Below are 267,325 nucleotides of genomic sequence, written 5' to 3'. Positions count from 1 at the left end.
GGTCAGGCCTGGTGGGTCCTTGAGTTGTCTCTACATAAAATGCTAAATTAGCTCTCTGGGCCAAAGTCCCTGTCTCCCCTCCCGGCACAGTGTGCGACAATCTGTTAGAGGATGTGTGACTCCGTGGCAGGATTTTAGCGCGTGTGTGTGCGCCTGCTTGTGTTTGTGTGACTGTAACAGTGCATGTGGGGTCGCTGGGGGTTTGTGTGTCAGTGCGTTTGTATCCCTCGAAGCCAGCTGTCAGCACCCACCTTATTTAGGAGGAGTGGAGGAGCTCAGAGGATGAACGGGAGGGTGGTAGAAATGGGTCACTGTGTGACTTGCGTGTGTGTCAGCGTGGGTAGCTGTGCTGTGGTGTGAGTCTGTGTGGTGACAAGTGTGCCACAGTGTGTTCTGGACCTTGGCCTTTGGGTCAGAGACACAACTGGCCTGTGTTAAGAGTCCTTGGGTGAATAGCGGTGTTTATGGACCACGGCGTTCATGTTTGTGCGTTGTTCTTGGTGTCACTCTGTGTGTGTATGTGTGCATGTAGTTCCCCGTGTTCCTCTTTGTGTGTGTCATTAATTGTGGGTGTGCGTGCAGTTCGTTGTGTCTCTCTGTGTGTAATTAATTATGTCCGTGTTTATAATTTGTTGTGTTCCTGTGTGTAGTTAGTTGTGTTCCCAAGTGTGTAGTTCACTGCATTCCTGTATGCAAAGTTCATTGTGTCCCTGTGCCTATGTGCGCGATGCACTGTGTGTGTGTAATTCATTGTATCTATGAGTGTGTGTGTAGTTCATTGTGTTCCTGTGTATGTGTAGTTCATTTTGCCCCAGGGTGAGTACTGTAGTACATTGTGTTCCTTGGCGTGTGAATAGTTCATTCTGTCCTTGTGCATATATAGTTGTGTCCCCATGTGCATGTAACTCATGTCGCTCTGTGTGTATGCAGTGTTCATTGTGTTGTGTGTGTGCACGTGTAAATCATTGTGCCCCCATGCACGTAGTTCGTTATGTCCCCGTGTGCGTGTGTAGTTCGTTATGTCCCCGTGTGCGTGTGTAGTTCGTTATGTTCCCGTGTGTGTGCGTTTCATTAATTTGTCTCTCTGTGCACAGCTCACTGTGTTCCCATGTGTCTCTGCAGCAGGTGTCGGTATTTCACACTCAATCTGTCTCCATTCTCCCTTTGTGTTTCAGCCTCCATCTCTCTCCTCTTCCCCCTCTGGCTGCCCTGTACCTGATTCCCTTTGGGTCCCACGGCCGGCCGGCCGAAGGCAGCATGGGCAGCCACCCCGTCACCCTCCTCTGATGGCTTCTCACCTTCCCTGCCCTGCCATGACCCTGCGCCTTCCACAGGTGATGCCCGGGCAACCATATGCCCCCACCACAGGCGGGTCCTAGCCCAGCTGTGGCCCTCACGGGCTGGGGAGACCTGGGCAATTCAGCTATCCCACAATGCACAGCCATCCCCTGGCCACGTCCCCATAGCCCTCTGCCCCCTGCAAGGCTGCCATGGGATCCTGCCTCCCACAGTGTCCCTGCGCTGGCCAATCAGCCGCAAGCCCTTGCTACTCAACGCCACTGCGGGACCCTTGCTCCCACAATGCACGTGGACTGTCCCGAGCTTTCATAGGACCATTAAGCAAGCAGCAATCCCAGAATGCCCTCTGATTGGCCAATTGCCCACAATCCCCTGCTCCTGGCGGTGTGGCTATGGGGCAGGCATTTCCAGAATTCCCTGGGAAAGGCAATTACCCACAATTCCCTGCTCCTGGCTCTGGGGCAAGCATTCCCACAATTTCCTGGGAAAGGCAATTCCCCACATTCCCCTGCTCCTGGGGGTGTCGCTATGGGGCAGGCATTTCCCAGAATTCCCCTGGGAACGGCAATTACCCACAATCCCCTGCTCCTGGGGGTGTCGCTATGGGGCAGGCATTTCCCAGAATTCCCCTGGGAACAGCAATTACCCACAATCCCCTGCTCCTGGGGGTGTCACTATGGGGCAGGCATTTCCCAGAATTCCCCTGGGAACGGCAATTACCCACAATCCCCTGCTCCTGGGGGTGTCGCTATGGGGCAGGCATTTCCCAGAATTCCCCTGGGAATGGCAAGTACCCACAATCCCCTGCTCCTGGGGGTGTCGCTATGGGGCAGGCATTTCCCAGAATTCCCCTGGGAAAGGCAATTACCCACAATCCCCTGCTCCTGGGGTGTCGCTATGGGGCAGGCATTTCCCAGAATTCCCCTGGGAAAGGCAATTACCCACAATCCGCTGCTCCTAACTGGTAAAGGAGGGGGGCCGGGTGTGGGGTGTCCCCTGGCCCAGCTACTACGAGCGCCCCCAGGCTAACCAAGTGCAGGGAGCCCAGCCCAGAGGCATCGGGCTGCTGGACCCAAACACTGGGCAGCGTCTGGGGCTCACCGAGCCAGCTGGCTGAGCACGGGCACAGGGTTGTTCCTATAGGTATGCGACAAGTCTGGCCCCATGGCAGGTTCTATCATTTTTGCTGGTGCTCAGAGGGGGTCCAAGTCCTTTCCCACCTGCCCTATAAGGGTGCCCTGGGGTGGGGCTGGGGATGAGGGGGTGAGCTGTGGGAGTGGCTCAGGGCTGGGGCAGAGGGTTGGGGTGCAGATGGGGAAGGTGTGTGTGTGGGGGGGCTCAGAGCTGGGCAGAGGCTCATGGTGCCGGCTCTAGGATGTGGATGAGGGGTGTGTGGGGAGAGGCTCAGGGCTGGGCAGAGGGTTGGGGTGCAGATGGGGGGCTCGAGGCTGGGCAGAGGCTTGGGGTGCAGATGGGGGCTCGGGGCTGGGCAGAGGCTCGGGGTGCAGATGGGGGCTCGGGGCTGGGCAGAGGCTCGGGGTGCAGATGGGGGCTCGGGGCTGGGCAGAGGCTCGGGGTGCAGATGGGGGCTCGGGGCTGGGCAGAGGCTTGGGGTGCAGATGGGGGGCTCGGGGCTGGGCAGAGGCTCGGGGTGCAGATGGGGGGGCTCGGGGCTGGGCAGAGGCTCGGGGTGCCGGCTCTAGGGTGCGGATGAAGGGGAGCTGTCTACCAGCCAACAGCCATGTCCAGGGGAGCGCCCCAGCCCCGACACTAGTGGTGCCCAGGCACCATGGCCCATGCAACTGGCCCCTGTGCCCAGAGCTCCCCATGTGTTCGCCGCGCCCCGGCCGGTTCCCCCGAGTGGCCCCCTCGGGAAAGAGGCAGGTGGCAGCTGTCAGAGCAGGGGAGGGAACCCAGGAGTCCTGGCTCCAGCCCCTCCCGCACCCCTAGACCCTCCAGCCCCCTTAGAGCTGGGAAGGGGGCCCCTAGGCCTGGCTGCTTGCACCCTGCCGGCTGGAGCTGATCCCTGAGACCTGGGCCCTGCCACAAACCCCCCACAACTGCTCCTCATTCATCCGGCCGCTTCCCCAAGGATCCAGGCAGCCTGTGCTGTTTCCATGGCAACAGCTCCATGGAAACGGCAGCCCATCCCTCACCTCCTCTATTCCCCCCCACATCCTCCTTCCCCTTCAGGGGATGGGGGGCAGACCCCAGCACTGCCAACGCCCCACTGGAGCGCACGGCCGGTCATAGGGCCCGGGGGGCAGCGGGCCCACGGCAAGGTTGGAGCCTGCCCCTGAGCACCCCACATGTCTGTCTGTCTGTCCTCCGTGCTCACACTCCTCTCTGTCTGTCCTCTGTCCCTACTCATCTGTCTGTCTGTCCCCACGTGTCTGTCTGTCCATCTTCCATGCCCACACTCCTGTCTGTCTGTCCCCACGCGTTTTCTGTCTATCCTCCATCCCCATCCATCTATCTGTCCATCCTCTATCGCCACATGTCTGTCTGTCCATCCTCTGTCCCCAGATACGTCTGTCTGTCCCCACACATCTGTCTACCCATTCTGTCCACATATGTCTGTCTATCCTCCATCCCCACACATCTGGCTCTTCATCCTCCATCCCCACATGTCTGTCTGTCTATCCATACTCCATCTGCACACGTCTGTCAGTCTGTCCAGCCCCACACAGCTGTCTATCCTTCCTGTGTCCCCACATGTCACTCTGTCGGTCCATGCCCATCCGTGTCTGTCTGCCCATCCATCCATCGTCCAGCTAGCCTATAGTTGGCACCCAGCAGGTGCACTGTCCCCGGCCCATCGCTGCGGGTAACGAGCCAGCAGCTGGAAGGGCGGGCAGGGGGCAAACCCCAATTGGTAGCAAGGGCAAGACTGGGCCCTGGAAGAAGAATTTAAAAAAGCTGCCAACTTCAATGCCCGAGATGTACGTACACCCCCCCCCCCTGCCCAGTGCTCCCATGCCCCATCTCGCACACGCACGTACAACCATTCATGGACACTCACACCCACGCTCCTTCACGCCCCCTCACTCAGACCACCAACCACACACACGCACACACAGCCATGCACGCGCATGCACAATCGTTCGCACACATACACACCGAGGCCCAGCTCTGACCAACCACTGACACATGAATACAGCCCCCCAGCCATGCACAATCATTCACACACGCACAGACACTTCTCCCTGGACAATCGGCCGCTGACACGCGCACACGGATACGCAGCCACACACGGTCACCGACACACAGCCGCTCCACCACGCACGATCCCTGGTACAGGCACATGGCCAGGCAGCCTAGTACACCTGCCCTGATCTCTGCAAAGACCTGTGCAATCGACAGCAAGGTGCTCACAGGGGAAGCAAGACAAGTGTGCCCCTCCCTCGGACACACCTGAATTCTCAGCCTAAAGTTGTGAGGGGCTTGGAAAGTCGCCCAAGCCCCATGTTGGCAGTGGCATGAGAAAGGCTAACAATTCCCTAACCCAGCCATTCCACACTGGCGCCAGAGGCAGTCTTTCTTTGCACATCCTCGGACAAAGATCCTGCATCCATCTTTGCTTGTGTGAGACGCTACGGTACCGATTCCATGGTGAAGCCACAAGCGAGCCTACCTGCATGCCTGGCATGCTAGTCCCTCCATGGCGCAACAGCCGGGTTGCTACAAGCAAAAAGAACTTGTGTGTGTGTGTGTGTGTGTGTGTGTGTGGCGAGTAACTCACCCTATCCCAGCAGGGCAGCTGTCACCACCTACAACAGGCCAAAGAAAGCAGGAGCGAGCCAGCATCCCAGGATCCTTTGCAGTTAAGCTAACTTTAAGGAGTGGCATTTTCCTGAGCCTTGTGCAGATTTTTCACTATGGCTACCACCGGCATTATAATGCTTTCCCCCTCAGAGTGTGTGCAAGAGGCTAGCGGGACGGAGGACCCCCCTCAAAAAAGGGGAAATAAACATTGAGGGGTGGAGGGACAGCCGCTAGTGAATGGGCCACGTCGAAATCTGCTGAAGAGCTGGATGCAGCAAAGAAACAAAATCGATCAGGGAGCTGGAACGGTACCAAAGACAGAGGAAGGAAGATACAGTCGCCCTAAGCTGGGACGCAGGCTGGCACAGAGTGACCATCGCCCAGGACTGTCAGTGCACGTATCTGTGCTAACGGGCAATCAATAAATACAATCCAAGCAGCTTTATCCAACTAATTCCACCCCGGAGCACCCTGGGCCGGAACCTCTCAGCCCGGTGAAAAGCCTGGGTATCAATGAATTGCTTATTGGTTATCGGCAAATGACCGATCGTCGATGTGTTGCTCTTAACGGTTGTTGGCACACACCACACGTGCCCGGGTGCACCCGCAGCCACCGGCGCATGATTTTTGGGAACGTACACTTAGCACCTGTTCAAAGAGGAATAAACATGTCAAAAGCCCAGAAGATGCGGCAAGGAGGGTTGTTTTTTTTTTTTTAATGGCTCATCAGCTTTGTAGGCTCCAGCCAGGAAAATACCAAAGAAGTCATCTTGCATCAGTTTGACTCAGGATATGTCTGCGCGACAGCGAGTGCATTACATGGAGTGTGTGTGTGTGTGTGTATGCGTGTGGTATCAAATGCCACTAGATCCTGCATGATGTATTTGCGAGAGGACTTAAGCTGAGAATTATAAAGAGAAAAGCTGGGTACGGCCGATGCTTTGCCTTTGTATGAAAATAACCACAACACCCTCCCCCCTCTCCCCACTGCACACAAATTGTCTCACACTCATACACAAAGCGGAAGCCGTACACAAAATGCAACACCCACGCAAAACACAGACACTAGGAGCCTCACACTCACATGTTGACACAAACCAGCATGCATACATTGACACCGGCCATGACACACACACCCCAATAATCATCACAATCGCATCACACACATGCACAGCAAGTTGTGCTCACAGAATCTGGCAGCAGCACACACGCCATCCCAAACCTTGGCACTCAACCAACACAAACCTTCCCGTGTACACAAAAAGCAGTATCCCCCCCACATACAGAGTTAACACAAACCTTGACATACCCCCAACTCACACACACAACCAATAGCAGCACAAAGACTGACTCACAACCAAACCCTCACTCACACTCAGCACACACCTTGACACACTGCTCTCTCACACACAATTAACACATCCCTTGACACAACCCCAATTCACACACACAACCAGCACAAACCTTCATGCCCACACAATCAGCACAAAGACCAACATATATCAGAACTTTCTCACACACACATTCAGCACAACCTCTGACACACCACAGCTCACACACATACACATTCAGCAAAAAACCTTGACACACACCCAAACTTTGACACACCCAAACAGTCTCTCTCTCTCTCTCTCTCACACACACACACACACACACACAGACTCAGCCCCTCCTCCAACTCATACACACACGCAGCACAAACCGTGGCACACACACACGAAATCACTGCAACCCTTGACATACACTGACACACATGCACACACACACACATACACACACACACACACACAACACAACCCTCCACAGCCACCCACCAATTCTCTCACACACCATCGGCACAATCCTTGACATACACATGTGCGCAACCACTGACACACAACCCAACTCTTCCATACACACGCAGCACAACCCTACACACACACACACACACACACACACACACACACACAGTGACAGCCACCATCAGAGCATAATTTGTAAGGAAAAAGGTGCTGTACTGGGGCTGAAAGAATTTTTTTTACAGACACAGCAAGCAGAGGTGCAGGGCTAGAAACGGCTCTATCCCTTCCCCACAGCATCACCTCCCCCCCACGAGGCACTCGGCCACAGCGCATTCCCCCCCAAAATGCCCACCCATGCCCGGCTTCCCTTGACGAAAGTGCCCATGTTAGGGCCACCCTGTAACAGGTGCAGGTGGCAAATGGGAGGGGGGGGGGAGATGGGGGGCTTGGCAGGGGGTCTCGCTCTTACCTCGATCTGCCGGTAGAAAAAAGCTCCCGTTTACAAAACCCCAAACGCCTTTACTTCAGCTTGAAAAAAATCGCAGCTGCTGATGCAAAAAAAAGGATTATTTAAAAATGGGGGGGAGGGATGAAAGAGGTGCCCCCTTTTCATGCCCCAGCTTGGAAAGAGGCCAGGACCCCTTCCCTCCCGCCCCACTTTTTTCCTACAAAAATATTTCAGCACTTTCTATTAAACCCCCCCCCCCAAATAATTCTTTGCTGGGGAGGGGAAGCCAGCGGGTGAATTAGACATTCTGCTGGGGCCGGGCCATTGGCTGGCCAGCCTTGGGTTGGGGAGGGGGAGAGAGGATTTCCATTGGTGGAGGCTGCCCAATGGAGGGATAATTACAGCCCCCCTCCCAGCTCTTTTCTCCCAACCCCTGGAAATCCCCCCCTCCAAGCTGCCTTCCACTCCCCCCACCCCGGGAGGGGAGGGAAAAGGTTTCATTAACAAAAAGAGTGAACTCCCAGCTTCTGATTGGCTGAGGAGTGGGATGCAGGAACGCCTGATTGGCTAGGGCAAGCTGTCCATCTCCCATCTTTCTTGCAGCTGTTAGATTGGGAAAGGGAGGGAGGGGCTGGTGGAGCGTGTGGCTGGTTTAACCTAAAAGGGAGGGGGAGGAGATCTGGGGAGAAGTGGGGCAGCACGAGGGAAACTATGTAGGAGGAGTCAGACAGAAAAGAAAAAGGAAAAGACCCTGAAACTTTTTGGACCTCTTGCTACTTCTCCTCCCATTGCTCCTATGGGACCCCTCACCCGCAGAGTGGCCCCCTCCTCCCAAATGAACCGTGGCTCTTTGATGAATGAGGAAGCCACTTTGCGGTGTTTGGAGAAGGGGCCAGACCTCCCTGAGCAGGCTGGAACTTGGAAGAGGGTGTCAAACTCACTCAGCTATTCTGAGATGCCCCATTGGGCCAGTGGCCGTGTGAGTGTTGCTGTAGTCGCCGGAGGCTGCCATGCGGCGTTCGATCCGGTGCCACACGTCCTTTTGATGGGGGGGAAAAAAAACCCAAGACCTATAGAGACCATGTGGTCCCATGATGCTCCAAGGATTAAAAACTGGCTCACTGATCAATCTCAGAACACAGCTGTGAATGGGGACTCCTCGTAGAGCGGGTGGGATTCCAGGGGGTCCCCCTCAGCTCAGGCTTGGGCTCCCCACTATTCAGCATTTTAAATCAAGGAGCTAGGCGAAAGCACACTGCTGAGTTCTGCACAACAGTTGGAGGGAAATATCGAACGTGGAGGACGGTTCAGGGACTCGGGGCAACTGGAATTGTTTGGCACAGTGGGGACAAGCAAACAGCAAGTGTTTTAAAATCACTAAAGGCTAACGGGTCTACCTAGGAGCAAAGGACACTAGCCAGGTTAACAGACCGGGGGACAGTATGAGAAAGATTTGGGCACTGGGGTGGCCAATCAGCTGCCCATGAGCTCCCCACGCACGACCGATGTTCCCTGTAAGCTGTGTTCTCGGGTGGCCACCCAGGAGAGATTCAAATGCCGCCCGGCTGGTTAGCAGAGCACCCACCATGCCCAGAGTCAGCAGCTTGTGTTCTACTGGTGGTGCACATCTGCACATGCCTCAGTGCACCGAACAAAATCTATTCCGCATGTGAGTGGAAACAATTAGAGGGAACATTGAACACAACCCTGGGCTGTGCAAACGGGAACCTCAAGTCAGCATAGAGAGGCTATTGGGCCACTGGATTTGGCCCAGGTGAGCCCAGTTCTGGTGCCAATGGTTCAAGAAAGAAATCAGAGAGGGTTCCGAGAAGAGTCACACAACTGATCCATTGGAGAAAGTTTGAGCAGCACCTGGTGTGAAAAGGCCCCGATCTTGGTGACTCTGTGTCTGGGCAGTACCTGATGGGCCAGGGCCAAGTTAGAACCTCTAACAAAAACACACAACAGGGAAAGGGGAAACTGAGGCATAGAGAAAAGCCGCCGGTTATCTGAGCTCACTCCAAGGAAAGGTGGGAATAAAAGCCAACGTCCAAAGTGCCTGCGGCCCAACAACCGGACTTTGTAGGTGGCCCCACAGGTGGGTGCATTTGCCGCACAATTTTGATAAGAGAACTTGAAAGAGAATCCCTTTTAGGCTGCCATGTCCCCCAAGAGAGCGTCCTCCTCCAAGGATAACAACCAACTATCGCTACCTGCTCATGGAGTCGCTCCTTCCCCTCCAGGGAGCGAGTCGGCTGGGTGCATTATTGGAAGTCCTGGGTTCAAATCCCCCAGGATTCCACGGGCTGAGGATAGGAAGGGATCAGAGGGCAAACACAATTGGGAGGGGGGCTAGTTCAGGAAAAGGGAGGACTCTGCATCTCTACTGCAGCCAGCCCCTCGCAACTCCAGCCAGCCCCCTTACCTGCCCCATTGCATCCCACATCCCAAGCTGAGGCCTGAACCAGATTATACAGCATCTTCCCCCCACCCATTACTCCCCCATTGTCCTCTCCCTGCCTGGCCCCAGCGCCCCTGGGTTTGCTCCTGCTCCCAGCTGTACCAGGGTGCCGGAAACATGACATGGTCCCGGCTCATTGGGGGAGGATGGCATGGAGAGGGTGCTTGCTAGCACCAGGCAGGGGAGATGTGGGGGGAGCATGCAGCACCCCCTAGAGCCAGGCTGGGCAGAAGAGGTGCTGGGGAGGGGGGGAGTAAAATCCTAGCACAAGAACAGCAGCTGTTCCCAGCAACGCAGGTTGGGTGCGGTGCTGGGGTGGGGGTAGGGGGTAGGAGAGGATCAGAGTCGGGATTCTCCTGATCTAGTAGGCCCTCGATGCCGCCACTGACCCAGGCTTCCCTCCACGCAGCTCAGCAAGCCACGGTGCCCGCAAGGCCTGGATAACCTTTACAGCCCGGCCTGCACTGCCCACATCCGCTCCGGGCCACATTGGCATAAGCAGGCCAGTGGCCGCACTTACCAGCATGGCGTTAACTCTCTGCGTGATCGGCCCCCCAGGGGAGCAGAGCTGCCTTTGCCTTCGACGCTCCTGCCGGAGGCGGGCGAGCCCAGTTTTGGTTCCAGGCGTGTCTACACACAGGAACGTTCATCCAGATCAACTCCACATTCAACCTGGCTGTGCTGACCCTTCTTTAAACTCCGACCCATTCCGAATGTAAGGGCCCCGGTTTCGCAGCACAGCCGAGCTCAGCCTGTCTACACCGGGATAAAATGGGGTTTCGCTCCGGCACTTGCAAAATTAATTCGGATTCACTGTCCTGAGGGATCCCCTTAAACGACCAAGGCGGATCCTCTGATTCTTTCACGGCTTAACTAAGCCATTTTAAATCCAGGGGTGGAGGCTTATTCAGAATTAAAATGCCCTGAATTTGATTTGAGTTTCAAAGTGGAGTGAGAGAAGCAGCGGGAAGGTGGTGCCAGCAAGGGGTCCTTCTCTAACCACCCCCGCAGCCCACCCCGTCCCAGTGTGGGTCAGGGGTCCCCTGCACACCCAGCCCCCGCATCCCACCCCAGAGGGGCCCCATCCCGGTGCTGGGGGAAGGGGCCCTCGCATTACTCTCTTGGGATCCCTGGGGGGAGGGGGGCGTTTGTTGCTGGAATCAGCAAAATGTGGCAATTTGCTCAATTAACCGATGTTCCCGGCGTGGAACATAATCCCGTTGCCATGGCGATGGCAGCACCACGGTAACCGCCTGGGTCTTTGTTCCAGCCCTGCCCCTGTTGGAGGCTGGTGCTAAGAGCAATATGGGGCGGGGGGTGTCTAGGGAGCTGTGCATGGCTCCTGAGGAGAGGAGCATGGCGGGGGTCAGAGGGGTGGGAACTAGGGGTGGAGTGAGAGGCATGGGGGGATGGGAGTGATGGGAGGCTAGCTGGGCGTGTTGAGGGGGAGGGACATGGAATGGGAGTACACATGGACTGGGGGGGGGGCTGCAGCCTGTTCGGGGGGGCACAAAGATTCAAGGGCCGATCAACAGCCCAGAGACAGACAGGTAAACACACACTCCACTAGGGGGCAGCTGTGTGCACAAACATGCACACACACCTGTAAGCCACCAGGGAGCAGCACCATGCACAAACACAGGTGCACCACCAGGGGGCAGCACCACACAGATACACAGGTACACCATCAGGGGGCTATATGGCGCACAGATACATGAGTGCACCACCAGAGGGCAGCACCACACCCAGACACACAGATGCACCACCAGGGGGCTGTACAGCGCACAGACACATGGATGCGCCACCAGAGGGCAGCACCACACCCAGACACACAGATGCACCACCAGGGGGCTGTACGGCGCACAGACACACGGATGCGCCACCAGAGGGCAGCACCACACCCTATCCAGTAATTCTTCGTTCAACACTATAGATGCGTTTCTGAAAACGTTTGCGCTAAGCGAAAACGTGCTTGAGGGTCAATTTTCCCATTAAAAATAATGGAACAGGTGGGGGTTGTGTTTCAGGTGGTGGTGGCAAAGTCAATGTTTTGTTGGTGCTGGGTCGTCAACGTCAACATTAGATCTCTAACACCACAAGTCCCCACGGTTTGTTAAAACAAAAATAAACACGTGAGTGAGCGGAGGAGCGCTGTGACCACGTGTATTCATCCGCTCATGCATATTACCACTGTTTTCACCAACGTATACCGCTGCACAAAGTAGTCCGCCACTTGATTATTTTTGTGTTATTTCGGGGACGGTCGTATTATTCGGAAAACATTCCCTTAAAAAAAAAAAACCCAACAACTCGTGCTATGGCAAAAACATGTTAAGATGGCACGTGTTAAACGAGTCATTTCTGTATATCTACTATCTAAATGAGAAAGTTTGTCTGTCTGTGTGTTTCTCCATGCAAGAACGCCTCCTAAACGGTAGGAGATAGGACCAAATTCGGCAGGCAGCTTCCTCTTATCACGAGAAGCAAGGTTGGTTGCGCCAGGACAACAGGGACTTGGCTGCGCCGGGACAATGGGATGAGCCCAGAATGGGACTGCGTCTCAGAGATCCATACAAAAAAGAGAAAATCACCAGGCAGATGAAAGGGGGATCACTGGGGGCACCCCATCCCTGAGCCTCCCTTTAGGGTGCCCATTAGGGAAGGTGGGGGACTGAAGCTCTCCCGATTCGTAAGGCTGTTTCTCTTCCTCAGTGAGCCAGGGGGAAGTACCCAGTTTGCTGCATTCCTCACTCTGGCGGGGCAGCACAGGGGGCAGATGAACCTGGACCTGCCCCAGCTGGGGGACATGCACCCCTCCCCCAGCTGTGCCCGCTGGAGCTGCAGCGGCCACGGAGAGGCGCTTCTCCCCTGGCCCCAAGCTGCTGCGGTGAGGGAGGACCGGGGTTGTCCTCGCCCCCTGGGGCAAGCTGCAGCTCTCGGCCCCAGCCCCACCATTTTAAGTGAAGGAACCGAGCGACGCCAGGCAGGTCTAGTGCACAACACACACGGGAGCACTGCGCATGGCGCACACAGAGCTGATCACGGTACTGACGGGTTTATTCCTGCCCGGCCCCCACGTGCTGAAGGGAGGCAGGCCACGGGGCCACGGGGCCGCAGGGTTAGCTGAACCCAGGGCTCTGTCCCAGGAACAGGGGGAGGAGGCCGCTGTCCGGGGCCGGCTCCTTAATGAGCTTCTGGATCTGGAAGGACAGAGCAGAGTATGAGATGCCAGGCAGATGGACGGTCCCCACGTCCTGACCCCGGGGCCGCTGCTTCTGAACCAGCCCCAGGCAGGCACTGGCTGGCTCCACGGGGCAAGGGGGATTTCTCCTCCCGAGGGCACCAGCCACTGGAGGTCAGCTGGTGGGGGGAGGTACCCATTAAGTGGAGAGTCAGCAGGGGGAGGGGATGTGCCTGTCAGAGCCAGGGGAGGGGAGGTGCCTGTCGGAGGCGGGGGTCAGCGGGGGAGGGGAGGTACCTGTCGGAAGCGGGGGTCGGCGGGGGAGGGGAGGTACCTGTCGGAAGTGGGGGTCGGCGGGGGAGGGGAGGTACCTGTCGGAAGCGGGGGTCGGCGGCGTCTCTGATCAGCTGCAGGATCAGCCCCTCGCTGGTGGTGATGAAGGCCCCGCTCTGTCGGAGGCGGGACAAGGCCGCCAGCCGGTCCACTTGGCTGGGGGGAAAGACGTAAGGGCGGGCGTGGGGGGGGCGCCTGGGATTCCCCCTCAATCTAGGGCCCTGCCGCCCCCCTCCCCTACCTCCCGGGTCAGCTCCCCGCACCCCTCTTCCGGGAACCCCGCCCTGCTCAGGCCACAACCCCCCTCCAGCCTCCCCCCAGCCTGACCTTCGAGAGGAGCAGGCGTCGGCCACCACATGCACGTCCAGGCCACGCTCCAGGGCGTCCAGTGCTGTGCTCTGGGGAGAGGGAGAAGGTCTCAGCTCTGGCCCAGCCAGCCCCCAGCCCCGAACCCTTCGCAGCCCTAACCAGGCCAGCCCGCCCCCCTACCCCCATCACAGCCCTACTCCAGCTGCCTGGACCCCCTCCTCCCACCCAGCACTGACCCGGCCTCCTGGGTCCCCTCCAAGCCCCGCCCCGGGTACCATGATGCAGGCCTGGGTCTCGATGCCGCACAGGAGCACTGAGCGCAGGTGGGGCAGCGCCCCCAGCTCCCGCTCCACCTCCGGGACCAGCATGCTAAAGCAGGTCTTGGAGAACTTCTTCAGCCCCTCGGCCCCCAGCTCTGGCACCGTGGGGCCCAGCCCCTGGGGGTACTGCTCCGTCACCACCACCGGGATCTCCAGCAGCCGCGCTGCCTGGGGTGTGAGGGTAGAGGTTAGGGCTGGGCGCCAGGGCTCCTGGGCTCTCTCCCCAGCTCTGAAGGGAAGTGGTACCTAGCAGTTAGTGATGTACTCTCCAGAGCGGATGGGTGAACCCTCAGTGTTACCATGAGAGCCCGGTGACTTTTGGAAACCAACACAAAATGAAAAACTCCCCTCACGTGGGCAGGTCCCGACACCCTCCCCCCAGCAGCCGCCCGTACTCCTTCGGCCTGATCCGCCCCAATGCCACCTAGCCCCGCCCACAGGAGCAGGATAAACTCAAACCACAGGGAATTCCCACCCACCATCCCCAAACTATGATACAGAACAGCGAGTATTTCCTGGGGCGCAAATTATCAACCCTTCTCCAGGGTTAGGCCGACATCCAGTGGCCAGCACCTGCAACTGCACATACCAAATGGTCCTGGCCCTTTCTGTCCTGTTTTTATCACCACCCTGCCCAAGCATCACCCCACCCTGCCCTGAACAACTGGGACATCAGCAGCCTCCCTAGGCCTCCAGGACACCACATTTCCAGGGACGGCTTTAACAGGGACTCCTGGCTCAGCAGTGGGATACGGCCCCTCTGGGGTGGAAAGGAGGGGCTGGTTATCTGGGGACCCCTTGCCTGCTGTGGAGATGCAGCCTCTCTGGGGTGGGATGTGGCAACTTTTTGACTGCTGCATAAAACACTGGGACAATGGGGCAGCCTCCCTAAGATGTGCACTGGGCCAGTCCTGACTGCTAGGCCACAGCACCCCCCCCCCCCCCCCCAACACCAGTGAATTCCCCCCACGCCCCCTAGCGCCCCCTGGGGCACATCACCTGCAACATGCGCGCCGCCACCGCCACGATCTGGGGGAAGTGGGCGATGTTGGGCCGGAACTTCTCCTGCATGTCGCACAGGAAGAGGATGCTGGTTTTGGGAAACACCTTCCCCAGCTGGGCCAGCGACATCTCTGCCGCTGCAGGGCAGAAGACGAGGAAAGGATGGGGCTGGGTGGGAGCCAGCGCCCCCTGGAGGGGGAGAAGCCCCAAACCCTGCCCCCCTGAGCCAGCCAGTCCTTGCTGTGGGGCTGGGGAAGCTGACACCCCCTAGAGGGGACAGGCCCCACTTCCTGCCCCCCAAGCGAGCCACTCTGCTCTCTCTGGGTGCAGCCCCCCCTCTGTGTTTCCAGGGGGCAGGCAGGTCAGTGATAGAAGCAGAACTGCTTGTGCCCCAGCTGCCCCAGCACGAGGCGTATGGGGCAGGGTGCAATGGGGAGGGATTGGTGTGGGTAGGGCAGCCCCAGCCCCAGCCAGGAGTCCCTTGGGGCAGGCTACCTGTGCCCATGTTTATATAGGGTCGCCTGTCCAGCCCATGCACCAGTGCTCAGCTTTGACACCCCCCCCCCCCTTTCCAGGTACCAGCAACTCCCGCTCCCACCCCCTGGCTGGAGCTGCCCTGCCCCCCAGCCCGAGCCCCCTTTATCCCCTGCACACTCTACCCCACTCACCTTGCGCTTCTCCTGCACCCTCCACTCCCTCCCAGCCAATCAGCAGCTGCAGCCTAGGGCACCTAATTACCTAAACCCGCCCTCGACCAATCAAATGTCGCTCAGGCTGCGCTGGCCAATCCCGTGCCGCCTTCCCCCTCCCGGCTGCCAGCCAATGGGAGCGCGCTGAGAGCTTTCCCACTTGGCCTAACGGAACGTCTGAAAGACCGCACCCCCCTTCCACCCAATCAGGGAAGGGAAGGGCATGACGTCAAAAGAAGCCTGGACTCGCCGAGGGTTCCAAAGGCCACACCCCTTCTGGCTCCCACACAATCAGAGAAGGGAGAGAGGATGACGTAAAAAGAGGCGGGCTGACACGCGGCAAAGACAACGCCGCACCCAATCAGGAAGGGGAGTGATGACGTAGGCGGCTGCCTCTAAAGTTCGGGGGTCCATATAACACGTGGGGCTGGGAGGGGTAGAGGCTGCCCCATGGGGTTCAACCCACGCTCAATCCCCCAAGGGACTCCCCGCCAGCGGCCGGGGGGGGGGCTGCCCCCGCTCCCAGCTCTTTGCGCCTCTTGATTTTTGGGGGCCCCCTCCAAAGTCGAGGTCCTGGGCCGCTTCCCCTTGTGCCCCTGCCACTGAGACCCCCACGGGGCTGCGGCACCAGGACCCTTGTTCCTGAGCCTTCCCCTCCACCCACTGCCACTAAACCCTGCTGGCCCATGTGCGGCTGGGGAAACTGAGGCACAGTGCAGGGACTCAGGCGAGGGCCCCCAGCAGTCTTGGGTCCCTGTCCCTATGCATCCAACACATGGGCTGAACCAGGTTCGAGAACTACAGAGGGATTGGGGGGGGGGGGAGAAGAGACACTCAAATTTAGCAGCCTGGAAGCACAAGAGCTAGACGGAATGAGCCAGGATTTGGGGGGTAGTTTTGCGGGGGGAGGGGAATAGGAAGGCAGGCTAGATCACCAGCCCTGCTGACAGACCCCCTCCTTGCAGCTCAGAATCCCCACCTTTGAATGAGCAGAGGTGGGGGGCAGCAGCTTTTGGACCTTTCTGGTAGAAACCCCCAGGGGGCCAAGGAGCTGTTTCTTGGGGTCCCCCCATTCAGGCCTGAAAAGGGGGGTACAAAGTGACGATGCCAGACCAGCTCCAGGCAAGGCAAGTGTCAGAACACACGCACCCCCGTCCCATGGCCCTTTTGCACTGGGAAAAGTGCTTTGTTGAAAACGTCCCCCTCCCCCATGGTTCAGTACCCAGGGACCCCCTTGTGGGGGGCTGAGGAAGAGCCAGGGCTCACCTTTGCAGATGACATTTTAGTCCAGAAAAATAAAGTTTTATTAGAAACTGGCCCTAGAAAAAGATTCCCAGCCGTGGCAGGGGCAATGCGGCTCAAATAGACCCCAACCCTGAGCTTCTAGCAGCAAGGGGGAGTCACCTGCTTGTGCTCCACATGGGGCAGAGAAGCCCTCAGGGATCGGTGGCTGGCATAACCCCACTGAGGACTGTGTTGGGGGAAATCAGTGCAGGGAGGAGGCCGCTACAGCCGGCCCCCCTTGTGTCCCCGGTGGGGGGCTAGAGAAACCCCCTCAGCCCGATGACAAAGGTCAGAATGAACCAGTGGGCGCTTTCAGAGCCAGGCTCCAATTCCTAAAGCCTCAAGCCAAAAGGTCTGGAGATCCAGGCACCCACTGTGCAAAAGGGAAACTGAGTCACACAGTGGAGGGGGGGGCTCGAGCAGAGCAGGGTTAGGGCCCAGGGACTCCCCCCTCCCTCCTTGATTTGCCTGTAAAAGGTCAAAAGAGAGAGGGGTTCTGAGATATGGGCGGAGCCCGCCAGAGGGACAGAGTCAGTATAGCAGGAGGGACGTAAATGAGGTGACGGGGGAGGAGCCTGTCAAAGAGGGCGGAGCTTGTAAACAATATTCCTGAGGGCAGCTGCCGTCTATACTCCTGAGTGTGACAGTGGCCCCGCCCCCATTTAAGGGCACAGAAGCAATACAGTATCCAGGCTCGGCAGTGAGGTCGCCTTGCTCTGGAGACAGGCAAAGAAGGGGGCTAGAGGTGTGATTGGGGGGGGATACAGGAGGAGAGGTTTGCTGAGGGAGGTCTGGTCAGATGGGGAGAGCATGTGGAGGGGCACTGTGGGGGACAAGTCGAGCCAGGGTTGATCTGGGGGTAGGCAAAGTGGGAAGGGAAGGGGGAAGGCGAGGTGGGGAGGGGAGCTTGGGGGGACAGGTCAGGAAGTTGGGGGGTCTGATGTAGGAGAGGGGGCTCAGGCTGGCAATGAACTGGGGGGGGAACAGCTGCACTGGGGTATGGGGGGGATCCAGTAGACGCTGCAGTATAGGGGGTGGTCAGGGCAGGCTAGGGCACATTTCCCCAAGGGGGCTTTTAGGCAAATTCTGCTCCCCCCTCCCCGCAGCCAATGAGACTGGCAGGAACTCGGGTCTTAGCCTGGCCAGCAGGGGGTTCACTCAACCCGTCTCGCTCCCTGGGGGATCAGGAGCTGGAGGGATACACCAGAACTGGTATCTGGGTGTGATGGGGAGGACGTGGCGGCTCCCTGAGGCCAGGCCAGGTCCTGTATCGGGGCCCATCACCCTGGACTCAGGTCTGGACCTGCCACACAATGAGGTGGCTACGCTCTGAGCGGCGCAGACGGGGGTTGGGCACCAAGAGGTCCCCAAATCGATCATCTGTGTCATCCCCTGCGAAGAGAAAGAGAGAAGCACAGAGTCAGAGCAGCCCCAGAGCCCCCACACGAACCCCCAGTGTGGCCACCTCTGGGGTGGGGCGTGGGGGCTCATACAGGGACCCCTCACCAGGCTCCTTCCTCGGTGGGGCTAAACACAGGGCTGGTTATACGGGAACCCCCTCCCCCAGTGCTGGGATGCAGCATCCCAGGGCTAATTATCCATTCATGTGCAGAATAAATTTTCTGCGCACCAAGGCACGTGCAGATGTGCACCACCAAATGAAACACATACTTCTGGCTGTGGGCGTTCTGCTAATCCGCTGGCAGCACCTGAATCTCTCCTGGGTGGCCGCCCAAGTGCTCAGCTTACAGGGAACACTGCTGAGGTCCCCCCCACCGTAGAAGCACCGTCTCCCACCCCCCATGGGACACATACCGATCCTGAGGTTGATGTACCCCTCTCCTCCACTCAGCACCAAGAGCAAGGGCTGCTTCTGCCCAGCACCCTCCTCACCGCGCTCTCTGCTCCCAGCCAGTGGGGTGTTCACAGAGCCTGGGGCAGAGGTAGGTTGTTATCCGGTTACCCACCTACAGCGAGCACTCCCGCACTCCACTGGGATCCACCGTTCGCCCCGTCTGCATGCGAGTCCTGAATCCCCTAACGTCTAACCCACTCCCCCCGCACTCCAGAGCTGGGGAGCGAACCTAGGAATCCTGGCTCCCAGCTCTAACCACTAGACCCCACGCCCCTCCACCCAGGCATCCTGGCTCCCAGCCCAGCTGGTACCTGGGACGCAGACGAAGAACCGGACGGCGTCGCGGTGGCCGTGGTAGGAAACCTGGGCGCTCTCCATCGCACAGTAGGGGGTGCGGGCGGGCGAGGGGCCAGGCTGGGACCCCACAGCTGGGGGAACGTCTGAGCAGCCCGAGAACTCTGAAGAGGGCAGGAGAGACGGGGAGGATCAGAGCTTGGGGACCCTCTTCCCCTCCCCCCCCCCAAGTGGGCAAGATGCTGCCTACCCCCAGAGAAACACGCCCCCCGCCCCACACCAGCAGGACCGGGCCGGCGGTGGCCCTCTCGGCTCCCAGCACCCCAACTCACCTGGAGCAAAGGGCACAGTCAAGATGGTGCCACTGGCCGTGCCGATCCAGAGCCGGTGGGAGAAGCAGCCCAGGGCTGAGACGTGCACGGAGAAACCCAGAGAGTTTGGGCCTAGAGAGAGATGGGGGGTAAGACCCCTGGAGCCAGCCAGCCCCCCTCCTGGAGCCAGAGGGCAGAGCTCCTGCCCCCCAAGCCAGTCTGTCGCCAGCTCACCGAACATGCTGCGGACGAAGGGCGTCAGGTCTATCTCCTGCAGAGGCTGGCCGGTGATTGCGTGGAAAAGACGCAGGGTGGGGTCCAGCCGCACCGAGACCCAGACTCCGTCACCTGCGGACGCCATGTGCCGCACCTGGCTCTCGGGGTGCTCGGTCACCTCGAAGTACCGCTGGGGGAGGAGGGGGAGCAGAGCAAAGGGCTGGCAGCAACGCTCCCTCTAATTTTCCCCATCCGTGTGCAGAATAAATTTTGTTCTGTGCACCAAGGCATGTGCATATGTGCACCACCCGTGCTATGGATTCTGCAGGGGCTCTGCTAAGCGCCTGGGCGGCATTTGAATCTCTCTTGGGTGGCCGCCCAAGTGCTCAGCTTAGAGGGAACACTGGCTGGTAGATCCCTCGCTCCCCTGAATCCAATCGATCCCAATGGATCCCCTGGGAACCTCCGTTCCACAAGCAGATCCCAGGAGAGCCACGTGCACCACTGGTGCTGATTCCCCCACAGACCCACAACACAATTTGAATGGAGCCCAGGAGATCTTCCCCAAGTCAAACCCAGAACGGGTCCCATTAAAATCCCTACAGAGATCTGACCCCACACAATCCTGCCGGGGTGTCCTGGCCCCATCTGAGTAGATCCCATGAGGTCCCCTGGATCTTCCCCTGCTGTCAGTCCCATGAAATCCCCCCACGCTCCCCCCGCCCCCCTCCATCTCCCTTGCCTCACCTGGATCCTAGCACCACGCGGTTCCACCATGTAAACCCGGTTGCGGTAGCCAACCCAGGCCTGGCCCCCCACAGCCAGGGCGCAGCGGATGGACTGGTGGGGGCGCCCCAGGTCCAGCAAGCGGGGGTGCTCCAGGTCCCAGCGGCCAGCTGCCGAGGGAAGGGGGAAGAGTGAGCGGGGCTGGGGGCTGCGGAGAGCGGCCGGGCGGGGTCCTGGCACTTACTGGCATCCCGGTGGAAGACAGCCACGGTCCCGTTCCCCAGCGCGGCCACCGCACGGCCCTGGACGTGGCTACGAGAGACAGCGCCAATCAGAGCGGGGCGACGTCCTGCACACCAGCATGCTCTGGGGTGCCCAAGGCCCTCACACAGTCTGGCTCCCCGCAGAGCTACGTGGGCACTCCAGGCCCGACAGGAACCCGGGCAGCACAGAGACCCAGTGTCAGATATCTCCCAATGCCCACCGGGCCATGGCAGAGTCGCCCAAGGGAGCCCTGCCCTGGGCACCAATTGACCCTGGGACTGGTTCTGCGGGCACAGAGACAAACCCGGCTGGAGGGCAAGCGGGCGACCGCAGCCGCCCCCGGCTCTTAAGCCGAGCCCGTCTCAAACGGCCGGGAAAGTTCCCAGGCTCGTTTGAGGCCCGATGTCGACAATTCCGGTCCCCACTGGAAATTTCTCAGCCGTGGCGGCCGGAAATAACCAGCCGCTCGCTGAGACGGGACGGAGGGTGAGGGGCTCTGGAGGCCCAACCCAACTTGGAACGGCTCCGGCGCGCCTCTCTCCCCCAACGGGAGCCGGCCCACACCAGGAGCTCGTGCGCCCGGCCCCTCTCTCGCCTCGCCGGGAACCGAGGCAGCAATTATCGGCCAACCCCCCCCGCCCTGTGCCCAGCCCTACACTCACACCACACTGTGCACGGCGTCCTGCAGCTGCACCGTGCGCAGGCACCGCCGCCAGCCCCCGCAGGCCGAGTAGATGGAAATGCTGGGGAGAGAGCAGCACAGTGTGGGACAGCCCGGCGATGTGGGGTCTCTGGGGACCCCTCGCCCAGCGCTGGGACATGGCCCCTCTGAGCGGGAGCGAGGGGTAGTGATACAGGGGTGTCTCGGCACCTGCCCTCCTGCGTGCCCAGCCAGACCGTGGCCGTGGTGCCAACGCCGTTACTGTCTGCGTCGGGAGTCCCCGGCTCCTCCTCTGGCTCTGGCGGGGTGGGGGCCAGGGGGTCCTCCAGGGTCTTGGGTTCCAGCTCCGTGCTCTCAGCACTGCGTGGTCGGTAACCTGGCAGGGAGGGGGAGATGGAGGCGATGGCTGTACACAGCTGGGTCGGCCCACACGCCTCTGGGACGCGACGTAGCGTTCTTCTGCAAGGCCATCCGTCCCGGTCCATACAGCTCCACCCCCTCCATCCATCCTGGTCCATACAGCTCCACCCCCTCCATCCATCCCGGTCCATACAGCTCCACCCCCTCCATCCATCCCGGTCCATACAGCTCCACCCCCTCCATCCGTCCCGGTCCATACAGCCCTCCCTGGCTCCATTTCCCCCGGTCCATACAGCTCCACCCCCTCCATCCGTCCCGGTCCATACAGCTCCACCCCCTCCATCCGTCCCGGTCCATACAGCCCTCCCTGGCTCCATTTCCCCCGGTCCATACAGCTCCACCCCCTCCATCCATCCCGGTCCATACAGCTCCACCCCCTCCATCCGTCCCGGTCCATACAGCTCCACCCCCTCCATCCATCCCGGTCCATACAGCGTCACCCCCTCCATCCATCCCGGTCCATACAGCTCCACCCCCTCCATCCGTCCCGGTCCATACAGCCCTCCCTGGCTCCATTTCCCCCGGTCCATACAGCTCCACCCCCTCCATCCATCCCGGTCCATACAGCTCCACCCCCTCCATCCGTCCCGGTCCATACAGCTCCACCCCCTCCATCCATCCCGGTCCATACAGCCCTCCCTGGCTCCATTTCCCCCGGTCCATACAGCTCCACCCCCTCCATCCATCCCGGTCCATACAGCTCCACCCCCTCCATCCATCCCGGTCCATACAGCTCCACCCCTTCCATCCATCCCGGTCCATACAGCCCTCCCTGGCTCCATTTCCCCCGGTCCATACAGCTCCACCCCCTCCATCCATCCCCGTCCATACAGCCCTCCCTGGCTCCATTTCCCCCTGTCATTACAGCTCCATCCCCTCCATTTCCCCTGGTCCATACAGCCCTCCCTCACTCCATTTCCCCTGGTCCATACAGCCCTCCCTCACTCCATTTCCCCTGGTCCATACAGCCCTCCCTCACTCCATTTCCCCTGGTCCATACAGCCCTCCCTCACTCCATTTCCCCTGGTCCATACAGCCCTCCCTCACTCCATTTCCCCTGGTCCATACAGCCCTCCCTCACTCCATTTCCCCTGGTCCATACAGCCCTCCCTCACTCCATTTCCCCCTGTCATTACAGCTCCATCCCCTCCATCTGTCCTGGTCCATACAGCCCTCCCTCACTCCATTTCCCCTGGTCCATACAGCCCTCCCTCACTCCATTTCCCCCGGTCCATACAGCCCTCCCTCACTCCATTTCCCCCGGTCCATACAGCCCTCCCTTGCTCCATTTCCCATGGTCCATGCAGCTCTAACCTCCTCCATCTGCCCCGAGCCATACAGCCCCTAACTCAGTCCATATAACTCCCTCCAACCACCCCAGTCCATAAACTGCTCCATACAGTCCCCCCTGGGTCCATACAGCTCCATCTAGCCCTTCCAACCACCCCGGTCCATAAATCTCCTGCATCCATCCTGGTCCATTCAGCTCCACCTCGGTTCATACAGCCCCTACTGAGTCCATATAGCCCCCTCCAACCATCCTGGTCCACACAGCGCCCTCCATCTGCCCTGCTCTGTACAGCCCTTGTCCTGGTCCATAAAGTCCCAGCTCCCTCCACCCACTGCAGTCCACACAGCTGCCCCCCCCCACCCCACCCCCATGCCCTGCACTCACCGGGCAGCCAGGCAGCACACAGCACATGGGTGTGGGGCAGCACAAACTGGGCCAGGACAAGGTTGGCCCGGGTGGCGTCCATCACCATGACCTCGCTGGCCGAGTGCGTCCCAGAGCAAACCCACACCAGGCTGGGCGGGGCAGGATTGGGCGCCTCCTGGGAGCGACACAGACACTCATGCGCCGCAAGCCTGGCTGAGGGACCCCAGAACTGGGCACCTGTTGTGGGGTGGGGGGGACAAGCCCTACTCACACTGTTCCCCCTCCCCCCCCAGGACTTAGCACTGATTGACAGGGGCTCCCAAAAGCCAGATCAACCCCACCAAGCATTAGCTCGAGGGGCGAGGTCTCCCCAAAAGTTTGGGGGTGCTGGGTGGTGGCTGCCCAGACTGGGGAGAACAGGGGAGGGGCAGCTCCAAAAATGGGCCCCTCTGGTCCCTGCCCCACCCTCAGAGAATGGTGGGGATGAAGGGGGTCTCCTCTACTTTTTTGGGGGGGCTGTCCCAAAGTGGGGGGCAGGGAGAGGCCCCCCCAAATGGGTTGCTATGGAGGGGGCAAGCCTCACACACCACCCACTGGGGAGGCAGTGAAGGGCCCAGTGCAGGGATGGGGGGGATCGCGCCCCCACAACTCACCGAGTTGCTGCCATTTGTCCAGGACACGCCCATCCCAACAGCACACCACAGCTGGGAAGAATGGAGAGGGGGGGGGTGAGACGTCAGGGCCCAGCGCCAGCCCCTCAGACGCTGAGATGCAGCCACCTCTGGGGTGGGGCAGGATGGCTGGTTACTCTGCTGTTTCAGTTCCTGTAGAATGTGCCCTGGTGCTGCCCTGAGGCAAAGGGACCAGCTCCCTGACCACAAGAGGAGAGCACCCCTGCGGGGCCCCCGTCCGGCTCCCTGCAGCCCAGCGCCCCCTGCTGGACCCCCACTTGGATCCCTGCAGCCCAGCGCCCTCTGTCAGACCCCCACCTGGGTCCCTGCAGCCCAGTGCCCCCTGCCGGGGTCCTTGCAGCCCAGCGCCCCCTGCTGGACCCCCACCTGAGTCCCTGCAGCCCAGCACTCCCTGCCAGACCCCCACCTGAGTCCCTGCAGCCCAGCGCCCCCTGCTGGACCCCCACTTGGATCCCTGCAGCCCAGCACCCCCTGCTGGGCCCCCGCCTGGGTCCCTGCAGCCCAGCACCCCCTGCTGGGCCCCCACTTGGATCCCTGCAGCCCAGCACCCCCTGCTGGACCCCCACTTGGATCCCTGCAGCCCAGCGCCCCCTGCTGGACCCCCACTTGGATCCCTGCAGCCCAGCACCCCCTGCTGGACCCCCACTTGGATCCCTGCAGCCCAGCGCCCCCTGCTGGACCCCCACTTGGATCCCTGCAGCCCAGCACCCCCTGCTGAACCCCCACTTGGATCCCTGCAGCCCAGCGCCCCCTGCTGGACCCCCACTTGGATCCCTGCAGCCCAGCACCCCCTGCTGGACCCCCACTTGGATCCCTGCAGCCCAGCGCCCCCTGCTGGACCCCCACTTGGATCCCTGCAGCCCAGCACCCCCTGCTGGACCCCCACTTGGATCCCTGCAGCCCAGCATCCCCTGCTGAACCCCCACTTGGATCCCTGCAGCCCAGCGCCCCCTGCTGGACCCCCATTTGGATCCCTGCAGCCCAGCACCCTCTGTCAGACCCCCACCTGGGTCCCTGCAGCCCAGCGCCCCCTGCAGGGCCCTTGCCCAGCTCCCTGCAGCCCAGCGCCCTCACCCCTCCCCTCACCTTGGTGCTGGGATCTTTCTGATCCAGCAATCGCAGCTGCGCCAGCATGGGCAGGTTCAGTTCCCCAGATGGCTCTGCCTGGCCCTGCAACGAGTGAAGCTAGGGGTTGGACAGGAGGGCAGACGGGACATACCCTGTCCCCCCCCCCCCCCCCAGGGTTGCATGGGACAGTGCAGCCCAATCACTGCCCCGCCCCTCCCCGCCCCATGTCCCGGCGCCCTGGGGCAGGTACCTGGGGGATGGCCGGGTGGCTCCAGCCGTGAACCGGGGCTCGGCTGTGCTGCTTCCAGATGTGGGAGCGGATCTGGCGGTACAGGTCCTGCTTCTGCTGCTGGGGAGAGAGGCTGGGGGACTCCCCCGTGCTGGGGACAGAGACAGACATTGGGGGCACCGCCCTCCACCCCCTCCGGCCCTGCCCTGCCCTGTCCCCCAGACTGGTGCTAGGGGGTGACTAACTCCATGCCCCCACCCCCTCATGCCAGGTAGGGGGCGATCACCTTTGCCCCCTCCCCCTCATCTCTGCCCCTTCCCCCCGCCTGCCACTGGGGCTCCCCATCCATACTCACTCAGAGGGGGAAGCGGGGCAGGGCAGGTACCTCACGGTGGGGGGCATTCTGCCCCCATTGGCCCGCTGCTCAGCAGAGCACCTGGTGGCCCCAGGATATGGGTATGAGGCTGGGACCCGCTCAGGTGAGTCACCGGAGCTGAAGAGCCGGCCAAAGCTACGCGGAGAAAGAAGCGGCTCAGAGACACCACGAACGAAGGCGACCCTGGCCCAGCCTCTCCCAGCAGGGGGCGCCGAGAGGAGGGGACCCCAGGTACCCCAACCCCACCTCAACTAGCAAGGGGGGGGGCTGCCGGCTGGGGTGGGGGGAGGGGGGAGACATGGACGTACAATTTCCAGAGGGACGATTTCTTCATCTGAGCCGCCTGGACTTCCCGAGACGCTCTGAGGGGAGGAACGAAATCACCGTGTGAGGGTCCCCAGAGACCCAGCCCCGCGCCCCGCCCCAGCATAGGGCCCACCCAACACCGGCGCTCACCGGAGCAGCTCCGTGCGCCTCACGGCCTCCTGCAGCTCCATCAGCCGCTCCTTGTAGAGGTTGCGCTCGGTCAGCACCCGCGCCATCTCCGCCCGTGTGAACCGCTTCCGCTGCGAGGCCGGGACCTCCGCCTGCCGCAGGACGAGTCGCTTAGAAATCCCAACTCCCCCCCCTGCTCTAACCACTAGACCCGTCTCCTCCCAGAACCACAGAGAGAACCCAGGAGTCCTGACTCTCAGTCCCTCCATTTCCCACTCTAACCACTAGACCCCACTCCCCTCCCAAAACCGGGGAGAGAACCCAGGAGTCCTGGCTCCCAGCCCCCACCCCACCCGTCCGAACTCTAACCACTAGCCCTCACTCCTGTCTGGTACCTCAGCATCTTCACTAGTTTGCTTCTTGATTTCCTCCAGCTCCTGCCGAATCCTGAAATGAGGGACACGTACAGGAGGTGAGCGGGGGCGCTGGGGCTGCGGGGTGGAAGCCAGGGCAGGGGGAGCTCAGGGCAGATAACCTGATATCCTGGGTTTAGAACCAATGGGCTAAGATTGTTTTAGGGTCGCGTCGAACCGGCTCTGACCAATAGGAGCATCCCTGATCTCGCCCCAAGCCATACCTGCACCCATCGCCCCCTCTGCCATGCTGGGTCAGAGCGCAGGGTGTGCCCCTCTCAGCTGGGCATTGGGGGCTCAGAGAGGGGGCCCCAATCCGGGTCAGGTGGGGACCTGATGCCTGCAGGCTCTGGGGCACACGGAGAAAGGTGGCATTCCTGGGGGGCCCGTGGCTCTGGACCCCGAAACAACACCCTGCACCCACATATTCTGCCGTTGGTGGAAAGTGTCTCTAAAATCCGTCGGGAGATGCCCAGAGCTGGTGGATTTACACCGGCACAAGCCGGCCATGGGTCGACAGCCCCCCCCCCCCCCGATTCACGCTCCTGGGGGGCCCCTCCCGTCGCACATCTCAGCAGGGCCCCTTGAACCCACGACCCCCGGCTCAGGGCAGGGGCAGTGGAGAGGCTGTGGGCCAAATCTTTTTGCTTTTCATAATGACTTGGGGTGGCGGGTCACATGGGCCAGAGCTGGCTCCGCCTCCCCACCCCAGGCTGTGGCCCCGCCCACGTTCCACCACAAGGCTCCGCCCTCGCTCTCCCTCTCCCCCAAACCCAGCAAGGGTTCAGCTCAGGGCAGTGGTCGGGAGCTTGGGGCTTGGTTGGTCAGTGGCCCGGGGTGAGCTGGCTGGTACCAGCAGTTCAGCCAGGGCTCCTCCAACCCCAGCAGAGGGAGCGGTGGGCAGCTTGAGATTCCAGGGGGCGGGGCCTCAAGCAGAAGAGGGCGGGGCCTCAAGCAGAAGGGGGTGGGGCCTCAAGCAGAAGGGGGTGGGGCCTGTCTTAGCATCCTCCAAGTGGGGCTGTGTTCCACATGCGCTCCATGATAACAATAATTATTCTTGCTTTATTGTTTTCCTGGAGTCTGGAGCCTTGGCAAAAGTCTCACCTACTCAGCTCCTGCTCCGTCTCACGCAGACGCCCCTGGCAGCGGCTCAGGGCCTGGGCGGCCCCGTCCCGCTCTCCCCGCAGCGACTCCCGCTCGCCCGCCAGCTCCTCCACCCGGGCAATGAGGTGTCGGCGCGCAGCATCCAGCGCCATCCTGCAGGGGGCGACGGTGAGCCATGCCCTGGCCAGGGCCTCGCTCCCATTCCCCTCTAGGGGGGGCCGGTTCCCACCCAGCCCCAGGGCAGGGACCAGCTGGCTCGGGGAATGGGGCTGGGGTCTCTCCCCCGCTGCTGTGAATCGCGTTTGCTGGGGGTCTGCCCAGATCCCCAGGACCTGGGCTTCCCTCTGGCTCCCAGCCCAGCGGGAGGGGGCCCTTTCGTGGGACGGGGCGTGGTGGCTCGGGGGGACCTGACCGCACGGACAGGGCGCCGTGGGGCACCCCGCCAGTGGGGGCGGGAACGTGGCAGCTCCTCTCACCTGGTATCCTGCAACTGGGCGTTCTCCATCACCAGGGCCTGCACTGCATCACCTGTGGACAGAGCCGTCAACGTGGGGGGGGGGGGGCTTGATCCCTCCCCCCAACCCCCAGGGCCCACCCCTTCCCTTTGGCCTGCCACAAGGGGCCCCAGGGCCAGACCCTGCCGGCGAAGCCCATGGCTTGAGGTTCGGCGTCTCAGCCTGGAGGAGATGGGGGGGCAAGGCCTGAGAGAGGTGGGGGGGGGGGGAACAAGCTCAGGGCGACCCGCCGGGGAGTCCAAGGCGGGGGGGGGGGGATGTGTGACCGTACCCTGCAGATCGGCCCCCTCGTCCATGTCCCCCAGCAGCTCGGGGCTCAGGCCCGACACCTCGGCGAAGAGCGACTCCGTGTTGCGCTGCAGGGCCGGGGGGCTGCAGGGCAGAGACAGCCCCTGTCAGAGCCGGGACCCCCCCCCCCAGAGTGTGGGGGCACAGATCAGAACCGAAGCATGGCAAGGGGAGACGCGGGAGACCCAGCGATGAAGAGGGGATATTTCCACTAGCCCGTGCCTCAGTTTACCTGCTAGGGAGGGGGGGATATCTGTGCTGGGGGGCGGTCCCTGGGCTGTGGACCCCCTGTATTGTACTTAGCCCCCCAGCTCCCTCAGGCTGGATCTTCTCCCCCTTCATCCGGGACGGCACCAGCCCCACAAGCCCAATTCAGCCGCCTCCCACGCTGTACGGTGCCTGTCTGCAGGAGGGGGGGCGGAGGGGGGGGGCAAGCACCGGACCCAAGCCACAAGGCAGCCACTGGCACTGGAAAGGGGTCGTGCCCAGGATGGGGGGCAATGCTGGGGGGGCCTCCGAGGGCACAGCAGCCAACAGACCTGGCTGGCAGAACGGGGGTGGTGTCCAGCTCTGGGGTGGAGCTCAAGATCTCGGCCAACTCCCGGCTCCTCGGCGGGGAGCCTAGAAACAGACATGAGTCGAAACCGCTGCCCCCCGCCCAGGCTGTAGGGTACCCCGCCCCTCAAGATAGTCCCACGGCCTGAGGCCCGGTGGGGGCTGATGCCCCATTCCCTGCCCTTCCTCCCCACCCCAGCCAGCCAGCCCCTGCCCAGGGGCCGGGTGGAGCTGGCCCCCCCCGAGCGGTGGTTTTCAAACTTTTTTGTTGACAACCCAAATGAAGAAAGTAATGGTGTCCTGCAGCCCCACGGAGCTGGGGCAGAGGAGTTGGGGGGGGGGGGGCAGTGCAGAGGTGAGGACTGGAGGGTGGGGCTGGGAATGAGGGGGTTCTGGGATGGAGCAGGGGTTGGGGGTGCAGGAGGGGACCCCGGGTTGGGGGGAGCGGAGCTTAACTCTGGTGGCTCCCACCCGTGGGAACCGGCCAATGGGAGTGCAGAGCCCTGTGCCCCACCCACCCCGAAATGGGACCAGCCCTGGGGTTTTCTAAGCACCCCAGAGGGGAATTCCCCTCCCAGCCAGCCAGGCCCTGCCCTGGGACGGGGTGGGAGCTGGCGCCCCTAGAGGGGCAGGCCCCGAGCCCCCCATACACACACGCTGTACCGTCTCTGATGGGCAGGGGGATCTCCCGAGCCAGCAGATGGCTGTTCTTGGCAGGGCCCCCCCAATCGTGCTGGAGTTCAGGGGTCCCCTCTGGCGGGGCTGGGCCCAGAGCCTCCACAGAGCCCTGCATCCCCCAAAACAGCCAGAGAGAGGGGTGAGGGGCGGGGCAAGTCAGGGAGAAGGGCCCCCCCGGGATATGGGGGTGCCCCCTTCCCCTCAAAGCTATCCCAAACCGACAGCCCCCTCAGACAAGGGAGCCCCTCTCCCCATTGTCCCCCAGATTATCCTCTGCCAATCTACCCCCCAGGGAACCGCCCAGGCCAACCCAACCCCCCAAAGCGCCCCCCCAGCTCCCTTCTCTGAACTCTTCCCAGCTCCCCCTTGACCCACAGACCCAGGGACAAAGGGCTCCGCCCAGCAGCCCCCCCTTCAGCAAACTTGCGACACAAATGGAGGGACCCACCTTGGGGGGCGCGGGGCAGCCGGGGTCAGAGGTGCTGTGGAGAAACAGGGGAGGCTGCGGGGGGGCTGGTGCCGCGCTGGCGGGGAGAAGTCAAAGGTCAGACGTTCGCCACAGGGACCCCCGCTCGCCTCCCGAATCCCCCCCACGGAGCCACATCCCACTCCCTGCCCCCCCACCTCCCCTACACTCCCTCCTGCTCCCTGTCAACCCCCCACTAACTCCTCCCAGCACCCCCGGACCACCCAGGCCCCCCCCTCGGCACAGCACCCCCCTGCCCAGGCTCCCACCTGCCAGACTGGGGGGCCGGGGCCAGCGTGGTCTGGGCTTTCAGCTCCTTGTAGCTCTGAACCATCTGCCAATGATAAAGGGGTGGGGGGGCTAGTGCCCCTCATGGACAACACCCCCCCCCCCCCCCCGAGACCCTAACGTGATCTCTGGAGTGACGCCAACCAAGAGGGGCAGGGAAGGGAGCGGCTGGGGGGAGGCAGGGCCAACTAGGGACCCTGGGGGGGGGAACCCAGGTGCCAGGAGGTGAAGGCAGGGTGGGGGGGAGGGGGAGGAGCCATGAGGGGGCGGGGCCAAGAGGTATCGGGGCCAGGTGTGGAGACCGTGGGGCTGAGGCCAGCCCAGGGTTGCCATGGGAACAGGGGAGGGGGTGGGGCCAGCGGGGAGGGGGCGGAGCCAGCGGGGAGGTTCGGGGAGGGTCTCACCTTGCTGTGGGTCTGGGCCAGGGCTGACAGCTCCTTGAGCAAGGCTGTTTTCTGCTCCTCCATGCTGGCCACTGCCAAGGGCGTGGGGGGAGAGAGGTGAGTAACCCCCCCTCACCTGACAGCCAGACCCTGTCACTGCCCCCCATGCTGCCACCAATGCTGGGGGGCTGTGTCTAGACTGGCCAGTTTTTCCGGAAAATCAGCTGCTTTTCCGGAATAACTTGCCAGGTGTCTACACTGGCCGCTCGAATTTCCGCAAAAGCCCTGACGATCGCATGTGTAGACAGCTGCCAAGTTTTTCCGGAAAAGCGGCTGATTTTCTGGAAAAACTGGCCAGTCTAGACAAAGCCCTCCCATTCAAGCAAAAGTCCCTTTTGCGCAAAGCTTTTGCACAAGAGGGCCAGTGTAGACAGCTCAGATTTGTTTTCCGCAAAAAAGCCCCGATGGCGAAAATGGCGATTGGGGCTTTTTTGTGGAAAAGCGCGTCTAGATTTGCACGGACGCTTTTCCGCAAAAAGTGTTTTTGTGGAAAAGCGTCCGTGCCAATCTAGACGCTCTGTTCCCAAAATGCTTTTAACGGAAAACTTTTCCGTTAAAAGCATTTCCGGAAAATCATGCCAGTCTAGATGCAGCCCTCGAGTAAAGGGGTGGGGCCTCATACCAGGGGCGGGGCCACTGAGGAGGTGGGGCCCCCTGGGCTTTGCAGCTTACCCCCACAGCCCAGTCCAGGGGACCTGGAAAAACCCGTTGGGGAGACACCAGGGCTGGGAATAGGCCAGGCCAAGCGAGGGCCGGAGGGGTGAGGGGGCGGGCTGCTGCTGTTTCGTTTCATTTGGTCTCAGTTACTCAGCCTGCTTTGTTATTGTAGGGTCTCCAAGGCTCCCTGCTTCGTTATTGTAGGGTCTCCAGCTCTGTGCTGAGACGCCAAGAAATGGGGGAAGCAACGTTTCTTCCTCCCGCCAAACTACCCCCACTCCTGACCTCACAGCCCCCCGTATGAGCCCCCACCCCACCCCTAGCACTGCTCCAGGGCTGTGCCCCCCTCTGTTCCTTCCCTGGTCCCAGCCCCTCTGCAACTTCTCCAGCCCCCTCACCCCCCTGCACCCACACTGGTCTGCGGAGCTCCTGGCCTTCTCCTCCAGGCGCCGGCTCTGCCCGTCCAGCCGGCTCAGCGCCGCCCTGTGCCCCTTGCGCTCCTGCTCCACCACGTCCTCCAGCTCCATGTAGCGCTGCAGGGAACAGGCCAGTGGTAGTGAACTCAGGAGTCCGGGCGCCAGGCCCCATCCCAGGCACAGAGGGTCATGGGTCAGGATTGGGGGCATCACATGGGGGAGAGGACAGGGGGCTGTGGGTGGAGATCAGGGGACATCGCATGGGGGAGAGGACAGGGGGCTGTGGGTGGAGATCAGGGGACATCACATGGGGGAGAGGACAGGGGGATGTGGGTGGAGATCAGGGGACATCGCATGGGGGAGAGGACAGGGGGCTGTGGGTGGAGATCAGGGGACATCGCATGGGGGAGAGGACAGGGGGCTGTGGGTGGAGATCAGGGGACATCGCATAGGGGAGAGGACAGGGGGCTGTGGGTGGAGATCAGGGGACATCGCATGGGGGAGAGGACGGGGGGCTGTGGGTGGAGATCAGGGGACATCGCATGGGGGACAGGGCGGGGGGCTGTGGGTGGAGATCAGGGGACATCGCATGGGGGAGAGGACGGGGGGCTGTGGGTGGAGATCAGGGGACATCGCATGGGGGAGAGGACGGGGGGCTGTGGGTGGAGATCAGGGGACATCGCATGGGGGAGAGGACGGGGGGCTGTGGGTGGAGATCAGGGGACATCACATGGGGGAGAGGACGGGGGGCTGTGGGTGGAGATCAGGGGACATCGCATGGGGGACAGGGCGGGGGGCTGTGGGTGGAGATCAGGGGACATCACATGGGGGACAGGATGGGGGGGCTGTGGGTGAGGATCGGGGACAATGCATGGGGGACAGTCACATGGGGGACAGGGCGGAAGGCTGTGGGTGAGGATTGGGGGACAAGGCATGGGGGACAGGATGGGGGGCTGTGGGTGAGGATCGGGGACAATGCATGGGGGACAGTCACATGGGGGACAGGGCGGAAGGCTGTGGGTGAGGATTGGGGGACATCGCATGGGAGACAGGATGGGGGGCTGCAGGTGAGGATCGGGGGGCACCTCACCTCCTCAGCTCTCTTGCGCCCGTCCCGCTCCCGTTCATACTGGCCCAGCAGCCGGAGCCGGTCATCCCGCAGCAGCTCCAGCTCCTGGTCCCGCTCCCGGACCTGCCCTCCAGCCTGCTCCAGAGCCTCCAGTACAGAGACCAGCTGGGGCAGTAACCCGGATACTGCTCCTGGCCCATGGGCCCCCACTAGCTGCTCCAGCTCCCCATAGAGCCCCGCAGCCAGCCCCGAAACCAGCTCCTCACAGAGCCCCGGGGAGCCCGACTCCCCCTCGCCCCCAAAGATTTCCTCCAGCCCCTCCATGCCCTGCCCCCGTCTCCCAAAGGCAGCCTGCCGTCCTTGCGCCCCAATCAGGGGACCCAGGCAGCTTTCCTCTCGCTCTCACCCAGGAGGGACCCTCTGTTTCCAAGTTCTCAAACACCCCCAGAAAAGGGCAGAATGAGCGATGGAGGGGGGGCGTTGACGGTGTGGGGGGAGGGGTGGGGTGATATCAAGAGTATGGGGGGGGGGGGGGGGGGGGGGGGGGGAATATGTTTAAAAGTTTTTCAAAAGTTTTTCACCCCCCCAAAACGGGTTATGGGGAAAGAGTTTCACAATGAACCAGGGATTTAAAAAAATGGGAAGCAGCGGTTGGGGGGGGGGGGGTCAGTTAATTCGAGGGAGGTCATGAGAGTTAAAGTCACCCACCAGACAGACCTGTTTGAGGGGACTCAACTGGGGACCCCAGTTCCTCTGACTTCCAGGTGCTGGGCGAGGGAGGGGGTCCCCACATGGATGTCTGAGTGGGAGAGCAAGGAGGGGCATAGCCCCTCCCCCTCCGCGCTTCCCCTTTCGATTCCCAATGGGGGCAGGGATTACAGTCCCCCCCCCCCACCGGCCAGACGGGGGGGGCGAGCCGCGCCTCACTTTACACACTCAGGGACCCCTCCACGTGGCGAGCTGCACCCCCAACACGGAAGTGTCCACCTCGGGGATCAGAATCAGATTTTCCTCTCCCCCCTCCCCCCACCGGAAAACGGGGGTACATCTAAGGGGGGCAGATCCCGGTGGGAGGGGGTAGATCTTGGAGACAGACCCCCCCCACCCTCTACCCCTCCCAGGAACCCCTCGCCCGGCCCCCCCAACCCTCGGTGGCTACAGAGATGGGGGGTCTCACCCCAATCTAGGGAGAGCTTTAGGGTCAGGGGTTCCCGGCACCGGGCTCTGTCTGTCGCTCTGACCCACGTGGGGGGAAGGGAGGCGCTGCCAGCTGCCCGCTGCCCGGCTCCAGCTGATCTCAGTATTCCAAGCCCGCCCCCGCCGACCCTGGGGGAGAGAGAGAGGGCGGGGCCCAGAGGGCAACGGGCGTTCGGATTGTCCAATGGGGATTGTAGGACGAGCTCCGAGCGGCCAATGGGGAGGGACCAGCGCATAGCCTCGGGGGGAGGGGGAGGAAATTAACTTTCGATCAGATGATCTGGGGATCACATGACATCGGGACTGGGTGGTTGGGGCGGGGGAAATGGGGAAGTGGGGAGAGCTCAGGGGGCTGGGAGCACGTATGGGGGGGATGGGCTGGGGGAGCTAGGAGCAGGGGGCAAGGTGAGGGAGGGGTGGAGGGTGGGCTGGGGGAGCTAGAGGCAGGGGGCAGGTGAGGGAGGGTTGGGGGGATGGGCTGTGGGAGCTAGGAGCAGGGGGAAGGTGAGGGAGGGGTGGGGGGGTGGGCTGGGGGAGCTAGGAGCAGGGGGCAGGTGAGGGAGGGGTGGGGGGTGGGCTGGGGGAGCTAGGAGCAGGGGGAAGGTGAGGGAGGGGTGGGGGGATGGGCTGGGGGAGCTAGAGGCAGGGGCAGGTGAAGGATGGATGGGGGATGAGCTGGGGGAGCTAGGAGCAGGGGGCAGGTGAGGGATGGATGGGAGATGGGCTGGGGGAGCTAGGAACAGGGGGCAGGTGAAGGATGGATGGGGGATGAGCTGGGGGAGCTAGGAACAGGGGGCAGGTGAAGGATGGATGGGGGATGAGCTGGGGGAGCTAGGAACAGGGGGCAGGTGAAGGATGGATGGGGGATGAGCTGGGGGAGCTAGGAACAGGGGGCAGGTGAAGGATGGATGGGGGATGAGCTGGGGGAGCTAGGAACAGGGGGCAGGTGAAGGATGGATGGGGGATGAGCTGGGGGAGCTAGGAACAGGGGGCAGGTGGAGGGGGGATGAGCTGGGGGAGCTAGGGGGGCAGGTGAGGGAGGGATGGGGGATGAGCTGGGGGAGCTAGGAGCAGGGGGCAGGTGAAGGATGGATGGGGGATGAGCTGGGGGAGCTAGGAACAGGGGGCAGGTGAAGGATGGATGGGGGATGAGCTGGGGGAGCAGAGGGGGGAAGGTGAGGGAGGGGTGGGGGGATGGGCTGGGGGAGCTAGGAGCAGGGGGCAGGTGAGGGGGGGTGGGGGGATGGGCTGGGGGAGCTAGAGGCAGGGGCAGGTGAAGGATGGATGGGGGATGAGCTGGGGGAGCTAGAGGCAGGGGCAGGTGAGGGAGGGAGGGATGGGGGGATGGGCAAGGGGCAGATGAGGGCGGCTGGGGGATGGGGAAGGGGAGCTGGGGCCAGGTGGCCAGATGAGCAGGGGGAGTGATGAACTCAGGTGGGCTGGGGACAGGTGGGGGCATTGAGGTTCCCCCCCTGGCTCCCTATGAACCCCAGTGGATTCCCCCCAGAGCCAGACCACATCCTTCCTGTTGCAGGTCTGCAGGTTTCCCATCTGGGTCAGAACTCGGGCTGTAACAGTGTAGTCTACTAACCCCCGATGAGCAAAAGCGTGTAGGTGAATGCGCTAGGCTCCCTGTATTCCCCCCACCCCTATTCCTTTGCCAGGACGTGTTTTAGCAGGCCAGCCAGCAGCCCGGCTCAACCCTGGCTCGCACCAGGTTCCGGGACCTACCCTGCTGCAGCTCTGCCTGTAAAGTGTGTTGGGAGCCAGGCAGCCCGGCTCAGTTCCAGCTCATGCCGGGTCCAAGGTTTTTAAACCAACTCCCCTTGTGGACTAGCTCCCGCCTGGCATCCTGCACTGCTGCCTCTGATGGAGACTCAGCAGCGCGGTGCGGCAGGGGGCTCCCTGGGAGTGTGGCCAAAGCCTGCCCGCCCCAACCAATAAGAATTCCTGAGCTTAATCGACTATTCAATTAACTGATATTGAACATCTCCAGTCAGAACCAGGCTCAGCCCCCTCCCCATGCAGATCCCTGGCTCTATTCTGGGCCAGAACTTCCCTGTCTGAAGACCGTGAACCTTGATCCCTCCCTGCATGCCAGGCTGGAACCAGAACTCCCAGGTCCAAAGACCCATTAGCCCAGCCCTAAACCTAGCTGGGGTGGAGGGGGAGGACATGGTGATGTCAGCCTGGATCCCTCGGGAGTGGGAGTCTTGAGTGTGGGGCTGCTTCCCCCTTTCCATCAGACCCCCAATAATGCCCTCTCTTTTTCCAACCATGTGCAGAATACATTTTGTCAGGTGCACCAAGGTATGTGTGAATGTGCACCACCAGTAGAAACACAGGCTGCCGGCTATCGGGGCTCTCCTAATCAGCTGGGCAGCATTGGAACACTGCCCCACACCTCTGAAGATCCAAACGCCTCCTCCCAATCAAGACACCGACATTCCTTTTCCATCCGGTTAGGTTTTTATTTCTGAACATTAGTGTTTTTCCATGTCTTTTCTTTTCGAGGCCTTTTCTAAAAAAAAGGTGTAAATCACTGGCTCAATAAATAATCAGAACGTGACCCCAAGAATAATAATAATAATAATTAATAATATTAATATTAGCAAAACAGCCTGATCTCAGACTAGATAATAAATTAAATAATTTAAAACAGCCTTGTCCAATGGTGTAATAAAAACTGTAAAGCAGGGGGAGGATCCAAAGCGGGGGCATAAATACAGACACGAGGGGGCAGTTCTACCAAAATGCAGCCCAGCTGGGATCTGGGATGGTAGGGGGGGTAAAAAAAACCCTTGTGGGTAATGGCCGGGGCCAGGGCCAGATCTCCGTCAGCACATACATCTTCTCAGAGATCCTGGGACCAGCTGTAACAACGAGGTGGAAATCTCTCCTTGAAAAGAAAATTGTTCCCGGGGCTTTCACCACGTGCCCCGCTCGGCTGGTGCCCCTACGCGGGGCTTAATCTGTGCGCCTGGCGCCTCTGGGCTCGCCACCGCCATGCGAAAGAGGAAGAACAGCTATAGCCCCAGCCCCGCTCTCATTACAGTCTGAGCAATGGAACTCAGGCCAAACAAGACACGTGCTGGTCCCCTGCTCTGACCACTGGACCCCACTCCCCTCCCAGTGCCAGGCAGAGAACCCTGAAGTCCTGAGTCCCTTCAGGGCCGGCACCTGTGAGTGTGGGGAGCTTCCAGAGCACAGTGCCACGGGCTTTACAGGGTTGGTAAAGCATGAGAATGGCCTCACCCTGGACAGCAATAAATTCCCCTCTCCCCAGCTGGAGCAAACCCACGGGGGCGGGGGGGGGGGGGGGGGGGCGCAGTTCAGCAGAGTGGCCAGTGGGTGTCACTGTTGCCATAGGAGGAAAGGAACTGGGAGGCCTAAGAAAGAAAGAATCTTACAAGGAAAGACATTTAAAGAAGTAAAATTAAAAAGGAAAGGAAGGAAGAAGAGGGGTGGATGGGGATGGAAGGGAGGAAGGAAGAAGGGGATGGATGGGGATGGAAGGGAGGAAGAAGAGGGGTGGATGGGGATGGAAGGGAGGAAGGAGAGGGGTGGATGGGGATGGAAGGGAGGAAGGAGAGGGGTGGATGGGGATGGAAGGAAGGAAGGAGAGGGGTGGATGGGGATGGAAGGAAGGAAGAAGAGGGGTGGATGGGGATGGAAGGGAGGAAGGAGAGGGGTGGATGGGGATGGGAAGGAAGGAAGAAGAGGGGTGGATGGGGATGGAAGGGAGGAAGGAGAGGGGTGGATGGGGATGGAAGGGAGGAAGAAGAGGGGTGGATGGGGATGGAAGGAAGGAAGAAGAGGGGTGGATAGGGATGGAAGGGAGGAAGAAGAGGAGTAGGTGGAGATAGAAGGAAGGAAGGAGAGGGGTGGATGGGGATGGAAGGGAGGAAGGAGAGGGGTGGATGGGGATGGAAGGGAGGAAGGAGAGGGGTGGATGGGGATGGAAGGGAGGAAGGTGAGGGGTGGATGGGGATGGAAGGGAGGAAGAAGAGGGGTGGATGGGGATGGAAGGGAGGAAGGAGGAGAGGGGTGGATGGGGATGGAAGGGAGAAAGGAGAGGGGTGGATGGGGATGGAAGGGAGGAGAGGGGTGGATGGGGATGGAAGGGAGGAAGGTGAGGGGTGGATGGGGATGGAAGGGAGGAAGGGGTGAGGGGTGGATGGGGATGGAAGGGAGGAGAGGGGTGGATGGGGATGGAAGGGAGGAAGGAGGGGTGGATGGGGATGGAAGGGAGGAAGGGAGGAGAGGAGGGGGATGGGGATGGAAGGGAGGAAGGAGGGGGGTGGGGAGAAGGGGGGGAGGGGGGGTGGGGATGGAAGGGAGGAAGGAAGGAGGGGGGGGGAGGGGGGGTGGGGATGGAAGGGAGGAAGGAGGGGTGGATGGGGATGGAAGGGAGGAAGGAGGGGGGGTGGGGATGGAAGGGAGGAAGGAGAGGGGGGGAAGGGGGAAGGGGGGGGGTAGGGGGAAGGGAGGGGAGGGGGGGTGGGGATGGAAGGGAGGAAGGAGAGGGGGGGGGGATGGGGATGGAGAGGGGGGGGGAGGAAGGGGGAAGGGAGAGGGGGGTGGGGATGGAAGGGAGGAAGGTGAGGGGTGGATGGGGATGGAAGGGAGGAAGGGAGGAGAGGGGGGGTGGGGATGGAAGGGAGGAAGGAGGGGGGGTGGGGATGGAAGGGAGGAAGGAGAGGGGGGGATGGGGATGGAAGGGAGGATGGAGAGGGGGGATGGGGATGGAAGGGAGGAGGCGGCCGCATGATGAAAGGGGGTGAAAGCGAGCAGAGGAGCCCCCCCGAGGAGAGGAGGCGGAAGGGTGACGGCCGGGGCACAGGCAGAGGGGAAATGGGTCAGACTGTTCCCCTTGAGCCCCGCGTATCCCGTCCCTCGCTCCGAGGCCTTCGGACCCTCTCCCCACTTGAGGGAATGAATTAATTAAACCAGGAACAGGCTAACGAGCCCCCTCCCCCAATCTCCTACCGATAACAAAATAAATAAATAAATAAGCGTGTTGCATAAATAAACGTTTGCTACATCGGTGGGGGGGAGCCACCAAGCACCCCCTATGGGCGGCGGGCAGGTCCTGGCGGTGCCATAGCTGGGAAGCAGGGTCCCTGCACCCTCGGCGGGGGGGGGGGGGAGTCTGCAGGTGCCATGGCTGGGGGCTGGGTCCCCCATTCCTGGAATGCTGGGTGGGGGACCCAGCGCGTCCTTTGGCCCGGGCCCCTGGGCCCCGCCCCTCACAGCTTGTTGCGGAACAGAACCAGGGCGCGGGCGGCCCAGTCCAGGTAGAGGTGGAGGCTGTGGAAGATGGCGTGGCCGGCCTGCACCACCATCCAGTGGGTGCCATGGGAGGGCAGCGAGGGCAGTGGGTCGCTGGGCCGCGTCAGGTTTAGCTTGGCCATCTGGGGGAGGGGAGAGAGGGGAGTGAGACTGGCGCTGCCCCCTGCTGGTGTCTCTCTCACAGCAGGTGTGTGAGTCCCTCCTGCCCCCCCCCAACACCCCCCACCCTCAGCCCCACCCTTCAGCCAAAGAGCCCTTAGTCCCCGCCCCTTGCCCTAGGCTCCACCCTCCTCCATGAGGCGTATGCCTCAGGCTAAATGTCCATCCCCAAGCCCCGCCCCCCAGGCCAGGTGTGGCTCCTGCAGGCTCCGCCCCTTACCCTAGGCTCCACCCTCCTCTGTGAGGTGTATGCCTCAGCCTAAATGTCCATCCCCCAAGCCCCGCCCCCCAGGCCAGGTGTGGCTCCTGCAGGCTCCGCCCCTTACCCTAGGCTCCACCCTCCTCCGTGAGGTGTATGCCTCAGGCTAAATGTCCATCCCCCAAGCCCCGCCCCCCAGGCCAGGTGTGGCTCCTGCAGGCTCCGCCCCTTACCCTAGGCTCCACCCTCCTCCGTGAGGTGTATGCCTCAGGCTAAATGTCCATCCCCAAGCCCCGCCCCCCAGGCCAGATGTGGCTCCTGCAGGCTCCACCCCTTGCCCTAGGCTCCACCCTCCTCCATGAGGTGTATGCCTCAGGCTAAATGTCCATCCCCCAAGCCCTGCCCCCCAGGCCAGGTGTGGCTCCCACAGGCTCCGCCCCTTGCCCTAGGCCCCACCCTCCTCCGTGAGGTGTATGCCTCAGGCTAAATGTCCATCCCCAAGCCCCGCCCCCCAGGCCAGGTGTGGCTCCTGCAGGCTCCGCCCCTTACCCTAGGCTCCACCCTCCTCCGTGAGGTGTATGCCTCAGGCTAAATGTCCATCCCCCAAGCCCCGCCCCCCAGGCCAGGTGTGGCTCCCGCAGGCTCCGCCCCTTACCCTAGGCTCCACCCTCCTCCGTGAGGTGTATGCCTCAGCCTAAATGTCCATCCCCCAAGCCCCGCCCCCCAGGCCAGGTGTGGCTCCTGCAGGCTCTGCCCCTTACCCTAGGCTCCACCCTCCTCCGTGAGGTGTATGCCTCAGCCTAAATGTCCATCCCCCAAGCCCCGCCCCCCAGGCCAGGTGTGGCTCCCGCAGGCTCCACCCCTTACCCTAGGCTCCACCCTCCTCCGTGAGGTGTATGCCTCAGCCTAAATGTCTATCCCCCAAGCCCCGCCCCCCAAGCCAGGTGTGGCTCCCCCAGGCTCTGCCCCTTGGCCCAGACTCCGCCGCATACCAGGTGCTCCAGGCGCCTCAGCAGGCGCTCCAGCCGAGCATGCAGGGCGCCCACGTCCGGCTCCAGGGGCCTCAGCACAGGTCCCGCCCGGCGCAGCCACTCCAAGTGCTTCTGGTAGCTCTGCAGGTCTGCGCTGAGCCGCGCCAGGCCCCCGGGCACCTGGGGCAAAGAGAGGGTTACCCATGGCCACTGAGCCCCTGGGACCTGCCTGGATCCCCCCTGCACCCTGAGCATCCCCCCTCCCCACTACATACACCAGGATCCCCCTAGAATCAGAGGCTGGGTCCCCAGGTTTTTTGGGGGGGGCCAGAAGGCAGGTGCCTACTTCCCCCCCCCCCCCCCCCAGCAGGGAGGGGTCCTTATCCTCACTGCAGATACACAGGAAGGGATAGAAGTTAAATACAGGACCCAGGCATCCTGAGCTCCCAGCCCCGTCCCCCACCCAACCCACCAGCCCCCAGGCAGGGGGGACCCGCTCACCTGGATGCTGGCCAGCTCCACAGCGCTCATGGACAGCACGGGCAGCGTGTCCATCTTGTGCTCCCCCTCAGCCGGGTAGCGGGATTTCTGCGGGAGGGAGGAGGGGATCAGAACCGGCCCAGACCGTCCCCCGCAACTCCCTCTCCTGGGAACGGATGGGGGGGTTGGGGAGCTTGGTGTGTTCTCACACCACCTCCCCCCACAGACGGAAGGGGGGGAGCCGGGGAAGATGGGCCGGGGGGGATGATCCGGGGGCAGGAGCGGGCAGGATGCAGGAGTAGATGGGCCCAAAGGGGGCAGAGGAGGGGTGCCAGGGTAGATGGGCTGTGGGGGTCTGATCTGGGAAGCGGTGCTGGGGTAGCTGCCCCTGGAGGTTGACCTGAGCAGAAGATGGGGGGTGGACAGATGGGCCCGAAGGTCTAACCTCGGGGGTGAGGGATGGGTACCGGGCACCTGGGCTGGGGGGGGGGGCTGCTCTGGAAGGCGGGGGGAGGGGATTGGTGTATCTGGGCCTTGGGGTCTGGTCCAGGGGGCAGGAGGAAAGGTGGCCAGATGCTGGGGGCCGGGGGCGGCAGACGTACAAAGTGATGGAACAGGTGCTTGGTGTCACTCAGCAGGTTCTTGGCCAGGCTGATGATGGCATCGAAGTCGGCCCGGGGGTCCAAGGGCTTCAGGCGGGGGGCAGGGAGCCCCTGCAGTCCCTCGCAGAGGCTTAGCAGCACTACCAGCAGCCGGCACACACTGCCTGCAGGGGGAGAGAAACAGGACTCCTGGGTTCTCTCCCTGGCTCTGGGGCGGGAGCGGAGTCTAGTGGTTAGAGTAGGGTGGCTCTGGGAGCCAGGATCCCTGGGTTCACTGTGTGGCTCTGGGAAGGGAGCAGTGCCCAGTGGTTAGAGCAGGGTGGGGGGGGCATGGCTGGGAGCCAGGACTCCTGGGTTCTCTCCCTGGCTCTGGGACGGGAGTGGAGTCTAGTGGTTAGAGTAGGGTGGGTCTGGGAGCCAGGATTCCTGGGTTCACTGTGTGGCTCTGGGAAGGGAGCAGTGCCCAGTGGTTAGAGCAGGGTTGGGGGGGGGGGCATGGCTGGGAGCCAGGACTCCTGGGTTCTCTCCCTGGCTCTGGGACGGGAGCGGAGTCTAGTGGTTAGAGCAGGGTGGGTCTGGGAGCCAGGATTCCTGGGTTCACTGTGTGGCTCTGGGAAGGGAGCAGTGCCCAGTGGTTAGAGCAGGGTTGGGGGGGGGGGGGGCATGGCTGGGAGCCAGGACTCCTGGGTTCTCTCCCTGGCCAACTATTAGCATTTACGGTGACTGAACCCCCCTACCCTCCTAGACATGCTGTGTGTCCCATCCCCCCATACACTGTGCTGCCCCCTGCTGGCTGTGCACACTGGCTCTGGGGGGCTCCAGACCCCCCCAGAGGATTCTGGTTCTCCTCCCGCAGGACCAGCTGCGTTCCTAGGGCCAGACAGACCGGCCGGATTCCGCACATTCCCGCCGGCCGGGGCCAGCCCATCGCCCACGGCTTCCGGCCTTCGCCTGCCGGCTGGGCCCGCTCCCTGCACCTCGGGCCTTTGCTCCGTCTTCTCCCCAGCGCCCCGCTCCTCGTGTGCGGTGGCTTTCTCCTTCCCTCTCTCTCACTCCCCCCGACCCGCCGCGCCGGCCTCGGGGGTGACTCGTGCGCGGACGTGCCGGGCGGGCGTGACCCTCGGCTGACCACCTGGCCTCGTGTCCGGGCTGTGTGTGCGGCCGGGGGCCCCGGGTCACTTTTGGTCACTGATTGCAGTGGGGGGGGGAACCGAGGGGTTTTCAGGTCACGCCTCCCTCCCTCGCTCTCTTGTTTGTCCTCTCCCTGTTTTCCCAGCACCCCCCCAGCGGGAGCTGGCAGCCTGGCCGGGATTCTCCCGCCCTGACGCGCAGCTGGCAGGGGCTGCCGGAGAAGCCGCCTCAGCTGTGGCCGGAGCTGCTTTTATCTCCCTGTCTATCTCCTGCCTCCTTCCCTGCCTGCTTCCTGTCTGCTGCTTCCCTCAGCCAGAAGGAATCCAGGCCCTTCCCTCGCCCTGTGAGGCTGAGCACCGGGCGACCCTACAATAACCCGCCAGTGTGCACACAGGGAGACCCTACAATTACCATCCACTCTGTGTGTCCAGACATGAGACCCTACAACAACCAACCAGTCCGTGTTTACAGGAGACCCTACAATAATCAACCAGTCTGTGTTTACAGGAGACCCTACAATAACCAACCAGTCAGTGTTTACAGGAGACCCTACAATAACCAACCAGTCAGTGTTTACAGGAGACCCTACAACAACCAACCAGTCCGTGTTTACAGGAGACCCTACAATAACCAACCAGTCTGTGTTTACAGGAGACCCTACAATAACCAACCAGTCAGTGTTTACAGGAGACCCTACAATAACCAACCAGTCCGTGTTTACAGGAGACCCTACAATAATCAACCAGTCTGTGTTTACAGGAGACCCTACAATAACCAACCAGTCAGTGTTTACAGGAGACCCTACAATAACCAACCAGTCCGTGTTTACGTGAGACCCTACAACAACCAACCAGTCTGTGTTTACAGGAGACCCTACAATAACCAACCAGTCCGTGTTTATGTGAGACCCTACAATAATCAACCAGTCAGTGTTTACAGGAGACCCTACAATAACCAACCAGTCAGTGTTTACAGGAGACCCTACAATAACCAACCAGTCCGTGTTTACGTGAGACCCTACAATAACCAACCAGTCTGTGTTTACAGGAGACCCTACAATAACCAACCAGTCCGTGTTTACGTGAGACCCTACAATAATCAACCAGTCAGTGTTTACAGGAGACCCTACAATAACCAACCAGTCAGTGTTTACAGGAGACCCTACAATAATCAACCAGTCCGTGTTTACGTGAGACCCTACAATAACCAACCAGTCAGTGTTTACAGGAGACCCTACAATAACCAACCAGTCCGTGTTTACATGAGACCCTACAATAACCAACCAGTCAGTGTTTACAGGAGACCCTACAATAACCAACCAGTCCATGTTTATGTGAGACCCTACAATAACCAACCAGTCCGTGTTTACAGGAGACCCTACAATAATCAACCAGTCCGTGTTTACAGGAGACCCTACAACAACCAACCCAGTCTGTGTTTACAGGAGACCCTACAATAACCAACCAGTCCATGTTTACAGGAGACCCTACAATAACCAACCAGTCCGTGTTTACAGGAGACCCTACAATAACCAACCAGTCCATGTTTACAGGAGACCCTACAATAACCAACCAGTCAGTGTTTACAGGCGACCCTACAATAACCAACCAGTCCGTGTTTACAGGAGACCCTACAATAACCAGCCAGCCTGTGTTTAGGGAAGACCCTACAACAAACCAGTCTGTGTGTACAGGAGACCCTACAACTACAAACCAGTCAGGATTTGTAGACCCTACAATAACAAATCAGACAGGAGACCCTACAACAACAGACGGCACACTAAGAAACCAGTGTGTACTCATGGCAGACCCTATCACAACAAACCAGTCTGCTTTTATGGAAGACCCTACAATAACAAACCAGCATACACAGCCCTGCAGCTCCCCAGAGTCCCTCCCAGCCTCCCGCATCCCACTTTATTATTGTAGGGTCTTCCCAGGGAGGGGCTATTATGGTAGGGTCTTTTGCCCAGTTTCCTCCTGACTCCTCCACCATTTCCATTCCTCTGCACCCCATTCTCTGCCCCCTGAGCCGGGTAGCCCTGCCCTGGGGCTGGCGAGAACCCCCAGCTCTCTTCCCACCCCTGCCCGGCATGCTGGGGTCAAAGTTCACACCTCGTTAGGTCCATGTTTTGCTGCTCCAGCACCTAAATCTGGCTGGGTCGGGTCCCTCTACCCCCACGGCCTCCAGAAAGCAGGCTGTGGGGTTGGAACCCAGCTGGGCCTGGATGGGGCGAGGGAGGAGGGGGAGAGTCCTGGGGGCAGGTGGGGGGCAGGAGCAAGGGGGGGAGGAGGAGGGATTGCATGGGACGGGGGAGCAGAACTAAGATCTCCAGAGGTGAAGCCACCGGGGTTTCAGATGGCAGAGGCCCAGGAAAGCGGCGGGTTCAGACTAGGGATGCAGTAGAGCCGTCGATTAACCGATTAACCGGGAAGCAACGCTGATCGGGTTATGGTACAGACTGTGCGCACTCCCCCCCCCCCCCCCCCCCCCCCCGGCCCTTGCCAGGGAATGTTTCAGCAGGCTGGCCAGCAGCCCGGCTCAGTTCTGGCTTGAAACGGGTCCGGGACCTACCCCCGCCGCGGCTCTGCATTTCAGGTGTATTAGGAGCCGGGCGGGCAGGCAGGCCGCCTGGCTCAGGTCCAGGAGCTGAGACCCGCCCTAGACAGGGGCTGCTGCTTCTGTATCAGAGGTAGCAGCGCAGGGCAACAGGCAGCTGGACCGTGAGGGGAGCTGGTTTTTAAGCCGACTCCCCTCGTGGACCAGCTCCCGCCTGGGACCCCGCGCTGCTGCCTCTGATACAGAGGCAGCAGCGTGGAGGGGCAGGGGGCTCCTTGGGAGTGGGGCCGGAGCTGCTGGCCCCGCCCCCGGGGGCTAGAGACTAGTCGAGTGACCAATAAGAATTCACGAGGTTACTCGACTCGTCAGTGAATGGATGTTTCACTTCCCTAGTTCAGAGACGTGCCCACGGCAGCGAGTCTGGGGGTGGGCGGGTCCGGGTCTCCCTACGCCAGTGTCCACGGGCAGTAGCCACTGAAGCTAAGGACTGACTCTGGTACAAAAGAGGGTGACCCAACATCCGTTCCCCGTCCCTGCCCAGCCACCCCCAGCACCCATCCCCCATCCTGCCCCCTCCCTGCCCAGCCACCCCCCAGCCATCCACCCCCCACCCCTGCCCCCTCCCTGCCCAGCCACCCCCCAGCACCCATCCCCCACCCCCCCTTCCCTGCCCAGCCCCCCCCAGCACCCTGCCCCCTCCCTGCCCAGCCACCCCCCACCCCCCGTGCCCCCTCCCCCTGCCCAGCCACCCCCCAGCACCCATCCCCCACCCTGCCCCCTCCCTGCCCAGCCACCCCCCAGCACCCATCCCCCACCCTGCCCCCTCCCTGCCCAGCCCCTCCCCCACCCCTGCCCCCACCCCCCACCCACCCCCACCCTGCCCCCTCCCCCCCCTGCCCAGCCACCCCCCAGCACCCATCCCCCACCCTGCCCCCGTCCCTGCCCAGCCATCCCCAGCCACCCATCTCCCACCTCTGTCCCCCCCTGCCCAGCCACCCTCCAGCATCTATCCTCTACCCCTGCCCTCTCTCTGCCCACCCATCCCCCACCCCTGCCTCCCTCCCATGCAAGGGCTGTACCGGCCTGGGGACCACGCTGAGGCCTGCAGCCCGCAATGAGCTCACCCCTGAGCCTGTCGAGACCTGACCCCTGAGTCACCCAACAGGCCGCAGAACGCCTGGCCCTGAGGGAGGGAGGGATGGGCGGGGGCAGGGGCGGGGAGCAGGGGCTGCCCATGGGGTGCGTGAGGGCAGGGGCTGCCCATCAGGCACGGGGGGCAGGAGAGATGGGGGTAGGTGTAAGGGAGGGGTGCCTGTGGGGTTCAGGGAGTGGGTGGGGGAGCATTGTTTTGGGGGAGCCCGGTCATGCAGAGGACAAGAGCTGGGAGGGAGGGCGTGGGGGCAGTCGGGGAGGGGAGGGGCAGGAGTGGGAGGTTTGGGTCCTGGTGAGGGAGAATCCCATGGGGCTCAGGGCCCAACCCCTCCCTGTGCCCCCTTGCCCCATGAGCTACCCTGCACCCCAGTAGTGTGTGTGAGCGTGGGCCTGGATGTGCCCAGCTGCCTCTCTCTCCTGCAACCCCTGGAATCCCACCTCTGGAGAAGCCCAGGTCCCCATTCCCATGTTACACCCCCTTCCCCCACAGCTGAGAGCCCCCAAACTTCCTACATGTGCCAAATCCAGGATGGCCAGCAGGGGGCGCTGGGAGCAAAGGGGGCGAGGCAGAATTCCAGCAGGGGAGAGCAAAATTATTACGAAAAAAAAGGGGCGCTGTGCCTTTAAACGGCCCCGCGCTCCTCACTCCCCCGCCCCCGCCAGACGCGGCAGGGGAAAATTGTCCCTGCTGGGATTCTGTCCGAGGGAAACAGGAAATCCCGAATTGTCCGGTATTTTCTGGTTTTTAAACCGGGCGGGGAACCGGAATAACGGACAGTCTGGGCGAAAACCGGACACCGGGCAACCCTCCACCTAACAGGGCGGAAGCCCCCTCCCAGCACAGCAGACACAGTGGGCCAGGGTGCCTCCCCAGACAGGCCCAGCGGCAGGTTCCAGGCGCACACAGGGCGGTGCTGGAGCAGGTCGCATCACTCTGGGCTTGAGCACCCTGCCGGGCACCGAGTCGGACAGCCTGAGCCCCGAGCCCCCTGAGCCAGGCCTTGCTCGGTGGGGCCACGCGACCTGCCCTTCCAGCAAGGCAGGTCTGGCCTGCATCCAAACCAGACAAGGCTGTGTGTGATCAGTGTGTGGTACCAGCCGCAGGGCGGCCTGGGGTATCCTGGGACAGACAAATAGAGAGAGAGAGAGAGAGGGTGGGTGGGGTTAGATAGATAGATAGATAGATAGATAGATGGGGGGGGTGGAGATAGATAGAAGGAGTGGATAGGGAGAGATAGAGGAGGGAATGAGGATGGATTGCCACACATAGCAGGTTGCATGGGGATGAATAGATAGAGGAGGTGGGGATGGGTAGATACACAGTGTATGGACATACAGAGGGGTGGGGGATGGACAGAGAGAGGTGGGAGGATGGACAGACAGAGGGGTAATGGGGATGGACAGACAGAGGGGTGGGGGAGGGACAGACAGAGAGGTGATGGGGACGGACAGACAGAGGTGGGAGGATGGACAGACAGAGAGATGATGGGGACAGACAGACAGAGGTGGGAGGATGGACAGACAGAAGGGTGATGGGGATGGACAGACAGAGGGGTGTGGGAAAGACAGACAGAGAGATGATGGGGACAGACAGACAGAAGTGGGAGGATGGACAGACAGAGAGATGATGGGGATAGACAGACAGAAGTGGGAGGATGGACAGACAGAGAGATGATGGGGACAGACAGACAGAAGTGGGAGGATGGACAGACAGAGAGATGATGGGGACGGACAGACAGAAGTGGGAGAATGGACAGACAGAGACGTGGGGGGAAGGACAGACAGAAGGGTGATGGGGAAGGACAGACAGAAGGGTGATGGGGAAGGACAGACAGAAGGGTGGGGAGACGGACAGACAGAGGTGTGATAGGGACGGACAGACTGGGAGGGGTGGACAGACAGAGGGGTGATGGGGGATAGCCAGTGAGGTGGGGGTGCCTGGGGACAGATCGGTCGCTGGGGCTGTGGGTACCAAGCCCACCTTCGCAGCGAGCCAGGCCCGGCCAGAGGGACTTGCCATGGCTGCCTTGGCTGTCCCAGGCCATGGAGCTAGGCCTTAGCCATCTCTGTGCATGCTGGAACGGCCTGAGCATTCCCCGGAGCCCTGGCCTTCCCCGTCACCCCACAGAGCACCCTGGGGCATCCAGGGCCCAGAAATGCCCACCAGTGCGCCAGCCACATCTGGAGGACGAGAAACGGACCCGCTGCCCGGGCCCTGCCGGGCACATCAGATCTGCGCAGCGCCGGCCTGCAGCTGTAGCCCGGCAGCCCTTGCTAACACAGACGAACCCGTCTATGCTTGATACCCACCGTAGGCTGAACCATGTCCCCATCACATCCACCCCACTGGGGGCAGTGTCTTCGAGACAGGCAGACGCATCTCGCCATGCACCAGGGACCGACGGTCCGCTAGACCCAGCATGTGGGGTTGCTAGATGATTTAACAAAAAATACCGAACAACTCCCCCTCCCTCCCCGCCCAAAAAAAAAACACAGGGAAAAAATTCTGTTGAGCACACACAAAAAGGGGGGGACGCCAAAGTTGTTGAGAAAAAAAAAAAGGGTGATGTGCCTTTAAATGGCTCGCGCGCCTCACTCCCCCGCCCCCACCACATGCAGCAGGGGAAAATTTTCCCCAATGGGCTTCCCTCTGAGGGAAACAGGAAATACATGTCCAGGATTTTCTATTTTTTTTACTGGATGGGGGACCCAAATAATGGACAGTCTGGGCGAAAACCAGACATGCGGCAACCCTACCAGCATGTTGTGTTTAGGGAAATACAGCCGTACCCACAATCAGGCAGAAGCATCTGCCCATGCAGTGAGCAAACTCACAAGCACCCACAAAACTCAGATGGCAAAGCACCCATCAGGTACAGACACACACGGAGCCAGGCAAAAGTGAGTTTCCACGGATCGTTTCATTCTGAAGCCTTTTTTCTCCCCTCTTTTTTTTTTTACTCCTTTACATTCGCACAGTTGTGCAAAATGATAGAGCACACGTATTTTTCACATTGATTTCAACGCTCACCTGGGTTGGAAATTGTAACGGGGGGATCAATATGGACTTCAAAAAAGAGGTCCAAAAAGTTCACGCCTGCCCGCTGTTCCAACGCCAGTTGCCCGCACCACACAAAATGCACCCCCAAAATATTCTTCCAGCAAACTCTACTGCATCTCCCTCACCCCACAAACATTCTTACTTTGCTGTCAGATTGATGGCTAGCAATGGAAATATATTTTTTGCTAGCTTTTGTGCGCACGGCAAAATAAACGGTGACCGGCATTTAGCGATAAAAACTTCATCTTTCAAAATCCACGTAGAGACAGATCGTACATGTAGCGCAACAAATACCAAAATCAGCATATGTTAAAGACATGACTATAGAGACATAAAAGCATCAGTCTATGCATGACATATCCATCTATACATTGCAAAGGATAGATACGGATACTGCCTCAGACACACCCAGCGTGTCTATCCACACGCCCATGAATAAAACACAACATCAGGGAAAAAAAGCAAGTGATTAACACAGCACGTGAAACATACAAAGTACATGCATCTCTACAGGTCTAAATCCGGGTGCAGGTATCTCTCCATGCACACACAGTCTGGTTACACTGCTTGGGCTAGAAAGAAAGAGAATTGTAAAGGAAGAAATTACTTCATGAAGAAGAAGGGGAAAAAAAGCAGCAACATTTTTGGAAGTTTAGGGAAAAAATAAAAAAAATCAGAACTTACTTTTCATGTTTTTAGGTTTGGCCGGGGTTTGAGGCTAAGGTAGTGTTCTGGGGTCCCTGCGTTTTAACTCTTTCTTCTCCTGCAATATTTTGTCCTTTCTTCTGGTTTGGATTTTAAAGTTTGTGGGTTGCTTTGCTTTGATTTTTTTTGTTTTGGTTTTGGTCAGTTGGTTTTTGAGTTTGTACAGTGGGGTGATGGCTTTCTCTCTCTTGCTCTTGTTCCCACTTTTGTTGGGTTTTGGGGGGCAAACGTATTTTCTTCGCGGCCACCTGCTTTCCGAAAATTCCTGGGTTTTCTGATTCTTTTTTGAGGTAGATTGGGGGGAAAAAAAACCCTGATAGTTTCCCCCACACTTCCTCTATCAACACACACACACACACACACACTCTCTCACACAAAAATCAACACCACGCACCTTCCGCCCCGCCCTCCCCCTTGCAGGTAAAAAAAAAGTGCCACACAACCTCTTCACTGTACTTTGTGTGAGTGTGTGTGTGTGTGTGTGTGTGTGTGCATGTAACACCACTACAAATTGCTCTTTATATACCAGGGAGCATAGCTCTTTTTGCAAATGTGTGTGTGTTTTTTCAAAGGATGACACATCTTGACTCATTCCTTTTCCATTCAGAAATAAAAAGGGGGGAGCGCAAGAGAGAGAGAGAGAGAGAGAGAGAGAGAGATCACTGCTTGAAAAACTCTTCCTCTGACTTGCAGCACACACATTTTGAAGTGGGTGGCGTGCAATAGGGCAAGAGATGACACACATCTCTAGAATGTATGGCCAGCCGGCGTGCTCTCCCTTTAAAATTTTCGTGGGGGGAGGGAAACGGTGATGAAGGCATGATCTAATCCCACCGCTGCCACCACCACTACCCTGGGTGTCTCTGGCAAAGGCGTCACTCCCCCCCCCCCACACACACACATTTCTTTTCTTCCCCTTCACTCATACACCTGAGAGGAGAGCTGACTGCTGGAAAGAGTTTGGGAAGAGTGAGGGGACATGAAAAATGAGGGGTGCAAGGTAATTGGTGAGAAAGAAAGAAAGAAAGAAAGAAAGAAAGAAAGAAAGAAAGAAAGAAAGAAAGAAAGAAAGAAAGAAAGAAAGAAAGAAAGAAAGAAAGAAAGAAAGAAAGAAAGAAAGAAAGGACCAGCAAGAGAGATGGGCTGTAGCTATAGATAGTTGTTTTAAGCCCAGTCTAGTGGGGCAGACCACAGTGGGGAACCAGCCCTGTATGTCAGCTGCTGTGGGGGACCAGATACCCCCATGCTGCTGGACACCCAGTATTGGCAGGCTGGGAGATGAGCAATGCACTGGTTTGCTGTGGGCGTGCTGGAAGGCACTGAGGGTGGGGGTGGGAAGGTCACCTCACCTACCGGGACAATATGACCTGCTGCCGAGCCAAGGCACTGTAATGCAGTGGAATTGGCAGCTGGTGTCTTTGGGCCAGCTCCATAAGAGATGCCCCCACCCCATCTCCACTGGCAGTGACTGTCTGGTCACTGAAGGCACAGTGGGGTCTCAGCGCCAGGGCTCACACTGCATCACTGGGGGTGCAGCAGGGTCTCAGCGCCAGGGCTCACACTGCATCACTGGGGGCAGGGTGGGGTGCCCATGTTGGGGTTCACCCTGCATCACTGGGGTTCAGCGGGGTCTCTGCTGGGGCTCACACACCTTTGGGATGTAGCAGGATCTCGGTGCCAGGGCTCACACTGCATCACTGGCTGGGCCATGGTGGAGTCCTGTGCCAGGGCTCACACTGCATCTCTGGGGCTGCAGTGGAGTTCCAGTACCAGGGCTCACCCTGTGTCATGCGGAGGGGGGGGCGGCACAGTGGAGTCCCAGTACAAAGACTTGCACTGCATCACTGGGGGTGCAGCAGAGAGCCATTGCCAGGGTTTGCACTGCATCACTGGGGGTGCAGCAGGGTCCCAGTGCCAGGGCTCACACTGCATCACTGGGGGTGCAGCAGGGTTCCAGTGCCAGGGCTCGCACTGCATCACTGGGGGCGCAGCAGGATCCCAGTGCCAGGGCTCGCACTGCATCACTGGGGGTGCAGCAGGGTCCCAGTGCCAGGGCTGACACTGCATCACTGGGGGTGCAGCAGGGTCCCAGTGCCAGGGCTCACACTGCATCACTGGGGGTGCAGCAGGGTCCCAGTGCCAGGGCTCGCACTGCATCACTGAGGAGTGCAGCAGGGTTCCAGTGCCAGGGCTCACACTGCATCACTGAGGAGTGCAGCAGGGTTCCAGTGCCAGGGCTCACACTGCATCACTGGGGGTGCAGCAGGGTCCCTGTGCCAGGGCTCACACTGCATCACTGGGGGTGCAGCAGGGTCCCAGTGCCAGGGCTCGCACTGCATCACTGAGGAGTGCAGCAGGGTTCCAGTGCCAGGGCTGACACTGCATCACTGGGGGTGCAGCAGAGATCCATTGCCAGGGCTTGCACTGTGTCACTGAAGGCAGAGCAGGGTGTCCATATTGGGGTTCACACTGCATCACTGGGGGTGCAGGAGGGTTCCAGTACCAGAGCTCGCACTGTCACTGAGGGCAGAGCGGGGTGTCCATGTTGGGGTTCACCCTGCATCACTGGGGTTCAGCAGGGTCTCTGCTGGGGCTCACACACCTTTGGGATGTAGCAGGATCTCGGTGCCAGGGCTCGCACTGCGTCACTGGAAACCGGAGCTCCCTCTCGTGAGTCCGGCTCTATTATCTCCATAGCTGCTCTGGCCTCTCAGGCATTGGCGGGGGAGAGGGGGAAATTCTGGGAAAATCTTCTTCCTTGTTTGCCTCTTAAGCAAGAGCCAGGTCCAATTGATCCTCACCTACATCCGGCTCCTGCCACCACCCCCCAGGGCCAATCTGCCCCTCCTGCCCCCCAGCTGCTCCGCAGGACAGCACGCCAGGGAGCCAGATTGCTTCCGAAAGCTCTCAGGACACTTGGCGTCTCCCAGAGCTCTCCATGCAGCTGCCTCTGGGGTGGGGCGCAGGGGCTGGGTCTATGGGCACTTGGGGGCCCCTCACTCAGCACCAGGATGTGGTGCAGCTGGCTGGTCACATGGGGTGCGGGGGGCTGGTTAGGAATGCGCATTGGGGCCAGCAACGATGGCTCGGGGTGAGTGCCCCTTACCGAGAGCCCCCCCCCCGGCCCTGATTCCCATCCTGCCCCCTTCACACTCTAACCCCTAGACCCCGTGGCTTCTGGGGTGATAGATAGTTAGGGACAAGCCCACCCCAGAGCCCAGGGCAGGGGGTCACTGCTCTGAAATCAAAGTTGGGGGCATTTCAGGGTTAAAAAGATTTTCGGGGAGTTTCTTCATTTTCCTCATTCCATGTGTCTGTCTGGCCCCAAAGTCACCTGGGAAGAGGAGCCAGGAGTCCTGGGTTCTTGCGGGCTCTGGGAGGATGTGGGGTCTAGTGGTTAGAGGGGGGAGGCTGGGAGCCAGGACTCCTGGGTTCTTGCGGGCTCTGGGAGGATGTGGGGTCTAGTGGTTGGGGGGGGGGGAGGCTGGGAGCCAGGACTCCTGGGTTTTCTCCCAGCAGACTCAGCACATGTAAGAGCCAAGCGGGGAGGTGCCCCCCTCCACCCGACCTGATGGCCAGGAGATGAAAGCTTTGGCTTTCTGCTGGCCGGGGAAAAGCCCGGGGCCTGGTGTGGATTTCACAAGCTCCCCCTGCCCAGGTGTGCCTCCCCCCACGCCGGACTCAGGGCTGAGTCAAAGCCACGCCGGACGGTTCGGAGTCAGCCCTGCAGCCACAGCCGCCAGCAAACCGGCCTGGACATGCTCCGGGCCCGCTGCTCCTCCGCCGCCGCCGCGTCAGACCGCCTGTCCCGCTCACCGGCTCCGCAAACTGGAGCCCCCACTCAACCCCTAGCCCCAGAGCCGGGAGAGCCCCCCAGGCGTCCTAGCTCCCAGCCCTCTCCAGCTCTGCCCACTACACCCCACTCCCCTCCCAGAGCCGGGGCGGGAACCCAGGAGCCCTGGCTCCCAGCCTCTCCCCTGCCCTAACCACTAGGCCTCACTCCCTTTCCAGACCTAGAAGAGAACCCAGGAGTCCTGGCTTTCAGCCCCCCCCCCAACCGCCTGCTCTAACCACTAGACCCTTCTCCTTGCCAGAACCAGAAACCCAGGCCAGCTGGCAGAGCCCGGCCTGTCCATGACCCCAGCTCCATGGGGTCGAGCTCCCAGGCCACAAGCTCCGCTGACAACCCAGCAGTATAAGGGCCCCAGTTCACCGCTGCTGGGAAGTCCAGCCCGGAGCTAGGGGGAAATACGGGCCCCATTGTGTCTGCCCTGACTTCACAGGGCCACGGCCCCCATGGGACTCTTAGCTGTGCTGGGGGTGGGGGGTGCTCCCAGCTACCCAGCCCCTCCTTTCCCAGCAGGAACTGGGCAGGGACACTCGCTGGGGGACCTTTTGGCTACCCCAGCCCTTTCTGCCAGCAGGGGGCACTGTGGGGAGGTGCTGGCTGGGGGTGGGGTCCTGGCTACTTCAGCTCTGCCAGCAGGGGGCACTGTGGGGAGGTGCCAGCTGTGGGGGGAGGGTGAGGGTCCTGGCTACCTCATCTCTGCCAGCAGGGGGCACTGTGGGGAGGTGCTGGCTGGGGGCAGGGTCCTGGCTACTTCAGCTCTGCCAGCAGGGGGCACTATGGGGAGGTGCCAGCTGGGGGCGGGGTCCTGGCTACTTCAGCTCTGCCAGCAGGGGGCACTGTGGGGAGGTGCCAGCTGTGGAGGGTGGGGTCCTGGCTACTTCAGCTCTGCCAGCAGGGGGCACTGTGGGGAGGGGCTGGCTGGGGGCGGGGTCCTGGCTACTTCAGCTCTGCCAGCAGGGGGCACTGTGGGGAGGTGCCAGCTGTGGAGGGCGGGGTCCTGGCTACTTCAGCTCTGCCAGCAGGGGGCACTGTGGGGAGGTGCCAGCTGTGGGGCGCGGGGTCCTGGCTACTTCAGCTCTGCCAGCAGGGGGCACTGTGGGGAGGTGCTGGCTGGGGGCGGGGTCCCGGCTACTTCAGCTCTGCCAGTAGGGGGCACTGTGGGGAGGTGCCAGCTGTGGAGGGCGGGGTCCTGGCTACTTCAGCTCTGCCAGCAGGGGGCACTGTGGGAAGGTGCCAGCTGTGGAGGGCGGGGTCCTGGCTACTTCAGCTCTGCCAGCAGGGGGCACTGTGGGGAGGTGCTGGCTGGGGGCGGGGTCCCGGCTACTTCAGCTCTGCCAACAGGGGGCACTGTGGGGAGGGGCTGGTCCTGTCCCACCTTTCCCAGTGGGGGGCAATGTGGTGAGCTGGGGGGGTACCAGCTGAGGGGGTGTCTGTCTAGCCCAAGCCCATCTCTTCCAGCAGGGGGGCGCTTTGTGACACCCCCACCCCCCTTGCTGCTGCCATGCTCACTCCAGCACCCCCCGGTGGGACAGGCCGACCGTGCAGCACCCGGGGGGAGGGAGAAACGAGGCTTTTTTGCCTTAAGCAGCAGCGTATCCGGCAGGGCCGCAGCCCGGGCGGCCTGTGAATGGGCCCAGTGTGCGATGGGCCTGGTGCCAGCTCCCTTGCCATAGAAACCCCCGGCTGCAGCCGTAAACAGGTCTCAGAAATTCCTCTCCTGGGCCCGAGGGGGAGGGGAGGCAGCGCGGGCGAGTGGAGGGAGCCGGGAGAACCCCAGGCGGCCGGGCGGGGGGGAGATGCTCCCAGAAGCCAACGACCAGCCTGGCCTTTAGCCTGAAATTGCTCAGCCCAGGCCTAGGGGGCGCTGCCCTCCACCCCCCGCCGCGCCCCATGGCAACACCCTCTGTCTGCCCCACAGGGGACTGGATGTGCGCTGCCCTCTGCAGGGCGTGCTGAGAACTGCCCTTTCCTCGCCTCGTTAGCGCTAAACCAAAGGGCCCCAAACCGTGGGGCTCGCCCACCTAGTGGAGCACCATTCAGGGGGGCCCGGCCAGCCCCCCACCCAGGAAGCCCTACCCAGATCCATTCCCAGCCCTGCCCTCGCCCCCAAACTCAGCTCCCGTTTTCCGGCCTGCAGCCCTTCCCCCCGGAGCTGCAGCTGGGAGGTAGTTGGGGGAAGCGCAGCCCTGAAAAGTTTGAGGAGCACTGTGCTAGGAGCTGGGGCAAGACTCAGAAAAACTTGTTTGACCAAAAACAGGGAAACTGAGGCACAGAGGGCAACGGACTGAGGTCACATAGCAAATCAGAACTGGTGCAAACCCAGGAGTCCTGGCTCCTAAGCCTCTTGCTCCAACCACTAGCCCCCGCTCTCCTCCCAGAGCCAGAAGAGAACCCAGGAGTCTTGGCTGCCAGCCCCACCTGCTGTAACCACTAGACGCCGCTCCCTCATATTTAAGTGGGTCCCAAAGTCGCTTGGGGACAGTCGCTTCTACTGTTGGGCGCTTCACACGGAAATGTAACACCTCCCTCCGGTGAACGTTTCTCATTCGCTTTAATCTCTCTATTGACATGGATACTGTCCCATGGGGAGGAGGAAATACTCTTATCTGGCCTAGAGCCATGAGCTAGGTGACTGGGGGAGATGGGCCCCATCCAGGGGGACGGGATACCAGGGTGATGGGCACAGGGGGCTGATCTGGGGTGGGATAGAAGAAGGTGGGATACCAGGGTAGATTGCCCGGGGGTTGACTGGGGGGGGGCAGAGGTGGGATACCAGGGTAGATGGGCCCAGGGACTGACTGGGGGGGAGGAGGTGGGATACCAGGGTAGATGGGCCCAGGGACTGACTAGGGGGGCCCAGGGGAGGGATGGGGGGAGGAGGTGGGATACCAGGGTAGATGGGCCCAGGGACTGACTAGGGGGGCGGAGGTGGGATACCAGGGTAGATGGGCCCAGGGACTGACTAGGGGGGCGGAGGTGGGATACCAGGGTAGATGGGCCCAGGGACTGACTAGGGGGGCGGAGGTGGGATACCAGGGTAGATGATCCCGGGGTCTGATGGGGGGGCGGAGGTGGGATACCAGGGTAGATGGGCCCAGGGGCTGACTGGGGGGGTGGAGGTGGGATACCAGGGTAGATGGGCCCAGGGACTGACTGGGGGGGAGGAGGCAGGATACCAGGGTAGATGGGCCCAGGGGCTGACTGGGGGGCAGAGGTGGGATGCCAGGGTAGATGGGCCCAGGGACTGACTGGGGGGGCGGAGGCAGGATACCAGGGTAGATGGGCCCAGGGGCTGACTGGGGGGCAGAGGTGGGATGCCAGGGTAGATGGGCCCAGGGACTGACTGGGGGGGGCGGAGGCGGGATACCAGGTTGGATGGCCCGGGGGCTGACTAGGGGTGCAGAGGCGGGGTACCAGGGTAGATGGGCCCAGGGACTGACTGGGGGGGAGGAGACGGGATACCAGGGTACATGGGCCCAAGGGGGATAGAAGAAGGCGGGTTACCAGGGTAAAGGGGCCCAGGAGCTAAAGGGGGGGAGTGGGGAGATGTTTCTCAACCGACTCCCTGCCAGGTTGTTGAAATTCTGGCTTTTTCAGGGACAGTCCCGCAATCAGTCCCGTCCGCCCCCCCCGGGGTTTGCAAAACAAGCATTTGGAAATCCTGACCCGCTTCCAAGGCAGGAAGGTCAAAGGGGGGAGCTGAGGCGGGGGTGGGAGGGTCACGATGCACGTCAGAGCCTCATTGTCATGGAAACCGGAGCCAGACCCACGATGGCCACAGGCCCCAGTGCAATAGCGCCCCTTCCCTGGCCAGCACCCCTGCCCTGCCCCACCCACAGCCAGCACTCCCACAATATCCAGCCAATGCTGCCCCACGGCCAATGCCCTCCAACTCCAGCCAATGTTCCTGGCCTGTGCCCCCCAACCCCCAGACAGCGCCCCCGGTCCAGCGCCCCACTGGCCAGTGCTGCCCCAGGCCCACAGCCTATGCTCCCCAGCCACCAGCCCACCCTATGCTCCACAGTGCCCCCTGCTGGGATAGGCTGTGACAGGGGCCGAGCTGTGGATCAAGGCCCCAGTGTATCCTGGGGGGCAGAGCTGGGGATGTGTAGCCCAGCCAAGGGGGGTAGGTCTGGGAGGGGCAGGGCTGGGGATGTATAGCTCAGCTGGGGGGCACAGGATGGAGGGGCTGTGCTGGGGAGGGATTTGTAGCTCAGCTAGGGGGCACAGGATGGGGGGGCTGTGCTGGGGATGTGTAGCTCAGCAAGGGAGTGCAGGGCGGGAGGCAGGGCTGGGGATGTATAGCTCAGCCAGGGGGCACAGGATGGGGGGGCTGTGCTGGGGATGTGTAGCTCAGCCGGGGGGCACAGGGTGGGGGGGGCAGGGCTGGGGATGTGTAGCCCAGCCAAGGGGGATAGGTCTGGGGGGGCAGGGCTGGGGATGGATAGCCCAGCCACAGGGTGCAGGGAGGGGGTGCAGGGCTGGGGATGTGTAACCCAGCCAAGGGGGTAGGTCTGGGGATATAGGGAGGGGGACGGGGGGGCAGGGCTGGGGATGTGTAGCCCAGCCAAGGGGGGTAGGTCTGGGGGGGGGGCAGGCGGGGGGCTGGGGATGTGTAGCCCAGCCAAGGGGAGTAGGTCTGGGGGGGGGCAGGGCTGGGGATGTGTAGCCCAGCCAAGGGGGGTAGGTCTGGGGGGGCAGGGCAGGGATGTATAGCCCAGCCGGGGGAATAGGTCTGGGGGGGCAGGGCTGGGATGTATAGCCCAGCCGGGGGAATAGGTCTGGGGGGGCAGGGCTGGGATGTATAGCCCAGCCGGGGGAATAGGTCTGGGGGGGCAGGGCTGGGATGTATAGCCCAGCCGGGGGAATAGGTCTGGGGGGGCAGGGCTGGGATGTATAGCCCAGCCAGGGGAATAGGTCTGGGGGGGCAGGGCTGGGATGTATAGCCCAGCCGGGGGAATAGGTCTGGGGGGGCAGGGCTGGGATGTATAGCCCAGCCAAGGGGGGTAGGTCTGGGGGGGCAGGGCTGGGATGTATAGCCCAGCCGGGGGAATAGGTCTGGGGGGGCAGGGCTGGGATGTATAGCCCAGCCGGGGGAATAGGTCTGGGGGGGCAGGGCTGGGATGTATAGCCCAGCCGGGGGAATAGGTCTGGGGGGGCAGGGCTGGGATGTATAGCCCAGCCGGGGGAATAGGTCTGGGGGGGCAGGGCTGGGATGTATAGCCCAGCCGGGGGAATAGGTCTGGGGGGGCAGGGCTGGGATGTATAGCCCAGCCAAGGGGGGTAGGTCTGGGGGGGCAGGGCTGGGATGTATAGCCCAGCCGGGGGAATAGGTCTGGGGGGGCAGGGCTGGGATGTGTAGCCCAGCCAAGGGGGGTAGGTCTGGGGGGACAGGGCTGGGATGTATAGCCCAGCCGGGGGAATAGGTCTGGGGGGGCAGGGCTGGGATGTATAGCCCAGCCGGGGGGGCAGGGCTGGGGACACAAGGCGGGCTGGCTGTCTTGTGTCCACCTGGACGCTTCCTCCTGCCCCATCCACAGGGCAGCAGACAGACAGCTTCCCTGCCATGACTCACGGACAAACAGCGTCTCAGCCCCAGGCCAAGGTGTGGGTTGGGGGGAAGGGGGAGCAGGCTCGGAATGTTGGGGTCAGCTGTTCGGTCCCTCCCCCTTCTCTGGGACGCTCTGACGTCATGGTCAGGTCAGCAGGGAAACCCCCCCTGGTCTCCGGGGGGGCGCTGCGGGGTCACGGACCCTTTGTGTATCCCTTGGGGCGGGTGTCGCGGGCCTGGCCTATCCCAGGCAGGGGCAGGACAGGAGGCAGGGAAAGGGCCCCCCTGTGTATCTCGGGAGGGTAGGGGCGGGGTGCGTATCCCAAGGGGGGGCAATGGGCAGGAATCGGGACCCACCCATGCACTGGGGCGGGGCAGGGCGGAGCAGGGGGGCTGCCAGGCTGGGATCTGCCTGCGTGGACGTGTGAAGACAAAACTGGGGAAGGAATGTGTGTGTGGGGGGGGGGGGCTTGGTGGTGCCAAGGAAAACAGCCGTTGGAGGGTAAATATTTAGCTCCAAGGTGATAGGGGGAGCTGCCGGGCGCTGGCACCTGACACCGGGTTGGCAAAGGTGAGAGAGTCACAATACGGGCAGGTTTGGAGTGTGTGTGTGTGCGTGCGCGTGTGTGTGTGCGTGTGCGTTCATGTGCGTGTGTGCGCGTCTGTGTGCGTGTGTGTGTGCGCGTCTGTGTACGTGTGTGTGTGCGCGTGTGTGTGCGTGTGTGCGTGTGCACGCGCGTGCGCGTGCGTGTGTGTGTGCGCGCGTGTGTGTGCGCGCGCGTGTGTGTGTGCGCGCGTGTGTGCGTGTGCGTGTGTGCGCACGTGTGTGTGCGCGCGTGTGTGTGCGCGCGCGCGTGTGTGCGCGCGTGTGTGTGCGTGTGTGCGTGTGTGTGTGTGCGCGTGCGTGCACGTGTGTGTGCGTGTGCGTGCACGTGTGTGTGCGTGTGTGTGCACGTGTGTGTGCGTGCGTGTGCGTGCGTGTGTGCGTGTGCGTGTGTGCACGTATGTGTGTGTGTGCGCGCATCCCTACCGCTGCCCCCACCCCCCCCCACGTCTAGCATTTCACCCAGACACCCCTTTGGGGAGCCCAACAACAGCTGTTTCACTAACACATCTTCCAGAGAAGTCTCGCTGGGCTGTGTGTGTGTGTACCTGCACTGTATGTGTTGTGTGGTATATATGTTGATTTGTGTGTGCTACTGTGTAAGTGTCCATGCGGTTTGGGTTGGATGGGTGTTGTGTCCGGATAGCTGAGTTTTATGTAGGGGCAGCGTGTTATGAGCTTCGAGAGGAGCTGGGCTGTGCCCGGTGGGGAAGCCCAGGCAGGATTATGTGTGTGGTTTGTTGTGTGCTGCTGGGCTGTGTCTGCTGTGGGTTGTTTGCCAACTGTTGTATAGTTGTGTCTGTGTGCATCTGGGTAATTGTGTGACTGTAGTGGGTGGCGTGTGTTAGGTGCATGTTATTATGTGTTGCAAGCTGTGTGCCTGCGGTTGTGTTCTTGTATCTCTTTGTAGTTGGGCTGCTGGGCAACTGTTGCAGGGCTGTGTGGGTTTGGGGACGGTGTTGCATATTGTGCGCATGTTGCTGTGTCTGTGTGCAGCTGGGTTGTGTGAGTGTCGTCGGGCTGTGTGTATGTTGCGTGTAGCTGGGTCGTTGTATGAGTGTAGCAGGGTTGTGCATGTTGTGTGTTGTATCGTTGTGTAAGTGTCGCAGGCTCTGTGTGATGCTGGGTTGTTATGTGAGTGGAGCACAGTGATAGGCGGGGGTGCCGGTAGTGGGGCTGTTGTGCGGGTGTAATGGGTTGTATGCATTGTTGGGTTATTGCGAGTGTAGTCGGGCTCTGTGCTGTTGAGTTGTTTGAGTGTAGCAGGGCTGTGTGTGGTGTTGGGTTGTGTGGCTGTGTAGCAGGGCAGTGTTGTGTTGAGTTCTGCATTCACACACACCAGCATATATCATAGTCTTAGTTTTATAGCTGGGGTGGTTTTTAGTGGCTCCAAGCTTCTTGTCCCTACTGAGCTATGGGGCAGGGGGGCAGGATGATATTGGGGGAGGGGGCTGACGAGAAGCAGGGATCCCTGGGGGCTGCCTTGCCTGGTAGGGGGAGGAGGGTTTGCAAGCAGCCTGAGACCCCATCACACACCCCTGCTGGTGCCCCCCACTCCCGACCCACAGCCCCTGCCCCCCTAGCCTGGTCCCCCTAGCCCTGCCGGTGCCCCCCACTCCCGACCCACAGCCCCTGCCCCCCTAGCCTGGTCCCCCTAGCCCTGCCGGTGCCCCCCACTCCTGACCCACAGCCCCTGTCCCCCTAGCCTGGTCCCCCTAGCCCTGCCAGTGCCCCCCACTCCCAACCCACAGCCCCTGCCCCCCTAGCCTGGTCCCCCTAGCCCTGCCGGTGCCCCCCACTCCTGACCCACAGCCCCTGTCCCCCTAGCCTGGTCCCCCTAGCCCTGCCAGTGCCCCCCACTCCTGACCCACAGCCCCTGTCCCCCTAGCCTGGTCCCCCTAGCCCTGCCGGTGCCCCCCACTCCCAACCCACAGCCCCTGCCCCCCTAGCCTGGTCCCCCTAGCCCTGCCGGTGCCCCCCACTCCTGACCCACAGCCCCTGTCCCCCTAGCCTGGTCCCCCTAGCCCTGCCAGTGCCCCCCACTCCTGACCCACAGCCCCTGTCCCCCTAGCCTGGTCCCCCTAGCCCTGCCAGTGCCCCCCACTCCTGACCCACAGCCCCTGTCCCCCTAGCCTGGTGCCCCTAGCCCTGCCGGTGCCCCCCACTCCCGACCCACAGCCCCTGTCCCCCTAGCCTGGTCCCCCTAGCCCTGCCAGTGCCCCCCACTCCTGACCCACAGCCCCTGTCCCCCTAGCCTGGTCCCCCTAGCCCTGCCAGTGCCCCCCACTCCTGCCTGTAGCTGGGGGTGGCACTTCACCCCCAGTACCCCATTAGTGTAATTGGAAATGCGCTGCCCCACTCGAACCCCTCCTGGGCCTGCATGAGCCCCCCCCCCCCAGCTCATCACGGCTAGTCGTTGCCTCCAGACAACAGGGTGACGCCCCGCCATGTCTCCTGGGTGGCGTCCCTAGATACCGCCCCTCCCCCATCCCAGGAGCTGTGCAAAGGGAAACTGAGGCAAGCACTGGCATGAGCAAAACAGTGCAGAAAACGAGACGGAGAAAACCAAGCGGAGCTCCCCACGGGATCAGTCAACGCCCCCAAGGGCGACCGAAGGCCAGAGGGCGAGACCGGAGCCCCATGGACACATGGCCCCGTGCCGCCCGTGGGCCAAGCGCGGGGAGCCCGGGCCGGGCGGTACCAGTGCAGGGCGCTGGGGCGAGGGGCCAGGGGGCCAGGCCCCCGGCAAGACGCCGCGGCAGAGAAACCAGGCGGGAACGTGACCCCCACACCTGGCGAGCGCGGGCGCCGGCCCGGCAGCGGCACCGAGACCCTTGCAGAGAGGAGGAGGAGCTGGGTCTGCGGCCTTAGGGGAGCCAGCTGGGTTCTAGCCCCAGCCGCAGAGCGGGGGGACCCCCCGGGGGCCAGAGGCTCAGAGTTGCTCCCACCCCCAGCATCAGGGAGCCGGTGCTGGCGCTCCAGCCATGCAGCCCCCCCCACGCCCCACAGGGCCAGAATGCCAGCACCCTACCGCCTGGCCAGACCCCCCACCCCCACGCCCCACAGGGCCAGAATGCCAGCACCCTACCTCCTGGCCAGACCCCCCAGCCCCCCCCCACGCCCCACAGGGCCAGAATGCCAGCACCCTACCTCCTGGCCAGACCCCCCAGCCCCCCCCCCCACGCCCCACAGGGCCAGAATGCCAGCACCCTACCTCCTGGCCAGACACCCCACCCCCCCCCACGCCCCACAGGGCCAGAATGCCAGCACCCTACCTCCTGGCCAGACCCCCCACCCCCAGCCCACTCCTGCACCCTCACACCCCCACCAGCCCCCGTCACGCTCCTGCCCCCGCCCACCCCAGCCCACCCCTGCACCCTCACACCCCACCAGCCCCCGTCACGCTCCTGCCCCCGCCCACCCCAGCCCACCCCTGCACCCTCCCACCCCACCAGCCCCCGTCACGCTCCTGCCCCCGCCCACCCCCAGCCCACCCCTGCACCCTCACACCCCACCAGCCCCCGTCACGCTCCTGCCCCCGCCCACCCCAGCCCACCCCTGCACCCTCCCACCCCACCAACCCCCGTCACGCTCCTGCCCCCGCCCACCCCAGCCCACCCCTGCACCCTCCCACCCCACCAACCCCCGTCACGCTCCTGCCCCCGCCCACCCCAGCCCACCCCTGCACCCTCCCACCCCCACCAACCCCCGTCACGCTCCTGCCCCCGCCCACCCCAGCCCACTCCTGCACCCTCCCACCCCCACCAGCCCCCGTCACGCTCCTGCCCCCGCCCACCCCCAGCCCACCCCTGCACCCTCCCACCCCCACCAGCCCCCGTCACGCTCCTGCCCCCGCCCACCCCAGCCCACTCCTGCACCCTCCCACCCCCACCAACCCCCGTCACGCTCCTGCCCCCGCCCACCCCAGCCCACCCCTGCACCCTCCCACCCCCACCAACCCCGTCACGCTCCTGCCCCCGCCCACCCCAGCCCACCCCTGCACCCTCCCACCCCCACCAACCCCCGTCACGCTCCTGCCCCCGCCCACCCCAGCCCACTCCTGCACCCTCACACCCCCACCAATCCCCGTCACGCTCCTGCCCCCGCCCACTCCCAGCCCACTCCTGCACCCTCCCACCCCCACCAGCCCCCGTCACGCTCCTGCCCCCGCCCACTCCCAGCCCACTCCTGCACCCTCCCACCCCCACCAGCCCCCGTCACGCTCCTGCCCCCGCCCACCCCCAGCCCACCCCTGCACCCTCCCACCCCCACCAGCCCCCGTCACGCTCCTGCCCCCGCCCACCCCCAGCCCACCCCTGCACCCTCCCACCCCCACCAGCCCCCGTCACGCTCCTGCCCCCGCCCACCGCCAGCCCACCCCTGCACCCTCCCACCCCCACCAGCCCCCGTCACGCTCCTGCCCCCGCCCACCCCCAGCCCACCCCTGCACCCTCCCACCCCCACCAGCCCCCGTCACGCTCCTGCCCCCGCCCACCCCCAGCCCACCCCTGCACCCTCCCACCCCCACCAGCCCCCGTCACGCTCCTGCCCCCGCCCACCCCAGCCCACCCCTGCACCCTCCCACCCCACCAGCCCCCGTCACGCTCCTGCCCCCGCCCACCCCAGCCCACTCCTGCACCCTCCCACCCCCACCAACCCCCGTCACGCTCCTGCCCCCGCCCACCCCAGCCCACCCCTGCACCCTCCCACCCCCACCAACCCCCGTCACGCTCCTGTACGCACCCTCCCAGACGCCACACCCCAAGCCCACTTCTCAGCACCCTCCCCCGCCACACTGAACCCCTCATTTTGGCCCCATTCTAGAGCCTGGGGGGGCACAAAATCTACTAGCCCCAGCCTCCCTAGCTCTGGTGTGCGATAGAAACTAGGGGAGCCTCTTTCTCCTTCTGAGTTGGGGGTCACATCAGTGAGTTTCTTTGGTTTTGGGGGTCTTTTCTGCTTCTCCTTTTTGTGAGCCCCCCCCCCCCGACTGATTTTTCTGTGGGTCCGTAGCCTCCACCCCGCCCCTGCGGGAGAAGCTTATGCAGGAAGCTCCAGCGGTCCCAAGTTCGGTTCCGCCCGTCGGGCGTTACGCTGACCGAATTCTCGGCCAGGCAATAGCGCCCCGGCAACATCCAATGGAAAAGTGTGGCCCAGAGGAGGAAGGACGGGCTGGAAATACAAAGCTGCCCGAGGAACGAGGGGCGCACACCCAGCGGGCCACAGGATGCAAAGCAACAGAGAGCGAGGCAAGAAAACGTGCGAGGAAACAACCTTCTACTGTGACGCTGCCTCAGGCACGAGGGCCTATTGCGAGACAGCACTCGACAGTGCCCGAGAGAGAACTCGCACTTGGTTTCGTTGTGTAACGAAGCAGCAGCAGTGCACAGCGCACAACACCGCGCCGTAGGCGAGCCCGCAAGAGACGACCACGCAACACAACGCAGTGGCGACCTGCCACGGAACGTGGCGCCGTGCGAGGCACCAGTGAAACGTTCTCATGACACTCTCCCCCCCCGCCGCCCTGCCCCACACCACAAACGCCCCCGGCACATGGGCCTGTGCACATTGGTCAGGGAACCTCACTCGGGTCGTGCACAGGGGGCGCCCACCCCATCCCATCGCATGCCTCCAGGACGTCACACAGGGCCTGTGGCTTCACACACACAGAGCAGGGCCCAGCCCCGCCAGCAGGGGGCGGCAGAGACAGACAGACAGACACAGAGCAGGGCCCAGCCCCGCCAGCAGGGGGTGGCAGAGACAGACAGACACAGAGCAGGGCCCAGCCCCGCCAGCAGGGGGCGGCAGAGACAGACAGACAGACACAGAGCAGGGCCCAGCCCCGCCAGCAGGGGGCGGCAGAGACAGACAGACAGACACAGAGCAGGGCCCAGCCCCGCCAGCAGGGGGTGGCAGAGACAGACAGACACAGAGCAGGGCCCAGCCCCGCCAGCAGGGGGCGGCAGAGACAGACAGACAGACACAGAGCAGGGCCCAGCCCCGCCAGCAGGGGGCGGTAGAGACAGACAGACAGACACAGAGCAGGGCCCAGCCCCGCCAGCAGGGGGCGGTAGAGACAGACAGACAGACACAGAGCAGGGCCCAGCCCCGCCAGCAGGGGGCGGTAGAGACAGACAGACAGACACAGAGCAGGGCCCAGCCCCGCCAGCAGGGGGCGGCAGAGACAGACAGACACAGAGCAGGGCCCAGCCCCGCCAGCAGGGGGCGGCAGAGACAGACAGACAGACACAGAGCAGGGCCCAGCCCCGCCAGCAGGGGGCGGCAGAGACAGACAGACAGACACAGAGCAGGGCCCAGCGCCTCCAGCAGGGGGCGGCAGAGACAGACAGACAGACACAGAGCAGGGCCCAGCGCCTCCAGCAGGGGGCGGTAGAGACAGACAGACAGACACAGAGCAGGGCACCAAGGGGCTGCACAGAAAAGGGCCCCCAGACCCTTCCCCACTAACAGCTCCCAAGCCAGCTGCTGGGTTCCCGTTGGGGGAGGCAGCTCCTTGCACAAGCCGGGCTGGGGGGAAGGGGGGGAGTCTGGCTCCGCTGACGCAGGGCTTGGAATGCAGCAGACGCAGGCTGCGGGGTGTCCAACCTTGCAACACCCCCCAGGGGGGCAATCACTGGGAAGTGGTGGCAGGTGCAGGCAACAGGCCCAGCCAGGTCCAGCTTACAGGCATGAGTCAGCCAAGCCTCCGGTCTGCAGCCCAGCCCCTCACTCCCGACCCCCAAACCCTGCTCCTCAGCCCTGCCAGTGCCCCTCACTCCCGACCCCCAAACCCTGCTGCTCAGCCCTGCCAGTGCCCCTCACTCCCGCCCCGCAGCCCCTCCCCCCCAGCCCTGCCAGTGCCCCTCACTCCCGCCCCGCAGCCCCTGGGCTCCCCCCAGCCCTGCCAGTGCCCCTCACTCCCGACCCCCAAACCCTGCTGCTCAGCCCTGCCAGTGCCCCTCACTCCCGCCCCGCAGCCCCTCCCCCCCAGCCCTGCCAGTGCCCCTCACTCCCGCCCCACAACCCCTGGGCTCCCCACAGCCCTGCCAGTGCCCCTCACTCCTGCCCTACAACCCCTGGGCTCCCCACAGCCCTGCCAGTGCCCCTCACTCCCGCCCCGCAGCCCCTGCCCCGCAGCCCTGCCAGTGCCCCTCACTCCCGCCCCGCAGCCCTGCCGGTGCCCCTCACTCCTGCCCCGCAGCCCCTCCCCCCCAGCCCTGCCAGTGCCTCTCACTTCCGCCCCACAGCCCCTCCCCCCCAGCCCTGCCGGTGCCCCTCACTCCTGCCCCACAGCCTTGCCAGTTCCCCTCTCCCTCACTCCACAGCCCTGGCCCGCCTCAGCCCTGCTGGTGCCCCTCTCTCTCACCCTGCAGCCCTGCCCCCCAGTCCTGCCAGTGCCCCTTACTCCCACCCCGGAGCCCTGCCCCCCCAGTCCTGCCGGTGCCCCTCACTCTGACCCCGGAGCCCTGCCCCCCAGTCCTGCCAGTGCCCCTCACTCCCACCCCGGAGCCCTGCCCCCCCCAGTCCTGCCAGTGCCCCTCACTCCGACCCGCAGTCCCCTTTGAAACTGGCTCACCTCCCCCCAACACCCTCTGCCAGCCCAACCCCACCCCCCAGCTCAAATAACAGAGGTGTCGGGTTTGCCCTGACACAGAGATTCCTGGGGCGGCTGGAACAGCTGCGGAGCCGGCGCTGGGGCTTAGACAAACACATGGCTCATATCCTCGCCCCCCGCCCGTCTGCGCCCGGCGCTTCTCGCACACTCACACACACGCACACGCACACGCTGAGTACACAGGAAGCCGGGGCTCCCCCTGCGTGGGGCCAGCCTTTGACGCAAACGCCCCGTGTCACGGCAGGCCCAGGCTGCCACAGTGCGGTGGGGCTGGCACCGGGCCCGAGCCGCGGTCTGGCCGGGCGCACGGGCAGCCGGCGGAGGCTGGGGAAGGAGGGCACACACGCGGAGACAGAGGGGTCAGTGATCCACATGGAGACGCTGAGACACACACGCAGCGCGTCCGTCCGTCTGTGTGTGTGTGTGTGTGTGTGTGTGTGCGCGTGCGCCCCTGCTGGAGGGGCTCGGCCCTGCTCTGTGTGTGTCGGTGTGTGTCCACGTACATGTGTGTGTCCCTGCCCCCCTCCTTATGTCCCCTGCTGGCAGGATCGGGCCCTGCGCGTCCCTGCTGCCCCCTGCTGGCGGGACCCCTGCGCCCTGCCTGTCCCTGGCACCCCTTTTCTGGCAGGGCTGCCCCCTGCTGGTGGGGCTATCCCCTGCCCCCTGCGTGTCTCTGGAGCCCCCTGCTGGTGGGGCTATCCCCTGCACCCTGCGTGTCTCTGGAGCCCCCTGCTGGTGGGGCTATCCCCTGCACCCTGCATGTCTCAGCCCCACCAGCAGGGGGCTCCAATCTCCTGCCCCCTGCGTGTCTCTGGAGCCCCCTGCTGGTGGGGCTATCCCCTGCCCCCTGCGTGTCTCTGGAGCCCCCTGCTGGTGGGGCTATCCCCTGCCCCCTGCGTGTCTCTGGAGCCCCCTGCTGGTGGGGCTATCCCCTGCCCCCTGCGTGTCTCTGGAGCCCCCTGCTGGTGGGGCTATCCCCTGCCCCCTGCGTGTCTCTGGAGCCCCCTGCTGGTGGGGCTATCCCCTGCCCCCTGCGTGTCTCTGGAGCCCCCTGCTGGTGGGGCTATCCTCTGCCCCCTGCGTGTCTCTGCCGCCCCAGTTTCCCTTCTGTGCAATGGGGCTGGGTCTCTGGAGAGTGCCCGAATCCTCAGGATGGTGAGAGCTGGGGGCCTGCAGACACTGGGGGCAAATCCGAGGATCCCCGAGACAACCAGGGGCTCCTGCAACTTCTCCTGAGTCGAGGATCCTGACTCAGCTCTGGGTCTGCCTGCAGGGGCAGGGTTGCCAGGTGTCCGGTTTTGAACCGGACAGTCCAGCTTCTGAGCTTTCTGTTCAGGAAACAAATTGAGAAAATAGAACCGCCCGCTCTTTTCTAATTAGGTAAGTTTCGTTATTATCTTGAGTATCAGTAGATAGTTGCGAACTGCGCGCGCGTGTCCACCAGCCTGGCAGGACGCAGCTACGCAGTAGAGAGGAGGCGGGCAGGGCCGGGGCGGGGCCGGACTCGCCCGTGCGCCCCGCCGGGACTGTGCGTGGGACGGGCAGCACCCCGGGATCTGCATGCACCCTGGTCAATCCCGCTCCCTGCCAGCCGGTTCCCCCCGCTGCACCCCCACACTGGCCAGCCCTGCTCCCCACCAGCTGGTTCCCCTCCCCTGCTCTCCCTTCCCGCCCCCCCGGACAGCCCCTGCCCTCATCTGAGATCAAGGGTGTCTGGTATTTTTTTTGAAAATCATCTGGCAACCCTAGGCAGGGGTCAGAGGTCATGGGTCACAGGCTCCAAGGGTTCCTAGGGAGGTCAGAGGTCACACTGGGGCCTGCCCACCGCTGCCAGGGGTCCCTGGTCTGAGGGAGGACACCTCCCAGAATCCTTTGCAAGGCCCCTTTTGCAGGGGCTACTGCAAAGGATTCTGGGAGCTGGAGGCTTGACCCACCCCCAACCCCCATCGTTTGGGGGTCACCTCATTACTGAACAGCACCCCATAGATCCCAGCTGCTGTCTGCCAGGCCAGCTGGGGGTGGTGATGGGGGGGGCACCCTGCCCCGCTACCCCCCAGAGAAGGGGTCAGGGCTGAGGGGCGCAAGGGAGGAGAGGGGTGGGAATACCCCGATCGCAGGGCCCCAGATCACAGAGCAGGGGGGCCCCCCGTCTTTCCATGCCAGCCCCCCATGCTGCATCCGATCCCCCCAACTCCTGCATCAGGACTGGGGCCAGGCCAGCAAGAGGCGGGGACGGGTGGCGGGGCAGGGGGCTGCCGGGGGTGGGGGGACTGGGTAGGGGCTGCCCAGGGGCACCTGCTGCAGCGGGAGGTGGGCGGGAGGGAAGCCCCGGGGACAGGGCTGCGTGGCGGCGACGGGCAGGGCCCAGCAGGCAGCCCCCCTGGGTAGCTGGCTCCAGCCCCACTGGCAGAGGCGGCACCGGGGGAATCCCAGACAGGCCGGGGGAAGCGGCAGCGGAGGGCAGGCGCTGGCTGCGTTCATGCTGGGCAGGACTGTGGGGAGCTGGCAGGGAGAGAACGCAGGAGTCCCAACTTCCCTCCCTGCCCCTCCCCGCTCTAACCACTAGACCCCACTCCCCTCCCATGGGGCAGACTTTGCTGTCGCGTGCCAGCCAGCTCCCTGCCCCCAAACTGCCCCCCGGGCTCCTGCCCCCCTCCAGACCGGCCGGACTTTCCCACCATGGAAACAGCTGAACTGTCCCAGACAAAACAGAGCCACCGCCCCCGCTCCTCTGCCCCACAGCGCCCCCCCACCGGGAAATGTGGGGCCGGGGTAGCCAGGAGCCCCCTCCCCAGCTGACTGTGCCAGGGCCTTGTGGCTGTCTCGCCCCACCCCGTGGCCCTGGCTGCCCAGCCCCGGTGGCTTTGTGGCCAGCCTGAGACATGACGCTGTGGCTGCCCCCAAGCCTTGGGCTGCCCCTCCCCTGCAGTGTGGTTCCCCCCCCCCCCCCCAGCTGCCCCACCACAGGGAAGGCAGGACCCTGGGAGAGACAGAGGTCCGGGGGGGGGGGGCAGCCGGGGAACACGGGGGAGGCTCCAAGACATCTGGACCCTCAGCCCCCCACCCCCAAGCGCACTGGGGGGGTCTTGGGGGATCCCAGACTCTGAGTCCGATCTGGCTCTCACTGGAGGCCCCCCCCCCGGCTCCAGACCCCCCCGGACTCCTGGGGTCTGTCTGAGCTCAGAGACCCCCCCGGCAGACCCTGATTCCCTGGGAGGCTGCTGGGCCGGGCAGGGGGGAGGCTGAGTCTCCCCCCCCCCCACAGTTCCCGGCAACTGTCCTCTTTGGGGCTCAGCTTCTCCTGGGGTTCCCCCTCATAGCACCCTCCACAGAACCCTGTGGGCTCGTGGCCCCTCCCGAAAGGTTCCCCCCATTTCATGGCTGGACCAATTCCCCCGTCTTCTCCAAATGCTGGGCAGAGCTACAGACACACAATGCAACACAACGCCACATTGCACAGTGCAGCACAACGCCGCACGGCACAGCGCAACACAACGCCGCACGGCACAGCGCAACACAACGCCGCACGGCACAGCGCAACACAACGCCGCACGGCACAGCGCAACACAACGCCGCACGGCACAGCGCAACACAACGCCACACGGCACAGTGCAACACAACGCCACACGGCACAGTGCAACACAACGCCGCACGGCACAGTGCAACACAACGCCGCACGGCACAGTGCAACACAACACCACACGGCACAATGCAACACAACGCCGCACGGCACAGTGCAACACAACGCCGCACGGCACAATGCAACACAACGCCGCACGGCACAGCGCAACACAACGCCACACTGCACAGTGCAACACAACGCCGCACGGCACAGTGCAACACAACGCCACACGGCACAGTGCAACACAACGCCGCACGGCACAGCGCAACACAACGCCGCACGGCACAGTGCAACACAACGCCGCACGGCACAGCGCAACACAACGCCGCACGGCACAGTGCAACACAACGCCACACGGCACAGTGCAACACAACGCCACATTGCACAGCGCAACACAACGCCACACGGCACAGCGCAACACAACGCCACATTGCACAGCGCAACACAACGCCACACGGCACAGCGCAACACAACGCCACATTGCACAGTGCAACACAACGCCACATTGCACAGCGCAACACAACGCCACACGGCACAGTGCAACACAACGCCACATTGCACAGTGCAACACAACGCCACACGGCACAGCGCAACACAACGCCGCACGGCACAGTGCAGCACAACACCACCTTGCACAGTGCAACACAACGCCGCACGGCACAGTGCAACACAACGCCACATTGCACAGTGCAACACAACGCCACACGGCACAGTGCAACACAACGCCACACGGCACAGCGCAACACAACGCCGCACGGCACAGTGCAACACAACGCCACACGGCACAGCGCAACACAACGCCACACGGCACAGTGCAACACAACGCCACATTGCACAGCGCAACACAACGCCACACGGCACAGCGCAACACAACGCCGCACGGCACAGTGCAACACAACGCCACACGGCACAGCGCAACACAACGCCACACGGCACAGTGCAACACAACACCACATTGCACAGTGCCACACAACGCCACACGGCACAGTGCAACACAACGCCACACGGCACAGTGCAACACAACGCCACACGGCACAGTGCAACACAACACCAAGCTCCATGCAACACAACACCACACAGCACAGTGCAACACAACACCACATTGCACAGTGCCACACAACGCCACACGGCACAGTGCAACACAACGCCACACGGCACAGTGCAACACAACGCCACACGGCACAGTGCAACACAACACCACACAGCACAGTGCAACACAACGCCACATTGCACAGCGCAACACAACGCCGCACGGCACAGTGCAACACAACGCCGCACGGCACAGTGCAACACAACGCCACACGGCACAGTGCAACACAACGCCGCACGGCACAGTGCAACACAACGCCGCACGGCACAGTGCAACACAACGCCGCACGGCACAGTGCAACACAACGCCACACGGCACAGCGCAACACAACGCCACACGGCACAGTGCAACACAACACCACACGGCACAGTGCAACACAACGCCACATTGCACAGCGCAACACAACGCCACACGGCACAGTGCAACACAACGCCACATTGCACAGCGCAACACAACGCCGCACGGCACAGTGCAACACAACGCAGAGCTCCATGCAACACAACGCCACACGGCACAGTGCAACACAACGCCACACAGCACAGTGCAACACAACGCAGAGCTCCATGCAACACAACACCGCACGGCACAGCGCAACACAACGCCGCACGGCACAGTGCAACACAACGCAGAGCTCCATGCAACACAACGCCACACGGCACAGTGCAACACAACGCCACACGGCACAGTGCAACACAACGCAGAGCTCCATGCAACACAACGCCACACGGCACAGTGCAACACAACGCCACACGGCACAGTGCAACACAATGCAGAGCTCCATGCAACACAACGCCACACGGCACAGCGCAACACAACGCCGCACGGCACAGTGCAACACAACGCCGCACGGCACAGCGCAACACAACGCCACACGGCACAGTGCAACACAACGCAGAGCTCCATGCAACACAACACCACACGGCACAGTGCAACACAACGCCACATTGCACAGCGCAACACAACGCCGCACGGCACAGCGCAACACAACGCCACACGGCACAGTGCAACACAACGCCACACGGCACAGTGCAACACAACGCCACACGGCACAGTGCAACACAACGCCACACAGCACAGTGCAACACAACGCCACACAGCACAGTGCAACACAACGCCACACGGCACAGTGCAACACAACGCCACACTGCACAGTGCAACACAACGCCGCACGGCACAGTGCAGCACAACGCAGAGCTCCATGCAACACAACACCACACGGCACAGTGCAACACAACACCACACGGCACAGTGCAGCACAACGCAGAGCTCCATGCAACACAACACCACACGGCACAGTGCAACACAACACCACACGGCACAGTGCAACACAACACAGAGCTCCATGCAACACAATTAGGATTGCCAGATGGTTTCAACAAAAATACCAGACACACTTGACATTACATCACAATCTACATTACATCTTATTTAGAAAATACTGAACATTTATATTTTCTCAATTTGTTTCCTGAACAGAAGGCTCAAATATTGGACTGTCCGGTTGAAAAGGACACCTGGCAACCCTAAACACAAGACCACACGGCACAGTGCAACACAACACAGTGCTGCAGAATGCAAGACAACACAGCACTGCACAGTGAGAAGTAACACAACACAGCGCTGCATAGAATGCAACACAACAATACAACTCAGAGCAGCATGCAACACAATGCAGGACAAATGCGATACAGCACAGAGCTACCCAGTGGGAAACCCCACACCATAATGCAACACAACAGAGCACAACACAGCTCTGCCCACTGGGAACCAGCACAGTCACGGTCACACAACACAGCGGAGAAGCCCACAGAGTCATGCAACCAAATGTGCCACAGTGAAATCCAGTGTCACGTGGTGTGATGCTAGGTTCACCACACAACAGCTCTGTGCAACACAAAGCACTGCTTCCAAACACACAACCCATGTTATACAAGGTTACACAACTCAGCCCAACACAACCCAATGCGGGCCAGCGCACAGATGCGACACAACACACAGCAGTAACACAATTCAAGAGCGCACGGCTGTAACGGCAACGCGACAACATACAGTGGAGGGGGCAACCCAGCCTGCAGGACAACAGGCAGACACAACACAAATCCAGACAACACAGCAACCCCCCTTCGGTAGGACAGACGGGAATGCGAGGAGTCTCAACACAACAGCGGCGCAGCACGGGGCCAACGCAATCCACCGCACTCCAGAGCAAGGGGCCACTCACCAGCCACACAGCACCTCAGGCCACAACTTCAAGACAAACCCAACACAAAGCACAACACAACTCGGCAGGGGCTTTCTGCCCCACGTCGCACTTTCGAAGTGAACGCACCCTGGTGTTGTGCTGGCTCCTGCCCACTTGCTGCCACCCCCCTACACACCCCCCTTCCACCAACGCCCCACAACATAGCAGTCCCCCCCCCCTTTAGAAGCAAGTGGGGGGGGAGAGAGGGATGGTGCTGTTAAAGGGCCAAGTGGAGCCCTCTGGTGGCTGCAACCCAGCCCCACAGCCTTGGCAAAAGAACCAGATCCTGGCTGGGGGGGAAAGGGGGGTGGCGTGGAGGGACAGAAGGCCCAGACCCCAGTGGGGCTCAGGGCCGGGTACGCTCCTGCCCCATGGCCTGTCCTGCACGGTTTGTTATTGTAGGGTCTCTGGAGTTGCTGGGGGACGCGCAGGCAGGTTTATTATTATAGGGTCTCTCCGGAGCACCAGGGGCTGCCCAGGTGGGTTTGTTATTGTAGGGTCCCAGGTAAACACCTGGTTTCTAGGCAACACTAAGAATTAGTTGACTGAAGCAATTCCTGCCGGCCCGGGACTTTGGGATGAAACAGATTCAGGGAACGGAAAACTTCTCTGTAAGCTGGGAAGGGGGGAGGCTGTGGGGCAGGAGCGAGGGGCACCAGCAGGCCTGGGGGAACAGGGCTGGCAGGGGCTATGGGGCAGAAGCAAGGGGCACCAGCAGGGCTGGGGGAACAGGGCTGGCAGGGGCTATGGGGCAGGAGCGAGGGGCACCGGCAGGGCTGGGGGAACAGGGCTGGCAGGGGCTATGGGGCGGGAGCGAGGGGCACCGGCAGGGCTGGGGGAACAGGGCTGGCAGGGGCTATGGGGCAGGAGCGAAGGGCACCGGCAGGGCTGGGGGAACAGGGCTGGCAGGGGCTATGGGGCGGGAGCGAGGGGCACCGGCAGGGCTGGGGGAACAGGGCTGGCAGGGGCTATGGGGCGGGAGCGAGGGGCACCGGCAGGGCTGGGGGAACAGGGCTAGCAGGGGCTATGGGGCGGGAGCGAGGGGCACCCACAGGGCTGGGGGAACAGGGCTGGCAGGGGCTATGGGGCGGGAGCGAGGGGCACCCGCAGGGCTGGAGGGAGTAGGGGCTGCAGGGCAGCAGTGCAAGGAGCCAGTGGGGCTGGGGGATAGGCCTGGGGGTTCAGGTGGGGCTGGGTCCCAGGAGTGGGAATGGGAATGGGAGACACCAGCGGGTCAGGATGCTGCAGGCTGGGAGTGGGGGGCGCAGTTCAGCAGCTGCGGGTCCCCAGAGTCCTGTGCCTGGCCCCAAGGCGATGGCGCCGGGTTCGGGTGTGTCCCAGAGTCTGGGAAAGGGGCAAAGGCCCCAGCCCCCAGCATCTCATGGGCGGGATGTTGGCAGGTCCAGGGCAGGGAGTGAGGCCTAGGGCCTCTCCCCACTAGGGGGTGCCAGCTGCCATCCTGCCCCAGATCCATGAGCCTGGCTTCCCCCCACCTGCCGGTGCCCCTCACGCTCAACCCACAGCCCCTGCCCCCCAGCCCTGCCGCTGCCCCTCACTCCTGCCCTACTGGTGCCCCCCCCAACCCACAGGCCCTGCCACGCAGCCCCATACCCCCACCCCCGCCCCCCTCTGCTGGCTCTAGAACCCCCGGGTTCTGTGAGGTGGGTTCCAGAACGGCTGAGCCAGGCCCCAGTCTCGGTCCCGGCCCCCGGCCCTGCTCGACTGCCGGCGCCCCCCAGTGCACAAGGGCGTTCGCCGTGTGCTTCCTGCAGGGGGCGCCCCCCACAGGGGAAGGGAGCTGCCCCCGCCCCCCCACCCGCGAAGAGCTCGGCATGAAGGCGGATTCTGGCCTCCGCCTGCCCCGGCTGCTGCTCTGCCTCCTGCTGGCGCTGAGTGTCGGGGGGGCTGGTGAGTGGGGGGAATCCAGGGGCCGGGACGGCAGGAGGCCCTGGCGCCTAGAGGGCCCTGCAGCCCCCAGCCAGGGGTCGGGAGGAGGGGGAGGCAGCCGGAGAGGCCGGGATGGATCCGGGCCTGTCTCACCTCTGCCCCTCCCCCTGCCAGGTACCACAGGGATAGCCGGCTTCTTCAAACCCCGGAGTGAGTAACTGCCCCCCCCTACTGCCCCCAGCCCCTCCCGCCTGGCCCCAGCACCCCTCCCCCGCTCCCAGCAAGAGCAGCCCAAGGGTAACCCCTGGTGGCCACCTGAAGAATAACCTGGAGCCCAAAACGAGGGGGGGGGAGGGGAGGGGGGTGGAAGCCGCACTAACAGGGCTCCCCGCCCCCCAGCCTGCGCGCAGCCCCCCCCCCTGCGGACGCCCTGCGGCGGCAACCCCGAGAACTTCTACGCCAGCCAGTGTCTGCAGCTCAGATGCTGCCACGAGAATGGCACCTGCTACCACCAGGCCGTGGACGGTGAGTTCCCCCCCCCTGCGCCCCCCCCAGCCAGCCGCAGCCACACACCCGCCGGCCCAGGCGAACCACAGGGGTGTGTCCCCCCCAAGCACCAGCCATGCATCCTCCCGCCGTGCCAGCCACAGCCCCCCAAGCCAGCCCCAGCCAGGGGTGCCTCCCCCCGCCCCCGAGCCAGCCCCAGCCGTACACCCCCCCAGTGCCGGTCACAGCCCCCCAGGCCAGCCCCAGCCAGGGGTGCCTCCCCCTGCCCCCGAGCCAGCCCTAGCCGTAGCCCTCCTCCCAGGGCCAGATGCAGGTGTGCAGCCCCCCCAAAGCACTAGCCAGGCACCCCCCCAGTGCCGGCCACAGCCCCCCAAGCCAGCCACAGTCATGGGTGCCTCCCTGCCCCCTCGCTGCACAGCCCCGTGCTCCACACCAGTTGGAGATGCACCCCTGTGTGCAACTCCTCCCCCGAGATGAGGCCTTCTACACGCAACCCCCCTCCCGCCCCACCCCAGAGCCAGCCGCAGCCCCTCCCCCTCTCTGGGCCAGACCAAGGCGCCCCCAGCCAAGCTGCCCCCCTCCCTTTCCTTGGCAGGACCACGCCAGCGGCGCAACGCCGGGATCCTGGGCGGGGCCTGCGCCGGGGCCGCCGGGCTCGTCCTCTGCTTCTGCGTCGCTCGGTAGGTACCGCGGCAGAACCACCCGGCGGGGGGCGAGTCCCGGGCCAGGCGGCTGATGGGCCCAGGTTCTGCCAGACGCCTGGGTTCTCCAGCCCCACTGGTGGGGTCAAGCCAGGTCTGGGGCCCAGCTCCCCCCCAGCCAGGCAGGTTCAGGGGCACTGGGCCCCCCCCCCCCGCTGCCCTCCCAGAGCTAGAGCCCAGGAGTCCTGGCTCCCCCTCCCCACTCTCTCCCTGCCCCCCCAGGAGGCTGAGGGGCAGCAGGGACGCAGGGAAGGAGGCTGGGGCACGGACGGACGCGGAGCTGGAGGATTATCTGACCAAGCTGCTGGAGGAGAGCGACCAGGAGGAAAAGGAGAAGCTGGCACCCAGGGAGGAAGAGCCCAGAGCAGAGGAGGAGGGGTAGGTGGGGGGCAGCCACCTCCTCGGCCCCACCTGCGCTGCTGCACCCCCCCACACACAATAAAGGGTTGTTTCCATTTCTTCCCTGGCCAGCTGCGGGGTCACATCGCCCCGAGAACACGCAGCCCCGCTTCCTGCATCCAGCCCCCTGTATAAACAGCCGCTGGGCTCCACCCTAGAAGTGGGGCAGGGAATGGGGCCTTTCCCCTCGGGCTCCAGCGCGGGGATTGGCTGGCGCAGGGAGGCAGGGAATGGGGCAGGGGCTTTCCCCCTCTAACCACTAGCCCCCACTGCCCTCCCAGAGCTGGGGAAAGAAAACCACAGAGTCCCCCCCCCCACTCTAACCACTGGCCCCTACTCCCCCTCACCGGATGCACAGCAAAGAACAGCACAGAGAGCAAGACACACAACAGGGTTTTCAATACAAATGAAACTTCCCCAAGAGGGCAGACAGACCCACGGACGCCCCTTCGCCGGGTCACTGCGGCTGCTGCCCAGCCCCCCCAACCGCCGCCGCCCCACTGAGATGGTTCCAGATACCCAGCCCCTGCGCCCCACCCCAGAGAAGCTGCATCTTTGTCCATCTGTCCTGCAGCCAGTGGAGTCCGTCTGTCCTGCAGTGCGGTGCGAATTGGCGTGGGGGGGGGGTGCTGGTCCCCCATCTGCTCCCCAGGGCTCTGCGGGAAGGGACATCTGGAAGAGACAGGCAGCAGGTCACAGGCTGCGGGGTGGGGAGGATCATGCATTTGGGGGATAATTGTATCAGGGGAGCTGCCAATGCCCCCCCCCCCCATCCATGAGAAAGGCCCACCTAGATTTTCACACCACTCGGCCAAGTTGCCCCCCTCCCCCCATAGCCCCAGAACAGCTGCTAACACTGAACCCCCCCCCCCCTGCAACGGGGCCCAGCCCTCGCAACAGGTGAGGCGGGGGGTGATGTGGAGAGATGGGGGGACATGGCACTAGAGGTGCTGGGCGGAGGGTGGGGTGGTTCCCTCACAGCCTTTTCCTGGGGAGGGTATGGGGTGAGGGGGGCAGAGGTTGGGGAGGGGGGCACAGGGGGACCAGACAAGGCTGGGTGGCCAGGCTGGGGGAGGGGGGGGGGGCTGAGAAGCAGAGCAGAGGCAGGGAGGAGCCGTGGGGAGCACATGGGCAGAGTAATGGGAGGCCCAGAGTGCAGGGACCTGGGGTTTGGGAGCAGGGAGTGGGGCAAGATTGGGGGCAGGGAACAGGGCTTGGGGGTACAGGGTTTGGGGCAGAGCAGTAGGGGTAGAGTGTGGAGGCAGAAGGGATGGGGGTCAGCCACCTCTCGGCCATGTCCCAGGGGGCACAGGGGGAAGGGTGAGGTGCATTGGGGGTGGGGGGGCAGGGGACCAGGGCCAGTTACCTCGTCGCAGTGTCCTGGAGGGAAGGGGGGCAGAACTGGTTACCTCTAGGGCGTGTCGGGGCACAGAAGACTGGGGGCACGGTGAGTGAGGCAAAGGGCTGGGTGTTGGGCTGGATACCTCTAGGGCATGTCCTGGGGGCACAGGGAGCAGGGTACTGGGCAGGCAGTGGGGGCCAGTTACCTCTAGGGCATGTCCTGGGGGCACAGGGAGCAGGGTACTGGGCAGGCAGTGGGGGCCAGTTACCTCTAGGGCATGTCCTGGGGGCACAGGGAGCAGGGTACTGGGCAGGCAGTGGGGGCCAGTTACCTCTAGGGCATGTCCTGGGGGCACAGGGAGCAGGGTACTGGGCAGGCAGTGGGGGCCAGTTACCTCTAGGGCATGTCCTGGGGGCACAGGGAGCAGGGTACTGGGCAGGCAGTGGGGGCCAGTTACCTCTAGGGCATGTCCTGGGGGCACAGGGAGCAGGGTACTGGGCAGGCAGTGGGGGCCAGTTACCTCTAGGGCATGTCCTGGGGGCACAGGGAGCAGGTACTGGGCAGGCAGTGGGGGCCAGTTACCTCTAGGGCATGTCCTGGGGACACAGGGAGCAGGTACTGGGCAGGCAGTGGGGGCCAGTTACCTCTAGGGCATGTCCTGGGGGCACAGGGAGCAGGGTACTGGGCAGGCAGTGGGGACCAGTTACCTCTGGGGCATGTCCTGGGGGCACAGGGGGCAGCAGGTGGGGCACGGGCAGGGCAGTGAGGACTCAGGGCCAGTGGGGGGGGCACTGGGCAGACAAGGGGGCCTGTTACATTTAGGGCGTGTCCAGGGGCACAGGGCAGGGGTCGGGATGGGCAGTTTGCAGGGTGGGGGGCAGGTCCCAAGGACCACAAGGGGCAACAATTACCTCTAGAGCAGTCGCACGGGGAGGACAGAGTGTGGGGGGTGGCTGCCACTAAGGTGAGTCCCCGAGGGCACAGGGAGCAGGGGTTACCTCTAGGGCGAGGAGCGGCGGGGGGGGGCGGTTACCTCTAGGGCGAGTTACGAGGGGGGCACAAGGGGTGACGGGGGTCAGTTACCTCTAGGGCATGTTGTAGGAGGCACGGCGGGGGGGGGGGGGGGGAGAAAGAGTGGGGGGGGGGTTACCTCAGGTCCCGGGGCGGCGATTACCTCTAGGGCAAGTCTCAGGGGGCACGGGGGTTACCTCTAGGGCGGGTCCCGGGGGGCACAGAGCGGGGGGCCGGTTACCTCTAGGGCGGTTCCTGGGGGGGCACAGGGGACACGGGGGGGGGGCCGGTTACCTCTAGGGCGGTTCCTGGGGGGGCATAGGGAACACGGGGGGGCACAGAGCGGGGGGCCGGTTACCTCTAGGGCGGGTCCTGGGGGGGCACAGAGCGGGGGGCCAGTTATCTCTAGGGCGGGTCCCGGGGGATCACAGGGGACACGGGGGGGGGCCAGTTACCTCTAGGGCGGGTCCCGGGGGGCACAGAGCGGGGGGCCGGTTACCTCTAGGGCGGGTCCCGGGGGGGCACAGAGCGGGGGGCCGGTTATCTCTAGGGCGGGTCCCGGGGATCACAGGGGACATGGGGGGGGGGGGCCGGTTACCTCTAGGGCGGGTCCCGGGGGATCACAGGGGACACGGGGGGGGGGGGCCGGTTACCTCTAGGGCGGGTCCCGGGGGGGCACAGAGCGGGGGGCCGGTTACCTCTAGGGCGGGTCCCGGGGGGGCACAGAGCGGGGGGCCGGTTACCTCTAGGGCGGGTCCCGGGGGATCACAGGGGACACGGGGGGGGGCCGGTTACCTCTAGGGCGGGTCCCGGGGGATCACAGGGGACGGGGGGGGGGCCGGTTACCTCTAGGGCGGGTCCCGGGGGATCACAGGGGACGGGGGGGGGGCCGGTTACCTCTAGGGCGGTTCCTGGGGGGGCACAGGGAACACGGGGGGGGCACAGAGCGGGGGGCCGGTTACCTCTAGGGCGGGTCCCGGGGGATCACAGGGGACGGGGGGGGGGGGGCCGGTTACCTCTAGGGCGGGTCCCGGGGGGGGGGGGATCACAGGGGAGCGGGGGGGGAGGGGGGGAGGGGGGGGGGCCGGTTACCTCTAGGGCGAGTCGCGAACCGCGGCCGCCGGGCCGCCCCGCACGGGGCCCAGGGCCAGCGCGCCGGGCTGGCGGCGGGACCAGCGGCGGGACAGCTTGCGGGCCAGGCGGGCCAGGGTGCCGCCCTTGGCGGCGTAGTCGCGGCCCAGCTCGTCGGGCGCCAGCTGCAGGTTGCCCGTGTACCAGAGCGCCCAGCCCAGCAGGCTCAGGAAGACCAGCACCGCGCCCGAGTAGATCAGCAGGTCCCCGAAGTCCTGGCCCCGAACCCGCAGCCGCGCGAAGATGCCGGTGAGCAGCGCGCCCATGCCCGCCCCGTCCAGCAGCAGCGCCAGAGCCAGCGCCAGGCGGCAGCGGCCCAGCCCCGCCGAGCCCATGGCGGGAAGGGGGGTCCCGGGGGGTCCGGGGGGCGCAGGCGGCAGAGAGGCGGCCAGGTGCGCCCAGAACCGGCCTGGCTGGGGGGCGGGACTCGGCAGGTATCTCTCCCTGCCCCGGGGTTAACCCTTTCCTGCCCGCTGCGCGCCGCTGGGACGGGCAGGCCACGCCCCTGAGAGAGGCCCCCAGGCGGCCTGCGTCTAACCACTAGCCCCCACTGCCCTCCCAGGAGCGGGGTGAGCGCCCGGGAGTCCTGACTACCCGCCCCCGCCTCTACCCACTAGTCCCCACTGTCCTCCCGGAGCCAGGGCGAGAACCCGGTGTTTCGGCTCTAACCACTGGTCCCCACTGCCCTCCCGGGGGCAGGGCGAGAACCGAGGACTCCTGGCTCCCCGCTCACACACAAGGCGAGGTGGGGCCCGGCCCAGTGACCGGGGTCATTCAAATTCTTCTCCACCTGCCCCTGGAGCCCCGCCCCTAGGTGTGCCCATGTCCAATCAGCAGCGCGGAACCACCCCCTCTTCCTGCTCACCTTTACCTGTCCAGCCAATGAGCGCCCAGGTGGTGGGGGAGGGGCAGAGGTTGCCTTTGACCCTTTCCTAGCAGGCTAAGTCTGCTGCGACCCAGGAACCCAGCATGGGCAAAGCTTTCCCGTGGAAACCCAGGCGGCCCGGCTTCGAATCCCCCTTCCCTGCTCTAACCACTGGCTCCTACTCCCTTCCCAGAGCCAGGGAGAACCCAGGAGTCCCGGCTCCCAGCCCCACCCTGATCCAACCACTAGACTCCGCTCCCCTCCCAGAACCAGGGAGAACCCAGGAGTCCTGGCTCCCAGGCTGCTGAGCCCTTCTATCCCCTGTGCCCCACTAAGGCTACGTCTACACTGGCCCCTTTTCCGGAAGGGGCATGTTAATTTCAGAAGCCGTAACAGGGAAATCCGCAGGGGATTTAAATATCCCCCGCGGCATTTAAATAAAAATGTCCGCCGCTTTTTTCCGGCTTTTAAAAAAGCCGGAAAAGAGCGTCTACACTGGCCCCGATCCTCCGGAAAAAAAAGCCCTTTTCCGGAGGATCTTATTCCTACTTTGAAGTAGGAATAAGATCCTCCGGAAAAGGGCTTTTTTTCCGGAGGATCGGGGCCAGGGTAGACGCTCTTTTCCGGCTTTTTTAAAAGCCGGAAAAAAGCGGCGGACATTTTTATTTAAATACCGCGGGGGATATTTAAATCCCCTGTGGATTTCCCTATTACGGCTTCTGAAATTAACATGCCCCTTCCGGAAAAGGGGCCAGTGTAGACGTAGCCTAAGGGTGGTTAAACAGGTAGTGGGTAAGTCCTGGGGTGAGGGTTAACTGGGCCTTAACCGTTAACACCGGTGGGCAGCTGGCCGGACCCCAGCCATGGTGGGCCAGTGTGCCAGAGGGAAGCTGTGATGGGGGGGCTGGGCTGCTGGGACCCTGGCCCCCACAGGACTTCAGGACTTGCTAGGACCCTGGCCCCCTGGGGCTCCTGGCTGGCCCACAGGAGGGACCCAGGGCCCAGCAGCACCAGCCAAGGTGACCTCGGTTAACTGGTTAAACACTGTCAGGGTCACTGTTAACCTTTTAAACGGATATTTAACTCGCTAGAACCCACTCGCATCCAGAGCCTGGGGGGGGCTGGCTCTGCTTCTCAGGCACGAACTTGGCCAGGGGGCACCCTCCAACTGAATTCCTTGTCCACCCAGGCTGGCCACACTCACAGGCTTGCTATGCCTCAGTTTCCCCATCCCTACAGTGGGAGGTGCAGCCCTGCTCCACCACGTAGGAGTGGTGGGTAAATAGCCTGCAGCTTATGAGGCGCCCGGAGGCCACGGTGATGGGGGCTGGAGGAAGCCATAGGGAGGGAGGGCGGAAGGGAGTGGGGGGGGCAGCCGATGTCACAATGCCAGGCCCCGGGTCAGAGGTTCCAGCCCAGTCCACAGCAGCAGTGACACTGCCTTGGCAGCAGGGGGCACTGATGGTGGGAGCACCCTGTGCTGGGGCCGCAGCCCCCTGGGGACTGGGGGCCCCGGGACACTGCTGCTACCACAATGTACCCTACGGCCTCGGCCTGCTGGGACCCCCAGCCCGGACAAGCCAGTCCTGACCCAGCCAGCTGGCCACATGCTGATGTACCCGCCAGGTGGGCTGAGAATGGGGACTGGGGTGTGCAGGGGGCAGGACCCCTGCTTCTCTTCCTGGCTCTGGGAGTAGAGTAGGGCCTAGTGGGTAGAGCCTAGTGGGTAGAGCAGGGTGGGGGTGGGGACTTGGTTCCCTCCCTGGCTCTGGGAGGGCAGTGGGGGCGGGAGATTGGCTTCTCTCCTCTCCCTGGCTCTGGGAGTAGAGTAGGGCCTAGTGGGTAGAGCAGGGTGGGGCTGGGTTCCCTCCCTGGCTCTGGGAGGGAGGGCAGTGGGGTCTAGTGGCTCGAGGCCTCCTGCCTTCTCTTCTCACTGGCTCCCCTCAGGGATCGTGCGGAGGGGTCCGCACTCCTTCCCCGAATGCATCAGCGACTTCGCCTTCGCTGGCTGGATCCCGGTCATCGGGGAGCTGCAGAAGCTGCTGGGGAAGGGGGAGTACGAGCCCCTGCGCCCCTCCCCCCTCTTTGAGAGCAACTTCCTGCAGGTGAGCGCTGCCACCTGCTGGTGGGGGGCTCTGGAGAAGCAGGGCCGCTCTTTTGGCCGCTTCCTGCCAGGGCCAGGAGCTGCGGATCCTGGTGCCTGGGTTGGGGTGGGGGGAGGGCTGGTGACTGGGACCACCCCACACTAAGCCCCCCTTTCCTTGCAGGTGACCAAGCGGGGGGAGCCGGTGGACGTGCACAACCGCCCTGTCCTGGTGACCCTGGGCATTGCCGCTACAAGCCCTGCCCTGCTTCTGCCTGACGTCATGATCATTGCCCGCCCCATTGAGCGGCCCCAGGGGGAGCCGCCGAGGCGCAAGGGGGCTAAAGCCTTGGTGGAGCTGGAGATGACCAGGTGAGTGAGTACCAGCAGGGGGCGCCCTTCCCAGCAGCCAATGGGCAGTGCCTCAGGGTGGCACTAGGGGGCGCAGGCGCCAGGCCAAGATTTGCTCATTGATGGCTTTATGAAGAGCCCTGGCGTCCCAGCCCAGAGGTGGCTGCATCGCAGTGCTGTGGGAACAGATTCTAGGCCCCCTCCCGCTCTGACCACTAGACCCCGCTCCTCTGCCAGAGCCAGGGAGAGAACCCAGGAATCCTGGCTGCTAGTCCCTTCCTGCTATGACCACTAGACCCCACTCCTCTGCCAGAGCCGGGGAGAGAACCCAGGAATCCTGGCTGCCAGTCCTGCCATGCCCCGCTCTAACCACTAGGCCTCCCTCCCTGAGTGGGGCTGGAACCCAGGCATCCGGCTGACCCCCCCTCCCCCGTCCCGGCAGACTGATCCCCCTGGAGCTGGTGAGCCTCTACCTGCACGACATGGGAGAGCAGCAGCTGAAGATGCGCCTGGCCACGGGGCGTGTCTACTACTTGAAGCTCTGTGCCCCCCGGGGGGAGGAGCGCCCGCTCTTCGCCCGCTGGCTGCGCCTCATCTACCTGCTACGGGCCCCCCCAGACAGCTGGGCCAGTATCCCCTCCTGGCACGCCCGCGACCTGCGCGGCCGCAGCACCAGGGTAAGCCAGGACAGTGCCGGGGCGCAGGCCTGGGCAGCGCGGAAGCCTCGGGCCCATGGGGGGCAGGAAGGGTGGGGCCAGGCTGCCGAGTAAGGCCAGGCCATGGGCAATAGAGGGGGGCAGGGTGTGGGGCAGCTGGGGAGTCCAGCTGGGCAGCGTGGGGGGCTGAGCAGCAGGGCATCATTGGAGCCCAGGGTAGGGAGGCAGATCCAACCCACCTCTCTATCCCTGCCCCCCATCCCTCCAGCTGCCCCCCAGCCAGCGGCTGCGGCCCATCCGTGAGGAAGAGGAGCCTGGGGCCACAACACCCCAATCCAGGGAGCACCCGGCCAGCCGCACCAATAGACAGCACCCCTCCACGTGAGTACGGGAACTACCGTTCCTGGTTTCACTCCCCAGTTCTGGAAGGAGAGTGGGGTCTAATGGTTAGAGAGGGACTTGGGGGGAGCCAGGACTCCTGAGTTCTCTCCCCAGCTTGGGGCAGGGGGAAGCAGGGTCTAGTGTCTGGTGCGGGGGCTGGGAACCAGGACTCCGGGTTCTCTCCCCATCCAAGGGCGCAGTGGGGTCTAGTGGTTACAGCTGGGGGGAAGAGGAAGGGAGACAGGGCAGCTCTGAGCCTGCCCATCATGGATGGCTCTTTCCAAGCCATATATCTCGGGTGTCTCTCTTGAGCCTGAGGGGTTAGAGTGCGGGGGGGGGGCTTTCTTTGGGGATCAGGGCAGGGGGGACCCATGTGTGTGGGCTCCGAGATCTGTGGCAAATCCAGCAGACTTTGGGGGGCTGCCCCTGACATCTCTCCTGCCCCCTGGGTCGGGCGGTTCTGACCTGGGCTCTCTCTGCAGGCGGAGCGTAGGGCAACAAGTGTCCAGCTTCATAAGTGAGTACTTTGTGGGTTGGGGCAGGGCTATGGGCACCCCCACAGCGCCCCCTGCTGGCAGCGGTGGGGCTGGCGCAGCCCCCGCACCCCCCAGTCCCTCACTCCCCCATTATCTCCACAGCCCCGGTGAAACGCTCCCGCAGCACCACAAACCTTAGCGATGATCCTTCCAGGTCCCGGGCAGAGGTCGCCAACCCCTGGTCGCAGGTGAGGGCTGACGGGTGGGCTTGGCGACCCCCTACCAGGCCTCCCCATCACTAGCCCAGAGGGGCTCCCTCACGGCCCTGCTCTCCGTGGGGCCAGGTGGGTGCTGCTGAGCAAGGGCCGATGCAGCCACTGCCTCGGGACAGGTGTGAGTGGGGGCTAGTGGTTAGAGCGGGGTGAGGGCTGGGAGCCCAAACTCCTGGGTTCTATCCCCGCTCTGGGAGGGGAGGGAGGTCTAGTGGTTGGAGCTGCTGTTACCCCTGCGTCCCTTCCCAGCAGAAGCCGAGCGCAGAGAGGAACCAGGGGCAGCTGAGCTTGGCCATCCCTTCGGGGGCGCAGGGGGGCACCAGTTCCAGGAGCCAGGTGGGAAGCTGGAGCCAACATGGATCTTGTGCAGGCTCTAGAACGGCCTTCGCTCCCGGCTCCCCTGAGCGCTCCAGATTCTCCGTGGGCGTGGGGCGCTCGGTGGTGGAAACAGCGTCCGTGGGCGTGGGGCGCTCGGCGGTGGAAACAGCCTCCGTGGGCGTGGGGCGCTCGCTGCTGACCACCAACTCGGCGGCTGCGAGTCCTTCCAGGCCAGCCAGCCCCCGGTTCTCTGGGATGGGCAGAGACATGGAGCCCAGCGAGAAATCCAGAGAGCGGAGTGTGGAACGGAGCCACGCCAACCCGGGCCACGCCAACCCGGGCCACGCCAACCCCTCCACGGAGCAGGGCAGGTCCCGTTCCCAGAGCCAGCGAGGATCTACTGCAGCCTCTAGAGCCTCCATGCCTGCCAGCTCCCCCGAGCGCTCCAGAGCCTCCGTGGGTGTGGGGCGCTCGGCGGTGGAAACAGTCTCCGTGGGCGTGGGGCGCTCGCTGCTGACCACCAACTCGGCGGCTGCGAGTCCTTCCAGGCCAGCCAGCCCCCGGTTCTCTGGGATGGGCAGAGACATGGAGCCCAGCGAGAAATCCAGAGAGCGGAGTGTGGAACGGAGCCACGCCAACCCGGGCCACGCCAACCCGGGCCACGCCAACCCCTCCACGGAGCAGGGCAGGTCCCGTTCCCAGAGCCAGCGAGGATCTACTGCAGCCTCTAGAGCCTCCGTGCCTGCCAGCTCCCCCGAGCGCTCCAGAGCCTCCGTGGGTGTGGGGCGCTCGGCAGTGGAAACAACCTCCGTGGGCGTGGGGCGCTCCGTACCAACCACTCGCTCTGAGGCAGTAGGTCCTTCCAGGCCAGCCAGCCCCCGGTTCTCTGGGATGGGCAGAGAGATGGAGCCAGGTGAGAAATCCAGGGAGCGGAGTGTGGAGCGGAGCCAAGCCCAGCTGAGCCACGCCAACCCGGGCCACGCCAACCCGTCCACGGACCAGGGCAGGTCCCGTTCCCAGAGCCAGCGTGGATCTACTGCAGCCTCTAGAGCCTCCGTGCCTGCCGGTTCCCCTGAGCGCTCCAGAGCCTCCGTGGGTGTGGGGCGCTCGGCGGTGGAAACAGTCTCCGTGGGCGTGGGGCACTCGCTGCTGACCACCAACTCGGCGGCTGCGAGTCCTTCCAGGCCAGCCAGCCCCCGGTTCTCTGGGATGGGCAGAGACATGGAGCCCAGCGAGAAATCCAGAGAGCGGAGTGTGGAACGGAGCCACGCCAACCCGGGCCACGCCAACCCGGGCCACGCCAACCCCTCCACGGAGCAGGGCAGGTCCCGTTCCCAGAGCCAGCGAGGATCTACTGCAGCCTCTAGAGCCTCCGTGCCCGCCAGCTCCCCCGAGCGCTCCAGAGCCTCCGTGGGTGTGGGGCGCTCGGCAGTGGAAACAACCTCCGTGGGCGTGGGGCGCTCCGTACCAACCACTCGCTCTGAGGCAGTAGGTCCTTCCAGGCCAGCCAGCCCCCGGTTCTCTGGGATGGGCAGAGAGATGGAGCCAGGTGAGAAATCCAGGGAGCGGAGTGTGGAGCGGAGCCAAGCCCAGCTGAGCCACGCCAACCCGGGCCACGCCAACCCCTCCACGGAGCAGGGCAGGTCCCGTTCCCAGAGCCAGCGTGGATCTACTGCAGCCTCTAGAGCCTCCGTGCCCGCCGGCTCCCCTGAGCGCTCCAGAGCCTCCATGGGCGTGGGGCACTCGGCGGTGGAAACAGTCTCCGTGGGTGTTGGTCGCTCCGTACCAACCACTCGCTCTGAGGCAGTAGGTCCTTCCAGGGTGACAAGCACCCGGCCCTCTGGGATTGTGGGAGACATGGAGCCAGGCGAGAAATCCAGGGAGCGGAATGTGGAGCGGAGCCAAGCCCAGCTGGGCCACGCCAGCCCCTCCACGGGGCAGGGCAGGACCCGTTCCCAGAGCCCACATGGCTCTACTGTGGCACCTCAGCAATCCAGAGCCACCACGGGCCTCAGCTTCCATGCACGGTCTGGCGGCTCCAGAGCACCCAGCTTCCCAGCGCCAGCTGCGGTGTCTCCGGAGAGATCTCAGCTGTCCAGGGGAGTGGGACCTTCAGCGGTTGCCCCAGCCATGGGCCCTTCTGGGCAGAGAAGCCAGGGCAGCTCCCCAGTGGCTCCGCCTGGGAGACAGGCCACGAGATCCAGGGGGCCAGCCAGTGAGGGCAGCAAGTTCCGAGCCCGGTTCAGCTCTAGCAGTGGCAGCCACAAGAGGTCACCCAGGTAGGTGGGGTATTGGTTAAACGCATCACACCCTCCTGCCTCCCACCCACGTCTCAGGGCCGGGCGAGGGACCCCTGTGTAGCTAGCCCCTGCGCTCCACCCCAGAAGCAGTGGCATATTGGCCCTGTGCAAACAGATCGCCTACCGTCCACGTAATCCCTCTGGGGAAGGTGCTTTGGGAGGGTTAGCGTGCAGTGAAATCTATGGGAGGGGGTGTCCGTCTGTCCCTACTGGAGAGGCTGCGACCTGCTCTGGGTCTGTGTGAGTGCAAGCCAGTGACCTGTCCCGTGCTGGTCATGGTCAGATCCTTCTGACACTGCGAGTGTCCTGTGGACCGTACTGCTCCTGGCTACGGGGATTTTGCTGTGCACCTAAAAGGCTGGGCTGCAGCTTTACAAATAGGAGGCGGTGGCCCGTGCCCCGCTGTTCCTGCCTAGGACGTGGGGGGGCGAGGGCAGTGCCTTCACCCCCACCTGACACTACATGTGAGTCTCTCGGGATATTTGAAGCCCCCGGGTCACCGGTGGCTGATCTGTGGCTCTTCCTCTCCAGGGAAAAGGGATCAGAGTCGAAGGGGAAGTTGAAATCGGTCCTGAGTTCAGGTATGGAGAAAATTCTCCTCCCCACAAGCAAGGGAATTTACTTCCCCCTGCCCCACAGCGTCACCTGCTGGGCGAAGTTGGGGCTGGGGTAGCCAGGAGCCCCCTCCCCAACTAGTGCACTCACCCCACAGCACCCCCATGGGGCTGCCCCACGTCTCATTGCTCTGTTACCCCTCAGCCAAGAACAGGAGCAGTCTGACATTCATGACCCTCTACAGCGCCCTGTCTGACTCCCTGGACAAGCTGACGGGCGGGAGGCTGAGTCAGGTAGGGGGCGCTGGTGGGGCAGGGGTGGGGACGAGGACCGGTGGGAGGATGGGGGGGGTTGCAATGTGGGAGGGGGGTTAACCAGGCCAATCACATGTCGGATTGGGCCCTCTGTCTCCTTCAGCGTGGCGAGTTTGCTGGTCCTTGGTCCCCCCGCTGAGCTCGCCTGGGGAAAAGCCTGAGCTCCTATCTTCCCCCGGCACAGGGCCCCCAGGCAAGGGGGCTGTATGTGCCGGGCTGTGGCACCGTTGCCATCCCCCATAATCCCCTGCGGTGCTCATGCCTGCTTCCCCAGCACCCCCTGTGCTGTGCCCCCCGGCCCTCTTGCCCTGGGCCCCATCTAATTCTCTGTGCCCACCCTTCCCAAAGAGAAAAAGCCAGGAAGAGGCCGAGGTGCAGCTGGGCGCGAAGTCCTCCAAGCGGGTCACCATCTCGGGCGTGGTGGAGATGTCGACCCTGGACACCCCTGAGTTGAGCTCCACTGCGGCGAGCGAGGTGGGGTCAAGCAAGAAATCCAGGGAGTCGAGCGTGGAGAGGAGCCACGGCCAATCGGGCCATGCCAGCCCCTCCACGGAGCAGGGCAGGTCCCGTTCCCGGAGCCCCACAGGGACGCCAAGTCAGATGGGATCTAGCACCATGCCCAGAGATTCTGGGACATCGAGGCCTTCAGAGAGATCCAGAATCTCCGTGGCTGCCGGCCCTTCTGAGAGATCCAGAATCTCGGTGGCCGCTGGCCCTTCTGAGAGATCCAGAATTTCGGTGGCTGCCGGTCCTTCAAATGTTGCCAGTGTGTCGCTGGCTGGCGGTCCAGCTGAGCTGGGTGGGGACCAGCTGAGCCTGGTAGGCAGGGGAACTAGAGAGCACAGCAAGGCAGAGAGCCGGAGTGGAGGTCCATTCAGCTCCCCAGGCTCCGTCAGGCAGACTGGGACCTCTGGTGCCGTAGCTTCCCTGGGGATAAAAAGCGATAATGTGTCCAGAGAGAAATCTGAGAAGTACAGAGCCTCCGTGGGAGGCAGCTCTCCAGAAAGATCCAGAATGTCGGTGCCTCCAAGTTCCCAGGAGAGATCCAGGGCATCAGTGCCTCCAGAATCTGCGGAGAGATCCAGAGTGTCGGTGCCTCCAGAATCTGCGGAGAGATCCAGAGTGTCGGTGCCGCCAGAATCTGCTGGCAGATCCAGAGTGTCGGTGCCTCCAGAATCTGCGGAGAGATCCAGAGTATCGGTGCCTCCAGAATCTGCTGGCAGATCCAGAGCATCAGTGCCTCCAGGTTCTGCAGAGAGATCCAGAGTGTCGGTGCCTCCAGAATCTGCTGGGAGATCCAGAGTGTCGGTGCCTCCAGGTTCTGCAGAGAGATCCAGAGTGTCGGTGCCTCCAGAATCTGCTGGGAGATCCAGAGTGTCGGTGCCTCCAGAATCTGCGGGGAGATCCAGAGTGTCGGTGCCTCCAGAATCTGCAGAGAGATCCAGAGTGTCGGTGGCTGTCGGGCCATCTGAGCTCTCTAGAGCATCCGTGGCTGTTGGCCCTTCGGAGATGGCTACAGTGTCGGTGGCCATGGGGCTGTCCAAGCCAGGGTCTCTGAGCAGTGCCAGGACCCCAGAGACCTATGCACCGAGATCTCCAGGCACAGGGAGGAGCGGCTCTCGCGCTCGTCTGGGCGTAGAGGCTGGCGACGTGTCCTTGGGAAGATGTAGGGAGCACAGCCAAAGCCAGGCCAGGGAGGAAGGAGGGGCCCGTTCCCGGAGCCCCTTAAACCAGCCAAGCCTGGCACCTAATGCGAGAGCTGCCAGCAGCAGCCGGCCCACGGAGCTGGACAAACAGGGGGAGGGATCCAGTAGAACCAGCAAAGCGAAGAGTCGGAGCAAACGTTGGCAGGAGGACAAGCAGGACCCCTCTGCAGGGCATCTTGCCAGCAGGTAGGGGGGGCTGGTGCATGTCACACCAGCTGTGCCTCTTCTGCAAGGCCCCTGGGTTCTATCCCCAGCTCTGGGAGGGCAATGTGGTCCAGTGGTTAGAGCAGAGGGAGCCAGGGTATATAGGCTCTGTTCCCAGCTCTGAGACTGACTTTTTGTAATCCCAGACGAGTGTCCCCACTACACAGCCAGGCTGTAGTCCTCTGCCCTACCTGGGCTGCATAGAGGAGCGCTGGGCTCCCTGTGGGGCTTAAGGGGTGCTGCAGAGGTACTGGGGACCCTGGAGATCCTGACTGGATGCTCTCTCCTCTCTAGGAGAAGCAGCTGTGTTTCCTGGGGGCTCACTGGTCACCCCCATTCCTCTTATCCCCTGCTCCTGAGACTCAAGAATTCCTAAGCTTAGCTCAGGTCTGGTCCATCACCAGCAATTTCTCTCATCGGGCTGGGAGGGAAGTGAGGTCTAGTGGTTAGAGCAGGCTGGGGGCAGGGCTAGGAACTAGGACTCCTGGGTTCTTTCTCCAGCTCTGGGAGGGGAGTGGGATTGAATGATTATGGAGGGGGTCGGATCCGGGCTGTGGAAGTGGCTGGGGATCCCCTACCCTGAGCGCTCCCCAACTTTACAGGCAAAACCTAGATTCTGGGACCTTCCCCCTCACAGACTTCCCCCCCCCCTGCTTTTTCAAGCCAGTTCCACCCACACCCCCCTTTACTGTTCATTTCAGCAGGTTCTGGCAAAAAAAAAATTTTCAGGCGTTTTTTGTTCCGTTTCTTGCCAATTTTCAGTCAAATTTAGTTTCAATTTTCAGCCATTGTTCTGGGGGTTCAGACCAATTATTTGGTTTGTTTGCCAGTTTTCAAACAGCTTCTCCTCCCCCCCCCCACTAATTTTCAGCTGTTTTTTTCTCTTCGTTGTTGGGACAATTTTTGTTTCTTGCCAATGTTGGTCAAACTTGGTTGACGGTGTGATGGCGCGTCGGGGTTCCCCCGCCTCCTGCAACCCCGTAATGGCACGGACAGACTCCACCAGCCAGTAGACTAGAGGGAGTGTATTGCTTCTCCAGGATACAGCCCAGCACAGATGTGATCTGGTCACAGGGCCAGGCCTAGGATGCCTCAGCCCCCCTTGAGATGGGGGAGACTGGGCCCCTAAATCCCAGCCCCTTGCTTAGGCTGCTTCCTCCATGATACCAGACAGAAACTGACTCTCCGCCAGCCCTGCCCCCCAGACAGGGGTTGGGCTCCACCTTCCTCCCTTTGTCTCTCTCCCTGGGAGGCGACCTGTCGGACAGGTTGGGAGACCCTTGCCTAGTGTCTCATCCACTGTCCTGTTGGGCTGTACTACAAACAGCCACCAGTGGGGGTCACCCACTGCCCAAGCCCAGCAACCAGCAAGGCACCCCCATAACACACCGGGTTATAGAACAGACACGCCCCCACTATGTCACAGACGGTTTCAGTCTTTTACTTTCTCCTTTGGTTCTTTCTTGCCAATTTTTCAGTCAACATTTGTTTCAATTTTGTCAGCTGTTATATTGGCCAATTTTGATAGCCCAAATTTCATCAACTGTTTTCAGGTAAACCCCCCCCCCCTTTTTTTTAAGCCTATTTGGTTTTCAGTTTCTTGTATTATCTGACCACTTTTTTCATGATTTTCAATAGTTTCCTGGGTGATTTTTTTTTTCACACTGAAGTCAAACTTGACCCTTGAAAATGGAAAATCATTGGGCGCTGTTGTAATTTGCGATGGAAAATCCGCCCCGTTTTCTAACCATCTTTCTTACCAGAGTTACGGCTTCTGTTTGACTTCCCTTTCTGTAGAGCGGGGTAGCTGGGCAGAAATTGGCTCTTGTGTAGAATCAGCCCTTACAGATGTGGCTCTGGCATCTTAGCTGATCAGGCTGTGGATGTCTGTCTCCACAGAGGTGGCAGTGAACGGGCTGCACACAGGATGAAATCCCAGTAGAGGCCAGGTAAGGGCTGGGAAGCCTCCATCGCCGGGTGCTTGGACATCAGCTACATCCAGATCCTCATCCCTGCGCGTTTGGGTGACACATCGCCATGCTGAGATCGGGGCGCCGGTCGCGCCGGGTGCTGTACGGACTCAGAGCAATCCCAGGAGCCCTGTTACGGGGCAGTAGCCAGAAGTACTTTCTCGGAGGAGTCCGTCTCTGCTCTAGGGACAATGGTTTCTCTTCCGGCAGGTTGGATGCAGCGAGAGCCGGGAAGGAGGTTTCATTGCCCAGCTGAGAGAATCTCTCCTGGACAGGACGCCTGCAGGGCCCACGCTTGAGGACTGGGCAGGGTGCGGCTGGGACGCCCCCGGTGGCTGGCCAGCCGGCCGCTCAGTGCACCGAGCCTCGCGGCATTCCCAGATTTGCCTATTAAAGAGTGCCGTGAACTTTGGGGTGGAGTTGTGTGAGCACTTGTCCCTCTGGTGTGGCAGCCAGCGACCCGCAAGCAGCATGAGGGGGTGTGAGGCTGCAGGGAAAGGGGGGGGGCTCCATAAAGGAGAAGGTGGGGGCAGGTATCAGGGACCTCCAGGGGCGAAGGGTTGGAGGGAACTACATGGGGAAATAGCTTCATAGTGAGGGGCCTATAGGAGGGTGGGGGAACAGAGGGGGCAGACTCAGTGGGGGCATACGGGGGGTGGGGCGCGGGGGGGGCAGGGGGGGGGCGCGGGGGGTGGGGGCGGGGGAGTACGGGGAGGATGCGGGGGGGGCAGTCTCAGTGGGGACCTACGGGGCGGTGGTGCGGGGGGGCAGGCTCAGTGGGGGCGTACAGGGGGGGGGGGTGGGGGTGCAGGGGGGCAGGCTCAGTGGGGGCCTACGGGGAGGATGCGGGGGGGCAGTCTCAGTAGGGACCTACGGGACGGTGGTGCGGGGGGGCAGGCTCAGTGGGGGCGTACAGGAGGGTGGGGGTGCAGGGGGGTAGGCTCAGTGGGGACCTCCGGGAGGGTGGGAGCAGTGGGGGGGGGGGGGCAGGCTCAGTGGGGAGGTGGGAGTGCAGGGGGGCAGGCTCAGTGGGGGCCTACGGGGGGGGCGGTGCGGGGGGGCAGGCTCAGTGGGGGGGTGGGGGGTACACTGAGTGGTGGGGGAGGGGGATCTGGACACTCCTATTGGCTGAGAGGCCTCCCCTCCCCCCACTGTTCTAGAGGGTTCCATGGCAGTTGCTCCTGACATGCGGTGGGGCGGGGCCAGGCCCTGCCTTTTGCTCCCATTGGCCAGGGCCGTCCATGGCAGGGAACATTCCAGCCAATAGGAACTTGGGGGCACGAACTCCCCGCCCCCTTTGAGCCTCTGGGGCTCCGTTCTGCCCCACAGTCGAGCTGCACGGGGCCAGGGGGCAGTGGGGGGAGCGCAGGTGGGGGGGTCAGGGAAGGATCCAGGCGGTGGGGGGCGGTGGGGGGAGTACAGGCGGTGTGGGGGGGGGGGCAGAGAAGGATCCAGGCAGTGGGGGGCAGTGGGGGGAGTACAGGCGGTGTGGGGGGCAGAGAAGGATCCAGGCAGTGGGGGGCAGTGGGGGGAGTACAGGCGGTGTGGGGGGGGGGGGCAGAGAAGGATCCAGGCAGTGGGGGGCAGTGGGGGGGGGAGGTGTGGGGGGGGCAGGGTGTGGGGTGGGGGGGGGGGCAGGGAAGGATCCAGGCGGTGGGGGGGTGGGGGGGCAGTGGGGGGAGTACAGGCGGTGTGGGGGGGGGGGGCAGAGAAGGATCCAGGCAGTGGGGGGAGTACAGGCGGTGTGGGGGGGGGGGCAGAGAAGGATCCAGGCGGTGGGGGGGGGGGTGGGGGGGCAGTGGGGGGAGTACAGGCGGTGTGGGGGTGTCAGGGAAGGATCCAGGCGGTGGGGGGGGTAGTGGGGGGAGTACAGGCGGTGTGGGGGGCAGGGAAGGATCCAGGCGGTGGGGGGCAGTGGGGGGAGTACAGGCGGTGTGGGGGTGTCAGGGAAGGATCCAGGCAGTGGGGGGCAGTGGGGGGAGTACAGGCGGTGTGGGGGTGTCAGGGAAGGATCCAGGCGGTGGGGGGGCGGTGGGGGGAGTACAGGCGGTGTGGGGGTGTCAGGGAAGGATCCCAATAGCGGGGGCGCGTGAGCAGGGGGGCATCGGTAAAGGAACATGACAGCAGTGGGCTTGGGGGGGATCCTGTCAGTGCCCTTGGGGGCCAGAGGGTGGAGTTAGCCCCCCCCCATTTTATTCTTTGGAAACCCAAAGCTTTCTTAGCTTGAGGCTTTGGGGGTGCGACAAGGCCAGCCCCGGTTCTGGGAGGGGCGTGGGGGCTAGTGGTTATAGCTGGATGGGCTGGGAGTCAGCTCGGACACCCGACTCTGGGTGGGGAATAGGGCCCAGAGGAGAGAGTGAGGGGAAGGAGCTGGGCAGTGCAGGGAGGCCCAGTGGTTAGAGCAGGCCGGCCTCTCCACTTTCACCTGCCTACAATTTCAGGGATGCAGGACTTTTATGGAGCCGGCGGGGGGGAGAAGGGCACCCCTGTGCAGTCCCGGGGGTATTATCGCACAGCCCCCTTCGACCCCCGCTTCCCCAACAGCAACCAGACCCGCAACTGCTACCAGAACTACCTGGGTGAGTGGTAGAGGGTGGGGGGTGGCAGGGTCTAATGGTTAGAACAGTGGGGGGGGGAGGGCTTGGGGGACTCTCTTCCTGGCTTTGGGAGGGCAGTGGGGGCTAGTGGTTAAAGCAGGGGCTGGGCACCAGGAGCCGAGTCGGTTCCCCGTTCCCAGACGGGAGTGGGGTCTAGGAGTTGCAGGAAGGGGGTTGGCTAGGCGGGGCAAAGGGGCTGGGGTATATTTCGGGCGCCTCCTTCTGGGGGCAGAGGTAACATGTGCCATCTCCCTGCAGACTATTTCCGCTGCCTGAAGGCGCTGGGGGCGAAGGGCAAGGATACCAAGCCGTGCCAGTGGTACTACCGGGTCTACAAGTCCCTGTGCCCCATCTCCTGGGTACGTGGGTGCCAGGGCCCCAGGGGTGCACCTGCTCTGTGTGGGTGAAGGGTCCCCTGGTGCCCCCTGCAGGGGGGGCTGGGCCCTGCTCTGCGTGGACTTGCTTTCAGGGCACGGCCCCCCCCCAACTCATTTTCCCTCCCCCCAGGTGAACCGCTGGGATGAGCAGCGAGAAGAGGGCACCTTCGCCGGCAGGATCTAGACCCAGCTGCACGTGGGGCTGCTTGGCGGTGGGGGGGCAAACCCACAGGTCCCTGCCCACTCTGGCATCCCACTCCCCGGGACAACTGGCTCCTCAGAGCCCACAATAAACCTGTTTGTTCTATACTTTGGCCCTGGAGTCCTTGTGTCCTAGTCCCCATAGTGATTCCTCTGAGGAGATCCTCACTAGCTTGGGTACTGGGGTTGGAGCGCTCCAAGGGCTGAGACCAGAGACCCATAGTAGGGACATGGGGGGGTGCAGGCCGAGTCAGTCTCAGGGCACCCTCCCCCCACACTTCAGCCCCCCCCCACACCGTGCCCCCCCACCTTTCCTGCTTCCTTTTACTCCCCACACTGCCCCTTCTCCCAGACACAACACACTGGCCCTAGAGTCACTGCCCTGCTCCCTCTGCTCCCCACACCATGGCCCTGCCCTGTGCCCCTCCTGCCCCATCCCCCCACAGACTTCTGCCTCCTCCCCACATACCCTGCTCCCCACCCCTCTCTCCCACTCAGGGTCGCCCCACCTCACGCCCCCTGCCCCCTCTTGCTTTTGGCCCCGGACCCCCCCGATCTGCCCCTCCCCGCCCCCAACCCCGTGTCCTTGCTCAGACCAGTCCCTGCCCCCCCCCCCGCCGGAGGGGCCCCGCTTCCTGGCCCGGCTCCTTTTCCTGCCCCCCCCCCCAGCGGGCCGGGCGGGGACCGGGGAAATCCGCGCTCAGAGCCTGGCAGCGCAGCGGGCTGGCCGCAGAGCTGGGGCTGGGCTGGGGGTCGCGCCCCACCGAGGGGCCATGGGGCGGGCGGGGCAGCCCCCAGGCTGCAGCTGAGCGAGGGAGCGGAGCCCAGGAGAGGAGACGCCCGGCCCCCCGACGGGACGGGGTAACGGCGCAGCGGGACAAGGGGGGAGATGGGGGGCGGCGTGGGGTGATCGGGGCCGTGGGGTGACGTGAGGGAGGGGCACGGCGTGAGGGGGGCAGCCGGAGGGAGGGGATGGGGGGGCAGGGAGCACAGGGAGGGGGTGCAATGTGCGGGGAGGGGCAGAGAGGGTAATTCGGGAGGTCAGGCGGGGGAGGGGTGAAATGAGGTGAGCCGTGGCCAGAATCGAGGGCGATCCAGGGGCCAGCCAGCTGTGATAAGATGGGGTGAGGTGGGGAACTGGGGGCTCCAGAGCTCAGAGAGAACCCAGGAGTCCTGGCTTTCCCCTCCCCCCACCGCTCTAACCACTAGCCCCCACTCTCCACCCAGCCTAAGGCACATAGCCCAGGGGTCCTGGCTTTCCCCTCCCCCCACCGCTCTAACCACTAGCTCCCACTGTCCACCCAGCCTGGGGCACACAGCCCAGGAGTCCTGGCTTTCCCCTCCCCCCACCGCTCTAACCACTAGCCCCCACTCTCCACCCAGCCTAAGGCACATAGCCCAGGAGTCCTGGCTTTCCCCTCCCCCCCCCCACCGCTCTAACCACTAGCCCCCACTCTCCACCCAGCCTAAGGCACATAGCCCAGGAGTCCTGGCTTTCCCCTCCTCCCCCCACCGCTCTAACCACTAGCCCCCACTCTCCACCCAGCCTAAGGCACATAGCCCAGGAGTCCTGGCTTTCCCCTCCTCCCCCCACCGCTCTAACCACTAGCCCCCACTCTCCACCCAGCCTAAGGCACACAGCCCAGGAGTCCTGGCTTTCCCCTCCCCCCCACCGCTCTAACCACTAGCCCCCACTCTCCACCCAGCCTGGGGCACACAGCCCAGGAGTCCTGGCTTTCCCCTCCCCCCCACCGCTCTAACCACTAGCTCCCACTGTCCACCCAGCCTGGGGCACACAGCCCAGGGGTCCTGGCTTTCCCCTCCCCCCCCACCGCTCTAACCACTAGCCCCCACTCTCCACCCATCCTAAGGCACATAGCCCAGGAGTCCTGGCTTTCCCCTCCTCCCCCCACCGCTCTAACCACTAGCCCCCACTCTCCACCCATCCTAAGGCACATAGCCCAGGGGTCCTGGCTTTCCCCTCCCCCCCCACCGCTCTAACCACTAGCCCCCACTCTCCACCCAGTCTGGGGCAGTTTCCCCCCAGTGTGGTGCCCCTGTCCCGAGACCTCGCCCTGGACGAGGGGGAAGTGTTATGGCCTGGGATGGCTCTGGGCTCCCTCCACCTTCATGGATTCCACCCCCACCCCCCATGCAGCTGTCTCTGGGGTGGAGCAGGAGGGGAGCTTGTAGCCAAGTCTAAATGGGTGGAAGCCACTGCCTGTGGGCTGGTAGGCCCAGAGCTGGGGAGAGAGGGGAGTTAGGGGTCGGGGAGGGAGGGGCTGGGAGCCAGGACTCCTGGGTTCCCTCCCTAGTCTAGATTCTGACCTCAGCCCTCTCCTCACCAGCTGGAGGGCATGTGTAGGACTGGAGGGTTGGGGGGTGTCACTGTGGGGTGCGAGTCTGTGGGGGGCATTAACAACCCCATTGAGCCCCAGGGTGATGACTCTCTTCCCCCCCACCCCTCAGAGACCTGGAGCATCTCCCCCACCCAGAGACCCTCACTCCCCTCCCCCGAGCAGCAACTCTGACACATGCTCCCTCCCTGCAGCCCCCAACCCACTCCCCATCCCTCGGTCACCCCAATATCACAACCCTCAGGCTGCCCCCTCGCCCATTCACCCCAACCTACCCCTCCCCCACTCATCCCAACTTCCCAGCCCCAACCTACCCCTCCCCCACTCATCCCAACTTCCCAGCCCCAACCTACCCCTCCCCCACTCATCCCAACTTCCCAGCCCCAACCTACCTCTCCCCCACTCATCCCAACTTCCCAGCCCCAACCTACCCCTCCCCCACTCATCCCAACTTCCCAGCCCCAACCTACCTCTCCCCACTCATCCCAACTTCCCAGCCCCAACCTACCCCTCCCCCACTCATCCCAACTTCCCAGCCCCAACCTACCCCTCCCCCACTCATCCCAACTTCCCAGCCCCAACCTACCCTCCCCCACTCACCCAACTTCCCAGTCCCAACTTACCCCTCCCCCACTCACCCAACTTCCCAGCCCCAACCCCCTCCCCCACTCACCCAACTCCCAGCCCCAACCTACCCCTCCCCCACTCATCCCAACTTCCCAGACCCAACCTACCCCTCCCCCACTCACCCAACTTCCCAGCCCCAACCTACCCCTCCCCCACTCATCCCAACTTCCCAGCCCCAACCTACCCCTCCCCCACTCATCCCAACTTCCCAGCCCCAACCTACCCCTCCCCCACTCATCCCAACTTCCCAGCCCCAACCTACCCCTCCCCCACTCATCCAACTTCCCAGCCCCAACCTACCCCTCCCCCACTCACCCAACTTCCCAGTCCCAACCTACCCCTCCCCCACTCACCCAACTTCCCAGTCCCAACTTACCCCTCCCCCACTCACCCAACTTCCCAGACCCAACCTACCCCTCCCCCACTCACCCAACTTCCCAGACCCAACCTCCCCCTCCCCCACTCATCCCTTCCCCCCAACCTTCACTCTTCCAACTTCCCAGACCCAACCTACCCCTCCCCCACTCTTCCAACTTCCCAGACCCAACCTACCCCTCCCCCACTCACCCAACTTCCCAGACCCAACCTACCCCTCCCCCGTTCACCCCAACTTTCCAGCCCCCTATTCTCCCGCCCCCGCTCGCTCCAATGTCCCAGCTCTCAACCTACCCCTCTCCCACTTACCCCAACTTTCCAGCCCCCAACTACTCCCCCTCCCCCACTCACCCCATCGTCCCCCACCTCCCACTGTCCTGCTCCCCAACATCCTCCGCTTACCCCAACATCCCAGCCCCAACCTACCCTCAACATCCACCAACACCTCTGCTCCCCGACACTCCCCCTCCCATCACCCACTGTCCCCCAAAACCTTCCAGTCGCCTCCACCCTCACCGTCTGCAGCCTCCTGGCCCCTCGTCAGCACCCCCTGCTGGTTCTGGCTGCCCGCTCCCACACAGTCTGTGCCACGCCCGCACCGACGCTCTGCCAGCCGCTGTGTTGTCCCCACAGGTGCCCGGTGCTGCCACCACCATGTTCTCAGAGGAGCGGAAGGAGGGCAGCCCCCGCTTTGGGAAACTCCACTTCCCCGTCGGCCTTTGGATCAACTCGCCCAAGAAACACTTTGCCAAGATGAGCCGCCGCTGGCCGAGCGTGGGCTCCGTCAGGTACCAGCCCCCTCCCTCCTGCCCCCCTGCGGCTGCCCAGGGCCCATCTGCCCGGGTTCCCTGTAAGCTGGGCACTTGGGGCGGCCGCTCGGAAGAGAGTCCGATGCCACCCGGCTGATTAGCAGAGCGCCCCCAGCTAGGTCTTGTTTCTACGGGTGGTGCACACCCGCGCAGGCCTCAGGGCACGTAAAATGTATTCCACACATGGAAGGAAAGGACTAGAGGAGACACTGCCATCTACCCTGGTATCACGCCCTCTCCTGCCCCTCGGAGCAGCCCGCAGCCTGGGTACTCCCATCCCACACTCCACCCTGCCCCCTTGGAATACCCCCACAGCTCAGCTACCCCATATCACGCCCCCTGGATCAGCCCCCGGCCTCCCACCTCTGCTCAGAGCAACGGGCCCATCTAGCTTGGCCTCCTGCCTTCCCTCCCCAGGTCCACCTCGTCGGACACGGCCAGCCGGGGCAGCGAGACAGTGGAGCTGCGACCCCCCGGCAAGGCCAAGGCAGGCCGCCACAAGCGCCTCTCCAACCTGTTCCACCGCAGCACCAGCAGCGGGGCAGGGGCGGGGGGCGGGCGCTGGGGCAGCGAGAAGAAGCTGGCGGAGCTGATCGACCCAGTGCCCGAGGACCTGGTGGAGCTGTCCAGCCAGCCCCAGCTGCCGGGCATCCTGAAGATCTTTGGGGGAGCCATCTCGCGGGGGGCCAACTACAAGAGCGTGCTGGCCACGCCCCGCTCCACGGCGCGCCAGCTGGTGCGGGAGGCGCTGGAGCGCTACGGGGTGGCGCCGGAGGAGGAGGAGGGGGGCTACGTGCTGTGCGACGTGGTGGGGCGCTTCGAGGGGCCCGGCGGGGCCTGGCAGGCCGAGCACCTGCGCCCGGTGGGCGACACCGAGCGGCCCCTGGTGCTGCAGGACGTGTGGAAGCCCAAGGCCGGCCTGTCACGGCGCTTCGAGGTGCGCCGGCGGCGCGAGGTGGAGCGGGCCAGTGAGGCCGAGGATAATGAGACGGCGGGTGAGGTCACGCTCCAATCCCCACATCATCCCAGGCCAGGTGCCACGGGACACCCTCCCCCGGTCATCCCAGGCCAGGAGCCACGGGACACCCTCCCCCGGTCATCCCAGGCCAGGTGCCATGGGACACCCTCCCCCGGTCGCCCCAGGCCAAGAGCCACAGGACACCCTCCCCCGGTCACCCCAGGCCAGGAGCCACGGGACACTCTCTCCCGGTCGCCCCAGGCCAGGAGCCACGGTACACCCTCCCCCGGTCGTCCCAGGCCAGGAGCCACGGGACACCCTCCCCCGGTCGTCCCAGGCCAGGAGCTACGGGACACCCTCCCCCGGTCACCCCAGGCCAGGAGCCACGGGACACCCTCCCCCGGTCGTCCCAGGCCAGGAGCCACGGGACACCTGCCCCCGGTCGCCCCAGGCCAGGAGCCACTGGACACCCGCCCCCGGTCGCCCCAGGCCAGGAGCCACGGGACACCCTCCCACGGTCGTCCCAGGCCAGGAGCCACGGGACACCCTCCCCCAGTCATTCCAGGCCAGAAGCCATGGGACACCCTCCCCCGGTCACCTCAGGCCAGGAGCCATGGGACACCCTCCCCCGGTCGCCCCAGGCCAGGTGCCACGGGACACCCTCCCCCGGTCGTCCCAGGCCAGAAGCCATGGGACACCCACCCCCGGTCACCTCAGGCCAGGAGCTACGAGACATCTCCCCCAATCATGAGAGGCCACATGCCATGGGTCACCCTCCTCTGGTTGTCCCAGGCTGGGAGCCACAGGGCCCCTTGGTCATTCCCCAATTTAGAGCCATGGTGCCCACCGTTGTCCCCATATTCAGAGCTTTGGGGTCCCTCAGTTAAACTATTTCCTGGCTTGGAGCCCCTGTGCTCCCGGTTACCCCCAGAGCATGGAACCGAGCTGGGGATGTCCAGAGCCCCCAGGGATGGGGAGACAGCCAGCCCCCTCCGACACTCCCCGCTTCTTTCCCCCCAGGTATCAACGCCCAGGCGCGGCGCCTGCAGAAGAGCCGCTCGCGAGCGGCCTCGGGGGGCCCAGCGCCCAAGGAGCGGGCCGACAACCTGTCCCTGCGCCGCAGCATCAGCGACATGAACCTGAGCGCCCGCAAGCGGCGCGAGCGCAAGGCCGTGCTGAGCATGGCAGGCGCCGAGGCGGGGCCGGCCGGAGAGGAGCAGGAGTGCGAGCCGGCCCCAGCCCAGGAGGCAGAGCTGGCAGACGAAGGCACCAAGCCAGGGGAGGAAGAGGAGCCACCGGATGGGGCCAGCCTGGAGCAGCTGTCCCAGTGCCTGATCCAGCCCCCCACGCAGCACCCCTACTTCCTGCTGCTGCTCGGCTATGACAAGCAGGTAGGGCAGGGGGCGGCGGAGTGTAGGGAGCGGGGCGGGGTCCACCAGGGGGCGCTGGGAGCAGCCAGGGGAGGGCCAGCAGGGAGCACTGGGGTGCAGGGAGAAGGCAGGGGCCCAGCAGGGAGCACTGGGGTGCAGGGAGCAGGCGGGGGCCCAGCAGGGAGCACTGGGGTGCAGGGAGAAGGCAGGGGCCCAGCAGGGAGCACTGGGGTGCAGGGAGCAGGCGGGGGCCCAGCAGGGAGCACTGGGGTGCAGGGAGCAGGCGGGGGCCCAGCAGGGAGCACTGGGGTATAGGGAGTGGGGCAGGGGTCCAGCAGAGGGCGCTGGTCTGTAGGGAGCAGAACGGGGTCCACCAGGGGGCACTGGGGTGCAGGGAGCAGGGGAGGGCCAGCAGGGGGTGCTCGGATGCAGACAGCGGGGCGGGGGTTCCGGGTGGGGCAGTAGGCTGCAGGGGATGGGGCGGAGCAGGGGCACCGCGACCCCAACACCCAGGACGATTTGCTCCCCGCCACTGTTAAGCAGCGAGCAAGCGGGTGGCAGGTCCCATTTTGCCATAGAAAATGAATCCTGGAGAGCCCATGTTACCCAGCCATACAAGGGAGCCAAGCATGGGGGAGTCCTATTTACCACAGAAAATAGGGGGGTGCCTGGGACAGCCCATTCCCCACCCCAAGCGTGGGAGGGCCCATTCCTCTCCAGAAAGCAAGTGTGTGGCACCAAGAGAGCCCATTCTCCTCCAGAGGGTGGGGGTAGCAGGGTGGTGGTGGGAGAGTCTATTCACCCCTTGGAGGGCAGGGGTGGCTGGAGAGGAGAACCCATTCCCTCCATAGAGGGTGGGGATGACCCAGTGGGAAAACCTATGGCCCCCCAGAGTATGGGAGTGGTGCAGTGGGAGAGCCCATTGTCCCCCAGAGTATGGGGGTGGTGCAGCGGGGGAGCCCATTGTCCCCCAGAGTATGGGGGTGGTGCAGCGGGGGAGCCCATTGTCCCCCAGAGTATGGGGGTGGTGTAGCGGGGGAGCCCATTGCCCACACAGACTGGGGGGGGTGCAACGGTAGAGCCCATTCTCCCCCAGAGTATGGGGGTGGTGCAGCGGGGGAGCCCATTGTCCCCCAGAGTATGGGGGTGGTGTAGCGGGGGAGCCCATTGCCCACACAGATTGGGGGGGGTGCAACGGTAGAGCCCATTCTCCCCAGAGTATGGGGGTGGTGTGGCGGGAGTGCCGATTTTCGCCCCGAGGGCAGGGCTGGCCCGTTTTCAATGCCAGTCCCATGCCTTGACACCGTTTCCCCCTCTCTCCCCGGCCTTAGGATTTTGTGATCTACGTGATGACCCGGCGCCGGCATGTCTTCGGGCGCCGCCCCCAGCCCGACAAGGGGGGCTACGTGGACACTTTCCTCTCTGCCCCAGACATCCTGCCCCGTCACTGCTGCGTGCGGGAGGCTGAGCTGGCCACGGGGGCGGCCCTGGTGCGGCCCTTCCGGGGGGCGACTGTCACCCTCAACGGGGGGGCCCTGGTGCGCGAGGCCAAGCTGCACCCCGGCGACCTGCTGGGACTGGGCCAGCACTTCCTCCTCATGTACAAAGACCCCCGGGCTCCCCAGCCTCGGCCGGCCTGGCTGCCCCGGCCATGGGCCTCGCCCGGGCTGGCAGGCGCTTTCTCGTGCCAGGCCTGCGGGCGCTCCCTGCAGGAGAGGCAGGACGCTTTTCAGGCCTATGTGGAGAGCCGGGAGCCCGAGCTGCGCTACCGGCCCCAGGAGGAGGAGGCGCTGCTGAGAGAGATCATCCGGCTCCAGGGAGCCACCACCTTCAACCTGGCCCCGGCTTTCCTCCTGGGCCTGTGCCTGGAACACTCCACGCGCGTGCTGGAGCCCAGCCACCTCCCCCGGCTGGTGACCAGGATGGCCCAGCTAGTCAAGGAGGCTGTCTGGGTAAAGGGGGAGCTCCGGGAGTGCGGAGGGGGTGGGGGAGGGGAGTGGAGGTGCCTGGTAATGTTCCCTCTGAGCCTTTCCGTCCATGTGTGGAATAATTTTTCTATGCACACTGAGGCATGTGTGGATGTGCACCACCCGCACAAACAACCGTGGCTGCGGGCACTCTGCTAATCTCTGGGCAGCATTTAAATCTCTCCGAGCGGCCGCACAAGTGCCCCACTTCCCGGAAGCCCTGATCCCTTGTGTATCCCAAGGTGGGGCCAGGAGTGGGGGTGGGGTCCCCGTATGGAGCCCAGGGTGGGGACAGGGCTGAGAGCCCCTTGTGTATCGTGGGGCAGGGCCGGGGGAGCGTGACAGCAGCCCCAAAGCTAGTTCCAGACCAGGTCTTTCTTTCCCGCCAGGAGAAGATCAAGGAGGTCGGGGACCGGCAGCCGGAGAAGTGAGTGAGACCCAGGGGCCCCCGCCGCACCCCACCCTGGGGGTGGGAGTTCCCCATGGCACACCCCGCTGCTGCAGCAGGCCAAGTAGGGGGTGCTCTGCCCTTGGACTCCAGCCCCACCCAGAGGGCTGCACCCTAGCACTGGGCGAGGGGGTCCCCGGATACCCAGGCCCTGCACCCACCCCAGAGGGGCCGTTAACCCTTTCCTGGCTGAGTATAGCAGCAGGGTGCCAGGGGGCTCGGGCGGTGGGAGGGTGGCCCAGCCGTGCGGGTTAAACTCTCCGACAATCCCCCAGCCACTCCCCCGGCCCCTCTCTGCCTTCCAGCCAGCAGGACAAGGGCCAGGTGGGGGCGCTCAGCATAGAAGAGGTGGCAGCTGACTTGCGCCCTCTGATGCTCTGGATGGCCAACGCCATGGAGCTGCTCAACTTGGTCCAGAAGAAAGTGCTGGACATGGAGAAAGAACTCGACCTGGAGGGTAAGTGGGAGGCCTGGGTTCTCACCCCAGCTCTGGGAAGGAAGTGGAGGCTAGTGGTTAGAGCTGGGGGGTGGGCCTAGGAGCCTGGACACTTGGGTCTCTCCCCAATGGGAGCAAGGCTCACAGAGCCCCACGGCCGGCCCCCTTTGTCCTCTCCAGGAAGTTCCCATGATGCTTTGCTGTCCAGCGACCTGGAAACCTGCGATGAGGCCATGGTGGTGCTGGATGAGGTCATCATGTCGACGTTCCAGCAGTCGGTGTATTACCTGACCAAGGTGAGCTCAGCGCCCCCTGCTGGGTCGCCTGCAACACAGCACCCCCTAGGGCCACCCTGGGGTATTGGGGCCCATCCCGCCTGCCAGAGGAGAGCGCCCCCTGCTGGCACTGCACCCTACAGCACAGCGCCCCCTAGTGTCCTGTTGGCTTTGCGTAGCCCCTGCCCTGTGTTTAACCCTTTCCTTCCTGCACAGACGCTGTACTCTGCCCTGCCAGCCCTGCTGGACAGTAACCCCTTCACTGCCACAGCGGACCTGTCTCACGCCCAGGAGCTGAGCAGCATGCCCGAGGGCATCCGTGGCACCCTGGCCATCTACCAGGCCACACTGGAGTTGACCCGGGAGTGTGAGCTACACCCCGATCTGGTATCCCAGACGTTTGGCTACCTCTTTTTCTTCTCCAACGCCTCCCTCTTCAACACGCTCATGGAGAGAGGTGAGTGGCTGGGGACCAGGATGCCTGGGTTCTCTCCATGGCTCTGGGAGGGGCCTGGGGACTAGTGGTTAGAGCAGGGAGGGAGTCTCAGAGCCTGGACTCCTGGGTTCTCACCCCAGATCTGACAAAGGCTCCTTTCTCATTAGCCAGAGTGAATCACAGGCGGCCCAACTCTCAGCCGCCCCCACCCCCATTTCCTCCCATTGTCCAGCCCCAGGAGCAGCAGGAAGGCAGCTCCTTCCTGCTTTGGGCTCCAGGCAGGGCCGGAAACAGCTGGCTCCTCCCAACCCCCACCAGGAACGATGGCAGGAGGGGTGGGGCTGGGAGGGGGAGGGGCTGGGAGAAGGACACGGTTGTGTGGGGAGGGGGGATCAGACAGCGTGTGGGGGGGGGCAGGAAATCTGTGGAGTTGGGAAGGGATGATCCCGGGGGGCAATAGGGGGTTCCCGGGGCTGCCCCGAGTCTGGACTCTTCCCAGCCCTATGTCTGGTGCCCTCCCCTTCTCCCACTCTTGGTCCCTGGCTCCTTCTTCCCCTACTTCTGCTCCCCCCTCCCATCTCATAGCCTACTCCAGACCATGCTCCTGGTGATCCTCGTGTCTCGTGCTGGGTGGGGAAGTGGGTGGAATCAAGGATGGATGAGGGGTGCAGGGGTGGGTGGAGAATGGAAGGTTGGGGAGCTGGAGGATGGATGGTCCAGTGGATGGACAGGTGGTTAGGTGGGTGGGTGCGTGGGTTTGTGGATGGATGGATGGTGGGTCAGGTAGATAGGTGGGTGGGTGGATGGGGGGGTCAGGTGGATGGATGAGGGGTTAGATGGATGGGGGGTTGAGTATATGGATGGACGCATTGGGGGTCGGGTGGATGGATAGGTGAATGGATAGGAGGTTGGGGAGATTGATGGGGGGGGGTGGGGATGGATGGATGGATGGATGGAGGTCGGGTGGATGGATGGATGGGGGTTCGGGTGGATGGATGGGGGTCGGGTGCATGTACGGGGGGGGTTGGATGGGTGGATGCTTGGACAGTGGCCCAGGTGGATGGATGGGAGGGTCAGGTGGACGGATGCGGGGTCAGGTGGATGGATGGGGGGTTGGGAAGATGGATAATGGGCCAGGTGGATGGATGGGGGGTTGGGAGGATGGATGGGGGTCAGTTGGATGGATGGATGGATGGAGGTCGGGTGGATAGTGGGTCGGGTGGATAGATGGGGGGTTGGGTGGATAGTCGGTCAGGTGGATAGATGGGGGGTTGGGAGGATGGATGGGGGGTTGGGAGGATGGATGGGGGGTCGGGTGGATAGTCGGTCAGGTGGATAGATGGGGGGTTGGGTGGATAGACGGGGGGTTGGGAGGATGGATGGGGGTCGGGTGGATAGTCGGTCAGGTGGATAGATGGGGGGTTGGGTGGATAGATGGGGGGTTGGGTGGATAGTGGGTCAGGTGGATACATGGGGGGTTGGGAGGATGGATGGGGGGTCGGGTGGATAGTGGGTCAGGTGGATAGATGGGGGGTTGGGAGGATGGATGGGGGGTCGGCTGGATAGTCGGTCAGGTGGATAGATGGGGGGTTGGGAGGATGGATGGGGGGTCGGCTGGATAGTGGGTCAGGTGGATAGATGGGGGGTTGGGAGGATGGATGGGGGGTTGGGAGGATGGATAATGGGCCAGGTGGATGGATGGGGGGTCGGGTGGATAGTCGGTCAGGTGGATAGATGGGGGGTTGGGTGGATGGATGGGGGGTCGGGTGGATAGATGGGGGGTTGGGAGGATGGATGGGGGTTCGGGTGGATAGTCGGTCAGGTGGATAGATGGGGGGTTGGGAGGATGGATGGGGGGGTGGGGGTGGATGGATGGGGGGTTGGGAGGATGGATGGGGGGTCAGGTGGATAGATGGGGGATTGGGTGGATGGATGGGGGTTGGGAGGATGGATGGGGGTCAGGTGGATAGTGGGTCAGGTGGATAGATGGGGGTTGGGTGGATGGATGGGGGTTGGGAGGATGGATGGGGGGTGGGGGGTCGGGTGGATAGATGGGGGGTTGGGAGGATGGATGGGGGTTCGGGTGGATAGTCGGTCAGGTGGATAGATGGGGGGTTGGGTGGATGGATGGGGGTTGGGTGGATGGATGGGGGGTTGGGAGGATGGATGGGGGGTTGGGAGGATGGATGGGGGGGTCAGGTGGATAGTGGGTCAGGTGGATAGATGAGGGGTTGGGTGGATGGGGGGGTTGGGATAGATGGGGGGTCGGGTGGATAGATGGGGGGTTGGGTGGATAGACGGGGGGTTGGGAGGATGGATGGGGGTTCGGGTGGATAGTCGGTCAGGTGGATAGATGGGGGGATGGGAGGATGGATGGGGGTTGGGAGGATGGATAATGGGCCAGGTGGATGGATGGGGGTCAGATGGATGGACGGATGCATGGGGTGCTGACAGGGAGGCTGGCTGGATGGCGGGATCAAGTCCCAGCTGCCCTGGGTGTCCCATCCAGCCCCGCCCTGGTGTGACTGAGTATCCTGCTCCCTTGCCAGGCACCGGGGGGCCCTTCTACCAGTGGGCGAAGGCCGTGCAGATCCGCACCAACCTGGACATGGTGCTGGACTGGCTGCAGGGCGTGGGGCTGGGCGACATCGCCGCCGAGTTCTTCCGCAAGCTCTCCACCACCGCCAACCTGCTCTGCATCCCCAAGACCAGCCTGGTCAAGGTGACGGCCTCCAGGGGGCGCTGGCTCCCACTGGCCCCAGGGCAGGCCTGGCTGGCTCAGCAGGGGCAGGGGACTGTCCCCTCTAGGGGGCGCCAGCTCCCTCCCAGCCCCAGGGTGGGAACTGGCTGGCTCTGGCCGTGGGGGATGGGATATGGGGCCTTTCTCCTCTAGGGGGGCACTCCTCCCCCTGGACCTCACCACTGCTCCCCCCACTTCTCCCCCAGGCTACCTGGTCCCGGCTGCGCAGCGACTACCCAGCCCTGACGCCTGCCCAGCTGCACCATCTGCTGAGCAACTACCACCTGGGGCTGGGCCGCCCGTACCCCGAGGTCTGGAGCCCCCCACCGGAGGAGAGGGAGGAGATAGCGAACAGTGAGTGACCGCGCCCCTCACTCCCCCCCCGCAGCCCTGCCCCCCCAGCTCTGCCAGTGCCCCCCGGCCCTCAACCCTGCCAGCCCAGGGCTGTTCTCCCCCACAGCTCTGCCAGTGCCCTTCAATTTCCCCTGCTAGCCCAGCCCTGGGCTCCCCAACTCTGCCAGTGCCCCTCAACCTTGACCCAAGGCCCCCTGCCATTCCAGCCCTCCCCTTCCCCCTTAGCTCTGCCCCTCGATCCCAACCCACAGTGCCTGCCAGCCCTGCCTGGGGCTCCCGGCAGCTCTACCAGCCCCCCCCGACCTGCCGCCCTGGCCAGCTCTCACCCCTCTCCTCTCCCCCAGGCGAGATCTTCGCAAGTTTCTCTGACCACCCACCCCTGATCCTGCCCAGCGAGGGGTTCCGGCTCTGCCCCGCGGCACCGGTGACTGACGACGCCCTCCACCGCCAGCTGTGCCGTCTGCGCCGCTTCCTCTGGGACCTGGAGCAGGCCTCGCTGCCAGCCAACCAGCGGGCAGCCCACGGGATAGAGGGCAGCCAGTGAGCGCTGGCACCACCGGCACCCAGCCCACCTTCCCGGGCTCCCTCATATGTCGGACGTCGCAGGGCCTGGACTATGGGGGGCTTCAACCCAATACAACCCAAAGTGTCTCCCCCTGGATATGGGGGACCCCAGTGGGTTCTCCCAGCCACTGGGCTTGGAAGGGACTGTGTATCCATACCACTGTGTAGCAATAAACCACGTCTGTGTCAGCGCCCGTGTCTGCCAGCAGGGGGCGCTGGGGGCTCCTCCCAGCGGGGGTGTCTGAGTATGTGTGGGACAGACCAATGCTGCCCCCACCTGTGTGTTTGTGGTGGGGATGGGGAGAGCACGGTCTCCTGGGGTCGCTCGCCAGTGCTGGGAGGGACATGGGAGCTAGTGGTCAGAGCAGGGGGGTTGGGACCAGGACACCTGAGAAGAGGCCCTGGCTGGGGGAGGGGAGTGGGACCTAGTGGTCAGAGCTGGGGGGGCTGGGAGCCAGGACACCTGAAAACAGGTCCTGGCAGGAGGAGGAGAGTGGGACCTAGTAGTCAGAGCAGGGGGGCTAGGAGCCAGGATATCTGGGCTCAGGCCCGGGCTGGGAAAGGGGAGTGGTGCCTAGTGGTGGGTGCTGGGAGCCAGGATGCCTGGGCACAGTGCCTGGCTGGGGACAGGGAGTGGTGCCTAGCAGTTGGAGTGGAGCTGGCCCGGGTGTCCGGCGCGTTCGGAGCCATGGCCTGGCTAGGTCTATATTTATTGATGGCGTCGGGCCAGGCGTGATTTAATGCTGGAAACTTTAGCTGGGGAAAGACGCATGAGCTCATCTCGCCGGGCTGCAGCCTCCCCCCCGGGTCCCTTCATGCCCCCAGCACCCAGCCCTGCCCCCCCAGTGCCCCTTGGCACCCATGCCCCACTCCCAGAGAGGGAGATCAGCCCCCCCAAAGCTGAGAGGAGAGAACCCAGGCCCCCCTGCTCGGCCCACTAGACACCACTGCCCCGCAGAGGGGGGTGGAACCCAGGAGGGCTGGCTGCCCCTCCCCTCTCCAGCAGGGGGCAGTGCCCACCCCATCCCCACACATTTTGCCCTGTGGCTGCTTTTGGTTTGGCAGTTTATCTTGCCATGCGTCAGCGTGGGGCTGGGGGGCCGGGTGGGAGGGACAGGCACTGGGGGCAGGGTGGGCATCAGCCTGGCTTTAAATACGCACAGCTGAAAGCGATCCGCAGTGTCAGTGAAATCCAGCTTGGGCCGGACGGCCGAAGACAGGTGCCACCTGTCGCAGGATCCCCCAGCGCCCCACTGCAGCCGCCGGCAAAGGGCAAAGGGCACCCGGCTGCCCTACACCCTGCCCCATAACAGCCCCTGGCTCCGACAGGCGTGTCCAGACGGCACCCAGTGTGTCGGGGCCCAGCGGCACCAGCCTGTGTCTGGGACCCTGGTCCCGGTGACTGTGTCTGGCCAGCGCCCGGCGGGTGGGGTCCTGAAATAGGACCCAGGAGTTCTGACTCCCAGACATGCCCCCCCCCCCCCCAGTAAAGCCACTCTCAGGTATCTGGTTGTTGCATGCCCCCTGCTGGGTTCTCCCTGCCTCTGCAAGGGAGGTGGGGCCTAGTGGTTAGAGGTGGGAGGGGGGGGCGTGAGAGCCAGAACCCCTGGGTTTTCCCTTGCTCAGGGAGCGGGGAGGGTGCTAGTGGTTGGGGGTGTGGGAACTAGGACTCCAGGGGTCTCCCTCACTGCAGGAGGGGGCACCTAGTGGTTAGAGCGGGGCATGGGGGCAGAATTCCTGGGTTTTCCCTGGCTCCAGGAGGGGGGTGGGCACTAGTGCTGGGGGAGGGGTCAGGATTCCTGGGTTTTCCCTGGCTCCAGGAGGGGGGTGGGCACTAGTGCTGGGGGGGGGGGGTCAGGATTCCTGGGTTTTCCCTGGCTCCAGGAGGGGGGTGGGCACTAGTGCTGGGGGGGTGGCTGGGGGAGGGGGGGGTCAGGACTCCTGGGTTTTCCCTGGCTCCAGGAGGGGGGTGGGCACTAGTGCTGGGGGGGGGGGGTCAGGATTCCTGGGTTTTCCCTGGCTCCAGGAGGGGGGTGGGCACTAGTGCTGGGGGGGGGGTCAGGATTCCTGGGTTTTCCCTGGCTCCAGGAGGGGGGTGGGCACTAGTGCTGGGGGGGGGGGTCAGGATTCCTGGGTTTTCCCTGGCTCCAGGAGGGGGGTGGGCACTAGTGCTGGGGGGGGGGGGGTCAGGAATCCTGGGTTTTCCCTGGCTCCAGGAGGGGGGTGGGCACTAGTGCTGGGGGGGGTCAGGATTCCTGGGTTTTCCCTGGCTCCAGGAGGGGGGTGGGCACTAGTGCTGGGGGGGGGGGTCAGGATTCCTGGGTTTTCCCTGGCTCCAGGAGGGGGGTGGGCACTAGTGCTGGGGGGGGGGGGGGGCAGGACTCCTGGGTTTTCTCCTGGGCTCTGGGGGGGGCAGGAGGGGGGTGGGCACTAGTGCTGGGGGGGGGTCAGGATTCCTGGGTTTTCCCTGGCTCCAGGAGGGGGGTGGGCACTAGTGCTGGGGGGGGGGTCAGGATTCCTGGGTTTTCCCTGGCTCCAGGAGGGGGGTGGGCACTAGTGCTGGGGGGGGGGTCAGGACTCCTGGGTTCCCCCGGCTGGGGGGCGGGGGCAGCGCAGGGGCGGGACCCTGCTGAGCCAGCAGCGCGTTCCTGCCCGCGGGTGGCGGTGTCGGGTGACCAGCAGGTGGGGGCTTTTCACACGTGGGGGGGCGGTGGCAGCTGCCGCCCCCTTTCTCGGGGCAGCTGTGACATCACCGGCCCGAGCCGCCCCCCGCCCGCCGAGCCCGCCCGCCTCTCTCCGTCCCTCCCCCCTGCAGCCGGGCCGGGACCCGCGGGGAGAGACCGAGCGAGCCAGCCTGGGACGGGCCGGACAGCGACCGGGACAGTCACCGCGCGCTGGTGGGTGGGGCCCCGATCCCGCCCCCGATCCTCCCACTCGCACCCCTCGGACCCCCCAACCTTCTGTCCGTGCCCCCAGGTCCCCCCAACCTGCCCCCTGGCTCCCCCGATGTCCCCCACCTCCCCCGCCCCCAACCAACCCCCGTGTGCCCCAACCCACCCAGGGACCCCAACCTCTCCCCTGAGGCCTCCCTGATCCCCCAGCCCCCTACAACCTACCCCCCAGTCCCCCAACCTCGCCCCTGAAACTGCCACCTGCCCCCGGGCTCCCCAATTCCCCCTGACGCTCCCAACCTGCCCTCAGAGACCCCCGCCCAACACCTAGACCCCCCAATCTTGACAATCGACCCCCAGGTCCCTCCAAATAAGCCCCTAGATGCCCCTGCTCCCCAATCCTTCCTGTAGATCCCCCCAGCTGGCTCCTCCCCCCACCATAGTGACCCCCCAGTCAATTCCCCCTTCCCCCATCACTGCCCCTCAAACCTGCCCCAATATGCCCCCCACGACATCCCTGCCCTCAGGCATGCTCCAGATCCCCCTTCCCCTGGATGTCTGGACCCCCAAGTCTGTCCCACTGGGGCACCCCTGAAATCTGCACTCTAGAGCCTCATGTGCCCCACTAGGTCTCCCCACACCCTGCTCTCTGACACCTGCCCCTCCCCCTAAATCTGGCCCCCAGCTATGCCTCCCTCTGAACTGTCCCATGCTGCCCCCACGGCGCCTAAATCAGCCCCCAGATCCCCTTAGACCTGCCCTTCACCTGCCCTCCTCCCCACCTCTGCCCCCCCCCCCCAGATAAGGAGCAGGATGGGTGGGTTGGGGGGGAGGGGGATTGACAATCTCTGTCCCAACAGGATTAGAACTGGAGGATGGGGGGAGGGCTGGGAGCCAGGACTCCTGGGTTCTCTATCCCTGGCTCTGGGAGGGATGTGGGGGCTAGTGGTTAGAGCAGGGAGGAGGACTGGGAGCCAGGACTCCTGGGTTTTCTCCACCGATTGGGAGTTTCTAAGAGCTCCTGTCCCCCAGACTCTCCCCGGGACCCCCTTTGAGTTTCGGGGTTCCTCCTTCAGGGCAGGGTTGCTCATTCCCAGGCTCCCTCTGTGACCCCTACATTCTCCTTCTCTCTCTCCTACCTGCTGGCTTGTCTTGGGGTCACCCCCAGCCCAGGGCGGCCAAGTGCCCCCCCATTCGTACTCGACACCCCCAGTCCCGACAATGACCCTGTTGGCCTCCGAGCGCTCCATGCTCATCCGCAGCAAGTTCCGATCCGGTGAGTGGGGCTGGGAAACGGGACCCTGGCGCCGGGGCTTCAGGGTCAGACGGTAAATCAGGGAGCTGGGACCCAAGACTCCTGGGTTCTCTTCTCAGCTCCCGGAGGGGAGTGCGGCCTAGTGGTGTCAGCGGGGGGGAGGGGGATGCTGGAAGCCAGGATTCCTGGGTTCTCTCCTCAATTCCTGGAGGGGAGTGTGGCCTAGTGGTGTCAGCAGGGGGGGGTGCTGGAAGCCAGGATTCCTGGGTTCTCTCCTCAATTCCCGGAGGGGAGTGTGGCCTAGTGGTGTCAGCAGGGGGGGTGCTGGAAGCCAGGATTCCTGGGTTCTCTCCTAAGCTCCCGGAGGGGAGTGCGGCTTAGTGGTGTCAGCGGGGGGATGCTGGAAGCCAGGATTCCTGGGTTCTCTCCTCAATTCCCGGAGGGGAGTGCGGCCTAGTGGTGTCAGCAGGGGGGGTGCTGGAAGCCAGGACTCCTGGGTTCTCTCCTAACCTCCTGGAGGGGAGTGCGGCCTAGTGGTGTCAGTGGGGGGGGGTGCTGGAAGCCAGGACTCCTGGGTTCTCTCCTAAGCTCCTGGAGGGGAGTGGGGCCTAGTGGTGTCAGTGGGGGGGGATGCTGGAAGCCAGGACTCCTGGGTTCTCTTCTCAGCTCCCAGAGGGGAGTGCTGCTTAGTGGTGTGAGCAGGGGGGCCGGGACCCAGGTGCCTGAGACAGCAGATCCCCTGTCCTGGGTCCCCCAGGCCTCATTCTGGCCTATCCTGAGCTCCTGCCTGTGCCAGGACGGCTGGGTCCCAGAACTGAAGCGATTCCCTGGGGGCGGGAGGCGGCGTCTGTCGGCAAAGGAGCCGTGGCTGGGGCAAATCCTACCATCCCACACAGCCACACAGTGCCGGGGGGGGGGGGGGCAAACAGGGGACTGGCGCAAAGAGGGCAGCATGATCCTGTGCCCCCCCATCCTACCTGCCCCCCCCCCACACACACTGGGATCTAGCGCTCTGCGCGGCAGCCCCTGAGCAGCCAGGCCTTCTAAGCCAGCCCTGCAGGGGTTAATGATTTGGGATCACCCCGCCCCCGCCCGGGCTGCTGCTTCACTTCCTGTCCTAAATCTCCTCTTGGCTGTTCCAAGCCTGTGGCAGCCACCCCAGTGCCAGCTGCAGCCCCGGGGTCCCAGCTTGAACCTGCAACGCAGCATCCCCCCCCCCGACACTGCCCGGCTCCCCCCAGCACTGCCCCCCAGTGAGCCTCCCCACTGGGCCCTGCAGCACAGTGCCCACACTGCCCCCCACGTCCTTGGCAGCCAGGAACCCCCTGCTGGACCCCCACCCCGCTCCCTGCAGCCCAGCGCCCCCTGCTGGACCCCCACCCCGCTCCCTGCAGCCCAGCGCCCCCTGCTGGACCCCCACCCTGCTCCCTGCAGCCCAGCGCCCCCTGCTGGACCCCCACCCTGCTCCCTGCAGCCCAGCGCCCCCTGCTGGACCCCCACCTCACTCCCTGCAGCCCAGCGCCCCCTGCTGGACCCCCACCCCGCTCCCTGCAGCCCAGCGCCCCCTGCTGGACCCCCACCTCACTCCCTGCAGCCCAGCGCCCCCTGCTGGACCCCCACCCCGCTCCCTGCAGCCCAGCGCCCCCTGCTGGACCCCCACCCTGCTCCCTGCAGCCCAGCGCCCCCTGCTGGACCCCCACCCTGCTCCCTGCAGCCCAGCGCCCCCTGCTGGACACCCACCCTGCTCCCTGCAGCCCAGCGCCTCCTGCTGGACCCCCACCTCACTCCCTGCAGCCCAGCACCCCCTGCTGGATCCCCACCCTGCTCCCTGCAGCCCAGCGCCCCCTGCTGGACCCCCACCCTGCTCCCTGCAGCCCAGCGCCTCCTGCTGGACCCCCATCTCACTCCCTGCAGCCCAGCATCCCCTGCTGGACCCCCCACCCTGCTCCCTGCAGCACAACACCTCCTGCTGGATCCACACCTCACTTCCTGCAGCCCAGCACCCCCTGCTGGACTCCCACCCTGCTCCCTGCAGCACAGCGCCTCCTGCTGGATCCACACCTCACTCCCTGCAGCCCAGCACCCCCTGCTGGACCCCCACCCTGCTCCCTGCAGCACAGCGCCTCCTGCTGGATCCACACCTCACTTCCTGCAGCCCAGCACCTCCTGCTGGATCCCCACCTCACTCCCTGCAGCACAGCGCCTCCTGCTGCCCCCTCTTGTTCCCTGCAACCCCGTGCCCCCTGCTGCACCCCCACCCCACTCCCTTCAGCCCAGCGCCTTCTGCTGCCCCCTCTCGTTCCCTGCAACCCCGCGTCCCCTGCTGGACCCCCACCCTGCTCCCTGCAGCCCAGCGCCCCCTGCTGAGCACCCCACGGCACAGCCCCTCCAGAGTCCCTGGGGCTACTGCATGAGTGGGGGGTTATATGGGATGGGGGAGGGCTGGTTCGGTGAGGGGGGGTCTCATGTTACTGGCTCCCAAAATAGCTCTGGCTCCCCTCACCCCAGCTGCCACCGCAGGACACCTGCTGGGGAGGGGAGGGACAAGAATAGAAAGGAGAGCCATGCCCCTCCCCCTCCTCTCCCTGCTCCCCTCCAGTGCCCCTCCCCCACCTGGCCCTCTCCCTCCACCCCGAGCCCATGTCCCACCCCCGGGCCTCCCATTGCCTCAGCACCACACTGTGGCAGGGAAGGGGGGCTCCCAGGTGACAGGGAGCTGGGGCGGGGAGGGGGAAGCCCCGGGACATGTGGGGAGGGGATCCCCTGGGGGAGCGACTGATGACTCTTTCCCCTCCCCCGACAGTCCTGCAGCTGAGGATGCAGCATCGCAGAACCCAGGAGCAGCATCTCCTGACCCGTGAGTGGGCCCGAGGGGGGAGAGGCGGGCCTGGGGGAGGGGCTAAGGAGGACTGCTATGGGGGAGGGGTTGAGCAGGGCAAGAGAGAGGAGGGTCTGGGGCCTTAGGTGGGCTGGGAGCTGGTGGGTAACCAATACAGCAGGGCTGGGTCTGAACTTCACACCTCCCAGCCCTCCTTGGCTTCTGGGGACCCCTCTCTGGCAGAGGGCGGGGGGCTCTAACCTTCCCATCTTTCCCTCCAGCTCTGACCAAGCCACCCCCAACCTATCTGGAGGCGAACGGGACCCCAGAACAGAGCCGGGTGAGCAAATGGTCCAGCCCGGGGGCAGGGGATGGCTGTGTCGCTGCTGCAGAGCAGCCTGGGTAATGGAATATGAAAATCACCCCCACCCACAGGAGGGGCTCAGAGCGCACTGGAGAGGCATTCAGAGTTGGGAGTCCAACGCCCAATGGACATGGGGAGAAACCGAGTCCCAGAGAGGGGCAGACGTGCATAGGAGAGAACCCAGGAGGCCTGGCTCCTAGAGCCCCACAGCCCTCTGCTCTAACCACTAGGCCCCACTTCCACTGGCAGCCAGTGCTCCTGCCTTGCTCCCCCCAGCACCCCAATACCCCCCTTCTTGCTGCTCTCGCCTGTAATGACCCCACCGCATCCCCTACAGGCCGAAGAGACCCTGAAGGGAAAGGTCCAGAGGAGAACTCACAAAGTGGGGGCTACCAAGGGCCAGTTCACAGAAGGTAGGTGACACCTGGACACCTGGGTCCCCCACCCCATCCCCGGCTCATCGGGAACCCCCCCAGGACAGCAGGGTCCCCCACCCCATCCCCGGCTCATCAGGAACCCCCCCAGGACAGCAGGGTACCCCATCCCATCCCCGGCTCATCAGGAACCCCCCCAGGACAGCAGGGTCCCCAAACCTTTGCCCCAGCCCATCTCTGGCTCACTAGCCAGCCACCTGGGCCCCTGGTGTCCGAGTCCCACGATGGGCACATAGTCCTTGGATTCCACTCCCCCCCCTTGGCCTGTGCCCCTCACTCACTCTGTGCCCCTCCCCCGGCAGAGTCTGGGGGGGACCCCTCGGAGCGGAAGGAGAAGAAGACGCGTCTGGCTGAGGATCTGAAAGAGAAACTCCTGCAACGGCCGGGGCCGCTGGAATTAGTGACGAAAAACATCCTCTCCCTGGACGCCAGCCTTAAAGATGCCGCCAAGGGTGCGGGAGGCGCAGGGTACCCTGGGGTCTCTCCGGGGTGTGGGGCCTAGCGGTTAGAATGGCGAGGAGGGAAGCTGGGAGCCAGGATTCCCGAGTCCTGTCCCCAGATCTAACGCTAAATTAGTGCTTGATGGCGGGAGACACTTGGGACTATTTTACGGGGCCGGCTCGCGGGGGATGAGATATGGGGGAGTCTTTGGGCCCAGCGCCCCATCCGCGGCCAGAGAGGATTCTCAGGCGGCAGGTAGGACAGAAGGTTTATGTCAGCCCCGGAACCAGGACCATCCAGTTGGGGGTTGGGGGGGCCCTGAGCCAGGGCCTGGCTCGTGTCCTGCACCTCAAGCCAGCCCAGACAGACCCATTCCCTGCTGCCTGTCCCAGCCCCCCACCCCGGCTCCTCCTCCGGCCTTTGTCCGTCTTCCCATCCCCATCTTGCTATTGGTGCAGGGCCCAGGGAAACTGAGGCACGCACACACATGGGGTTACACTAGGACAGCAGAAATCACAGGTGACAGAACAAGGTGAATGAAATCCCCGCTTTGTCACTGGGGCGGGGGGCCATCCCCTCTTGGGGGCGCCAGCGCCCATCCAGCCCCTGCCAGGGGCTGCGGGGAGGGGCAGATAAGAATTTCAGACTCTCTCTGATCCCCCCTCCCTCAGCTGATCCAGCCCCTGCCGCCCCGGAGACCTTCCTGTTCGACGAGGATCTCGGCAGCTCTTCATCGTCCTCCTCCTCCTCTTCCCCTCGTTTTGCCCCCTCCCCGGGGGGCACGCCCGGCAACCCATCCCCCTCCTTGTCCTCAGGGTCCACTGCCCAGGTGAGATGGGCATGGGGGAGCCCGGGGCTGGGCTGGCAGGGGCTGTGGGGTGGGAGTGATGGGCACAGGCAGGGCTGGGGGGCAGGGCTGGGCTGGCAGGGGCTGTGGGGTGGGAGTGGGGAGCTCTGGCAGGGCTGGGGGGCAGGGCTGGGCTTGCAGAGGCTGTGGGGTGGGAGTGGGGGGCACAGGCAGGGCTGGGCTGGCAGAGGCTGCGGGGTGGGAGTGGGGGGGGCAGGGCAGGGCAGGGCTGGGGGGCAGGGCTGCGGGGTGGGAGTGGGGGGCACCGGCAGGGCTGGGGGGGCAGGGGCTGGGGGGTGGGAGTGGGGGGCACCGGCAGGACGGGGGGGGGCACGGATATAACAGCTGAGCTGCGTTTCTGCTGCCCTCTGGTGCTGGTTGTTTTGCACGGCTGGCACCTTGCGGTTCCCAGGGACAGGACCTGGGGGGGCCATTGTATCCCGGTTGGGGGGGCCGGGGCCAGGACGTCTAGGTCCTCTCCCCGCTCTGTGACCCCTCGGTGTTTCTGGGCCCCTCTCCCGGCAGCCGGAGCTGCAGTTGACCCTGGAGTCCCAGCCCCCCTTGGCGCCAGCCTCGGACCCCGATTCCCAGCGTCCCGGAGGCGGCCCCCCAGCGAAGGCCCAGACTTTGCTGCCCAAGGTAAGTGTGGGCCTGGGCTGTGCCATGGGATGGGGAACGGTGGGGGGGGACTAGGGATGGGAGGTTCCCATGGGCCTTGGCGAATTGGGATCCAAGCACAGGGGAGTTGGGGTGTCCCAGCCACACCCCAGGGTGGGGAGGGTTCTGGGGGCAGGAGACAGCGGGGGAGGGGGACCAGTGTTGAGATGCCTCAGCCAAGCAGTTGGGGAGCCAGGATTCGGGTGTCGCAGTTGGAGGGCGGCCAGAATTGGGGGGTACCCGTAGGGCGGTGGGGGACAGGGTCCCTATATGGGGGGGTCCCAGCCAGGTTCTCCCCTTCCCCCAGGCCTCCCCGCGACCCAAGAAGACAAAGGACCCCAAGCCCAAGGTGAGGAAGCTGAAATACCATCAGTACGTGCCCCCCGCGGCTCGGCCCCCCCGGGCCCCAGCCCCCCTGGACGCCGCCTACGCCCGGCTGCTCCAGCAGCAGCAGCTCTTCCTGCAGCTCCAGATCCTGCAGCAGCAGCAGCCGCCGGCCCCTCCGGGACCATCCCCAGCGCTGTGTGTGCCGGCCCTGCACCCCCTGAGCGCCAGGTACCCCCCCAGCCCTGCACCCCCCGAGTGCCAGGTACCCCCCAGCGCTGTGTGTGCCGGCCCTGCACCCCCTGAGCGCCAGGTACCCCCCTAGCCCTGCACCCCCCGAGTGCCAGGTACCCCCCAGTGCTGTGTGTGCCAGCCCTGCACCCCCTGAGCGCCAGGTACCCCCCCTGCACCCCCCGAGTGCCAGGTACCCCCCAGCGCTGTGTGTGCCGGCCCTGCACCCCCTGAGCGCCAGGTACCCCCCCAGCCCTGCACCCCCTGAGTGCCAGGTACCCCCCAGCGCTGTGTGTGCCGGCCCTGCACCCCCTGAGCGCCAGGTACCCCCCCAGCCCTGCACCCCCCGAGTGCCAGGTACCCCCCAGCGCTGTGTGTGCCGGCCCTGCACCCCCTGAGCGCCAGGTACCCCCCTAGCCCTGCACCCCCCGAGTGCCAGGTACCCCCCAGTGCTGTGTGTGCCAGCCCTGCACCCCCTGAGCGCCAGGTACCCCCCCAGCCCTGCACCCCCCGAGTGCCAGGTACCCCCCAGCGCTGTGTGTGCCGGCCCTGCACCCCCTGAGCGCCAGGTACCCCCCCAGCCCTGCACCCCCTGAGTGCCAGGTACCCCCCAGCGCTGTGTGTGCCGGCCCTGCACCCCCTGAGCGCCAGGTACCCCCCCAGCCCTGCACCCCCCGAGTGCCAGGTACCCCCCAGCGCTGTGTGTGCCGGCCCTGCACCCCCTGAGCGCCAGGTACCCCCCCAGCCCTGCACCCCCCGAGTGCCAGGTACCCCCCAGTGCTGTGTGTGCCAGCCCTGCACCCCCTGAGCGCCAGGTACCCCCCCAGCCCTGCACCCCCCGAGTGCCAGGTACCCCCCAGTGCTGTGTGTGCCGGCCCTGCACCCCCTGAGTGCCAGGTACCCCCCAGCCCTGCACCCCCCGAGTGCCAGGTACCCCCCAGCGCTGTGTGTGCCGGCCCTGCACCCCCTGAGCGCCAGGTACCCCCCCAGCCCTGCACCCCCCGAGTGCCAGGTACCCCCCAGCGCTGTGTGTGCCGGCCCTGCACCCCCTGAGCGCCAGGTACCCCCCCAGCCCTGCACCCCCCGAGTGCCAGGTACCCCCCAGCGCTGTGTGTGCCGGCCCTGCGCCCCCCGAGTGCCAGGTACCCCCCAGCGCCGTGTGTGCCGGCCCTGCACCCCCCGAGTGCCAGGTACCTCCCAGCGCTGTGTGTGCCGGCCCTGCACCCCCTGAGTGCCAGGTACCCCCTGATCCCCCTTTGAATCTCCTCCATGCCCCCATTGCTGAATCTTCCCCCCTCTGACTCCCGCTTATTCTCTGTCCCCCGCAGTATTTCCCCGGATCCGGTGATCAGCTTCGCCGCCCCCCCAATCACGCTGGCAGCCCCTCCCACGCCCCCCACCCCACCTGCGCCCCCCAAGCCAGAGCTGCTGCCTGCCAACCTGGACGATCTGACAGTGAGTGGGGGAAGGTGGGAAATCAGGGTGGGGGGGGAGGGACTCTGTTCCCTTTTCCACTTACCCCTCCCTCCTGGGGCGCCCGGCTGGGGACCGGGAGGGTGGGGGAGGCGCTGTGGGGTGGGGTAGGAGGTTGGGGGTAGGAAGGACCAAGGCCCCAGTCCCTGCCACTCGTCCCCCTTCGTCCCCAGGTGTCGGAGCTGCGCCAACAGCTGCGCCAGCGTGGCCTGCCGGTGTCGGGCACCAAGCCAGCCCTGCTGGAGCGGCTGAAGCCCTTCCAGGTGCGGGGGGCTCCGGGGCCGCCCCCCCCAGCCCTGCCCCCCGCCGAGCAGGCACTGCGGGACAAGCAGCGGCTCATCGACAGCCTGACTTGGGAGCTGCACCGGGAGCAGCAGGAGGCCGACGGGCTGCGGGAGGAGCTGCAGCTGCACAAACGCCGGCGGGGGGCCCCCGAGGCGGAGCCGCCCCCCCCATCGCCCTCCGCCGGCGAGACACCCGAGGGCACAGCGCCCAGGAGAGAGGGTTTCCTGGTGAGAGCTAGGGGCGGGGCATGTGAGTTGGGGGTGGGGCATGTGAGTCGGGGGCGGGGCACGATGTGGGGGGGAGGGGAGGTGTCCAATAGGAGGGGTGCATCAGTGGGCATGGGCGTGTCATAATAGAAGTGGGCGGAGCCGAGAGGAGGGGTATCTGAGGCAAATGGGGAGGAGGTGGAGTCATAACGTGTCGGGGAGGGGCATTTGGAGGGAGGCGGAGCCATGCCCAGGAGTGGGGGGAGCCATAAGGCAATGTGGAGAGCGGGGGGAGAACCTTAAATTTATCCCCCTCCCTCCCCCCTCAGGTTTTCTGTCCTCCCTCCTGTGAGCCCATTGGAGAGGACCTAGAACTGCCCCTGCAGATCACGGCCAGCCCCGCCCCAGCCCCCCGCTCCCTGGAGGAGGAACTGCAGGAGGCCATCCAGAAAGCCCAGGTACATGTGTGGGGGGGTGTCCTGGTAGAACCAGCCCCCTTGCGCCCCACCCCAGAAGCAGGCGCATCTCAGCACCAGGCGAGGGGTCCCTATGTGCCCTGCCCCCACACCTCTTCACAGGGGCTGTGTCCCAGCGCTGGGTGAGGGGTCCCAACTCTCCCCTTCACCCCTTTTCTCCCTCCCCCTCTGCAGCTGGTCCCAAGTCAGTCGATCCAGGACATCCTGGAGGAGCCGCTGGTGTGTCCAGGTGAGACTCAGAGACCCTCACTGGGATCCTCCCCCCTTGCTTCTGTCACTGCCCCCAGAGCCCGTAGGGGACATCATGGGGCAAGGGCCCAGCAGGGGGCGCTGGACTGCAGTGAGCAGGGTGAGGGTCCTGCTGGGGCTGCAGGGAGTGGGGCCAGGGCCAGCAGGGGGCGCTCGGCTGCAGGGAACAGGGTGAGGGCCCAGCAGGGGGCGCTGGACTGCAGTGAGCAGGGTGGGGGTCCAGCTGGGGCTGCAGGGAGTGGGGCCAGGGCCAGCAGGGGGCACTCGGCTGCAGGGAACAGGGTGAGAGCCCAGCAGGGGGCGCTGGGCTACAGGGAGCAGGGTGGGGGCCAAGCAGGAGGAGCTGGGCTGCAGGGATGGGGGGGCAGCACGGATCAGGGTGGGGGTCCAGCCGGGGCTGCAGGAAGCGGGGCCAGTTCCTAGCAGGGGGGGCTGGGGTTCTGGGAGAGGGCAGGGGGCCATTCAGCATCTCATGTCTCTCTAACTCCCCCCACCCTCCCCAGGTGATCTGCTTCCTGTGGACACCCCCTTGCTGTCCCCCACGGAACCACACCAGCCCCTCTCCCCCCTTGACCAGCAGGGAGCACCCCACAAAAAGCCCCGTCACAGCAGCCAGGCGGCCCCGCCGGCAGCCGCCATCTTGGATTTCCCCGGTCACTACGACTTCCTCACCCCTCCCTCGTCCTCCTCCTCCTCCCCCTCGGACTCCCTGCGCGGGGTCTTCTCCCCGGAGCCACCGGAGGGGCCCCCCTCGCCCGGCCCCCGGCCTGCCTTCGACCCCGTCGATTGGCTGGAGGCCCTGACGGCTGGCCCGGCCTCGGGGCTGGGGCCTGGGGCTCATGGCAGCAGTAGCATCTTCTCCACTGACTTCTTTGACTCGCCCGACCTAAGCGTCAACCACATGATTGACCTGATGGTGGAGCAGTGGTAGGGGGTGCGGGCCGCTTTGGCCCCGCCCAGGCATAGCGAGCCCCCCCAGCACCACCCCAGGGATGCCAACCCATCTCGCCAATGCAAGCGCCATCTTGGATGGGTGACGTCAACTCCAGGCGCCATCTGGATTGAACCACTGTTCGGAGTGACATCCTGCCGGGCGCCTGCTTGGATAGGTGGAACCATTGTTTGGGGCGACCTCAAGTCTGGGCAACATCTTGGATGGGGGACATCAACTGCAGGTGCCCTCTAGGATGGGTAGAACCCGCCATCTTGGATGGGTGGCACCACAGTTTGGAGTGATGCCAACATTGGGCAACATCTTGAACGGGTAGAACCATTGTTCAGGCTGACAATGAACTCCTGGTGCCATCTTGGATGGGTGACATCAACTCCAAGTGCCCATCTTGGATGGGTGACATCAACTCCAAGTGCCCATCTTGGATGGGTGACATCAACTCCAAGTGCCCATCTTGGATGTTTGGAACCATTGCCAAGGGTGATGTCAACTCTGGGCACCATCTTGAATGGGCGAAACCATTTTACTGGCTGATGTCAACTCTGGATTCCATCTTGGACAGGCTAAACCTTTGCTATTTTGGTTGTCAGTCTCAAGGGGCATCGTGGAGGGATCACGCTGTTGATGTTAAGAACGCCACGGTGGGCACCTGCCATCTTCTATGCTACACCGTAGGTGTTCAGGCTCCCGTGAACGCCAGCCGTCGTCTTGAATGGGTTAGGCCAGCGGGCGGGGGTGAGGCCAGCTTCTACCACCCTCTCCCATGGGTGGGCGCACTGACATTTGAGTGACGTCACCTCGAGGCGCCATCTTGGGTGGGTCCAGTCATTGGTGCTGGGGGTGACGCCGCGTCTAAATGCCCTTTTTATGTGGGTCGTACCATTTCATTGGATCTGAGTGGATGGCAAAGCAAGGCAACGCCACCTGTTTGATGCCACCTTTGCCTCCAGTGTCTGATTGACCAGAGAGAAGGCCATGGAAGCCATCTGAGTTGGACTGTACCATCTTTGGACCTAGCTGGGTTGGTAGTGGAGAGGCCAACTCTAGCCGCCATCTTGGGCAGCTCGTACCATTTTTTAACAATGTTTAAAATGAACGTTTTACGGGCGGACGGGTGGCGAAAAGGGGCTGCAAATGCCACTTTGGTTGGATTGTACCATCTCTGAGGCTAGTGTTTTATGGGGGCTGCCTCACTCCCTCTGCCCCGCCGTTAACCCTTTCAGCCCCTTATCCTCCCTCCATTATGTTCTGGAGCAAGGGAAAGGGAGGGGCCCCCCCCAGTTTCCACCCCCCCACCTGCACCCCAACCTGCCCCACAGCCTGAGAAGCCCTCACCCCACGCATGGATCAGGATTTTGCCCCACTGGCCCTTTTCACTCCTCCCACTGGGACTGGGTCTGCTCCTCCTCCCACAGCCCTTCACCCCCCTCCTTACACCCAGGCCCCCCCCACCTGCTGGCCACTGATAGACAAGGGGGGAGGATCTCTGATCGCTGGTGAGGGGACGGCTCCCTAAGGGGGCTGAGCTAATGAGGGGTCCTGTCAGGCCGTGGGGGTGGGGGGCTCACAGTGGCCAAAGGCTGCTGAGAAATTTGGACGGACAAAGGCTCATCAAAAAGAAGTAGGGCACTGCTGTGGGGAAGCTCACAGCAGGGCAACTGGACTCCTGCCTGCTCCCCAGGAGAGCTCCCCCAGCTACGGCTCTGCCCCCACACTGCAGGGCTCCCTGGGGGGGGGGAGCCTGGCTTGAGGCACTTTCCCCTTGAAGCCCATGAGCCCTGGGCAGTGGGGGGGGGGGAAGTAGAAACCCTACTTATGCCCCCCCCCCCATTCTTTGGGAATGGTCTAGCTTAGTTCCAAAGCTCACCCCTCCCTCCCCTGCTTGTGTGGATCCACCCCCAAGGGCAGGAGAGGGGGAGGACCCCTGGGAGCCAAGCTGCCCTCCACACAATAAAGCCCCTTCCCATTGCACCAGCTGCCTCTGTGGTTTTTAACTCTTGTGGAAGGGAGAAGGGTCAGGTGTGGGGGGGAGGGCCACAGGGAGGGAAACTGAGGCATGGTGAGGAACAGAACCCAGGAATCCTGGCCTTCAGTCCTCCCCAGCTCTAACCACTAGACCCTACTCCCTTCCCCAAGTCGGGAGAGAAGCCGGTAGTCCTGGCTCCCACCCTCCCCTTTCAGCTCTAACCACTAGCCCCTGCTCCCCTTCCAGAGGTGAGGCCCGAAGCCATGAGTCCAGGAGGCCTGTGCACTGACAATAAAATCCTATTTATTTAAAAGTAGCAGGAAGGGGCAGCTGCTCCCATTGTCTCGGAGGCGAGAGGAATGAGCGTTGGGCTGGGGGGGGGTCACGTCTTCACCTGCCCCCCCGGGCTGTCGCTGTCCTCTGGCATCCGCTGCTGGCGGCGATAGACCCAGGCGCTGCAAGGGAGGGGGGAGGAGGCTGAGGTTGTGGGGGAGGGTCAGGGGCCGGGAGGAAGGAGGGTTGGGGTGAGGGAGGGGAGCTGTAGAGGGAGGCAGCAGAGGGGGGAGGGACCCAGACCCAGCCCCCCACTCCAGCCTGGGCCTCGCCCCCTGAGTCTGCCTCAGACGTGCAGTGCCAGGCGCAGGGGGACCCCGGCATGCGAACTCACCAGCCCGCGACGAGCAGCAGGACCAGCCCGGCGCTGCTGCCGATGATGACCCAGACGGTCCAGTCGCCGGGCCCCCCCGGGGGGCTGGGGCTGCTCAGCGGGGGGGGCAGCGTCAGGGGCCCCAGCAGGAGTGGCGCAGGCGGGCGGGTGCTGTTCCCCGGCAGGGGGGTCACTGCAAGGAGGGGACCGGGGTTAGGAAGGGCAGGGCTGGACTCTCTCCCTGGCTCTGCAGGGAGTGAGGGCTAGTGGTCAGAGCCGGGGGGGGAGGGGCTCTCGTCACCGCACCTGTCACCTGGAAGTGCAGCTCGGAGCAGACCCAGCCCTTGGCGTTCAGCATCTCGCAGCGATAGCGCCCCGAGTCGTTCGCTCTCGCCTCCTTCTTTATGAGGAAGGCCTCGGGGCCCGTGACCATGACCTGCTCCGAGCCGCCCACCTCCTGTGGGAGAAACACAGGGATCTGGGAGGCGGCAGGCCGGGAGTGAGGGGCACCAGCAGGTCAGGGCTGGGCTGGCAGGGGCTGCCGTACCCGATAGAAGCGGTAGCTCTTGGCGCCATAGCTGGCACGGTGCCAGGTCAAAGCACAGTCCAGGATCAGGTCGTCATCCTGGTGGACCTGCAGCGTCCGCTCTGCCAGAGACCCAGGGATCAGAGCCCATCACTCCCACGCTCCTGGTCCATCCACCCTGATCCCCCCTCCTCGGGTCAGAGCAATGGGCCCTTCCACCCAGGTCCCTCCCCAAGTCAGAGCAATGGGCCCTTCCACCCAGGTCTCCCCCCAGGTCAGAGCAATGGGCCCTTCTACCCAGGTCCCCCCCCCCGAGTCAGAGCAATGGGCCCTTCCACCCAGGTCCCCCCCCCCGAGTCAGAGCAATGGGCCCTTCCACCCAGGTCTCCCCCCAGGTCAGAGCAATGGGCCCTTCCATCCAGGTCCCCCCCCCCCCCGAGTCAGAGCAATGGGCCCTTCCACCCAAGTTCCCCTTCCCCAGGTCAGAGCAATGGGCCCTTCCATCCAGGTCCCCCACCCCTGAGTCAGAGCAATGGGCCCTTCCACCCAGGTCTCCCTCTCCACCCCCAAGTGAGAGCAATGGGCTCTCCCACGCAGGTCCCCTCCCCCCCTGAGTGAGAGCAATGGGCCCTTCCACCCAAGTTCCCCTTCCCCAGGTCAGAGCAATGGGCCCAACCACCCTACTTCCCCGCCCCCTGACTCAGAGCAATAGACCCTTCCACCCAGCCCCCCCCCCCCCCGGTCACAGCAATGGGTCCATCCACCCAGTTCTGCCCCCCCCACCGTGCCAGAGCAATGGGCCCAACCACCCCACTTCCCCGCCCCCTGAGTAAGAGCAATGGGCCCAACCACCCTAGTATCCCTCTTCTGGGTCATAAGAGCGGCCACCAAAGGTCCATCCAGGCCAGTGTCCTGTCTGCCCACAGTGGCCAACGCCAGGTGCCCCACAGGGAATGACGAGAACAGGGAATCCTCACGTGATCCCTCCCCCGTCGCCCATTCCCAGCTTCTGACACCATCCCTGCCCATCCTGGCTAACAGCCATTGATGGACCTAACCTGCATGGATGTATCTAACATTTTTTTAACCCTGTTCAAGTCCTGGCCTTCACAACATCCTCTGGCGAGGAGTTCCACAGGTTGACTGTGCACTGGGTGAAGAAAAACTTCCTTTGGTTTGTTTTAAACCTGCTGACTATTAATTTCATTGGGCGACCCCTAGTTCTTGGGTTATGGGAACAAGTAAATAGCACTTCCTTAGCTACCTACTCTACTCACCAGTAATGGATTTATAGACCTGGCTCATATCCCTCCCTAAGACATCACTTTTCCAAGCTGAAAAATTCCAGTCGTATTAATCTTGCCTAATATGGGACCCGTTCCGAACCCCTCATCAGTTTTGTTCCCCTTTTCTGAACCTTTTTCAACGCCAAGGTACTTTTTTTGAGATGAGGCGTCCACATCTGTACGTAGTATTCAAAATATGGGCGTATCATGGATTTACAGAGGGGCCATAAGATGCTCTCTGTCTTATTCTCTATCCCTTTTTTAATGATTCCTAACAGTTTGCTTTTTTTTATAGCAGGCTTCCCTGCCATACGTTGCCTGATATACGTCCATTCCGCACTAAAATCGATGCTTGTAGGGACCGATGCGTGATAAGTCCTGCCATTCCCAGCTCTTAAATTGAGCAAAAAAAAAAAAAAAAATCCCATCGAATTTGCACAAATGGAAGTCAGTCGCGGGGAGAGAGAGAATTCCCCGCTTGAAGTTGCTTCGCTGCAAGTCCAAGTGTTTTGCAATGGATCTTGGACTTGTCGCGAGGACAGCCTGTAGGTGGGAATTATTTTTCCCCCGCGGACATCCCTTTGCATGGATCAGCGTTGAACGTCAGTTCCGCCAGTTCTGAGAGATCCTGCGGAAGCTCTTCCCCATCTGCCTTGGACGGAACCGCAGCAACAGGCCCCAACTTGCGACAGTGGCCAAAGTTAGCCACAAAGCCCCTCGTTACCCACGATGCACCTGGCCACGGTGGGCTGCGGAGGGGAGGTTGGGGGACATGGGATTTTCCTTCCTGACCCTGTCGGAGCAGCCGGGGCCTGGAGCCTGGGAGTGAGGATCCAACACAGGTTAGAGGCCTCTAGAGCCCCACTCCTGCCACACTGCCCCCCCCCCCTTTGTGTAATCCCTCCCTCCATCCTTCCCCATCCCCCGCCTCGCTCACTCCCGCAGGACAGGTTCCGGTTGCAGGAGAAGAGCTCGGTTTTGCACGCCCAACAGTCGATGAACTGGTGAACCATGCGCCCTGTGGGAGAGGCAGGGGTCACAGCTGGGCGGGGGCAGGGCCCCAACAGTGGAGTTTGGGGGAGATCCAGACATTCAGGGAGAGGGGGCCGGCAGGATCACCTGGGGGCTGATGGGGACAGGTCCTGACCAGCTGGGAGTTTGGCATCAGCTGGCGGCACCCTGCCCTGGTGTGATCAGACCCCCCGCCCCCACCCTTGGGAAAAGAGATGAGTCCCTGGAACCACCCCACAGGATCTGCCCCTTTCCCCCATCCTGGCGCCCACTCACCACATTTATTCGGGCAAAAAACTGCAAAACAAGAGGGAAGAAGGGTGAGAAATGGGGACCTCTGGGGAACAGGACTGTGGGTCGGGAGTGAGGGGCACCGGCAGGGCTGGGCTGTCAGGGGCTGAGGGTTGGGGGTGAGGGGCACCGGCAGGGCTTGTGGGGCAGGGCCAGGCTGGCAGGGGCTGTGGGTGGGGAGTGAGGGCACCAGTGGGAGAGCCGGGCTGGCAGGGGCTGTGGGTCATGAGTGAGGGGCACCGGCAGGGCTGGTGGGGGCAGGGCCGGGCTGGCAGGGGCTGTGGGTGGGGAGTGAGGGCACCAGTGGGGGGGCAGGGCCAGGCTGGCAGGGGTGCGCGGTGGGCACAAGCGGTACCTCCCCTCACCCTCTCTCTGGAACTGGGCCATGAGGTTTGTGAAGGCCTCTTTCAGCGCCTGCAGACTCCACATCACCTCGTTGAAGAGCTGCCCATCTGCAGAGCAACCAGGGCGCTGTGAACACCACCCAGGACAGTGCCATCGCTCCTTTGGCCCCGCCCACAAGCCTCAGCCGCCCCAGCCCCAACCATCAGGTGGCACCGTGTGACTCCCCCAGGCCGTCATTAGGCTCCAGGGGTAAATGCCAAACCTGGCGCCCCTCCCCCCACCAAGGCGCCCCTCCCCTTCCCCCCCCCCCCCCCCCCGCTCTCGAAAGACCCTCTGAGTCCGCTCACACTGGCCAAGGGGCTGCGAAACCGCAACACCACCAGCAGAGGGCGCCGCAGCATTGGCAATGGGAAGGGGGGAAGTGCTGGGGGGGCAGGGGCTGTGGGTCAGGGGTGAGGGGCACCAACAGGGCTGGGGGGCAGGGGCTGTGGGTTAGGAGTGAGGGGCACCAGCAGGGCTGGGGGGACAGGGGCTGTGGGTCAGGGGTGAGGGGTACCGGCAGGATTGGGGGGCAGGGGCTGTGGGTCAGGGGTGAGGGGTACCGGCAGGGCTGGGGGGCAGGGGCTGTGGGTCAGGGGTGAGGGATACCGGCAGGGTTGGGGGGCAGGGGCTGTGGGTCAGGGGTGAGGGGTACCGGCAGGGCTGGGGGGGCAGGGGCTATGTGTCAGGGGTGAGGGGAACCGGCAGGGCTGGGGGACAGGGGCTGTGGGTCAGGGGTGAGGGGCACCAGCAGGGCTGAGGGGCAGGGGCTGTGGGTCAAGGGTGAGGGGCACCAGCAGGGCTGAGGGGCAGGGGCTGAGCGGTCAGGGGTGAGGGGTACCAGCAGGGCTGAGGGGCAGGGGCTGTGGGTCAGGGGTGAGGGGCACCAGCAGGGCTGAGGGGCAGGGGCTGTGGGTCAGGGGTGAGGGGTACCAGCAGGGCTGAGGGGCAGGGGCTGTGGGTCAGGGGTGAGGGGTACCAGCAGGGCTGAGGGGCAGGGGCTGTGGGTCAGGGGTGAGGGGTACCGGCAGGGCTGAGGGGCAGGGGCTGTGTGTCAGGGGTGAGGGGTACCAGCAGGTCCGGGGGGACTGGGGCTATGGGTCGGGCGTGAGGGGCACTCCGGGGCTGGTACCTTTGAAGTCGTTCTCCATGATTCGGGTCACGGCCCGTCTGAAATGGGCTGCGACTTCTCCCATCGTCTTCTCGTCTGAGGGGTGGGGGTACGGTGTGAGTCGGCAGGGGCGGGGGGGAGGGGACCCCTCCTCCCTCCCCAGACACCCCCTCCCCATCTAGACCCCCAACATGCCTGTCCAGGGCCGGCCTTGGGGAAAATGGCTCCCTGGGCAAACTTGCTTTCTGGTGCCCCTGATCCCTGCGGGCAGAGCACCCTCCATGTGCCCTGGCACCCCTGGGCTCCCCGACCCCTGCACCCCCACCCTGTGCCCCCCTTACCACTAGTCCTGCACAGTGCCCCCTTCCTCCCCACCTGTCCCCCTCCCTGGGTCAGGGCTGCGCTGGGGGGCAGAGGAAGGGGCAGGGAGGGGCCCCTGCGCACCGATGACCCCCATGAAAGTGTGGGTCCCAATGGGCAGCTCCGCCAGCCCCTTGAGGCTGCGCTGCAGCAGGGCCTCCAGCCGCTCCCGCAGCTCCGGGTCCCCCCGCAGCTGCTGCTTCAGGTAGGTCCCCGTCAGCTCCCGCAGCAGCCGCATGGACCCGGGGTCGCATTGCAGGCAGCCCCGGTCCCCTGGTATCCCCAGTGCCCACAGCGCCAGCCACACCACCCAGGGCATGTTCTGCCACCGGGGGGCGACCTTGCGCAGCTCCGCCCTTCCTCCCCCTCCCTCCTTCCCTCCCAGCCAATCGCCTTTGGCGCCCACGCGCCAGATCACAATGGCCTGGCCAATCACATGCCGGGGGCAGGAGGCGGGACTTGATGACCTCTCCAGGCCCCTCCCATCCTGGCCTGGGCTAGGGGCCCACGTGTCAGCAGTCGACGTGCTCCACCCCAGAGGCGCCGCATCCCAGCGTCAGGGGTGTGAAACTAGAGCTCCGTTGGGGCGTCAGGCATCTCTGGTTCGGGGTTAATCGCACCTGCCTTTCCCTGCCCCCCCAAGCTGTGCCCCCACAGCCCCCCGCCCGTCTGATCCCCAGCCCCTTGGCAGCGCCGGGGCCCAGGCGGCCTTTCATAGCGGCTTGTGTATCAGGGCCGGGACCACCTGCCTGGGCGGGGTCACAATAACTCCAGACACGGTCTGCTTCGTATTAATTAACCTTTGATCCTAACGGGCAACCCGGGGCGGGGGTGGCGGGGGGTCATAAAACCAGCAAGGAGATTGATGGCTGCTTTCGTCAAGTGAGGGACGGAGCCGGCCAGCTGGGAATGGGAGGTGGGGTCTGGGGTTGGGAGTGGGGGGCACCGGCAGGGCTGGGGGAGCCCAGGGCTGGGCTGGCAGGGGCTGTGGGGTGGGAGTGAGGGGCACCGGCAGGGCTGGGGGAGCCCAGGGCTGGGCTGGCAGGGGCTGCGGGTTGGGAGTGAGGGGCACCGGCAGGGCTGGGCGGGGGGGCAGGGCTGGGCTGGTGGGGGCTGCGGGTTGGGAGTGAGGGGCACCGGCTGGGCTGAGGTGGGGGCCCAGGGCTGGGGTGGTGGGGGCTGCGGGTCAGGGGAGGGGCACCGGCTGGGGGGGCAGAGAGCTGGGCTGGCAGACGCTGCAGAACGGGAGTGAGGGGCACCGGCAGGGTTGGCCAAGAGGCTGGGGGCCCCATTGTGCGGGGTGCTGCACAGACCCACAGAGAGATAGCCCTTGCCCCATAGATCTCCCACTGTAGAGCCCAGGAGAACCCCCCCCCCCTTTACAGCTGTGGGGCAGCTGAGCCTAAAACCAGATCCCTCCGTCCTGCTCTAGTGTCTCCTCCCTGGGGCCAGACTGGCCTGCCCTAGAGGGAAGAGGCCTCAGGCCCCATTGCTTGCCCCTAAGCCAGCCAATCCTTTCCTGGGACAGGTGGGAACCGGCACCCCCTGGAGGGGCAGGTTGGACTCCAGCCATGACCCACATGTTGGCTGGAGCCCCCCACCCACCCAGCGGTTCCTGGTGGGGTCCACCTGTCCCTGGATGGGCTAAGAGTCCTCTCCATCCTCTGCCAATTCCTTCCTTTGCTCTTTCTCCCTTCCCCCCTGCCTCTCCTTTTTCCAGCCCCACGTGCCTCCCCACAGCGGGCCCTCTGGAACTCATGCCCTTGGCAGCTGGGAAGGATCGGGGGGCAATCAGAAGACCCCAGACCCTGTCCCATTTAAGGGGGGGGCTGTAGGGCCTTGGGAGAACAGCCCCTGGCTTAGGGTTCTGCTCCCCTGCTCGGAGAATCCAGGGGTGTCTGGCTCTTCTTTCAGGGGTGACGTTCTCCCATGTGGCATTGTGAATCCGAGCGCCCCACAGGGTCTCCCAGCTCTACTGGGCTCTCGAGGTCCCCCATGCCCTAAATCGGAGGGCGATCTCAGTGCATAAGAACATAAGATCGGCCATACCGGGTCAAACCAATGGTCCAGCCAGCCCAGTATCTTGTCTGCCGATAGTGGCCGATACCAGATGCCCCAGAGGGAGGGAACACAACAGGGAGTCCTCATGTGATCCCTCCCGTCACCCATTTCCAGAGAAACAGAGGCTCGGACACCATTCCTACCCACCCTGGCTAAGAGCCATTGGTGGACCTAACCTCCAGGAATCCATCTAGCCTTTTTTTGAACCCTGTTCAAGTCCTGGTCTTCACCACATCCTCTGGCGAGGAGTTCCACAGGTTGACTGCGCGCTGAGTGAAGAAAAACTTCCTTTTGTTTGTTTTAAACCTGTTGCCTATTCATTTCATTTGGTGACCCCTACTTCTTATATTGTGGGAACAAGTACATAACTTTTCCTTGTTCACTTTTTCCACACCTGTCATGATTTGATAGACCTCTATCCTATCCCCCCCGAGTCTCCTCTTTTCTAAGCTGAAAAGTCCAAGTCTTTTTAATCTCTCTTCATAGTGAGATGTGCACAGAGGTGAAAGGAGGTGGGGGAAGGGCAGCTCCAGCAAGAGCTGTCCCTGTAAGACATTTTAAGTTCTTTTCACCCCTGGACGTGTGTGAGTCTGAATCCCTGACTGGCGGGCAGAGGGCACATCCCTTCCCAAGAAACAAACCCAAGAGTCCTGGCTCCCAGCCCCCGGAGCTCTAACCACTAGACACCGCTCTCCTCCCACAGCCAGGACTCCGGGATCCCGTCCTTGAGTTGCAGTGTTCAGAGTGCAACATGTGATTCAGGGCTGGCCGCCTGGGGGTAGCTGGGAATGGGCCCGGGGGATGGGAGGGGGAGCGTGAAGGAGAAATGGGAGGCGGGTTTGCTTGGAAAATGTGCAGTGTGAGCAAGAGAATGAATGAGGCGATGAGGAGAGACGTGGAAGTCACAAAGGGCCTGTCTACACGGCAGGGCTAAAGCCGAATTAAGCGAGGCAACGTCAGCTTCGTAAATTGCGTCGCTTCATTCAAAAGAGCTGAACTTGGCTTTGGGCATGGTCTACACAGCAGGACGTCGAAGGGAGAACGCTCTTCCCTCCCCTTCCCTTCCTCCTCGGGAAATGAGGGTTTCCGGAGTCAGAGTAAGAAATCCTCCAGCTCGCCATTATTTCGAAATAACCAGGGCCGGACTGAGGGGTGGGCGAGCTGGGCAGCTGCCCGGAGCACCAACTGATGGGGGGGTGCCTGATGGCAGCTGTAAGGGGCGCGCGGTGTCCCTTAGAGCTGCCATCAGGCGCTGCGCACCCGGCTCCCACAGCGCCATAACCGTAGCACTGGCCAGCAGCGCCCTTTCCCCCACGGCCGCGGGGCCCTGCACGGCCCGGCCTGTGCGCCAGCAGCGCTGGCCAGGCCAGGCTGGGCAGCGCATACACTGTGCGCCCTGAGGGATGGGCCTTGGGCGCGCACCAGCGGCCATGCGCCCCAGGGGTGGATCCGCACCCCCTGGGGGGATGGGCCCACACATGTGCCCAGGGGCGGTGCCATGCGCCCGGTTCCGGGGTGCCAAAAGGGCTTGGGCTGGCCCTGGTAGACATGAGTTTTGTTATTTTGAAATCACGTCAGTGATTCTGATATAGGGCTGCCATGTAGACGTACCCAAAGACAGGAAAAGAAAGCAGGACAGTAAAAAGAGAAAAAGAAAGAATGAAAAACAGGAAAGGAAATGAAGAAATGAAATAGAGAAAAGTGACTGAAGAATGAGCCAGTTAAACGAGTATTAAAATAGAAAAGAAAGATTGAGAGAGATTGAAGTGAGAAATAGCTAAGAATGCATGATTGAAAAATGGGATGAAAAGTGAGAAGGATCCCCAAAAAATTGTACAGAAGGAAAAAGGCAAATGAAAAGATTAACTGGAGAATGGATGAAGAAAAATATTTTATTAGATTAGCAAAGAAAGAAAGAAAGAAAAATGTAAAAGGGATGTAGAAAGACATGAATGAAAAAGAAAAATGAGGAAATTAACTAGACAATAGCAAATGAATGAAAGAGAAAAATGAAAATAGAAAACTGAATGAAAAAAGAGAAAGAAATGAAAATAGAAAAGAAAGAATAAAAGAGTGAATGAATGCAAGAAAAAGAATTAATGGAAAACTGAAAATGAATGATGAAGAAAAATGAGGAAATTAACTAGGCAATAGAGAATGCATGAAAAGGAAAGAATGAAAAAGAAAATGAATGAATGAAAAAGAACTGAAAACGGAAGGTATTGAACAAGTTAATGGATGAAAGAAAAAGTAATGAAAAATAGCAAAGCTAAAGAATGGAAAAGACAACTAGAGAGTAAAAAAGAATGAAAAACAGGAAAGAAAGAATAAATGAATGAAAAAGAGAATGAATAGAGATGTGAAAAGAAATGTAGAATGAAAAAAGAAAAATGAAGGAAGTGCCTAGAGTAGGAAAGGAATGGAAAAGAAAAGAATGAATGAAGAATGCAGGAAGGAGAAAAGAAAGCCAGTTGAAAACAGCTAGGAAAGAAGGCAAGAAGAAGAGTGAGGGAGGGAGGGAGGGATGAATGGGGAGAGCAAAGGGACGACTGGGGAAGAGCAAAGGGAGGAATGGGGAGAGCAACGGGACGAATGACGCGGACGGGAGTAGACACACGGGAGGAGGGAATGACACAGGGACAGGGGAACCCCCCAGAGCAGACCGCAAGTGCGGTGCAGAGGAGGAGAGCAGAGAAGGCAGAAGGGAGCCCAGGAAGGGGGAGCGAGGCAGGAGGAGCCCAGCAGGAAGGAGCCAGGGAAGTGGGAGCAAGAGGCGAGGAGGACGGGGGTGAAGGGGAGGGAAGGGGGCAACCTAGGAAAAGCAGGAACTAGAAAATCTCACATGAGAAAGATCCTCTCAAGAACACCTCCGGCCTGTGAAGGACATTTCTGTATTCCTTGCCTGCCCCCTGTGCCCCCATCCCTCCCCTGCCAGGGGCTCTGTGCCCCCCCACCCCTCTCCTGCCAGGGGCTCTGTGTCCCCCCACCCCTCTCCTGCCAGGACCTCTGTGCTCCCCCATCCCTCTCCTGCCAGGGCCTCTGTGCCCCCCCACCCCTCTCCTGCCAGGGCCTCTGTGCTCCCCCATCCCTCTCCTGCCAGGGCCTCTGTGCCCCCCCCCCCCCCCACCCCTCTCCTGCCAGGACCTCTGTGCTCCCCCACCCCTCTCCTGCCAGGGCCTCTGTGCCTCCCCACCCCTCCCCTGCCAGGGGCTCTCTGCCATGACCCTTCACTCAAGGGTCCCCCATTTTCCTTCCTGTGCCCGGGGCCTGGGGTGTCTCAGGACTTTGGGATTCGCTGGCTCAGGCTCAGGATGTTGGCACCAGTGGTCATCGGTCCTGGGGCTGGGGTGTCAGCGGGCTCCGGGTGGTAGCACCAATACGGGGGCAGTTGTTCTAGCTGGCTCAGAGCCCCTCTGTGTTCATTAGAACAGGGTGGCTGGGAGCCAGGACTTTCCCCAGCTCTTGAAGGGCAGTGCGGTCTAGTGGTTAGAGCAAGGGGGGCTGGGTGCCAGGACTCCTGAGTTCTTTCCCCAGCTCTTGGAGGGCAGTGCGGTCTAGTGATTAGAGTGGGGGGGGGGAGGGAGAGGCAGCTGGGAGCCAGGATTCGTGGGTGGGGTCTAATGGTTAGAGCGGAGGGGGTGGGGTGGGCCTCGGAGCCAGGACTCTTCAGAAAACAGCAGCCAATTTCACAGCGCGCCTGGCCACTTCCCCTGCTCCCGTCGGAGGGTTGAACAAATCGGAGCCGCGCGGAGGTAATAAAACTCTGATTTCAGCAGGGCCGTTGGCTCGCGTGGAGGCCGGGACCCCGGGGCTTGTAAACTTGGCAAAGAGGCTGGGGAGGGAGAGAGGGAGAGGGTCTCGTAAGCCCAGGATCTCATTGAAAGCAAACGCACCGGGGTGATCCGAGGGCTACGCGCTTCAGGGCCGGCGCTCCGGGGGGATGGTGCTGGCTGCTGTGGGGCGCATGCGGGACGGGGTCTGTGCCGAGACTTTCGGGGGTGCAGTGAAGCGGGAAGAGAGGCGGTGCTGCCGGAAGAAGGGGCGCCGGGTACGGCCGCCCCCTGGGCCCCAAGTGGCTTCCATCGTCGGCAGGTTCAGTAGTTCTCAGCACCCTGGCAGGATGATGCTCACAGTGAGCGGCTGAGAGGTGGGGATGGTGGAGCATGACCAAGCTGGGGCCGAGTGGGGTGCCCTGTGGCAGACGCCCCGGCTCCCGAACCCGAGCAAGGCCGGGAACAGAGACCAGCCTGGGATGACTCATCATCCTGACCCATGGGCGCCGTGAGTGGCGAATCTAGAGCCGGGGGTATAAGTAAATAAGAGCACTGAGCAGCCTACGACCGTTAGTAACGCCTGCTGGCCTGAAACCCTCCCTGACGAATACCGGCCTCAGATTGCTTAACGGACTGCAATGGGCATTTGCCAGTCCAGCATTAAAACCCCCCAACCACCACCTGAGACGTGCGCGTGAACAACTGCAAAGGCCCGATAAGAAGAGTCGAAGAAAACGTCGGGGAGAAAGTGAGTAACACGAAATACCCTCGAAATGTGACGGTTATCATGAGACGAGACACAATAACTAATAAACCCCCGAGGGCTTCCCCTCTGCATAACGAGTCTCCTCCAATAGTTAACGAGAATTAGCACGAGTCAGCGGCTGGAAGTCTTAGATAATAGTTTTGAACTGTGAATAGGAACTTTTCTGACTGTGCCCCCGACAATAATAATTCCTTCAGGAATGGCCTAGAATGGCCAACAAGAACAATTAGGAGGCTAGAATTAATACTAACAATGCGTTCGTTAATAGCTTGGGATCGCTGATGGTGAGAATGCTGGTTGGTCTAGAATTAATCTTACTGCTTATATTTTGAAAATGTATTTTAAAACTGTTAATATTAAATGATTATGAATGAGCTCCGGTTATCGATATTAATTATTATTTATTAATGAACTAGCATGAGGGAGTACTTGACGTTACTTAATAATGTGTAATTATTACAGTACTGTTCTGCATATCTAAATGATCACTAAGGAATTATTATTTATTACCAATCTAGCATAATTATAAATAATTAATTGATAGCATATGCTTGCTAATAACATATATTAACCCCCCAATGGTTAATAACTAATAGACAGATTGTTAGTAATAACATAACATGTAATGCATTTATTACTGTTAACACTATAGAATGATTAGTAATAAGAACTTATACTTTTAATAATAATCAATTTGATCATTTAGATCATTAATAATTATTGAAGAAGAAGAAGAAATGCCCATGGCTGTTGTTAATAATTTTGAATAAATAGTTAGTGTGAGACAGGAACGGTACCAACTGATAATAATCCATTTGAAATTATAGGAATAATATCAATTTATTCTACTGTAAGATTTATACTAATATATTATATTTTAGAATGCTTCAGAACATTCACAATTAAAGTTATCAACTGTGCTAATTTGCAGTAGAAATATTAATGAAATACGATGAATAATTAGCTATGGTGTTTAGTAATGATATCAATGCATAATCACATATTTAGAAAATATGAATAATAAATAATTAGCCTATAATGCTTAGTAATAATGCTAATAAATAGTAAATCTAGATGTTAGAAACTATATTAACAAATGGATTATGATTGTTGATCAAAATAAATAGCTTTTGATAGTAGGTATAAATATAAATACACAAGAACTGAACATAAGTAAAAGCTTATATTAAATTAATAAATTATTAATAATCATAATAGGCACTGGTAGTCATAGAATATTCATCTATAATGGTTTAAGATTGTTAGTGATACAAATAATATATTATAATTGTTAATTATAATATTAAATAATAATAATATTAAATATTGATAATATATATTATAAAATAATATTCAAATGAGATAATAGTTATAAGTAACAATAAATAACTCCTGCTAGTTCATAAATCAAACATTTCATCTATAATAATTTGCATTTCTTAGTAATAAAAGTAATACATTATAGCTTACAGTTCTTGGAAATACACTAATATTTAGTTATGATAGCCTCTGCTAATTAATAAACATTGCTCTATAATAATTTGATTGCTAATAATAATGAATTATAGTTTATATTGGTGATAATGAATTGATAATTACTTGTAATAATAATTAGTAAGTAGTAATAATATACACTGATAGTTCATAAAATATTACTTTATAATAATCAGATTAATATTTATATTAATTAGGTTTTTGCATAGTTAATAAATAGCTAATACATAATAGTTCACAAAATATGAATCTAGAATAATTTGATGTTTTGTAAGAAAATGAATAAACTATTGCTTAGATATGTTAATAATTAATAATGATTTAATAATAGTTACATAGCCTCTGGCTGTTCATCAAATGTTAATCTACAGTAATGTAACATTGTTAGTGGTAATGTTAATCAATTATAGCTTTAACATGTTAATTATAGTGCATTAATGATTAGTTATTCATTAATAATTAGTCAATAATAAGTATTTGCACATTGTTGAGCCTGGGAATACAGAATAGCTTACTGCTGTCAGCGCTAATACTCAAACCACAGTCTGTTGCACTTAGTCAGATGACTACAAATTGCTGCTCATTGTTAACTTCAGCAATTGCATATCCTGACCTCAGGGGCCAGAAATAACTGTGCTCTTTCCTAGGCCCAGACCTTCCCAGCTGTGGCCACCCACTGGCCCCATCCACTCCAATGGAGAGGCAGCTGGCTGGGGATCTGGGCCCAAGCATCTGGTCCTATGGGATTTAGACACCTAAATTGCTTTGACAATCTGGGCGGTAGAATGCAAGGCTGGGTGGACCGTTCGAGCCTCTGCCCTGCCCTGTTCAGCAGAGATTTTCTCCCACGTGCCCCTGCGCGGGGCCCGACTATTGGAGACGAAACAAAGCAACGCAACCCCCAAGGGGCAGAGACTCTGGGCCCTGAGAAACAGAGCATGAGGGACGGAGGCTGGGTTGAAGCAACAGGGAGCGATTGCTCGTCCGGCCCGTGCAGGCGAACCCCTATGAACGGGCTCGGAAATGTCTCGCGCCCTTATCTTACCATGGCATCGTCAGCAGCCGTATAGGCCACATGACACACGCTCTCGGGATTTTCAATTCTTCTTCTGCCGCAGCTCCGTGATGGGAGGTTGGCAGCCACAGTGGCCTCGGTCCTGTACCGCCCTCTGTGCGTCTCAATCATCCTTTGGAGCCAGCCAGGGCAGGGGTGGAAGTTTTGGGGATGCACCCCTCCCCCACTCAAACTCCCCCCACCTCTGGAAGTTTGGGTGCAGGCTCTGGCAGGATAGGGGTGTGGGACGGGGAGCCATGGGAGCAGCACAGGGAGACACCCACCCCACCCCGCTGTGCTGCCCATGAAACACCCAGAGCCATTTTAAATGGCCCAGGGACAGCTGGCAGGGCCATGGGAGAGACCCTGCCCCAAACTTTGGCAAAGCCAGGAATATTCCCCATGCCCGGGCTCTACGGGCCCATCTGCCGCCTACGATCCAGGGCCCCACAGTGTTAATCCAGCGTCGTCTTTTTCCCCCTCGTGTTCCTCTGCCATCGATTTCCGATGCCTTGAAATGCCCCTCCCCCGCACAACGGGCCAGGCCAATCGAATCGTTCTCGTGCTAAGATCTCTGGCTGGCGTTTGCCGAGTCCAGTGGCTGGTCACCACTTACTGTCTCCGCCTGTGATGTTTGCGGAACTCATCTGCAGCACGGCGAGTCGAGGGCTTACGAGGGCTTTGGTGGCACTTACGGGCCTGTCCCGACGTCCCATCCACAGCAAATGCCAGACTCCTTTCAAAGACCGTTTGTTTCTAGTCCCTGTTTGATACGGCCCGCAAGTCTTTTCTAGCATTTACACTGAGATACAACCGGCACTGCACAAGCACCTCTGAAAAACACAAGTCGTCCCGAAGCACCTTAGAGACTAAAAAAACGTATACGCGGCATCACGCGCTTTCGTGGGCAAAGCCCACTCCCTCAGACGAGGGTGGAGGAAAAAAAAAACCGAGGTGCCACAGGATTACTCGTTTTTTAAAGATACAGACTAACACGGCTACCCCTCGGAGACAATTACATCTGATTCTTCGTGGCTTTTGTTATGTGATATGACCAACCACTGTTTATACACCTGATTGGTTAAAGTGGCTTCATTATAGTGCGGTGGTTACAATGTTACTGGCAATGCAAATGAAACCCAGTGGCTGGGGATTCATTTTTCTTGATGTGAGCAATGTTTATTATCTTATGTGCTTTATTATTAATGTGCATCCTTATTGAATTAAAAAGGAGGGTGGTAGGGCTATGCAACACTGCTTTTAAAGAGCCTAAAAGCAAACTCAACAAAGCTCCCCACCAACATGTTTCTTACAGGGCCCCGATCCCGGGGACTCTGTGTCTGGGCAGCGCCTGGCCCCACGGGGCTCCGATCCCGGTGACTCTGTGTCTGGGCAGCGCCTGGCCCCACGGGGCCCCGATCCCGGTGACTCTGTGTCTGGGCAGCGCCTGGCCCCACGGGGCCCCGATCCCGGTGACTCTGTATCTGGGCAGCGCCTGGCCTCACGGGGCCCCGATCCCGGTGACTCTGTGTCTGGGCAGCGCCCGGCCTCACGGGGCCCTGATCCCGGTGACTCTGTGTCTGGGCAGCGCCTGGCCCCACGGGGCCCCGATCCCGGTGACTCTGTGTCTGGGCAGCTCCTGGCCCCACGGAGCCCCGATCCCGGGGACTCTGTGTCTGGGCAGCGCCTGGCCCCACGGGGCCCTGATCCCGGGGACTCTGTCTGGGCAGTGCCTGGCCCCATGGGGCCCCGATCCCGGGGACTCTGTGTCTGGGCAGCGCCTGGCCCCACGGAGCCCCGATCCCGGGGACTCTGTGTCTGGGCAGCGCCTGGCCCCACGGGGCCCCGATCCCGGTGACTCTGTGTCTGGGCAGCGCCTGGCCCCACGGGGCCCCGATCCCGGGGACTCTGTGTCTGGGCAGCTCCTGGCCCCACGGAGCCCCGATCCCGGTGACTCTGTGTCTGGGCAGCGCCCGGCCTGATGGAGTCCCAAATCCCAGGCGCTGGAGCACCCCAAATCTACTAGTCTGGGCCCCCCTAAGCTCTGGTGTGCAAGGGCAATGTGGGGAGTGTCCTTCTGCTTCCAAGTCAGGGGCTACGTCAGAGAGAGGTGGGTTTTGTGGTTGTTTTTTGCTTCTCACTTGTGTACAGCTCCTGACTGATTTTTCTGTGGGTCAGCGGCCCACAGCCCAAAAGAGGTTCCCTCCCCCCGTCTATGCGCTAGTCCAGAGTAGGAACTAATAAACATCTGGGTGTGAGTTACCACGGCAGGATCTCGGGAGAATTCAGGGCAGCGCAGAATAATGTTTGTCTTTCCCCCAGCAGGGGTAAAATTATCCCTGGAAGGAGGGAAAGGCGACTCTGTAGCGTGTGGGGAAGGGAAACACCCATCTGTGCTTTGAAGATTGAAGCATTCAGAGACCAGACCCCAGCCAATGTCAATCGGCTGTAGCCGCACTGGGGTCTGTCTGTCTGTCTGTCTGTCTCTCGAGCTATTCTGGCTACACTTGCACTGTGGACTCACGTGGATTTTGATGGAAGGGGCTGTATGGAAAGCTAAGGAGGGGTCTGTAGATTGATGGAAGGAGGGTGCATAAAGGGATGGATTGGGAGTGACTCCGGATTGATCCCGGGGCGCGGAGATCCCAATCCAAAGCAAGTTCCTCCGTTTTCAGTGGGCTCTCGAGGGGTAAAGCCCGCTAAAAACGGAGGAACTTGGTTTGGGGTCTGCTCACAGTTCTCCAGGACCAATCTGGTGTCACTCCTAATTGCAAAGGGGGCGGGGCCAGAGACTGTCAATCACTCTTTACCAGCGTAGCTTCTGATGTAAGTGCGGTCGAAGGGGTCCAGTCCTGCTAACCTGCCAGGGCCCGGCCCCCAGCCCGATCTCTCCCTTCCTAAATCTCTACCCGGGGACTGTCCCTGAAAACCTGCCCCCTAATGGTGGGGAGAGACGCTGCAACATTTTTTCAACCATTAAAAAAAAATGGGGAGCAGGCTAGACACACAGCTGTGGTTGCCATGGAAACAAATGGCGGATTTGTGTCAATTTCAATCAAGTCTTCCAGTCCAAAAAAAAAGGAGGGGTGAGGAGTGGAAATCTCCAATTTCAACTTTGGAGCACCAAGGAAACTCAACCCAAGCCCACCTCTTTAATTAAAAACGATCCCCCCCCCCATTTACCAGAAAAACCAGAAAATCTGGTTTTCCCCCTGCTCCCTAGAGCAGTGGTTCCCAAACTTTTCGGCATCACACCCCCCTTTTTGATTTTTGAGAAACCCTCATGAGCCCCCCAGCAGCAAAACTTGTTGAGCAAAAAAAAAAGGAACTGACTCGGGATGAAAAACAAAAATAGCAGCAAAACTTAGGGGGGGAGGAGTTGACAAGGGGGGTTGCGCTCCCCCTGGAATTTCTTCACCCCCCCTTAGTTTAGGAACCCATGCTCTAGAGGAACCAATACGGAGTTTGGTAATCCTCAACCAGGGGAACATGTACCCCTAGGAGTACACGGGGGTCTTTTGGAGACCCAGCAACTCATCCAGCTATTTGTCTAGTTTTACAACAGGCTACACAAAAAACACTAGCAAAATCAGCGCTATTTCCAATTTCACACAGACAAGGGCCTGTTTATACCGCTCTGTATTCTATACGCTGCCATGTCCGTGCACTATTTCTATTCCAGTTGATGTATCTTATAATTATATGGGGAAAAAATGAGAAAGCCAGCAATTTTTCAGGGCTAGTGTGATGTGAGACAGACGTCTTTTTATATCTGGCTAGCAGATTTACCTAGTGTTGCTTGGATCCTTAATTTTAAAAAAAGAGAGAAAATGTACATGCTCGATTGAAATGATTGCATTTTTCAAAAATACAGTGTTATGTTTATTAAGTTAATTTTAGTACATTTTTAAAAATAGGAATTCCGTCAAGAGTATTTCTTTCTTCATCCCTATAAACTCTTCTCAGTTGCTATGTTTTAAGAACAGGCTATAGTCAATTTGATTCCCAATAACATTTTCTTTTGGTTTTCCAATCGATCAAGCTGTGCCAAAACAGAATAGTACAGGTCTCTCTCGCCCGGCACCCTTGGGTACTGACTAGTGCTAAACCAGAGAATTTGCCGGACCATGGGAGGTCAATATTGTTTAGCAGCATGACCAACACGTCCACTGTTTACTGGGCTCTGAGAAGACAGTTAGGGGTAAATTAAAGCTAAATAACAGCACAGAACACAGAGCCAGGACCGACGGCTGTAAACAAACTGAAGGGGACCACGGGAAACTTGGCCACACCCAGAACAAGTGAACATCCGGCTCACTAAAATCATGCCGGATCACAGAGGTTGCCAGACTAGAGAGTGCCGGACTAAAGAGGTTCAACGTTTTCTCCACTTTATGTCTTTTCTGTAAGGTTTATTGAGAAGCGATTCTATTCCAGGGTCATCCTCTTTTTCTGGCTTAGTCTCTTTCAACATTCGCTCAGTGATGTCAATGTTGAGGACTCTACTTGAGTTGGTGATTCGATCTCTTTTCGGTTTGGTTTTCTGAGAAGCAATCCCATTCCTGGCCCATCCCCTTTTCTTGGCCCAACAAACCCCTGACGTTGCTTCCAGTTTTGATCAGAGGAATTTGCCCACTGAATTTGGAGGCCTTGGCTCTTACTGTGTAGGAGAAGTCCTTGATCAGACAGACAAACTCTCTCAAATCCATAGTCGATTTTGTACACAGGTTGCTTTTCAGTGAAGTGAAATTTGGTGGGAGGAGGATGCAAGACAGATTAGCCTTGTGCTAGGGGGACAGTCATGTGGACAGGTTGTGAGCTGCTGTCCTAGCTCATGGGACGATCTGTAGGCATGGGTACAAAGTTGAGTGTCAACAAAGAGAAAGTTGAGGGATGGCATGATGCCAGCCTAGAAGTACCGATGTGGGGAACAAATATTAATTAAATAAGCCAGTTGATCTAGCAAAGGTCTAAGATGGCTGGACGTGGAAGCTAGACGAATTCAGATGGAAAATAAGGTGTAACGAGGCAGGTGATTAACCATGAGAACCATTTCCCGAGGGCCGTGGTGGATCCTCCATCACTGACACAGTCAAGACGGGATGTTTTTCTGCTCGAGGAATTAGTTAGGGCCGTTCTCGGCCCTGTGTTATCCTGGAGGTCAGAGTGGATGATAACAATGGTCCTTGGGAATCCAGGAGTCTCTGAAGGGTTTTGGGGCGAGGGGCGGCGTTCGGGGGCTGTTTTTAAAGTGATTTATGCTCCCCGCCGCTCAGCCCTACGGGGGGCGTCTCGGCACATCTGGTTCAGGGCGAGGAGGAATCGTTCTGTGTCAGAGCGTGAAATGGAAAGGCAGCAGGCGAACTGATGTGAATTTTGCTTCTTCCCCGGGACTCCTCCTTCCCTTAGCAATGCACTTGTCGGCTCCTCCTGAGCCCAGGAGCGACATTAGAGATTGGTTGCGCGGGCTGGGATTCTGCACTGACTCCTGAATTTCTCAGGGTGTAAATAAGAATAGACTTAGGCCCGAAGGAAACACGCTGTAAAAGTTTTCAGCTGGGGCCCGGAGAAAGTTTATCTGCTACAGGGAAATCCGGCCATTTCTGTAGCTAACACAAGACTCCCCCCCACCCCCCAATGAAAGTCAGTGGCTCTCCATCCGTTTACACACAACTGCGGACGTGGTCACGGAGAGGAGAAATGGATTTCACTTTGCCATCTGTTGTGGTCTCGTGCGTTAAATTGTAACACCAGCAGGTACAGAGATTTCAGACAGCAGAGTGGGTTTTGGCTCTGTGAAATCAAAGAGGCCTATTGCTAAAAAAAAAAAAGGCAAACTTAAAAAAAAAGGCGTCTTTCCATTTTGTAGCTCAAAGCATTTGATTTATGAGGGTGGTTTTCACACGTGGAAATTGAGTGTCTAGCTGCCGGTTGCACCTGTGATAAACTTCTCCTTTGGCCTCTGCTATTCAGGGCTACGCCAGCTGATTCTTTTAAACACAACTTTAGCTGCAACAGTTTTCACTCCCTTGTGCTGCCTTCTGATTTCCCGGGCTGGTTGGGAACGCGACTGTCTGCTTGATGAGAAATTCTGACACCCTTGGAGCCTGTCTGGAATCTGAACCAAAAACTGAAATTTGGAAATTTTCTGCAACACCCGAATTCCGAAAAATGCCAATTCAAGGTCTGGCCGAATGATTTGTTGTGAAAATATCAAAACCTTTCCGTTTTTCATAAGGGGAAAACATTTCCTGTGGATTGGATTGTTTTGATTCCTTTTGTTTGGACTTTGATAGGGTGGGTGTGTCTGCGGGCATGTCTACACTAGGAAATTATTCTGAAATAACTTACATAGAAATAACCACTCCCTCAATAATTATTTCAAAATAGTGCATCCACGCTACAGGGGAGCCTCAAAACGAGTGCGAGGAAGGCTCCGTTATTGTGGATACGCTCCCTCAACATAGGGTCCCAGGACGCGCTGGGGAGTAATTCCTTTGAATGACTCTGGGGAGTGGTTATTTCGAAATAGCAGCACCAGCATGGCTACACGACCGCTCTTTCGAAATAACGATTTCAAAATCACCGTTATTCCCCGTGAAAAGCAGGAGTTGTTATTTCAAAATAACCAGCCCGTTATTTCGAAGTAACGGGCTTGGAAGTGTGGCCGCTCCGCTGGTTATTTCAAAATAAGGGGGGTTATTTTGAAATAACTCCCTAGTGGAGACCAGGGTTGTGTGTGTGCATGTACACACACACACACACACACACACACACACACACACACACACACATATGAAATCTTAGAGCTTAAAAATACATATATTAGCGCGTAACTCTATTTTGATATATAATTTTAGATATTAAATATGTATATTTTATATATTAGCACTTAAAAGTATATACCAGATCTCAAATATATGTTCTAATATAATATTAAAGTAAAGAGAAGACTGGGGGGGACATGATGAGAGTTTTTGTTACAAGAAGGAAGGAGGAAAATTATTCTCAATGTCTCAGGGTAGGACAAGTAGCAATGGGCTTAAATTGCAGTAAGGAGGTTGAGGTTGGACATTAGGAAAAACTTCCCAACTGTCAGGGTGATTAAGCACTGGAATAAATTGCCTAGGGAGGGTGTGGAATCTCCATCACTGGAGATATTTAAGAGCAGATTAGACAAACACCTGTCAGGGATGGTCCAGATGGTGCTTGGTCTGGGGGCTAAATGACCTATGGAGTCCCTTCCAGTCTTACGATTCTCTGCATAATACAATAGCATAGAAGTATAATAATAGAAAAGCTAAAATGCACCAAGATCAGAGCCCGATGAGAGAGTTGAAACAATTCCCCTGGATGTCTCCTTGTCTAGAATTTCATTGAAATTGACACATACACACCCTCCCCAGTTCTGTGTTCTGCAAAACTTCAATTTCCAATAGAAAACTGATCCGGTGGAAAATATTTTTGACCCTTTCTACAGGCAAGTTTCTGTTGTTCTGGTAAGGTCCTTTGGGATTCAAAGACACACACGTGTGCTTAATTTCTTAAAGGATCCATTTCATGAATTCTAACCCATAAACAAATCAAGAGATTTACGTGTCACTCCTCAGGAAATCCGTCCTTTCCTCACAAAAGAAGCCCTGAAGGTTTAAGAAGGGATATTGTCCCGATTTGAATCTGCACGTTGAGATGATAACCGAAGCTCCTTTTTTTACTCCGGGGCTGTGGCTATGACTCTTGCATCGTCGCGAAAAATGTCTTTGACTCTCCTGGCTCGTACAATTCCAGTCATTGTCAGGGGGGCTTGCCATGAAAACAGGTGCAAATGAGCTCCGAATGAACTCCGTTGCCGAGTGGCGGTTGTTTGCGTAAAATCCAAGATGCCTGTTGGCAAAAAAAATGGCCACAAATTATCAGGCCATTTGTGCAGTGGGGGCTACTCATCCTTCCTGTGAGGATTTTTCCCTTCCTTCCCCACAGTTGATGGCCTGGCTGCGTAGACTAGAAAAAAAATATACATTTAACTTGAAAGTCACACATGCGACAACAAGTTCTAAGAAAATTAAGACAGAGGCATCTTTGCGGAGTGTACTTGAGAGCAGTGTTTCTCAGCCAGTGGTATGAGTACCCTTAGAGTACTCAAGAGAAGTCTGGGGGTACACGAACACAACTGAAATGTGGAGAAAACTGAATTTTTGTTTTAAGTTGTACAGCACTTTATTATTTTTGTCTTTTTTACACGCAAAAATTCCATCGCCCGCACTGCTACGATGAAGTTGTTTAAACAAATGTGTGGCAATGGTAGAAAAAAAATGGTGTGTCTGAAAACTGGTAGGTACTGGGGGGTACTTATAATTTTTTTTTGAAAAGGGGGACTTTATAAAAAAAAAAGGTTGAGACACACTTCTTTAGGGAATCCCCGACCCTAAAAAGTAATCACAGACTTGGAAGGGAAGGTTCACGGCACCTGCTTGGGTTGGTATTTTAGAATCCCAGGTTTTGGAAGTTAGGTGGTGTGGAAACTCCTTCCCAAAACGAGCCTTCACCGTCCCGTTTTAACCCCCTGAATGGTTTGGGGGTTAGTTTGTCTCTGGTATGCTGGGGTAGTTTTTAACAGAAGGCCCATCCCGTTTTTTTCTTATGCTTGATTTCTAAATACGAGCCAGTGTCATGTTATTTGAAAAAAAATCTCTCTCTGTCTACAGGAGGTTCTTCTAAACAGCCTTCATTGATAGCAGATGGCGAAACAGAAGGAAAATTTGGGGTGGTGATGGAGGGAGGTGAAGGTCACAGGAGGAGCGGAAAATCGAATTTGGAAAGTTTTGATCATTAGGAAGGAGTCAGAGGGAAAGAGGGGTTTTTTTCAGGAGGGTTGCTTTTTTTTTTTTTTTTTTAAAGGAAGGTTTCGAAAGAGAAGAAGACAGGATGAATGAAGGGTGGGAGCAGGGATTCTAAGTGAGTGAAGAAAAGTTTAAATAAACTTAAGGAGGCATTTGCAAGTTGTAAAAGGTCGCCTGAGCCTGGTTCTCAGTGGGAGGAAAGCCAAGGAAGGGGGCGTCAACTCCTTCGGTCCCACCGCCATTCAACAACCCTTAGGGGACTAACCCCAATTGACAAGCTGGCTGGAGAGTGTGTGTGGGGGGGGAAGGTCTGGGAGGGAGGTAGGGTGCAGGAGTGGTGGGTGAGTGGGGGGGGTCTGGGAGGCAGGTAGGGTGCAGGAGTGGTGGGTGAGTGGGGGGGTGGGAGGGAGGAGGAGGAAGGGTGCAGGAAGGAGTGGGGGGGTCTGGGTGGGGGGTAGGGTGCAGGAGTGGTGGGTGAGTGGGGGGGTCTGGGTGGGAGGTAGGGTGCAGGAGTGGTGGGTGAGTGGGGGGGTCTGGGTGGGAGGTAGGTGCAGGAATGGGATGGGGTGAAGAGAGGGCGCAGGGGGGTTCTAAGTGGGAGAGTGGTGCATGAGGGGATACTAGGCACCGCCCACCATTTTTCCCATTGGCTGTGATTCCAGTCAATGGGAGCAGCGGGAAAAGCTTCCAGGCAAGCGGTTTCCTGCACTGCCGTTCCCCCAGCCGAAATGTGCACGGAGCCGCCTATAGCCCATGAGGCTTCCCCCTCCCCCCCGCAGCAGGAAGCCGGCCCTGGCGCTCCAGCCCCGCTGGGGGGCGGGGCTGCGAGCTCGTAGCCCGCCCGCAAAGACAGTCACGGACCCCTCGTTGTCCGCGGAGCACTTTGAGAACCGCTGCTCTCGGCTCGTTCCCCACCGGCCCAGCGGGCTTCAGTGTCCTTCTGCTCCTTAATTACTCTGATCGTTAAGTGGCCCTGAACCCTGCAGGGGCTAACTCTGAGCTCAATGCAGAATTCCTGGGAGGGGTGAGAATTTTCTAGAGGGCGGCACCCCCGGCCCGATAAGATATGTATGGGGAAGATGGATCCCCCCACCTCTGCGCCTGGCTGGCTTCTCCTGCTTCCAGCTCTTTCACATCTCTCCTGCGGCACTTTGCAGCACACGCTCTTAAAATACTGCGTCGTTTCATACCCTGGACTCTGTGGGCGCATCAACCCTGCGCCACCATGTGGAGAGAACTGGCGTTATTCCTAACTAACCACGCGAGCGTCTATACGGCCATTCTGTTATTTCGAAATCGTTTCGAAATCACGGACGGAATCATTTCGAAATCACGGACGGCATATTCGGAAATCTGTAAGCTGCATTCGACGAGGAATAGCGCCTCTTCCGAAACAGCTATTTCGAAATAGGCGTGTGTCGATGCTCCACTACTGCTATTTCGAAATAGCCCCTCTCCAGAGCCGTTCTAAGTTATTCCTTCCCGGTGCCTCTCGGGGCTCTAAATCGAGATAGCGCGTCTACATTAGGGAGACCTGCCTCAGGCTAATTTTGAGGCTTCCCTGCAGTGTAGACGGGCTATTTCGAACTAAGCTATTTCGGAATAACTATTCTGGAATAGCTTCTTTCGAAATAGCCGTGCCGTGTAGACGTACCCTATAATTGCCACTCCAACTCATCTGAGGAAGTGGGTTTTACCCATGAACGCTTATCTCTCTCTATATACTGTATATACACAATTTTTCCTGCAGGACAGAATGACATCACACCATTCGCGTCCACAGGAGACACGCCCCACCCACTCCCAGCCTGGCCCCCCTCAGGGGCCACATGGTGAGCTGGGGCTGCAGCCCTGGTCTGCCCCCCCCCTCAGTGGTCGGGGCAGGGGGCATGAGCTGGCTCTGGCATGTCCCTTGGCCCGGCCTCCCCAGCACCCATGGGGGTGTGGAAAACCTGGGCTTCCTACCTGCAGAGAGATGGGGGTTGGGAATATACTTTATATATTTTTGTGTTCGTATCTAAGGTGCCACAGGACCACGCGCTGTTTTAAAGTTACAGACGAACACGGTGACCTCTCTGTGAATTATAATCACTGTCAGTTACACATGTAATACTGCTAGCACGGGTCACGGCGCTAATTCATCACTACTGAAAGCACATTTGCTGCTAACAATGTCAATTTTATTATTAATGTTTACTTCCATCGATTGTGTCTTTGCCATACGTAGTGCATTAATAACAATTCAATTAGCACATCTGTGGTAATGATGGCTAATTGACTCTGATCATTGTATTCGATAACTTATTTGCTCTCACTCAGTTTATTCATGCATATTTTTATAGTTAATTGTAGACAATCCATCATTGTCTACAATATTTGTTAAAAATGAAATACAGGTTCCATATCACTTATTAATAGCATCACATTTTACCATATGCTATTCATTATTTATTAATATTTAGGAAAAGGACTCTAATTATTGGTAACATATAATATTGATAAACATAAAAAACAACAAATGGTTCGGTAGCACTTCCTAGACTAACAAAACATGTAGAGGGAGTATTACTATATGTTATTTCCAAGTAATTGTGATAGGTTGTTATTCATTAGCAATGATAAATTATTGCTAATAATTACTGATTGCTAGTTATTAGCTATTAGTTGTTATATATTAGCAAGTATTGTCATTAACTCTTAGCAATTATCTATAGTTAGTTAATTATAAGTAGCTATTAATGACTACTAATTTTTGTAAGCAAGTATTGTCACTAAGTACTCATTAACAATTAATAATTATGGGCAATGATTTACAGCTGGTCTCCGACTTACAAACGAGTCACGTTCCAAACACCTGGTCGTAACTCGATTTGTTCATAAGTTGGAAATACATGCTTTTACATACAGCTGCGCTGTTTGTAAGTGCAGATGGTGTGTTCGTAAGTCAGGGACCGACTGTAATGGGGTTAATGGGAGGTTGGTTGTAAGTCCGGATGGTCGTAAGTCGATGCATTAGTAAGTCAGGGACTGGCTGCAAACCGATAGCTTCATTATTTGTTAGCAGTTAGTTGTAATTATTTATAAGCAACTATTAATGGTCACTAATTAAGTATTTGGCAATTCTCTATGGCTAAGTTACTATTAGTAATTAGCACTGATTGCTGGCTATTGATGATTATTAATTTTCTTTGTTGGCAATTACTAGCTGTCACTAAATATTAATTGACCACATCAATAATAATTAAGTATGAATGAATGCCTGTTATTAGTAGACATTAATCTTTGCTACTCTGATTGTGGACGGGCTGTATTATCAACACATGCTCAACTATCAAGAACTATGTGATGGCAATTAATATTGGTCAAGCTTTTAGCCATTAATAGTTGATGAACCTCTATAATCCATATTGAACCTCTATAATCTGGGACTGTCTGATCCAGCAACATCCGTGATCCAGAGAGCCCCAGAGACCGGGAGCCCTGCAGGAGCTGGGAGCCAGGTGGGGCCAGGGAGAAAGGGGCTGGTGTTAACCTGCCCTAGTCCAGCAAACTCCCTCATTCACCAGTTTGGTCCCAAGGGTGCCGGACCAGGAAGGTCCAACCTGTGATTGTTTCTCATGTATGGTTACATGGCAGCTGATCAGCCCCAGCCATGGAGCCCTTAACGAACCATTTTCCATCCTGAATTGCTGGTTGAATTGGGCAACTCCTCAGCAGGGCCCATCCCAGGCACCAAATCTGCCCCCACAAAGAGCCCACAGCTGCCCCCGCACCCTGATCTGCCCCGGCCCGGGGAGCTGCTCCTGCCTGGTGGCTGCCTGCACTTCCCCTCTGGAATCCTCCTCTTTCCCTCTTCCTCTCACTTTATTCTTCTCTTGGTTCTTCCTTTCCTTCCACCTGCCTCGTGCTCTGTTTGCTTCCCGTCTCTGCTCCGTCTTCCATTGGCTCTTCCTTCCTCCCTTCCGACCCTGCACAGGCAAAACACGGCAACAGTGCTCCGCAGTCTCCGTGGGAAAGAATCAATGGACACAAATCAGAGATATGTAAAGGGAACTTGCAGGTTTCTTCGTAAGTCGGGGGCGTGAAGAAATTCCAGGGTGGGTGTGAGGCAACCCAGCTCCCCCCCTGTCAATTTCCTCCTCCATCCCCCACCCCCCCAAGTTGTGCTGCTATTTTTTTTGGCCTCAGTCAGTTCCTTTTTTTTTTGCTGCTGATGGGCGGGGGAAGGCGTGAGGGTTTCTCGAAAATCGAAAAGGGGGTGTGATGCGGAAAAGTTTGGGAAGCACTGGTTTAAAAGCTCTTCAAGTGGCGGTCTTGTCACAAACCAATTCTACTAGCCCGATACACAGAGAAGCGTTGGAATTAGCGTTCATCTGCAAATTCAATTCTCATGCTAATAGGATGGTGGGGACACTATCAACCTAGCAGTCAAGGAAGGTGCAAACAGCTCTTTGCGTCGATTCCGATGTCAAGAAGGATACTGTCAATTGACTTTGATTCTTATCTGCTTCTTTTTAACTACCCAATCTTCAGATACTTACTGATTTCCTCTACCTTCCTGATTTTCTATACCCTCTGCTCCCTGTCTCCCCCCTCTCCTCCCCCCCCTTCTCCCCTATTTATTTGGGGCTGCACATCCTAAACTCAAAACGCCAGACATCTGAAGAAGTGGGCTGTGCCCATGAAAGCTCATGATGCCAGCTACATGTTGTATTAGTCTATAAAGTACTACCAGATCATTTATTGTTTTTTTCTGTACAGACTAACTCGGCTGCCCCCTGAAGCTTCAGAGACCCTGTTAGCCCATCCCTCACCTGCTCCAGGCCTCTCTTCTCCCCCCGCCCCCCCCATCACAGCCCATCTGGTGTCTTGGTCCTCTTGAGTAACGCTGTCTGGGCAGCGCCTGGCCCGACGGGTGTCTGAATGTGACCAGGAGGAAATACTCTTGCCCTGCCTTCGCCTGGCCAGACACCTGTCTCTGTCCCCCGGTGTCTCTCCGACACTGATGGATGACTCGGGGGTGCTAAGTCTGGGATTAGATTGCCGCGAATTCTTGATTTTTGCTGCGTTCCTGCGCTCCACGTTATGTAAACACCGTGGCCCCCATCTGGGCTCCCTGCCCCTCCACTCAGCCCCTGCCCCTCCAGGGCCAGGAAATAGACCTACTGAGCCGTGGCGGGTTGGATTGCCAGGCTGTGAGCTTCCCCACAGCAGTGCCCCAACTAGGGACTTCAGTGCTGTGAGCTTCTCTGCAGCAGTGCCCTGCACTGCCTCCTGTCCCATCCTGTGCCTCCCTCACGATTTCACAGACGGCCAGTGTCCTCCAGGGCCCAGCCCAACAGGGAACCTCCCCCCCAGCACAGCCCTTCTCAAGCCCCTTCTGAGTCCCACAGCCTCTGTTGTTTGATTCATGGCAGCTGAGGGGTTTTTTTGGGGGGGGGCATGCGGCTGCTGCTTCCAGCTATTTATCACCCTCAGCCAGTGTGGGAAAGACCTGCCGGGCACACCTTCCCCCAGGTCTGGCGGGGGAGATGCCACGTCAAGGCCAGGACGCCTGGGTTCTAACTCCTTGGCTCCAAGGGTAGCGGGAACTAGTGGTTAGAGCGGGGAGGGGTTGGGAGTCAGGACGCCGTGGGAGCCGGAGAGAAGCCCCCAGGTGGGGCAGCCGTGCTGGGAGCTGTGGGGCTGCGCCCGGCTCTGATTTCCCTGGTCGCTAATTGCTGAGGCCAGTTCTAATCGTTAACATTCCTGGGAGGTTTCTGGCTTCGCTCACCCTGGGCCCACCCCCATCCCAAGCACCAGCCCCTCCGGGTTGGGGGACGGGGCCTGCAGCCCCGGGCTTCATCCAGGACAGGTCCAGGAGCTCCTGGGCTGCCGGGGAGTGGATACTCCCATTGGGTAGGCCCTACAATAATATGGGACGTGGCTACACAGAGGGGAGGGCAGCGGGGGTTGGGTGAGACTCTTTCCCAGCACCCAAACTCCCCCCAGCCCACTGCAACTCACCCTCCTCCAAACCTTCCCCCAAACTCACCCTCACGTCCCTGAACCTTCCCCGCCCCCCCCCCCAGACGCAGAGTCACCAGGATCGGGGCCCCAGGTGCATAAAATCTCCGATGTGAAGCCCCAGTCGGAGTATGGAAGGAGCTTGCTTTACCCATGCGCACAAAACATCCAAGTGGGGAACAGAACCCAGGCATCCTGGCTCCCAACCTCTCCCTGCTCTAACCACTGGATGCCACTGCCCTAGCCCAGCGGGAAGGAGAACCCAAGAGGCCTGTTTGATCCCTGTGTGGCTTTCATCAGAGCCTGTTCTCGGTGTAGTGAAAGGCCCCATCCCAGCCCCCCCGAGCCAGGGGCCAGATCACAGCCAGCGCCCCCTACAGGGGAAAGGCTGCGAGTCCCCTCCCCAGGTCTGCGAGTCCGCTGGCCCCACTGGGGATGGGTGTCCGTGCGGCTCTCTGTGCGGAGCTGGGTGGGTGGGTGCCCTTTCCCCCCTCCGCTCTCAATCCAGAGGTCTCCACAATGCAGAGTCCAGCTGCCAGCGGGTCCCCGCTCTCAGATCCTCCCCTTCCCCTTCCCGCCCCCCAGGGAGGAGAGACGGGGGCTCGAGCGGGTTGAGAAATCGGGAGAGAAACAAACCGATGAGCCCTTAATAACCGTGAGAGTCTGGGTTTAAAGGGCCTCTTCGCTCAGCAGTCACGCACCCGGATTAGCGCCAAGCGGGGGCTGCCAGGCTGGGGGGCTGTTAACCTTCTCCCGGCCGGCCGCCGCCAGGGCAGCTTGGAGCAAGCCCTGGGGGCGTGCGGCTGGACCGAGGACCGGTCATTCCACCCCGTCCCTCTGGGGCCTTGGACTGGGATCAAAAGGACCCCCTGGGCCAGGGACCGAGCACAAACGCAGCCCAGAGGCTGGTTCAGGTGAGACAGCCCCAAATTCCGGCGTCCCGGGGCAGGCCGGTCAAGGAAGGGGCGGCTGAGATGGGGGGCAGGACTAGCCCGGCCGAGACAGCTGTGAGCTGTGCCCCAAAGGAAGGAGCACTCCCCCCTCCCCGATCCACAGAGCTCGAGGTGGGGGGGGATTCATTCCTGCCCTCCTTGCCCCGAACCTGCTGAGCATTTAGCTCCTGCGGGGGACACCCAAGTCAGGCTGCTCAAAACACTAGTCCAAGCCAATCTCTGGGAGAGGAGTGGGGGCTAGTGGTTAGAGCAGGGGGGCTGGTTTCACTCCCTGGCTGTGGGAAGGGAGCGGGATGTAGTGGTTAGAGCAAGGGGGGCTGGCTGGGAGCCAGGCCTTCTGGGTGCTGTCCTTGATGCTGAGAGGGAAGTGGAGTCTAATGGTTAAAGCAGAGGAAAGGGGAAGCAGGACTGGCTCTGGGCAGTGAGACCTAGTGGCTGCAGGGGAGGTGGAGGGAGGACACATGGCGGTGTAGATCAGTGTTTCTGAACCTTTTTTTATAATGTACCCCATTAAAAAATGATAAGTACCCCCAGTACCTACAGTTTTCAGAGACATTTTTTTTCTACCATTGCAACACATTTATTTAAACAACGTAATTGTAGCCGGGCGGGCGATGGAATTTTTGGGTGTAAAAAGTACAAAAATAAGAAATCGCTGTGAACCTTAAAACAAACATTCAGTTTCTCCACATGTCAGTGGTGTTGACGTACCCCCAGACTTCTCTCAAGTACCCCTAAAGGTACTCGTACCATAGGCTGAGAAACACTGGTGTAGATAACATAGTGGCTACATGTGTCCTACAGGCCTTTTCTGTCTGGTTTCATGTGAAGATAACAACCTACTACAGCTGACTGGAGCTAGCAAATGGAACTATCTCCACTAAACCACTGACATAAGTGCCTTTGGTGTCCCGAAGGCAAGGTTCTGCCCTGGCAGGGGGAAGGTGTTAGCAGGAGTCCAGTGGGCTCCTCCTTCTTCATAATAGAACCCACAGGGTATAACTGCTGAGTGGTTAATCTGTGGAACTCACTGCTCCTTGATATGGCCGTGCCTCACACTCACTGCTCCTTTCTCTGTCTCTCCAGGTGATGCCATCCCGGTGCTGAGCTGCTGGCCATGCGTGGCATCGGGCGGGGCCTAGGCGTGCTGCTTCTGCTCCAGCTGGCCCTGGCCTCAGACCCCTGCTACGATGCAGCCCAGCGGCCCCGCTACTGCCTCCCGGAGCCAGCCGACCTGGCCGCCGGGCGCCCCATCCGGGCCTCCGCCACTTGCGGCCGCCCCCCGCAACGCGTGTGCTCCTTCCGCCACCCGGGCGACCCCTCGTCCCGCCAGTGTCGCCTCTGCGACGGGGTCGACCCCGCGGCCGCCCACCCGGCCGCCTACCTGACCGACGCGGGCGGGGAGGCCACCTGCTGGCAGTCGGGGCCGGTGGCCAACGCCAGCCTGACCCTGGCCCTGGGGGGCCGCTTCGAGCTGCTCTACGTGGCCCTGCGCTTCTGCTCCCCGCGCCCCCACTCCATGGCCCTCTATAAATCCACCGACCACGGCCACTCCTGGACGCCCCTCCAGTTCTTCTCCGCCCGCTGCCCCCGGGTCTATGGGCTGCCCCCGGCCTCCGCGGTCGCCAAGGCCACAGAGCACGAGGCCCTGTGCACCGCCGCCCAGACGGACCCCACGCCGCTCGTGGGGGGGCTGGTGGCTTTCATGCCCCTGGCCGGCCGCCCCTCGGCCCGGGTCTTCGAGTACAGCCCCGTGCTTCAGGACTGGGTGACCGCCACCGACCTGCGGGTGGCCTTTGATCGCAGGCACCGGGCGCTGGGGCTGCGGGACCGGGAAGCCTCCTACGGGGTGTCAGACCTGCAGGTCGGGGGCCGGTGCCGGTGCCACGGGCACGCTGCCCGGTGTGGGGCAGCTGGGCCTGGCGGGGCCCCCCAGTGTCAATGTCGGCACAACACGGCCGGGCCCGAGTGCGAGACCTGCAGGGCCTTCTACTGCGATCGGCCCTGGCAGCGCGGCACGCCCAGCGATGCCCACGAGTGCGTGGGTGAGTGACGGGGGGAGGGGGTCGTTGTGGGGGGGGCACCCAGGCAGTTGCAGCCCAGGGATTCCCCGAGTGAGGACAGATCAGGACAGCCCCAGGATCTCTCTGAGTCCAGAGACCCCTCAGGCCACAGGATGGGTGCTGTGGGTCAGGACTGAGGGGCACTGGCAGAGTTAGGGGGCGGGGCTGGGAGAGCAGGGAGCTGTGGGTCAGAATTGAGGAGCACCTGAGAGAATGAGGATCCAGGTGTGCGGGTGTTTGGGGGCCCCCTGCTGGGCGTCACTGGTACGATGACTCCCCTGCCCCCCGCTGTCTCCCCAGCCTGTGAATGCCACGGCCACTCGCACCGGTGCCGCTTTAACCTGGAGCTGTACAAGCTGTCGGGGCGCAAGAGCGGGGGCGTCTGCCTGAACTGCCGGCACCACACGGCCGGGCGGCACTGCCACTACTGCCAGCCGGGCTTCAAACGGGACCTGAGCCGGCCCATCACCAGCCGCCGGGCCTGCAAGGGTGAGCCACGCAGGGCACTGCTGTGAAGAAGCTCACAGCACCTCTCCCACCCCCTCTTTGGAAGGCCTGCTTCTGTGATAGAAATTCATCCTGCATGTTTCCCTCCCAGCCTGCCAGTGCCACCCCATTGGGGCAATTGGCACCATGTGCAACCAGACCACGGGGCAGTGCCAGTGCAAGATGGGTGTCACCGGGCTCACCTGCAACCGCTGCGCCCAGGGCTTCCAGCAGAGCCGCACAGCTCACATCCCCTGCATCCGTAAGTCTGCCACTTGCACATGCCCTCCAAGTATAACCCCCTAGACAGAACCCTTGTAGGTTGCCCAGTATGGTAACCAGGAATGGCCCTTATACTCTGCTCAATATGGTAATCAGAAATGGCCAGTATACTCTGTTCAATATGGTAATCAGAAATGGCCAGTATACTCTGTTCAATATGGTAATCAGAAATGGCCAGTATACTCTGTTCAATATGACAACCAGGAAGGGCCAATATATTCTGCTTAATACAGTAACCAGGCTGGGCCCATATATTCTGCTCAATACGGTAACCAGGAAGTGCCTATATACTTGTTCAGTAGGGTGACCAGATGTCCTGATAGTAAATACTATGTCTTATATAGGCAATTCAACCCTCCCCCCCGTTTGTCACACTTCCTACGTAGTCACCCTAGTTTGGTGCGGTCAACATACCAAGATGGGTGTTTGGTTCAGGACGGTGACTAGGAAGGGCTGTATATTCTGCTCAATAAGGTAGTTACATAGAGCCCATATATTCTGTTCAAAATGGTAATTAGGCAGGGCCTGGCCACCAGATAGGGTCTATATAACATGTGCTGGACAGTTGCCAGTCTGGGCCCATATACCGTGTTCTATGTGGTAACTAAATGAGGCCTATATATACTGCTCAATATGGTAGCCAGGCTGGGCCAGTATATTCTACTGAATGTGGTCATTGCAGAGCCTTTATTTTCTAATCAATATGGTAAAGCGGTAAGGTCCCCAAATTCCGTTTAGCAATGTCACTTGTAACATAGACATCCTGCCCAACAATAAATCCACCAATCAGACCCTGCCCAGGCACAGCAATCCAAGAAGTCCTGCCTCTGAGGATTGCATAGGAGAGAGAGAGAGAGAGAGAGAGAGAGAGAGATGCTAATTCAGGAAGTGATGTCATAGCTCAGGATCTGAGCTCCCACTTAGGGCATTTCAGGAAGTCCCGCCAGAAGGGGAGGAGCTAATTCAGGAAGTGACATCATCGCTCTCCAGATGAGTGGCATGTTGCATAATGCAGTGTTTCTCAATCTTTTTTAAATAAAGTATCCCTTTAAAAAAAAATTATAAGTATCCACCTGTACCTAAAGTTTTCAGACACCCAAATTATTTTTTTTTACCACTGCAACACATTTGTTTAAACAACTCAATTGTAGCCAGGTGAATGATGAAATTTTTGGGTGCAAAAAGTACAAAAATAATAAAGCGCTGTAAAACTTACAACAAAAATTTAGTTTTCTCCAAATTTCAGTTGTGTTGACGTCCCTAAAGGTACCCTAAAGGTACTCGTACCACTGGCTGAGAAACACTGGTGAAATGCACTCCAGGAAGGCCCACCTCTAGCTGTACATTGGGGGTGGGGTTTGTTAATTCAGGAAGTGACATCATAGATCTGGTGTGGCCTGTGTGCAGCCCTTTGTGAAGGCCTGCCTTTGAGGGGGGGTGGAGGATGCCAGTTCAGAACGGGGAGTATGGCACTTCAAGATGTCCCGTTGCCAGTGGAGGAAGGGTAGAGAGAGAGAGAGATTGTCATTCAGGAAGTGATATCATAACTCTAGAAGGGAGTCATAGTACATCCAGGAAGCACAAATGCGAATTCAGGAAGTGACATCATAGTTTATGGCTTCAACCTCCTCTGGCAAGTAGGCAACATGGATCATGCCTGGAACATGCTTAGTGGCATGCAAAGGCCGTGTTTTGCGCATGCATGAGTTTGGGAAGGGGTGACTCTGAGCAGGATCACGTTTAGTGACTCCACCCGTCTTTCCCTCCCAGGTGTTCAAGAGGTGATGACCACTACAGCTACCTACCCTCTGGAGTGGAACACAGGTGCCTGGGGAAAGGGGGGGGATCAAATGTGGCCCCCACTCGCATTTCAGAGCCTCAGGATGGAGAAGTCACCCCCACTGCTGCCTTTCTGCCCTGTGCAAGGCATTGTTCATAGAGAGGATAACTGCCTACTACTGCTACAAGCTAGGGAAAGTCCCTTCTTTAGCATGACTAATGGAGGATCATGGCTTTCAGGGATTGAAGGTGGGGTAGGTGTGTCAAATCTTGCTAGCAAGGCTTGATGGAGGGTGCTGCAATGCACTGTGGGTTGTGGAATCTGTGGGTTCCTGGCATGAGCCAGCCAAATATATTGTTTCTGATGGAAGGGAATTTGGGCGGTGGGGAGAGTGCTGAGAAAGTAGGGGCATCTGGTAGGCTGGGATAGAACCGGCAGAGGTAGGAGAGGTCAGAAGAAGGGAAAGGGAGGAGGAGGACGATGGGAAGAAGAAGGAACTATAAGGAAGGGGGCATATGGCTAAATACATCCCATGGGATACCTATAAAGAAGACCCTCCCCAATGGAATTTCAAAGGCTGTCGGCAGGAAGTGATGTCATAGCTATTGTGCCGTGATCTGTGGCACTCCAGGAAGTGGGAAATGGTATTTCATAGACCTGGAAGTGTGACACAGTGTAGAACAATCCAGGAAGCCCCGCCTCCCAAGTGGGGGAAAATGCTTATTGAGGAAGTGACATCATAGCTCCAGAGCTGTGCCATAGGGTGAGATAGTCTAAGTGGAGGGCGAACACAAATATGGGAAATGACATCATAATCCCAGAACTACGACCGGCGACCCGGCACACCAGGAAGTCCTATCGCAAGGAGAGAGGCATGCTACTTCAGGAAGTGACCTCATAGCTCTGCTGTTGACCTATAGATCCTGCCTTCAGAGGGGAAGTGACACATGCACATTGAGGAAGAGGTAGATAGTTTCAAAGGTGCACCAGGGCCGTTCGGTACTGCAGGAAATTCCGCCTGCAAAGAAGCAAGAATGCTAATTCAGGAAGTGACATCACTGAGCTGGACATGGAGGTCCTGCCTCCAACATGAGAGCAGTAGTTGCAAGGGGAGGGTGGGAAGTGTTGAAGGCGTGATCTGGGGCAGAGGCTGGACCGTCTGTGAGAGACAGGTCGGGGTGAGGAGCCAGGGACGGGCTAACCACATGTATCCACGTACCCCCCTGTGTGCTCTGCCCCCAGGCACCGAGTGCCGGACTCACTGCAACCCCTCCCACGGCCGCGTCCACATGAACCTGCGAAAGTACTGCAAGAAGGATTACGGTAACATTCACCAGACATCATTATATCTATCTAATCTATCCCCACCCCCATCTATCTATCTATCTATCTATCCCCACCCACCCCATCTACCCCCTCTTCTCCATATTCTTCCTTCTATTTAGCTGTCTCTGAGGGTGAAAATGTATGAGAGAGAGAGAGATGGGGTGGGTGGGGAAAAATAGATAGATAGATAGATAGATAGATAGATAGATAGATAGATAGATAGATAGATAGATAGAGGGGGTGGGTGGGGATAGATAGATAGATAGATAGATAGATAGATAGATAGATAGAGGGGGTGGGTGGGGAGAGATAGATAGATAGATAGATAGATAGATAGATAGATAGATAGATAGATAGATGGGGTGGGTGGGGATAGATAGATAGATAGATAGATAGATAGATAGATAGATAGATAGATAGATAGATAGATAGATAGATGGGGTGAGTGGGGTTAGATAGAGGGGGTGGGTGGGGAGAGATAGATAGATAGATAGATAGATAGATAGATAGATAGATAGATAGATAGATAGATAGGTGGGTGGGGATACATAGATAGATAGATAGATAGATAGATAGATAGATAGATAGATAGATAGATAGATAGATAGATAGAGGGGGTGGGTGGGGATAGATAGATAGATAGATAGATAGATAGATAGATAGATAGATAGATAGAGGGGGTGGGTGGGGAGAGATAGATAGATAGATAGATAGATAGATAGATAGATAGATAGAGGGGGTGGGTGGGGAGAGATAGATAGATAGATAGATAGATAGATAGATAGATAGATAGATAGATAGATAGATGGGGTGAGTGGGGTTAGATAGAGGGGGTGGGTGGGGAGAGATAGATAGATAGATAGATAGATAGATAGATAGATAGATAGATAGATAGATAGATGGGATGGGTGGGGATAGATAGATAGATAGATAGATAGATAGATAGATAGATAGATAGATAGATAGATAGAGGGGGTGGGTGGGGATAGATAGAGGGGGTGGGTGGGATAAATAGATAGATAGAGGGGGGTAGGATAGATAGATAGATAGATAGATAGATAGATAGATAGATAGATAGATGGGGTGGGTGGAGATAGATAGTCTGTCTGTCTGTCTGTCTGTCTGTGGATGAGTAGATGGATGGACGGACGCGCAGAGACGGGCGGGTGCTATTTATTCCCCCGCCCTGCTCCGTGCAGGATCGGTCCCTGCCCCCCACCCTTGCTGTGACAACTGCCCGGCAGGGAATTCTCCCGCGCTGTGGGGGTGACCCTGAGCCGGAGCTCAGGCCTCAAGGCACAAAGGGCACTAGGAGCCGCTAGGGCTTTTCCCCAGGGATTATTGGGGATTACGCGGGTGAGCTGCCTGCTGCCTCTGGCCTCGGCCCCGTGAGCAGCCGAAGGGCAACGGAGCACACACACCCTGCGCAAAGGGCACTGGGGGCCCAGCCTGCTCCACTCTGCCTCCCCCTACCATCCCTCCCACCTTTGTGTGTCCATCCCCTCCCCCAGCCACCTCTACGTCCAGTCCCCATCGCTGGCTCTCAGGCCGCAGCGCCAGATCCGAAATACCCTGGAGCGGCCAGGCAACCAAGCACTGGGCATGATCCAGCCTGGGAGAGCGGGGCTTTCCCTGGGGTTTCGAACTGCTGGGCCTGGCAGGGGAGGAGGGGGGTCCACTGGAGGCGTCTCCCACTGGGTATTGATCAGTATCAATCTAGATCCATGGTTGGCACTGGCTAGCACCGCATGTGCTTTGGGTATCATTGAGTATCGCTAGCCATCGCTGGTTATCATGGTTTTGCTGTGCATCACTGGGTATTATTGGGGTTAAGGGGTGATGTAGGGTATTACTGAATATTGCTAGGTATTATTGGGGTTCAAGGATATTATAGGGTATCACCAAATATTGCTGGGTATTATTGGGGTTCAGGGGTGTTGTAGGGCATCTCTGGATACCACTGGGCATTATTGGAGTTCAGGGGTATTGCAGGGTATCACTGGATACCACTTGGTATTATTGGAGTTCAGGGGTATTGCAGGGTATCACTGGATATCACTTGGTATTATTGGGGTTCAGGGGTATTGCAGGGTATCACTGGATACCACTGGGTATTATTGGAGTTCAGGGGTATTGCAGGGTATCACTGGATACCACTGGGTATTATTGGAGTTCAGGGGTATTGCATGGTATCACTGGATATCACTTGGTATTATTGGGGTTCAGGGGTATTGCATGGTATCACTGGGTATTATTGGAGTTCAGGGGTATTACAGGGTATCACTGGATATCACTTGGTATTATTGGGGTTCAGGGGTATTGCATGGTATCACTGGGTATTATTGGAGTTCAGGGGTATTGCAGGGTATCACTGGATACCACTGGGTATTATTGGAGTTCAGGGGTATTGCAGGGTATCACTGGATATCACTTGGTATTATTGGGGTTCAGGGGTATTGCATGGTATCACTGGGTATTATTGGAGTTCAGGGGTATTGCAGGGTATCACTGGATACCACTGGGTATTATTGGAGTTCAGGGGTATTGCAGGGTATCACTGGATATCACTTGGTATTATTGGGGTTCAGGGGTATTGCATGGTATCACTGGGTATTATTGGGGTTCAGGGGTATTGCAGGGTATCACTGGATATTATTGGAGTTCAGGGGTATTGCAGGGTATCACTGGATATCACTGGGTATTATTGGGGTTCAGGGGTATTGTAGGGTATCACTGCGTATTATTGGGGTTCAGTGGGGACTGCTCGGTATCACAAGGTATTGTTTTCAGTGGCTATTGCTAGCTATCCCTGCATATTGTTGGGGTCAAGGAGCATGGCTGGGTTCCCATGGGTATTGCTGGGCACTGTTGGTGGTAATTGGGCACTGTTGGGTTTCAGTGAGCGTGGCTAGCCGTGCTGCCTCTTGGTGGGCGTCACTGACTATTGGTAGGCATATTGGTATTACTAGGCATCTTCAGTATGAGACATTGCTAAGCGTTGTTGGGTATTGGTGAGCATGGGGCATGCTGGGCACTGGTCAGTCTTGCTGGGGATCGGGGAGCACTTTGGAGCATTGTCAGTGTCAGGGAGCTCTGCTGGGCATTGTGGGTAAGTTGCACTGGTACTGGAGTGTGCCCTTGGCCACTGATGAATAATGCTGGGGACTGATGAGAATCACTGGGTATTGGTGGGGATCACTGAGATTGATGGCTATCACTAAGGATTGGTGGGCATCAGCAGGTATTGGCAGTGTTGGCTAATGCTGTGTGCTGAGTGGTGGTGTCCTTGGAGAATGTTTGACACCAGTGGATAACGTTGCATGGTGAGTCTTACTGAACATTGGTGGACTCTGTTGGGCACCATTCAGTGTTGGTATCAGCATCATTGACTAATGTTGGGTATCACAGGGTATTGGTTGGGTTGGGCAAGTATCACTGAGTATTGTAGGGTAAGGGTATCATTGCTTATGATTGATTGGTTTGGGCAGGTATCATTGAGTATTGGAGGATATGGATATCGTTGCGTATGACTGGGTATTAGTTGGTTTGGGCAGGTATCATTAAGTATTGTTGGGTATTTGTGTCATAGGCCAGTGTTGAGCACCATTGGGTGTCATTGGGCTTGGTGGGGGTTGGCGTCGTAGGCTAATGAGCATCGTTGTGGTCATTGGGGTTGGTGTTGTAGACCAATGAGCATTGTTGGGGTCATTGGGTTTGGCAGGGGTTGGTGTCGTAGGCGAATGAGCATCGTTGGGTGTCATTGGGGTTGGCGGGGGTCGGTGTCATAGACCAATGAGTATCATTGGGGTCATTGGGGTTGGTGTCGTAGACCAATGAGCATCGTTGGAGTCATTGGAGTTGGTGTCGTAGACCAGTGAGCATCGTTGGGGTCATTGGGGTTGGTGTCATAGACCAATGAGCATCGTTGGGGTCGTTGGGGTTGGTGTCGTAGACCAATGAGCATTGTTGGAGTCATTGGGGTTGGTGTCGTAGACCAATGAGCATCGTTGGGGTCATTGGGGTTGGTGTCGTAGACCAATGAGCATCGTTGGGGCCATTGGGGTTGGTGTCGTAGACCAATGAGCATTGCTGTTGGGTCTCATTAGCGAGATTTGTCATTGGCTCCTGCTGGGGATCGGGGAGGATCCGTGACCGGAGAGTATCTGGCCCCTCCCTGACCGCTGGCCTCCCCCTGCAGTGCTGCGTGCCCAGCTGCTGGCCATGGTGGAGTCGGGCGAGTGGTGGAAGTTCACGGCCTCGGTGCTGGCGGTCTATCGGCAGCGCCGGGTGCCCATTCGCCGGGGCGAGCAGCCGCTTTGGGTGCCCCAGCAGGACCTGGCCTGTGGCTGCCTGCACCTCCAAGTTGGCAAGGCCTATCTGGTGATCGGGAACGACGCGGAGTCGCCCGACCCGGCGCGCCTGGTGCTGGACAGGAACAGCCTGGCACTGCCCTGGCGCGACGTCTGGGCCCACAAGCTCCGGCGCTTCCAGCAGCAGAACCGGCGGGGCAAGTGCCGGAGCCCCTGAAACCCACGGATGGAAATGCTGGGGACCCCAACACACCAGGCACCCTAACACCCACCGGCGGGGTCTGTACCGCCTGGCACGGCTCCCCCAGATCCTCAAGCCCTGAAATGGGGCCCGGCTCCCCATAATCCCTGAGAATCCCCTATATTCAGACCCTCCCCCCTCCCCCCAAGCACAGTGCAACCCCACCTCCCCATAGCCAGCCCGGGGGGGCCCATGCCCACCCCACTTCCCTCACTCCACATTTTTGCAGTCAGGTTTCGGGGGGGGGGGGGGAGGAGTAAAGACCAAAGTTGACCTTTGACCTGCTTTTGCACTTGTAAAAACGATACATGGAATAAAGCGAGAAATTATTTTACTCTCCAGAGAGAGTCTCTTTCCTGGGAAGTGGGCAGGGTACCAGTGCTGGGGGGGGGGGGTTAAGAATGGGGCAGGAGACCTGTCCCCTCTAGGGGGCGCCAGCTTCTAGGGCCTGGCTGGCTTGGGGGGCAAGTAATAGTGCAGGAGCCTTTCCCCTCTGGGGGGCGCTGGCTATCACCCGGCCCCAGGGCAGGGCCTGGCTGGCTCTTCAGGGTGGGAAGGGGGATGGGACCTTTGATGTCCTGGTTCCCAGCTGCCCCTGTCAGTGGGGCGGAGGTGGGGCAGGTGGCCGGGTGGGGGGGGGGGGGGTACGTCCTGCCTGAACCAGCCTTGTTGCTGTTGCCCGGAACAGATAGGCTGGTGCAGGCGTGAAATCGGCTTCTGTGACGGGGGGGGGTCCAGTTACTGACGGGGGAGGGCGGCTCCCCACTGCCCCTTTCACACCTTCCTGCCCATTTACACCCTGCCCCCAGCCCCGCCCAGCCTGGGCCGCATGAGGGGGCCAGCCCCTCCCCACAAGGCCCCAGCTCCAAAGACACCCTCAGGACTCTCCCCCCTTCCCTCTGGCGGCCTGGCCCTGCACACACGCACCCCCACCCCCGCTGGCTTGGCCCTGCACCCACCTATCTGCCTGGCCCTGCATCCCTGCCCCCCCATCCCTCTGCCGGTCTGACCCTGCACCCCCTTCCCCCGTCTCTCCCCACCCTTCCAGTCACCCCCATATCTCCTTCTCCAGCCCCAAAAGCACCCATCCTCCGATCCTCATAGAGACTTTTCATCCATCTATCGCTACCCCCCCCCCAGTTTTTTTCTGCCGTATCGTTACCTGTATGACTGGGGTGGGCTATGGGTGTAGATGGGCCCGTGAGTCTGAGCTGGGGCAATGGGGGGGGGGGGCTCCCGGCTGCAGCCCCCACCAGGGATGAAGGGATGTTGGGTTCATCTCCCGAGCCCCAGTTAATACCCCCACTCCCTCACCAAGCTGGGGGGACGGTTGTGGGCAGGTGCCAGGGAGGCTCAAGCAGGCAGGGGTACAGGACGTGGGGGGGCTGAGTTGGATGCCCGGTGTGTCCATGGGGGGTGCCATGGGGCAGCAGGAGTCCTGGCGAGGCCTGGCACGGACCCTCCGTATAGGACACCGCGCCACCTATGGATCTCAGAGCCCCTTAAGTGGCCCCCATCACCAGGCTCCCCCACCCGCCCTCACCCCCATTTCTGGATCAGCTTTGCCCTCTGGTGGCAGGTCCCTGCAGGGCAGCTGCACACTCTGGGGCTGGAATTACAGCCACATGCCTCGGCTCTGCGGGTATTGCAGGGTTAATGCAAGGGCTCGTGGGGGGGGGGGGTGTCTCTGTTCTGCAGGGAGGGAAACTGAGGCACAGATATTGATGAGCCCAATGGGCTGGAGAGGGACAGAGGCCGGGAACAGAACCCTGGATCTTTCCCGCCTCAGCTCTGGAAGGGGAGTTAGGTGTAATGGTTAAAGTGGGGGGGGGCTGGGCCTTTCTCACTGCACCCCACCCCCCCATATACACACTCCATGAGAGACTCCAGCCTGCACCTCCCGGCCTCCCCACCAGGGGTCTCTGTGCAGCGCCGCGGCTCATGGGCACAGCGGATAAGGAGCCGGTGCAGGGAGGCGGCCACTCTCTGAGCCTGGCCCAGCCTCGTCCGCACCCGACGCTGGGGGGGGGGAAGGGGGGTTCCCGTCGAGAGCCGACTTCGCATGCCCCCGAGCAAGGTAAGTGCCTGGCATCACTGACCCTGACCTTGACCCTGACCTTGACCTTGACCTCAGACCCTGTAGACCAGTGTTTCCCAAACAGTGTTCCCCGAACCCCAGGGTTCTGCAAAGTGAAACTCAGGGTTCCCCGAGAAAATTTGACCCCCCTGCGGAGCCTGTAGGCAGCTCCCATTGGAGCCGTGCTGGGGGGGGGTGGCCTTCTGGCGGATCCACCACCCACTGCGGCTGCCCCACCACCGCCAGGCCCCCTCCGCACCCTGCAGGACGGCCCCTGGCCCACGGGGCCTCCGGTGCCGTGCAGCCTCCTCCTCGGGTGCAGGCGGCGGCTAGTTACAGCAGCCGCTGCTGCCAGGAGGGAGGGGTGGCTGGGTCCGAGGCGCCATGTAGCCGCTCCGGGACCTGGGTGTTTTTATACCACCGCCTGCGCTCCAGTAGGGGCCGCACAGAACTCGGCTGGGGCGTGCTCGGGGCGTGCTCGGCTGCCTTTCTCTCTCCCCCACCCTCCTCCCCGCCCTGCTGGGGAAGTGGCAGAGTCTGGCTTGGTGGGGAAGGTCGGGGTTTCTACACCCCCTCTCCCACCCTGCCGGCAGGCAGCCTGACAGGGTGCTGCAGCTGCACTGAGACCCCCTCTACGTGGGGGGGCGCAACTGAGCTCCCTCTCCCGCCCCCTGCTGGGAACCAGAGGGTGTGCTTGGTGGCGTTCCCTGCTGCAGCAGGGTGCCAAGCCAGGTAAACATCCCCGCTCATGCCCAGACCTCGCTCACTCCTCTTCCCCCGCCTCCCCCGCTCGCTCTCGCACCCTGCCCCATAGCGTAAGACTGTTATTGGGGGATCCGCTAAATTCTTTCGAGTTGAAAAGGGTTCTGCGGCCAAATAAAATTGGGAAACACTGCGCTAGATGATGGAAAACGCATCAAGCTCCCCCTGCACCCCTAGCTCCAGCTCCTCCCCGCACCTCACCCCACCCCTAGCTCCAGCTCCTCCCCGCACCTCACCCCACCCCTAGCTCCAGCTCCTCCCCGCACCTCACCCCACCCCTAGCTCCAGCTCCTCCCCGCACCTCACCCCACCCCTAGCTCCAGCTCCTCCCCGCACCTCACCCCACCCCTAGCTCCTGCTCCTCCCCGCACCTCACCCCACCCCTAGCTCCTGCTCCTCCCCGCACCTCACCCCACCCCTAGCATCAGCTCCTCCCCGCATCTCACCCCACCCCTAGCTCCAGCTCCTCCCCGCACCTCACCCCACCCCTAGCTCCTGCTCCTCCCCGCACCTCACCCCACCCCTAGCTCCTGCTCCTCCCCGCACCTCACCCCACCCCTAGCATCAGCTCCTCCCCGCATCTCACCCCACCCCTAGCTCCAGCTCCTCCCCGCACCTCACCCCACCCCTAGCTCCAGCTCCTCCCCGCATCTCACCCCACCCCTAGCTCCAGCTCCTCCCCGCACCTCACCCCACCCCTAGCTCCTGCTCCTCCCCGCACCTCACCCCACCCCTAGCATCAGCTCCTCCCCGCATCTCACCCCACCCCTAGCTCCAGCTCCTCCCCGCACCTCACCCCACCCCTAGCTCCAGCTCCTCCCCGCACCTCACCCCACCCCTAGCATCAGCTCCTCCCCGCACCTCACCCCACCCCTAGCATCAGCTCCTCCCCGCACCTCACCCCACCCCTAGCTCCAGCTCCTCCCCGCACCTCACCCCACCCCTAGCTCCAGCTCCTCCCCGCACCTCACCCCACCCCTAGCTCCAGCTCCTCCCCGCATCTCACCCCACCCCTAGCTCCAGCTCCTCCCCGCATCTCACCCCACCCCTAGCTCCAGCTCCTCCCCGCACCTCACCCCACCCCTAGCATCAGCTCCTCCCCGCACCTCACCCCACCCCTAGCTCCAGCTCCTCCCCGCACCTCACCCCACCCCTAGCTCCAGCTCCTCCCCGCACCTCACCCCACCCCTACCTCCAGCTCCTCCCCGCACCTCACCCCACCCCTAGCTCCTGCTCCTCCCCGCACCTCACCCCACCCCTAGCTCCAGCTCCTCCCCGCACCTCACCCCACCCCTAGCTCCAGCTCCTCCCCGCACCTCACCCCACCCCTACCTCCAGCTCCTCCCCGCACCTCACCCCACCCCTAGCTCCAGCTCCTCCCCGCACCTCACCCCACCCCTACCTCCAGCTCCTCCCCGCACCTCACCCCACCCCTAGCTCCAGCTCCTCCCCGCACCTCACCCCACCCCTAGCTCCAGCTCCTCCCCGCACCTCACCCCACCCCTACCTCCAGCTCCTCCCCGCACCTCACCCCACCCCTAGCTCCAGCTCCTCCCCGCATCTCACCCCACCCCTAGCTCCAGCTCCTCCCCGCATCTCACCCCACCCCTAGCTCCAGCTCCTCCCCGCACCTCACCCCACCCCTAGCTCCAGCTCCTCCCCGCATCTCACCCCACCCCTAGCTCCAGCTCCTCCCCACACCTCACCCCACCCCTAGCTCCAGCTCCTCCCCGCACCTCACCCCACCCCTAGCTCCAGCTCCTCCCCGCACCTCACCCCACCCCTAGCATCAGCTCCTCCCCGCACCTCACCCCACCCGGGTAAATTCTCTGTTTGTACGGATTTCTCTCCACTCCCTGCCTCCAAGCCCAGAAAGTAACCAACACCCCCAGCTGGGCAAAGCACAACCAAGGCTACAGGGGAAGAGGTTAGGGTTTGATTCATGGCTATTTCCTTGGGACGTAAGAACATCAGAACGGCCACAAGGGGTCAGACCAATGGTCCATCCAGCCCAGATCCTGTCTTCCGCGAGTGGCCAATGCCAGGTGCCACAGAGGGGGTGAACAGAACAGGGAATCCTCAGGTGTTCCCTCCCCTGACTCTGCATTCCCAGCTTCTGGCAAACAAACACCCATCCCTGCCCAGCCTGGCTGATTGCCATCGAGGGGCTTATCCTCCATGAATTCATCTAGCTCCTTTTTGAACTCTGTTACAGTCTTGGCCTTCACAACCTCCTCTGGCGAGGAGTTCCACAGATAGCATGAAGAAATACTTCCTTGTGGCTGTGTTAAACCTGCTGCCTGTTAATTTCATTGGGTGGCCCCCAGTTCTTGTGTTCTGAGGAGTAAAACACACCTCCTTAGTCACTTTCTCCACCCCAGCCCTGATTTTATAGGCCTCCATCCTATCTACCCTTAGGCGTCTCTTCTTCAAGCAAAACAGTCTCAGTCTTAATAATCTCCCCTCTCACGAGAGCAGGTCCAGACCCCGCATCTCGTGTGTGGCTCTTCTCTGCACCTTCTCCAAGTCCAGTCTGACCTTTTGGAGCGAGGGCAACCCCATCTGCAGGCAGGATTCCTGGGGCGGGGTAGCCACGCATTGTTTGAGCTGCTCACAATTTGGGATGTGAATGGATAACCAGTTAACTGGTAAGCATCACCCTTACCAGGTGATGCTTACCAGTTACAGTGAATTGGCAGGGGCTGGAGCAGCAGCACCCCTCCCCCCCCTCCCCCTGTCCCCATTTAAGCGATTAATTGGTTAAACATAACGTTCGGCCCGTTAACTGGTTACACAGGATTTTACATCCTCAGGATTAACTTCCTGCCTTTCCCTGTCTGCTGTTATTTGGTAACCATCGTCAGACCCCCCCGCACCGCCCCCTGAGCCCCCCCATCAACTAATTCTCCCATCGTCTGTCCCCCCCACCGCCTGACCCCCCATCAACTAATTCTCCCATCGTCTGTCCCCCCCACCGCCTGACCCCCCATCAACTAGTTCTCCCACCGCCTGACCCCCCATCAACTAATTCTCCCATCGTCTGTCCCCCCGACCGCCTGACCCCCCATCAACTGGTTCTCCCACCGCCTGACCCCCCATCAACTGGTTCTCCCACCGCCCCCTGACCCCCCCACCGCCTGATCCCCCATCAACTAATTCTCCCACCTCCTGACCCCCCCCATCAACTAATTCTCCCATCGTCTGTCCCCCCCACCGCCTGATCCCCCATCAACTAATTCTCCCACCGCCTGACCCCCCCATCAACTAATTATCCCATCATCTGTCCCCCCCACCGCCTGACCCTCCCTGCAATTAACACAACTAGCCTGCGTGTGTGTGTGTGTGTGTGTGTATTCCCCTCCCCCCCAACACACCAGGAGGGAGCAGCGCTGGACACCGTCACCCCCCCCCCCCCCCCCCAGCAGGAGACAGGGCTACACACACGTAGGGGGCAGGGCTGGACAGACGTGCATACCAAGGGGCGCAGCGACACCCACACCCTCCAACAGGGGGCGGGGCCACACACGGGGGGAGGGGGACGCCGGCTGTTCTCACCGGAGCCCTCGGGGCGGGATCCCCTCTGGCCACGTCACTGCCCGGCGCTGGGGGATTCCCCCCTCCCGCGCGGTGACCTGGATCCGCACAGGGCCCCATTGTGCGGGGCGGGCGGGGCCCTGGGAATCGGACACTCAAGGAGGCGGCCTGGAAAGACACCGGAGGGTAACGGGCTGGGCCGCGGCCCCTGGGGGGCCAAATCCTGCCCCCCCCCCGGCCTTGCCGGTGCCCCTCGCTCCCACCCCCCAGCCCTACCCCCCAGCCCTGCCGGTGCCCCTCGCTCCCACCCCCCAGCCCTGCCCCCCAGCCCTGCCGGTGCCCTTCGCTCCCACCCCCCAGCCCTGCGCTCCCACCCCCCAGCCCTGCCGGTGCCCCTCGCTCCCACCCCCCAGCCCTGCCCCCCCCAGCCCTGCCGGTGCCCCTCGCTCCCACCCCCAGCCCTGCCCCCCAGCCCTGCCGGTGCCCCTCGCTCCCACCCCCCAGCCCTGCCCCCCCAGCCCTGCCGGTGCCCTTCGCTCCCACCCCCCAGCCCTGCCCCCCCAGCCCTGCCGGTGCCCTTCGCTCCCACCCCCCAGCCCTGCCCCCCCAGCCCTGCCGGTGCCCTTCGCTCCCACCCCCCAGCCCTGCCGGTGCCCCTCCCTCCCACCCCCCAGCCCTGCCCCCCAGCCCTGCCGGTGCCCCTCGCTCCCACCCCCCAGCCCTGCCCCCCCCAGCCCTGCCGGTGCCCTTCGCTCCCACCCCCCAGCCCTGCCGGTGCCCCTCCCTCCCACCCCCCAGCCCTGCCCCCCCAGCCCTGCCGGTGCCCCTCGCTCCCACCCCCCAGCCCTGCCCCCCCCAGCCCTGCCGGTGCCCTTCGCTCCCACCCCCCAGCCCTGCCCCCCCCAGTCCTGCCGGTGCCCTTCGCTCCCAGACCTGCCCCCCCCAGCCCTGCCGGTGCCCTTCGCTCCCACCCCCCAGCCCTGCCGGTGCCCTTCCCTTTCTCTAACTCTGCACTACAGGCCTGTCCTGCCCGCTCTCCCCAGTGGGTGCCTAGGGGGCGATCCCGGGGGGGGTTGGGAATTGAGGGGCAGGAGGGGGTTTGGCGACAGGCGGGGGGTGAATGGGGTGGGCGGGGGACCCTGTCACGCAGGGCTGGGGCAGCCGGGTGCTGAGGGTCCCCGACCTCTCCCCCTCCCCAGCTCCATGGCGGACCCCGGCCCACGCTGGCTGCGCTATGAAGGCCTCCTGCTGCCCGCGCTGGTTCACAGTGCCGAGAGCCTGCGCTACGCCCGGCTCCGCTTCCAGGTGCGAGATCAGGACGTCTTCAGCATCACCTACCCCAAATCCGGTGAGAGCCCCGCGCATGAGAGACCCCCCTGCACCTCTGCCCTGCCCCCACAGCCCCACCGCGCCCCTACTGCCCCTGCACCCTACACCTCCCCCGGCCCCGCCCCCGACGCCCTGAACTCCCCACAGCACCCCCACACCTACCCCACATCAACTGAGAGACCTGGGACGCCCCTGGTCCCCTCCCTCAGTGCCCCAGACATCCCCCGCCCCCATCCCTAGCTCCTGCTGCCCCCCTCGTAAGTCTGCAGGACTCCCCCCTCCAGGCCCCACCCCTGGGATCCCCCCTCCTAAACACTGCAAGCCTGCGAGCAGCCCACCATCTCCCAGAGCCCCCAGGTCCCCCCACTTCCTACCTCCCCCAGCCCTTAACTCCCCACCTTTCCCCCGCCCCGCACATCCTACCCCATCCCCCTCCACCCCGGCGGAGCCCCCTTCGGATGGTGTTTCCCTATTCCCTCTGAATTTGTGAACCCCTCCACTGCCCTGAATTCCAGGATCTCCCCCACTCCTTGCACCCCAACATCCCCCCACCCCTCTGAAACCTCCAACCCCCACCCCATCTTCTCCCCGTGCTTCCCCCCCAACCTGACTCCAATTACCCACCCCCCTCCAGTCCCTTTCTCACTCCCTCCCCCGATATCTACCCAGCCCCCAGCTCCATCATTTCCCCCCTTCCCACAGGCACCACCTGGATGCAGGAGCTGCTGACCCTTATCCACAGCGATGGGGACCCCCAGCTGGCGCAGTCGGTGCCCTCCTGGGAGCGGGTGCCTTGGTTGGAGCAGATCACGGCAGCCGGGTACCTGGAGAACCGGCCCTGCCCACGGCTCGTCTCATCCCATCTGCCCTGTGACCTCTTCCCCTCCAGCATCCAGGGCTCCAACGCCAAGGTGAGGGGCTGCAGGGCAGGGGCTGCAGGCTGGGAGTGTGGGGCACCGCTGAGTCCCTGTCCCTGTCCCAGGTGATCTATACCATGAGGAACCCCAAGGACGTCTGCGTCTCCCTCTATTATTACTCGAAAATGGCCTCGTTTCTGGAAACCCAGGAGGATTTTGGGGAATTCGTGGAGCAATTCAGCGCAGGCAAAGGTAGAGGCAGCGCGGGGCAGTGGTCAGAGCCGGGGCGGGGTACTCCTGGTTCGGGGAGGGGTGTGGGGCTGGGAGCTGCGTGCGCCCAGCCTGGCCCCTCCGTTGGCTCCCTTCCTGACCTGGCGTTTCCCTCGCTCCCTGCCCCCGGGGCTCCCAGTGCTCTTCGGCTCCTGGTTCCAGCATGTCAAGGGCTGGCTGGGCATGAGGGACCGGCTCCGCTTCCTGCTCCTCACCTACGAGGAGCTGCACCAGGTGAGAGAGCGGGGCCAGGGAGCGTGCGTGGGCCGAGCTACCTCCATGTCCCCCCCATCCCATCCCCCATCCCCCATCCAATGCACCCGCCCAGCTACCGCTGAGCCCCCCAGCCCGTCCCCCGTTCAACCCACCGGCCCAGCTACCTCCGTGTCCCCCCCATCCCATCCCCCATCCAATGCACCCGCCCAGCTGCCGCCGAACCCCCCCCAGCCTGTCCCCCATTCAACCCACTGGCCCAGCTACCTCCGTGTCCCCCCAGCCCGTCCCTCACCCAACCCACTAGCCCAGCTACCTCCGTGTCCCCCCAGCCCGTCCCTCACCCAACCCACCGGCCCAGCTACCTCCATGCCCCCCAGCCCGTCCCCCGTCTAAACCACTGGCCCAGCTACCTCCGTGTCCCCCCATCCCATCCCCCGTCCAACCCACCAGCCCAGCTACCACCGCGTCCCCATCCCATCCCCCATCCAACCCACCGGCCCAGCTACCACCATGTCCCCCCAGCCCATCCCTCACCCAATCCACCAGCCCAGCTACCGCCGTACCCCCCCATCCCATCCCCCGTTCATCCCACCAGCCCAGCTACCGCCGTGTCCCCCCCATCCCATCCCCCATCCAACCCACTGGCCCAGCTACCTCCATGTCCCCCCATCCCATCCCCCGTCCAACCCACTGGCCCAGCTACCTCTGTGTCCCCCATCCCATCCCCCGTCCAACCCACTGGCCCAGCTACCGCCGCATCCCCCCCATCCTGTCCAACCCACCAAACCCACTACCACCGCATTCCCCCACCATCCTATCCCCCGTCCAACCCACTAGCCCAGCCACTGCTGCATCCTGCCCCTCCTTTCCCACCCCAACCCGCCATCCCAGCCACAGCTGCGCCCCTCCCTCCCCCAACCCCCTCTGCAATCCACTGGCCCAGCCACTGCCATGCCCCCCCCCATACGAGCCCTCCATCCAACCCCCCAGCCAGCCACTGCTGTGTCCTGTCCCTCCCCAAGCCGCCAGCCCAGCCACGGCCATGTCCCCTCCCCCAACCTACCCCCCCATCCAACCCGCAGGCCCAGCTACTGCCCTGTCTTCCCATCCTCCCCCAGCAACCCACAGGCCCAGCTCCTGCTGCGTCCTGCCCCTCCTGTCCCAGCCCCCCCTCCCAAACCGCCCATCTGAACCATGGGTCCTTCTACCCCAGTGTCTTCCCCAGCCTGAAGCCCTCCCCAGTCAGACCCCGAGGCCCATGGACCCCGGTGTCCCACCCTCTTCCAGGACCTGCGGGGCAGCGTGCAGCGGATCTGCCGGTTCCTGGGCAGGGAGCTGGAGGAGCGGGCGCTGGACGCGGTGGTGGCCAACGCCTCCTTCCAGGTCATGAAGCAGAACAAGATGTGCAATTACAGCCTGGTGCCCCAGGACATCATGGACCAGCGGATCAGCCCCTTCCTGAGAAAAGGTGGGAGAGAGGGGGAGCCCCGGCCTGTCCCAACAGGGGCGCCATAGGGGGGCTCCCGGCTACCCCAGTCCGGCCTGTCCCAGCAGGGGATCTGCCTGGGGGTTCCCAGCTGCACCATCCCAGCCTGTCCCACCAGGGGGCGCCATGTGGGGGGGTCCTGGCTTGTCTCAACAGGGGCACTGTGCAGGGGTTCCCGGCTTCAGCAGCCCAGCCTGTCTCAGTGGGAGGCACCGTAAGGGGGTTCCCGGCTACACCAGCCTGGCCTGTCCCAGCAGGGGCACTATGGGGGGGGGGGGCAGCTATGCCAGCCTGGCCTGTCCCAGCAGGGGGCACCGTGCAAGGGTTCCTGACTATGCCAGCCCGGCTTGTCCCAGCAGGGGGCGCCGTGCAGGGGTTCCTGACTATGCCAGCCCGGCTTGTCCCAGCAGGGGGCACCGTGCAGGGGTTCCCGGCTATGCCAGCCCAGCTTGTCCCAGCAGGCGGCGCCGTGCAGGGGTTCCCGGCTATGCCAGCCCGGCTTGTCCCAGCAGGGGGCGCCGTGCAGGGGTTCCCAGCTATGCCAGCCCGGCTTGTCCCAGTAGGGGGCGCCGTGCAGAGGTTCCCGGCTATGCCAGCCCGGCCTGTCCCAGCAGAGGGCGCTGTGTGGGTGCTCCCGGCACAGGGGCTCAGTGGAGGAGTCGCTGACCCCTTCATTCTGTGCTTCCCCTAGGGGTGCCTGGCGACTGGAAGGGGCACTTCACGGCAGCACAGAGCCAGGCCTTTGACCAGCTCTACCGGGAGCAAATGCAGGACGTGGATGTCCAGTTCCCTTGGGACGAGGCCTGAGGAGCCCCCTCCACCGAGCCACTACAGTCTGTCGGGACCCCTAGACCCTTGTGTGTGGGCACTAGAAGAGTCTGTGAAGCTGGGGTCAGAACTCAGGAGTCCTGGCTCCCAACCCCCACCCTGCTCTAACCACTAGTCCCCGCTGCCCTCCCAGAGCTGGGGTAGAACCCAGGAGTCTGAATCCCACCCCACCACCCTGCTCTAACCACTAGTCCTCACTCCCCCCTAGAGTCAGGGAGAGAGCCCAGGAATCCTGGCTCCCAGACTCCCTCACCACTAGTCCTCACTTCCCTCCTTGAGCTGGGATAGAACCCAACTCACTCCCATCAACCACTAGTCCCCACTCCCCAGCTCTAGAGCTTGCCCCTGGCCCCTCCTTCCATCTGGGCTGATCTGTGTTCCTGCCTCAGTTTCCCTCTATGTGGAACAGAGCTGAACTCCCTCTCCTGCATGAAGGCTGGGCCAGAGTGTCACTAACAAGCCCTGCTCCAGAGCCTGCAGCCACTGGACCAGCCACCCCGGGGCGGAGCAGCTCCAGAAACGCAGGGGAGGGGCGAGGGGCGAGGGGCTTGGTTCTGAAGCCCCTAGAGGGCGCTGTGCCCCGTGCAGAGGTTCTGGGCCAGGCCTTGCCGGGGCTCCCCTCCCCTGGCCCCAGCCCATGGCACTCCCCCCCCCCACCCCTCTGGTGCACACAGGGCTTCCCACACAGACCCTCTCTCCATTTCTGCTTCACCCTTGCTGGATTAGAACCCTGCCCCCTCCTGCCTGCCTGAGTCCCCCAGCACCTGCCTGCACCCCTCTGTAAGGGGCTGGGGGATTGGCTGGGGCGGGGGGGGTGACAAACCCAACCTCCTTCCATCTCCAGCAGGCACTGCAGCCTGGAGTCCCTGCCCCCCTCCCCCAATGGTGACCCTTTTGGGGGACTACCTAGTGAATCAGCTGCACCAGGGCCCCGCCTTGGGAAAAACTCTCCCAGCCACCCTGGGGCTGGCCAGTCCCACTCCCTCCCAGCCTGCCCCAGCAGGGGGCGCTGTGGTTTGGTCTCCTAGGCTGGGCCTGGCCAGCCCTGCTCCCACCCAGCCTACCCCAGCAGGGGGCGCTGTGGTTTTCTCCCCTGCCCAGCCCCATTCCCTCCCAGCCTGCCCCAGCAGGGGGCGCTGTGGTTTTCTCCCCTGCCCAGCCCCATTCCCTCCCAGCCTGCCCCAGCAGGGGGCGCTGTGGTTTTCTCCCCTGCCCAGCCCCATTCCCTCCCAGCCTGCCCCAGCAGGGGGCGCTGTGGTTTGCTCCCCTGGCCAGCCCCATTCCCTCCCAGCCTGCCCCAGCAGGGGGCGCTGTGGTTTGCTCCCCTAGGCTGGGCCTGGCCTGCCCTGCTCCCTCCCAGCCTACCCCAGCAGGGGGCGCTGTGGTTTTCTCCCCTGCCCAGCCCCATTCCCTCCCAGCCTGCCCCAGCAAGGGGCGCTGTGGTTTGCTCCCCTAGGCTGGGCCTGGCCTGCCCTGCTCCCTCCCAGCCTACCCCAGCAGGGGGCGCTGTGGTTTTCTCCCCTGCCCAGCCCCATTCCCTCCCAGCCTGCCCCAGCAGGAGGTGCTGTGGTTTGCTCCCCCAGGCCTTGGCATCCGGGAGCGGGGTTCTGAAGCCCCTAGAGGGGGCTTGATTATCCATTAGGCACAATGGGGCCTAGGAACAAGTTTAAGGCCCACAACGCAGGCACAGTGGACGCAAGTCCCCTTATCCGCCGATTAACTATCAGGCCCATCCTCGCTGTACCTGGAGCACACAGAGTGGCTCTCGCTTGTACCCTGAACTGCTCCCGGGGCGGGCCGTTTTCCAGTGGGCGATGTGCGGCGTAGCGGGGACGGGCCTTTCTCCCTTCAATATTTCTATATGCAGTGGAGTCCCGATTAGCCGACCTTCCGCTTTCTCCGACACAGCCGCACCGACACACGTACAGTCTCGCATGATATTCTTATTGATAAACTAGGCAAATATAACTTAGATAGGGCCACGATAAGGTGGGTGCATAATTGGCTGGATAACCGTAGTCAGAGAGTTGTTGTTAACGGTTCTAAATCCTGCTGGAAAGGGATAACAAGTGGAGTTCCGCAAGGGTCTGTTTTGGGACCCGTACTGTTCAATATCTTCATCAATGATGTAGATATTGGGATAGAGAGTACGCTTATTAAGTTTGCAGATGATACCAAACTGGGTGGGGTTGCAGCTTCTTTGGAGGATAGGGACATAATTCAACATGACCTTAGCAAGTTAGAGAAATGGTCAGAGGTAAACAGGATGAGGTTTAATAAAGAGAAATGCAAAGTGCTCCACTTAGGAAGGAACAATCAGTTCCATACATACAAGATGGGAAGCGACTGTCTAGGAAGGAGCATGGCGGAAAGGGATCTAGGGGTCATAGTGGACCACAAGTTGAATATGAGTCAACATTGTGATGCTGTTGCAAAAAAAGCAAATATGATTCTAGGTTGTATCAACAGGTGTGTTGTAAGCAAAACTCGGGAAGTCATTCTGCCGCTCTACTCTGTACTAGTTAGGCCTCAGCTGGAGTACTGTGTCCAGTTCTGGGCGCCACATTTCAAGAAAGATGTGGAGGAATTGGAAAGGGTACAGAGAAGAGCGACAAGAATGATTAAAGGTCTAGAGAACATGACCTATGAAGCCAGGCTTCATGAACTGGGCTTGTTTAGTTTGGAAAAAAGAAGATTAAGGGGGGGACATGATAGCGGTTTTCAAATATCTAAAAGGGTGTCACAAGGAGGAAGGAGAAAATTTGTTCCTCTTGGTTTCTGAGGACAGGACAAGGAGTAATGGGCTTAAAGTGCAGCAGGGGAGGTTTAGATTGGACATTAGGAAAAAATTCCTAACTGTCAGGGTGGTCAAATATTGGAATAAATTGCCAAGGGAGCTGGTGGAATCTCCCTCTGGAGATATTTAAGAACAGGTTAGATAGACATCTGTCAGGGATGGTGTAGACGGAGCTTGGTCCTGCCTTGAGGGCGGGGGGCTGGACTCGATGACCTCTCGAGGTCCCTTCCAGTCCTATGATTCTATGATTCTAGGACGCCCTGGTCCCAGCCCACTGTGGCCGGGCCACTCCATGGCCTGTCGTGGAGAGTTGGGAGCCTCTTGGCACGAGGCCTCTTGGGGGCGGCAGTTGCAACGGGGGCGACACGGGAAGCCACGATGGCTGCTCCGTGCTCAGCCGCTGTCCAGGGGCTCCCGCAGCCAGGCCAGGCCCGCCCCAGCCACGCTGGCGACGCTTGCTGGGGGGTGACACGCAGCCCCGGCCCTGCCCGCGGATTGGCGCAGCCTTGTGACAGGGCCGCCTGGCTCCCGCTTCCTGCTCCTGCTCCTCCCTTTGCGCGGTGGGGACTAGGCCGGGCAGCGGCCCTTTCAAACCCAGCCCTGACTCCAGCGAGCAGGGGGGACCAGTGCGTGACATCCATCTGCGGGGCATGTGCAGGGCTGAGGGGCGCGGGCTGGCGCTGCCTCCGGGAGGCGGGGAAGGGGCCGAGCCATGGCCGCTGTTGGCTGCTTTGTCTCCGAGCTGTTCGGGGCGCAGCACACTGGCAGCCCGCAGCGGTGTGGGGACCCCCTGGGCCGCTCGCAGGGCACAGCTGGTACGGGGGGTGATTAAGGGGAGGGCTGGCTAAAGCCGTCTGGACCCCCCTCAATACAGCGAAGAATTTGTTCACATCCCGGGCCGTTTCCGTATTATCCGACGTTTTTGTTACTCTGATCGCCTGTCGGTCCCGGTTAGGTCGGATAATCAGGACTCTGCTGTAATCGAATTAGGAGAGGGCCGAGGGCCTACGAAGACCCTAATCCGGCCTGGTTACCGGCCCCCCTCGGACCTGCCGTCCCCCAGCTGAGCACCCGGCCCGGGGATTGTGAACGCAGCAGAGGGAGGGACGTCGCACCAAGCCCAGAGAGTCAGAGAAGGCTTGGAAGGTGCGAAAAGAAACCTGAGGTGGGGACTGGGCGTGTTCCCAGTAATGAACTGGCTAGAACCCAGAGTTATTCCGGTTACTAACAGGCTGGAGCCTGCTGTTCTTACCGATGAATAAACGGGCTAGAATAATAAACAGTCTAGAGCGAGGTGCTCAAACTTTTTGGGCTGCGGCTGCCTCTGCTTGGATCACCAGCCAGCCACCCGACATGTCAAAATGGGTGCAGGATGGACTGAGGGTGGGGGTCTGGGGGGGAGGTTGGGTGCAGGATGAGTTGGGGGTGCGGGGTCTGGAGGGGAGGTTGGGTGCAGGATGAGTTGGGGGTGTGGGGTCTGGGGGGGAGGTTGGGTGCAGGATGAGTTGGGGGTGCGGAGTCTGGGGGGGAGGTTGGGTGCAGGATGAGTTGGGGGTGCGGAGTCTGGGGGGGAGGTTGGGTGCAGGATGAGTTGGGGATGGGGGTCTGGCTGGGAGGTTGGGTGCAGGATGAATTGGTGGGGGTCTGGCTGGGATGTTGGGTGAAGGATGAGTTGGGGGTGGGGGTCTGGGTGGGAGGTTGGGTGAAGGATGAGTTGGGGGTGCGGAGTCTTGGGGGGAGGTTGGGTGAAGAATGAGTTGGGGGTGCGGAGTCTTGGGGGGAGTTTGGGTGCAGGATGAGTTGGGGGTGCGGAGTCTTGGGGGGAGGTTGGGTGCAGGATGAGTTGGGGGTGCGGAGTCTTGGGGGGAGGTTGGGTGCAGGATGAGTTGAGGGTGTGGAGTCTGGGGGGGAGGTTGGGTGCAGGATGAGTTGGGGGTGCGGAGTCTGGGGGGGAGATTGGGTGCAGATTGAGTTGAGGGTGCGGAGTCTGGGGGGGAGATTGGGTGCAGGATGAGTTGGGGGTGCGGAGTCTGGGGGGGAGGTTGGGTGCAGGATGAGTTGGGGTTGCGGAGTCTGGGTGGGAGGTTGGGTGCAGATTGAGTTGAGGGTGCGGAGTCTGGGGGGGAGATTGGGTGCAGGATGAGTTGGGGGTGCGGAGTCTGGGGGGGAGGTTGGGTGCAGGATGAGTTGGGGTTGCGGAGTCTGGGTGGGAGGTTGGGTGCAGATTGAGTTGAGGGTGCGGAGTCTGGGGGGGAGGTTGGGTGCTGGATGAGTTGGGGGTGCGGAGTCTGGGGGGGAGGTTGGGTGCAGGATGAGTTGGGGGTGCGGGGTCTGGGTGGGAGGTTGGGTGCAGGATGAGTTGGGGGTGCGGAGTTTTGGGGGGAGGTTGGGTGCAGGATGAGTTGGGGGTGTGGGGTCTGGGGGGGAGGTTGGGTGCAGGATGAGTTGGGGGTGTGGGGTCTGGGTGGGAGGTTGGGTGCAGGATGAGTTGGAGGTGCGGAGTCTGGGGGGGAGGTTGGGTGCAGGATGAGTTGGGGGTGTGGGGTCTGGGGGGGAGGTTGGGTGCAGGATGAGTTGGGGGTGCGGAGTTTTGGGGGGAGGTTGGGTGCAGGATGAGTTGGGGTGGGGGTCTGGGTGGGAGGTTGGGTGAAGGATGAGCTGGGGGTGCGGGGTCTTGGGGGGAGGTTGGGTGCAGGATGAGTTGGGGGTGCGGGGTCTGGGTGGGAGGTTGGGTGCAGGATGAGTTGGGGGTGCGGAGTCTGGGGGGGAGGTTGGGTGCAGGATGAGTTGGGGGTGCGGAGACTGGGGGGGAGGTTGGGTGCAGGTTGAGTTGGGGGTGCGGAGTCTGGGGGGGAGGTTGGGTGCAGGATGAGTTGGGGGTGCGGAGTCTGGGGGGGAGGTTGGGTGCAGGATGAGTTGGGGGTGCGGGGTCTGGGGGGGAGGTTGGGTGCAGGATGAGTTGGGGGTGCGGGGTCTGGGGAGGAGGTTGGGTGCAGGATGAGTTGGAGGTGCGGGGTCTGGGGAGGAGGTTGGGTGAAGGATGAGTTGGGGGTGCGGGGTCTGGGGAGGAGGTGGGGTGCAGGATGAGTTGGGGGTGCGGGGTCTGGGTGGGAGGTTGGGTGCAGGATGAGTTGGGGGTGCGGGGTCTGGGGAGGAGGTGGGGTGCAGGATGAGTTGGGGGTGCGGGGTCTGGGGAGGAGGTTGGGTGCAGGATGAGTTGGGGGTGCGGGGTCTGGGGAGGAGGTGGGGTGCAGGATGAGTTGGGGGTGCGGGGTCTGGGTGGGAGGTGGGGTGCAGGATGAGTTGGGGGTGCGGGGTCTGGGGAGGAGGTGGGGTGCAGGATGAGTTGGGGGTGCGGGGTCTGGGTGGGAGGTTGGGTGTAGGAGCAGGCTGGGGGTGGGGGTCTGGCTGGTCTACCAGCCAACGGGAGCAGCGGGAAAAGCCTCCAGGTGACCCGTTCCCCAGTTGGAGGAGAGGGGAGCGGCCGTGTACAGATCCTCTTCCTCCCCTCGCTAACTGGATCCGGTCTCCCAGGCTCAGGCCTCCCCCCTCCCTGCAGAAGGAAGCCAACCTTGGAAAAGGGGGGCACATACAGGGCTCTACTATAAACCACTGCCGGGGGGAAGGAGAGGGGGGAGCCCTGAATCCATGGCCCATCTGCAAGATGGTCACAGATCCCTAGTGCTCCATGGAGAACACTTTGAGACCCACTCAGTCTAGAACCTGAATTTATCCCGTTTCCTTTCCTGGCTAAAAGGTGTTTTCCCCCCCATGGGTCCAGCCAGTCCATGCCTGCCCAGACTGTGTCTGCCCCATGCCAGAGCCCCTCCTGCGCTCTGCATCCCCCCCAGACGTGGTTTGCCCCAATGCCCCTCCCCCCATTTCATAGCTTCCTCGCTGTGCCTTGTCTAGGGGGTGTCTGTCCATGGCCAGGCCAGACTCACTCCTGGGTGAGTTAGCGCCCAGAGCCGTGCACCCCAGGGCCACATCTGCCCCCAGCAGCTTCGCTCCCTCCCCCTCCCTTCCGAGGTTTGGCAGGCTGCCAAACAGAGAGCCCCGAATATCCCTCTGGCTGCCGTCCCGCCATGGAGTGGGAACCTGGCTTTCCCTGCCCACTGAGGGGGGTGCAGAATAGGGATGTGAAGGGTTAAGCGGTTACCCAATAAGCATCACCTGCAGCCTGGCTAGGCAGGTGCAGGCCCGACCTACGGGATCCCCGTGAAACGTCACGTTTACACGGTCATCCACGGCTCACCTTTGCCAACACGGGCGTGGAGGGGGGTGCCTGTTTGTGCAGGGCTGTACCACCTGCGAACCCCTCCAGTGAAACAGCACCAATCCCAGGGGGCCAAGCTGTCCTCTGAGGGGGATGTGCACCCCAAAATTCCCAGAGCCGTGCGCAGCCGGCCCTTCTCTCCAGATTACTGACCCCCGCCCCCGAGCCTGGGGAGAAAGATTCACACCCCAAGCATTCCACTGAGATGGGTTTGGGGAACCTCCCTTGGCTGCCTGCTCGGCACACCTCAAATCCTGGTAGAGGGAATCATTAATGGGCCCCAGGCTAGAGGACAGGACCCCAAATTCCACCTGGGGATCAGGCCACAGTGCCACTACCCCCAGTTCTGCAAATGGGGAGACTGCTGGGAACCCGTCAACTGCAGCCAGAGGCTGGTTCATGCTGCTTGGGGCTGCTCTGAGGATGTAGTGGGGGGGCTTAAGTGGGGTGACAGCAGCCATACCCCGGTCCAGGGTCTGAGCTCACCTACAAGGCCCCAAATGTGCAAAGAGCCCCTGCAGGGATGGGAGGTCCTGGGGCGGGGGGGCTGCTGGATGAAACCTCTTGGGAGGAGGGAAAATGTGGGGAGGGGGGAGCCAAATTTCCCCCACCCCTTGAATTTAAATAAAACCAGAGCCACAGAGGATACCGCCCCCCCCCATCCGGTCTTGCCTCATCGAAAGGTGGCTTGGGGTGACCCAGGGATGTATCAGGGCAAAGCCCAGGCCCCATTCCCTGCCCCCTCCCCCCACCCTGGGGCTGGATCCGGGTCAGCGCCCCCTAGAGGGGAAAGACAAAATATTTCAAACCTAGATTTCTGCAGGAGTGACAGGTGTGAGCTATAATCCGCCCCCCCCCCCCCCGCGCCAGGCAAGGGGTCCCGGGGCCTCAAGCCCCGCGTCCCACCCCAGAAATAGGCAGGTACATAATCCGGGTCCGTGGCGGGAGGGGGGCGGATTGCGGAGCAGCGACCTCAGAAATCTCTACCTGTCTCTGCTCTAGCACAGCGCGCAGCTGGGACTGAAATCCCACCCCCCCCTTTCGCGTCACAGCCCCGGGAGGGCAGTGGGGTCTAGTGGTTAGAGGGGGAGCGAGTGGGGGCTGGGAGCCAGGAATCCCTGGGTTCTCTCCGGAGCCCTAGGAGGGCAGTGGGAGGTAGTGGATAGAGCGGGGGGGGGGGGGGAGGGGACTGTGAGCCAGGGCCCCGGGTTCTCTCCCGGCTGTGGGAGGGCAGTGGGGGCTAGTGGTTAGGGGTGGGGGAGCTGCGGTCCAGGACTCCTGGGATCAGCAGCTGGCTCTGACCCCATGGCCGTCAGCCGGTTGGTCCAGCTGCTGGGGGGGGCGGCGGGAGGCACCCCTACCCCCCCCCCTCGGCCGGGGCCCCTTTAAGAACTCAGCCGACTGCACTGCCTGCTGCCCCCCCCTCCACACGTGCCACCCCATGTGCTGCTATACCCCCCCCCCCCCCCCCCGGGCCGCTCCTCCTGCCGCCTCTCCGATTGGCTAAAAGTGGGTCAGGCCCCTCCCACCCTCCGGCTTCCTATTGGCCAAATGTAGGTCAGCGCTTCCCCCCCTCCCCCCCCGCCCTTCGCTTCCACCCCCCCAGCTGGCCCAGCCACATGACGGGCCCGGGCGCACGAGTCTGGAGCTTTGCGAACGCTCCCAGCCCGCCGATTGGCTCGGGGCGGGAGGGCCGCTCGGGTGCAGGCCACGCCCCCTCGTGCAAGCCCCTCCCCCTTTCTCCCTGCCCTCCCCAAGCGGGGAGTCTCGGGGAAAAAGATTAAAAAAAAAAAAACCCAGCCGCGGCCGTGAGCTGCGAGGCGCTTCTGGACCAGCCGCCGCTGAGCTGAGCTCCTGGGGGGCAAACTTCCCAGCGGCGCTGCACCCCAAAACACTGGGGGTGCAACAGGCCGGCGGGGGCAGGAAGGAATCGCTGGGTCTTCGCCTGCGGACCCCCCCGCCGCACCCCGGGGCCTCTGTGACACTGGCAGGCTGAGAAGTTTTTTGGGGGTGTTGTTTTTATTTTTGCAGCTGCTGCAGAGAAGTGGGGGCCAGGGATCAGCCGGACTAGGGGGGTTTTTCAGGGTCCCCACCCAGGGGGCTCCGCTGGGACTGGTTGCCAGACCTGATCTGTTCAGCTGCCAGGGATCCGCCAGGGCGTGGCGAGAACCTCTCCTGGCCCTCGGGATCCCCCAGCTCCCGTGGCACGGCGGGGATCCCCCACGGGCCATGGCCAGGCAAGCGGCCCAGCTGGGCACGGCAGAGCGCCTCCCCAATCCGGTGCTCTCCTCCCCGCCGCTCGGGGTGCCTGGGGCCGGCATGGTCAGCCTGAAGAGCCTCCTGCAACAGGGGCCCATCAAGAATCCGGAGCGCAGGCCTAAGGACCTGGCCACCTGTAAGTGCCCTGGCGGCCGTGTGTCCGTCCGGTCCTGCGCGGGTCTGTCAGGCTGGCTGCTGCCCTCCCAACGCCGCCAGCCAGCCAGCCCCATGCACACTTGCCATCCGTCTGTCCCCCATCCCCATAGGAACGCCAGTGTCCATCCTTCTGTTCCCCTTCCCCATAGGAACGCCAATGTCCATCTGTCTGTCCATCCATCCATCCCCATAGGAACGCCAATGTCCATCTGTCTGTCCATCCATCCCCATAGGAACTCCAATGTCCATCTGTCCAACCCCCATCCCCATAGGAACGCCAGTGTCCGGATGTCTGTCCCCCATCCCCATAGGAACCCCACTGTCCATCTGTCTGTCCATCCATCCATCTCCATAAGTATCATCCATCCGTCCGTCCCCATAGGAACCCCACCGTCCATCTGTCTGTCCATTCAGCCCGCCATCTCCATAGGTATCATCCATCTGTCCAGCCATCCATCTCCATAGAAACCCTTCATCCATCCATCTGTCCAGACAACAAGCTTCATAGGTACCATCCGTCCGTCTCTCCCATAGGAATCCCCCATCCGTCCGTCCATGCCCTTAGCAACACCTCCATCCATCCATTCCATAGGAACGCCTTCCACCCATTCAGCCTTCATCCATCCGTCTGTCCAACCATCCATCCCATCCCCAGGCAAACCCTGTCAGCTCCCCATCCGTGAGTCCAGCCGTTCATCCGTACCTCGAGACCCCCCTAGCTCATTGGTCCCTGGCTCATCTCTCCCCATAGGGCCCTCCCTTCCCACCCCTCTGGTCTCCCTGCCTGCACCATGCCCAGGGCGCTGATGTTGTCAGGGAAAGGACCAGGGTACCCTCTGTAGCTCGTCCAGCACCTGGGGTCCCCTGTCTGTTTCCAGCTGCTGTCATCTGGGGCAGGATGTGCTGGTGCGGAGCAGCCAAGGGAAAGGGGGGGATTGTACTGGGACCTTAGCCAAGGGGGTCCCCAAAAGGGCTATGTAAGTGCAGTGAAATGGGAGGGGTCCCAGCGAATGGGAGGTGCCTGGGCCCCGAATTCCTCGGGCCCAGCCTGGCCACCAGGACCCCGCTGGACCTCAGTGTGTGTGTGTGTGTCACACACACACACACACACACACACACTCTGTGTATTTATATACAAGACCGGCGCAGAGAGTGTGCATGTTAAATGTGTTTGTGGCTGTGTGTGCAGATTTGTGCAAGAGAGACAGAGATGGAGTGTGGGTGGGTTGGTGTGTATCGGTGTGTGGGCATGATAGACACGGGCAGAGAATGTGTGTTTATTTGTGTGCAGGAGAGAGGGACAACCAGAAGCTGTGTGTGTTTGTGTGTATTTGAGGCTGTGTGTGTGTGTGTGACAAGCCCAGTGTATTTGAGCGAGAGCCTCGGACAGAGGCAGTGTGTGTGTGTGCATCCTAGTGTGCATGTGTGTGTTTGTGTGTTTGCAGGAATGTCCCTGCTCCCACTGGGAAGTTTAGAAAACTCCCAGGCTCGGAGGAGGGGGTAGGGGGAGGTCTGGGGGCAGGCTCTGTGCAGGTTCGTTGCCTAATTGCGTGACACACACACACACACACAGCTCTAAATCCCCGCAGCCAGCACACAGCCGGGACACGGGATGTGACAGGAGGCAGAGAAACGTGCGCGGAGGGCTGGGTTGTTGTGGGTTTTTTTGCCTTAGGAAATGTTGGTAAGAAGCTAGGGCTGCCAAGTTCCTGAGCTGTGTGGAGTCAGGGCAGGGGGTGGGTTCGGTGTTGACAGCTAGGCAAGTCCCAGAGCAGGCATGGGTACGGCCCCTGGGGTCAAGTCGGGGCACCCCCCGGTGGGAAAGCCCTGACGCCCGGCTTCTGCCCAGCCCCCGGGACACGCCTGGAATCTCGCTACCGCGGCTTAGCCCCCTCCCGTCCCATCCTGAATGCAACCCTCCTTGGCAGATGCCGGCTGAAGAAGGCCCCAAGGTTGCTGCAGGTCAGGAGTGGGGGGGCACTGGCAGAGCTGGGGGAGGGGAGGCAGCCTAGGGCAGGGCGGGCAGGGGGCTGTGGGTGAGGCGTGAGGGAAGCCGGCAGAGCTGGGGGAAGAGGGAGCCCAAGGCTCAGGCATCTGGGGCTGCAGGTCGGGAGTGAGGGGCACCGGCTGGGCTAGGGGGCAGGGCTGGGCTGGCAGGGGCTGTGGGTCAGGAGCGAGGGGCACCCCCACAGCTGTGATGGGGAAGCTGCCCTCTCCCCTCCCCCATGAGGAGTCCCGCCTCCCACATGTGCAGGGGGGGAGAAGGCCTCTAGGACAGTGACTCAGCCGCTGGGAGAAACCAGCGCAGGGCGGGCCCTGGGGCCATCACCTGGCTGCCTCCACATGTGGGCCGGGGAGTCAGGCCCCAGGAATGGGGCGTAGCCCAGTCATCCCGCCTGCTCCACCTGCCTGTGCCCCGTGCCAGCCGGCGGGGGCGGGAGGGGCAGTCTAGGCAGGGCTGGGGGCTGCCTCGGGCCCTTGTCCCCACCCAGCGCGTAACCCCACCACGGGGCAGCCGAGCATCCTTTACTCCACTCCTGCCTCTTCTGGGGGCATCCTGGATGGTTTGTGCCTTGACACCAGGCTGGGGGCCGGGGGGAGGTTGTTTTTGAAGCCAGAGGCTAATGCAAGACACAGGGGACTCTGGAAGGGAGTTGGGGATCACAGGGGGACTTGGGATGCAGTCACCTGACCATGAGAAACCAGGACACTCTCCCCCTAGCTCTGGGAGGGCAGTGAGGTCTAATAGTTAGAGTGGGGGGGTGCTGAGAGCCAGGACTCCTGGGTTCTCTCCATGGCTCTGGGGGGTGGAGAGTGGGGTCTAGTGGTTAGAGCAGGAGATGGCGGGAGCCAGGACTCCTGGGTTCTCTCCATGGCTCTGGGGGGGGGCAGTGAGGTCTAATAGTTAGAGCAGGAGACGGCGGGAGCCAGGACTCCTGGGTTCTCTCCATGGCTGTGGGGGGACAGTGAGGTCTAATAGTTAGAACAGGAGACGGCGGGAGCCAGGACTCCTGAGTTCTCTGCTCAGCTCTGGGAGGGGAGCGGGGGCTAGTGGTTAGAGCAGGGGAAGGCAGGAGCCAGGACTCCAGGGTCCTCTCCCTGGGTGACTTTGCAGGTGCTGGTGCAGCAGCACTAGGGAAGGGAGGCAGAGCGGCTGCAAGAGCAAAGGCAAGCAACCCAAAAAGAAGGGCCCCCCCCCGGGGGAGCGGGCCAGTCCCCCCTCTGGACTCAGCCCCGCAGCAGCTGGGTGGGGGGCCCTGCACGGGGGACGGGAGCCTGAGCCGCGCACGCTGCAGTGAGCAGAGCGCAGCCGAGCCGGGGTCGCCTGAGGTGAGCCAGGCCTCACGTGTGCAGGGAGCGGGCGGGCGGCACGTGTGCCAGGCCAGCCGGCTGCGGCTGAGGCTGGGGAGCAGCTGGGGCCCGGGTATGGGAGAGTGCCTGGCTGGTGCTGTGCAGCCCCCTGCCTGTCAGTCCGTCCCCACTGGCCCATCTGTCTGTCTGGCAATCCCCCCTCCCACCTCCCCCGTCTCTCTGCACCCCCCCCCCCATCTATCTCTGTCTCTTCCTGACTCTGCACCATTGACTCTCTGCCCCCTCTCCCTAGCTAGGCCACAGCCCCCACGGGTGCTCAGGGCTGGGGGGGGGCTCTAGGGCTGCTCCCCCTCACAGGGATATGCTCGGGATCTTTCTCTGCAAATACACCCCGCCTGCGGCACGCATACACACACGCTTGTAACCGTGCAATGACCCCCCTCACTTGGTATGCACAAATCCGCCCCCTTGTGCATGCACCTCCACCCCCGTGTGCACCCGCTCACTTGTGCACGCCTAGCTGGGGCCCCGTACGCGTGGACCCTGCTCCCTGGTGCTCCCACGCACTCGCTGGGGCACACCCACTGTTCGCCAGGCCCAGCTGCCTGCTCCCGCACTCCTGGGTGTGGTGCCGCATCGGGCTTGCTGCTCACACCCCCGGCACACCCCTCACACGTGTGCCGGCCTGTGCTCTCCCCCGTGCGAGCAGCCAGCAAGCTGTGCAGGATCGTACTTCCAGCTCCCCACGTGACGTGAGCGCAGGCCGGCTGCCTCTGGGAATGCTTGGGAATGCGCCCTAGAAATCCCGCATCTCCCAGAAGTGTGCACAGCCAGGCGGCCTGGCTTCCTGCCCTGATCTGACCACTAGACCCCACTTCCCTCTGAGCCAGGGGGAGAACCCAGGCATCCTGGCTCCCAGCTCCCCCCAACCACTAGTTCCCACTCCCCTTCCACAGCTAGGGAGAGAACCCACGTGTCCTGGCTCCCAGCTCCCCCTAACCACTAGTCCCCACTCCCCTCTGAGCCAGGGGGAGAACCCAGGCACCCTGGCTCCCAGCTCCCCCCTATCACTAGTTCCCACTCCCCTTCCACAGCTAGGGAGAGAACCCAGCTGTCCTGGCTGTCAGCTCCCCCTAACCACTAGTCTGCACTCCCCTCCCACAGCCAGGGAGAGAACACTGGAGTCCTGACCCCCCTCTCTCCCTGCAGGCATGGCCAAGGAGAAGGAGCGCAAGATGGAGGAGGAACTGGGGGGCACGCGGGTGGGGCAGTGCGCCTACCTGGGCTCCCTGCTGTGGGAGCGCACCCTGCCCTACAGCGAGATCGAGTACGTGGACCTAGACGAGTTCCTGCTGGAGAACGGGCTCCCGCCCAGCCCGGCCCAGCCACCCTTCTCCCCCGCCAGCCAGGCCACCCCCTCGCCCTCCAGCGGCATCGCCGTGGACCTCAGCCGCCCGGCCTCCTGCGCCTCCTCCGCCTGCTCCTCACCTGCCGAGGGCCTAGGCAGCAGCGACGGTGACCACAGCTGCACCCAAGCAGGTAGCCGAGTCAGGACCAGAGGGCACTGGTGGGAGCAGGGCTGGGGGGCACGGGGAGGGCGCTGGTGGGGGCAGGGCTGGGGGGCACGGGGAGGGCGCTGGTGGGGCCAGGGCTGGGGGGCACGGGGAGGGCGCTGGTGGGGGCAGGACTGGGGGGCACGGGGAGGGCGCTGGTGGGGCCAGGGCTGGGGGGCACGGGGAGGGCGCTGGTGGGGGCAGGGCTGGGGGGCACGGGGAGGGCGCTGGTGGGGCCAGGGCTGGGGGGCACGGGGAGGGCGCTGGTGGGGAGCAGCAGGAGGTGCCAGAGGGCATGGGTCGGAGCAGGGCATCACACATGGGGAGTAGAGGGCAGGGTGCCCAGGGGCTGGGGGGGGGGGACTGTGGTAGGGGCGGGGGCTCTGTTGTGTGTCTGCCTGTCAGTCTCTGCCCCCCAACACCGGGACAGCTGGTGAGGGGCTGACCCCTGCCCCATTCACAGCCCCACAAGACTCCCAGGGATTGTGCACATGGAATCGCCCCACAACGGGGCCTCCGCCTCCCCCAGCTGCACAGCGGGATCCCCCAGCCCCCCCCCCCCCAATGGGTCCTGACCTCAGCCCGAATAGGGCATCCCCCGCCCTGCCCAGCTCCTCTGACCCATAGCAGGGGGTCCCCAGCCCCCCAAGGGGGCATCCAGATCCCAAGGGGTCGGGGATCCCGCTCGCCCCTCCCCCGCGCCGTGTCCTTCTCCGGGCCCCCCGGCCGGATCCCCCGGCCCCCTTCACACGCCGGCCCACGTGCGCCGCCCGGCCCCTCACACGCGGGGGCGGAGGCTGCGGAACGTGACGCGGGAGGGGGCGGGGGGGGCGGTTCGTGCGGGGACACGAGACCGCGGATTAGACTCGGGATTCCCCGCGCGGCGCCCCGCCCCCCAAGCGCTCCGCTCTGCAGCCCCCCCGCTGCAAACTCCGCCCCCTGCAGTCCCCCCCCCCCCTCCCAGCTGCTACAGCTCCGCCCCCGGCTTTGCAAACACCCCCCTATACCCCCCCCCCCGCTCCTACAGCTCCGCCCCCGGCTCTGCAAACACCCCCCCCCCCGCCCAGAACCCCCCCCCCCCGCTCCTACAGCTCCGCCCCCGGCTCTGCAAACACCCCCCCTACAACCCCCCCCCCGCTCCTACAGCTCCGCCCCCGGCTCTGCAAACACCCCCCCTACAACCCCCCCCCCCGCTCCTACAGCTCCGCCCCCGGCTCTGCAAACACCCCCCCCCCCCCCTACAAACCCCCCCCCCCCCCCCCCCGCTCCTACAGCTCCGCCCCCGGCTTTGCAAACACCCCCCCCCTTCAACCCCCCCCCCGCTCCTACAGCTCCGCCCCCGCCTCTGCAAACCCCCCCCCCCCCGCTTCAACAACACTCCGCCCCCCCCTGCCCCCGGTCTCCCCCCCCCCCCCCCGCTCCTACAGCTCCGCCCCCGGCTTTGCAAACACCCCCCCCCCCCCCCCCGCTCCTACAGCTCCGCCCCCGGCTCTGCAAACACCCCCCTACAATCCGCCCCCCCCCCGCTCCTACAGCTCCGCAAACACCCCCTACAATCCCCCCCCCCCCGCTCCTACAGCTCCGCCCCCGGCTCTGCAAACACCCCCTACAATCCGCCCCCCCCGCTCCTACAGCTCCGCAAACACCCCCTACAATCCCTCCCCCCCGCTACAAACTCCGCCCCCTGCAGTTCCCCCCCCGCCCCCCCCCCCCGCTCCTACAGCTCCGCCCCCGGCTCTGCAAACACCCCCCTACAACTCCCCCCCCCCCGCTTCTACAAACTCCGCCCCCGGCTTTGCAAACACCCCCCTACAACCTCCCCCCCCCCCCCCACCGCTTCTACAAACTCCGCCCCCCTGCAAACCCCCTACCGCCTCCTCCCGCCCCTTCCCCTGCAGCCCCTCCCCCTCTCCTACAAACTCTGAACCGGGTCTACAGTCCCCCCTCCTACAGTTCCCCCCCATCCTGCAAACCCCTCCTCCCTCCGCTCCTTCAACCTCCCCCGCCCCTGCCACCCCCTCCCCCCCCCTTGCTCCTGTAGTCTCGGCTCCCTCAGCCCTGCAAGCCCCCCAAAAAACTGCCCCTTGCAAACCCCCCTCTTACAAACCTCTGCCCCCCCACTCTGCAATCCACCCTGTGCTCTTACAACCTTTGCCTCCCCCCTGCAACCTCCCCCTTCTCCTGCCCTACAGCCTCCCCCGCTGTCTCCACCTGAGCCTTGTAACCCCCCACTGCCTACCCCCTCCATTCCTGCAACAGCCCCCCCCACATGCTCCCTACCCCCCTCCCGCACTGCAATGCCTGCATCTCACACACCCTGGCCTCCAAACCTGCCCTGAGCCCCCATCTCTGCCCAGCAGCTTTCTCTGCACCCATCTTCATCTCTGCCCCCCTCAGCCTGTCCGGAACCCCTCCCTGCTTAGGACCCCACCTCCTCTCTGCTTCCCCTCCCCCATCCACCCTGTGCCCCCCTTCCCAGCCTGCACCTGGCCTGCAGCCCCCACCCTGTGTTCACCCCATGCCTGCCAAGCACCCCGCTTTCTTCCCCCACATGGAGAGCAGGACTGGGGCTAGGAGACAGGACTCCTGAGTTCTGTCCCTGACTCTGGAGGGGAGTGGGGACTAGTGGTTGGAGGGGGGGGGAGGGGTGGAAGTCAGGACGCTTGGGTTCAACTTCCTGCTTTGTGACTTTGTCCAAGTCCCGTCCCCTTGCCGTGCCTCAGTTTCCCCCAGGGGAACTCTGCCCCTGCAGGTGTTTAGGGGGGGTGCCGGGATCTGTCCCACCCAGGCTGCATGGCAGATCCCTGGGAGCAGTGATCAAGGTGCCTAAGAAATGCCAGCTGTTGGAAGGGCAGGGGGCACCCTCCCCTGGCACTCAGTGCTGGTCCCAGTGGCCCGCGCTGGGGGGTGCTGGCTGAATCATAGGGGAGCCGCTGGAGGGCTCGGTGCTGCCATCTGGTGGCGTGAAGCGGGAATGTTCTGACCTTTTCCTGTCTCCCCTCTCCCCCTAGGCCCGGTGACCCCCATTTCTCGCAACACGCCCAGCCCGGTGGACCCCGAGGCAGTGGAGGTGCTGATGAACTTTGACCCTGACCCTGCGGACCTGGCGCTATCCAGCGTCCCGGGCCACGAGACCTTCGACCCCCGGAAGCACCGGTTTTCCGACGAGGAGCTCAAGCCGCAGCCAATCATGAAGAAGGCACGGAAAATCCAAGTGCCGGATGAGCAAAAGGTGGGTCCCAACCTTGGGAGGACTGTGGGGTGCAGGGCCTGTCCCCTCCGGGGGGGAGGGGCATCAGCTCCCATCTGACCCAGGGCAGGGACTGGCTGGCTCAGGGGGGCAGAGAATAGGACAGAAGGCCACTCCTCTCTGGGGGGGGGGGGGCACTGGCTCCCATCTGACTCAGGGCAGGCCCTGGGGGGCAAAGGGTCTTGTTCCCTCTAGGGGGTGCTGGCGGCTCCCTAGGCCCAGGGCAGGGACTGGCTGGATCGGGGGTCAGGGAATAGGGGGCAGGGCCTGTCCCCTCTGGGGGGTGCCAGCTCCTCTCCAGTCTCGTCTCGGTCTCACTTTCTCCACCCCTCCCTGCCCCCGCAGGACGAGAAGTACTGGAACCGGCGCTACAAGAACAACGAGGCGGCCAAGCGGTCGCGGGACGCCCGGCGCCTCAAGGAGAACCAGATCACGGTGCGGGCCGCCTTCCTGGAGAAGGAGAACGCCGTCCTGCGGCAAGAGGTGGCCAGCATCCGCCAGGAGCTCTCCCGCTACCGCACCATCCTCTCCAAGTACGAGTCCCAGCATGGCACCTTGTAGGGCGCCCGCCATCTGCACCGCCACCCCGCCGCTGGGGGGGCACCCTCTTTCCACCCTGCCCCGCTCCTGGGGGCTCCCCCGGCAGGGGTGTCCAGGCTCCCAACGGCTGGAGGTGACTGTCCAGGACCGGAGCAAGGAGAGACGTTGGCCGGGAACCGGACCCTGCCCGCCCATCCTGGGCGCAAGCGAGGAGCCCGCCGGACTCTTTCCGGGGAGCGGGCCGGAGCGTGGGGGGGTCTGAACTAGTCCCTGCCCCTCCCCGCGGCTCTGCAGCAGGACTGAGCGGGGGCTTGGGCTGCATGCGGACGCTCCCCCCCACACGCACACTGAACGGCAGCGGAAGAGGGTGGGAGGCACAGAGCCAATGAGCGGGGAGAAGGAATTGGTGGCAGGTTATCTGATGGGGGGGATGCCAGGACTCCTGGGTTCTATCCACAGCTCTGCGGGGAGTGGGGGCTAGTGGTTAGAGCGGGGGGGGGCTGGGAGCCAGGACTCCTGGGTTCTCTCCCCAGCTTGGGGGGGGTATGTGGGGGGCTAACGTTTTGGAAGGCGAGGAGCTCTGGCCACTGAGGTGAGGGTAGAAACCCAGGAGTCCTGGCTCCTAACCCCCTACTGGGGAGACCCTAAGCGCTGTTACTTCCCCAGTGCATGAGCGCCACCCGGTGGCGACAAGGTGTAAGGGCACCGTGGCATCTATCGCTCTCAGCCACAGGGCGTTGGGGGGGCAGGGCTGGGCCTCCTTTCCCCCTTCCCTCATCCCCCCCGCCACCTCCCCATCTTCCTTCCTTCTCACTCCAGCTGCTTCTCAACAGTCAGATTTCTGAGCCAACAAGGCCAGTATCTTTGGAGGGAGGTGAGGGGCCGGGAGCCAGGACTCCTGGGTTGGCTCCCTGTGTCTTGGGAGGGCAGCGTCACCCAGTGGTTAGAGCAGGGAGCCAGCCTGGGAGTCCCGGCTCCCCTGAGCTAGCGGCCACGCCCAGAGCTGGGGCTAGGGCACCCAGCCCCTCGCCTCTGACCCTTTGCACTCTGACCACTTTTGCATCGCGACAGTGTTGTCGGTGGGGGGGGGGGGGGGAGCGAGAGGCGCGTCCTCACCGGAACACTCCACGGGTTTGCACAGGGACTGGGGCCGGGCGGGGGGAGAGTTATTCCTCTTATTATTCTCATGATTCTCTATATATTTTGTTACAAGCAGCCGGGCTCCCCGGGTCCTGCCCCGTGTGTCTCCCGCCCCCTCCCTGCCATCATGTTGCCTCAATTGAGGTCCCTCTAGCTGGCTAGGATTTCCTCGGCTTTCGCTCTCGTTTTGGGCCTTTTCCCCAAGCAGAGCCCCCGGCGCAGCCCCTATGGACACTGGGCGTGACCGGCAGGCCACATCCTGGCCCGCGAGCGTTTCTCAGGGGGAGAGGGCAAGGCAGCACGACAGAGCCAGGCCCGGCGGGCACGAACCCTGCCACACAGATGCTGGGCAGAAGATGGCGACCCAGCCCCGCCAGCTGCACCCCTGGGAACGGGGCTAGACAGCCGGCCGGCCGCAGCGCTTGGAAAGCAGCGCGCGGATCTCTTTGGCGGGGGAAGACCCCCGCATGGCTCCCGCGACTCAGCACAAGAGGCAACTGTTTTTTGGGGAAGGGGGGACTGAGCAAACTACGCCAGAGCGTGGTGGGAGCAGCCCCGGCAGGCGTGGGCCCGGAGGACGCAGTTCTATATTTTTATGGAGGAGGAGACTTATTTCATACAGAAAGAGAATCTCTCTCGCTGGAGGGGGGACTCGGTCGTCACAGTCGGTGGGGGGGGGTTGGTTCTTGACGGTTTTTTCCCTTGCCGAAGGCTCAGTGACAACAGCAGAAGGCGGCCGGCTGCTTTCACAGGCTGCTGCCAAGGGCGCCAGGGCAATAAAAGAGCCAAGAAAGCGACAAACAGAGCAATTGGTGGCTGCATTTTTGAATGGGGGGGGGCCAAACCCTGCTGGGGGGGGAATCCTGCAAGGGGCCCTCAGGGAAGGTGGGTGCCAGGGACAGCCTGTGTGTGGGTTAACACATGGAACTTGGGGTTAGCACCCCACTGAGCCAAGCAGTGCATGCTCTGGGGTCAGATAGAACCTGGTGTACCCCAAAGGGGGGAGCCCCAAATCCCTTTCCTCACCAAGTTATGGGGCCTTGTTTGTTTTCGCCTTACAGCTGCGCTGTGCTGCTCCCTCCTGGTGAAACATGGTAATGTGCCTTCATGGCACCGCCCCCCAGGTTCACCACCCACAAAAGTGTCCCCCTCTTTGACTAATGGGAGAGCCAGGGCCCCCCCCAGACCTGCCGATGTCCCTGCCAGCCAGGCCCGGGACCTGGGGGATGAAGGAAGGGCACAGAGGCCTCATGCTCTTGCTTTATTGCATAGGTCTAAATCACTTGGACACACGGACGAGACATGGGGACAGCGAGGGCGGCCACGGCAGACGCAGGGTTAACACACAAGGCCTGACACCAGCCCCCCTGCCACCCAGCAAGGGGCCTGTCAGGCTTGCTCCCTCCCCCCCCCCCCAAGTGCATCACTGGCCAGCAGGGTAAATGGGCTCACAGACTGGCTGGGGGGAGGCTCAGATGCTGGGCTTGATGGGCCCATGGGGCAAAAGAAACAGAGGATGAGAACACAAGGTTGGATGGGGCATGAGGAATGGGCAGGGGCAGGATACCGGGGTAGATGGGCCCACATGCCTGATCAGATTCAGTGCATTGTAGTTTCCTGCTCAGATCCAAGTTATTTTGGGGAGGGAGGGGGGCTGTTAGCAGCAGCAACTAGTAAGACAAGACAGACAGACAACGCCCCCCCCCCCCCCCAAGCACATGAGGCTCGGCCATCCCCACTTCAGAGAACACAGAGGGTGTAGTGCAAAGAAATCTCAGGGCTGCGTCCTTTGCCCCTTCCCACCATGCAGGGATCCCGTGCGCCAGGCACACTGCCGAAAGGGGGCAGCCTGCTAGCTTCTGGTACCAAAGGAAACTGAGGCACAGTCACCTGCTCACCCATGCTCTCCCCCACTAGTCTTTATTCCCCTCCCAGAGGCAGGAAAAGAACCCAGCAGTCCTGGCTCCCAGCTCTCCCCTCCCCCCAAATCTAACACACCCCACTCCCCTACCAAAGTTTAAACCCCTGCTAAGGGAGGTGGGGAGAGGAGGCCCAGGAGTTAGATCGAGGGGTAGGAGCCAGGACTTCTAAGTTCTCTCCTGGCTCTAGAGGGACAGGGGGCACTAGTGGTTAGAGCAGGGTGGCTGGGGGAACACTCATTCCAGAGCTGTGAACCGCATGCTGGAACTCAGCAACTGGTCCAGATCGCCACCGGCTCCAGTGGGAACGGTTTCCCGGCAGCCCAGCCTCCAGCCCCTAGGGGGAGACACAAGACTGCCCCATTGGCACTCATGCAACTGAAGACCCCTAGGGGGCGACCGGGGGGTCCTGCGACACCCGCTGGGATGCAGGCCAGGCTCCCCCTAATGGTGGGAGGCGGGCGCACACCCCCGCTCCAACCACTGGTTCTGCCTCCCTGGCGCCCCCTGGTGGCAAGATAAGAAGGGGTCAAAAAAGGCCACACGCAGCCCTCCCCCCCCCCCCCCCCCGCCTTTAGTTTCTCTCCTTCAATTCCTAGGCCCTGGGGAAGGTTCCCCCCCCACACACACCCCGCCGAGCCACCATGTTACATTCACTCAGTGGGCGCTACCAGGACCAAAGCAATACATAGGCAGCGTAGGTGGGGGCTGGGCGGAGCAGCACAGCTTGGTCCCAGCTGCTCCTCCTGCCTGCGGGAGGGAAGGCAGCCTGGCCCCCCCCAGCCAGCCGGTCCCAGCTGTGGGCGGGCACCCCCAGCCAGGGGCCTCAGCCGGTGGCGATCTTGAGGCGGTCGATGCCCGTGACGAGGCGGGCGAGGCCCCGGTGGACCTGACCCTGGATGGGCCCGTACTCCACCCGTTCGCCGTCCACGGTCAGGATGCCCTTGTGGGTGAGAGGCTCCAGGCGGAAGGCCCGGACGGGCACGTGGGTGAGGTGGGGGCACTCCTGCTCGAAGTGGCTGCCTTTCTCCATGGCCAGGAAGAGGCGGACCAGGGCGGCGCGGGAGATGCCGGCTTTGATGAAGCAGAGGTGGACGAGGCCGTCGTCGAAGCGGGCGAAGGGGGCCGTGTAGAGGTCGGCCCCCAGGTGGCTCGGGTAGATGGCCAGCACCAGCACAAACTCGTCCTCCACCGTCACCCAGGTGCCGGGCACCGGCTGACTCAGCGGCACCAGCAGATCGTCCGGGGGGCCAAGCACCCGGGCATCACCTGTCCCAGTGGCGGGCGGCTCCCCCAGCAGGGGCTGGAAGGAGAAGCTGGGAGGGGGCAGGGCAGAGGCGGAGGAGGGGGGCGGGGAGCCGGGCGAGGGGCAGGGGGTGGGGGCCGGCTCGGCCCCCCGGAAGGTGTGGCGCTCCTCACACAGCGCCATGTCGGACAGGGCACGGTGCAGGGGCAGGCGCTGCAGGGGCAGGCGGCCGTTGGGGGCCACGGTGATGCTGCGGGAGATGGGCCGGTGGGCGGTGGCGTCGGCTGCGGGCAGGTAGGAGAGGCGCCCGCGGTAGGTGTGCAGGGAGGCCAGGCGCACCAGGGTGCCCAGGGTGAAGCGGGCGGCGCCCATGTGCCGGTATTTCTCGCTCTCGATGTCCACGTCCGAGACGAAGCCCCAGGCCACACTGAGGCAGGAGAAGCAGCGGGTGCCTGACGCCGTGGTGATGGCCACCAGGTCCAGCGGGGCCACAGCCCCGTGGCACAGCAGCACGGAGCAATTCAGCAGCAGCTCCAGGCCCAGCGCCTGCTCCAGCCTGCCGGGGGGAGGAGTGGGATGAGCCACCCGGCCAGGGGCACAGCCCTCGCTCGACCCCAGCCCCGGAGGGAGCCACAGGCAGGAGGTAGGGGAGAGGGAAGGGACCCCTTCTTCCACCATCAACACTCCCCAGGCACCCCCTTCCCAAGATACACCCTCCCCCCCGAGCCAGGGGAAGAACCCAGGCGTCCGGGCCCCCGGCCCCCGCCAGCTCCGCCCTTACCCAGCGTTACAGTTGATCGCGCCGGCCAAGGCGTTCCCCGAGCCGCACGGTAGAATCCCAACCGGCATCTGGATGGCCTCCTCCCAGTCAGCGCGCGCCATCAGCCCGTTGAGAACCTGCCCGGCAGAGAACAGCTGTGGGGCTTAGTGCTTAAAGGGGAGGGGTCCTGGGAGGCAGGACTCCTGGGTTCGCTCCCCTGCTCAGGGTGGGCAGTGGGATCAGACCTGCAGCAGGGGAGGGGGCCAGGGGAGGGGGTGGGGGCCGCGTTACCTCATACAGGAGCCCATCCCCTGAGATGGCAACGATCCCGTCCCATTCTGCCAAATTGATGCCCTTCACCAGCTCCCAGGCGTGGTTCCGCCGCTCTGAGGGGGCGGGAGACGGGGGTCAGACATACAGCTCCCCAGCCCTCCCCCCCTCAGCCCGTCTCCCCTGCCCCCCTCAGCCCACACACGGGGCCCTCCCCCCATCAACCCATCTCCCCTCAGCCCACAAACGCAGCACCCCCCAAAAGTCCCCCCTCCCAAGTCCTCCCCCTCGGCCCACAAGCCTGGCCCTCCCCCACACAAGGCCATCTCCGCTCCCCCCCAGCCCGCAGGCCCCTCCACACCTGTCTGGATCAAGTTGAAGCTGATGTCTGCCTCCGTGATCATGGGCAGCACGTGGGTCTGGCACCACTGGAGGGCGAGGCCTCTGCCCCCGAAGGGGTTGAGCAGCAGCAGCAGCCGGCGCCGGCGCGGCAGGAGGCCGGGAGCCACATCTGAAAGCAGAGAGTAGGTCAGGGGCACCCAGCCTGGGGCTGAGATGCGGCTACCTCTGGGGTGGGGAGGGAGGGCTGGGTGTCGCTGAGCCGCACCTGCCCTCCCCCCACAGCGGGGTCTCCCTGTGGGCGAGGGAAGCCCTGTACTCTGGCCAGACCTGATAGGGACGCTGGCTCTGCCCGCAACCCCGCTGCTTCCTGGACGCCAGGTGCACGCGGCGAGTTGCCAAGCGCCAGCCAGAGCGGGGAGACAAGCCCCAAAGCAGCAAACGCCGCGGCCAGGAACCTTGTCAATCACCTGGGTTATTTACCCGGCGTTGCTGGGACCCGAACTCAACTACTGTTTGGTTTTCTGCATGAAAATCATTGCTCTGGGGTGGGGCTGGGGGGGAAGGGCTCAAGCTGTCCCAGGGTGGGGGAGGGGGGGAAGCGGGCACAGCCAGAGGTGGGAGGGTGCACGTCCCTTGGCGGGGGGACAGACACGCAAACTCTCTCAAAGATCTAGTAACACAGCTGGCTCCTTTCTCTGGGGCGACAGCTGTCCTGGTCCCCATCTCTGGCCTCTTGCTGCCCCCTTGTGGTCTCTCTACGGTATAACTGTCCCTGCTGCCAGGCCTCCTCCCTTTCTATGTTATGAGCAACATTCCCATTCCAGGCACTTCCCAGGATCCTGGCACAACCAAACCCCAACCTTGCTGGAAGTTACAGGGGAAGCTGCCTGCCCAATTGGGTGAGCCGAGGTTTTAGGAGGTGTTCTTGAACAAACCGACTCATGGACAGACAGAGGCATTTCTAGAACAGAGCGGAAGATGATGATGAGCAGGTCGCAGGCTCCAATCACTCGCCTCTTCTCCAAGTCCCCCGAGGACCTCAGCTTGGCCAAGCCTGCCCATTTAAAAGCCTCCCCAGAGAGCAGAACAGTCGACTCCGAGAGATTCAGTACTCGCTTTGCCTTCCCCCGTCAGCCGAGCGAGGGCTTCGGCGAAGGGGGCTGCCAATTTTTGGTGCCTCCCTTTAGATCATGTCTCAAGGACCGGTGGGGGGCGGGGGAGGCTGCATGTTTTGGAAGAGCTCTGCACACACCAGCTGGCAACACGGAAACACCAGAGCCAGGCGGGGCGCTCGATGCAGTAGAAGCCAGACTTAACCCCGCACACAGCTGTTCAAACAGCAATGCCACCTGCGCTGGCCGGGGAAAGCTGGCCAAACTCGAAAAACCGGGTTAGAAACCGTTTGGCTGAGACAGGACCATGAAGCACTCCCGTAAAACTCCACAGGCGAGGAGAGCGATCTCCCACACGCAAGGTCAAATTCCTCACACCAAAGCCTGACAGCGTAAACGCATCAGCCGGGGAAAATTCACCCCCCAAGAGGCAAGGCCCATCCCACTGAAGGCACACGTGCTAATAAATGCGCAAAAATACATTTTGCAGCAGCTTGCCGCACCAGCGCCGTCGGGGCGCGAACCCGCATCCCAGACACTCCCAATGAGCCATGGCGGGAAGCCGCACACCTGGAGAGCCAAACTGAATATTCGTGGCCCGACACAAAAACTGGAGCGGATGTCTCCGGCATGTCCGAGGGGACGTACAGTCGCCTTCGACCTCAGCCACAGCCGCCTCACGCAGCCCTGGAGGGCAGCACGGGCCGGCTCACCCTGGAAGCAACGTCGGGAGACCACGGCCGCGCGTTCGGCGCGCATGGACTCAAAGACGCGCTCGGCCACAGCAGGGCAGAACCCGGCGGAGGATTTGCTCGCAGAGGCTGGAAAGGAGACCCAGGAGAAAACCACCGGCCCCGATTCATTGCTGAAGGCGTCATTCAGCCAGAAAGCCACCGGGTGCGCTACGAGGTTTGCCTCCAAGAGGACGGCGAACTCCAGCAGAGAACGGCTCCAGCGCCCAGGTCACAGGCGACTGAGACTTCTGTGGAAGGCAAGGATGTCTCCTGTCCGTTCGTCGGGAGGAACGATCCACAGGGCAGCCCCCAGGAGACACCGACTGCCAGGGGACCCCCGGTGGACCACAGCCGGGGCTGCCGCAATGTCCTGCCGGGCGGCCAGGCTGAGATGCGGTCGGGGCATATAATCGGAAACCCAGGATGGTTTTGCCGCTAAGCCTGATCCTCCCTGAGCTTCAGCCAGTGGCGGGAGGGTAGGACAGGAAAGGGGAGATTAGCCCCAGGCAGGCATCTCTGGGAAGGACGCGCTGGGCTAAGCCTCCCTCCTTATCTGCTACCAGCTGCCGGGTACAAGGTGCCCATGAAGGGAGCCCTGTGCGGCTCTAGGTTGCAGCCCCTCTGGGGTGGAGCACAGGGGCTGGTTATACAGGGACCTGGCACGGAGATGCAGCCCCTCTGGGCTGGGGCACAGAAAGAGCGCAGGTGACTGGGCCCCACGCCCGTAGCACCACACTGGGTCCCGGGTCCCGACACCGACTGCCAGGGCAGGACGCCGGGGCTGGCCCCGCCCTCACCAGAGCGTCCAGCTGGGTGCGGGAAGGAGATAAAGGAGGCCAGAGGATGTGCGGGGAGGAGAGATTACCCAGGAATACACCCCCCCTTTCCCCCGGGAGGAAACACTGGGACAGCGAAAAGCTCCTCCACCTCCTAATCCCTTCCTGATGGAACCCTCCTGGGTTCTCTCTCTGGGAGGGCAGCGGGGGCTAGTGGTTACAGCAATGGGGATTGGGAGCCAGGACGCCTGTGTTCTCTCCCTGGCTCGGGGGGGGGGGGGGGGGACGACTAGTGATCAGAGCAGGGCGGGGAGGGAGGAATGCTCCTCCCTCCAGGTCAAAAGTCTCCCCCCGCCTTGTTATGGTCCCAGAGAGAGGCAGGTGCACTTTACCCCCAGGGCTGATAGTGGGGCAGGTTCTGCAGGGTCCCCAGGAGCCGGCACAGAGGCAGCGACAATACATCCAATGCCCAGTGTGCCCCCCCAGCTAGCCCCACCCACGCTCACCCACCCATCCCCCCGCTGAAACTATAAGCCTCCCCCCTCCTTTCTCCCCCATCCCTCGGCACTCCCTGGAGCCAGCCCCCACGCCAAACCCACATCCATGGCTTCTGCCTCCCAGCCCTGCCTTCAACCCCCCGCCAACCCTCAGCAGGTGCAGAGAAAAGCAGCCTCAAGTCCCTAGAAGGGATTTACCCCTGGGGTTCGGGAGGCTCCTTGTGGGAGGGGTTAGACCAAGGCAGGGGAGAGACAGGGACCCCTGAGGAAGGCCTGGGGACGGGCGACAAGGAATCCGACTGCCCCACCTTCAGGCCAATCCAACGACCTTTGGCCAGACCAAGGAACACAAAGGAGCCTGGATCCCAGATAAGGACAGGGCTGTGCCCAGCCTGTGGGTTCTCCACACCCAGGTGCTGCTGTCGGGGCCCCCAGCCCCACCCGGGGGGCACAACCCATGCAGACAGCCTGCCTCCCACTGCCCCCTGCTCTCATGGCTGGGCCCCTCTTCCAGGCACCGTACCGTCCGGCCCCTCCTGCTCTAACCACCAGACCCCACTCCCCTGCCAGGGCTGGGAAGAGAGTCCTGGCTCCCACCCAGGGCTGGTCAGCGTGGCAGGCAAAGGGACAGGTCTCCAAAGTCGGGGGAAGGGGCACATGGGGGGGCCTCTTTGCCGGGTCCAGTTCTGAGTACCTGGAAACACAGGAGCAGCTGAGCCACCCCTGCCTACAGCCTCCTGTCCCTGGCACGGCCCCAAGGGGACCGGTCTCTGGTCTCCACAACAGCGCCTGCTTTGTTATGGTTATGATGCGTTGGACCAGAGCCCCAGAGAGAATTCGGCCTTGGGTTCTATTCCCAGCAATGGCAGGGGAGTGAGGGCTAGTGGTTAAAGCAGAGGGGGTGCTGGGACCCATGACTCCTGGGTTCTATTTCTAGCTGCGGGATGAGAGTAGAGGCGGGAGGAGGGCTGGGAGCCAGGCCGTTCTGACTCTGGGAGGAAGTGGGATGTAGTGGTTAGAGCAAGGGGGGTAGGAGGAGGGCTGGGAGCCGGGACTTCTTCTATTTCTAACTGTGAGAGGAGAGTAGCGACTAGTGGTTAAAGCGGGGGCGGGGGAAGGGCTGGGAGCCAAGACTTTAGGTTCTCACCCCAGCTCGGGAAGGGGAGCAGGGCTTGGGCAGGCAGTAGGCACAGCATCAGCCTTACCTGTTTCACTGGAGATGAGGATGCTCAAAACCAGGCACTTGATGGCAGTGGCCCACTTCTCCGCCACGGCTCGGTTCTTCTCGTAGTCGTCGGCCCCGTCCACCTGGAAGGTCCGGGCCGCCCTCTGCCGCCCGCGCCCCGACCCCACCGCCACCTTCCTCTTCTTCAGCGGGTAGGCGTAGACCGAGAAGTACGCCGCCTGGTCGGCTGGCACCCGGCTGCGCAGCGTGTGGCAGCCCACCACCTCGGCCAGGGGCACCACGGTCCGCTGGTCCGTCTCCGGCTTGGGCACCAGCCGCTGGATGTGCAGAGCCGTCTGGGTCAGGCTGAGGGCGTAGCGGGAGCCTTTGGAGGGGTAGGCCCCGAACTCCCCGTGCAGCAGCGTCTCCGCGCCCTCCTGGTACGGCCCCCGGAGGTGGTTCATCTTCACCGTGGCTCCGCAGCCCACCTGGCCTTCCCCGGCAGACTCAGGCCACGCCTGGGGTGGATCCTTCCGGCACCATCAACTGTCCCTCAGGTCCTGGATCAAACCGCAGCTAAGGCATGGCAGGGGGTCGGCACCGGGCCGGCAGGACACAAAACTACTAATCCCACTAGGAGAAATTTCCGGCACCAAACCCAAGTCCGTTCCGGTGCCTCCAGCCTGCCAGGGCTTCCACATGAACCGTCGCGCCCTGCCACGCCCCGTTCCCAAGGTGTCTCCCCAGGGCAGGAATCCGGCCGCTGAGGAATGAGAACCGACCTGAAGCAGCGGCTCACCAGGGATCCATAAGCCGGCTTTAGCGTTTCCCTTGCTCGGGGGCCAAGCGGGGGGGGGGGGCGCTGTTGGATCCAGCCCTCTCCCCCCTCCCTGATGTCTATGTTAGTCGGGGGGGGGGGGGGCAGCTAGGCTGGAGGGGGACAAAGTGGGGGGGGATTTTTAAAGACACTTAGAAAGTTTCTTTCTCCCCCCCCCAGCCCTGGAATGGGGCCCAGGGAAAGGGGGGGAGGTTGGAACCAATCCAGGCTCTGCGTGCCCCCCAGCTAGGGACACAAGGGGGGAGCAGCCTGGCACTGCCCTATGGGCAGGGGGGCTGGGAAATGGGGCCCCCACCAGCGCTGCCACCTGCCACCATACCCTGTGCCCGGCAGCAGGTGCTTCCCCCTCTCCCTTCTCTCGCCCCTGCACCCGGCCTCCCTCTCTGTCTCCAGGAAGTGCTAATCGCAGGGGCTATCCGGCCCCATAAATGGGGGGTGTGGCTAGCTCCGGCCAATCACAGAGTGAGCCCGTTTCGTCCTTCCAATCAGAGAGCTCAACCTCAATACCCCCCGGCACCGGAGAGGCGGCTGCCATCTTTGTCGCGGGCAGTAAGCGCTCTGAGCTTCGCCCTCCTTCCAAAAGTCCCCCGTGGCGGCCATGCTTTTTGTGGGCGGAAAGGCCCGTCTCCACCCCTCTCCCTGAGAACGTGGCGGCCATTTTGGGTGTGGGCAAGGGAGTGAGCGTCCCTCTCTATGTGACTAGCCGAGTATGTCGGCCATCTTTGTTTTGGGAAATAGGCCCGCCTTCAATTACCATAGAAATAAAATGGGCATGGCGGCCATTTTGGACGTGGGCAAAGAAAATTGCTTCTCACTGTAACAGCCAATGTATATGGCGGCCATATTTAGTAGGGGAAATGCAGAGGTAGCCCCCCCCCCCACACACACACACTGTGCTAGGCGCTGTATATTATTTATTAGGGGTATTACCGTAGTACCTAGGAGCCCCAGTAATTGCTTCAGCACCCTCCACTCTGCACATTATAACTTCTCTTGATTGCTCTTATTTGCATTGTGCTCATACTTAAAGGCTTCAGTCACACAGAATTTATTTTTAGTAATGAGCCAGGCACTATTATTCTGGTCTCCTCCTTCCTGGAGAGGTTAAACTGTGCAAGCAGTAACTGTGTAGTAATAGCAACTAGAGAGACTTGCAAATGAAGGGGTGAAGAAGTCTGCCCTTGGAAAATGCTGATCTGGTAATATCAAAACGCAGGCACGCGTCAATGTCTTGTAAACTGTGGAAATGTTTCCCTGCGATACAGGCCAAAGGTTTCCTTTCAGCCGCATCCTTTGGACTGTGAGGTGATACTTGATAAATCGACACCATAGAAACCTTTGAAGATGCCCATGAAGAAGAAAGGAAGCAACTGGGGTGAATTCGCAGAAAGTGGGGTGATTTCCACTTGAGGGAGGGAATGAAATGACCACAGTAACTCGGGTCTAGAGTCCAAGCTGGTCCGCTCAGGCACCAAATTCTCACCTGTTCTGCTCTATTCCAGCGAAGTGATCTTATTATATGGTGCTCTAATTAACCCCAGAAACCCCAGTCTCTTCTGTTTTGCTCATTCTCGTTTAGCTCCCATCATTGTGCTAACTTTCCCCCACCCTCCACCATAGCTGGGCTCCAGAAACTCTGTAGCAGCTGCTCCCTTAAGAGCCTGGAGTCCTCCAACACCATCGAGCCCGCCGGCCTGAGCGTCGCACGCCTGGTCCCCAGTGGGGCTTTGCCTGCCGCCGCGCTGCCATAGAGCGGATCGACCTCTCCCATCAACCCTCGCGCGGCGCCTCCTCCTTCCTTTGCAGGCCGAGCCGCCGCCGGTGCCGCCATGGTGAGTCGGGGGAGGGGGGCGCTGGGGAATCCGCCGGCATCCGCCGCGGAGGGCGTGCCGAGCCAGGGCTCGGGAGTCTGGGGGACTAGGAAGGGTCCCGGGGGAGCTGGCGGGCCCCGTATGGGTGGGGGCGGGGACTCGATGGCAGGGGCTTCCCTGCTCACATGCGGGAGGAGCGGGGGGGGAGGGAACTCCTGGTGGGGGGCAAAGGAGGGGCCCCTGCGAGGCATGTGAGGGGTGCCGGAGGGCACAGGGGAGGGAGGAGCGGGTCTGGGGGCACCCTGCACAGAGCCGGCTAAGGGGGTGCTCCCTAAGGGGTAATGAGGGGATATAGGGCAGCAAATAGGTTGGCTGGGGGGGGCTCCTGGGGCAGAGGGGCTACTTGGTATGTGGGGACCCCCTAACCTGGGGGGCACCCGTTGTGGGGACAGGGCACCCTCAGTGATGTGAGGATATGGGTGACATGCAGCCGGGTGACATGCAGCTGGACATATGTGTAGGTGGACTGTTTGGGGAGCCTATGGGAGGCAGGGTGGGGGGGGGATAGGCTGTGGGGGCGCACCTGGGGGCAGGGACATCTGCCTGGCCATTGGGGTGTCAGCAGGAGATGGGATGACTCACGGGGCACTGGGTGTGAGGGATGCACCCTGCACGCCCGGTGCCGCCTCAGCCCCATAGCTTGGGGAGGCCCTGACTGTGCCTGTCTCCCCAGGGCGTCGACATCCGACACAACAAGGACCGCAAGGTTCGCCGCACGGAGCCCAAGAGCCAGGACATCTACCTGCGCCTGTTAGTCAAGGTAACACCCCCACACCCCGAGTCTGCGGCGGAGGGCCAGGATGCCTGGGTTCTCCCTGCAGCATGGGGGGGAAATGAGGACTCCTGGGTTCTTGCCTGGCTCTGTCACTGAGTGGTGTGTGGCATGTGCAAGCAGAGCCAGGAGGGCCTTTTGCTGCCTCAGTTTCCCCTTGGGTGCCTGTGGGCAGTTCCCAGTTAGCTGAGCACTTGGGCTGGACCTCAGGGAAAATGCAAATGCAGCCCAGTGGATTAGCAGTGGGCCCTGCCGTGTTCCACAGCTGGCGGCCTGCCTTTCCGTTGGTGCGCACCTGCACGTGCCTCAGTGCATGCAACAAAATGTAATCTGCACACTGATGGAAGCCATTAAAGGGGGCATGGCCATGGGAGTGGTGGGTTAGGGGGAAACATCTCCCATGATGACCATGTCTCCTTCCCCCCCAGCTGTATCGCTTCCTGGCGCGCCGCACCAACTCCCGCTTCAACAAGGTGGTCCTGAAACGCCTCTTCATGAGCCGCACCAACCGCCCGCCGCTCGCCCTCTCCCGCCTGGTAAGTGGGGCCAGGTCGTGGGATTGTGGGGGGGGGGGGGTACCCACGGTCCGTATCCCAGTCCTACCCCCTCCACCTCTCCAGGTACCCCTCAGCCCACCCAGCAGCCTCCCTTGTGCCGTCGTTCCCTTTGACTTGACAGCCGGACTCCTGGGTTCGCCACTGCCAGGGAGGGCCAAGGCCCATGGGGCTCGCTCACCCTCTGCCCCCTTCCTCCTCCAGATCCGCAAGATGAAGCTCCCCGGGCGGGATGACAAGACGGCCGTGGTGGTGGGAACCATCACCGATGACATCCGCATCCAGAACATCCCCCAGCTGAAGGTGAAGCGGGGCCAGATACCTGGGTTCTCTCAGCCCTGGGGGGGGGAGGGGCTGGGAACCAGGACTCCTGGGTTCTCCCAGTCCTGGCAGGGGAGGGGCTGGGGGCCAGGACTCCTGGGTTCTCTCAGCCCTGGGGGGAGGAGGGGCTGGGGACCAGGACTCCTGGGTTCTCCCAGTCCTGGCTGGGGTGGGGGGGGGGGTCTAGTGGTCAGAGAAGGGGCGTGAGCCAGGATTGCTGGATTCATTTGCTGGCTCTTGGGGGTGGGGCCTAGTGGTGAGGGGCAGGGAGGGGGCCAAGGGCCAGCACTGGGCCCCCCCTGACCCGTCTCCTTTGGCAGGTCTGTGCCCTGCGGGTGACCAAGGGAGCCCGCAATCGCATCCTGAAGTCAAAGGGTCAGATCATGACTTTCGACCAGCTGGCCCTGGCTGCCCCCAAGGGCCAGGGCACCGTGCTGCTCTCGGGTGAGTCCTCCCATCTCCATGGCTGGCCCGGCTCTGTCCCGAGCAACCGGTGTGTCCCCACCGGGCGAGAGGTGCCCCGCATCCCACGGCAGAGGGGCCGTGTCGTCCTGGGCGAGGGGCCCGGCCTGTGAGAACGGGGCTCTCACTGGGGTGCCCCTGTTTTCCAGCATGGAGTCGCCGGCCCTCTGGGCTCTGCATGGGGGCTCAGGCTGCCCCGGGGGCTGGTGGCCGGCAAAGCCCTGGAGACCCTTCTCGGGGGTGGGAGGCTGCGCCCCATGCGGAGGGTTGCTGCTTGTGTAACTCTCTCTCTCTGGCCCCCAGGCCCCAGGAAGGGACGCGAGGTGTACCGGCACTTCGGCAAGGCCCCCGGCACCCCCCACAGTCACAGCAAGTGAGTGCAACACCCCCACCCCGTACTGAGCTGGGTGCAGGAAGCCCTGGGCAATGGAGGCATGGCCCCAGCATGGGTCATGTTCCTGTAGCTAGTGGGATCCTGGATCCCCGAGTTCTCTGCCCTGCTCTGTGAGGGCGGAGGGGTGGGAGAATGGGGAGGAGAGTCGGGTGGTGGGGGGTCCAGGACTCCTGCAAAGTAGGCTGGCACCAGGCGGTGTGTCCCATCCCTGCGGGCGCCTTGCTATGCCAGGAGTTACATCACACACTGGGCATGGAGAGCAGGCACGGATCAGCCTGTGACTAGGCCACAGCAGACCGGGGTGGGAGATCCATGGCAGGGGGCAGCACCTGTGGGCCTCCCGCTAACCCCTCTCCCTTCCCGCAGGCCCTACGTGCGCTCCAAGGGGCGGAAGTTCGAGCGGGCCCGGGGCCGCCGTGCCAGTCGGGGCTACAAGAACTAACTCTGCCTGCCTGTGTCCAATAAATGGGTCAGAACCGAGGTTGGCATCTGCACCTTTTGCTCATGGGGCATTGCCTTTCCCCTGTCCTTAATCCAGAGGGGCCGCGTCCCAGCACCAGACCAGGGGTCCCCAGCAGCATTCCCTGTCCACGAGCGCTTGGGTGGCCACCAGGGCAGAGTGGGGTGCCCCCCCGCTGATTAGTGCCCTCTGCTGGCATCATGTTTCTACTGGTGGTGCACATGTTTATATGCCCTGGTGCAAAAAATTATTCGGCACATGAAAACGGTTAGAGGGAATATTGGTCCCTGAATTCCCAGCCCCCCAGTGAGGGGGCCCTGTAGCCCCAGTGCCCCTGGGCAAATGGTATGGAGCTAAGTAACCCCTATGTCTCCGGCCCCCAGGTTGTATTTGTCCCCGCCGCTCTCCCATATACAGCAGCTGGGCTGGGGTAAGTTTTAGGGATGCCTGCTGGCCAGTGGGGCTCAGGCTTCCTTTGGGGGCTGTGCCCTGGAAAGGGGGGCTCTGGGCCAGGGACTAATGGTGGGGGGGGCAGTTATGCACATAGAGTAGAGCCTTGTGCCCAGAGAGGCCAGCAGGTGGGTCACAGGGCACTTGGGCAGAGCGGTGCCCTGCCCGTCCAGCCACCTGCAGGGCCAGCCTCCCACCTCAGGGGAGATCTTAAGCCTGGATCCATATCCCAGGTTCTACTCCTGCTCTACCCACTAACCCCCACTCTCCTCCCAGAGCTGGGAGGGGACGGCGGAGTGTGCGGTTCCTCTGCTGTGCCCGTGGCTGTGGGGCAGGAGCGGGTCCTGCTCAGGAATCTCCCCACAACTGTTAACCAAGAACAAAAGGTTTATTGGAGGGGGAGTTACAAATAATCCAGGAACCCACCTGCACATGGAGCAGCTGGGCAGAGAACAAAGCAGGGAGTCAGGCTGGGGGTAGGACCTGAGCTCCAGTACAGGAGGAGAAGCCAGGGGTCGGGGTCGGGGTCTTTCCCTGACTTTGCCGTTGGCAGAGTCTGGTCTTTCTGTGCCTCAGTTTCCCCTCACCTTTGTGGAAGGGGGAATGACATGGCTCCAGCATCCCGTCACTGGGCCCACCCTCCTGCCTTTACAGGCTAGAATCAAGGGGCCCCTCTCGGATCCCCAGCCACAGAGGGGAATGCTAAAGGCCCCCACTGGGAGCAGAGGCACCCCCTGCCCAGGCCAGCCCCATGGGCTCGTGCAGCAGGCAGGCCAGATAGCAGCAAATGACCCAGGCCCGCCCCACCTGGCCCTCCATGGCGGGAGGCTGGACCCTGCGCAGGAACCGGAAGCGCAGGGCCTTGTCGGCCAGGCTGAGCACCTGCTGGCGAGCTGCCCCCTGCTGGGTGCTGAGGGCCACGGGGCCGTCCCGCAGGAAGGGGGGCAGTACGGGCTCTGCTGCCCCCTCCCCGGCCTGCAGGGCAGCGCTGCAGCAGAAAGCCAGGAAGCCGTTGGGGGCGGCCAGGGCACAGCCCTGCAGGGCGTAGTGCCGCCGGCCCCGGCCCGCGAAGAAGAGCTGGGCGCAGTCCAGCACCACCAGCCGGACGCCCCCGACCCGTGCGGCCCGCCGTGGCTCGAACCGCTCCACGTAGCATGGGCTGCACTGCACCGGCACCTGGGGGCAGAGGGGCATGGGAGTGCCAGGCCCTGCCCTGGGGAGGGGGGGCTACACCCCTTTACCATGTGGGGGGAACCACCCTCCCCAATCCCTTTGGGCTGCACCCCCTTCCCTGTCAGATGGGGGGCACAGCTCCAAGCCACATCCCCAATCCCCCCCAAGCTACTCCCCATTTCCACATGGGGGGCTACCCCTCCAGCCCATGCCCCCTGCTTGTGTGGCAAACCGGAGCAGCCCCTCCAATCTAGTCTCTACACATATCCAGGTAGGAACAGGGATTGACCACTAGGTGGTGCTGTTTCCCGCCCCCCCTCTCCCCCCCCCCCCCCCCACACACACACACAGCAGGGCCTGGCTGGCTGGGGGGGCAGGGAATGAGGCATGGAGCCAGTCCCCTCTAGGGGGCACCAGCCCCTTGACAGGGCTCACCTGGGCCAGCCGGGTCTCCAGGAGCTGGGTCCAGCTGAGCCAGTAGCGGGAGGCAGTGGCCTCGGAGACGTGGAAGCGAAAGGCCAAGTCCTGCAGGAGCAGCCCTAGCCGCAGCCACACCAGCACCAGGAAGAGCTGATCCTCGGGGCTCAGGGCACTGGGGGGGCCTGGCTCGGCCCCCCGCTGCAGCTCCCCCTCCATCAGAAAGGCCAGGAACGTGGCCAGACGCTGGGCGCTGCTGAAGCCAGTGTAGAACCGCAGCCACTTGCTATCACCCCGGACGCTGGCCAGGCAGAACCGGCCTGGCCCAGCCCGGGCCCCCTGCTCCTTCAGCTTCTGGCTGAGGGCCAGCACCGTGCCGCTGCTCTGCGCCAGCTCCTCCCGCAGCGCCCGCATCCCGCTCTCCAGCTGGTCCCGCTCACAGCGCAAGTTCCGGTTCTCCGCCTCCAGCGCCGCAATCCGCTGCCCCAGCTCCGACGCCAGTGACCAGCACTCGCTCTCGGACCTCTCCTGTGGCATACGGAGCCGGAGATGCGGCTGACGCTGGGGTGGGGCACGAGGGTTGGATACATGGGGACCCCGCACCTCATACCTGAGATGCGGCTGGCTCTGGGGTGGGGTGCAGGGCTGGGACTAGGCATATCAATGGTTAACTGGTTAACATCCTTACCAAGTGATGCTTATAGATTAATTCATGGTCCAGCCTAGCTGGAGCAGCTCCCTGCCCACAGTGTGGTGCTCTGGGCCCAGCCCAGCTGAAGCAGCCCCCCAATGCAGCAGACCCAGGGGGTGTTGGGCCCAGCTGAACTGAAGCAACCCCAAACCCACATTAACCTGTTAACTGATTAATGGTTAACCAGTTGGTGGATTCAGTGATATTTTACATCCCTAATGGGGACCCCTCACCCGGTGCTGGGATGCGGCTGACTCTGGGGTGGGGTGTAAGGCTGTGTATAGGGGGACCCCTCATCCAGTGCTGGGATGCAGCTGACTGGGGTGGGGTGTAAGGCTGGGTATAGGGGGACCCTTTATCCAGTAGTGAGATGCGGCTGACTCTGGGCAGGGCACTCCGTGAACCTCCTGCCCCTCCTTGCAGCACAGCGCCCCCTAGGGCCTGGCCCCTCACCTGCACCTCCTGGCAGTGTTCCTGGCTGGCAGCTAGCGCCTCCCGCGATCGCTCCAGCAACTGGCTCTGCCGATGGTCCGGTGAGGCACCAAATTCTCACCTGTTCTGCTCTATTCCAGTGAACTGACCTTATTATATGGTGCTCTAATTAACCCCAGAAACCCCAGTCTCTTCTGTTTTGCTCATTCTCGTTTAGCTCCCATCATTGTGCTAACTTTCCCCCACCCTCCACCATAGCTGGGCTCCAGAAACTCTGTAGCAGCTGCTCCCTTAAGAGCCTGGAGTCCTCCAGCACCATCGAGCCCGCCGGCCTGAGCGTCGCACGCCTGGTCCCCAGTGGGGCTTTGCCTGCCGCCGCGCTGCCATAGAGCGGAGCGACCTCTCCCATCAACCCTCGCGCGGCGCCTCCTCCTTACTTTGCAGGCCGAGCCGACGCTGGTGACGCCATGGTGAGTCGGGGGAGGGGGGCGCTGGGGAATCCGCCGGCATCCGCCGCGGAGGGCGTGCCGAGCCAGAGCTCGGGGCTCTGGGGGGCTAGGAAGGGTCCCGGGGGAGCTGGCGGGCCCCGTATGGGTGGGGGCGGGGACTCGATGGCAGGGGCTTCCCTGCTCACATGCGGGAGGAGCGGGGGGGAGGGAACTCCTGGTGGGGGGGCAAAGGAGGGGCCCCTGCGAGGCATGTGGGGGGTGCCGGAGGGCACAGGGGAGGGAGGAGCGGGTCTGGGGGCACCCTGCACAGAGCCGGATAAGGGGGAGCTCCCTAAGGGGTGATGAGGGGATATAGGGCAGCAAATAGGGTGGCTGGGGGGGGCTCCTGGGGCAGAGGGGCTACCTGGTATGTGGGGACCCCCTAACCTGGGGGGCACCCGTTGTGGGGACAGGGCACCCTCAGTGATGTGAGGATATGGGTGACATGCAGCTGGACATATGTGTAGGTGACTGTTTGGGGAGCCTATGGGAGGCAGGGTGAGGGGGGGGGATAGGCTGTGGGGGCGCACCTGGGGGCAGGGACATCTGCCTGGCCATTGGGGTGTCAGCAGGAGATGGGGTGACTCACGGGGCACTGGGTGTGAGGGATGCACCCTGCACGCCCGGTGCCGCCTCAGCCCCATAGCTTGGGGAGGCCCTGACTGTGCCTGTCTCCCCAGGGCGTCGACATCCGACACAACAAGGACCGCAAGGTTCGCCGCACGGAGCCCAAGAGCCAGGACATCTACCTGCGCCTGTTAGTCAAGGTAACACCCCGAGTCTGCGGCGGAGGGCCAGGATGCCTGGGTTCTCCCTGCAGCATGGGGGGGAAATGAGGACTCCTGGGTTCTTGCCTGGCTCTGTCACTGAGTGGTGTGTGGCATGTGCAAGCAGAGCCAGTAGGGCCTTCCGCTGCCTCAGTTTCCCCTTGGGTGCCTGTGGGCAGTTCCCAGTTAGCTGAGCACTTGGGCTGGACCTCAGGGAAAATGCAAATGCAGCCCAGCGGATTAGCAGTGGGCCCTGCCGTGTTCCACAGCTGGCGGCCTGCCTTTCCGTTGGTGCGCACCTGCACATGCCTCAGTGCATGCAACAAAATGTAATCTGCACACTGATGGAAGCCATTAGAGGGGGCATGGCCATGGGGGTGGTGGGTTAGGGGGAAGCATCTCCCATGATGACCATGTCTCCTTCCCCCCCAGCTGTATCGCTTCCTGGCGCGCCGCACCAACTCCCGCTTCAACAAGGTGGTCCTGAAACGCCTCTTCATGAGCCGCACCAACCGCCCGCCGCTCGCCCTCTCCCGCCTGGTAAGTGGGGCCAGGTCGTGGGATTGTGGGGGGGGGGAGGGTGCCCATGGTCCCTATCCCAGTCCTACCCCCTCCACCTCTCCAGGTACCCCTCAGCCCACCCAGCAGCCTCCCTTGTGCCGTCGTTCCCTTTGACTTGACACCTGGACTCCTGGGTTCGCCACTGCCAGGGAGGGCCAAGGCCCATGGGGCTCGCTCACCCTCTGCCCCCTTCCTCCTCCAGATCCGCAAGATGAAGCTCCCCGGGCGGGATGGCAAGACGGCCGTGGTGGTGGGAACCATCACCGATGACATCCGCATCCAGAACATCCCCCAGCTGAAGGTGAAGCGGGGCCAGATACCTGGGTTCTCTCAGCCCTGGGGGGGAGGGGCTGGGAACCAGGACTCCTGGGTTCTCCCAGTCCTGGCAGGGGAGGGGCTGGGGGCCAGGACTCCTGGGTTCTCTCAGCCCTGGGGGGGAGGGGCTGGGGACCAGGACTCCTGGGTTCTCTCAGCCCTGGGGGGGGGGAGGGGCTGGGGACCAGGACTCCTGGGTTCTCCCAGTCCTGGCCGGGGGGGGGGGGGGGGGTCTAGTGGTCAGAGAAGGGGCGTGAGCCAGGATTGCTGGATTCGTTTGCTGGCTCTTGGGGGTGGGGCCTAGTGGTGAGGGGCAGGGAGGGGGCCAAGGGCCAGCACTGGGCCCCCCCTGACCCGTCTCCTTTGGCAGGTCTGTGCCCTGCGGGTGACCAAGGGAGCCCGCAATCGCATCCTGAAGTCAAAGGGTCAGATCATGACTTTCGACCAGCTGGCCCTGGCTGCCCCCAAGGGCCAGGGCACCGTGCTGCTCTCGGGTGAGTCCTCCCATCTCCATGGGTGGCCCGGCTCTGTCCCGAGCAACCGGTGTGTCCCCACCGGGCGAGAGGTGCCCCGCATCCCACGGCAGAGGGGCCGTGTCGTCCTGGGCGAGGGGCCCGGCCTGTGAGAACGGGGCTCTCACTGGGGTGCCCCTGTTTTCCAGCATGGAGTCGCCGGCCCTCTGGGCTCTGCATGGGGGCTCAGGCTGCCCCGGGGGCTGGTGGCCGGCAAAGCCCTGGAGACCCTTCTCGGGGGTGGGAGGCTGCGCCCCATGCGGAGGGTTGCTGCTTGTGTAACTCTCTCTCTGGCCCCCAGGCCCCAGGAAGGGACGCGAGGTGTACCGGCACTTCGGCAAGGCCCCCGGCACCCCCCACAGTCACAGCAAGTGAGTGCAACACCCCCACCCCGTACTGAGCTGGGTGCAGGAAGCCCTGGGCAATGGAGGCATGGCCCCAGCATGGGTCATGTTCCTGTAGCTAGTGGGATCCTGGATCCCCGAGTTCTCTGCCCTGCTCTGTGAGGGCGGAGGGGAGGGAGAATGGGGAGGAGAGTCGGGTGGTGGGGGGTCCAGGACTCCTGCAAAGTAGGCTGGCACCAGGCGGTGTGTCCCATCCCTGCGGGCGCCTTGCTATGCCAGGAGTTACATCACACACTGGGCATGGAGAGCAGGCACGGATCAGCCTGTGACTAGGCCACAGCAGACCGGGGTGGGAGATCCATGGCAGGGGGCAGCACCTGTGGGCCTCCCGCTAACCCCTCTCCCTTCCCGCAGGCCCTACGTGCGCTCCAAGGGGCGGAAGTTCGAGCGGGCCCGGGGCCGCCGTGCCAGTCGGGGCTACAAGAACTAACTCTGCCTGCCTGTGTCCAATAAATGGGTCAGAACCGAGGCTGGCATCTGCCCCTGTTGCTCATGGGGCATTGCCTTTCCCCTGTCCTTAATCCAGAGGGGCCGCGTCCCAGCACCAGACCAGGGGTCCCCAGCAGCATTCCCTGTCCACGAGCGCTTGGGTGGCCACCAGGGCAGAGTGGGGTGCCCCCCCCGCTGATTAGTGCCCTCTGCTGGCATCATGTTTCTACTGGTGGTGCACATGTTTATATGCCCTGGTGCAAAAAATTATTCGGCACATGAAAACGGTTAGAGGGAATATTGGTCCCTGAATTCCCAGCCCCCCAGTGAGGGGGCCCTGTAGCCCCAGTGCCCCTGGGCAAATGGTATGGAGCTAAGTAACCCCTATGTCTCCGGCCCCCAGGTTGTATTTGTCCCCGCCGCTCTCCCATATACAGCAGCTGGGCTGGGGTAAGTTTTAGGGATGCCTGCTGGCCAGTGGGGCTCAGGCTTCCTTTGGGGGCTGTGCCCTGGAAAGGGGGGCTCTGGGCCAGGGACTAATGGTGGGGGGGGCAGTTATGCACATAGAGTAGAGCCTTGTGCCCAGAGAGGCCAGCAGGTGGGTCACAGGGCACTTGGGCAGAGCGGTGCCCTGCCCGTCCAGCCACCTGCAGGGCCAGCCTCCCACCTCAGGGGAGATCTTAAGCCTGGATCCGTATCCCAGGTTCTACTCCTGCTCTACCCACTAACCCCCACTCTCCTCCCAGAGCTGGGAGGGAACAGCAGAGTGTGCGGTTCCTCTGCTGTGCCCGTGGCTGTGGGGCAGGAGGGGGTCCTGCTCAGGAATCTCCCCACAACTGTTAACCAAGAACAAAAGGTTTATTGGAGGGGGAGTTACAAATAATCCAGGAACCCACCTGCACATGGAGCAGCTGGGCAGAGAACAAAGCAGGGAGTCAGGCTGGGGGTAGGACCTGAGCTCCAGTGCAGGAGGAGGAGAAGCCAGGGGTGGGGGTCTCTCCCTGACTTTGCCGTTGGCAGAGTCTGGTCTTTCTGCGCCTCGGTTTCCCCTCACCTTTGTGGAAGGGGGAATGACATGGCTCCAGCATCCCATCCCTGGGCCCACCCTCCTGCCTTTACAGGCTAGAATCAAGGGGGCCCCTCTCGGATCCCCAGCCACAGAGGGGAATGCTAAAGGCCCCCACTGGGAGCAGAGGCACCCCCTGCCCAGGCCAGCCCCATGGGCTCGTGCAGCAGGCAGGCCAGATAGCAGCAAATGACCCAGGCCCGCCCCACCTGGCCCTCCATGGCGGGGGCCTGGACCCTGCGCAGGAACCGGAAGCGCAGGGCCTTGTCGGCCAGGCTGGCCAGGCTGAGCACCTGCTGGCGAGCTGCCCCCTGCTGGGTGCTGAGGGCCACGGGGCCGTCCTGCAGAAAGGGGGGCAGCACGGGCTCTGCTGCCCCCTCCCCGGCCTGCAGGGCAGCGCTGCAGCGGAAAGCCAGGAAGCCGTTGGGGGCGGCCAGGGCACAGCCCTGCAGGGCGTAGTGCCGCCGGCCCCGGCCCGCGAAGAAGAGCTGGGCGCAGTCCAGCACCACCAGCCGGACGCCCCCGACCCGTGCGGCCCGCCGTGGCTCGAACCGCTCCACGTAGCGTGGGCTGCACTGCACCGGCACCTGGGGGCACAGGGGCATGGGAGTGCCAGGCCCTGCCCTGGGGAGGGGGGGCTACACCCCTTTACCATGTGGGGGGAACCACCCTCCCCAATCCCTTTGGGCTGCACCCCCTTCCCTGTCAGATGGGCACAGCTCCAAGCCACATCCCCAATCCCCCCAAGCTACTCCCCATTTCCACATGGGGGGCTACACCTCCAGCCTATGCCCCCTGCTTGTGTGGCAAACTGGAGCAGCCCCTCCAATCTAGTCTCTACACATATCCAGGTAGGAACAGGGATTGACCACTAGGTGGTGCTGTTTCCCGCGCCCGCCCCCCCCCCCCCCCCCCCACACACACACACCAGGGCCTGGCTGGCTGGGGGGGCAGGGAATGAGGCATGGAGCCAGTCCCCTCTAGGGGGCACCAGCCCCTTGACAGGGCTCACCTGGGCCAGCCGGGTCTCCAGGAGCTGGGTCCAGCTGAGCCAGTATCGGGAGGCAGTGGCCTCGGAGACGTGGAAGCGAAAGGACAAGTCCTGCAGGAGCAGCCCTAGCCGCACCAGCACCAGGAAGAGCTGATCCTCGGGGCTCAGGGCACTGGGGGGGCCTGGCTCGGCCCCCCGCTGCAGCTCCCCCTCCATCAGAAAGGCCAGGAACGTGGCCAGACGCTGGGCGCTGCTGAAGCCAGTGTAGAACCGCAGCCACTTGCTATCACCCCGGACGCTGGCCTGGCCCAGCCCGGGCCCCCTGCTCCTTCAGCTTTTGGCTGAGGGCCAGCACCGTGCCGCTGCTCTGCGCCAGCTCCTCCCGCAGCGCCCGCATCCCGCTCTCCAGCTGGTCCCGCTCACAGCGCAAGTTCCGGTTCTCCGCCTCCAGCGCCACGATCCGCTGCCCCAGCTCCGACGCCAGTGACCAGCACTCTCTCGGACCTCTACTGTGGCATACGGAGCCGGAGATGCGGCTGACGCTGGGGTGGGGCACGAGGGTTGGATACATGGGGACCCCGCACCTCATACCTGAGATGCGGCTGGCTCTGGGGTGGGATGCAGGGCTGGGACTATGGGGACTAGGCATATCAATGGTTAACTGGTTAACATCCTTACCAAGTGATGCTTATAGATTAATCCATGGTCCAGCCTAGCTGGAGCAGCTCCCTGCCCACAGTGTGGTGCTCTGGGCCCAGCCCAGCTGAAGCAGCCCCCCAATGCAGCAGATTCAGGGGGTGATGGGCCCAGCTGAACTGAAGCAACCCCAAACCCACATTAACCTGTTAACTGATTAATGGTTAACCAGTTGGTGGATTCAGTGATATTTTACATCCCTAATGGGGACCCCTCACCCGGTGCTGGGATGCGGCTGACTCTGGGGTGGGGTGTAAGGCTGTGTATAGGGGGACCCCTCATCCAGTGCTGGGATGCAGCTGACTGGGGTGGGGTGTAAGGCTGGGTATAGGGGGACCCTTTATCCAGTAGTGAGATGCGGCTGACTCTGGGCAGGGCACTCCGTGAACCTCCTGCCCCTCCTTGCAGCACAGCACCCCCTAGGGCCTGGCCCCTCACCTGCACCTCCTGGCAGTGTTCCTGGCTGGCAGCTAGCGCCTCCCGCGATCGCTCCAGCAACTGGCTCTGCCGATGGTCCGGTGAGGCACCAAATTCTCACCTGTTCTGCTCTATTCCAGTGAACTGACCTTATTATATGGTGCTCTAATTAACCCCAGAAACCCCAGTCTCTTCTGTTTTGCTCTAGTATCCCCATTCTCGTTTAGCTCCCATCATTGTGCTAACTTTCCCCCACCCTCCACCATAGCTGGGCTCCAGAAACTCTGTAGCAGCTGCTCCCTTAAGAGCCTGGAGTCCTCCAGCACCATCGAGCCCGCCGGCCTGAGCGTCGCACGCCTGGTCCCCAGTGGGGCTTTGCCTGCCGCCGCGCTGCCATAGAGCGGAGCGACCTCTCCCATCAACCATCGCGCGGCGCCTCCTCCTTACTTTGCAGGCCGAGCCGACGGTGGTGACGCCATGGTGAGTCGGGGGAGGGGGGCGCTGGGGAATCCGCCGGCATCCGCCGCGGAGGGCGTGCCGAGCCAGGGCTCGGGGCTCTGGGGGGCTAGGAAGGGTCCCGGGGGAGCTGGCGGGCCCCGTATGGGTGGGGGCGGGGACTCGATTGCAGGGGCTTCCCTGCTCACATGCGGGAGGAGCGGGGGGGGGGGGAGGGAACTCCTGGTGGGGGGCAAAGGAGGGGCCCCTGCGAGGCATGTGAGGGGTGCCGGAGGGCACAGGGGAGGGAGGAGCGGGTCTGGGGGCACCCTGCACAGAGCCGGCTAAGGGGGTGCTCCCTAAGGGGTAATGAGGGGATATAGGGCAGCAAATAGGTTGGCTGGGGGGGGCTCCTGGGGCAGAGGGGCTACTTGGTATGTGGGGACCCCCTAACCTGGGGGGCACCCGTTGTGGGGACAGGGCACCCTCAGTGATGTGAGGATATGGGTGACATGCAGCTGGACATATGTGTAGGTGGACTGTTTGGGGAGCCTATGGGAGGCAGGGTGAGGGGGGGGATAGGCTGTGGGGGCGCACCTGGGGGCAGGGACATCTGCCTGGCCATTGGGGTGTCAGCAGGAGATGGGGTGACTCACGGGGCACTGGGTGTGAGGGATGCACCCTGCACGCCCGGTGCCGCCTCAGCCCCATAGCTTGGGGAGGCCCTGACTGTGCCTGTCTCCCCAGGGCGTCGACATCCGACACAACAAGGACCGCAAGGTTCGCCGCACGGAGCCCAAGAGCCAGGACATCTACCTGCGCCTGTTAGTCAAGGTAACACCCCGAGTCTGCGGCGGAGGGCCAGGATGCCTGGGTTCTCCCTGCAGCATGGGGGGGAAATGAGGACTCCTGGGTTCTTGCCTGGCTCTGTCACTGAGTGGTGTGTGGCATGTGCAAGCAGAGCCAGGAGGGCCTTCCGCTGCCTCAGTTTCCCCTTGGGTGCCTGTGGGCAGTTCCCAGTTAGCTGAGCACTTGGGCTGGACCTCAGGGAAAATGCAAATGCAGCCCAGTGGATTAGCAGTGGGCCCTGCCGTGTTCCACAGCTGGCGGCCTGTCTTTCGGTTGGTGCACACCTGCACGTGCCTCAGTGCATGCAACAAAATATAATCTGCACACTGATGGAAGCCATTAGAGGGGGCATGGCCATGGGGGTGGTGGGTTAGGGGGAAGCATCTCCCATGATGACCATGTCTCCTTCCCCCCCAGCTGTATCGCTTCCTGGCGCGCCGCACCAACTCCCGCTTCAACAAGGTGGTCCTGAAACGCCTCTTCATGAGCCGCACCAACCGCCCGCCGCTCGCCCTCTCCCGCCTGGTAAGTGGGGGCAGGTCGTGGGATTGTGGGGGGGGGGGAGGGTGCCCATGGTCCCTATCCCAGTCCTACCCCCTCCACCTCTCCAGGTACCCCTCAGCCCACCCAGCAGCCTCCCTTGTGCCGTCGTTCCCTTTGACTTGACACCTGGACTCCTGGGTTCGCCACTGCCAGGGAGGGCCAAGGCCCATGGGGCTCGCTCACCCTCTGCCCCCTTCCTCCTCCAGATCCGCAAGATGAAGCTCCCCGGGCGGGATGGCAAGACGGCCGTGGTGGTGGGAACCATCACCGATGACATCCGCATCCAGAACATCCCCCAGCTGAAGGTGAAGCGGGGCCAGATACCTGGGTTCTCTCAGCCCTGGGGGGGAGGGGCTGGGGACCAGGACTCCTGGGTTCTCTCAGCCCTGGGGGGAGGAGGGGCTGGGGACCAGGACTCCTGGGTTCTCCCAGTCCTGGCTGGGGTGGGGGGGGGGGTCTAGTGGTCAGAGAAGGGGCGTGAGCCAGGATTGCTGGATTCATTTGCTGGCTGTTGGGGGTGGGGCCTAGTGGTGAGGGGCAGGGAGGGGGCCAAGGGCCAGCACTGGGCCCCCCCGACCTGTCTCCTTTGGCAGGTCTGTGCCCTGCGGGTGACCAAGGGAGCCCGCAATCGCATCCTGAAGTCAAAGGGTCAGATCATGACTTTCGACCAGCTGGCCCTGGCTGCCCCCAAGGGCCAGGGCACCGTGCTGCTCTCGGGTGAGTCCTCCCATCTCCATGGCTGGCCCGGCTCTGTCCCGAGCAACCGGTGTGTCCCCACCGGGCGAGAGGTGCCCCGCATCCCACGGCAGAGGGGCCGTGTCGTCCTGGGCGAGGGGCCCGGCCTGTGAGAACGGGGCTCTCACTGGGGTGCCCCTGTGTTCCAGCATGGAGTCGCCGGCCCTCTGGGCTCTGCATGGGGGCTCAGGCTGCCCCGGGGGCTGGTGGCCGGCAAAGCCCTGGAGACCCTTCTCGGGGGTGGGAGGCTGCGCCCCATGCGGGGGGTTGCTGCTTGTGTAACTCTCTCTCTGGCCCCCAGGCCCCAGGAAGGGACGCGAGGTGTACCGGCACTTCGGCAAGGCCCCCGGCACCCCCCACAGTCACAGCAAGTGAGTGCAACACCCCCACCCCGTACTGAGCTGGGTGCAGGAAGCCCTGGGCAATGGAGGCATGGCCCCAGCATGGGTCATGTTCCTGTAGCTAGTGGGATCCTGGATCCCCGAGTTCTCTGCCCTGCTCTGTGAGGGCGGAGGGGTGGGAGAATGGGGAGGAGAGTCGGGTGGTGGGGGTCCAGGACTCTTGCAAAGTAGGCTGGCACCAGGCGGTGTGTCCCATCCCTGCGGGCGCCTTGCTGTGGGCATGGAGAGCAGGCGCGGATCAGCCTGTGACTAGGCCACAGCAGACCGGGGTGGGAGATCCATGGCAGGGGGCAGCACCTGTGGGCCTCCCGCTAACCCCTCTCCCTTCCCGCAGGCCCTACGTGCGCTCCAAGGGGCGGAAGTTCGAGCGGGCCCGGGGCCGCCGCGCCAGTCGGGCCTACAAGAACTAACTCTGCCTGCCTGTGTCCAATAAATGGGTCAGAACCGAGGCTGGCATCTGCCCCTGTTGCTCATGGGGCATTGCCTTTCCCCTGTCCTTAACCCAGAGGGGCCGCGTCCCAGCACCAGGCCAGGGGTCCCCGGCAGCATTCCCTGTCCACGAGCGCTTGCGTGGCCACCCAGGGCAGAGTGGGGTGCCCCCAGCTGACTAGTGCCCTCTGCTGGCATCATGTTTCTACTGGTGGTGCACATGTTTATATACTCTGGTGCAAAAAAATTATTCTGCACATGAAAACGGTTAGAGGGAATGTTGGTCCCTGAATTCCCAGCCCCCAATGAGGGGGTCCTGTAGCCCCAGTGCCCCTGGGCAAATGGTATGGGGCTACGTAGCCCCTATGTCTCCGGCCCCCAGGTTGTATTTGTCCCCGCCGCTCTCCCATATACAGCAGCTGGGCTGGGATAAGTTGTAGGGATGCCTGCTGGCCAGTGGGGCTCAGGCTTCCTTTGGGGGCTGTGCCCTGGAAAGGGGGGCGCTGGGCCAGTGATTAATGGTGGGGGGGGCAGTTATGCACATAGAGTAGAGCCTTGTGCCCAGAGAGGCCAGCAGGTGGGTCACAGGGCACTTGGGCAGAGCGGTGCCCTGCCCGTCCAGCCACCTGCAGGGCCAGCCTCCCACCTCAGGGGAGATCTTAAGCCTGGATCCATATCCCAGGTTCTACTCCTGCTCTACCCACTAACCCCCACTCTCCTCCCAGAGCTGGGAGGGGACGGCGGAGTGTGCGGTTCCTCTGCTGTGCCCGTGGCTGTGGGGCAGGAGGGGGTCCTGCTCAGGAATCTCCCCACAACTGTTAACCAAGAACAAAAGGTTTATTGGAGGGGGAGTTACAAATAATCCAGGAACCCACCTGCACGTGGAGCAGCTGGGCAGAGAACAAAGCAGGGAGTCAGGCTGGGGGTAGGACCTGAGCTCCAGTGCAGGAGGAGAAGCCAGGGGTCGGGGTCGGGGTCGGGGTCTTTCCCTGACTTTGCCGTTGGCAGAGTCTGGTCTTTCTGCGCCTCGGTTTCCCCTCACCTTTGTGGAAGGGGGAGTGACATGGCTCCAGCATCCTGCCTTTACAGGCTAAAATCAAGGGGGCCCCTGTCGGATCCCCAGCCACAGAGGGGAATGCTAAAGGCCCCCACTGGGAGCAGAGGCACCCCCTGCCCAGGCCAGCCCCATAGGCTCGTGCAGCAGGCAGGCCAGATAGCAGCAAATGACCCAGGCCCGTCCCACCTGGCCCTCCATGGCGGGGGGCTGGACCCTGCGCAGGAAGCGGAAGCGCAGGGCCTTGTCGGCCAGGCTGGCCAGGCTGAGCACCTGCTGGCGAGCTGCCCCCTGCTGGGTGCTGAGGGCCACGGGGCCGTCCCGCAGGAAGGGGGGCAGTACGGGCTCTGCTGCCCCCTCCCCGGCCTGCAGGGCAGCGCTGCAGCAGAAAGCCAGGAAGCCGCTGGGGGCGGCCAGGGCACAGCCCTGCAGGGCGTAGTGCTGCCGGCCCCGGCCCGCGAAGAAGAGCTGGGCGCAGTCCAGCACCACCAGCCGGACGCCCCCGACCCGTGCGGCCCGCCGTGGCTCGAACCGCTCCACGTAGCGTGGGCTGCACTGCACCGGCACCTGGGGGCACAGGGGCATGGGAGTGCCAGGCCCTGCCCCGGGGAGGGGGGGCTACACCCCTTTACCATGTGGGGTGACCACTCCTCCCCAATCTCTGTCACACCCCCTTCCCATGTGGGGGGAACCGCCCTCCCCAGTCCCTTTGGGCTGCGCCCCCTTCCCTGTCAGATGGGGGGCACAGCTCCAAGCCACATCCCCAATCCCCCCCAAGCTACTCCCCATTTCCACATGGGGGGCTACCCCTCCAGCCCATGCCCCCTGCTTGTCTGGCAAACCGGAGCAGCCCCTCCAATCTAGTCTCTACACATATCCAGGTAGGAACAGGGATTGACCACTAGGTGGTGCTGTTTCCCGCCCCCCTCCACACACACACCAGGGCCTGGCTGGTTGGGGGGGCAGGGAATGAGACATGGAGCCAGTCCCCTCTAGGGGGCATCAGCCCCTTGACAGGGCTCACCTGGGCCAGCCGGGTCTCCAGGAGCTGGGTCCAGCTGAGCCAGTAGCGGGAGGCAGTGGCCTCGGAGACGTGGAAGCGAAAGGCCAAGTCCTGCAGGAGCAGCCCTAGCCGCAGCCGCACCAGTACCAGGAAGAGCTGATCCTCGGGGCTCAGGGCACTGGGGGGGCCTGGCTCGGCCCCCCGCTGCAGCTCCCCCTCCATCAGAAAGGCCAGGAACGTGGCCAGATGCTGGGCGCTGCTGAAGCCAGTGTAGAACCGCAGCCACTTGCTATCACCCCGGACGCTGGCCAGGCAGAACCGGTCTGGCTCAGCCCGGGCCCCCTGCTCCTTCAGCTTCTGGCTGAGGGCCAGCACCGTGCCACTGCTCTGCGCCAGCTCCTCCCGCAGCGCCCGCATCCCGCTCTCCAGCTGGTCCCGCTCACAGCGCAAGTTCCGGTTCTCCGCCTCCAGCGCTGCGATCCGCTGCCCCAGCTCCGACGCCAGTGACCAGCACTCGCTCTCGGACCTCTCCTGTGGCATACGGAGCCGGAGATGCGGCTGACGCTGGGGTGGGGCACGAGGGTTGGATACATGGGGACTCTGCACCCCATACCTGAGATGCGGCTGGCTCTGGGGTGGGGTGCAGGGCTGGGACTAGGCATATCAATGGTTAACTGGTTAACATCCTTACCAAGTGATGCTTATAGATTAATCCATGGTCCAGCCTAGCTGGAGCAGCTCCCTGCCCACAGTGTGGTGCTCTGGGCCCAGCCCAGCTGAAGCAGCCCCCCAATGCAGCAGATTCAGGGGGTGATGGGCCCAGCTCAGCTGAAGCAACCCCAAACCCACATTAACCTGTTAACTGATTAATGGTTAACCAGTTGGTGGATGCAATGATATTTTACATCCCTAATGGGGACCCCTCACCCAGTGCTGGGATGCGGCTGACTCTGGGGTGGGGTGTAAGGCTCGTATAGGGGGACCCCTCATCCAGTGCTGGGATGCGGCTGACTCTGGGGTGGGGTGTAAGGCTGGGTATATGGGGACCCTTTATCCAGTAGTGAGATGCGGCTGACTCTGGGCAGGGCACGCCGTGAACCTCCTGCCCCTCCTTGCAGCACAGCGCCCCCTAGGGCCTGGCCCCTCACCTGCAGCTCCTGGCAGTGTTCCTGGCTGGCAGCTAGCGCCTCCCGCGATCGCTCCAGCAACTGGCTCTGCCGATGCACCATCTCCTGCAGCTCGCGCACCATGCGGGCCAGCCCGGCGGGTTCCTGGGGGACAGTGTAGGCCCCGTGGTCGTGCTGCACGGCCGGCTGGGTCCCGCCCCGGTGCTGGGCGTAGCAGGGGCACTCCATCAGCTCGGCCGCCCGGACCAGGTCCCTGATGCCAGACGGGGCTTCCTCTGTGGGGACCGGGCACAGGATTACTGAGGGATGTGATCCAGCAGCCCTGCCCCTCCCAGCTCTAACCACTAGACACCAGCCCTCTCTCAGAGCCAGAGAGAGAACCCAGGAATCCTGCCCCTCTGTGGGATGCTACCTTGACCCTCGGGCGTCTCTTCTGGCAGCTGGCAGCTGGCAGCTCGGGCGAATTCTCCTTCTTTCAGGCACCAGCAGGTTCCTCCGGGCGTGTCTCTCAGCTCTGCGGGGAACCTCGTCCTGCACTTCCTGCTCCGGCCCGTAGTGGGCGCTGGAGACATGGCTGTGTTCATGAGACTTGGGCAGGGAGGGAGAAATGAGAGAGGGGTGGAGGGAGGGTAGTTGACCCACAATTCCCTCCTTTCGCCCCTCCCAGCTGGGGCAGGATAACAACCTACTACTGCTGCCAGTACCCATGGCCAACTCCAGGTGGGTGGCACGACCCATCAATGGGTGCTGGCCCAGGACCCGAGGAACCAGCTCCGTGCCTCAGTTTCCCTGTCTGGGGGAGCATAATGAACCCCAGCCTCTCACACAGAGGGTTGGTGGGAGGACAGGAACACAGATGGGCAGGGGACAGACCCTCCGCTCCCAGGTGTATTTTCCTGGACAGTTTGGCGAGGCAGCTGCAGATCGGAAGTGAGGGGGCCAAGGGGATTGTGGAGCAGGAGGGGGGGGTGCAGATGGGGCGGGAGAGGAGCTGGCAGGGTACTGGGGGAGGGGTGCAGGCAGAGAGGGAGGGGCTCTGGCGTGGGGGGGCTGCAGGTGGGGAGGGGGGGTACCAACAAGATTGATACCTGCAGCGCTGGGGGGGGGGCTGGGCGGCTGCAGCATTCTGCCCCCTCAGCCTCGCTCTGGATCCAAGATGGCGACTAATCTGAGCCTGCCCTATTCGGGCTCAGGAGGGGGCGGGGTCTCTGCCAGGGACAAAGATGGCGGCGCTCGTCAGTGAAGCCGGGGGGCGGAGCTAAGCTTCCGCCAGGAGCTGGATCTTGGGAGTGGGAGGGAGGGGCCCAAAGAGGGCAGGGCTCCTCCCCCTCACAGAGTGGGGGAGAGGACATAGGGGTCCGGCTCCCAACCCTTCCCCTCTCTAATCCCCAGAGCCTGGGGTGGAACCCAGGAGTCCTGGTGCCCACTCACATGTCTCTAACCACTAGCCCCCACTCTCCTCCCCAAACTGGGGCGAGAGCCCAGGAGTCCCGGCTCCAGCAGCTCTCGGGCCTGCCAGCCTGGGTGATTCACAGGCGTCTGTGAGGGAGGCGGCGTCTCTGGGGCTTCCTCACTAGCATCTCTGCAGTGAGTATCCTGCTCTTGACTGGCGGTGTGGAGCGCCCGGACCCCTGGGTTCTCCCCCTGGCTCTGGGGAGGAGAGCTGGGACTAGTGGGTAGAGCAGGGGGCTGGGAGCCAGGACTTCTGTGTTCTCGTGCTGGCACTGGAAAGGGAGGGGGGTCTAGTGGCTAGGACAGGGGGCTGGGAGCCATGGCTCCTGGATTCTCACTAACCACTAGCCCCCACTCCCCTCCTCAAACTGGGGAGAGAGCCCAGGAGTCCTAGATCCTCGCTCTGCCCCAGCAGTTCTCAGGACTGCCCGGCCTGGGTGAGTCACCGCCCTGCCAGGAGTCTGTGAGGGAATTGGGGACTGCTCCCATGTCTGGGGCTTTCACAGTGGCATCTGTGCAGTGAGTATCAAGGCATTGACTGGTGGGGTGGAGCCCTGACCCCATTATAATTAGGGGTGACTCCGGATTGGTCCCGGGGAGCTGGGAGCGGGGGTGACTCCGGATTGGTCCCGGGGAGCCGAGATCCAAGCCTCCGTTCCAGGGAGGCTGGGTCTCTCTCCCCTGCCCTGGGGTGCTCTGCCTGTGACACAGCCTCCCCTCCCCTTCCTGCTGTGTGGGAGGCTCCTCGCCCCAAGGCTCAGAGCACCAGCTCCACAGCTGGGTCCCAGGGGATCCCATCATTGCTCCAGCGGCTGCCAAGCCAGCCAGGTGCTGCCTCCCGCCCTAGGACAGGTAAGAGAAGGGGGGCAGCTGCTTCCCCCCATAGGGTCCCCCGGGGAGCTGCCCCTGCTGTGTGCACAGCCCGGTGGAGATGGGGGGCTGGCCCCAGGCTCTGCCCTTAGCTCCAGACAGCTCCAGTCTCCCCCTCGGCTGGGGCCAGACTCAGCCCCAGGCCTGGGACAGAGACAGCCAGAGACTGGCAGGAGAGGAATGAAATATAGAGGTGGGGGTGAGTGTGTGGGAGGATGAAGGGGCTCCCATAGAGCTGAGTGGAGGAGGGGGAGGAGTTGTGGGGGAGGGGTTCCTGTGGCGCTGAGTGGAGGGGGGAGAGCTGGAGGGGCCGTAGGGGGAGGGGCTCCTCTGGGGCTGGGTAGAGAGGGGAGAGGTGGAGGGGCTGTGGGGGAGGGTTTCCTGTGGGGCTGGGTGGAGGGGGGAGAGCTGGAGGGGCTGTAGGGGGAGGGGCTCTTCTGGGGCTGGGTGGAGAGGGGAGAGGTGGAGGGGCTGTGGGGGAGGGGTTCCTGTGGCGCTGGGTGGAGGGGGGAGAGCTGGAGGGGCCGTAGGGGGAGGGGCTCCTCTGGGGCTGGGTAGAGAGGGGAGAGGTGGAGGGGCTGTGGGGGAGGGTTTCCTGTGGGGCTGGGTGGAGGGGGGAGAGCTGGAGGGGCTGTAGGGGGAGGGGCTCTTCTGGGGCTGGGTGGAGGGGGGAGAGCTGGAGGGACTGTGGGGGAAGGGTTCCTCTGGGGCTGGGTGGAGAGGGGAGAGGTGGAGGGGATGTGGGGGTGGGGCTACTCTGGGGCTGGGTGGAGGGGGGAGAGGTGGAGGAGATGTGGGGGGAGGGGCTCCTGTGGGGTTGGGTAGACGAGGGGGGCAAGCTGTGGGATGGAGGGACTCCTGTGGAGCTGGGGGGGAAGGGGGAGGGGCTGTGTGGAATGGGCCTCCCATGGGGCTGGGTGGAGGGTGGGGGTAGGTAGACAGGGGCTGCGGACAAAGCTTCGAATGGGGCTGGGTAGAGGACGAGAGGAAGGGGTTCACATGGGGCCAGGAAGGTGTCCAGACACGGATGGGGCAGGCCGGTCAGCAGCACCGAGATGAGGCAGATGACAGGCCGGCCACTCTCACAGATCAGGCCTGGGCTCCTGACTCAGTTTCCCCATTTCGCAATAAGCTCCCTTTTTGCGGCTGTTCAGGCGGCACGCTCCGCAGGGCAGGGCCGTCTCCCTGCCGGTGGGCAGCGCCTGCCCTGCGGGGCCCGACTCTCGGGCCCTGGGCAGCACTAGCGTAACCCTCCTTCCATCGGGGTAGCAACAGGGGCGTCTAAGAGGCATGAGAGCAGTGAGAGCAATTACAGGAGAACAAAGGAGGCCAGGTGCCGCCATGCAGCTTGCAGGTCACACCAGGGTGTTCAACTCCCCCCAGGGCTGGCGCAGCAGCAAACAGACCCGGCTTGTTTGTTTTGCAAGTTGCTGTTGCGATCGAATTGCATAAGACGGCTTTTCACCACAGGGCGCTCCGCCCGGCCTCTCCGACGCCGAGAGTGGTTCAGAACTCCTGGCTTCCACTCTATTTATAGCGCAGCATTACAATCCGGGCCCACTCCGGCCTGAGAGGGAGGGCTTTGATGGATGCCATGAATCACGATTGAAATCACGGGGCAATCTGTTGGATTAGCTGCAAGGAGCAATGAAGGAGCTGGGATGCCATGACAGCAGGAACCGAGGGAAGCCACCGCCCAAAGCCTGGAGCCTAAAGGCAAGGCCTGAGTGAAAACGGCAAAAAGCTAATCCAGGGAGACACAGAAGGCTTTCCCCAGGACGCTGGAGCTAGGATAGAGGAGACATGGTTTCTATTTCAGGCTCTGCACCGAGCTAGGATGCCGTTCCTGCCTCTGTCTGTTTACGCATGTCATAGGGGAGGTTCCGCCAAAGACGCTGCGGATGTGGAAGAAAGCAGCAAGACAAAGCTGTTTGGGGCACAGAGCTGGCTGAAAGCAGGCCCGGATTTCTGAGCCTGCGGCCGCTTGATCCTAATTCATTTAGCCAACGAGGTGTTTGTATCCCATCCTGGTCACCCCGGACACCACACAGTGCTCGGACTAGCCGCTTCTGCTCCAAAGGATTGGCCGTGGATGGGTCGTGCCAGCCAAATCAGGCAGCAGCAGCAAGTAAAAGTCAGTAGCTTTGGGTGCTGGAGGAGGAGGAGTTATTGCCAACCCATCCTCGCGGCTCAGCTGGGTTCCAGCTTTGCCACACACCTGGGCACTGAGCATCAGCCGCACAAAACCTTCCTGGGACCTTGCGCACACCTGAGACAATCTTGAACCTTTTTTTCAGTCGGCAGGGCGGGGGAAACAATTTGGGAAAGGTCAAATGGTTTGATTTTCAGGAGCTTCTGCTGCTTTGCCCCTGGGAACTTCCCCTGCCTCCCCCCCCCTATTTGATCTTTCTAAATGCAAACATGTATTTAAAACCCCTGCTGGCCTGAAATGAAAATGCCCTCCCTGGACAGCTGAGGGGACAAAAAACTCAACCACAGAATCAGACAAGTCCATGTTTTGCCCCATGCGTAGGTTCGTTGATTGTAGAGAACAGATCTGCTAGAAAACCAGCCGATCTTTTCCTTTTCCTTTTCCTTTTCTTTCTTTCTTAAGCCCTCAACCTGAAAAAGGTTCCCTGCCCCTGCTCTAAAGGATCAACACAGCACGCTCTTTGGGGTCAGGTCTGAGGTGTGCATTGAGCTGGGATCGGTGGAACCTGTTTGGATTTGGTGAGACGGGTTTTAATAACCTCTTCCCAATGTAAGGTGTGGTGCTGGTTGGGGCGCGGGTGAAACTGGAGTAGGGATGTTAAATATCGGTTAATTGAATAGTCACTGAACCTCACGAATTCCTGTTGGTTACTCAACTAGTCTATAGTCCCCAGAATTCCACTTGGCATCACCTTGCTTGGTCTAGACTACATCACTTTATCGGTAAAGAGATGTAAATGAGGCACATCGATATTGCAAATGAAGCCATAATTTAAATATCCCGTGCTTCATTTGCATAATGGCGGCTGCTGCTTTTTTTAAACGGGGCTTTTTCGAAAAAACCCGGCAGTTTAGACAGGAATCTTTTGAAAATAAAACCCTTTTTGGAAAGGTCCTGGACGCCTCAAAAAATGAGGTTGACAGGATCTTTCGAAACAGGGTTTTATTTTCGAAAGATTCCCGTCTAAACGGCTGTGGTTGGTTTTTTTCCGGAAAAGCCCCATTTCGGGGAAAAAGCGGCAGCTGCCATTATGCAAATGAAGCGCGGGATGGTTAAATCCCAGCGTCATTTGCAATATCGACGTGCCTAATTTACATCCCTTTACCGATAAAGGGAAGTAGGCTAGACACAGCCCTATAGTCCGCAACGTCAACCCCTCCAACGCATTAGCCACAATCTGCAGCTTATCCTGGAAAATGACCCCTCACTCTGAGGCTTTGGAGCAAAGGCCAGTCCTCGCCTACAGACAACCTCCCAACCTCAAACAAATTCTTTCCAGGAACCATGCAACACACCTCCAGCATGCTCCTCCAGGAACCCCTCCCTCCCCCCCTGCAATCAACTCTACCCACACATCCACACCTGCGATTTCATCACTGGACCCAGCTACATCAGCTACCAAATCAGGGGCTTATTTAATTGCACATCCACGAATGGGATCTATGCCATCAAGAGCCAGCAACGTCCCTCTGCCATGGATAGTGGCCAGACTGGACAGTCTCTACGGAAAAGAATTAATGGACGCAAATCGGATCTCCGAAAAGGCAACCTGTTGGAGAACGTTGAATCTGCCTGGACACTCATTAATGGCTCTCCAAGTCGCTGTGTTGTTTCAGGCCAATGCCACAAGCCAATTACACAAAGAAGGACTGGAACTTAACTTCATTCACTTGTTTAATTCTTATGCAAATGGTCGGAACAAGGACAGGGTCTGGCTCACACACTACCTTGGACATGCTAATGACTTCACCAACCAACCAGTGGAGATGCTAATTCTTCTTATCAGCCTCTCGTAACTATTTGAATCCTCTACTCACTGTCTTTTTTTTTTTCTCCTCCCCCTCCCACCCTCTTATTTATTCTTGGATCTGGACTTTCAATACTCCAGTCATCTGAAGAAGTGGGCTGTGCCCACGAAACTCGTGAGCCCATTGACATGTTTTGTTAGCCTTTAAAGTGCTACTAGACTAGTTGTTCTTGAAGTTTTTCCTGTTACAGACTCACTCAGCTCCCCCTCTGAAGTTTTTGTCTCGGAGCAGTTCGCCTGCTCAACAGTGCTCCCAGAAATCTCCTGTGTTTCAGTGGCGCCCCGACCCCAACCTCGACCTCCCCACCTCCTGCTCCAAGGGCAGGTGAGTTTCGCCATAGCCTCAGAGTGACAGGTGTGTCCCTCTCCAGCCCTGCCTCCGCAAGCCGCTCCACCCCGAAGTGAAGCAGAGGGAACAGACTGTGCATGACAGATGTGTCCACACACTGCTGTGGGGCTGGCTCCGGGTGCCATAGCAGCAGGCCTGGGATGTCCTAGTTTATGGCCACAGCAAATTGAAAAGCCAGCAGCATCCAGCCCCGACGCAGGGCCAGATACACCTAGATCTCCCCTGGCAGGGGTTTTCTGCCAAAGCCACGGATAGGAAGCCCATGGCTGCTCCACGGACCTGAATTCTCCTTCCCATTGGACAGTTTCTCCTGACGGCTAACTGGGTTCATCACTGGAAACTCAAACGTAGGGTGTGTCTACCCGGCAGCGTTTTTCCGGAAAAACAATACTTGCGTCCACACTGCCATTGAGTTCTTTTGACAGAAAGGTGAAAGAATGGAGGGGTTTCCCCGACGGCAGTAAACCTCTTTCTACGGGGAAGAAGCCTTTTCCAAAAAAGCTTTTCGGGGCCCTGGTGGCCACTCCATCCCTACTACTCCCGACTGCAATGCAAGAGAGCGTCCGTTCAGTGTGGACGCTATTTTTTGAAAAAGCCGATGGCTTTTTCATTGCGTTTTGGCAGTGTGGCCCCGCTCTTTCGAAATAAGCTTTTCCAGAAGCTCTCTTCCAGGAAAGCTTCTTCCGAAAGAAGCCTGCAGTCTAGACATAGTCAGACCGGCTCCACTGTCTGTCTGTCCCTCCATCAGCCGGCTCCCCTCTGGACAGACTAAGCCTGTTTTCCCATCTTCTCCCTGTTGGCTTGGTTTCTTAATCCTCCTGCCCCGTCTCCTCACCACAAGGGCAGTGCCCCAAAATGGAGCTTTCCTGGACCCCCACCAAACAAAGCCCTCGCTCCGTTCTCCCGTCCACAGAGCGCACCCTGACATCTGCCTTTTTCGCCACGGCATTGATCCAGTTTGGGATCCACCAGAACCCCCCACACCCGGGTCCCATTTCATGGCCACCCTACTCAGCCAGCGGTTCGCCCAGGGTTCACTGACGCTCGTCCGTCGCGAAGACTGATTTCAGCTCCGTTTGCCGATTTCTAGCACTCTCCCGCGTGGGCTGCTCCGCCAGAGTTCCAGGCGGCACTGGAAGGAAAATTCGGGGTTGATTCACTCCGCGTTACTTTCACAACTGACCCCAAGACTGCAGCCGGAATTGCCCGAATTCTCTGAGAGGCAAAGTCTGCTGCTGGCGAGGGATCGGACTTTCTGGGTCTCTGCCCGCGGGCGCCGGTGCCGATGTGGGTTCGACGAGGGCATTACATTTGGACTCTGGCCGTCTGCCGTCACTGGTAATTTGTGGCTGATCTCCCCCCTCCCTCTCAGCCCGGCCCCTGGAGTCCTGAGCAGCTGTGAAAATTGAAATGGGCGCCCATCTCAGGAGAGGCGTTACCATATGGGCCGGTGTCGTGTGTCGGTTCCGCTCCTCCAGCAGCCGGTACAGGGCAGCCACGAGGAATGGAACCAGGATCCCGTCATGGGAGATTGGTCCCAGCTCAGATGCCGAGGGCGGAGCAGCCTTGTGAAATGTCTCCGCATCTGAGACACCAGTGCCAGGGTGCGACCGGGTGTGGCACTCGCCACGGGGCGGTTCACCCACCCACCCACCCACCCACAGAGCAGGGCGCATCTCCTCCAGCAGGCAGGCAGGCAGATACGCACACGCCAAGCAGGGGGCTGGGGTAACTCCGGGGGCTGATCTTGGGTCTAACTGGCCTCGTCTCGCCCCATCACCAGCCTCAGCATGTTCAAGGAATATTTCCAGTACAAGGGGATCAGCTTCCCAGAGCTCATCTACTCGGCACAGGGGCTGCGGGAGGCGGAGAACGGATTCCGCGTCCGGGATGACGACATCTTTAACGTCACCTACCAGAAATCAGGTACGGGGGGGGGGGGCCTCGCGGCCCGGGCTAGGGCTCTGGGAGCAGGGCCTAGTGGTTAGAGCAGGGGAGCTGGGAGCCAGGACACCTGGGTTCTATTTAGTTACCTCCCCCCTTTCCCCTCCGAGGCCTTTGCAGGCTCAGGGGTGGGGAGTCTGAGGCCCACATGCTGGGGAGTGAGGGGAGTCCCCGTTGTCCATAGCAACGCTCCCCACACGGAGGCTGTCGCTGTAGGGACTGTCTGGATGCTGGAGATCCTGAGCCTCATCCGCAGCAACGGGGACCCCAGCTGGTGCCGCACCGTCCCTAACTGGGAGAGAGGGCCCTGGTACGAGACTATCCTGGGCCTCCGGATGGCCCAGGGCAACCGGTCGCCCCGGATCATCAGCTCCCACCTGCCCATCCAACTCTTCGCCAAGTCCTTCTTCCGCTCCAAGGCCAAGGTGCGCCATGGGGGTTGGGCAGGAGGGGAAACTGGGGGAGGGGGAGCCAGGGGAGGGGGTAGGAGGAGGAACTGGGGGAGGGGGTAGGAGGAGGAACTGGGGGAGGGGGAGCCATGGGGGGGCAGGAGGGGAAACTGGGGGAGGGGGAACCACGGGAGGGGGTAGGAGGAGGAACTGGGGGAAGGGGAGCCACGGGGGGGGCAGGAGGGGAAACTGGGGGAGGAGGAACTGGGGGAGGGGGAGCCATGGGGGGGGCAAGAGGGGAAACTGGGGGAGGGGGTAGGAGGGAGAGCCAGGAAAGGGGGTAGGAGGAGGAACTGAGGGAGGGGGAGGGGCAGGAGGGAGAATCAAGAGGGGGGCAGCTGGGGGAGTGGGCAGAAGGGGGAGCCAGGAGGGCGAAATGGGGGGGGGGGGAGGGCAGACACTCTGGTCTCAGATACAATAAAATTCAGTTTCTAGCCCCTGTGGTTGGGCAGAAAGGCCCCAAAATGTGACTCTGCCGGAGTCTGCAGAGAGCCTGAGCCCAGTGATTTCCCCTGTTCCCTCTCCCAGCATGTACCCCAGGGGCCCAGAGCCCCAAGCCAGCTCCTCTTCTGGCACATACTCCATGGGCCCAGCCCCCACCCCCATGCCCAGCAGGGGGCTCACCCCGCGTTGCCCCCCCAGGTGGTGTACACGGTGCGGAACCCGAAGGACGTCCTTGTCTCTCTCTACCACTTCGCCCAGATCTTCCGCCCCTACAAAGAGCCAGGGCGCATGGACCAGTTCCTGGAGCGGTTCCTGGAGGGGGATGGTGAGTGCCGTGGGGGAGGGGGCTGCCCCCCCCTTCAGGCTGCCCCTCCATGACACCCTCCCCTCCCCCTTTGTTCTTGCAGTGCCCTTCGGCTCCTGGTTCGACCACGTCAAGGGCTGGCTGGGGCTGCGGGGCTGCGAGAACTTCTTCTGCATCAGCTACGAGGAGCTGCAAGAGGTGGGGCTGCCGCCTTCGAATGGCAGAAAGCCCCTTCCCCGAGGCCCCGCCCCTTCCCCGAGGCCCCGCCCCTTCCAAGGTCCCAGGTCCCCCCACTCATCCAGCCCCCCCTCCATTCACAAGCCCTGCCCCTCCCTCTACCCTGCGAAACTGAGGCAGGGGGTTGGTTTTGGGAGGGGGCTCAGGGCTGGGGTACAGGAGGGGGGTTGGGGTGCAGGCTCCTAGGCAGAGGGGCCAGGGGGCGCCACCTGCTGCTTCTGCTCACAGGCACCACCCCTGCCGCTCCCATTGGCCGCCGTTCCCAGCCAATGAGAGCTGCAGAGCTGGTGCTCAGGGTACCCTTGCTGCCCATGGGCCGCAGGGACATGCCGGCTGCTTTCCAGGAGCCGCATGGTCCCAGGCAGGCAGGGAACCTGCCTTAGCTCCACTAAGTGCCCGACAGCCCTGCTCACCGCAGGCACCAGGGTCCATTTTTGACTGGGTCATCCTGCCAAAAACCAGACCCCTGGCACCCCTAGCAGCAGATGGGGGCAGGCCAGGAACAGGGGGGATGCAGGGGAGGGGACTGGCAGTACCCCAGGGGGGTTGGGATGGACCAGGACAGAAGGGGGGCGAAGGTCCTGGGATGGGGGAAGGGGCAGACTGGAGGGGCTGGGTGGAGGGGATACAGGATCCCTGAGGAGCAGCGGGGAAGGGGCTGGGGCAGATGGAGCTCGGTGCTCCGGCCTGTTACCCCCACGCCTGCTTGATTGCCCCACCCCAGCAGCTGGGGGTGCCCACCAACCCTGTGCCCACGGACATGGGGGTCTGTGGGGTGACTCCCACTGGAGCAGAAATCAGGGCACTTGGACCGGTGTCTGCCCAGTCGTGGTGCCTCCCAGCCCTGGCTGAGCAGCGACTATCCGGGCACCTCTGCGAGGCAGCAGGCAGAGCTGAGCCCCCAGGCTGAGCCTGGCAGGAGCAGAGATGGGACGAGCATCACAAAATGCAGCAGCAACACAGGACCCCGTCCCCGGGGAGAGGCAGAGGGACTGAGCCTTGGGCACTGCCTCACCTGCTTCCTTGTGCCACCTGGGCAAAATGTGACCAGGATCAGGGCCCCGTTGGGCCGGGCGCTGCCCAGACACACACAAGACAATCCCAGTATTGCAGTGCTCCAAGTATATTCAGACAGGGGTCAGAAGGGTAAACTGAGGCACGACAGAACGCCCATGACTTGCCCAAGGACCCCCTGCAGTTCAATGGCAAAGTCGAGCCAAGACCCCAGGAGTCCCTCGGCCACCTTTGGCCTCCTTCATCCCAGCCAGGACTCCGGAGTCCCATCTCCAAGCCATGCCATGATCCCCCACAGGGCAAGGTGGAGGCAAAGTCCCTCCACCCCCCAGAGGTCCCCTCGGCCTGGGAGTCCCCACCAGGAAGATCTGCCCCCTTCTGATGGCCTCCAGTGTGACCTGTGGTCTCCTGCCTCAGTTTCCCCAAGCCTGGAGGGCCCCCGGGGGAGGCCTTGCCACTGATCCCCGTCCCTACTCCCCTCCCCCCCAGGACCTGCGGGGCAGCATACAACGGATCTGCCGGTTCCTGGGCAGGGAGCTGGAGGACCAGGCGCTAGACGCGGTGGTGGCCAACGCCTCCTTCCAGGCTATGAAGCAGAACAAGATGAGTAATTTCAGCTTGTCCCCCAGCTTCCTCCTGGACCAGAGCAAGAAGTCCTTCCTGCGGAAAGGTGGGGCCGGGCCGGGCAATTGGGACGGGCTGGGGCGGGGGGGGGGGGCCTGGGAGAAGAACGAGGCCCCATAAGCTGGGTCCTGGATGAAACAGAGCACGGAGGCAGCCACCAGAAACCTGGCACCAGTTCAGATTGATGGGGCTGGGGGGGGGTGAGGGATACCGGCAGGGCTGGGGGGGGTGAGGGATACCGGCAGGGCTGGGGGAGCCCGGGGCTGGGCTGGCAGGGGGCTGGAGTGCACTCACAGTGCCTCTGCTCTCTCCCAGGGATCACCGGGGACTGGAAGAACCATCTCACTGCGGCCCAGAGCGAAAAATTCGACCGGATTTACCGGGAGCAGATGCAGGGGCTAGATCTGAGCTTCCCCTGGGACGAGCTGAGACCCCAGCCCTCCCTACCCCCCGCTGACTGCTCGGACCCCCAGCTGGACAGCAGCTGACAGGAGGGAGTGCGGTGCACTGGTTAGAGAAGGGGGGGTGGGAGCCAGGACTCCCAGGTTCTTAGCCCCTGGCAGGGCAGTGGGGGGGACTGGTGGCTGGGGAGGGGGTGGGGAGCCAGGACCCCTGGTTTAAGGATTAAAGGGCTGCCCAAGAGCCAGTACTGGGCCTAGTCCCCGGGCAGTGGGGGTGTCCATGTAGGGCAGGATGGCTGGTCAGTTGCTGCCATTCCCAGCAGCTTCCCATGATGTGGGTGGAGTTCAGGGGTGGCTCTAATCAGTAGACCCCACTCCCTGCACATAGGGGAGGGTGTGTGGGGCTCCCTGGGGGACTGTGTGGGCAAGGATGCCGCTGCCCAGCAGATGGGCACCCCCCCACACACAGTCCCCTGCCCCATTCAGCCTGCAGAGGATGGAGGGGGCCTTTGGGGATCTGGCCTCCTCTGAACAGAGCAGTAGCAAACAGAACAATAAAGCTCATTTTGTGCTGGCGTCCTCTGTGGCCCCTTGGGGTTGGGGCACAGGCTGGGTGGCCAGGGACCCCTCCCCCAGTGCTGGGAGGTGGCGCCTCTGAGGTGGGGGCTGGAAATACGGGGAACCCCTCACCTAGCTAGTCAGGGACCCCTCGCCTGGTCACACTCAGGGCAGCCCCTGTCTCCAGCCAGTCACGTTTTCCAGCTTCTGTTCACAGCGGGGAGGCCCAGAAGCCCCCTGCTCCTTGTGGCCGCCAGTGCCCGGGGGGCCCCTGCTGAGCTGCGGGCCGGGCACCACTCAAAGCAACTTGCGTCGTGGCCCCATCGCTTTATTGTCTCGGGTCGCCGGACAGGAGTGAACCGACAAACATCCGGGGCAACAGCCCGGCTGAGCATGTCTCCGGCCAGGCGTGTGGGGGTGCGACCGTGTCCAGCCCCCAGGGAGCCCCATCGGACCCCCTCCCCCGATTGTGCCATCCCGTGGCAGGAACCCAGAGATCGCAGGGTCGCTGCAAGAAGCCAGCTGCATGCGGGGGGCCCCCAGTGTAACCACCCCTGGGAGGGTCTGAACTGGGGACCTCTAGAGCGAAGTCGAGGCTCTACAGCAGGGCTGGGCAGAAGGGCCTCTGTGGGCCGGATCGGGCCGGCCGCCCTGCTGCTCCCCCACCCCCAGGCCAATGAAGGTCTGGGGGCAGGGGAGCGCACGAAACGTCCTCCCGCTCGCGCAGGGCGGGGGCAGGGCCACAGAAGCTCCACGCAGCCTCTTCCTGCCCTGCCAGGGGCATGGGTGCCCAGCGGCAACGAGGGGGAAGGGGGGCAAAGGGGCTCTCCCACCCCCAGACCGATGAAGCCTCCTGGCCCCGCCCCCTTCTGGTTTAGGCCCCGCCCCTTCTGGGGCAGCCGGGAGCCACTTCAACCTTTTTTTGAAGTGGCCCCTGGCCAAAATGGATTGCCCCCCCCCCCCCCCTCTACAGCTGGAGCCATGAAGCCGGCGGGGTCTCAGCTCAGGCTGCCGAGCTCGCCTGTTCTTATCGCTCCCCGTAAGTGGGCTGAGTGCCACTGCATGGGACAGCGACCCACCCTAGGTGTGTGGGGTACACCAGCACCCCCCTGTGCCTGGGGGTGGAGGTGCTGAGTACCCCCCCCCCGTCTTGAGGGGGACCCACTGCCCATCCCTCAGTGAGATGCTGAGCAGGTGGGGGGGGCAGACTGGGACAAGGCCCCGGGGCTGGGCTGGCCCTTTGATCACACTTCCTGTCAGGGGGTTCAGGGAACCACTGGGGGGACAGGGAGGCCACGGTGCCCTTAGGTGTGATAGTGGGGTCAGGCAGTGGGGCAGGGAATGGTGGGGCTCCAGGACCCACAGTTCTACATCCTGACCTCCCCCACCCCTAAAAGTGGCACGATCCAGCTACAGCTGCTTCCCCCTCCCATCCCAGGACATGGTGTGACCAATATATGGGCACTCCCCTATCCCAGAACATAGTATGCCCGTGTCCCCCCCCTCCCCCAACCCAGAGAATGGTATAACCCATCCAACACAGCTCCCTCCCCACCTCCAGAAAATGGCACACTCCATCTAGGGGCACTCCCCCCTGCCAACCCCAGAACGTGGTGTGATCCCTTTAGGGTGCCCCCTCTCTGCATCACAGAATATTGCAGGACTGCCCCCCCCCCCCCCCAGCCCATCCCTTGGGCCAGCGCCCCCTAGTGGAGACAGGCCTGCGTCCGGTTCCCCCTACTGTCCCCAGTGCTGGCTGGGTCTCCCCCCCCCATTCCCTGCTGCGGGGATTTACCCTCCTCTTGGCTGCTAATTACTCACCCCCCCACCTTAGATCTCAATGTCTGACACCCCCCCCAACTGGCTCTGGCAACCTCACCCCTATTCCCCTCCTCATCTCATCCCCTCCCAAGCTCCATTCCCTTTTGCCCTGCCCCCACCCCCTCCCCACGCAAGGTGTCCTGCTCTCCCAGTATAGCTCCATGCACACTCCTCCCCCGCCCCCCCAACTCCCAGTCTAGATTTCAAGGACTGGCTCAGGACTGGTGGGAGGGGCTGCCACTCTGGGCCAGGGATCCCCCCCAGCAGGCCCCAGGGATCCCTCCATAACCCCCCCCCCCACACACACACCATTCAGCACAGAATTCCCACAGGTCACGAGCCCTCCCCGGAGCCGCCGGCCATGCCCCCTTCGTCCTCCTCCTCCTCCTCCTCCTCGGGCGGGCCGAAGGCGGAGTGGTCCTGGCTGTCGAAGCAGGAGTTGCTGAGGAAGGCCTCGGGGCGGGCAGCGGCCAGGAGCTCGGCCCGGTGCCCGCGCTGGTGCCGCAGGAGGCTGTAGGCGCGGGAAAAGAACTTGTGGCAGACGCCGCACTGGTGGGGCTTGTCCCCCTCGTGCACCTGCCGGTGGCGCGCCAGGTCGGCCAGCCGCTTGAACTCCGCCTGGCAGAGGACGCACTGGAAGGGCCGGGCGCCCGTGTGGGTGACCTGGTGCTGCTTGAGGTGCGAGAGGCGCCGGAAGCGCTTGCCGCACTGCCCGCAGGGGTAGGGCAGCTCGCCCGTGTGGATGAGGACGTGGGCGGCCAGGTCGTACTTGCTCTTGAAGGCTTTCCCGCAGACCCCGCACTCGGCGCCTTGGCGGGGGGCCGGCTCCGGGGCCCCGTGCGCCCGCCGGTGGCTGGCCAGCTCACCCGCCTTGCGGAAGCGCTGGCGGCACAGCGGGCAACCGAAGGGCAGCCCCGCCCCGGCGCCGTGGGCCCGGCTGTGCTGCTTGAGGTAGGAGGAGAGGCGGAAGGCCATGCCGCAGTCCGGGCAGGCAAAGGGCTTCTCGCCCGTGTGCACCAGGCGGTGGCGGGAGAGCGACCAGGGGCGGGCGAAGAATTTGTGACAGACGCTGCACTGGTGCCGCTTGGCGCCGCCCGGCCCAGCCCGGCCCGGGGCCTTGAAGCACTTGTGGGCCTTCAGCTCGCCCTTGGTCTCGAAGGCCTCCTGGCAGGCCAGGCACAGCAGAGTCCAGTCCTCCTGCAGCAACACTTGCTTCTCGTCCGCCCCCTCGCCCAGGGGCCGGGCCGGCTCCGGGCAGGGGGGCTGGCGGGCGTGGGTGCGCTGGTGGCGCGCCAGGTGGGCCGGGCGGCGGAAGGTTTTGTGGCACACCGGGCACGGGAAGGGCTTCTGCCCGCTGTGGGTCAGGCCGTGCCGGGCTAGGTAGTAGGGGAATTTGAACTGCTTCCCGCACACCCGGCACTGGTGGCCTCGCTTGGCACCGGAGCGGCACTGGTGGGAGCCGGGTGCCGCCTCGGCCGGGAAGGATTCGCCACCAGTTGGGCTCTGGGTGGGCAGAACTTGGGGGCGGCACCGGTGCTGCCGGAGGCCGTGGGCCTGGGCGAAGCGGCGCTGGCACATGGCGCACTGGTGGGGCAGCGGGCGCCTGCCCGGCGGCTTCGGGAGCGGCTTCTTGTGGGGGGAGTTGGGGGGCAACCCCGGTGCACGAGAGGCGGTGGAGGGTGGGGACTCGGGCAGCTCAGTCTCCATTGTAGGGAATCCTGCATCGGAGAGAGGGGGTCTGGCAGGGATCAGGGAACGACAGGAAATGTCCCCGATCCGTGCAGCCCAGCGCCTCCTGCTGGGCCCCTGCCCTGCTCCCTGCACCCAGCGCCCCCTGCTGGGCCCCTGCCCTGCTCCCTGCACCTCCTGCTGGGCCCCCACCTCGCTCCCTGCACCCAGCGCCCCCTGCTGGGCCCCCACCTCGCTCCCTGCACCCAGCGCCTCCTGCTGGGCCCCCGCCCTGCTCCCTGCACCCCCTGCTGGGCCCCCACCTTGCTCCCTGCAGCCCAGTGCCCCCTGCTGGGCTCCGCCCTGCTCCCTGCACCCCAGCGCCCCCTGCTGGGCCCCCACCTCGCTCCCTGCAGCCCAGCACCCCCTGCTGCGCCCTGCCCTGCTCCCCGCACCCCAGCGCCCCCTGCTGGGCACCCATCTCGCTCCCTGCAGCCCAGTGCCCCCTGCTGGGCCCCGCCCTGCACCCCAGCACCCCCTACTGGGCCCCGCCCTGCTCCCTGCAGCACAGCGCCCCCTGCTGGGCTCCCACCTCGCTCCCTGCAGCCCAGCGCCCCCTGCTGGGCCCACACCTCGCTCCCTGCAGCCCAGAGCCCCCTGCTGTGCCCCGCCCTGCTCCCCGCACCCCAGCAACTCCTGCTGGGCACCCACCTCGCTCCCTGCAGCCCAGAGCCCCCTGCTGGGCCCCGCCCTGCTCCCCAGCGCCACCTGCTGGGCCGCCACCTCACTCCCTGCACCCAGCGCCCCCTGCTGGGCCCCCACCTCACTCCCTCATAGAATCATAGGACTGGAAGGGACCTCGAGAGGTCGTCGAGTCCAGCCCCCCGCCCTCAAGGCAGGATCAAGCTCCGTCTACACCATCCCTGACAGATGTCTATCTAACCAGTTCTTAAATATCTCCAGAGAGGGAGATTCCACCACCTGCTGGGCCCCCACCTCGCTCCCTGCTCCCAGCGCCCACTGCTGGGCCCCGCCCTGCTCCCTGCACCCCCTGCTGGGCCCCCACCTCGCTCCCTGCACCCTGCGCCCCCTGCTGGGGCCCCACCTCACTCCCTGCACCCTGCCCCCCTGCTACCCTCTCCCCGCTCCATGTAGCCCAGCGCCGCCTTCACAGGGGCAAGGGGGGGGGCGATTGATCCCCTGCTCCGCCCCATCTCAGTGAGGGGGTGAGCGCCGCGTCCTGTCACTAGCGGCCGGCTCACGCCCCAGCCATCCCTTCTAAGGGTTAACGCCCCCCCCCCCCCGCTCCCTGCAAAGCAGCTGCCCCTCCCAGGAGGGGGGGGGCAGCACGGCACATCCCCCCCCCCCCATGCAGCCCAGCGCGCCTGGACCCTTCCCGCAGCAAATGCAGCATCCGTGGGCCAGGACCATGCCCCGCTCGGCATCGCCCGCGTCTTACCTCGGCCAGCTGCGGGCTCCGTGCAAGGGGGTGGGGTACGGGGGGGGGGGCTGTGTCACAGCCTATCTCGTCCCCCTCAGAAACACGCGCTGCTGCTCCTCACATGCTGGTGCGAAGGCAGGAGGCGAAGCCGGACTCGGACGCCTGGGAGGGGAGTGGGGGCTAGTGGTTAGAGCGGGGGGGGGGGGGCCGGACTCCTGAGTTCCCTCCCCTCTCTGGGAGGCCACTGGGGCCGGGTAACAGGCAGGAAGGGAAATATTAGGTGGAACTTTAGGACATTGTGTTGCCAGTGGAGCCTGGATCTTTTTCACGCCCCAAAAGCCTGGTGGAGCCCGCAAGAGCCGGCTGCTGGCACATAAGCCCCGGGGGAGCCCTGCTCCTAGTGCCTGTCCCCGGGCTGCTGTCCTGAGTGCCGCACCCCTCCCCGGGCTGTCACGGCTGCGATGTGGGGTCTGCCGGTTGCTGTGCCACATGCCTTGGCCCTGAAAGCCCTGTCGGGGGATAGGGTGGGGAGTGGAGGAAGGGGAGCAGGGGCTCGGTTTAAAATACCGATTCCAAGTGGCGAGGGGAAGCAGCGAGGTCGAGCTGGGAGAGGAGGCAGCAAGCAGGACACAGAGTGCCTGGATGATGCCCCTCTGTTGTCACGCAGGAAAACCTTTTCTCAATATATAGAGGCTTTGTCTACACGATGAGTTTTTCCCGCAAGAGGGATGCAAATGAAGTGCGGATTAGCATTTTCCCGCACTTCATTTGCATACTCTTTCGTTCCGTTTTTGCGCTAGGGGTTTTTGTGCAAAACCAGGCCGCATGTCCCCTCCGGGACAGGCATAAGGATCTTGCAGAAAAAGGGTTTTTTGCGCAAAACGGCCACGGCCACACTGCCCGTTTTTGCGCAAAAACGAAATGGAAGAGAGCATGCAAATGAAGTGCGGGAAAGTGCTAATCTGCACGTCATTTGCATTGTCTCTTGTGGAAAAACTCATAGGCCAAGTCTACACGCGCAGCTTCTTGCGCAAGTACAGCCGTTCTAGTGCAAGAATCCGCAGAGCGTCCACACTGCCCGCCCGCTCTTGCGCAAGGAAATTTACATGGCATGGTAAGAGAGGGCTTCTTGCACAAGAGCTACGCTCTTTTCTAACAGGTGTAAGCCCTCTTGCACAGGAGCTCTTGCGCAAGAGGGCAGTGTGGACGGGCAACAGGGATTTCTTGCGCAAGAAAGCCCTATGGCTAAAATGGCCGTCGGAGCTTTCTTGCGCAGGAGAGCGTCCACACTGCCATGGGAGCTCTTGCGCAAAAGCACAGCGTGCACATGGCAGTGTGGACGTTTTCTTGCACAAGATGTTCTTGCGCAAGGAGCCGCCAGTGTAGACATAGCCATAGTGTAGAGAAGCCAGAGAGATTAGATACAGCGCTCCTGTAAGCTGAGTTGTCTGCCAAATAAAGTAGGGTTTTCCAGTGCCTTAGCAGCCCTGATACAGGTGATGGGGGGAAGGAGGAATGGGATTGATTTCCATCCCCCTTTGGTGCTTGGCTTGCACTGAGTTACAGCATATGTCCCGTGCCCCACGCTCTCACTCCCTCCCCCATCACGACAGGCACAGGTTGCCCCCCCCCAATCTGAAAGGGGGCCCCTGGCATCACGCTGGGCATGGACTCCCGGTGTGCCAACCTGCAGTGCCAATACCAGCAGCCAAGCGTGCACCGGTGTATCACCATTGGCTGTACGCCACAGGAGGCCTGAAAGGTGGGGAAGCAAGCCAGCCGAGCACGGTACAGGAGGGAGAGCCACCGAGGAGTTGGCTCGGAGGCAGCCTGCCATTTGTGGGTCTCCCTGCGTACGGCGAAGCGGGACTTTGTAAATAAACAAAGTCCGTGGAATGTGCCCTGCGCCCCAAATTGGGATCTAAAAGGGGTTTTTAAATTAATGGAGATTGCTATCTCCTAGAATGGACCTTGAAAGATCACTGAGTCCCGTCTGCTGCCTTCACAGGAGGACCAAGTACTATCCCTGATGAATTTTTGCCCCAAATGGCCTCTACAGGGATTGAACTCACAACCCTGAGTTTAGCAGGCCAATGCTCAAACCACTGAGCTATCCCTGCCCCAAATGAAATCAACATTTCTAGACCCAAGCCATGCAAGGGCGTGGCTGTGCATAGGTCCCTTTAAAGGGCACAGACCGCCCCATTTCAAGGGTGTTTTTTCCTCCCAGAAGAAAAACATAACCAAACAGCCACTCAATCATCTTCTCCGTAAGCTAACCAGCAAGATGGCTGGCGGAGGGGATCTGACTGGATTTGCTGACCCAAAGAACAAGGAGCAGACACCTCAGGAAGGGCCTGTACCCGTCTCCCATGTCCTCCCCAGCTTTGGGCATCCCTAAGAAATAAAAGCCGGGACTTGATCAGGAGGGGGAAAGTTTTTTATTTCCTTGTTTTTCAGTGTCGAGCTCTCAGCAGGCGAGATTGGGGGATATTTTTACCAACAGTGGGGGGGGGGGGGGGGGACAATGCTAATCTATTTTAAACAAACAAACAAAAAGGATTCTTTAACACAGCGATCTGGCTCTTGGGAACCCGAGTTAGTGCCACGGCGAGATATCACACGCAGGGATTCCCCATTCAGCTAAGGGATAGGGGAGGCCCAGTGTCCCTCTCCTCCCCTCAGCACCAGCCCCGGGTCCCTTCTGTAACTGAGCAAAGCCTCCGCCGAGTGCGTTCCTGTGAAACACGAGAACAGGCTGATGTGTGCGGCCCAGCATGGATGAGACCCCGACAATAGCAAGCCCGAGCGGCTGCAGCCCTGCATCCAGCAGTGACTTCACAACAGCACACCGAAGTGTTTATGAGAGACCCTACAATAATACACCAGCACCTGCAGCACCGGGATTTCCCTGTGGTGCTAAAACAGCAACGTCTGCAAATGACCCTACAATAACGAGCGTGACCCACCACACAGAAAAGAGGCCCTACAATAACGAAGAGGTGTGCGTAGCCCCAGCACTGCTGAGAGAATCTACAATAGCAAGCGTAATCTTGGGCATTTGTTAGAGACCCTACAATAACTGAAGGGTGTGGAACACACAACCAAGAGACCCTACAATAACACACCAATGTGCATTGGGAGAGAAGCATCTTTTCAAGGATGTAGCCATCTGAAAGGGCATGAGGAATGTGGGGGAGGGGCACGTGACACCCCTCACATTTCGCAGTCGTTTCTGTTCCAAATTCAAATGACTAGCACAACCGTGCTCAAGGCTCAGAGGAGACAGGCAGGGCTAGCGCTGAGCGTACAGACTTGCTGGTTCTCCAGTCACCAGCACAGACCAGGATGTGTGTGGATGTGTGGGAGTCTTCGCCATCACTGGTGTCAGCAGTGGGATACAAGCCAGCGCCTCCACTAAGGCTGGATGGCAACATGGAGGTAGCAATGTTCCCTGGAAGCTGAGCACTTGGGCAGCCACCCAGGAGAGACTCAGCCCAGCTGATTAGCAGAGCGCCCACAGCCGGCAGTAGGTGTTTTTGGTGGTGCACATCTGCACATGCCTCAGTGCACAGAACAAAATGTATTCTGCCCATGGATGGGAGAAATTAGAGGGAACCCTGCATGTAGGATCCTTCTGCTCCAATTGGGTCTGTGTGTTAAAGGCCTCACCTAGTTTCTGGGGCAGCCTTCAGCCTTACAATTCCCTTTGTGGCCTCAATTTTCTACTTTCCCTAGGGTAGAATAGCGTCACAAACTGGTATAAATCAGGTGTAGCTCCATGGAGTCACTGGGCCCAGACCCTCTGCTGGTGTCAATTGGCCAGCTCCCCCCTTCCCCTCCACCCCACCCCATTGGTGTGAACTGATGAGAGATGGTCCCTGACCGGGGGTCACAGTGGAGAGATGGGGCACCTGGAGCAAAACCACTGAGCAGGAAGAAATAGCAGTGAGGAGATACTATGTCCCTCAGTGTATGGAGACCCCGAGGTCACTCTGGGCCCAGAGACCCCCAACAGGGATGCCGGGTGGTCCAGGCCGGGGCAGTGCCAAGGTCACTCTGGGCCCACAGACCCCCAACAGGGATGCCGGGTGGTCCAGGCCGGGGCAGTGCCAAGGTCACTCTGGGCCCACAGACCCCCAACAGGGATGCCGGGTGGTCCAGGCCGGGGCAGTGCCAAGGTCACTCTGGGCCCACAGACCCCCAACAGGGATGCCGGGTGGTACAGGCCGGGGCAGTGCCAAGGTCACGCTGGGCCCAGAGACCCCCAACAGGGATGCCGGGTGGTCCAGGCCGGGGCAGTGCCAAGGTCACGCTGGGCCCACAGACCCCCAACAGGGATGCCGGGTGGTACAGGCCGGGGGAGTCAGAAACCTCAGTGCAGAACCCCTAGGTATATTCATTCTAAGCCACTGCTGGCCCTTCTGGACCTTGGAGGAGACGGCAAGGCCGCAGTAAACCCCCGATCATCAGCCTAGGGCACACAGCAGCCGAAGCACTTTGAAAAGACCCTACAATAACAAACTGGCCTGCGGAGTCCCAGTGCCCTCTGATAGCAATTTCTCTGTATACTGCCCAGCTGATGAGGGACCGGACACTGACAAGTCATTATATGTAAGGAGACCCTACAATAATAAACCAGCATGTGCAGTCCAGCACCTAGAAGAGACCCTACAATAACAAAGCAGCGTATGCAGTCCTGCACTCAGGAGAGACCCTACAATAACAATCCAGCGTGCACAATAACAAATGTGTTAGTCTTTAAAAGTGCCACTGGCCTCCTTGTTGTTTTTGCTGAAACAGACTAACACAGTGACCCCTCTGACGCATGGACAACGAGACCCTTGAATAACAAACCGCTGTGTGCAACCCAGCCCTAGGGCAACAGCAAACTGGCTTGTGCAGTCCAGTGCTCATGAGTAACCTGACAACAATAGACTGCCCCTTGTAACCAGACCCTACCAAAACAAACCGGCACAAAGACCCTACAATAACCAACCGATCTGTGCACCCCAGCACTCAAGAGTGACCTTAGATTTATCAGCTTGTGCCAAGAGACCCTACAGTAACAAACCAGTGCGTGCCAAGAGACCCTACAATAACAAACGTATCTGTGCAGCCCAGCATTCATGAGTGACCCTACAAAAATAAACCATTGCATACAGAGAGGCCCTACAATAACAAACTGATCTGCGTAGCTCAGTGCTTACGAGTGACCCTACAACAAGAAGCCAGATGGTTGCCAAGCCAGCGGGCCGAGCGGGCAGCGGCTCTGCCCCGCTAGTCGATACCGCGGTGCAGTTTGAGGTGGCGGGAGAGGTTGCTGAAGGTGATAAAACCCTTGTGGCAGACACTGCACTGGAAGGGGCGCTCCCCGCTGTGGAGCAGCCGGTGCCGTTTCAGGTAGCACTCGTGACGGAAGAACTTGCCGCACTCGGCGCACTGGTAGGGCTTCTCGCCCGTGTGCACCAGAACGTGCCGGTCCAGGTCCCGGGGGCTGCGGAAGAACTTCTCGCACTCTGTGCACTTGTACAGCTTTTTGCCAGACCGGGCGGGAAAAGCCCGCAGCTCCAGCCGCGGCAGCAAGTGGCGCTCCAGCTCCCCACCAGCTGGCGGCACGGGCACCGTCGCCGTCGGAGGAGGGACATCCTGTGGGGGCAGCAACATGGCATGGCTCAGCTGGTGAGCCTCCAGGGGCGGCAGGGCCCCGAAGCTCATGCCACAGATACCGCAGGCAAAGGAGGCCTCGCCCGTGTGGGCCGCCAGGTGGGCGGCTAGCGTGCCAGCATTGGCAAAGAAGGTGCCGCACTCACATTGGTACAGGCTGTCCAGGGGCCGGGTGTCCTGGGGCTTGCAGGCTGGGCAGCCCAGCCCCTGCGGCTCTTGCTGCCCATGCGCCCCCTGGCATGCACAGCCCTGGCAAGGAAGGAGCAGAGGCCGGTCCTTGGCATGGGTGAGTTTGTGGCGCTCCAGCAAAGAGGGGGCATTAAAGTCCCGCTCGCAGTCCGGGCACTTGAAGGGCTTGATGTCCGTGTGGGCCAGCCAGTGCTTTTTCAGCTCGGGCGCCAGCCGGAAGCGGCGCCCGCAGGCCCCGCAGCCATAGGGGGCTACCCGCCCCTGGCCGCACAGGCGTTCCAGGCAGCGGGCGGCACCAGGCGGCTCCGGGGCGCCCCCTGCGGGAGGCGTGCGGTGCTGGCGCTTGAGGTGACGGCCTAAGCTGCTGCGGGAGGAGAAGCGGAGCTCGCAGACATGGCAGCAGTAGGGTTTTTCGCCCGTGTGCACCACCTGGTGGTGGAGGAGGCCGGTGGAGTCCCGGAAGCCCTTGGGGCAGACGGTGCAGCGGTAGGGGCGCTCGCCGGTGTGGCTGCGGATGTGGTTGACCAGGTTGAAGGAGTGCTTGAAGCTCTTGCTGCAGTGCGGGCATTGGAAAGGCTTGAGCTCCGTGTGCCGGGCGAAGTGGCGCCGCAGGTCCGAGCGGTACCGGAAGCTCTTGTCGCACTCGGAGCAGTGGAAGGGCACTCGGGAGCCCGCCTCGTTGTCCGCCAACGGAACCTGTGCCGGCCCATCGGGGCCATCCTCCGGGTCCGAGCACGGCACCACACACTCGAGGGCATTGGGTGTCCGGCCAGCAGGCTGCCCCAGCTCCTCTGCCCAGCCGGTACCCAGCCCTTCGGGCAGATCGGTGCCATAGCGCTCCATCGCCGCCAGGTCCCCCGGGCACCTCTAGGAATCGCAAACAGGAAACAGTCAGTGATACCCCCTTCAGTGGGGCACTGGCTCTGATCCAAACCCAGGGCAGGGACTGGCTGGCTCAGGAAAAGGGGCACAGAGCCTTCCTCTCCAGGTGGCACCAGCCTTGATCCTGGCCCAGGGCAGGTTCTGGCTGGCTCAGGTGCTGGTAATTACCCACAGACCATTATAAACCAGCCAGTCTCGCTAATCTCCTGATCCCCTTTGCCCAGTTCTCGGTGCCCCGGGCAGAGGAAGCCGATTAAATCCAAAGCCCTCTCTCCGCTCCTCTATTTATAGCTGCTCGGGGCAACAGGGCACAGAAACACCCACGCCAGCCACGGGAAACCTCCTGAGACTGGCTGAGTGGGCGGGGAGGGGGAAGGAGACCGGGCACCCGGCTTCCATTCCTAGCTTCGGGGAGGGAGTGGGGTGCAGTGGTTAGAGCAGAGGCGACTTGGATCCCAGCTCCCGCCACCCCACTAAACCCCACTCCCCTGGCCAAACTGGGCAGCCCCTCCAGCTTTATCCACCAGCCCCCAATGCCCCACCCCAGGAGTCCTGGGTCCCCCTCTGCTCTGCCCACTAGACCTCACTTCCCTCCCCCCCCCCAGAGCGGGGGTCTCCCCCTCCAGCCCCACTCCTGGCCCTTCCAGCGCGCCCCAGACCTCGAGGGGGGGGGCTCCCTCCACCCCCGCCCCCCGGGGTTGTCCCCGCCCCCCCAGTACTCACAGCTCCCCCTGGGCGCCGACATTTTGGCAGCCGGGACTCGTCACTTCCGCCCCGCGGAGGGGGGGGGTCGCGGTTGTCGACCCCGCGGGAAAGGGGGGGCCCAACCTGGGCCCCACTTCGTCCCCTCCCCCCCAGCGCCGCCTCCAGCGCCCTGATTGGGCACAGAGAGGCCCAATGGGGGACTCAGCCCCCATCAGCCCCACTTCCTGCCAGGGCCGGGCCCCAGCCGCCATCTTGGTTGTGGGCAACGGGATGCGATTGGGCAGGACCGGCGCCATCTTGACTGTGGGCAGGGAGGCGCACCCAGAGAGGCGCCATCTTGACTATGGGCACATAGGAGCGACGCAGTCAGCCGGGCGCCATCTTAACTGTGGGCAGGGAAGGGCGACGTAGTCCGGGAGGGGCCATCTTGAGTGTGGGCAAGGAGTGTATAGTGGGCTGGGGGGGGGGGGAAGCCATCTTTGTTGTGGGCAAAAGGGTGGGCAGGGGAGTAAAACAGTCAGGGAGGCTCCCTCTTGTGGGCTACATGTAGGGCAAACAGAGAAGCCATATTGGCTCCCCCCGCCCCCCTGAGCCGGTCATGGGTGCCCCCTAGAGGGGACAGGCCCATCCCTGCCCCGGGGCCGGGTGGGAGCTGGGGCCCACTCCCCATTCCCTGCCCCCGTAACCAGCCGCCCCACCCCCAGCACACACGTTGCAGTCACATCTCGTTTATTTCGCCGGGGGGCTGGCGGGAGGTTCGGGGGGGGGCCCAGCCCAAGTGCCTGCAAATCAGTGGGATCTACACCCAAGGCGGCCAGCTCTTCAACATGCAAAAACGGGGCACATGCAGGATCCCCGCCACGGCTCCTCCCCTCCCACTGAGGCCACGCCCTGTGGCCGGGCCAGAAGCCACGTCCCAGCCGTGGTAAGAGCTGCACAGGGAGCTCAAGCCACAATGGGCAGTCCTGGGCCCTGCACCTGCCCTGGGCAAGGGGCTGGCGGTGCCCAAAAGTAACCCAGGACCTGTGCCCCTGCCCGCCGGGGCATGCTGCCCTAGGGGTCAGAGGTCACCTCCACAGGGGGCCACCAATCCCCTTCCCATAGGTATCAACGTTCACTCCAGGGGTCAGAGGTCAACTCCATCTGGGTCACAGTTCCCCTTCCCCGGAGTCAGAGGTCATGTCAAGAGTCAGAGGTCACATCCAGCGGGAGTCAGATTCCCACCCCCTATGGGTCAGAGGTCATTCGAGGGGTCCAAAATCACCTCCCCCAGGGGACTCTTGGATTCCATCCCCCAGGCCTCCGGGGAGGCGACACCAGGGTCTGTGAGGCAGCTGAAGGCCCCGGGGGTGGCTGCCTGGCACCGTCCAATGGATGGGACATGGGGCAGTCCCGGTGGTGGGAATCCAGTGCTGTCTTGCCCTTGATTTGCTGACCACGAAGCAGTAGAAGCCAGGAAGCGCCGCCCCGTTGGGACAGCTGACAGCATCTCTGCTTCCCGCCCTGCTAGCTCTTCCTCTGGGGCAGCCCCCCTAGCTTCCCCTGCTCCCCTCGCTGCAGCAGCACCAGGCACGTGGTCGTGGGGTGCGTCTCCCGGTGCCTGTGGAAGTAGCAGAGGCAGGAGGTTGACACTCCGATAATGCACCCACTGCGCAGTGGCAGAACCCGTCCCAGAAGGGACGCTCTCCAGTGTGGAGGAACCGATGCCACAATCTAGCTGGGATTTCACAATTGTACCACCACTGCCCCCCGCTATACCCCTCCCCCCGTTGTGTCCCACTTTCTCTTCCCTCCCACGGTCAGTGCCAGCTTCCCCACTGGGACAAAGTGGGGATTATACTCGCTTGGCTATGTTTCATGTGAGTATAGGGTTGCCAGGTGTCCGGCATTGGCCCGGACAGTCTGGTATTTGCGGCTTCTGTCCTGTAAAAAAAACAGAAAATATTTTCTGTTCTTCTGGGACAGAAGGCTGCTTAGGACATTCTTCCCCTGCCATGTCTGGGGGGAGGGCAGGGATGGGGAGCGTGTGGATTTAAAGGCACAGTGACTTTTTTTTTTGTGCAGTTGGGGTTTGGTTTTTTTTTTGGTCAACCAATTTTTTTCCCCGCCATGTTCGGCATTTTTTGTGAAACTATCTGGCAACCCTATGTGAGTTCTCCTCTCCTATACTAACCCCATGTATGTGCCTCAGTTTCCCAGGGCACTGCACTAATACCTAGATGGGGGAAGCTACCGTAGACGACAATCGCCGGTACCCTTAGTAACCTGAGCGCAGGAAAGGATACGGCCAGGTGCCACCTTTTTCCCAAAAAGGAGAACAAAAGGCAGAATAAAAGGTTTGGGGGCCAGACTTCTAGGCAGGGGAGTTAGTTTTGGGTAGTTTAGGGTGCAGGAGGAGGTCAGGGCCTTTGGCTCGGGGCTCCCCTTTCACCAAGATGGATTGTGCTGACTGCTTCTGGTTCCTGTGCTGGCAAGTCTGTTCTATACTGTATCCCTGTCGACCCTTAAATCCCTTACATCTTCCATTCTACCTGCTGATGGAGAGTCACATCTGGCTGCAGATGGGGATGTGGGTCCCAGTGACTGCCCCCCGCCTTGATGACACCCACAGAAAGCACATGGGGCCTTATGCACCCCATCCTAGAGCCACAGGGGGATGGGATGCCCCTTTCACTGATCCCGAGAACACCAGAGTCAGCAGTAATCTGCCATCCACCCCCACGATCAGTACGGGAACCGATCGATAACAGTATCGATTAGCCACTAGTTATGAATCACCAATAAAAGATACGCTGTTATTAGGGCTGCCACGTGAACAAAAAAATTAATCACTGTGAATTGCGAGATTTAAAAAAAAATGAATTATGATTCACTGTGCGATTAATTGTATTCCTCAACCATAATGAAGTATTTCTGGATGTTTTTCACATTTTCAAGTATATTGCTTTCAGTTACAACACAGAACAGAAAAGCTAGAGCGCTCACTTTACATTCTTTTTAGTACAACCATTTGCACAGTAGAAATAAAAGAAATTGCATTTTTAATTCGCCTAATACAAGTACTGCAATGCAATCTGTCGTGAAAGTGGAATTTACACATGTAGAATTATGCACAAGAAGAACTGCACTCAGACCAAAACAATGAAGAACTTGGGTTCCTCCAACTTTGCTCAGTTCTACTTCTTCAGCCAATTGCTCGGACAAGAAGGTTTGTTCGTATTTGTAGGAAATAAAGCTGCCTGCTTCCTGTTGACGGCATTAGCTGAAAGTGAGAACAGGCTTTCTTTAGTTGGGGTTAGTCCTGCTTTGGGCAGGGGGTTGGACTTGATGACCTCTGGAGATCTCTTTTAGCCCTTAGAAATCTACTATTCTATGGCACTCTTGTAGTTGGTTTTGCAAGGTATTTATGTACGAGATGCGCTACAGACTCCTCTACCCATTCATGCTTCAGCAACCAAAATCTCACATTGATACTTTCTTTGCCTGCTGTCAAATCTGCTGTGGAAGTGTTGTTAAAACAAACGTGTGCTGAGTCATCATCCGAGCCTGCTAGAACATGAAATAGATGGCAGACTGCAGGCAAGGCAGAGCAGGAAACATACTTTTCCCCCGCTCTCTCTCACAAGGAGTGCAGTCACAAATTTAATTTAACACGTTTTCTTTAATAAGCATCATCAGCATGGGAACATGTCCTCTAGGACAGTGGGAGAAGCATGAAGGGGCACATGAATGTTTAGCATCTCTGACATGTAAATACAATTCCAGATGTAACAGTGCCATGTGAACACCTGTTCTTACTTCCAGGTGGCATTGCAAATTAGATGCAGGCAGCATTATCTCCTGAAATTGAAAACAAATTTGTTTGTCATGTTGGCTGAACACACAGTAGGACTGAATGGACTTGTAGGCACTACATTGTTTTGTTCATGAGTGCAATTATGTAATGAAAAAGATCTCCATTTATAAGTTGTGCTTTCACGACAGTACTTGTAGGAAGGAACTGAAAAATGCTATTTCTTTTGTTTATCATTTTTTCAAATATTTGTAATAATAATATAAATTAAGCACTGTACAATTGTATTCTGTATTGTAACTGAAATTAATACATATGAAAATGTAGAAAAATGTCAAATATATGTAATACATTTCAATTGGTATGCTATTATTTCACAGTGTGATTAAAATTGTGATCAATCACACTTAGTTTTTAAATCATGACTAATTTGAGTAAATTATGTGTGTTAACTGCAATTAATCAACAGCCCCAGCTGTTGTTAATAATAATTAATACACAATATCTTGCTCTTTTTCACCATTATCACAGATCAAGGACAGTCTGTCCAGCCAGTAATAATTAATGTTAAACATATTACAGTGCCATACATATTACAGTGCTATTAATCATTTTTATAATTGACAAGTAAAGGTTTTATTTACTCACTACATTTGTTAATCTCTAATAGTACACCACCAATAAATAGATATTAATAGTTAATAAGCAATACATAAGCACAATAAATAGTACATTGCTATTAGTCAATATTATTATACATCAATAAATGTATTTAGTAATTGTTAATTAGTTATAATCAATTATAATATGTATTAATCATTATTATAATGTATAACAAACAGGTTACTTAGCCATAATTAACAATTAAGATAACTTTATTATTTATTATTGTAACTAATCAATGAAGATATTCATTAGTTACAAATAACTAAGAATGAATGCAACTTTTTCAATCATTATTGTAACGGATCAATGAAGGTATTGATTAGCTACCGGTAATTAACCAACAACTTTGAATATATCTGTATCAATCATTATTATAACAAAAAACAAGTCACTATTAGTCACTAATAATTACTGATCATTATGGCAAATCACCAATAAAGGTATTGATTAGTCATTAATATTCTATTGCCATTCCTCATTACAATAATATAAATTAGTAATATCTTTGCTCAATAAAGGCATTGTTTAGTTGCTCACAATTATTTATCAATAAATATATAAATATTAATAGATAAGTATCGATATGTAAACATAGTAGATAGCCAATTCTATATAGCTATTAACTATTATGACAAATTAAAAACAGCATTTATTAATAACTCATGATAATTAGCCATTGGTGAATAATTTAATATTATTACAAATTGATTAAAATATGTATAAGTAACTGTAACAAACCAGCCTACCTGATATAGTTAATAACCATAAATTATAAACAAAGGCTTTGATCATTCAATAATACGACTCACAAATACAGTTGAATGAAGGTTTTGCTAAATAACCAATCACCAAAGAATATAGCTTCAAAATTATTACAACTGATTAAGAAATGGATCAGTTGGTAATTGCCACTAATAAAGTGTTGATATCAGGTTTAAGTATACTGGTCTATTATCCCCTAGTAATTAATTCCGTAATGAATCGGTAAGCAACATAATCAGCCTGGCTTCAGGGTTTATTTTAACCAATCATGCCAGTCACCAACACATTGCTAAGTATGGCAGCAACAGCAACCAAGCATGATCTCACCCTAAAGCTTAGCGGTGTTACCACCAGACTGATTAATAGACAGCGAATTACCATTCAATGAATCTTCGCAGTGCGAGTCAGGCCCTGATTGGCTGCTGCTCGGGGCAGGGACTCTGACAGGTGTGTAGAGCGCAGCGAGCCATGAGCCAAGTGCTGCCCTAATACACCTAATAGACAATGTGCAGCGCCTCGCACAATGGGGCCGTGGGCCCTGGCAGGGGCGAATAGGCACTACCGTAATACACCTACTAGACAATGTGCAGCGCCTCGAACAATGTGGCCGTGGGCTCTGACGGGACGAATGGGCACTGCCGTAATACACCTAATAGACAATGTGCAGCGCCTCGCACAATGGGGCCGTGGGCCCTGGCAGGGGCGAATAGGCACTACCGTAATACACCTAATAGACAATGTGCAGCGCCTCGCACAATGGGGCCGTGGGCCCTGGCAGGGGCGAATAGGCACTACCGTAATACACCTAATAGACAATGTGCAGCGCCTCGCACAGTGGGGCCGTGGGCCCTGGCAGCGGAGAATAGGCGCTACCGTAATACACCTAATGGGTAAGCTGCAGCGCCTCGCACAATGGGGCCTACCGTAATACACCTAATAGTCTCAGTGACTCGGTGCCTGGGCAGCGCCCGGCCCGCCGGGGCCCCGATCCCGGTGATTCTGCCCGACGGGCCCCGATCCGGTGCCTCGGTGCCTGGGGAGGGGGCCATGCTCCGGCCGGGCACTGGGACCCAGCGGACTCCGGAGCCGGCCGGGCTGCTGCTCTGGCCGGGGGCTCTGCTGGGTCCCGCTGCCCCGGCCGGCGGTGTCGGAGCGGCCTGGCCGGGCGCTGGCCGCCGCGGTTCCCTCCCGGCCGCCCGCAGATCGCAGCCGCCCACGCCGCGCCGCTGGGATGAGAACCCGCCGCAGGTACCGCCCGCCCGGGCAGCCCCGGCGCCCCGCTGCCACCCCCCCCCCCCCCCCCGCCGGGCGCGGACCTCCGGGAGGGGCACCCTGAGGACGGGGCTGGGCCGGGCCTGGGGCCGGTGGAGATGGAGGGGGGGCGGCGAGAGGCACCGGGACACACAGACACCAAAACACACACACAGGGACAGAAACCGGGACACACTGACAGACACTGGGACACGGACACAGAGACACCGGGACACAGACGGATACAGGGATACATAGACAGCGGGAGAACAGACCTACACCGGGACACACACACACAGACAATGGGACAACAGCCAGACACCGGGACACACACACACAGACAATGGGACAACAGCCAGACACCGGGACACACACAGGGGCGCACACAGACCGTGGGATCCATGGAGAGCAGGACATGCAGACGGACACCAGAATGCCCAGACAGACAGGAGGGGCAGACCGAGAGACACAGGGATGCATAGCTGGACAGATACAGGATGCTCCAACAGACCCAGGGATGCACAGACACACAGACATAGGATGCCTAGAGAGACACAGATGCACAGACATGCAGACGCAGGACGCCCGCACAGACAGACACAGGACACCCAGACAAACACAGATATACAGACAGAGGGACACCCATGCCCATTCCAACTCTCTCACCTCCCCATCTTGCAGGTGGGCGGTGCCCTGGCACGGACGCCCTGTGCCCGATGGGCACAGCTGTCTCGGAAGCTGCTGGCTGCCTCTGGCAGGGCCATGCAGGGTGTCAGAAGGGGCAGGGTGCCACACGTCCCAAGCACCTTCCTGGGTGCGAGCAGTGGATGCTAGATAGGGACAAGGGCATAGGTCACCCTGGGACAGACGGGAGCCCTGAGAGAGCAGTCCAGGGGATGGGGAGAGCTGGGGTGGGCAGGTGTGGGGGACACCGTTATGGAGTGGAAAGGGGGTGTACTGGTGGGTGGCTGTGGGGTGAAGGAGGGATGGGAAAGAGGTGTGGACATGTGGATTGAGGGACAGGAACAGGAAGCTGCTGGGAGTGGGACTCAGGACTCCAGGACTCTCTCCCTGGCTCTGGGATGGGAGTGAGGTCTAGTGGTTAGAGCAGGAGGGGGCTGGGAGCCAGGATTCCTGGGTTCTCTTCTTGGCTCTGGAAGGGTAGTGGGGTCTAGTGGTTAGAGCAGGAGGGACTGGGAGCCAGGACTCCTGGGTTCTCTTCTTGGCTCTGGGAGGGTAGTGGGGTCTAGTGGTTAGAGCAGGAGGGGCTGGGAGCCAGGACTCCTGGGTTTTCTCCCTGGCTCTGGCAGGGGAGTGGCATGTAATGGTTGCTAACGGTAATAATGCCTGTGTAATAGACTTGTGTCAGGTATTTGACTTGGTACCGCACATTTTGTTTAAGAAACTTGAATGGTACCAACTGAACCCAGGCCAGAACAAACTGGCTAACTAGTCGGGCTAAAAATGTAATTTATCAGGGAATCCTCCCACGGGCGACCAACAGGGACCAGCTCTTGGCCCTACAGGATTTAACGTATTTATCAATGACCTGGCAGAAACCATAAAATCCTCACCACTCAGGTTTGCAGCTGATACGAAGTTTGGGGCGGGGAAAAGAACGAATTGGCTGGGGTCGCTGTTCCGGATCTCGTGGAACACTGGGCGCAGGCAAACGAGGTGCATTTTAATTAGGGCTGTCGATTAATCGCCATCAACTCATGTGACTAACCCCAAGCAATCGCGATGAAAACAATCGGGACTGGTTGCTATTTGAACCATGCTACTATTAGCCTACCAACTGAAATGGCTTGAGAAATCTTTTCGGATGTTTTTCTCCATTTTCAAATACATTGATTTCAATCACGACACGGGTAATTGCTCATTTATATGATTCTTTTTTGATTCCACATCTTTGAACTGTAAAAAAGAAATCGTATTTTTCAAGTCCGCCTTGTACAAGTCCTGCTGGGTGACGTCTTTATCGGGAAATGGCAACTTGCAAATGGAGATTGGATTGGATTTTTGTGACACGAACGATCTCGAAACCAAAACAATATAAAACTTCGGCGCCCACAAGACCACTCAGTCCCACCTCTCGTTCAGCAACCACTCAGATTGGTTTTACGGGACGTAATGTTGCCCGTGTCTTCCTTTCAGCATCACCTGAAAGTGAGAACAGGTGTTCGCCTGGCGCTGTTGTAGCTGGCATTGCCAGGTGTGTATATGCCAGATACGGTAAGCATTTACACGGCCGTTCATGCTTCGGCCATCTTGCTTCCATGCTGAGGATGCTCCTTAAAAGAATGTGTTAATTTCATTTGTGAGTGAACTCCTTGGGGGAGAATTCTTTCTCTCCTGCTCTGGTGTATCCATTGTCTGCCACTTAACCCCTTTTTACAGCAGCCTCGGCTGATGCCCCCGCAGAGGGTCGTTTTAAGAACACTTTCGTTGCGGAGCTGACAAGTCTCCGAGAAGGGGCCCATGGGAGATTTCTACAGACAGCTACAGCACGCAGCCCAAGGTCTGAGAATCTCAAGTGCCACGCAAAATCGGAGGGGGACAAGGTGTGGCACCTAATGGAAACTCACTCTTCTGCTGGTGGCCTCTGACTTGGGATGAAAACGAACCTGCCTCTGTGTGCGTTGCTTCAGGCCGTCATCGAGCAGAACTGGTCATCAGCATGGACACTAGGGGTGTTAAATATCGATTCATTGAATAGTCGATTCACCTCGTGAATTCTTATCGGTGACTCGACTAGTCGATAGTCGCCGGGGGTGGGGCCGGCAGCCAGTGCACTCCCAAAGAGCCCCCTGCCACTCCGCACTGCTGCCTCTGTATCAGAGGCAGCAGCATGGGGTACCAGGCGGGAGCTGGTCCATGAGGTTTTAAAACCAGCTGCCCTCACGGACCGGCTGCCTGTTGCCTCATGCTACTGCCTCTGATACAGCCCGTCTGGGGAGTCTGAGCTCCCGGACCCGGCGCAAACTGGAACTAAGCCAGGCTGCCTGCCTACCTGGCTCCTAATACACTTTAAATGCAGAGCTGCAGCGGGGATAGGTCCTGGACCCGGCGCAAACCGGAACTGAGCCAGGCTGCCTGCCTACCCAGCTCCTAATACACTTTAAATGCAGAGCTGCAGCGGGGGTAGGTCCCAGACACGGCGCAAACCAGAACTGAGCCGGGCTGTTGGCCAGCCTGCTAAAAAATTTACTGCGGGGGGCGGGGGAATGCGTGTTGTCCATAGCATGAATCTATAAGCTTTTGCTTCTTGGTGAATTGGTTAATCGACTGCACTATTACATCCTTAATGGACACATGTCCTCTGGAATGGTGGCAGAAGTGTGAAGAGACGTCCGAATGTTTAGCACATCTGGCACGTAAATACCCTGCAACACCGACGATAACAGTGCCATGGGAACGTCTGTTCTTGCTTTCAGGTGATATTGCAGATAAGTAGCAGGCGGCATTATCTCCTGCATGTGGAAACAAACTTACATAAGAACGGCCAGACTGGGTCCGAGCAAAGGTCCATCTAGTCAAAGGTCCATCCTGTCTTCCAACAGTGGCCAATGCCAGGTGCCCCAGAGGGAATGAACAGAACAGGGAATCATCAAGTGACCTCTGTCGCCCATTCCCAGTTTCTGACAAACAAAGGCCAGTTACATCATCCCTGCCCATTCTGGCTAATAGCCATTGATGGATGTATCCTCCATGGATTTATCTAGCTCTTTTTTTAACCTTGTCTTCACAATATCCTCTGGCAAGGAGTTCCACAGATTGACTGTGCATTGCATGAACAAATACTTCCTTTTGTTTGTTTTAAACCTGCGACCTATTCATTTCATTTGGTGACCCCTAGTTCTTGAGTTATGGGAACAAGTAAATCACTTTTCCTTATTCACTTTCTCCACACCAGTCATGATTTTATAGCTCTCTATCCTATCCACCCTTAGTTGTCTCTTTTCTAAGCTGAAAACTTCTTTGAGTGACTGGCTGAACAAGAAAGAGGACTGAGTGGACTTGTAGGCTTGGAAGTTTTACATTGTGTTGTTTTGGGGTGCAGTTATGTGACCCCAAAAAAATCTGTGTTCGTAAGTTGCGCTATCAGGATATGCAGTACTTGTATGATGTGAACTGAAAAATGCTGTTTTGTCTCTGTTACGGTGAAAATAGTTGAAATAAAAAATAATACTATACAGTGAACCCTGTCCATTTTGTCTTCCGCATTGTAGTTGAAGGCACCATATTTGAAAAGGCAGAAAAACTTCCAAAAATATTTAGAATCAATTTCACTTGGTGTTCAATTTCTGGGGATCTGTGCACGTAAAATGCAATGAATCAAGATTAATTGTTTAATGGCTTGACAGCCCTAGTTTTTATGCCACTAAATGCCAATTTATCCAGCTAGGAACAAGCATGTAGGCCACATGTACGGGCTGGGGGCCCTATTCTGGGGAGCAGCGCCTCTGACAAAGATCGAGGGGGCTAATCAAGAGAACAGAAGCTCCCAGGGCGACGCGGTGGCCAAAAGGGCCAACGTGATCCTGGGATATCGAAAGCGGGGAATCACGAGAGGTTATTTGGCCCCCGGGTCTGGCCCTGGGGCGACCAGTGCTGGGATCCCATGTCCAGGAGAGGGGCCAGGAGAATGGCTAATGGGTAAGAAAACTTGCCAGAGAGGGAGAGACCCCAGGAGCTCCATCTATTTCGCTTCACAGAGAGAGGGTTCGGGGGGTGACTTCATCCCCGGCTATCAGGACCATCACAGGGAACAAATATTTAATAACCGGCTCTTCAGTCTAACAGAGGAAGCCAAAGCAAGGTTCTGCCCAGCACTATGGCCTGTCTCTGTAACAGACCGAGAGCTTAGCTCAGGGATGGGCAATACCTTTTGCAGGAGGGCCACTTCATGAATTTTGCTCTTGATCACGGCCGGTTCCGCCCCGCAAGGAGGTAAGCCCGGGGCAAAAGGGGCTGGGCTGGGGCCTGGCCTCTCCCCGCCGGGGCCGGAGGCTTTGACGTAAAAACAGAGCAAAAGGCTCGTGGTTCCCGGCCCTGCTGCTACCGTGTTGCCTGGCAGCCGCCCGGAGCCGCTGTGGCTTTGTAAAGGACTCGCGGCTCCGGCCCCTGCGGTAGCGCCGCAAGTGGGAGCCATGAACCATTTAAATAGGATCCTGCTGCCAGAGCCACTGCCTGGAAATTGGGCCGCAGGGTAGAACTAGAAAGAGGCCAGAGGCAGCCCGAGGGGCGGGTGAAAGCGTGAAGTGGGCCAGATCCAGCCCCAGGGCCGCATCTTGCCAGACTTAGCGACTGATGGATTCGCTGACACTTTTGGGGGGGGGGGATAGATGACAGGGGATGATCCTTCCCTGGCTCCAGGGTGGATGGCCCCCGCTGGGGCATCTCCGGCTCTCACCCTGTCCCCTTGCCCCACAGTGATGGCTGGGTAGGCGAGGGGAGTGCCACCGCAGCCGCCGGATGGAGCCAGGCCAGCGGAGGGAGTGGGACGGTGTGCCGGGGGGTAGCCTGCCCTCGAAGACAGCAGAAGGAACCAAGGACCACCCATGCGGCCGTGCCTGGCAGGACCTGGAGGTGACAGGGATCTGGCCCGCCGGCGCCCGCTACGCCCAGCCCAAGTGGGGTGAGGCTGCTGCCCGGGGCAGGCGGCCCGATGGCCCGGAGGTGTCGTGGGCCCAGCCAGAGCCCCCCAAGACATGCTCCAGGGCGACGTGGGGCCCCAAGCTGCACTCAACCCTGATGGGGTGGCCGCGGTGCAGGGACCCCCCGCGAGCTCCGTCCCCGAAGCTGCGGGGCCCCTACCGCAGCCGGCTAGCCGGCCCCGGCTGGCTCCTCCCCCAGGAGGCGGCGGGTGCGGGCGTCCCATCGTCACCCCCCGAGGGCCCATCGGAGGACCACCTGCTTCTGATCGACGCCCAGGGCGTGCCGTACACGGTGTCCCGGCGGGACTTGGAGGCGGGGCCAGCTGTGGCCCCGCCCCCCCGGCGG

At 61.6% G+C, this 267,325-nt stretch overlaps 22 protein-coding genes and 2 pseudogenes across 47 annotated transcripts in view; 13 read left to right on the top strand and 11 right to left on the bottom strand.

The window, feature by feature from the left end:
• Window positions 1-9,815: 9,815 nt before the first annotated feature.
• Window positions 9,816-15,722, bottom strand: ISOC2 (isochorismatase domain containing 2). Of its 4 annotated transcripts, none has more exons than XM_089770071.1 (6): window positions 15,395-15,416; window positions 14,897-15,036; window positions 13,853-14,065; window positions 13,596-13,666; window positions 13,233-13,424; window positions 11,585-12,954 (listed from the first exon to the last, which is right to left on the bottom strand). In XM_089770071.1, the coding sequence occupies exons 1-6, from the start codon at window positions 15,402-15,404 to the stop codon at window positions 12,744-12,746; spliced, it is 837 nt and encodes a 278-aa protein (XP_089626197.1). In that variant the 5' UTR covers window positions 15,405-15,416; the 3' UTR covers window positions 11,585-12,743. The 4 variants fall into 4 exon arrangements, with proteins under 4 accessions (XP_089626200.1, XP_089626197.1, XP_089626198.1 ...); XM_089770072.1 differs by lacking the exon at window positions 15,395-15,416 and adding an exon at window positions 15,568-15,722 and having other exon boundaries at window positions 11,588-12,954; XM_089770074.1 differs by lacking the exon at window positions 13,853-14,065 and having other exon boundaries at window positions 9,816-12,954; window positions 15,395-15,514.
• Window positions 15,723-16,868: 1,146 nt separating this feature from the next.
• On the bottom strand, window positions 16,869-33,503 carry LOC102447153 (C-Jun-amino-terminal kinase-interacting protein 4-like). 2 transcript variants are annotated; one of them, XM_075915048.2, is made up of 27 exons: window positions 32,990-33,503; window positions 31,896-32,016; window positions 30,788-30,858; window positions 30,365-30,429; window positions 30,078-30,153; window positions 29,615-29,738; window positions 28,936-29,017; window positions 28,380-28,480; window positions 28,070-28,121; window positions 27,594-27,746; window positions 26,472-26,523; window positions 26,098-26,228; window positions 25,950-26,003; window positions 25,621-25,776; window positions 25,287-25,416; window positions 25,055-25,138; window positions 23,930-23,980; window positions 23,295-23,451; window positions 21,410-21,575; window positions 21,201-21,281; window positions 20,519-20,586; window positions 20,296-20,444; window positions 19,567-19,738; window positions 19,354-19,464; window positions 19,039-19,185; window positions 18,688-18,804; window positions 16,869-18,264 (listed from the first exon to the last, which is right to left on the bottom strand). In XM_075915048.2, the coding sequence occupies exons 1-27, from the start codon at window positions 33,290-33,292 to the stop codon at window positions 18,164-18,166; spliced, it is 3,075 nt and encodes a 1,024-aa protein (XP_075771163.2). In that variant the 5' UTR covers window positions 33,293-33,503; the 3' UTR covers window positions 16,869-18,163. The 2 variants fall into 2 exon arrangements, with proteins under 2 accessions (XP_075771163.2, XP_075771164.2); XM_075915049.2 differs by having other exon boundaries at window positions 23,295-23,448.
• A 5,379-nt stretch (window positions 33,504-38,882) lies between these two features.
• Window positions 38,883-50,884, bottom strand: IL11 (interleukin 11). The gene is made up of 5 exons (XM_075915473.2): window positions 50,456-50,884; window positions 41,869-42,032; window positions 41,288-41,374; window positions 40,808-40,966; window positions 38,883-39,579 (listed from the first exon to the last, which is right to left on the bottom strand). The coding sequence occupies exons 1-5, from the start codon at window positions 50,460-50,462 to the stop codon at window positions 39,415-39,417; spliced, it is 582 nt and encodes a 193-aa protein (XP_075771588.1). The 5' UTR covers window positions 50,463-50,884; the 3' UTR covers window positions 38,883-39,414.
• A 25,841-nt stretch (window positions 50,885-76,725) lies between these two features.
• Window positions 76,726-78,603, top strand: TMEM190 (transmembrane protein 190). The gene is made up of 5 exons (XM_075915348.2): window positions 76,726-76,958; window positions 77,112-77,147; window positions 77,337-77,462; window positions 78,040-78,124; window positions 78,368-78,603. The coding sequence occupies exons 1-5, from the start codon at window positions 76,883-76,885 to the stop codon at window positions 78,525-78,527; spliced, it is 483 nt and encodes a 160-aa protein (XP_075771463.2). The 5' UTR covers window positions 76,726-76,882; the 3' UTR covers window positions 78,528-78,603.
• A 323-nt stretch (window positions 78,604-78,926) lies between these two features.
• On the bottom strand, window positions 78,927-82,634 carry TMEM238 (transmembrane protein 238). The gene is made up of 2 exons (XM_075915350.2): window positions 81,990-82,634; window positions 78,927-79,216 (listed from the first exon to the last, which is right to left on the bottom strand). The coding sequence occupies exon 1, from the start codon at window positions 82,361-82,363 to the stop codon at window positions 81,992-81,994; it is 372 nt and encodes a 123-aa protein (XP_075771465.1). The 5' UTR covers window positions 82,364-82,634; the 3' UTR covers window positions 78,927-79,216; window positions 81,990-81,991.
• A 1,633-nt stretch (window positions 82,635-84,267) lies between these two features.
• Window positions 84,268-94,891, top strand: LOC142823796 (uncharacterized). 5 transcript variants are annotated; one of them, XM_075915235.2, is made up of 13 exons: window positions 84,268-84,519; window positions 84,841-84,998; window positions 85,161-85,348; window positions 85,770-86,004; window positions 86,252-86,364; window positions 86,847-86,881; window positions 87,003-87,088; window positions 87,362-89,709; window positions 90,262-90,311; window positions 90,490-90,578; window positions 90,948-92,491; window positions 94,409-94,458; window positions 94,690-94,891. In XM_075915235.2, the coding sequence occupies exons 1-12, from the start codon at window positions 84,501-84,503 to the stop codon at window positions 94,449-94,451; spliced, it is 4,908 nt and encodes a 1,635-aa protein (XP_075771350.2). In that variant the 5' UTR covers window positions 84,268-84,500; the 3' UTR covers window positions 94,452-94,458; window positions 94,690-94,891. The 5 variants fall into 5 exon arrangements, 4 of the variants coding, with proteins under 4 accessions (XP_075771350.2, XP_075771351.2, XP_089626196.1 ...); XR_012898903.2 differs by having other exon boundaries at window positions 84,269-84,519; window positions 94,409-94,581; XM_075915236.2 differs by lacking the exon at window positions 94,409-94,458 and having other exon boundaries at window positions 87,365-89,709.
• Window positions 94,892-95,696: 805 nt separating this feature from the next.
• Window positions 95,697-97,762, top strand: COX6B2 (cytochrome c oxidase subunit 6B2). The gene is made up of 4 exons (XM_075915238.2): window positions 95,697-95,848; window positions 96,921-97,058; window positions 97,335-97,435; window positions 97,584-97,762. Exons 2-4 carry the CDS (start codon window positions 96,923-96,925, stop codon window positions 97,635-97,637), a joined length of 291 nt encoding a protein of 96 aa, XP_075771353.2. The 5' UTR covers window positions 95,697-95,848; window positions 96,921-96,922; the 3' UTR covers window positions 97,638-97,762.
• Window positions 97,763-98,342: 580 nt separating this feature from the next.
• RASIP1 (Ras interacting protein 1) lies at window positions 98,343-111,601 on the top strand. The gene is made up of 12 exons (XM_075915146.2): window positions 98,343-98,515; window positions 101,647-101,801; window positions 102,240-102,817; window positions 103,801-104,171; window positions 105,482-106,102; window positions 106,507-106,544; window positions 106,871-107,022; window positions 107,182-107,297; window positions 107,493-107,733; window positions 110,262-110,434; window positions 110,659-110,806; window positions 111,151-111,601. The coding sequence occupies exons 2-12, from the start codon at window positions 101,668-101,670 to the stop codon at window positions 111,348-111,350; spliced, it is 2,772 nt and encodes a 923-aa protein (XP_075771261.2). The 5' UTR covers window positions 98,343-98,515; window positions 101,647-101,667; the 3' UTR covers window positions 111,351-111,601.
• A 2,507-nt stretch (window positions 111,602-114,108) lies between these two features.
• LOC102450135 (myocardin-like) lies at window positions 114,109-126,429 on the top strand. The gene is made up of 14 exons (XM_075915124.2): window positions 114,109-114,267; window positions 115,430-115,537; window positions 118,320-118,373; window positions 118,616-118,674; window positions 119,036-119,111; window positions 119,435-119,584; window positions 120,245-120,402; window positions 120,946-121,059; window positions 121,385-121,632; window positions 122,961-123,087; window positions 123,279-123,617; window positions 123,926-124,054; window positions 124,247-124,301; window positions 124,825-126,429. The coding sequence occupies exons 2-14, from the start codon at window positions 115,483-115,485 to the stop codon at window positions 125,250-125,252; spliced, it is 1,992 nt and encodes a 663-aa protein (XP_075771239.2). The 5' UTR covers window positions 114,109-114,267; window positions 115,430-115,482; the 3' UTR covers window positions 125,253-126,429.
• A 1,093-nt stretch (window positions 126,430-127,522) lies between these two features.
• On the bottom strand, window positions 127,523-133,202 carry IZUMO1 (izumo sperm-oocyte fusion 1). 4 transcript variants are annotated; one of them, XM_075915125.2, is made up of 9 exons: window positions 132,939-133,202; window positions 132,516-132,590; window positions 131,365-131,451; window positions 130,985-131,005; window positions 130,635-130,715; window positions 128,433-128,533; window positions 128,192-128,342; window positions 127,907-128,078; window positions 127,523-127,694 (listed from the first exon to the last, which is right to left on the bottom strand). In XM_075915125.2, the coding sequence occupies exons 1-9, from the start codon at window positions 133,171-133,173 to the stop codon at window positions 127,622-127,624; spliced, it is 996 nt and encodes a 331-aa protein (XP_075771240.2). In that variant the 5' UTR covers window positions 133,174-133,202; the 3' UTR covers window positions 127,523-127,621. The 4 variants fall into 4 exon arrangements, with proteins under 4 accessions (XP_075771240.2, XP_075771242.2, XP_075771241.2 ...); XM_075915127.2 differs by lacking the exon at window positions 128,433-128,533; XM_075915126.2 differs by lacking the exon at window positions 130,985-131,005.
• A 5,300-nt stretch (window positions 133,203-138,502) lies between these two features.
• On the top strand, window positions 138,503-168,617 carry NTN5 (netrin 5). 2 transcript variants are annotated; one of them, XM_075915412.2, is made up of 7 exons: window positions 138,503-138,667; window positions 158,888-159,846; window positions 160,165-160,353; window positions 160,463-160,612; window positions 162,403-162,456; window positions 163,655-163,735; window positions 167,937-168,617. In XM_075915412.2, the coding sequence occupies exons 2-7, from the start codon at window positions 158,919-158,921 to the stop codon at window positions 168,263-168,265; spliced, it is 1,731 nt and encodes a 576-aa protein (XP_075771527.1). In that variant the 5' UTR covers window positions 138,503-138,667; window positions 158,888-158,918; the 3' UTR covers window positions 168,266-168,617. The 2 variants fall into 2 exon arrangements, with proteins under 2 accessions (XP_075771527.1, XP_075771528.1); XM_075915413.2 differs by lacking the exon at window positions 138,503-138,667 and adding an exon at window positions 138,725-139,436.
• Window positions 168,618-170,259: 1,642 nt separating this feature from the next.
• LOC142823779 (sulfotransferase 2B1-like) lies at window positions 170,260-182,745 on the top strand. Of its 6 annotated transcripts, none has more exons than XM_075915144.2 (7): window positions 170,260-170,366; window positions 175,862-176,010; window positions 176,694-176,902; window positions 176,974-177,100; window positions 177,258-177,352; window positions 178,622-178,802; window positions 179,512-182,745. In XM_075915144.2, exons 2-7 carry the CDS (start codon window positions 175,866-175,868, stop codon window positions 179,625-179,627), a joined length of 873 nt encoding a protein of 290 aa, XP_075771259.1. In that variant the 5' UTR covers window positions 170,260-170,366; window positions 175,862-175,865; the 3' UTR covers window positions 179,628-182,745. The 6 variants fall into 6 exon arrangements, 4 of the variants coding, with proteins under 4 accessions (XP_075771259.1, XP_089626195.1, XP_075771258.2 ...); XR_012898900.2 differs by lacking the exon at window positions 170,260-170,366 and adding an exon at window positions 174,645-174,848 and having other exon boundaries at window positions 178,560-178,802; XR_012898899.2 differs by lacking the exon at window positions 170,260-170,366 and adding an exon at window positions 174,645-174,848 and having other exon boundaries at window positions 178,548-178,802.
• Window positions 182,746-188,396: 5,651 nt separating this feature from the next.
• Window positions 188,397-199,736, top strand: DBP (D-box binding PAR bZIP transcription factor). Of its 4 annotated transcripts, none has more exons than XM_075915202.2 (4): window positions 188,397-189,116; window positions 193,658-193,987; window positions 197,013-197,233; window positions 197,597-199,736. In XM_075915202.2, the coding sequence occupies exons 1-4, from the start codon at window positions 188,951-188,953 to the stop codon at window positions 197,810-197,812; spliced, it is 933 nt and encodes a 310-aa protein (XP_075771317.1). In that variant the 5' UTR covers window positions 188,397-188,950; the 3' UTR covers window positions 197,813-199,736. The 4 variants fall into 4 exon arrangements, with proteins under 4 accessions (XP_075771317.1, XP_089626187.1, XP_089626186.1 ...); XM_089770061.1 differs by lacking the exon at window positions 188,397-189,116 and adding an exon at window positions 190,652-190,820; XM_089770060.1 differs by lacking the exon at window positions 188,397-189,116 and adding an exon at window positions 190,849-191,098.
• Window positions 199,737-200,177: 441 nt separating this feature from the next.
• Window positions 200,178-209,058, bottom strand: SPHK2 (sphingosine kinase 2). The gene is made up of 5 exons (XM_075915186.2): window positions 207,793-209,058; window positions 203,488-203,637; window positions 203,148-203,242; window positions 202,878-202,993; window positions 200,178-202,652 (listed from the first exon to the last, which is right to left on the bottom strand). Exons 1-5 carry the CDS (start codon window positions 208,214-208,216, stop codon window positions 201,677-201,679), a joined length of 1,761 nt encoding a protein of 586 aa, XP_075771301.2. The 5' UTR covers window positions 208,217-209,058; the 3' UTR covers window positions 200,178-201,676.
• Window positions 209,059-210,271: 1,213 nt separating this feature from the next.
• LOC102450842 (large ribosomal subunit protein eL18) lies at window positions 210,272-213,444 on the top strand. 2 transcript variants are annotated; one of them, XM_089770065.1, is made up of 7 exons: window positions 210,272-210,422; window positions 211,135-211,221; window positions 211,662-211,769; window positions 211,992-212,090; window positions 212,429-212,552; window positions 212,874-212,943; window positions 213,331-213,444. In XM_089770065.1, exons 1-7 carry the CDS (start codon window positions 210,420-210,422, stop codon window positions 213,404-213,406), a joined length of 567 nt encoding a protein of 188 aa, XP_089626191.1. In that variant the 5' UTR covers window positions 210,272-210,419; the 3' UTR covers window positions 213,407-213,444. The 2 variants fall into 2 exon arrangements, with proteins under 2 accessions (XP_089626191.1, XP_089626189.1); XM_089770063.1 differs by lacking the exon at window positions 210,272-210,422 and adding an exon at window positions 210,886-210,918.
• A 799-nt stretch (window positions 213,445-214,243) lies between these two features.
• LOC142823787 (uncharacterized) lies at window positions 214,244-216,104 on the bottom strand. Its single transcript, XM_075915190.2, has 2 exons — window positions 215,483-216,104; window positions 214,244-215,050 (listed from the first exon to the last, which is right to left on the bottom strand). Exons 1-2 carry the CDS (start codon window positions 215,999-216,001, stop codon window positions 214,577-214,579), a joined length of 993 nt encoding a protein of 330 aa, XP_075771305.2. The 5' UTR covers window positions 216,002-216,104; the 3' UTR covers window positions 214,244-214,576.
• A 799-nt stretch (window positions 216,105-216,903) lies between these two features.
• Window positions 216,904-220,102, top strand: LOC149523364 (large ribosomal subunit protein eL18). 2 transcript variants are annotated; one of them, XM_089770067.1, is made up of 7 exons: window positions 216,904-217,057; window positions 217,756-217,842; window positions 218,275-218,382; window positions 218,606-218,704; window positions 219,089-219,212; window positions 219,532-219,601; window positions 219,989-220,102. In XM_089770067.1, exons 1-7 carry the CDS (start codon window positions 217,055-217,057, stop codon window positions 220,062-220,064), a joined length of 567 nt encoding a protein of 188 aa, XP_089626193.1. In that variant the 5' UTR covers window positions 216,904-217,054; the 3' UTR covers window positions 220,065-220,102. The 2 variants fall into 2 exon arrangements, with proteins under 2 accessions (XP_089626193.1, XP_089626192.1); XM_089770066.1 differs by lacking the exon at window positions 216,904-217,057 and adding an exon at window positions 217,506-217,538.
• A 1,131-nt stretch (window positions 220,103-221,233) lies between these two features.
• LOC149523363 (uncharacterized) lies at window positions 221,234-223,107 on the bottom strand (annotated as a pseudogene).
• Window positions 223,108-224,165: 1,058 nt separating this feature from the next.
• On the top strand, window positions 224,166-226,644 carry LOC142823794 (large ribosomal subunit protein eL18). Its single transcript, XM_089770068.1, has 7 exons — window positions 224,166-224,198; window positions 224,416-224,502; window positions 224,935-225,042; window positions 225,267-225,365; window positions 225,654-225,777; window positions 226,097-226,166; window positions 226,531-226,644. Exons 1-7 carry the CDS (start codon window positions 224,172-224,174, stop codon window positions 226,604-226,606), a joined length of 591 nt encoding a protein of 196 aa, XP_089626194.1. The 5' UTR covers window positions 224,166-224,171; the 3' UTR covers window positions 226,607-226,644.
• A 979-nt stretch (window positions 226,645-227,623) lies between these two features.
• Window positions 227,624-233,727, bottom strand: LOC142823786 (uncharacterized). Its single transcript, XM_089770439.1, is given in 7 exon segments — window positions 227,624-228,246; window positions 228,704-229,213; window positions 229,831-230,084; window positions 230,222-230,246; window positions 230,248-230,397; window positions 230,898-230,972; window positions 233,680-233,727. Coding segments are annotated over 7 exon segments (1,545 nt in total). The 3' UTR covers window positions 227,624-227,763.
• Window positions 231,117-242,492, top strand: LOC102451084 (sulfotransferase 2B1). 3 transcript variants are annotated; one of them, XM_075915200.2, is made up of 8 exons: window positions 231,864-232,113; window positions 237,590-237,837; window positions 238,283-238,425; window positions 238,660-238,868; window positions 239,535-239,661; window positions 239,744-239,838; window positions 241,381-241,561; window positions 241,831-242,492. In XM_075915200.2, the coding sequence occupies exons 2-8, from the start codon at window positions 237,785-237,787 to the stop codon at window positions 242,001-242,003; spliced, it is 981 nt and encodes a 326-aa protein (XP_075771315.2). In that variant the 5' UTR covers window positions 231,864-232,113; window positions 237,590-237,784; the 3' UTR covers window positions 242,004-242,492. The 3 variants fall into 3 exon arrangements, with proteins under 3 accessions (XP_075771316.2, XP_075771315.2, XP_075771314.2); XM_075915201.2 differs by lacking the exons at window positions 231,864-232,113; window positions 237,590-237,837 and adding an exon at window positions 231,117-231,396; XM_075915199.2 differs by lacking the exon at window positions 237,590-237,837 and having other exon boundaries at window positions 231,868-232,113.
• Window positions 242,493-244,421: 1,929 nt separating this feature from the next.
• Window positions 244,422-247,513, bottom strand: ZNF579 (zinc finger protein 579). Its single transcript, XM_075915188.2, has 2 exons — window positions 247,423-247,513; window positions 244,422-246,013 (listed from the first exon to the last, which is right to left on the bottom strand). The coding sequence occupies exon 2, from the start codon at window positions 246,000-246,002 to the stop codon at window positions 244,629-244,631; it is 1,374 nt and encodes a 457-aa protein (XP_075771303.2). The 5' UTR covers window positions 246,003-246,013; window positions 247,423-247,513; the 3' UTR covers window positions 244,422-244,628.
• Window positions 247,514-249,335: 1,822 nt separating this feature from the next.
• FIZ1 (FLT3 interacting zinc finger 1) lies at window positions 249,336-255,077 on the bottom strand. The gene is made up of 2 exons (XM_075915187.2): window positions 254,866-255,077; window positions 249,336-254,127 (listed from the first exon to the last, which is right to left on the bottom strand). Exon 2 carries the CDS (start codon window positions 254,101-254,103, stop codon window positions 252,685-252,687), a length of 1,419 nt encoding a protein of 472 aa, XP_075771302.2. The 5' UTR covers window positions 254,104-254,127; window positions 254,866-255,077; the 3' UTR covers window positions 249,336-252,684.
• Window positions 255,078-261,023: 5,946 nt separating this feature from the next.
• LOC142823789 (uncharacterized) overlaps window positions 261,024-267,325 on the top strand; it is a 7,660-nt pseudogene continuing 1,358 nt past the window's right edge. The window contains exons 1-2 of the transcript XR_016347165.1: window positions 261,024-261,316; window positions 266,756-267,325. The exon at window positions 266,756-267,325 is cut by the window's right edge and continues 1,358 nt beyond it. The product of XR_016347165.1 is annotated as an uncharacterized LOC142823789 (transcript). The remainder of the gene's footprint in view (window positions 261,317-266,755) is intronic.

Source organism: Pelodiscus sinensis, chromosome 18 (assembly GCF_052426305.1).
Source record: "Pelodiscus sinensis isolate ZL-2025 chromosome 18, ASM5242630v1, whole genome shotgun sequence".
Lineage (NCBI taxonomy): Eukaryota > Metazoa > Chordata > Testudines > Trionychidae > Pelodiscus > Pelodiscus sinensis.
The sequence above is the reverse complement of the archived record's forward strand: the minus strand, read 5'-3'. Positions and strand labels throughout refer to the sequence as shown.

Excerpts from the sequence above, each read along its gene's own strand:
- ISOC2 (XM_089770071.1), bottom strand. Across the intron at positions 13,425-13,595 it reads GACGCCTGCTCCTCTCGAAG|CCAAGTGGACCGGCTGGCGG; the intron begins GTCAGGCTGGGG and ends CTTTCCCCCCAG. Across the intron at positions 12,955-13,232 it reads CCGACCCCCGCTTCCGACAG|ATCCAGAAGCTCATTAAGGA; the intron begins GTACCTCCCCTC and ends CTGTCCTTCCAG.
- LOC102447153 (XM_075915048.2), bottom strand. The coding sequence starts at position 33,292 with ATGGAGGGGCTGGAGGAAATCTTTGGGGGCGAGGGGGAGTCGGGCTCC. Across the intron at positions 30,154-30,364 it reads CCGGCCCCCCAGTCTGGCAG|CGCGGCACCAGCCCCCCCGC; the intron begins GTGGGAGCCTGG and ends TCTCCCCGCCAG. Across the intron at positions 26,004-26,097 it reads AGGCGCACGGAGCTGCTCCG|AGCGTCTCGGGAAGTCCAGG; the intron begins GTGAGCGCCGGT and ends TCCTCCCCTCAG.
- IL11 (XM_075915473.2), bottom strand. Across the intron at positions 41,375-41,868 it reads AGCACCTGTTCCATCACTTT|AAATCCCGCTACCCGGCTGA; the intron begins GTACGTCTGCCG and ends TCCCTCCCGCAG. Across the intron at positions 40,967-41,287 it reads TGGAGCTGGCCAGCATCCAG|GTGCCCGGGGGCCTGGCGCG; the intron begins GTGAGCGGGTCC and ends TCTTTGCCCCAG.
- TMEM190 (XM_075915348.2), top strand. The coding sequence starts at position 76,883 with ATGAAGGCGGATTCTGGCCTCCGCCTGCCCCGGCTGCTGCTCTGCCTC. Across the intron at positions 76,959-77,111 it reads GCTGAGTGTCGGGGGGGCTG|GTACCACAGGGATAGCCGGC; the intron begins GTGAGTGGGGGG and ends TCCCCCTGCCAG. Across the intron at positions 78,125-78,367 it reads CTCTGCTTCTGCGTCGCTCG|GAGGCTGAGGGGCAGCAGGG; the intron begins GTAGGTACCGCG and ends CTGCCCCCCCAG.
- TMEM238 (XM_075915350.2), bottom strand. The coding sequence starts at position 82,363 with ATGGGCTCGGCGGGGCTGGGCCGCTGCCGCCTGGCGCTGGCTCTGGCG.
- LOC142823796 (XM_075915237.2), top strand. Across the intron at positions 86,005-86,251 it reads TGCGCGGCCGCAGCACCAGG|CTGCCCCCCAGCCAGCGGCT; the intron begins GTAAGCCAGGAC and ends CCATCCCTCCAG. Across the intron at positions 89,710-90,261 it reads AGCCACAAGAGGTCACCCAG|GGAAAAGGGATCAGAGTCGA; the intron begins GTAGGTGGGGTA and ends CTTCCTCTCCAG.
- COX6B2 (XM_075915238.2), top strand. The coding sequence starts at position 96,923 with ATGCAGGACTTTTATGGAGCCGGCGGGGGGGAGAAGGGCACCCCTGTG. Across the intron at positions 97,059-97,334 it reads CTGCTACCAGAACTACCTGG|ACTATTTCCGCTGCCTGAAG; the intron begins GTGAGTGGTAGA and ends ATCTCCCTGCAG. Across the intron at positions 97,436-97,583 it reads CCCTGTGCCCCATCTCCTGG|GTGAACCGCTGGGATGAGCA; the intron begins GTACGTGGGTGC and ends CCCTCCCCCCAG.
- RASIP1 (XM_075915146.2), top strand. The coding sequence starts at position 101,668 with ATGTTCTCAGAGGAGCGGAAGGAGGGCAGCCCCCGCTTTGGGAAACTC. Across the intron at positions 102,818-103,800 it reads CGAGGATAATGAGACGGCGG|GTATCAACGCCCAGGCGCGG; the intron begins GTGAGGTCACGC and ends CTTTCCCCCCAG. Across the intron at positions 107,734-110,261 it reads CAACACGCTCATGGAGAGAG|GCACCGGGGGGCCCTTCTAC; the intron begins GTGAGTGGCTGG and ends CTCCCTTGCCAG.
- LOC102450135 (XM_075915124.2), top strand. The coding sequence starts at position 115,483 with ATGACCCTGTTGGCCTCCGAGCGCTCCATGCTCATCCGCAGCAAGTTC. Across the intron at positions 115,538-118,319 it reads CCGCAGCAAGTTCCGATCCG|TCCTGCAGCTGAGGATGCAG; the intron begins GTGAGTGGGGCT and ends CTCCCCCGACAG. Across the intron at positions 120,403-120,945 it reads CCTCAGGGTCCACTGCCCAG|CCGGAGCTGCAGTTGACCCT; the intron begins GTGAGATGGGCA and ends CTCTCCCGGCAG.
- IZUMO1 (XM_075915125.2), bottom strand. The coding sequence starts at position 133,173 with ATGCCCTGGGTGGTGTGGCTGGCGCTGTGGGCACTGGGGATACCAGGG. Across the intron at positions 131,006-131,364 it reads GGCCCAGTTCCAGAGAGAGG|TTTTTTGCCCGAATAAATGT; the intron begins GTGAGGGGAGGT and ends CTTGTTTTGCAG. Across the intron at positions 128,534-130,634 it reads CCGGAACCTGTCCTGCGGGA|AGCGGACGCTGCAGGTCCAC; the intron begins GTGAGCGAGGCG and ends GGTCTCTGGCAG.
- NTN5 (XM_075915412.2), top strand. The coding sequence starts at position 158,919 with ATGCGTGGCATCGGGCGGGGCCTAGGCGTGCTGCTTCTGCTCCAGCTG. Across the intron at positions 160,613-162,402 it reads AGCTCACATCCCCTGCATCC|GTGTTCAAGAGGTGATGACC; the intron begins GTAAGTCTGCCA and ends TTTCCCTCCCAG. Across the intron at positions 162,457-163,654 it reads CCCTCTGGAGTGGAACACAG|GCACCGAGTGCCGGACTCAC; the intron begins GTGCCTGGGGAA and ends CTCTGCCCCCAG.
- LOC142823779 (XM_075915144.2), top strand. The coding sequence starts at position 175,866 with ATGGCGGACCCCGGCCCACGCTGGCTGCGCTATGAAGGCCTCCTGCTG. Across the intron at positions 177,353-178,621 it reads CCTACGAGGAGCTGCACCAG|GACCTGCGGGGCAGCGTGCA; the intron begins GTGAGAGAGCGG and ends ACCCTCTTCCAG. Across the intron at positions 178,803-179,511 it reads CAGCCCCTTCCTGAGAAAAG|GGGTGCCTGGCGACTGGAAG; the intron begins GTGGGAGAGAGG and ends TGCTTCCCCTAG.
- DBP (XM_075915202.2), top strand. The coding sequence starts at position 188,951 with ATGGCCAGGCAAGCGGCCCAGCTGGGCACGGCAGAGCGCCTCCCCAAT. Across the intron at positions 189,117-193,657 it reads GCCTAAGGACCTGGCCACCT|GCATGGCCAAGGAGAAGGAG; the intron begins GTAAGTGCCCTG and ends CTCTCCCTGCAG. Across the intron at positions 197,234-197,596 it reads AAGTGCCGGATGAGCAAAAG|GACGAGAAGTACTGGAACCG; the intron begins GTGGGTCCCAAC and ends CTGCCCCCGCAG.
- SPHK2 (XM_075915186.2), bottom strand. The coding sequence starts at position 208,216 with ATGAACCACCTCCGGGGGCCGTACCAGGAGGGCGCGGAGACGCTGCTG. Across the intron at positions 203,638-207,792 it reads CCTCATCTCCAGTGAAACAG|ATGTGGCTCCCGGCCTCCTG; the intron begins GTAAGGCTGATG and ends CTCTGCTTTCAG. Across the intron at positions 203,243-203,487 it reads CTTCAACTTGATCCAGACAG|AGCGGCGGAACCACGCCTGG; the intron begins GTGTGGAGGGGC and ends CCGCCCCCTCAG.
- LOC102450842 (XM_089770063.1), top strand. The coding sequence starts at position 210,886 with ATGCAGCCGGGTGACATGCAGCTGGACATATGT. Across the intron at positions 212,091-212,428 it reads AGAACATCCCCCAGCTGAAG|GTCTGTGCCCTGCGGGTGAC; the intron begins GTGAAGCGGGGC and ends CTCCTTTGGCAG. Across the intron at positions 212,944-213,330 it reads ACCCCCCACAGTCACAGCAA|GCCCTACGTGCGCTCCAAGG; the intron begins GTGAGTGCAACA and ends CCCTTCCCGCAG.
- LOC142823787 (XM_075915190.2), bottom strand. The coding sequence starts at position 216,001 with ATGCCACAGGAGAGGTCCGAGAGCGAGTGCTGGTCACTGGCGTCGGAG. Across the intron at positions 215,051-215,482 it reads TGGAGACCCGGCTGGCCCAG|GTGCCGGTGCAGTGCAGCCC; the intron begins GTGAGCCCTGTC and ends CTCTGCCCCCAG.
- LOC149523364 (XM_089770066.1), top strand. The coding sequence starts at position 217,512 with ATGGGTGACATGCAGCTGGACATATGT. Across the intron at positions 219,213-219,531 it reads GGGCACCGTGCTGCTCTCGG|GCCCCAGGAAGGGACGCGAG; the intron begins GTGAGTCCTCCC and ends TCTGGCCCCCAG. Across the intron at positions 219,602-219,988 it reads ACCCCCCACAGTCACAGCAA|GCCCTACGTGCGCTCCAAGG; the intron begins GTGAGTGCAACA and ends CCCTTCCCGCAG.
- LOC142823794 (XM_089770068.1), top strand. The coding sequence starts at position 224,172 with ATGGGTGACATGCAGCTGGACATATGT. Across the intron at positions 225,366-225,653 it reads AGAACATCCCCCAGCTGAAG|GTCTGTGCCCTGCGGGTGAC; the intron begins GTGAAGCGGGGC and ends CTCCTTTGGCAG. Across the intron at positions 225,778-226,096 it reads GGGCACCGTGCTGCTCTCGG|GCCCCAGGAAGGGACGCGAG; the intron begins GTGAGTCCTCCC and ends TCTGGCCCCCAG.
- LOC102451084 (XM_075915200.2), top strand. The coding sequence starts at position 237,785 with ATGTGGGTTCGACGAGGGCATTACATTTGGACTCTGGCCGTCTGCCGT. Across the intron at positions 239,662-239,743 it reads GCGGTTCCTGGAGGGGGATG|TGCCCTTCGGCTCCTGGTTC; the intron begins GTGAGTGCCGTG and ends TTGTTCTTGCAG. Across the intron at positions 241,562-241,830 it reads GAAGTCCTTCCTGCGGAAAG|GGATCACCGGGGACTGGAAG; the intron begins GTGGGGCCGGGC and ends GCTCTCTCCCAG.
- ZNF579 (XM_075915188.2), bottom strand. The coding sequence starts at position 246,002 with ATGGAGACTGAGCTGCCCGAGTCCCCACCCTCCACCGCCTCTCGTGCA.
- FIZ1 (XM_075915187.2), bottom strand. The coding sequence starts at position 254,103 with ATGGAGCGCTATGGCACCGATCTGCCCGAAGGGCTGGGTACCGGCTGG.